Source organism: Brassica napus, chromosome C4 (genome assembly GCF_020379485.1).
Source record: "Brassica napus cultivar Da-Ae chromosome C4, Da-Ae, whole genome shotgun sequence".
NCBI lineage: Eukaryota > Viridiplantae > Streptophyta > Magnoliopsida > Brassicales > Brassicaceae > Brassica > Brassica napus.
Genome location: NC_063447.1, coordinates 60,379,090 through 60,656,140, shown reverse-complemented (window position 1 = coordinate 60,656,140; position 277,051 = coordinate 60,379,090). Strand labels below are relative to the sequence as shown.

Genomic DNA, 277,051 nt, shown 5'->3' with positions numbered 1-277,051 from the left:
TCTAAGCCATATCTCGGCTTGCGCCACGTGGATACTAATATGATATGGTAGGATCAATATCTTGAATATTAGACTGACACGCATTTGACTGATAGATACCATTCACCAATTACTAACTATAATTGTTTTGAGAAAAAAGATTGTGGGGTTGGCCAACTTTTGAGACATCAGAAGAAAGAAAGTTAACACAATGGAAACGAAAGAAAAAAGTGTGACTGAAAGTAACTTTTTGTATGTCACGTTTCAGAATTATGTTGGAGCATTTGCCCAAATTAGATATTATTGAAACATGGTAGAGAGGCTAAAATTGTATTGTTCAAGCTATGCGTGTAAGAGAATCATAAGTCTATTTTGGAAACAAAAAAACTGCGAACTTGTAGAAAAGTAGCTATGCAAAATATAATTAGACCATCATGTTGTAATCTAACATTTGACTAGTCGATCGGTAGGTCAAGGACCGGAATGAACCAAACTAAGTCTTATTTGTAATATTTGGTATCAAGGTACCTAATCCTTAGTGTATCAATTGATCTGTGTATGAATCGTGAAATTGGACGTTATATGAGCTTTCCTCGGTTAAAGGGTGTGTTAATCTGTGTTCGAATCCCTGTCGCTGGGGAATTCACATGAGCGCCCGAGACCGAAGATTATTCACGGTGACCCACACAATGACCAGCGCATGCTAAGTCCTTAGTCGCTTCAGTCTCTAGTCTCAACCACTTCGGTGAGACCAGGACACTCGGTTATAAAAAAAAAAAAAAATGTGTGTTAATACTCGTAACAGAATTACATGCATGGGAACATTAACAAAAATCAAAGACATTTACAAGACGTGAAATGTGCAAGGGGCGGGCTTTGTAATTATATTTTCTGCTTATGTTTCAAACTTCATTAAAAAATATTATTAGGGTTCTTCTTATATTTTCTAGTTCTATATATATGAAGCCCATCTAATGCCTAAGATAATAAAAAGTCCATCTAATGCCTAAGATAAGAAAAAGCCCATTAATAAAGGCCCAACTAGATGAAAATTCGGGGTATAACTCGGATCTACAGGTTTACAGAGAAGTTGGTTTGGTAATTTTGGCTGCTTCTTCTCCGTCTTGCGACTGCCTTTGGAGAGAAGAAGGTAAGACGAAGTTTCTTTCAGAATCGAAAGTCTCTCTCTTTGTCAGCAATTAACAATTGGGTTGTTGATTCTTTCTCAGGAACACACAAAGCTCAGATCAGCTGCGAAACCTACTTCCTGTTTGGGCCTCGAAGAGAGTAACGTGATTCGGAGCTTCCTGGTAAGCTACGACCCCCCCTTCTTCGATTAAATCTCATGTTAGCTTTTATTGGCATTAGAAAGCTGAGCAATGTATAGCTTTGATGCTAATGCCTGTTAAGTGTTTTTTTAAATTCCCAAGAGAGTGTTTAGTTGGATAAAGCTAGCAAGTAGCAACCTTTCTCTAGTTTTGGCAATGCCCATGAGAACTGATCTGTGTTTTTTTTGTCTAGATTGCTGTTTCAACATGGAACCCAACAATGAAGATAATGTTTCATTCGTACCAGCAGCTTCAGTTCCAGGTGAGTTATTTAGTTTTCTAGTAATTGTTTACATCAAGCTAAATATTGTAGATTACTAGCATGTAGTGTTCGGAATCAGCCCTTTTGTTATGGTTTATGTTGATACAGTTTCACTGAATCCTCATAGGATAGTATAGATTATAGATTACTATGCACGGTTCAATCCCTAACACTCTTTACTATAATTGCAGGCGTCTCTGCCATACCACCTCCGTCTTTTCCTCCACCAATGGCTCCTATACCACATCCTCCACTAGCCCGCCCACCTACTTTTAGGCCTCCTCAAAACGGTGGAGCGAAAGCTAGCGACTCGGACTCTGAATCAGACGATGAACATTACGTAATATCTGAAGAGAGTAAGCAGGTCAGGGAAAGACAAGAGAAGGCAATGCAAGAGCTGCTGATAAAGCGCCGTGCTGCTGCTATCGCAGTGCCGACAAACGACAAATCCGTTAGAGACCGGCTCAGACGACTCGGCGAGCCCATCACTCTGTTCGGAGAACAGGAGATGGAGAGAAGAGCTAGGCTGGCTCAGCTTATGGCTAGGCTTGATATTGGTGGACAGTTGGATAAACTGCTACAAGCTTACGAAGATGACGCGGCTCCGAAAGATGAAGTGGACGAGGAAGAGCTTCAGTACCCTTTTTTCACTGAAGGTCCGAAGGAGCTTAGAGAGGCTAGGATTGAGATCGCTAAGTTTTCGATCAAGAGAGCTGCTGTGAGGATTCAGCGTGCTAAGCGGAGGAGGGATGATCCAGATGAAGATGTGGAGGCAGAGACTAAATGGGCTTTGAAGCAGGCTAAAGGCTTGGCTCTTGATTGCAGTAACTTTGGGGATGATCGTCCTCTAACTGGCTGCTCCTTCTCAAGAGATGGAAAGATACTTGCAACATGGTATGTCTAAATGCATTTGTCCCTTACATGATTCCTCTTCTGTTTAGTAATTTGTGTTTTTTTCTTTCTCTGGCTAGTTCTCTGAGTGGAGTTACTAAACTATGGGAGATGCCTCAAGTTACAAACAAGATTGCTGTCTTGAAGGATCACAAAGAACGTGCAACCGATGTAGTGTTCTCCCCTGTGGATGACTGTCTAGCAACTGCTTCCGCTGATCGAACCGCAAAGCTGTGGAAAACCGATGGCACACTCCTACAAACATTCGAAGGTCATTTGGACCGTCTTGCACGTGTTGCCTTCCACCCATCAGGGAAGTACCTAGGGACAACAAGCTTCGATAAAACATGGAGACTGTGGGACATAAACACAGGAGCAGAGCTGCTTTTGCAAGAAGGTCACAGCCGCAGCGTCTACGGGATTGCGTTTCAGCAAGATGGTGCATTAGCAGCTTCCTCTGGGCTTGATTCGCTTGCACGGGTTTGGGATCTCCGCACTGGTAGGAGTATTCTCGTCTTCCAAGGACATATCAAACCGGTAAGAACCAAGTTTTGATCCTCTTTCTCAGCCAAAAGCGAGATCATATACTAATGATCCTCTGTTTCTTTATGCTTTTACAGGTTCTCTCGGTGACTTTCTCTCCAAATGGCTATCACTTAGCTTCTGGTGGTGAGGATAATCAGTGCCGTATTTGGGATTTGAGAATGAGAAAGTCGTTGTACATAATACCAGCTCATGCTAACCTTGTGTCTCAAGTTAAGTATGAACCACAAGAAGGCTACTTCCTGGCCACTGCATCATACGACATGAAAGTCAATGTAAGTACTCTTTCTCTAGTCTCTTGCCTTAAATCAATCTTCTGTTTTATTTGCTTATAGTTTGATTTCTACTTTTTTTTGCATTCTTGTATATACTCAGATATGGTCAGGCAGAGACTTCTCGCTTGTTAAAAGCTTAGCAGGACACGAGTCAAAAGTGGCCTCTCTAGATATCACTGCAGATAGCTCGTGTATCGCAACTGTGTCACATGACCGTACCATCAAGCTTTGGACAAGCAGTAGCAACGAAGAAGAAGAAGAAGACCAAGGCGGAGAAACAATGGACGTAGATCTCTAGCTTCTTTATTCATAATACTTCCGAGAGAGAGAGAGAGAGAGAAAAACTTGGAGTTGAGAGGTTTAGAGATTAGCCTGCCAGAGAGAATCTTTAAATTGGTGTTGTTTGTAGTCAGGATGATGATACATTGTCTTTGAGATTTTTGCCACTGCGTTGAACAAAAAAAGCAGATGACTGAACTTTGTTTCCCTGAAACACTACTTTACACCATGTTAACAAAAAAAAAAAAATTACGTTGCTATATAGATTGTACAAGGAACTCGAGCAATGTTCTGTTTCTTATAAGAGTTGAGATATGTTTAGAATTGAAATGTTAGTCAATGAGTTGACTTGCGAGTTATATTAGCTATTAAATGAGTTTTTCATCACCTAACTCTCTCTATATTGTCTCCATTGTGATGTGTAAACTGAAAATTTTCACATGATATGTGATCAGGAACAGTAAAAGATTCAAATTCTTAATCCATTTTATTTGATACCAAAGTTATGGTATCACATTACTCTCCCATACATGAGATAGTTTGTACAATTTTTTATATATAGATAGTGAGGAATGAATTGAAATGTTTCTTTTTCGTAATCTCACAAATTAAATACTACATCCAAATAACGCATGTTTTACATATCTACACATAATTACAATATATAACAAAAATCAGCACTATCAAATGAATTCTTGTCAATATAATACAAATACTTGTGTACAATGTAATAAACTAATACTGCCCACTATGCATTATAGGTTGGAACCATGAAGGTGTGTGTGTGTGTAATACTACCAAACAAGAGATGGTTAATGGGTTTTTATCCTTATCGGTTTTCTTCTATATTAATATCATCTCTATTATTGGTTTCTTCTTTTTCTTTTTGTAGTAAACAAGGGAAAGATTAGGATTGAGGGTTGAAACTACAAGAGATGCTGATGTGAACGGGAAACACTAGCGACGGCTTCTATCGATTTAAGTTGTGAACACGTTTGCTTACTTCATGGATTGATAAAAGTTTTGAGGAGAGATCAAAGAAGCTTTTACGTAAAGCAAACGAATCACCGATATTTTGAAAGGACGTAAATTTTTATTCTTTTTAAATTGATCTTGAAAAGGACGTTAGCCAAAACTCGTAGACATTATATTTTGAAAATAAATCTTTATGAAAATAATTGTTGCTTCTTCGTCACTCTCACAGAAATTTAAATATTACATATTTTTGTTACCCACAATCTTGTAATGTTTTTGTATCTTCCGGATAACGCATGTTTTACATATTTACAGATAATTATATGTAATATTTAACGGAAATTATATAAAAATAATATAGAAATAAAACCCAATCAGTCATCATAGTGGCAACCAAGTGTATTTACCAATACAAATAAATAAAGAATAGGAAAGGAAGGCACTATGAGTCCCCACACGGTTCCATTGAGACAAAGGCTGGCATATGAAAGTGTAGATATGTGTGGGCGTTTGTGTGTATATATATACTAATTTGTGTTGGTGCTTGAACATCAGTGTACGTTGCTCGATCACAAAGATTTAAAAGAGTTAGGAAAAAAAAAAAAAAATGGGAGTTTACTTTGGTAACTATTGTTATGTAATGATAATAGTGTTGGTATTGGGAGCAGAAGTGAGAAGTCAGTCGTTAAAAAATGGTTATTATTCAACTTCATGTCCAAAAGCTGAGTCCATTGTACGGTCCACCGTTGAATCCCACTTCGATTCTGATCCCACCATTTCCCCTGGCTTGCTTAGGCTTCATTTTCATGACTGTTTTGTTCAGGTTTCAATTCTTCTTTCGTCTCAATCTCCTTCAGTAAACCAATTATATTTACAAGTTATTTGATTGTTGAATTTGACCTATTATATATTAGGGTTGTGATGGATCGGTTTTGATTAAAGGGAAGTCTGCTGAGCAAGCAGCTCTAGCGAGTACCGGTCTAAGAGGGTTTGAAGTGATAGATGATGCGAAAGCCCGGCTTGAGTCTGTGTGTCCTGGAGTCGTGTCATGTGCAGATATACTTGCACTTGCTGCTCGTGACGCTGTTGACTTGGTACGCAAGTTTCGTAAACCTAATTAGGATTTTACCTAAATTCTTTTGGTTATTTTAATTGATTACGCGTTGAAATAGAGTTCTGGACCAAGCTGGACAGTTCCAACGGGTCGTAAAGACGGTAGAATCTCATTAGCATCGAAAGCATCGAATCTACCTTCTCCACTTGACTCTGTTGCTGTTCAAAGGCAAAAGTTTCAAGCTAAGGGATTGGATACTCATGATCTCGTTACTCTACTTGGTATCTTTTATTCATTCATTCATTACATTCTACTCAATACCCGCACGAAAATAAGTTTTTAGTTTCTTTTTCTTAAAGATTATTAGTTATATTTTCTTGCTACGTTTTTTTTCCTCTTTTTAATATTAGAATCGGTTCTAGATAAAGTCCAAATAAATATCCGTGTTAACCTTCAAATTCTACAGAACTAACATATATATATATAGTCTTGAGCTTCAAATTATTTTTAAAAAATATTACTAAACTTTATTCTAAAATGTTTATAATAACCTTCAAAATTTAAAGGTCGATCTATTTATGGATAATTATTTGTTCAACGCTATTTTATCCATTAGTCGAGGATCATTGGACTATAATCCGGATGCGTAACGCGGTTATACATTAGTTGAACCACTACATTGAAAAATCTGCTTCATGATTTGTCCATAGCTGTTATATGAAGAACATGCATGTGCCATTTATCTTTTATCTCCAAATCATTAACACATTTTATCCTGATTTGCATGCAGGTGCACATACAATAGGACAAACGGACTGTCAATTTTTCCGTTACCGTTTATACAATTTCACGGTGACTGGAAACTCCGACCCAACCATTAGCCCATCGTTTCTTACCCAGCTCAAGACTCTTTGTCCTCCCAATGGAGACGGTTCTAAACGTGTTGCTCTTGACACTGGCAGTCCATCAAATTTTGATGTAAGCTTCTTCAAGAACCTACGAGACGGTAACGGTATTTTGGAGTCGGACCAACGGCTTTGGTCGGACTCCGAGACAAATGACGTGGTGAAGAAGTATGCGAGTACTATTAGAGGCTTGTTAGGGTTTAGGTTTGATAATGAGTTTGGTAAAGCTATGATTAAGATGAGTTCCATCGATATAAAATCAGATGTCGATGGCGAGGTTAGGAAATTTTGTTCTCAAGTGAACTAGTTTGAGTTAAGCGTAAGAAATATATACATGAATAATACCATTGCCAGGTTATAAAAAAACCATTGTGGGTTAGTTAATCTTTGTCGTTATCAAGGAGTCTGTAATTGTCCTTTAATCCTTGTATTATTTGCCTACAAAGCATACAAATATCAATCAAACTGAATGGCAAACAAATTACTGGTGTTAAATTTTCGAGCATTTAACGTTTTATCATGGACAATTCAAAATGATGTATAAAACGATGACTATGGTATTTATAAGTTTGAATTTTATCTAATTCTTCCTTCAAAATAATGACTAATGTTAATGTAGTAGTAATCTGTAATCTTATGGTCAAGCATTAGTAAAAGGTTTTCCATTTAAAAGAAAAAATAGACATTAAATTTTAAATTTTCAACAAGAAATAATACAGTACAAAAAGTAGTTGGTAAAATAATTAATACATAATGAAATTTAGTTTAGGAAAAGCATGCATCTATTTAAATTATAGCACAAGGCCCAGTGTTTAAGTAACCCAATACACATTCAGATCATAAGAACCCAGTTTGAAAACCAAACAGGATAAATAAACCAGAATCCAAAATGAACTTTGCTTCCAGTTCTTACTTCATAAACAAGGTTACCAAATTAGGAAAGAGCAAATGTAGAAAAGAGTACTTCCCAAATTCTTACTGATATTCAAGGTAATATATTAGTAGTAAATACTGTACAAATCTAATTTTACTAACTTCCCTTTTTATGAATGATTGTTTATTTGTTTCCATAGTGGTTGAGGAACTATGCATAAAATACAATTGAAAAAGACAGTTTAATTCTAGCTGGCAAATCCACAACCAATTAAATTCCTCCAAACAAACAGAACATAAAATAGTTTGGAGTATAAAATGAACGTGATCCTCGTGTCGGTATCTCTATCTAGAATCATTGCTTTGCCTCTGTCCAAACAAACAAAAGAGATCGACCTTTTTGTTCATCTCCAAACCATTTCAACTCAAAGTAGAGGTCGATTACAAAAATGATCCGACTAGCGATTTCTTTGTTCCTCTTTGCATTGTTCTCTGTTACATCTGCAAGATCTTTCGTCACCACAAGACCTGGACCGGTTGATTCATTTCTCCCTAAACCAAAGCTAGAGGTAGTAACCAATTTCGATCCATTGATCCATGAATTAAAGAAACAACTTATTGGTTGACTAATTTGTTTTGTATCTAAATTTCAGGGTGCGAAAGTGTGTTCTTACACAGTAATCATTAAGACAAGCTGTTCCTCGGTCTCTTACACCAGAGATAAGATCAGTATCGCGTTTGGTGATGTGTACGGCAACGAGGTGAGTTAGTTCATTGACTTTATGAGTTTTGGATCTACAATATACCCATAAATCAGATTTAATTCTATGGAAAATAAATCTGTAATCAATCAAAATTTTAATCACATAATTCCCTTTATATGATTGGTCTTCAAGATTCTCGTCGAATTTGAGAAAATTTAGATCTAAAATTTGGATTTTCTTTGTCAAAAGTTTTGAATTTGATTGGTAAGGACTTTTGCTTTAGAATATGAATTTATGAGTATTTGGCTTAGCTTTTTAAAATATTAAAAATAGAGTATATATAACTTTTAAAACTAAATATACGATAATGCATATTCAAAACATTAAAAAGGTGTTAATCTAGAAATTTCGTCACATGGTCTTTGTTTTTGTGTGATAGATTAGGGGAAAGTAGTGAATATATCTTTAACCCTTTTAAAAGTAAATAAACATCATTTGTTGGGTGATCAGGTATTCGTGAAGAGACTAGACGATCCAAAGTCTAGGGCATTTGAAAGGTGTTCTTCGGACACATACAAGATAACGGGACCGTGTATGCGTGACGTATGTTATCTCCACCTACTCAGGCAAGGATCCGACGGCTGGAAACCAGAGAACGTTAAGATCTACGGCTCATCCATCAGATCAGTCACTTTCTACTTTGACCTCTTCTTGCCAAACGGTGTTTGGTACGGCTTTGACGTCTGCAACGGCCTTGCTAGTGACAAGTCTTCTCAGTCCAGTGCCAGTGACAAGTCTTCTCAACCCATTATTGCCTCCGTTGCTGTTATGTAAGATTAATAAATAAATAAAGAACAAAAGGTTGAGTATCTGTGGGTTTGCTACTTTTGTGGCTTAAAGTGAAAAGAGACAATGTGTGTTTTGTGAGAAAAAACATGTAATGTTTTCTTAACATTTACACCCAAAAAAAAAACATGTAATGTTATATAATACCGTGATTTGATCTCTTGCAAGTTTGAGGCATAGCAAGTGGCCAAGTCCTTTTTATATGAAATAAATAAAAATAGCATGCATTGGAAGAAAAGCATGATAAAGTTAGTGCAACGTTTTCTTTTCTATTTAACAAATATATTGTCTGTTATTAAGAATAAAATCATTATACAAACGTACAGATAAACCAACAAATAATGGTTGAAATGATCGTATAAGCTATTTTTAGCCGTCCGTATAACCCCATGTCATGTTGACTGTTGAGGCCCTTTCGCCTGGCAAATGCATGCATCTGCATGCATGCGCATAGGATCTAACTAATGGCATAGAAAGCTTTGCTGACATAAGTAAAACCCTTCACAAATTTCTCTAAAGCACAAGTGTTGGTGCTCAAGTCTAGAACGTGGAAAAGTAGCGTACAGAGTTTTAAAGACATTAAGAGAAAGACTATGTGCATGGGGAGCGAGAAAGGAGTTTACTGTAATGATATGCGCACTGCGAAGAACATGAAAATGAAGACAACGGTCCGATCAAACCCTGGAGCAAGATCTTGAGGCTCTCACATCATTCGATATTGCATGATGATATGTTGAGAGAGGTTGAAGCTAGTTTGCATGTATCTTATTTTGGAATAATGGAGTATAACGCAACTCTTGTTCCTACTAGAGCTGACCAAGTCTTTTCAGCTTTCAAGTTTTTTTTTTTAATTAAAGAAGATTTCTTACATGTTGTTTCTGTATTCTCAACTCAATTTGATAGATTGGTTTCTATTTATTTTTTGGCATTTATTTACAATGAACTAGTAAACAAGAAGCGCAATGAAAGTAAATCATAAGCATATATTGGCCAAACACAAGGAACTAATTGTTCCGTTTGAGGTAATATCTTTACTGAAAGAAAAGGAAAAAAACTCTGTCGCTGATAACCATTTAGAACAAAGCCAAAACACCAAAACAAAAAGCATGGAAGAGTGAAGCTCTGAAATAGATCAGAGCTTGAGAATAAGGCCAATAGGGCAATGATCACTGCCATTGACATCAGGGAGAATGTAAGAATCATGGACATTGGCTGCAATTGATTCAGACACCAAGTAGTAGTCCAGTCTCCATCCTGTTTCCACACACCAATTCACTAGTTTCAACAATCCAAAATATGAAACCAAATAACTATCAACATCTTTTTTTATTACGCAGACTTAGTTACCTCTATTGGTTTTGCGTGCACCACTGCGATAACCCCAATAAGTATAACCAACAACACCAGGATGCTGCTTTCTAAAAGTATCCACAAAGCCCTTCTCCAAGAAGTTTTCTCCAAATGATTGTCTTTCTTCTATTGTGAAACCAGCACTTCTTTTGTTCCCCTAATCATAAAGAGAGGTGATTATAACTTTCAAATGTTATTGAATGACATTAAAAACAAGAATCTGAGTTGGTTACCGCAGGATTGTAGATGTCGATTTCTTCATGAGCACAGTTTAAATCACCAGTCAAGACTACAGGTTTAGACTTCTCCAGCTCCTGCACATGCAACAAGGCCATTGAGGTATATGTAAGCAAGAATATACTTCTTCCGTTCAAAAAGAATCCATGTTTTAGAAAGAAAAAAATTATTTCAAAAAATACATTTTTTATATTTTCAATGCATTTTCGGTTAAGTAAATATTTGCAAATTATAAACTTCAAAAAAAAAGTGGTTACTGAATTTTTATTGGCTAAAATTTTTGGAAAATATTTCATCACAAAAAAACAGTACATTTACAATTAAAATTAAAATTTAATATATTTTCTTAATATAAATATAAATATATATATATAAACTCTAAAATATGGATCATTTTGAAACGGAGGTAGTATACAGTAAATGAAGAAACCCGAAGAAAAGTTTCATACTTTGATGTAATTACTGAGAGTTCGATCCCATTCTTCAACCCTGTATGACTTCAAAACCCCCAAAACATTTTGTTAAAATTAAAGAAAACTGTTAGAAACTTAAATGCCTTAAATTTGAGGAGGAGTACCAGTCTTTTCAAGCCATCTCCAGAGTTAGGAACATAAGTGTTTATCAAGTAGAATGAGTCGAACTCAACAGTCACAATGCGTCCTTCCATGTCATGGTCTGATCCAGATAGACCAGTACCATATCTAACCGAGAGTGGCTTTATCTGTTTCAAAAAACCAACTTTGATTACAAACACATTCACATTTATTTATTTTTAGCATATATTATAAGATTGTGTTTATTACCCGTGAGATAATAGCAGTTCCAGAGTAACCAAGCTTAGAGACGCTGCAGGACCAGTAACTATGATCATATCCATCTATAAGAGCTTTCTTGATCTCCTCAACATCCTTCACCTGCCATGAGCGTAAATACATATACTTAGTACCAGAAACTGACTTAAGAAAGGGCTAAGGTTATGTAGTGACCTGGATTTTAGTCTCCTGTAAGCACAACACATCAAAATCTTCTCTTTGTGCAAGCTGAAGAGCAGAGAAGCTCTCTAACTTCAATAAAGCTCTCAGTCCATTAACGTTCCAAGTCATGATCTTCACAGACTTGGTACCCTCTGGTAGAGAAGGAGGTCTCATTGTCTTTGGGTTGTAAGCTTTCCAGTCTTTCTCAGGCTTCTTATGAGCAAGTACCGTCCACGGTTCACTTTGATTGGAGGATGAGATGGCAATGGTCAGTGATGCTTCTTCCTCTTTTGAAGAAACTTTAACTTTCAAGTTTTTCTCAGTAGACTGCTTAGCTTTCTTCTCTCCATTGTCATTGCCATAAGCTTCATCATTAGCCTCTTCCTGGTTTCTGATTTTTCTTTTGATAGTGACAGTCTCTGAAAGGGTGGATGAAGTAGTCTCCTTCTCTGCACCACAACTTTCATCTGTAACACATAAACAAGCCCAGGAGACAAAGACTCAGAACCAAAAAGTATGTTCTGCCTTCAAATGACATCAGAAGCTATAGCAATTATGAAACTAAAATGCAAACAAGTCCACATCCCTTCTTATTACATTCCATACATGAGATATAGAGATAAAGTGTGTGTTCTTGGTGTGCAATGACATACCTGGTGAACTATTGTCCATATGAAGTTGTAAAGTTGAGATAAGTTCTTTTTTGAGTCCCTTCACAGGTAGTCCAAGTTTCCTATAATGCAATAAAAACCCATTGTAATATGAATGAATACACAACCGTTCCAAATGTAACAAGAATTTGAATGTACACATAAACAATAACAAAAATAAAATAAAGAAAGGCTCATAAGCTTTGCCTCAATGTGGCTCTAAGTTCTTGAACCGTCATCGCCTCAATGTCATTATCACTTCCCTGTACACATCAAAACCAACAATTAAACATGAGTAGGTAACCAGAACAAGCGAAATGATGAAGCACTACCTTCATTGGCTTTCCCTTGATGTTGTTGATAGATAAAGGTACAGACTTTGATGTAGCATTTGACATAAGCCTCTTGTTGAAACTACTTGTTCCTACTCTAACACCAACGATTGATGAAGCAAATCTTAAGCTCCTAAAGGGCACCACCACCGGAAACCTAGAATCATCAAAAAAGTAACAAACTTTCACACAGTAAACATAGAGAAGTTGAAAAAAGGTTATAACTTTTTGCAATTCAGACAGAACCCAGAAGAGATCCGACATCAAGGAGGTGATGGGTTTGGTTTGTCTCAATGTAAGAAGCGAATCAGAAGGTAACAGCACAGAAAGGCCTAAACTTTGAACAAGAAGAAGAAGAAGAATACGTACTTGGCGGCTTGGACGACGGAGCTCTGGAGACCTAACTGAAGAACCTTGTTCATCGATTAAAGGACACTGTAAGAAAGAACCGCCAAAAAAGGAGTGTTTTGTACAAGGTTCACTCGCTCACATACGCGCGTACATGCACGCGCCGTTTGTCTTGTGTTCACTTACATGACTTCAGCACATGTTCATGTCAAAGACCAAAAGTAAAGAGTGATGAAACTGTTGGATCATGTAACAGAAGCATTCTACGTAAGAGTTTTTTATATGAATAGACCAATGAGATCCATCCACAAAAGCCTGCTCTAATATTCCTCCTCTTTGTATATAAAAATCCAAGCAAAAAAAAAAAAATGTTACAACAGACTTAGTTTAAACACTTGGAGGTGGTACAGCTGAATCTACTTTAGATTCACCAACAAGATCATCAGTGTCGTCAAACTCCAACACTTTCCTAACAGTTGCGTGAGATGATGATGATTCTCTAGAAATGCTTGATTTGTTTGAGAAAGACATGTGAGCTGAGGTCACCACTGAGGTGAAAACACCTGCTTCTCTTAGCTCTTGGATTATAACCATTGGTGCATAGATTCGAGTGAGGATTCCCTTCTCGAGAAGTTTGAGTTTCAGCTTTTCATCAGTCCATACAACATGTTCTCTGTACCATTGCAACATTTCCTCTGATGTTGATGTTGAAGCTATGATGAATGCCTTGCATGAAACAAAACAAAATATGATGAACAAGAACTAATACAAAAAAAAACACAAATATCAAAACCAAACTCTCACAGATCTGTCAAACTCTAGCATGAAACATCTCTTGACATCCGCTCTAGTTGGTTTGCAGCCACATCGGTCACGTCTTGAAGTAAGATCTGAAAATCTTGAGTAAGTGTAGTGCAGAACCGCAGCTTCCTCTAGGAAAATGAAACTAATCACAACAAAGAATAGAGAGAGAGAGAGAGAGATCAATGTCACATTACAAAACCATAAGAGTGTAAGCCGAGTCATGAGGAGTACAAAGAGAACAAACTTGGGGATCTTCTTGTAGTTATACCATCGATGAGCACCATTAGGACGTAGATGATCTTGAATCCGAGCAGCGGATTTGCCATTACCATATGTAAGAAAATAGTTGGTATTGCCATGAGTTGCTTCTTTAAAGTTTCCAAAGTAGACATCTCTTGGAACATGTTCATAGTTCTTCTTGAACATTGACACCTAAAAGTAATAAAAAAAAAATACTCAAGACAGCTAGTTTATAGTCTTATAGATGATGATACAATGTTATGTACCTCAGTGAAAGGTTCCTTGATATCATCTCTCTCAACACTGCTCTCCTGAAACAAGTGAACTTCTTCACATCAACAAACCGAAGAAAGACTAAAAACCAACTCAAAGTATCCGCTAACTCACTTAATTTTCAAAGATTTCTCCTAAAAATACAAAAAGCTCTATTATAAATTCATTGGAGTAAACCATATGTATAATAGAATTCTTCTATTTAAGAGGATTTTTTTTAAAAAAAATATAGAGATAGATAGGAGGTGTTCTGACTCACGTAATTTACAAAGATAACCGCGTCCACATCTGCAGGAACCTCTCTGAGGAGACTTCTTAACGAGTATTCACTGGCTCCAGAAGGATGCACAAGCTCGTCAGTGTCTAGATGCAGTATCCAGTCCATACCATCATCCTATAACAAGTATAGAATTTTAAAAAATGTTGACTATGATGACTATAAATGTATGTGTCAAAACTACTATGAAGTATAACAAAGTACCCTAGCCATGGTGATAGCCATTTCCATATTCAAGTTTTGTTTGACGAATAATTCGTAGTTACATGGTTTGTAGAAAAATTTCTGTAACCAAGTCTCATTCCAAATCCGGCTGTAAAAAAAAAGACATATAATGAAGCCTCTCAAGTTATTTGATCTATAATAATATCTCTACAAGAACCATTTTAGACCAGTACACAAGATTACGCAAATAAAAGCCTGTCAAATTATTTGATCTATGATTACACCTCTACAAGAGAACCATTTTAGAGGTGAGCAGTCTTGATGAATCAAGATTCAAAGATGTAAAACACAAGATTACACCAATCAATAACCAATAAATTTCATAACATAATGACTGGACTTATAGCATAGTCAAAAGTCAAAAAAAAAAAAAACCCATGATATATATCAATAGCATAATGAAAAAACACACGACACAAGAATACCTTTTAGCCTGCTCTTCTTCTAGTTCTCTTGTCCTGTATATAACGTTTACACCCTTGAAATAAAAAATGTCATTGCGAGAAAGAAGGAACATAAGATACATAATGACTAATCAAGAACTCTGGAAAAGCTCACAGGAATAGTCTCCAAAACACGAGAGACATTTGGGGAAGCAGCAGTGCCTTCAACAAATAGATAAAAGGTTGAAACTCCAATGACCTTGTGATAGAATATCCATGGCAATGTTTGTTCCAATCCAGCTGAAGTGCTGGTAGTTATACATATCTAACACAACACAAAACATACCATCTTTGATTATCATATTTTATCTTAAATAAAATACAAGAATGTTTTTAAGAGATCTAACCTTAGGTTTCAGATCCTTCTTGTGGTCAAGATTCAAGTCTCTGAGATAAGGAAACGATGTAGCATGGCTCTGACCAAGAAGAGAAACGCAGCCTGAGTCAGAACTTTTCTTGGAGATTGGGGACATTCCTGGGAATGGATGGTTATCAGTAAACCAATCGTTGATTCCTCCTGGCCATTGGAGGAGGAAGGCAAAGCAGGCTAAGGAGAGAGGAAGAAGGGTCAATAGCAAGAACAGCCACGAGGAAGATGATGAAGAAGAAGACAGAGATGGTTTTGAGGAGGAGTAGAGACCAGACGCCATGTGAGAAACTGAAAATGCAGCAAGAAACGCAAGGGATGTATGTATACGTTGTGAGAGAGAGAGATTATACTTGAAACTGAAAGAAGGAGCCGTTTTGTCAGTTAGCCTTTCTTGTAATTTCTTTAATCTTCAGGAACATCAATAAAATAAGAGGAAATATATAATATATACTCCACACCATCTTTGAAAGAAGAAGAAATATATGTTTGTTTCCAAAAATTAAATGAAAAGTTTGGTAATAAACTAATTTTTAAACTTTGACTTTGAATAATAATCTCCTATATATTATTTGAGAAGCATTACAACTTCTTTTTGTAACCACATGTCATCACTAGAATCATTCTTAGAATCATTAGAGAAATATTTTGGTCCACCTAATTATATAATAAATTTTTTATTAAACTAACAATAAATTCGTCATTAATGTAATTTATTATTTCCTTAAATAAAATTTACGGAATTGCCTAATGTGGCTAAAGTATATATGACAATTAATGATTTTGAATAATAAAGATTTGATAAAAATAGTGTATCTTCTATCATATTTGTTTAATTTTAGACTATTAAATAAATTAAACAACCACAATAGCCATATAATAAAATTTTAGATTTTTATGTATATGTTATATTTTGAATTTTTACAAACGGCTATAAATTATTAAAACTGTTAAAAGTCTCACATTCAAATTTTATGATCCATGGTTTAAAATTTTTGTTATGACAAAATACAAATGATTACAAAAATTATAAAAGTAAAAAGTCTAATTTAATTAATTATTAAGATTAATATATATATCGTTTTAAATTAAACTATAAACCATATAAAATACAATATTTTAGTTTCAAAATTTACTTTGAACAATTTTTTTGATAAAAATTTTGAACGATCATTGACAACTTATTTTTTTTTTAAATTATAAATTACTAAAACTATTAATCCCACAATGAAAATTTTGTTATCAGTAATTTAAATTTTTTTCTATAAAAGATACAAATGATCAAAAAACTATATGAGTAGAAATCATCATTTAATAGAAATTAATATTAAAAATATACTAAAATATATTATCTATGTTAGTACATTTAAATTTAATAACATATCCTATCAAATATAAAAAAAAAAATTGGATTAATAAAATTGATTTATATATTCGCATCAATTTAATTATATATTTAATAGTTACTAACTTTTAATAATTTAATATATATTTATTATTTCATAATATGTAAAAATATTTAATACATAAAATAATTTTTATATATAATGTTGATCCCGCGCAAGGCGCAGATCTTAACCCAGTTTATACTAAATACATTTGCAAAAGAAATGAGTAATAAGAAAAATAACATTTATGTTGAGTCCAAAACTGAAGAAGAAAATCAGTCAACTCTGGTAACGCCAATTATATATGGTAACTAATTTCTAAAGTTTTATGTTAAAACTTATCATCCTTAGGCTAATCAATGAAAGCCATGTGGTTACATACATAAAATTGGAATTAAAAAATTACCCTCTAAAAAACAGATTAATAATTTTTCTTTTTCTATATAGAATTATTCAATTTTCTATTAATTTTAGCATAATTATCTAGTGATGATATCAGGTTCGACAATGTGTCTACATTTTCCATAGAAACCAAAGACAAAAAATAAGAAAGTGAAATTCTACAGGTTAAAAAAGTGAGGTAACAAACTGAGAAACTTGAAAACACACACTTGGGTTTGGGAATTATATTAATCCTAAATGTTACGGCGTCCAAGACTCGAGTAAAAACTCTAAGCTTCAAGGCCCATTTTTCTTGGGTAATTTTAGTAATTAATTACGGAGAACATCATGTTCTCCGGCTCTGGTTTGTCTCACATAAGTCCTAACCGACCTGTAAGATGAGTTTGTTGCAATATGCTTGCATGAATTGGGTGATGAGTGATGACGACGACACATTGACACTCCTGGATTTTGCATCTGTGCCTAACCTCGATAAGATAGTTTTACCATCTTATGGTTGTGATGACTGATGAACTTGAACTTGCAGACGTAACATCTGATCTGGGAAACTAATAAGCATCTACCTTTGAGTTTGGCCTAGTAGTGCTTGTAGCTATCGCCGATTGCATATAATAAACCAAAACCGTTCCAATGAGCTTGAACAAGCCTGTCTAGAAATGTACTTTACTTCATTTTGTCAAATGAATCTACAATGAGGTTATATGTGAAACTCTATTTCTCATTACTCTTCAAATTTTACAATTTTTTTATGTTTTTACATTTTTTTTTTTTGAGATAACGAGTTTGAGACTCTGAACATCGTAAAGGTACAAAGAAGTTACAGGTTCTCTCTCTCTTGTGGAAAGCAGCAAATACTAAAAATTACAAAGGTACAGGTGGCTAAAGATACAACATACTCTGCCTAGTTACCACACCCCACTTCAACGAGGCTGGTGAATGTTTCGTGGAGCAACCTTCTGGTTTCCCCACTTGGCTGGCTTCTCTGCATACTTCGCCGGTTCAACAATCGACCTAGGACTCCTGTTCCCACTCGATTTCCTCACCATCTCACCATTCTTCCCTAAACCTGATGATCACACAACCACAATCAGTCTCCAACTCTGTTCTTCGGGATAGAGAGCTGATTTAAACTAACTTACCAAAGTCAGAAGGTGCATGATACATCTGTTGTCCAACATATCCACCGTAACCTTGATGATCAAACTCGGATTCGAAGACATCTTCAATGTCATCGAAATCAAACGACTCCGGAAGAAGATCAGCTACATCGACTTCACCACTCTCTCCGTTATCGTAGAATCCGTCAGCTCCTTGGTGCTGGCTGATCCAGTAGTCGTGGTACCAAGTCGAGGTCGTCACCAACTGCCACCACTCCGGAGAGAAATCTTCCACTTGTCTAACGGCTGCTGGGACGAAGAGAGGTGCGTTGGGGTTTAGCGTTGAACGTCTTCCTGAAACCATCGCCATTTGCTTTTTAACTCGGATCTTAGATCTGTGCACGCACAAACAACAACAACCAGAAGATCGATTTCAATGATTCGACGATTCACAAACAGATCCATAAGCTCAGATTACATAGCAAAACGAATAGATCTATGCATCATCGAATCTAATAACGAAGCAATCAATCAAACCGATCGATACTACGATCAAAGCAAAACGAATAGATCTATGCATCATCGAATCTAATAACGAAGCAATCAATCAAACAGCTCAATACTACGATCAAAGCTATTCAGTTAGCTACAAACTTCCGATCAATCGTTAATATCGATGATGTTAGATCTGACTCCATAATCATAAGTAGAGATTCCAGATCTGGAAACGAAGCTATCAATCAAACCGATCATAGCTATAAACATCCGATCGATCGTAAATATAGATTAACGTGACGGTTGATTGAAGAATCGAACAGCTATTAGCTAGATCGACGATCACCACACAGATCGCAAGCTAGAAGATCGATCGATCACTTCATTTCTCCGAAATTTTTCAAAAAAAAACTTTCCCGGAAACCACATATAATCATCGATATCCAATAACTACGAAGACGATGAGATCATCGTGATCGAGCACAAGAGGACGAGATCGTTTACCTTTGGCCTTGTGAAAATATCTGCAAGTTGATAAGGATCAACACGATGTGACGAAGATGAGGAGAGGAGAGTTTTATTTATATAAAGCGAGGCTCGGTGCCGAACCTCAGGTTCGTTGGTTTATTTTGTGAAGGGACAAGTGGGTAGGTCTGGAGCCGTACCTGACGTGGTTTTGAGTAATCCGCCGTCCACGTGTTGACGCGTTACTGTTGGCTTTATTTGACTTTGTTTCGTGTCCAATCAGTTGGCGACTCGTGCAAAGTGAATTATTATTCTCTTTCTAGAAAAATACTATAAAAATATCTTGAAATTCGGTCGAAGAGGATAAGGTAGGAAACTAATACAATATAGGCTCGTTAAGGATACAATGGGCCTAGCCCACCCATGGTTTTTGCTGGTTATAGATAACTTATGCATGCATTGTTTGTAATTTGTCTGTAGCATTCTGTTCTACAGTCATTGTCATGTTAGTTTAATCTCCTCCAGTCACTGTGAATCTCTCTTCCTAATACAATCAACATCTAAATTTATTAGATATGAGAACAGTGGATATGTGAGGTCTTAGGATCGCTAGTAACGTTCAATAATTATGTTATCTTGTGCTGTTGTTTGATCTAATTAGTGGAGGGTTCCCATGTTTTGTTAGTGTGCGTTTATGAGTGGAGCTGTGATGATTTATCCCAAAAGAAAATATCTAAAAGAGGAGATTAGATAAGATAACAGTAACATTCAATAATTATAGTGCTGTAGTTTTATCTGTCTAGTGAGTGGAGATGTGTATTTTTTAATCTTTCAACTTGTATCTTATTTTAGGGGAACTTTTTTTGATGATATGAGTTGGAGAATATTATAAGTAGGATTCAGTTTGATTGTCATTTGTCAATGGTTCCATCTTCTTACTAAACACATTTTAATTCCCATTATCATCTCGGTTCTCAGTTTGCTAGTAGGCTAGAACAACCATGATATCGAAATTGATCATAGGTCTTTGTTGGTATAGTAGAATTAAATTGAAATTGTTGGTTTCTTCTTCATTTTTTTTGTATCAACACGGACGAAGAACTATCTTCACCAACCGCTTATGGCCAGTTTTTAATTATAAGTGGCAAGGCTAGTATATGAAGTAGCTCAAGAATAAGAATAAGTAGTTGACGGGAAGGAAGACGATGTATACTGGAGTCTGAACTCCAAAGGCAATGCTAGTTTCACAACGTAGTTCAGCTGCAAGGAGGCTAAATATGTTCTGGTTTTGTTTTTGATCTGAAGCTCTATTAGCTAGATTTGATTATTTGATTAAATATGAGGGTCATTTCTTAAGTTTTTTGCTTGACATAATTTTTTGCTTGATTATATAGTTTGGAATATAATATGATAAAAAGATAAGTATATCTTTGGTTGAAAATGTGAATGTCAAGAACTTATATTGAAAAATAAGTGACATGATGTCTTCCTCTCTTTTTTTTATAAAAAAATTTCGATGTGATGTTGTAAGGGTATTTCCAACTCCATTCTATTCCACTTTTAATATAAAGTTTAGAGTAAAAATCTCCAATAGTACTTTATTTTCTACTCTATAATAATGTAAACCTATTTTTTATTCTATACATAGCGTTATTTTTTTATTTTTTGTTTATCATTTTATTTTTTACTTTAAAATAGAATACTATTGGAGCAACATCCAATTCTATAGAGTTGTTATATTTTAGAAGAAAAATAGAGTAAACCATTAGATCGACCATCGTTATGTAATGATTTAGACCATTATATTCTATTACTTATTTTTTTACATTTAATAAACTTGCACGCCACAAAAACATCTTTTAGTAGTGTTTTATTTAGTGTCAACAAGTTAATAAGGTTGTACCAAACATCACCTCGAACACTACAATAAAATATGAGGATAAATTTTGAAAGAAATTAAGGTGTTATTATTGAATGACTGAAATTTTTTTTTAAAAAAAAATCAAATCGATTCTTAAACAACAGATTTTCTTCAAAAAATCAAATTAAGGTGTCTTTTTGTCGGCTTAAAATATCTTTAACCACACATACAACGTAACTGAATAACACTACTTTTTAAAAAACGGAGTATATATAAATATTTATGGGAATAACACTATAATATAGTAATATTAGGGCCAGCCCGCCCTGCGGACGGGATAAAAATTTAAACATTTTAAACAGTTAGAATGAATGTTTAATATAAATTTATATAATATAAAAATATACATATTAGTTAAATATTGTACATGTTAATGTATTTGAATACTGAATAGACTATGAAGCTACCAATATTTGCTTTGATTAGTATATTTGCTTACTTTGATTACTGTTGAATGAACTATGTAAATTAAATTGGTTGGTAAGCTGTTAGTACAAGACTATATGTCATGTCTTGGGATTTTTGTTTTTATACTATCTTTATTTTGAGGTTGTGACGTTGATCGGGTTTAGTTGTACGTGGTTGTTGTTTTGATTAAATTATTTAAAGTAGTTTTCTTTTCATGGTTATATAAATACATGTTTCCTTTTTCTTTATTTGGCCAAATATTGGAAATTATAAATATACCCTACCACTAAAAATATTTCTATGTATATATAATTTTTCAAAAAATATTATTCAATGTTTATAGTTTTCGTGTACTTGATTAAATTTTTTTTGGCGTTGTTGGTATTTGAAGTGGTTGAGAACTCGAATGGATATTTACTTTCGTAAAGTTTTTGGTGTATGTTTAAAAATAAAAATTTGTAAAAGCTTTTAAATCATATGAATATAATATTCAACACACTACTGTTAACTGTTTATATACTTAAAATTTTGACGTAGGTAATTGCAAATTTGCTGAACTCATAGATTCGTTGCTACTTTATAAATTATCACAGGATGAGATACATAGGGTAAAGATTGCTTTGATGATAATATAACGTTCATATCGTAATGTGTGTTTTTTTTATTTACTATGTATCAAGAAATAATTAACATATTCAATAATATTAAAGAGTAAAAAGTCCTGTCAATTGTTCATAGTATAAGTCCAAAGTTAAACTCAAGCCCAACAAAAGAAATAAAACCTAGTACCAATAAACTCAAGTGATGCGCCGCGTTTCACAGAAGATGGACACGTATCGGCCTGTCAGAGAATGACTTTCCACGTAGATAGTTTAGGAGAGAGACAAACATATTTTTATATATATAAATATATAAAAACTTAAAAGAAAAAAGAAAAGAAGAAATCAATGAAATTATCATTAAGTAACGCATCTGACAACCATATGATTTTGAACTTTACATAATAAAAACAGAAGTAAAGGGCAGAAACCGCGTAAATCTTGTTTTTTAATATAAAAAGTACTTTTTTAATTGGGTGGTTAACGATTACGATAATCACAAAAACAGGAAAAAGGAAAAAGGAAAGAAAATAAAAAAAAAGTAACTGCAAGTACGCGTTTTACTTAAAAACACAGACAGTATCTTCGCTCCTTTTAATATCCATCTCTATCGCGCTCCTCCTTTTTAACTTCTCGATCTACTAGGGTTCGCACTCTCCTCTACGTCTTCCTCACAATGAGTCAGTACAATCAACCTCCCGTCGGCGTTCCTCCTCCTCAAGGTTGGTTTCTCTCTTCACTCAATTTCTCAGATCTGTTTCATTATCTCGTGTTATGGATCTGAATCGTTTGCATGTTTAAACAGGTTATCCGCCGGAGGGATACCCGAAGGATGCGTATCCACCGCAGGGGTATCCTCCTCAGGGATATCCGCCGCAGGGGTATCCTCAGCAGGGGTATCCTCCTCCTTACGCGCCGCAGTATCCTCCGCCGCAGCATCAGCAGCAGCAACAGGGAAGCCCTGGGTTTCTAGAAGGATGGTGAGTCACAAAAAATAGTTGTGGACTTAAGTGTTTTGACTATTTTTCAGTCTTCGAATATTCAACTAGATCTTGACTTTGTTGATAATCCGATTGATTGTGATTGGTTGTTGTTTCCATGTTGCATCTTCCAAGTATGAATATGCTTTGTTGTGTTGTGAGTTTTGTATTGATCTGTGTAGACTTAAGTGTTTGACTCTTTGAATATTCAACCGCAGATTCATTCTTAGAAGAAGTCTTGTGCTTCAGCTAGTTTGTTCTTGACTTTGTTTAGGATTTGATTGGAGAATGTGGACTAATGTTTCTGATTATTATTATTTTGCAGTCTTGCAGCTCTCTGCTGTTGCTGTCTCTTGGATGCTTGCTTCTGATTCAGAGCTGCTGATTTGATTGCAAGAGAGTGTTTTTGGCAACCTTAATTAAGTAATGATGAATTGCTGGATACATTCTCTTGTCTATTCTCTTTCCGTTCTATGTTCTCTAGATTCATAAACAACTATTATTCTCTGTCTTGGTTTGGATTTGCGACTTGAATGGGAATGTAAATTTGCGTGGAGACGCTACTCCTTTGCCTCAGTCTATTGCTTTCGCTCTAATTTGTTTTCATAAATTTGCGTGGAGACGCTACTCCTTTGCCTCAGTCTATTGCTTTCGCTCTAATTTGTTTTCACAATTTATATCTCAGTTAGGCCCTGTTCGTTTGCTCAGTCAACTGATCCATCTGGGTGAAGTTGAATTTTGGTGTTCGTTTAGTGTGAATTATCGGTACATCCAGATGGATCGGCTGGGTGAGTTTCGAAAACTCAGCTGAACTTTTAAAAAAAAAACTGGCTGAGTCTTCACCATGCATCCAGCTGCAGCTGATTCAGTCAAAAATGGTTAATGACAAAATAACCCTGCTACACATAACCCTAAAACTTTTGTGCTTCACTCTCATCTCTCACGTAACTCTCTCTTGCGGCCAATCTTCTTCTCCTCCGACCTCTCTCCGGCGAACTCTCCGATCTCCTCATGACGACCTCTCCGATCTCTCTCTCCGGTTACCTCTCTCTCTGGTGAACTCTCTCTCAGGCTATCTCTCTTAGGCGCTCTTTCTCTCTCTCTCTCTCCCTCTCCGGCTCTCTCTCTCTCAGTCTCTCTCTCCGGCTCTCTCTCTCTCTCTCAGGGGCTCTCTCTCTCCGGCTCTCTCTCTCTCTCTCCGGCTCTCTCTCTCTCTCTCTCCGGCTCTCTCTCTCTCAGGCGCTCTCTCTCTCTCAGGCTCTCTCTCTCTCAGGCGCTTTCTCTCTCTCTCAGGCTCTCTCTCTCTCAGGCTCCGGCGACCTCTCTCTCTCAGTCTCTCTCTACGACTCTCTCTCTCTCTCTCTCTCAGGCGCACTCTCTCTCCGGCTCTCTCGCTCTCTCTCTCTCAGGCGCTCTCTCTCTCTCCGAAAACCTCTCTATTAGGCTCTCTCTCTCTCTCAGGTAAGAGTTTCTAGGATCTCTGTAATCTATATCCTATAAGTTATGTTGTGGGTTTTGTTTGTTATGCTGTTAGTTGTGTTCATGTAATACTTTTGCAATGTGTATGATGTTAGCTGTGTTCATGGGTTTATGTTTACAGTCTGAGTAGTCTTTGGCCCTGGAACTGGAAAGAAAACATATGGTTAATGGGTTCATGGGTATGCTGTTAGTTGTGTTCATGGGTTTATGTTTACAGTCTGAGTAGTCTTTGGCCCTGGAACAAATGGTTAATGGGTTCATGGGTATGATGTTAGCTGTGTTCATGGGTTTATGTTTACAGTCTGACTAGTCTTTGGTCCTGGAACTGGAAAGAAAACAGATGGTTAATGGGTTCATGGGTATGCTGTTAGCTGTGTTTATGGGTTTATGTTTACAGTCTGACTAGTCTTTGGTCCTGGAACTAGAAAGAAAACATATGGTTAATGGGTTCATGGGTATGCTGTTAGCTGTGTTCATGGGTTCATGGGTTTGCTTACTCTTATGTTTACAGTTTACTTTGAAGATAGTTGCAGAACCTTTGAAGAGAAACAATGACATCCATCCATGGAACTGATGTGAGTATCTTCCCCTCTAATCTCTTATTTGATCTCAGTTTTGTCAAATGCTTTTCTTATTGTCTTGAATCTTTAAATAAGAATCTTACATGGAGTGACGAACAAACACGCTTCTTTCTTCAACTAAGACTTGATGAGAATCTGAAAGGAAACATAAGAAAACAGATGGTTAATGAGGCTGGGAGACAGGCGATAATAGATAAGTTCTATGAGGCATTTGGTGTAAAAATTCCATGGAGAAAATTTGGGATAAAGTACAATACTTGCAAGAAGCAGTATGAGTCTTTTAAGAAGTTGACTCGGAACAGAACGGGGCTTGGTTTTGATTCAACCGGATTCATCAACATGAGTGAGGACTGGTGGAATGAGCGATGCAAGGTACAAGTTCTATGATCCTCTTAATTTTACTAGTTCAGTTTTGATTGTGTTGTTAGAACAATAATGATGTGATGATGATTCTCTGTTATGTTCAGTTTTTATCTTTCATTTTGTTTCAGTTGTTTGCGACTTAAAGTATTAAAATCAGAGTAGTGTTTTTAGTAGTTTGCTTCATGGTTAACCTACGTATTATTAGAGTATTCAGATTTTTGTTGATAGTTGACTGGTGGATTGGTAGTTTAGAAGTTAAGTTGCGTTTGACTGTTTGCTGGCACGTGATTCTCTGTTACTTTTGTGCTAGAAACAGAACATTAATTCAAATAAGTTGTATTGTTGTATTTGTATCTCTATGAAAATATAGTGTTCTCACTTTGATTTTTGTTCTTGTTTCAGGAGTGGCCAGGTGCTAGAAAATTTAAAGACAAGCCGATAGCAAATATGGATTTGATGGAGAAGGTATTTGGGACAGTTTATATTAGTGGAGGTGAAGGTTGGTCTGCTCAGCAAGGTGAAGATGTTTTAGACACAAAGCACTCAGATCATGATGATGAGATTGATGGTGAAGATGATGCTGAGTCAAGACGTGATATTCCTACTGAAGAAGCTGTTGGAGCTGAATCAAGGCGTGGTGTCCCTACTCAAGAAACTGATGTTGCATCTGAATCAAGAAATTTTGGATCAAAGAATGTTGGCCCCTCTTCTTCTAGGTCAAAGGTTAATAAGAAAAGATCAAGGATTGTAAAAGTAGGACAAGCTGTGGCTGATGTGATTAGGGAGAGTGTTGAGTCTAGAGACAAGATTCTTTCCCACAAGAATCATCTAATAGAGAATCATCCCGAGTTTAGTTGTAGTCAACTTCGAGCCATGGAGGTTCTTCACTCCTTGTCTGCTGTAAGGATGTGGTCTCCTCTCTACAAAGCTTCAATTAACCACCTCAAAGAAGATGCTGCGAATCGTCAGACTTTCTTGTTTTATGGAGATAATGAGAACATGGTTCTTTATTTGGAGTTTGCAACTGGTGAAAGCAGAGATCATTGAGGAGTTGTTTATGTTTTATGTCTATGTCTTAGTTTAGTATGAACTCTAGAATGAATCATGTTTTAGTGACTGTTTATGACAATATTTTTATGAGTTTCACCCTACTGAAATGTCTATGTTTATTTTTATTTTGAAGTGGCAATACAACTCTTGTGGATAAGCAGTTCCTACGTAGCAGCTCTTATACACTTCTAGCTTAAAGTCTCCAAGATACAATGAACAGTAAGGTATGTGGTTATAAGAGCTTTTAGTGGATTTGGGTAAACTTATTGCTTGAGAGTTTTTTATCATGGGTAGAAAGTTATGCGACTATTACGAAGTTAACGGGTAGTGAACAATCTTCTCTGCCCACATTTTCGCATATTTAAACTCAATGATAACACGGCAGTAGCACACTAGTACTAGACTACTAGTATGAACCAATAGGAGATAAGCCACATTCTATTGTTTGTTGTCACTTATAGACGGTATAGTTCATAGAAAATTATATATATCATTGTTCAGAGTACGGTGTGAATATATGATAGTTTAATTGGTTGTATGCTTGATGTGGTTTCAGGACACGTTTAGGTTCTTAGTTGAACATGACGACATGGATTTGATACTAGATGAGGAGAAACACATGTTTGCTCTTTTAGAAGAAACGTGTGGAGTGGCAGAAACAAATACTAACAAACAGTTAGTGAGGACAAACCGAGGTGGAGGTTGGCGTCGAGTGCAACGTTTCATGAACGATTCCGAGGTACAGTGCTATGAGATTCTTTGCATGAACCAAGCAACATTTAATAGCTTATGTAAGATACTATCAGAGAAGTATCAGCTAGAAGAGACTTGCCATGTTTACTTAGAGGAGAGTGTAGCAATGTTTTTAGAGATGGCTGGACAAGATTTATCCGTACGGGCTTTAGCTGAGAGATACCAACATTCATCTGACACAGTGAATAGGAAGATAGATGAGGTTTTAAGTTCTTTGTTGAAACTTGCAGCAGACATTGTGAAACCTGAAAGGGATGAGTTTGCAAGTGCTAGTCCTATTCTAGTAGATGATCCGCGATATTATCCTTTTTTTAAGGATTGCGTAGGTGCTTTAGATGGAACTCATGTGCCGGTTCGTCCTCCTTCTGGGAATGCCGATCCATTCAGAGGTAGAAAAGGAGAACCAACTATGAATGTCTTAGCTATATGTAATTTCAGCATGAAATTCATATATGCTTATGTTGGGGTTCCTGGGAGAGCACATGATACAAAAGTGTTGACATATTGTGCTAAGGAAGAAGCTTCTTTTCCTCATCCTCCAGTTGGAAAGTATTATCTAGTAGACTCTGGATACCCAACTAGAACTGGTTATTTAGGACCTCAACGTAGAACTAGATATAGCCTGGATCAGTTTGTTAGAGGAGGACCACCGACAAACAGCAGAGAGTTATTCAACCGAAAACATTCTGGCTTGCGTTCGGTAATTGAGAGAACATTTGGAATATGGAAGGCTAAGTGGAGGATTCTTGACAGGAAGCACCCTAAGTATGAGCTGAATAAATGGGTGAAGATTGTGACAGCAACAATGGCTCTCCACAATTTTATAAGAGATTCAAACCATGAGGATTGTGATTTTGCACATTGGGAAAGAGTGGAAGAATATGAACATCATGGGGATGAAGATGATCATGTTGCATACGTACCAGCTGGAGATAGAGTCATGGAAGCTATGCGAGATTCCATTACTGAAGAGATGGCGAGAGGACGTCGACTTCCATACTAGATGTAAGTTGTTTGATAAGTAGTTGTTTGATGGTGTCTTTTGAAGCTCTCTCTCTTTGGGCTTTGTAATGTGTATTGATGATCCCTTTGTGGCAAATGCTTATTCTCGTTTTTTACTTCTTCTTTGTGACTAGAAGCAAGCTGTGAAGAAGGATTTGTTTCAGTTGTTTGCTGAGACAGTTAGAGACCACAAGGGGTTGGAATCAAGATGAGCTGTTATGGAGCTCACGTGTGGGTTTGTAATTTTGTTTCCCGCTTTTTTCTGTTCACTTCTAGTATGGGTTTGTAGTTTTGTTTCCTTTGGACCAATTGATAATGCAAACTCATTATCCTTTTATGTTTAAGTTTTTATTTACCATGATCTATTTAAAGTTTTTGAGACTATCTTATCTTTATTTATTTTTGGAATTGGTTTTGAGTTATCAATATATCAAAACTATTGTTGAATTTTAGTGTGTTAAAATTTATCATATATCAAACAATTGTTAGACTTTTATTTAAATATTTTAATCAAATTTGCAAAATTATAGTCATTATTTATAATTTCATTGTCTTATTTTCATTAAAATAAATTTATGAATTTTAAAAAAAGAATTTTAAAATTATTTTTTTTAATTGTAATTTAGATAAGATATTAAAATTAACAGGATTAATATAAATAATAATCATGATTTAAGAGTAAGATATAGATAAATTAAATACATGTCCATTTTAGTCATTTTGTCATCAACTGCATTTGGATGCAAATGTAAGTTCAAAAAAAAATGAACAAACGAACGCAGCTGCATCCGGATGCTTCATCTAGATGTACTTTCTAAATGTACAAACGAACAACACCCAGGTAGAGCATCTGACTGATCCATCTGACTGATCCATCTGGATGCACCTTCCAGATGTACAAACGAACATGGCCTTATTCTGTTTGCTTCCATAATTGTTTGTTTAGACATGTTGATCTTTTTCTTTAATTAGAAAGTAGACTCCTTCTCTAAAGCTGCAAACCAATCCACATGGGTTGGTTATTCCAATAATGTATTTAGGTAATGTTAACTTGTAGCAATTACCAAAGGCATGAAACATTACGTGATAAACTTAAAAACATAAATTAATGTCAAAATCACGTTTCACACCCCCCCCCCCCCCCCCCCCCCCCCAAAAAAAAAGTATGGTTACCATGCTGCTTTCTTTCCATCACAATGAATTAAAAATTAAAATGTGTATTTTAAGAAATCCAACTAATATAACATCCAAAACAGTCATACCTAAAAAGAAAAGGCTTTAACTGGTGGAGTCGCAACTATTAGAAGAAGTCGCAAGAAACGTAGGAAGCATCAAGCGACGACCCACGCCGTTTTGTTGTTTTCTGACAACAATCGCTTTCTCTTTCTCAAGTCCATGACACACACACTGAACACAAGGCTGGGCCGCATTGTCAACTCTTCTACTAGACTTGGTTTCGAGTCATGGATCTGATACTTGTACTCGCCCATTGGGCTATGACACAAATGTTTTATAAGCTAATTAAGTAATTATTGTTTAAAGGAAGTCCATTTAAAGCCCATACTCTGGAGAAAATTCTCAGAGATGGAGATGATTTCAAAACTGCAACATTCATTGAATCCAATCAGTTATATTTTCCAAGTAACTAGAGGGTTGTTTATTAAGAACTCATCTTCTGAAAAAATGTTTAGTTCCAAGTAGTTACATTTAGCTTTGTGAAAGCTTCTTTAGGTTCTGAGAAGGCAACAACAACAACATAAAACACTACTGATATTATTGGTGTGTATCATTCTAGGAACGTTCACCGCAATTTGATAACATCTTCGAATGTCGAGAGTTAAAGTTAAATTATTAGGTTTTATCAACTTTGTTATCAGTTCTACCGCAAATGATTTTTTAAATACGAAAGTCGGCCGTACCAAGTAGTGCGTCTTACCTTCGGTAGATATTTGTCAATTAGGTGTTAAAGGAATTTTTTAAATCTAATGTATATTTAAAAATAAATTTATTAAATATTAAATATTTTACAATTTTTTTTACTAATATTTAATATAGATTTGATATATATTAAATCAATTTGCATAAAACTAATAAAAATTGTATAATTATCAAAAATTTAGCATAAACAATATTTATAAAATTTGTAGATATATAAGAAACTAATGATTTTACGGTTAGATATTTAATTTTTTAAAAAATTGTAGAAATTTTTGAAAGTTTTAGTAATACAAATTGTATAATTATACAAAAATAATAACATTTCGAAATTTGAAATGTTATATATGAATATATTTATTTTATAGATAATGTATGAGCTATTACCATATTTTAAAAAAGTTTACCAAAAAGAAATATCAATATTAAATGTAATATATGAATTATTAACATATTCTAATAAGTTTGCCAAAAATATAAATCAATATTAAATGAAATTATCCATGTCATATTTTTCCGGAAGCTATGTCATCAATTTCAGTAGCCATGTCATATTTGTTTTGTGAAATTGATTGTACAGATGAAATGCGGTAAAATCACTTCGCAAATATAGTCTAGGGATTGTTTTTTATGTAGCCGAAACTTTTAATGTATCTTGATAATGCTATTTAAACCTTTTGGTTCATAACAATAAAAAACACAAACGCACAACGTGTTTGGCCACGCCAGTGTTAACTTTAGCACTAGAAAAAAGTTATCTATAGTCAATCCCATGAGTTTGTTATTGTTTTGAAGTCTCTCTCGTGCAAATGTTGAGAAATTTCTTAGCATAGGCTCTTTAGGAACACTAGTAAAGTAAAAAAAGTCGACAAAGAAAATTCAGAAAACCTCTAGTTTTCTTACTGATCTTCTTTCTTGTGTCACGGAAAACACACGAGTCTGAACCAACTTTAAGTTATTAACTCGCTAATTAAATAAAACTCATAATAATAACAAAATAAATAATAGATCTCTAAAAAAACATTATCGCAATTATTCCCAACCAATCAATAAATAGCCCTTAAAGGAAAATCAGGTAAGATTTTTGTTTTAAGAACAAAATTAGGTAAGATGACTCATGACTAGGCAACCACCACGCTGCACCTGCATGTGCCTGTGACGATGTCAGACCATAACTAGGAATCGAATCCAAAACACAAATATAACTCGCGACAAGTACATTTTTTGTTCTCAACTCTTTATCCCCTGCTAATTAGTGCCAGAAGATACGCTGGCTTGCTTTTTTTACTCAGCATGGTCTTTTTTTTTTCATCTGAATTTGATTGATGAAACTTGAAACATACAAGATGAAATTCAACAGCCGGCGGATACATATTACCATTCCGGAAACATAGCCCAAATAAAGAAATCTCGAGCCTAAACAAAAGGCAACACATACAACAACTACAACAATCGCTTAATTAAACCTTACATTCATACATCCGAATATGTAGACAATCTTTGAGAAGGAGAATAACAGTAAGTCAAACAATCCTAGAACTGCCGGCACTCTTGCCAAGAACCAACCAAGCACAAGAGAGAGTAAGCGAAGAAGTGGCCAACACAACAACACAAGGCCAGATGTACCTGAACCCTCCGTTCACGGTACCAAGCCATAACCAAAACGCCTTGCACGAAACTCCACAAAGAAAAGAGACTAGCACCAGAAACTAAAACCCCCTCCTCCAGCGAAACCTTCATCGGAAGGCCTAAAACCCCAACCTCCTTATACTGCTTCACTAGAAGCCACCGAGGGACGAGCGAATCAGACGAATAACCGGAACAAACTTATTAAAAGGTCACGAGAAAGACTCTTTCAAGACTGAGAGATAGAGAGGTGACAAAAAACTTAAAACTTCTGAAGAACAATAGGCATGTTCTGCTCACCATACACAACCACGCCACCATCATACTTCCACTCACACCGTTGCTGAACCCAGACAGAAGACAAACAATAAAAACCACCAATGACGCCTCATATACACTCTCCCTGATAACTAACAAACATCAGATGGGATAAATGATGAAACACAGACCAAGCTAAAGCAACCAGACAAGGTTAACCCAAAACAACAACATCTGGACGATTCTAAGAGATCGACAACTCCAGATCTAGATATCTAAGTAAATCAAAACCTTAAAAATTCAAATATGATAAGAGGACATGAGGAGCTAATGATCAAAAGAGAAAATACAGATCAAACTACAAAAGAAAACTAGAGATCCGGCTCCAATGATGTGTAAGCCATTGAAGCCGAAGGAGCAGCGGCGACTTTTTTTTTTTTTCTCTCTAGAACTCAGCATGCTCTATATTAAGATTTTAATATCTATAAACAATTCAGTAAAAATTGAAATAATATTTTTCAAAACAATCTAAAAAACAATATTTCATAATTTTAGAGATTTTAAATTAATGTTTTACTCCGTATTTGTCTATATGCAAGTATGGGTATGTCAAAAAAAAAATAAAGTATAAAAGAGGAAATAAAATTTTAAATTGAATAGTCATAGTAATAAATGTAAAACTAACTGATCATAGAAATAAATAAAAATTTAAAAGGATATAGAAAATGATGAATGAAATTTAATAAATTACTTCATAATTTTAGAGGTCTTAAATTAATGGTTTACTCAGTATTTGTCTAAGTGCAAGCAAGAGCATGTTTAATGGGAGTTTTTAGGGTGGAGTTTTTAAGGTGGAGTTCTTATCGGAATATAAAAACCGGTTCTTAGTTTTTTTAGTTAAAAGTTAAGAGGCAGATTATTATATTCCGCTAATAACTACACTCTAAAAACTTGCATTAAACATGTTGTAAGAGTATATCTCAAAAAGTAAAGCATAAAAGGAGAAATAAATTTTTAAATTGAATAGTCACACTAATAAATGTAAAACTAACTCATCAAAGAAATAAATAAAAATTTTAAAAGGATAGAGAAAGTGATGAACGATGGATATAGGTATATAGTAAGTATCAAGAACCATTCTCTCCACGAAGCTTCGCGGAAGCTGCCATGGCTTCCCCTCTTCCTCTTCCCCATTTAATACCATCCTTCCTCGCTCTTTCCTCCTCACACCAAACAACACACTAACATACACATCATCTCCTCTCTCTTCTCTTATCTTCTCCGCTATGAAGCTAGCCACTAGCCTCAACTCCAAGTTCCTCCGCCTCAGCCCTAAACGTATCTTCCGCTCCAAGTCCAAGTCCTCCTCCGTCTCCAGATCCGAACCTTCGTCCTTCAGCTCCGGTGCTTCTTCCGACGGCTCCTACAGCGACCTCAAGCCAGGTCCCGCCGCCACTCCCATCAGTGTCCTCCCCGGAGACCACGATGGTTTTTACTCCGAGCTGATCCAAGCGTTTAAGCTCATAGACCGCGACGACGACGGCGTGGTTTCAAGAAGAGACCTAGCCGCGCTCCTTAGCAGGCTGAGTCCTGAACCGCCGAGTCAAGAAGAGGTTACTCTGATGCTTCAAGAAGTCGATGGAGGAGGAGACGGTTGTATCAGTCTCGAGGAGCTTGCTAGCCGCGTGGCGGGAACCTCCTCTGACTCTGATGAAGGCTCCGTCGAGATGAGAGAGGTGTTTGAGTTTTTTGACGTGGATCACGACGGGAGGATATCGGCGGAGGAGTTGCATAGAGTTTTTGGAGTTATCGGAGACGAGCGGTGCACGTTAGAGGAGTGTGTGCGTATGATTGCGACCGTTGATGGGAACGGTGACGGTTTTGTTTGCTTTGATGACTTTTGCCGCATGATGGAAGCATCAGGCTCCAGCGATGAATGATCATCATTGAGTCATGTTTGTATGGTTGATGATAATGACATCGTTATGCTCTCCCACATTATTTTATATTATTGTAATTTATATATTCCGGTGGGTATAATTTTGTCACGGCAAAGCACTTCAAATCTTCACCGTAAGTTCTTAAAATTTAAAATCAATCACTATACAAAGGTGATAGACCATCTTTTATCTTATGACGCATTCTCTCTCAAAAAAATTAATCACTATACTAGTGTGTTCCCATGTTCTAGTTTCTCAGTGTTTCACTTTCATGATGGAGTTTAATCAATATCCATTTTCCCCTCAGATAGTATTGAATTAAAATTGTTAAAATAATCGAACGATATGCTATATTATCCTGATGTTAACTTGTGTTTATCTTTATGTTCAAAAAAAGATTCTAGACAATAATTAGATATTTTATAAGAGATTAGTGTTTAGAGGATATTAGATATTTTATAAGAAATTAGTGGTTAGATGGATGTCTAAACGCTAGTCTAATTCTTAAAAAAATGTTTTAAATTTCAATAGTCAATTTTTTAAAATGTTTTAGATGGTTTTATTAATAACTACTTTATAAATCTTCTAAAAATACAAAAATATTACTCTTATGTATTTTGTTTTTATGATAAAAAAGGAAATACAAGTTACAGTTTTTTTAAAAAAAAGTTGTGCAAATATGATAGGAAAATATTTAATATTGTAAAAAAAGTTATGGTTGTAAAAGACTCTACAACACTTTCAATCACACCCAATAATATTTTGGTACAAAGTTCAGATTTAGAAGAATCAAATTGGAGGGACTATGTCCACAAGCATTGTCCAAGCAAGAGTGCAGACCAACTGTCCTCCACTCGACTCGTGGCCTGTGAATATGGATCATGGTTCATGGACCCTCCCAATCTCTAATGTTTCTTGTTCTTTTCCTTTTCTATACATTGTGAATCTCTTTACTTTTTACGAGTTTTACTCTAAATTTTTAATAGATTTCCGCCGAACTCTAAGTTGGAAGTAAACGAAAGATACATGCACCATAAGGTCCACAACAAAAGCCTAGTCTCAGTTGAATTTACGCGAGATAAATAAAGGCATTCGCGCCGCTTCTCAAGTCCTAACCACACACTGAGGCGTGGAATATTCGGACCAGGGCAAGATTTTTTTATTAGGTGGTTAGGAAATGAACTTTATTAAATGCATTAATTTTATGACAAGTGACGCGTAGAAGAATGATTGTACTACTCCTGAAGAATCAAAACCCCCTACCGGAAGAATAAATTATTTCCAAGGTTATTTTAATGTTTCTTTGGGACACAAACATACTCTGTTGAGAATATAGAGAGAAGTGTACTCTAGACCGCAGAAAAATGCACAAACATATTAAAGTGCTGATAATTTGGTAATAATTTTGAAGTTTGATGTGGCCTTGAGTCTTACATAAACTACAATACTTAATTTTGTATCTTAAATTAACTTGAATGTTTTAAATTTTATTTTTTACAAAAGAACAAAAATTAGTTGTAAAAGTTTCAAACAAGGTGAGATCGTATTTTAGTTAACATTTTGCACCTTGCAATGACTCAGTCACAATTCGGACATATCGATATGTCGACATTGGGTATGACTTTTCATATGGCTACAAGTTTGAAAGTTCTTAGGATGTTTGTCCGTCTTCACATGCCTGTATACACATAATTGTATATCTAGCCGCTAGTAATATCCTCCAAAATTCTGCAAATTGTAAATGTTTTTATCATTTAATTGGACATAAAAGACATCCATCCAAACACCATCAACATGCTGATAGATAGATACCTTTGTTATTGGTATCAAAGAAATAGACAACAACCGATAAAAATTACAGAGATAAAAATTAGAGTAACGAAATTATAAAACACAATCCTCTAAGTCATATTGATCGCTAAAACTTTGATAAAAAAAAAATCGATCGCTAGAATTTTATTATCGAATTAACATTAAACTCAAAATTATCCTTGTTGTCCATCACTGACAGTAAAGATATACATCCAAATAAAAACGCCCAACATATTTGTAAATCTTAACTAAAACGCCAAAATCATACGAACCTAACACAATCATCGTGTCAATGTTTTAGCCTGGTTTATTGGTTTGTTAGTCAAAGTTAGGGTTCGAAACGGTGTTGTCGTAATTCTGCAAACCACAATGAATGTGTATCAACTAGACCCAAAGTTGATGAGCCAAAAAACTTCGGCCATTTACTAATCTGTTGGTAGTTTCTTTTGTCAACGGATCATAAGTTGGCTGGTAGAATTTTTTTCTGATGAACAATATACCCCATTATGTATTTTAGATGGGAAAATTACACACAATTCTAGCCTCTTTTGTAGTAAATCTGCATATACTTTTGGGTTCCCGAAAATATTGGTTAAACTTGAACTCTCAAATTTATCTGGTAAAAGACGAAATGAAACTAATTCTTAAATGAAGACTGGCTAGTTGATTGGATTACTAGTTATATCCATTAAGTCTGAACAGTTAGTCTGGACACGGAAAGGAATATATATCTCTCACGACGTTATCAAACTAAACTTTCTATCTCAGCTGCTGAAAAAACGAAATCAAAACGATTTTGTTGGTCGTTTCTATAAGTTGGGAACTAAACTAGTAATTTTTAATCCTGAGAAGACTAAACTAGCAAGAGTCGATACTAGTAGTAACCACAAAGTGTCGTGTAGTGTCACGTGTTATAGAGAGAAAGAGGACAAGTATAGCTTGTGGCTTCTTAGCGAAAGATTCGATCCCCGAGGAAGCTGGAACTACACAACATGGTCGACTTATGTTACTCTGTCATTATCACTCATGGCCCCCATATCTCATCTACAAACCCATGTGTTGTTTTTCGAAATAAATGTATTTTGGATGTAACCACACAAGTTTTTCAATTATTTAGGACTCTTTTGACAATTCAAATCAAGAAGACAAAATATTCAGACACGATCTCCTCCCACCCTACCAATCAACAAGTAGATAGGAAACCTAACAACTTTCTTCTCTTCCCCATCTTCTCTCCACGAACCAACAAACTCTCCTTCCATCTCAGCCGTCAAAAGCTCAACCCCTTTATCTTTAGCCGTCTGATACGCCGAAGATGACCTCAGATACGTCAGAAACTCCTCAATCCCCATTTCTCGCTCCGTCACAAACCTAACCGGGAAAGTTTGACTTTCCGTTGACTCATCCATGATCTTCTCAAACGGAAACTCTATTCCCTTGTACCCATCCTCCACAAGCCGCCTAGCTTTATCCCAGTACGGGCCAAGTTTTTCCTTGTAAAACCGCCGGAAAACCTCATCCACGGCGGCGTTGACCTCAGGGTTGGTGTAGCACCAGGCGGCGAATACTCCGTCTGGTTTCTTGAGCACGTGTTTCACGTTGCTGTAAAAGGTTGGTAGGTCGAACCAGTGAAGGGCTTGAGCGACGGTGACTAAGTCCACCGATGATTCAGGCGCTACTAGCTGTTCGATCTCCGACAAAGACATCACTGGTGGTGTGAGCTCGTAACGTACGTTGGGAAGCTTTGCAGCAAACTCAAGTTGCTTGGAGCTTGTGTCTGTAGCAATCACATTCTTGTAGATTCCGGCTAGCTACAAAATTTTTTTAAAAAAAAATCAAAACTAAAGAATGTAACGTTTTCAATAAAAAGTGAAATCATAAAAAAAGTGAAATAATTTGATTATATATATTAACAAATCCGCCAATTGGTTTTAATCAAAATTGAGGAAAATCAAGAAACTGGAAATTGCCTATATAAATTAGTAAACATTGTTACCGATCGTGAGGCCTGGCCGCTTCCTGTACCAACGTCCCATGCAAGGTCGTGGCACGGTGTTTTTGATGCGATGAACTCGAAGAGTTGGATCGGGTAATTAGGTCGGGCTGCAGCGTATTGCTTGGCTTGATTTATGAAGAACTTAGCCATTTCTTTTAACTCTCTCTTTTCTAGGTGTCTTCCTTGCTTATACAAGACTGAAAGTCTACAACATTCAAGAAGTTAAATCTTTGATGTTGGGTTTTGAAGAATCCAATGATTCGAGAGAGAAACGGGTCAAACTTGTATTGTCACATTCGAGAGAAACGGGTCAAACTTGTATTGTCAAACTTGTATTGTCACATTCGAGAGAAACGAGTCAAACTTGTATTATCACTAATGGTGAATGAATCCAAAATAGTGAAAAGATTCCCCGCTTTCATGGAAGGGCCCTTGTTAATCGTTGTTTTGGTCAACGGTCCCATTGTTAATCTTATGTATTGGATTTGTTGACTATGTCATTAGCCCATATAGAGCTAATAAAGTAATTGAGGAATCTCACAAAATAAGCCCATATGGTTAGAATTTGGAACATAGAATTAACTTCGTATTTTAACCTTTAAAAAAGCCCATGTGATATATATACTTTTTTTTTTATCAAATGGACCGGTGATATTATTATTATTATGTATATTTGGTCATTTAAATACAGAGATGCATCACTTATTTCTCCCTATATACAACAACACAAAGGTAATAGCATCTTTATTCCAGCACCCCATTAGGGGGTGTTTATTTTTTATTTTTTTATCTGATTAAAAAACAATTAAATTAAAAAAGAACCAATCGCGGATCGCCACGTGTCGGTGGACCCCACGAATAGTAGAAGCAACAAACAAAACGCCGCACTTATTTTGCAGCTGAAAGCATCGTTGCTTGTCATTTTTGTGGGGTCCATAGGGCTAAGCATCCATTTTTTTTGCGCGATAATGCTGCTCTAACAACCATGCATGGAGTCTCCTCACATATGTATATATTTATGTATTAATTCTGGACAAATGGACCGGTGATACAGTTAAGGGTGACTAAAGCACTCGTAACGAAGACGTTGACCAGCTTTACTGTGGCTGTGAGGGTACCGTTCGGTGGAGAAAGAGAGCAGTTTCCCGCCGGAAGATTTGCTTCCACAACGCAGTAACTCGGATCATACAAAAGCGTGTCAGAGAATTTGAGCGTAAAGTTAAACGCACCAGTGGGATCTGTCAGGACTCCAGAGAGGTTTGTTGTTTCGTTGGCACATACTAAGTTGACTACGGAACCGGAGACGGGAGGAGCATTAGGGTCTCCGGTAAGGCTACATCTCACAATACCACGAATGTTGATTTGGAAGCCTAGGAGTGATAAGCTATGGGATATAGAATACAGTGAAGCAATGATCAGAAACATGTAGAGGAGAAAAACATTTGGTTTCAACATTTTATTTTATTTTCAGTATTTAATTTGTTTTGATTTAGAGAATGCTTTTAAGCTGGTGTGGCAAAGAAAACATAAAGAGAGAGAGAGGGCATTTATACATGGTTATGGTAATATATTTGTAGATCAATGATATATATTTTACAAAAGTGACATTCACATATGAAAGTGATATTTATTTTCCCTTGCAAGAAATGTATATTAATGTATCTGTGTTCATTGCTTCCACGAAAGGATGATGTGTGTAACTAACTGAACTTTGATTGCATTAAAAAACCCTAAGAAAAAGAGTTATTCTTGGATTCAATCCCGACGTTAAAAAAACCTAAGAAAAAGAGTTATTTTTGGGTTCACCAACCAATAGAATTTCATTATTTCAAATTCGATATCTTTTAAAAAAAGAAACAAAATATTATCAAGTTATATTATGTTTTTAAAATAAAAAATTTTAAAAAAAATAGCAGTTACAGAAAAAAAAATTAAAAAAAATCTTTTTAACGTCATCAGCAAAACACTAAACCCTAAATCCTAATCCCTAAACCTTAAATTCTAAGCCATAAACTCTTGGGTAAACTCTAAACCCTTGGGTAAACCCTAAACCCTTGGATAAGCCCTAAACTCTAAATAAAAACACTAAACCCTAAAACTCTAAACCCTAAATCTTAAACCCTAAACCCTTGAGTGTTTTAGTGTTTAATGATTTTGATTTAGAGTTTAAGATTTATCCTTGAGTTTAAGATTTATCCTAGAGTTTAGGATTTAGGGTTTAGAGATTAGGATTTAGGATTTAATGTTTTTTACGTTGATTTAGGGTTTAGAGATTTATACTAAAAACAAGAAATGTTGGTTTACATGATTTGCATCTAGCGAAAGGATGATGTGCAGTTACTTTCTAAATTAACTTCTCATTTTAATTTCTCTACTTTCTTAGTTGCATTTACCGTATATTAATTGCTCTACTTTTGGAAAAACTACCAATACTCTCTGTCCTAATAAACTTCTTCTTTTCTATATTTTGATAACCGGATAAATCATGGATTGCATCTCGTATTAATTCAAAGCCTGTTAAATTGTTCTTTGGCAATGGACAAGTAAAAAAAAAACAAAGTCTGGAGAGTATAATATTGTATTGCTATATACAATAAACTTTTAAGCAACATGCATTCATGCCGGTCCAATATTTTCAAAAAAAATTAATGCCCTAAGCTAATTTAAAATTTTATGCTTTTATTATTCATGTAAAAAAATTATAATGCATATATACAACAAAAATTATTAGTTAAAGTTATGATGCTATAAAAACTCCGGACCGGCCTGCATTTATGAGACATCCAAGTCAGAAAAAATAGTTTTATTTTTTTCACCATTTTATTTTCTTTTCTATATTTTGATTGTGGTTTAGTGAATATTTTAATGCCATGCGTGGCGAAGAAAACATGAGATAAGGGTATACATATACCGTATAACCTCTTTAAATTAATACTCTATAAATTAATATACAGTAAAAATCTCTATAAAATAATATAATTTTATAGTCCCAAATTGAGTTTTTGGTTCAATTAGTATATCGATAAATTAATATCTCTATAAATTAATAAAAAAAAATATAGTTTTGGTGTAGTCCCAACATTATTAATTTATAGAAGTTTCACTGTATATATATATATATTATGTGTACGCGAAATTGTTATAGATGAACGTTATTAACTTCTTCTTTTTTTACACTTCATTTATTTTACTAAAGTCACATTCACATATGAATGTTTATTTTACCTTAGAAGAAAAGTATACGTCTTGATGTTGATGTATTTTGTGTTAATGTCTTCCACGAGGGGCTGGTGTGAGTAATAAATGAACCTTGATTTGCATTAGAAATCCCCAAGGACAAGAAAATTTGACTAAGGCCCAAGGGTATACACGCTGAAGGAAATCGATCCTTTTCTTTCACCTTTTTGCATTCTGCTCAATATTGATTCGATAAGGCCTAAGGGTATATACACTTTTATGGATTCTACTTGACCCAATATAGTAAATTCAATCGGCCTTTCAGTAACAGTATCAGTAGGTAGGTGATAAATAGTTAAAAAGAAAAGCCATTAGTAAATAATTTAACTGATACAGTAAATTTTTTTTTCTTACCATCTATTGATAATATTATTTAAAGAGACTAAGGCCCAAACATAAACAATATAAAACCTAAAAAGAGCATACAAAAGGATAAACCGTCCACCTAACATGGGCCACAATTACTACACCCAAAGCCAGAGTCTAAAACCCAAACCCACGTAAACGCGACCCACATGTCGAAATTAGGAAAAGGCTTGACCACGTGTTGAAACTCTAATAGCAAGGGACACGCGTTGCCCTACCTTCACACGTCATCGCCGCTTTGAAAAATCACTGCCGGTTACGCTCACCGGAGACGGAATCACGTCACGTCTCCCTTCGACATCAAAGTACCCTTCCACAGAGAGCTTCCAGCCTTCCATCGACCAATCGCTATCTCATCCGGGAAACATCAACACACCCACCACGCTTTTACTGACAGATCTCCTTCCATTGGAGAACTTCAAATCAAACTAGGAGAAACAGAGCCACCGGCGACACAAAGTTTTGGAAACCTTCACTCCCGTAGAGAACGGCCGGCAACCACCGCCTAAGAAGACGGCACGGTCCTAGAGACAAAACCGAGCATCCACCAAACATAAGGTGTGATACCGGAACCCAAAAAAAACAACATGCAGCTCTAAGGAGCCAACTATGCCGGAAAGACCAAAAAAATCAGAAAAAACCAGAGAAAGACCGGCAAGACCTGATAGTCACAACGCAAAAGGGGTGGTAACCGGCGGCAAAATCCACCGGCCACCGTACGACAACCGATTTCCGAAACCTCTTTTTAGTGAGAAGATTGAACTTTCTCTCTCAAGTTATTTTATTTTTCTATCGTTTTTTTCGTCTAACTGATACAGTAGAACTTAAGAATAATGATATTCCCAAAAAATGGAATGGTAAAGTGAGAAATCTGGAAATTAGTGAAAAAGTCTATGAAAGTGACAACAAAATTTAATGGTAAATCCTCACTAAATCATGTCGAATTTATTTTGTCGGGCCATTATTATTTTACTTTTCTTTGGCCCCTTATTAAAAAATATTATTTATCGCCCACTTGTTTAACCATTGACTCATTTATTTGTTTGTTACTTACAAAAAAATATTTTTTAACCATGTCCACATATTCAACATTAACCACATATAGCATATACTCCGTATTATTAAAGAAAAGTGCTTATGGGTTATGATTGATTTATTATTTATATTTAAAACATCAATAAGTTTTTTTACATTGGATTCTAAATTGATCGAGAGCATATCCGGAATGCTAAAAAACATCTTTATAAACCGTAAGGTGCGAATCTTTTTAGAAACGAATAATTGGTGTACAACTTTTGAATCACTAAAATGTTTAGCAAATTATACCAATTTACAGTAGTTATTTTCAATATGCCTGACATTTCAAATACCAAACTCTCTTTAGATATTGTATGCCATTTGTCTTAGGCCATTGTTTCATATTTTATAAAGCATAGTAAGCTACCCTAGATAGAAGAATGTCTTTGCATATGTTGATATGAAGATCGAAAAAACTGTTGCGGAGAAATCAATCACACAAGTACATGGTTCTTGTTATGATTTCCAATCAGACAAGTATATGTCTTGTCAAACAAAGAAGTTGAATATACGAAGATGAAATCCAATAAGAAAATGAACAGAAAGAAGTTGACTACATAAAGTTCAAAATAAAGTTGACTATATACATACATGGAAAATATTGGGATGTTACATTAGAGCACTTATTTTTATACGTAGATATTTAGTCGAATCAAGATATTTAGTATAAATGATGACAAAAACAAATACTCCCCGTTTATATATGTCATTTTTACCCCTAACTAATATTAGTTTATTTGCATTTGATCATATAAACAAAAGTTTCAGGTATCTCAATGGTGACAGTCGGCAAAGCCCAATGGTGACAATCATCACATAAACAAAAAGTTTCAGGTATCTCAGCTCCAACTTCCAGGTTTAAACTGATGTGTCTCTGATCACTCTCTTTCTCTCTCTATATCCTGAAACAAAAGGAATTTCGTAAGAGCTTTTGGTTCAACCCAAAGGTCTCTCACTCTCCCTGGTTTATGCAAAGGCACGCATCATTATGCATTTAATACTACTGAACATGTACATTGAGTGAGACAGAGGCATGAAAAGGAGACTGAGACAAGCTCTAGGACACAACCCACAATCATGGCATGTGGAAGTCAGGGCTCCTACAACATAATTATTAACGGAATCATATATTAATGCACCCATCTTCTGTTAGTTAATTCGGTTTAGAGAGCTTTAAGTAAATGTATCTATAACCAGTGAACATGAACGCTTTCAAGACACGACTTGAAGTTCGATTTGGTTTCTTTTGTCTTTTTTTTTGCTAAATGGTTTCTTTTGTCATTGCAAAGAAAATATGATGTAGATGGAGACCTTGAAAGCAACTAATATTTTTATCATGAGATAACCTACAATGATATTTGTTTTTTTCCTAAATAAAACAACATAAATTATTTTTGTATGGTTGACAAAAAAATAATAATTATTATGAACAGTAAATCTAAGTTGACTAACTTTTATACAACTTTTTCTATATAAGAGACATGACTAATGTATCCGGAAAATATAAATTTACAGACATGCCAAGTATATTTATTTAGTATTGGTTTGATTTCATCTTTCTAATTAACTGGATTTATCAAAAGCTAGTCAGGTGATAGTGAATTCAGAACACGTGTCTAGCGTTGATACAAAATTGAAGTAAACGGAGTCCGTTAAAAGCAACGCTGCGGCCGTACCCTTATGCTGAGAGCCGCTATTTTGGCATACCGTATATCTAGGAAGAGACCCCTCATCTGATAGATTAGTTGTTCGCGTAATTATTACCTACAAGGAAGAAAAAAATAATTGACAACAAAATAAATCTACTTATATTTGCAAATTGATTTATACACACGTCATCGTTACAATCATTTTCGCTTACAATCATTTTCGCTGAAAAAAAAATGACATGCCACTTAAAATAGATGACATGGTTTTAGAAAATAGTAACATGACATCATATTAATTGTGAGAAGTAAAATTTCCTTATAAAAGTTTAAATCTTTTTGCAGAGATTTTAAATATGGTAATAAAAATAACTTATATATCATCATTAATATTAATTTTCCATATAAATATTTATTTATGGTAAAATATTAAATATATTAATAATTCATATATCACAATTAAAATAATAATATATATGTATATATGTATCTCACATTAATAAAAATAAACTAAATAAAGTAACATTAATCCCAAAAAATTGATAGTTAAATATTTAAACATTATTTAAATTTATTTGTTCATCTTCATCGTTTAAATTAACAAAAAGATTTTTCAGTTTAACTAAAACAAACAAAATCAACAAACAAAATCTCAAATTTATTAGAATTTATATTTATATGTAAATATATATATATATATTTAAAATTAGATGGGAAGATATATATATATATATATATTTGAAATAAATAATCATTAAACACAATAATATAATTAAAAATATTTTTATAAAATCTAATTTTATCTTTATTAAAATTTAAATTAAATCAAATTTAAATAGTTATACCAAATCAAAAGAAATAAGATTACAAAAATACGTTTATGATTTGTTATAACAATTGAAGTTAAAATATAAATTAATAATGTTGAAATATAAATCAAAATTTTCTTTTGAAATAAAAAATGTTAAGTTAAAATTACTATTTCTGCACATGGCGCAGGAAAACTCCTAGTAGAGATTAATTATATTAATTTTGGCAGACTTAGGGCATGATTAACTTCGGTCTCTTAGCCAGGGTTCTTAATTCATGATTTGACATTTTTTTTTTTACACTTTTCGACTAAGAGACAACTTTTGTATAAGAACCGTCTCTTATCTGAAGCTAAGAACCCCAGTTAAAAGACTGAGGTTAATGATGGTCTTAGAAAATTAATAGCACCCAAGTCAAGTGGGAAGAAACTACCTCAGTTTTTCAGAAAAACAAAATTATACTCTCTCTGTTCCTAAATATAAGATGTTTAGGTAGAAACACACATATTAAAAAAAACTACTTTTTAGAAAACATCATTAAAACTATAAATTAACGGTATTCAACCAATTACAAAATAGACTATTAAAATATGATTAGATATACAGTTTTTAATAAATTAAAAGTTACCTAGAAAAATGAAAACATCTTATATATTGGAACATCAAAAATTTTGTAAAAATATTTTTAGGAACAAAGTGAGTAATATTTATGATCACATAATTATGTTTGATTTTTTGTAATAGTTAATGTGACCATCAATTTTATGGTTTCTATAATCTTACACTTGTGTGAGTCTTTGTTACAAAAACATGTATATACCTCTCTCTCTCTCTCTTTTTCACTAGTGAGAAGCTCTTTAAGAGCATCTTTAACCCATAAACTCTAAATAGGGTGTTTATTATTTTATTTTTTTGTCTGATTAAAAAAAAAATTAAAAACGAATTTATCGCGGACCGTCACACGTCGTCGTGGGGCCCGCAAAACAGTGCACGCTTTGATACTTGATTTGGCATTTTTGGCACAGCTTCTTCCTCTTTTATGATGGGCCCACCTTTTAGCAATCTCTTAAGCATCCCCATTAATGGCGTTCTAAGTATCCCTACTAACGATAGCCTAAGTCACTTCTCTTCGAAATTTCTCCCATATGTCGACAAAAAGGTATCAAAAATAATATTTGATCGCATATTAACTCTATATTTTCTTGCATTACATGTGTCGTTGACTTTGGTATGTTGCTGATAAATAATATCTTTAACTAAAGATAATCCGCGCACCAATTTTTATAATAATGTTTGTTTATTAAATGATTTTAATATTTTGCAACACTGCAATCTTTATAGGTTATAAAATGATGAATACAAACGTTGGTCTCTTAAAATATCATCGTTGTTGAAGAGTTAACGTATTATATCTCATTTTAATTATTTTTAAGATTTTATATGCACAAAAGAAAATTAAGTTTTGCGGCTGACACAAATCACTAAAACTAAATAGGCAACATCGATTGTATGATGACGAAAAGGGATTAGGTTTTCTGCTCTCGATTTGTTTACAATTGATTCTCCATAAGTGATTTAATTTTCTACCTCTATAGAATTGTACTTTCGTTTTCGTCTTTGTTGTTTCATTGATATGAGTTAAGTTTTTTTTTTTTTAGTTTTTTTTATGAATTCAGTTAATTACATAAGTGTCAATTAAAGGAAATGAACATGAGTAAAAATTAGTTTCACTTCATATACATATCTAAGAATCAAAATTTTGAAAAAAAATAACCGGCAAACTATATTAACAGGTTAGTGTTCAAATCTAATATATCAAGCTGTTATATAATGTAAGTGCAGACTCAAAATATAAATGTTTGTCTATTATATATCCACCAGCTCGGTCTAAAAATCATCTAATTAGAACAACAAAATAAATTACTTATTTCACCAGTTCGGGTAATATCTGAATCCGAACGGGTAATATCTGAATCCGAATGAATATCCGAAGATAACCAAATATAAGTATACTTAACTCTATATTTATATTTTATTTCTCTCATTTTATTCAAAATACTTATATTAATGATTTTTATTGCTCAAAATTAGATAATATACATATAATTATGGATAAAATCATTTGTTACTCACTTAAAATACATATCAAGTTCTTGTTTCTTGCATTAACAAAAGTTGCATCTAAAATTTCAAAACAAAAACTAAATTAGTGTCTTTCTATTTTTAAAGTTTTGTCTCCAAACCTATTAATAGTTTAATTTTTTAAAAATTAAAAAAAAAACAGTTAAGTTAAAATATATTTTAAATACAACTGACTTAAACAATGAATAATTTATTTATTTTTTCTTCAAAATTTAAATATCCGAACCCGACCCAAAATATACGAACCCGAACATAAAATGCCCGAACCTGACTCGAAGTGTAGAAATACATGAACGGGTTATATACCTTTATACTGAAATATCTGATACAAACCCGAACGTGTATCCAAATGCCCTCTCCTATGATATATGATCATTTGTATCTTGTTTGAACAAAAAAAGTTGAAGCATTGATCACAAAATTTTTAAAATGGGATTTTTATTTTTTTTAGTAATTTATAGTCATTTTTAAAAAATAGAAAAATAACATATAAGAAAAAATAGAATTGTTTTTACTATATGCTTAATGTGATTGTTTAATTTCTTTTAATAGTATAAAATTAAATAAAAAAGATAGAGGTTAGAATTTTTTTATCAAATATGTATTATTCATAATCATTAATTGTTATATATATGTTAACCGTATTAGGTAGTTCTGTAGCTTATATTTATGGAAAGAAAAAATATTTTTTTGTATACTATTAATTAATTTGATAGTTAGTTTAATAAAAAACATTGTATCTGTTTATATGGATCAACTTATTTTTCTAACAATTTTAATGTCGCTAAGAAAATATATTATAATACACAGGGGATTAAACGAGTATTAAGGGAAACACTTTTTGCAAGCTTCATTTACAATGCATGTATGAAGAGGGAAGAAAAATAAGAGAGGAGCAGGAAGGAAGAGATCGAGAGGTCAAATCACTGAAGTCAACATCACATCTCTTCACATGCAATAAAACACACCATTGTCTAGTCTTGTCATATATCATTTGGCATCCCAACAAAAATTTAATCACATACTTACAGAATTTATGTATTCATATACGTTTTTTCTACCTGCACTCATTTTTTTGCATTTAGTTTAGATTTCGAAAAGTAAAAGTAGGTTTAGATCAAACGGATCGCTCAGATCAAACGGATCGCTCAGATCAAACGGATCATCCAAAAGAAGTCCAGATCAAACAGAACAAATAGTTATTATAAATGATGAATGGTAAAAATAGTTCAAAAATGTAGATCATATATTTAAACAATAAAAATTACACCAAAATATCAAAACAAGCAATATATAAACAATGCATAAACAAAAGTAAAATAATTTAATAAAAATTACATCAAAATATCAACATGTAGTATATATACATATATATATGTATATAAATTTACTCTTACTTCTGTTTTACACTAATTACATAAATCTTCTTATACAAAATTTTTTTTTGAGAAACAAATTATTTTCTTAAAGATTTATATATATACTATTTGTTTTTACTATATACGAATTAAAATTTTGCACATTTTTATTTCAGTTAATACATATATAAATATTTATATATATATATATATATATATATATATATACTTTATAATATATATTTACATGCATGTATTAAAGGTAAAACTATAAAATATACTAAAGATATAATTTTTTAATTAAATCTGTTATTTATAATTACTATTATATATTATATAAATATAATAAAAAAAAGTAAATTTTTGTTGGAAAAATCCAGTTGAATAAACGACTGTTATTTTCTTGGTAATGAAAGAGTTTCCAATGACGGCTACAATAACCTTTACATGTATTAACATATATAACTTTAATGTATTTATACGATATTTTTAAAATAAAACAAATTATTTCAAACAAAAAAAAACTTACGTGGAACTGATGAGAAAAATTGAGAAGGAGCTCATGCCTTTTTTGGTCAAACTACAATGTGAATGTATGAGTTTATTAAAGATAGATAGTTTTTTATGAAAAAAGTAAATAATTTTTGTTCAGTTTTAATTTATAAAAATTCATCTATTCGATGGGAAAAAAAGACCACAGTTAAACAACTATAAAAGTTGGAAGGGTACAATACTATGCAGTCAGGGGCGGACACACATTGTAACGTACGGGGGCACGTGTCCCCAACTAACTTTTTTATTTTCTTTAACGTTTACTGTAAGAGTATAGAAGTGCCCCCAATCCAAAATCAAAATATAGTGAAAACTTTTTCCGTGCCCCCCATTAAACCTGATTCTGCATCCGCCCCTGTATGCAGTTATCCTATTTACTGTTTTTGTGTGCAGTTATCCTATTTACTGTTTTTTCTGTTTTTTTAGAAAAAAATGAATGACAAAATTAAAAACTATAAAACAGAAGCAGTTATCATGTCATTATTACGTCTCTCTTTTGCCGTTCCATTCATAACCTTAGTTGTGGTTTTAATTCATATGAGTAAGGGTCGAACGTTACAAACTGTACCGCACCGCAATTAATATTAACAAAAAAACTTTAAAATATTTTTGTAACTATTAAAATTACACTGTAGTTGCTTTGCAGTTATCCTACATATTGCCAGTCGAAACTTACATTTAGATATTTTAACGCAAGATCAATAAACTTTGGAGACCGTTATGATCACTTATATATTTGTTTTTGAACTCTTATAAGTACAAATATAATTTTATTTGGTAGCATATATCGTTTCATTGTATATCCATGACTTGAAACCCTATGTGTACTGTAACTCTAATTCTAACTAGATTTTGATCAGTGCAACTGTTGATATCTTGCATATTTGCAATCGTTTATCCATTCATTTTTGCACATAATGATCGTATAGATTAGGAATTTAGCATCTTTAGAAACCATATTGCATTTATATGTCTTTATCATGTATTGGTGTGTCCTATGGAGTGATTGGAGGTGTTTAGAAGCATTGTGGTTCAAAAAGAGATGAAGAATGAAGATTGGTCGGGTTTGGGCGAGTACAACGCGGGTTAAACCACCTCGGGTTCGCTTACCCGCGTCGCTGAACCAAGAAGAAGCGACGAAGAGCTCCGACGCGGCTTGGATCACGCGGGTTCGCCTACCCGCGCGTACGGAGAGAGTGAGAAAGCGCGACGAGCTAACGCTGGTTGAAGGACGCGGGGAGCCGTACCTTGTTTTCTATCTTGTTTTCTATCTAATCAAAAAGCCACTTTTAAGTGAAATATCTAATCTTGATCATTATCTCTTGTGAATGCTTGATTGCTTTGATCATTAATCATGTTTAGACTTAGATCAACTAATGATTTAGTGTCTACCATGATAATGAGTGAGTAGTCATCTTTGGATACATGGGTTAGGATGATTAGGATGACTAAGTGATGATCTAGAATGTTTAGAATAGATTAATATGTTTTCTTGCTTGATTGAGTGATTTTAATGCTAATCTAGAGTTGACCATTTCAGATTAGAAATCTAGACATTTCATTGTCTGAAAGGTGTTCGATAAAATGTCTGAGCCAACTCAACATGCTCTTAACTTACCCTACCAAAGACATTTGATGTTATGGGAGTTTTGATAGTTGAATGATCTGTTCTTAATGATTGCTTGATTGACACAAACCAAAGGAATTTGATGTTGTGAGAGTAAATGAGTTTTTGTCTTGACAAAGAACTAGCTCAGAATTGTTATCTAGACTTAGGAAAATGTGTCGATTGAAACTTTGTCATTTTAGATTAAATCTTAGTCATGTGAAATCAAATTTCTATATCCATGGCTCCTCCTTTGTCCATTTGATTGAAAGTTGCTAGTAAATTGTATTAGAGTCTTATTAGCTTAATCAAATCACTTCATTAGTTCATTACATTGAATGCATTTAGCTTAAGTATGAACCTCAATTCTCTTTGAATTGAAACACCTAAAAATGGATTGACATCTAAAATACTACTTTGATTTGAATCTTGGACCCTTGAAAAGTCCATATCAACTACGCGGATGTTTGCTTTCATTTTTATATACGTAAATTTTGTTTCTACATCGTTAATGGTAAATATTCTTAACATTAATCATATTTCAAACATTTATGGTTTTTTTGAACAAAATAATGTTATAGTCAACATGTAAGGTCTTCTTCTTTCTTTATTTCTTCTACCATTTTTGCAGATAATTTCATAATTTTTAAAAGTCATATATTTATTTGCTGTTACTCCATAAAGCTTTGTGCTATATATTTTAAATTATTTTTCACAAAAAAGTGTGTATCACAAAATAAAATTGCACATTCTATTTATAAATTTAGATTGAAAAGTAAACTATGCAGTTATAACAAAAACTAAAACTAAAATTTTAATAAAATATTATGATATAAATTTTACTTATTCATACTAAAACATTATAGGGTTGGATCATAAATCTTTCTAATTCCAAAATTTTAGCACCCCTTAAAATAAATAAAATAAATTTAATAAATATGAAATTATAATTTCTATTAAAATAAATTTGTTAAAAAAATTATCATGCGCTGTTATTATTTATTTTTAGACTTTGACTTGTGACCGTTTGAATATTTGTTTTCACTTTAAATTTTTTTTGTACTAAATGGTATAATATATATTTGTAAATTAAATTATATCAACTAATTGTTAGTATAACATTTTAAAAATAAAATTTTATTTTATTTATTGCATTGAATAATTATTTTTTTGTTATTTTAATCGTTTATTATATCACAGTATTTCATAAATTATTGGTATAATATTTTTATATACATAAGTCCAATTAGTTATATATATGAAAACATTATACCAATAATTTATTAATAGATTATTATATATTTTATTTATATAATATATAAATTGATTATGATATGTGGTTTTTACTTTATTTTTTATTACTAATAAATATCGAAAAACATTTAATACGTTAATAAAAAATATATTAGGAAATCTATTGAAAAATCTATTTTGGTTAAGTTTCGATTAAAGAAATCTCAATTAAAATTAAGAAAAGACAAACATACTTAAATATAGGTTTAATACATATCTCAACGGCATGTCATTGTAAATAAGTGGTAAAACTAAAGGGTAATCTAATTTTGTACTTTTTTTTAATATATTAGATTAATAGCTTGCACACGGCTATATAGATTAATTTAAATTCCATGAATTAATTGAAAGGATAAACAAATGGAAAATTTGTCAACTATTTAGCATTAAACCTTTCCAAGAATACCGATAAAACTATCCATGAGTTACGCTGGCTACATTTCTGTAGACAATGGTTTATCCTATGCAACGATGAGAAACGTTTGGATTGTCAGGTCATCTCCAAAGACGACGTCGTAAAGCTATAATAGTTAAAATTTGACTTTTCTATCTCAACAAGAAACCATACCCAACGGCATTTTAATATTTTCTGTTTTTTTTTTTTTTTGACTAATATTTTCTGTTTTTTTCGCTATAGAGTTACATAGAAATATAATTACGATACGGTTGTAATAGCAATAAAAATATATAGATACATAGATATATGTAGAGATTTTTGTTACTATTTATAGCGGTGCGGTGTGGAGCAGTGCGGAACGGTTCGTCACAATTCGAAACCTATAGATTAACACTGTAGCAGCAGAACACTTTTTTGATCTTTTAATTGTTTAAGTAATTTAATTTAATATATTTACTTTTATAAAATTACAAATAAATTATTTTCATCTCCACCAAGATAATTTCAATACAAGGTATAATCTTTCTATGTATGTATGTATGTATGTTTTTTTCATTTGTATATTTTTAGTTAATTTAATTTCATATGTATTTCAAAAATATTATTTTAGTTTAATATATTTTATGTGATATAATTATATTTATTTTTGTATTTGCTACTCTAGTATGTATTAAAAATAATTAATTGTATATGTTATAAGAATAATGAATATTTATAAAAAATATTAAATAACTAAAAGATTTTTTTAATTTAATAATAAAATAAAATAAAATATTCTTTTTACTGTGACATTTGTTGTTCTTGTAGGAGATGAAAAATCATTGATGCTAAAATTACACTAAAATGATGTAGTATTGATACTAAAGGGGAAATTTCATGTTTACCACTTTCATGGTAACACTTTTCATCTTTACCACCACTAAATGGACATTTTCAAAAATATATTTTTCATCAAGTGGTAAAATACTCTTATACCCGTGTTCTCTCTATATATAATAAATCATTATTAAAAAAAGTTTTTGTTTTTATGTTTTCGAATTATACTTTTTCAAATTCAAAATTTTTTATAAATTTTTTTTCGATTTAGTTTTTCAAAATTTCTTTTTAAAAATCGAAAATTATGTTTGAAATTATTTTTTTAAAGTTTTATAATTTTTTTAGTATTTGTTTATATATTTATTAGTTAACCCTAGAGATATAAATGTTTTTTACCATTCATTAAAAGTAAAAGTAAAAATGGTTAATGTAAACGTGAAAATTGGTACTATAAATGTAGTATTTGTAAGAATTTCCCGATATTAAAATAGTGTTGTGTTCAGAGATGGCCTCATATATCAAATTTCCATGAATTCGTTGTTTTCTTTTATGATATTTTTCTTGATCAACCGTCGATATGTTTTGCATGTAATTGGTAAGAATCATGTTATAACGTGTAAGCTTCTTGATGACCAACTCAATAAGGTAACTACATGCAGAGAACTTAACAGTGTTTAAGAAACGTACTTGTTTGTTTTCCTTTCAGGTTTACATGTTAAAACGCTATGTAAGATTTTTTATATAGAATCTGTATTTCAAATGTTAAACAAACTCAATAAGGTAACTACTGCTTTTTCTTTTTACCAAACTTCATTCGGAGAGATATAAATAAAAATGTAAAACTGAAATGTAAATACTAAATTTTTTACTGAATATTTTATTTGTTTGCTGTTTGCATTCGCCATTAGTCTTTTCAATGCATTGTTTTCTTAAAACTTTAAACTAGCAACCACTATTAAAAACATAACATTTAATCATTTACTAGGTTAAGATCTGCGCCTTATACAGAATCAACATTATATATAAAAATTATTTTATGTATTAAATATTTTTACATATTATGAAATAATAAATATATATTAAATAATTAAAAATCAATAACCATTAAATATATAATTAAATTAGTACGAACATATAAATCAATTTTATTAATCCAAAATTTTTTTATATATATTTGATAGGATATGTAATTAAATTTAAATGATACTAACATAAATAATATATTTTAGTATATTTTTAATATTAATGTCTATTAAATGATGATTTCTACTCATATAGTTTTTTTATCATTTGTATCTTTTATAGAAAAAAATTTAAATTACTGATAACAAAATTTTCATTGTGGGATTAATAGTTTTAGTAATTTATAATTTCAAAAAAAATAAGTTGTCAATGATCGTTCAAAACTTTTATCAAAAAAATTGTTCAAAGTAAATTTTGAAACTAAAATATTGTATTTTATATGGTTTGTAGTTTAATTTAAAACGATATGTATATTAATCTTAATAATTAATCAAATTAAACTTTTTACTTATATAATTTTTGTAATCATTGGTATTTTGTCATAACAAAAATTTTAAACCATGGATCATAAAATTTGAATGTGAGACTTTTAACAGTTTTAGTAATTTATAGCCGTTTGTAAAAATTCAAAATATAACATATACATATTTAGATTTTTATTATATGGTTATTGTGGTTGTTTAATTTATTTAATAGTTTAAAATTAAACAAATATGATAGAAGATACACTATTTTTTATCAAATCTTTATTATTAAAAATCATTAATTGCCTTATATACTTTAGCCACATTAGACCAACATATTTCTCTAATGATTCTAAGAATCATTTTAGTGATGACATGTAGCTACAAAAAAAAACTGTAATGCTTCTCAAATAGTATACAGGGGATATATGAATTATCAAGCCTCTAGTTATAGTGCATAATAGTCTTCAATCCAGCATTAAGTTCGAATTATTTAGATTCTGATTTTAGGTTTTAGGCGTACAGTTACCTAATAATAATAATAATATGTATAGCATGGATAGGTTTGGTACAATTATTTCGGTTTTGAATCGGATGCATGCAAATTTTTTTTGAATCGAATAATAATATCTATTTCATTTTAATATTTATATTAAAAAAAATTTACCACTCTATCCATTATTAAACTACATTGCTTTTGGAATATGAAAATCTTTATTCGGATTATTTGGATGGTGTAATCCCTAATCATATACACTAATCATCTGCTCAATTTTCTATCTTAGTTGTTAAAAAAACTTGCTTTTGGAATATTTATAACTAAACGGAATCGAGTATATGACTATTGTTACTTGTTAATGAAGGTTGCATATTGTTAGTAACTATTAATAGTGTTAAGAAAGTAACAAGGACTTTTAGCATTTTGTATTAACTTATACAAGTGGTTTACTGGTCTCCTAAAGGCCCGCCATATGATAACTCAAGGACCTTTTTTTTTTGCATCATCTACCCTTTTTCTGCCCCCAAATCATATATTTGGTATAAAGATACGTACATTCACACATAGATATTTGATGGAATGTTGGTTATTTCAGATCTCCTGTATTAATTGCATCTGATTCTCTACATTTGCTGAAGATTTTTTTCCTTTTGAAGGATTTGAGGGACAATATAATGTGGGATCCATGCAATAAAATTTTAGTGATGGTAAATTCCTTTGATTCTCATTTCAAACTTTATTTAATAAATTTAACTTTTTGTGGCGAATGGGACCCAAATGATCAAATTAACACAAAAGAATCTCTCCACTTACCCTAATACTAAACTTTAAATAACTAAATGTTTAATTATTTCTGAAATTGAAATTTACTTCTTTTTGAATCAAGTGGAAGTTTTTGCTCTTCTTTAATTTTCATATTCTTTCTCATTATAGGAAAAATATGCCTAATTTTCTAATTTTCAAGTCTCTATATAATTATTTCCCACCCCATTCATATCTCTAGGTTAAATATATTTTTTCTTTAATCCAAATGAATTTTTTTTCCAGTGCCCGGTCCAACATTTTTGAATAAACTAAGCAATTTTTTTTGAAATATATTTTCATATTAATTATTTTAAGTTTTTGATTTTTTAAATACAGTGGTTCATAAAAATATGCAAGTAAATAAAAACAAAGCCACAATCCGGCTCACCAAATCAGATAGTTTGAAATCAAAATCTGATTTATCTAAAACAACAACATGTCTTTATATTTTATTTAATATCATATATATATGATATAAATTTCATTAAAACTTTATAAATTAGTTTAATCTATAAATAATTGATAGTCAATGTTATCATATACATTTTATTGTTAATACAAAATTTCACATTTTAAAAATTGTTATTATTTAACAATACACTTATTCAATATATTTATTAGTAAGAGTTATATAAAAAGGACAAATTCTTGCAATCAAAAGAATTATAAATTATATTTACATATCAACATCAATAATAACAGAAACACTTAATATGTAATAAATGCCCTATATTATATATAATAAATTTTATACAGATTTTATAAATATTTGTGATGAATTTACTGATTTTCAAATTTTACAATTGGAGTAGAGAACTCTTCCATGTTTATAATTTTTTAAAAATATTACGTTTGATTCTAGATTTATACAAATAAAAAAATTGTTTCATAAAAGAAACAAAAGAGAAGTTTTTTTTTTCCTTCAAGTTTTTGTTCATTAAATAGAGAATGGGCCAGCCGAAGATCCTTGCAAAAAACGGCCCATGGTCAGAATAACTAAACCAACAACAAACTAAAAAACCGGTTTTAAAGTCCAAAAGCCCATCACCGACACTACCCAGATCCAGAAACACGTGTCGACTTATCTTCTTCTTGTCTTATCCTAACGGTTCTGCCGAACTTTGAACGGTTCTACACCGTCGAACTTGTCATAGAGAGCGTCATCGAACGAACCTTGAAACAAAAGAGAGGTTAGATAATGGTTTAGTTTGTCCTTTTTTGATAATTAATTTGTCCTTATCCTCCATCTGGATGACATTAAGAGCGAGGGCCTCTTCTCGTGCCCCATAAGGCCATAATACACGTATCACTTGTCGTATGCACATCATGGAGTTAAGTGCATATAAAAAAAGAAGTTAAGTGCATATGGCATGTAATATCTTTTACTGTTTTACATATGTTTTTTTAACTTACTGTTTTACATATGTGCGTGAATGTTTTTAAGCAAGCAATGTCAAAATTTTTGCAAAAGAGAGTCAATATCATCAATGGATTTAATAAATATACAATATTTTGAACAAAAAAATTAGGGCTTACAAAATAATTAAATTAAGAAAATCCATTTCGTAATGAACTCTTTGAGAAGTAAATGATTTTCGATTAAACTGGTGTAAAATCGATCGAGTTTTTTTTTTTTTTTTTGTAACCGCGGGTTTCCGGCAAACGTGGTCAACCGACTATTCCCGCGAGACCCACGGCACTCCACGTATTCTTGAGATTTAACCCTAGCCCGGGTGGCCAGCGGGACTCGAACTGCGGATACCGTATTGGGGGTTTTCCCCTCAAGTACCACTAGCCCAAGGCCGCTGGTTAATCGATCGAGTTTTCATGGCAGATATTTGCAAAGGTTATAAAAATTAAGTTTGAACAGTTTGAAAATAGTATTGACTATAGATTTTAAAGAGATAAAAAGTTATTATGATTAAACTATGACGTGCAGTTAAAAAAAAAGAAGATCATACTATGTCCTTTTTACGTTCTCTTTATTTATATTATGTTTCATTCATGTGGGCTGTAATTAAAAAATAGTAATCACATGTCTATATATAGATGAAAATGACATGTAATTTTGAATAGAAAATTACTAAACATTTAACTTTATAAGATTAAAATATGTAAAATTGTTTAATATCACTGACAATATAATGCGGGGGATTTTTTTTTTTTGGAAAAATGCTTAATGCGGGGGGAATTTCTTGATTTGTTTTCATATATCTGTTATATTTTTGCCTCTCCAGTGGTTTAGTATAATGAGAAATTTGCAACAATATTCTAAACTGGAATCGACTACGCATACACAAGTTTGTCGGTTCGTATGACAACTAGACAAGTTGATTCGAAGTGTCTTGGAGATTACTGGTTAACTTTTTCATCCAACGACGACGTGTAATCCTTCCAAACCGCATTAGGAAAAACAAAAGTATATATATAACCAATCCTTATAAGTGGAGGAGGTGCACATATTATATAGACCGGTCGATGTGATAGCTAATTGAGAAATGAAAATTACTTGTTATCAAATGCCAATGATTTAGGGCAGAGACCATGTGAGTGCACTGCAACAACTGAAGCATATTATAGTTCAAAAAAAAAAAAAAAAAAAACAAATGAAGCATATTAGACTTACGATAAAGTTACAAACTACAAAATTCCCAGTTATATATAATCATGCGGCCAATATATATACTTTGGTCAAATGTTTCAAAGCGACATTTGTCAACTTTAAAAGCTCCCTCGAGAAATATAATATCTTATCACCAAAATAGGGTCAATTTTTTTTTTTGCCATCCTTGTAGGATTAGATTAACAAAGAGTCGCCAGCCAACGTGTACATACCCATTGCTCAATTGGTGAATCCCCTTTTTTCTTTAACTGGCTTAACTTATAGTAATTAGATTAAGAAAAGATAAATTCAGTTTAGTATGCACAACACATATTAGACTGACTATATTATGTCTTAATAGTCCAAGATATGCCATGTTATTTGTAAATGTTTTTGGACCCGTATTATAAGTACTGCATTTTTTTATTAGAAATATTACCGTTGTTTTTGTTTATATTGTTTTTTTCCCTGTAAATACCATTTCATTTAAATGCTCTGGAAAGAGAACCATTACAATGAAGTGAAATGCGATAAAAACAGAGCTAAATAGAGTAAAAATACATATATAATTGAGAAACTCTCGTGAAGCAAGGATCAGCGATTTGATAATTCCATTTTCTTATATATATATAGTTATTAGTCCAGACGTTTTATGGTCTTTTGTTTTTCAGATGCCGTTAGGTTTTGATTTTTTGACTAGTCGAATGGATGGTAGAGATATGGAGGGCATATTTAGTGACATTCCGAATACAAACATTAAGAGAGACAATATCATCACTATGATATAGATTTTCCACCACAATCACTTAAAAGAGAATTTAAGTTGTGTATTGACCCAACTCCTTCCCACAAGAACCTAATTTTATTATGCTCAGCCACTTCTCATTTTTTCTACGAATTTTTCATCAACATTTGAATCACAAACTCACAACATTCAGCTGCGTTTCAATTAATTTCATCCTGACTCTTTCTATAAATATATATAGGAATACATGAATCCAGCAACCATATATACATACCTACATATTTATGCAAATTAACCCTATATTATAAACACACAAAAAAAACCTACAACTTGCAGTCTACAAGTCAAAAAGTCAGATCGACCTCAGCCAATGGGCTTGCACTCAAAACGTAGACATGGGTTATTGGTGGACACCTATATATGAATTATTTGGTATCTAAGTTTCTTCATTTGATGTTTCAGTTTCAGGAGTTTCACTTGAAGACGACTTTGAAGTGTGGAACTTCCTGGTTTCATGTTATTTTTGGCTGCATTCACGCTGTCGTCATCTCTTGGAAAAAGTTTTAACACAGCATACATACATCTATATATTGAGATATATCTATATATCTATATATTTATATAGAGATGATATATACACTCAACCGCACGGATGTGTACATGTTTTGTATTTTTTAACAAAATCTAATTTAGTTAAGTCAAATCTTGTTCAAACTATACCATACTTCTCTAACTTCATAGACCAGTAGAGTATGTAATACTGATAGGAAAAATGATGGCTTTATATATTTCTTCTTTCTTATTGGTTGTACATTTTGACCATTGTAAACTTTTTGCTGGCTCTTACTTTTTTTTTTGTCAATTTTGCTGGCTCTTACAATTCATCAAAATAAGAATATTCAGATCAGGACACTAAATTATCATACGTATATTGTATATACATAATCGTTGCATATCATTGACCTCACATATGTTACCAATAGATTAATGCATATATGTATGTTTGGTGTGTCAACAGCTCAAAGTTGGTAATGCATAAAAAGTGTACATATAACTATATAGTTCATAGACCTTCGTTAGTTGTTCACTGTTAAAGAACAGTGGAAATTTCCAAATTAGTACAGGATTAGTTAGTCATGTGAATAGTTTCACTTGTTACTTTTGTGTTCTTATAATTTATAAAATTCATATTACGATTTTGTCTAACTATTCATACACGCAATCCACACATACTTCTACGTGCTCTGGTCCCCTTCTAAATCATATTTATATTTGAGTTTGTGAAAGATAAAGGATATATAAAAAATAGTATTCCATTAAAAGAAAAAAGAAGAAAAGGAAAAACTGAGGGTAACCATGGATGATAATTTAGTGGTTTAGAAATGTGGTGATTAATATATCTCCACGTATCAAACTTAATTATTTAATAGTATTCAAGTGTTTAGGTGGCATCTTTTTAACTTTTCCCTAAATCTTGTAAATATAATATAAAAATTAGCCCTGTCGGAAAATGAAAAACAAAAAGCAAGCAAATGACAGAAAAATAATTTATTTAATATTAGAAAATAGAAAGATGGAGAAAAGGGAGTGGGGGAGTAAATTAAATAGTTTTCAAAGTTTTGAGAAAGTGGCATGTATATAAAATGCAAAATGTGGGTACCATCCCATTGCTAATAAAAAATGTGTTTGGATTAAATTCTGCGTAATCACCTGCTTCCACATGCATCAATATATAAGTACACTTTAAAAAGAATTGAATTTCATATCTTATAAAAATTATAAACTCAAATAACTAAAAAGGTGGAAAGGATTCACCCTAAAACGGAGTGTAACATAGATTAAGGACATAATCCTAATCAGGCTCATTCTCCAGAGTCTTCTTTCGTCTCAATATTAAACCATTTTTTACATCAATGACGAACGATCATGGAACACATATTTGACAAAAAAATATTCTTAGAAATATGAAAAACAATGAATGTTACAAAATTAATAAGCATCTCCGACCCATAGTGTCAAAACTACACTATTTTGGTGTAGTTTCAACACTAAAAAATATTTTTCTCCAACCACAACACTAAACTTCACACTAAACTTCACACTAAAAGTTATTTTATAATATTATATGTATTTAACTTTTTATTTGTCATTTATTTAATTGTATAATTTATTAATAAAATAAGTGAATAGTATTTTAGTGGAGTGAATAGTGTTATAGTGTAGTGAATAGTGTCACACCAAATTTGGTGTAAAATTATAGTGTAACACTAAAATAGTGTGATTTTTGCAGTTGAGTTGGAGAAAGTTTTAGTGTCAAAATCACACTAAAATAGTGTTTTGGAATTGGGTTGGAGATGGTCTCAGAGGGTAAAATCTTAGGATCCAGCCAAACCAGGACCCGCTTTCCCATTTACTCTTTGGTAACTGACTGAAATGACAACCCAGTCTTTTACCAGCTACCCACCTGCTCTTTGTTTCAAAATGAAAAATTACATATAATTTTTTCAGATTATGCTCTTATAATTTCCGTTTAGTCAAGTGCTTTTAACATGTATTGTGTGAATGATAATGTAACATTCTAGTTTGCGATATATAAATAATTTAAAAGAATTGATTATATGTCAAAATATGTATTTATTTTTTTGATTATTTATTGAAAAAAACTAAAGTTAAGCATGTTTTAGTTATAATAGTAGAGATATATGTAACATGGTGCGATCATACCAGCACTAATGCACCGGATCCCATCAGAACTCCGCAGTTAAGCGTGTTTAGGCGAAAGTAGTACTAGGATGGGTGACTTTCCGGGAAGTCTTCGTGTTACATCCGTTTTAAAAGAGTTTAAAAAAAAAGGTAACATACCAAAAAGTGATTTATGATACCTTATGAATCATGCCAAAACATAGAGAAATGTCATGTGGTGATTGCAACATTAGTATACAAAACATTCAAGCCTCTAAAAAATCAACTCACCATCCGTTGTATGAGATTGGACCGAAACTTATGAGATTCATTAATTAATCGTAAACAATCGAAGCGTTAAATATAAAAAACGGTCCCACTTTAGAGAAACATACAAACTTTTGGATCTAAAACCTCTTAGTTATTAAAAATAATGAATAACTTATAAGTTATAAATGCACTAATATCCTAACAAAATAGTTAGTTGTAGTTTTATAAGAGAACTCTTTAATAAAAAACTTTACACTGCCATTAAATAACAAAGTAATCTCCAGCAAAACAAAAAGGTATTAAACCTCTAATAACTATGATTTTTTTTTGCTATGTCAACAAAGTGAATATCATATTTTAAGGTCCTTGAGAAATATAGGATTATAATTTAGTGATATGTATAGTGTTAAATCCATAAACCGGCATTTTAGACTATCTTTAATGGTTCATTTTATTTTTCACTCTAAACTCTATTTTATAGTGAAAATATAGTGGAATTGAAGATGTTCTAAGTGCTCAACAGCAAACGTGAACATTTTATCAGACTCTCGAAAACCCCCGAGTCTTTTTCACGAAACTAAGATATGATAAAAGTACTAAGGGTTAAGAAAACTATCATTATAGAGCTGATTTAATCATTCTGTTTAATGATAAAAAATAAGTATATATGACAACCATCTAATGTCTTTTATAAAACAGGACTCATGCTAGTAATAGACACTGAATGTTATGATACCATGAATGATTTACCCAAGACGAGTGGGGAAACCTATAACACAAGACTTACGGAAATAAGGCCAATCACGACGATGATGTATTTCAAACTTTTGCCTATATCTACATAAATGTTCTGTGGCATAAAACACAGATGTAATGTGTTGATAATAATGTACTTTTGCCTATATTTTGATGTAAAGAAAAAACGAAAATGTAGAAATTGAAAAGAAGAGAGAGACTGAAAAGACAAGTCAAACGTCAAATCGAACCACTTCCTTATCATACGACTGTCAGTGCCCTTCTGTGTTGTCATTCTTTTTCTCTTATTTTCCCTCAATTTCCTTTACCCTAAATTACCAAACAAAGAGAGAAATAGTAATTATTCAAATATTTTGCTTCAAAATAAAAATAAGTGAGAAAAAATAAAGTTTCCTTTTGCTCGTGCGCTTCTGAGCACACGAGGTGAATATACATCGAGAAATAGTTCGTACAAGATAAAATAATTGTCTCAAAAATTATTCAATCACCTCTTCAAAAATTATTATTATTATTATTTTTGATAAAGGGTTTCAAAAATTATTATAAAAGATAAACCTAACAAAATAATCTTTATATTTCTTAAGGTCATATATTATTAGCAATAATATATTTCGTATGAGAAAAAGATTTATAATTCAAACCCATTTTTTTCTTTATCAAAAAAAGATTTATAGTTCAGATTTAGTAGAAATACAATTAAGTTATATACCAGTTTGGTTAGATAAAAATTTGTTGTTCTAGTAATAATGAAAGAAGTAAACCCCAACAACCGGGCGCTACGATCCGGCCGACACGCTTATCTATGCCCATTCTCCACTCTCTCCCATCCATTTCTAATATATTTTGGAATTGTTTTTTCTGTTAAAGATTGAATATAATTTTAATCGGTACTTGTACAATACATGATTCTCAGTTACAAAAAAAAAAAAAAAATACATGATTCTCAACCGGTGAATATATGGGTTCGGACGACGACTGCACCATTATCAGAGCCACTTCTTGCCTTCTGTGGTTGGACGTTTCATATTTAATTCTTTCTCCACCTGATTGATTTGATTCATGATATTTTACACGAACAATAAATAGCCTTGTTTTACTTCTATGATTGCTAGTAGTATTTTCATTACAATAGCGTGCGTACACAACCGATAAAACAAACAAATAGTAATAATTTTCTTCATAATTTTTTTTTGCCAAGTTGCTTATTTGCTCTGAGGATATGACAAAAGTTGTTGCTAATTGGATGGTGAAATTTAGGGTGGTTATGCTAATTGTACATTTTAAAATATATTCATATGATGATACTATTTTCAAAAATACTAATATTTCAGTTACAAAAAATACTAATATTTAACACAAAAATAATAATACAAACAAAAATATCACACATTTAAATTAGTAACATTGGAAATCATGGGACAAACTCTGTAGTCCTAAGGATGATGGAGGTTTGGGATTTAAGGATCTTACAGACTTTAATACAGCTATGCTTGGGAAACAATTTTGGAGATTAATGGACAAACCTAACACGCTTTTTTCTCGTGTTTTCAAAGGGAGATATTTCAGGAATGCTTCACCCCTGGAACCCATTAGATCATACTCGTCATCTTATGGCTGGCGTAGTATTGTCTCTGCTAGATCTCTGGTTAGCAAATGACTAATTAAAAGGGTGGGAACAGGATCATCTATCTCAGTATGGAATGACCCTTGGCTTCCATCCACTCGCCCGAGACCAGCAAATAAAAATCAACACAATCTTTACCCGGAACTAACAGTGGATGCTCTTATCGATGGAACATCACGGTCATGGAATCTACAGGTTATTCGGACTCTGGTGGATCCGCAAGATATGAAAATTATTGAAAGTATTCCTATAAACAGATTTCACCTAGAAGACCGAAATGGATAGCATTTTACAAACAATGGGAAATACACGGTTAAATCTGGATATGAAGTGGAATGAGTATATCCGGACATAGAAAGTATGCCACCCCAGTTTGGTCCTTCGATAACACCGTTGAAGGCGTTCTGTTGGAAAGTACACTGCCCACCCAAGATGAAACATTTTTTGTGGCAAATTGTAACTGGGTGTATAGCGGTTAAGAAAAATTTGAGGTCAAGAGGAATGCAAGGAGGTACTGTATGTGACCGATGTAGAGCCCCTGAGGAGTCTACTAATCACGTTTTTTTTTGAATGTCCACCGGCGGTTCAGGTCTGGGCACTTTCACGGATTCCAACGAATCCAGATATTTTTCCCACTCAATCTTTGTTTACCAATATGGATCATTTATTTTGGAGAGTGTCCCCCAAAATGGAGGATCATTACTTTGCTTAGATTCTCTGGTATATATGGAAAGGTAGAAACAATAAAGTTTTTAGCAATTTGGATATGGATCCCAGAGATACTCTCAAATTGGCAGAAACGGAATCGTTACTTTGGGCGGAAGCACAAAACTCTCAGACTCAGAGTACGGACCGCACCCAAGTTCCAATACCTTTGGCAATACCAAGTATACCAGGTCGATGGTGTTTTACGGACGATCTTGGAAAACAGAGGATAAATATTCAGGGCAAGGATGGTACAGTACCCTGGAAGGTTACGATGGACTAATGGGAGCAAGGAATACGAGAGCGAGTCAGTCGCCACTACACACAGAGATAGAGGCTCTCATATGGGCAATGGAATGCATGAGGAATCTTCGACAGTCTTGTGTTACTTTTGCAACGGATTGTGCTCAGTTGGTGAAGATGGTTTCGGAACCAGAAGAGTGGCCAGCCTTTGCAAGCTATTTGGAAGACATAAAGTTCTTGAAGAGAAGTTTCAACAGCTCATAGATCATTCATATACCACGGACACAGAACTCAAAGGCAGATAGTCTAGCACGCAGTGCAAGGAAACAACCGTCGTTTGTCGTTCATATGGATGCAGAGTTACCGGGATGGTTCGCAGAGTCTATATGAATCTGTTTTGCTGCTGACAAAAAAAAAAAAATTAGTAACATTTTTACAGTTACAAAAATAATCCATTACATAATTGCATTATAGATTGTTGAATAGTATGAAATTATATTTAATCAAAAGACTGTTTTACATCAAAAATTGTTTATTTTTTAGAAGTTGATTAAAGATCAAAAGAATTATAAATGAAAAGATGATGCTAACAATTTTGTTCAAGTGTCCAACAAAACCGAGAGACCATGGTTTTACCAATCTAATAAATGCGATAAATTGTTCTTTTTTTGTAACACGAATTGTTCAAAAATGGCTTTTCCATAGAGATCATTCTCATTTTACATAATAAGAAAATCAAAAAGTAGAGAGGAGGCAAAGTTTTTTTTTTTTTTAATCAGAAAAAAAAGTAGAGAGGCAAAGTGAGGATTGGTCCAACGGTCACACAGAAAACCATCAAATCAGATTTCACTACAGTTAGAAAATTTATTTCCTTCTGTCTTTTAACTTAATTAGGTCTATGTTCTTATCCCTCGCCTAGTCACCTTCCTCTCATTTTTACCATTTTATCCCTTCTCCATGCACACATCTTTATATATACATACATGGTAATGCATCAATGGTGTTGTTCAGGCTTTCACATGTTATGTATCAAGCCAAAAAGACAATTGCCGAGGATCTTGGTTTTATCATATTATCCTACTCAATATATACTTATTTTTTTTTAAACACTGATTGATTATATTGATTCAGAAAATTACATCAAGAACTTATACATAAGAACACAATCATAAGTCCGGCGGAATAAACATATATCCCCGGAAACATTAGCCCGCAAAAGGGAGACAAGATGAAACAAGAACATAAACTGAGAAACAAACAAAGCACAATCAAACTTCTAGAACATCAAGGGACAATCAACTAAATTCAGAACACATTAAGAACTATTTAGCATGTAAACTTTAAAAGAGAATCTTGGGAATAGACAAACCGATGGAGACAAAGCTTGATCAAACCACCGAGATACGCAACCTCCTATAGAGAATAGCCCAAACAGGATAGAAAACAAAGCTTCAAGACCCAGGAGACAACTGGACAATCTATTTCCATAGTCTTCAAACCGGATAAGCCGACGTCGATGAAGAGACGACTTTAAACACCAACTTGAAGCTTGACGAAAAGCAGATCTCGATCAGATCAAATGGTAAATGACAAGGAGCAGTTGCAATCGACATTATGATGTACTTCTTGTTTTGGAAATTTAGATGTTTTAAAAAATTAAGTAGGATTATGATTAGTCAGATGTTAATGATGTTTAGGCTAATTATATTATACTAGTTTCTCGATTCTTTTCAATTCCATTATTATATTTGGCCCACCATGTATTCTCTTTTCCTCTTAATAATTATTTTACTCTTTTGGTAACCAAATCACTAAATTTTCTATTCCTTCTGTTCTTAAATGTAGGAAGTTTCAAAAAAATTTAATGTTCAAATATATAAAATCTTTTCAACTTTCTAAATAAATTTTACTTTATTAAAAATTGTATAACCAGTCATATTTAATAATCTATTTTGTAAATTATTTTCTAGTTTTAATGATAATTTCTAGAGAAAAAAATAATTTTCTTAATATGTGTATTTTTTCCTAAACATTTTATATTCAGGAACAGAAGAAGTATTAACTAAACGCTTTAACCCACTTTTTAAACGCTATAAAGATAAAACAGTTAATAATTTTATTACCATCTCAGTTTAAATATCTGAGCCGACGCCCGGTTCATCCATTCAAATCTCTTATTTTCTCTCTTATCAGGCCAAAAAATATCTGAGTCCACAAATATAATAAAGAATCATTCTCTCTCTCTCTTTCTCTTTCTCTCAGAGACTAGCAAGAAGCTTCAAAAGATGAAAGCTTAAGATTCTCTCCCCGGAAAAATATATTCTCTTTTTTCAAAAATAACAATAATCCATAACTTCATCCTCTTGTTGTCCAACAAAATCAATCAAAGGAGGGAAACCATTTTTTTTTTTTTGCTAAGACTCCTTGGCTAAACCCTAACTTTTGTTCCTTTTTAAAGATATAGAAGAATCAAGAAGATAAAACAATGAGCAGCCTTGAGGAATCCTTGAGATCTATGTCGTTGGATTTTCTAAACCTTTTAATTAACGGTCAAGCTTTCTCCGACGTAACTTTCAGCGTCGAAGGTCGTCTTGTCCACGCCCACCGTTGCATCCTCGCCGCTCGGAGCCTCTTCTTCCGCAAGTTCTTTTGTGGGACCGACCAACCACAGTCCTGCATAGACCCGACCCGACATGGGTCAGTACCCGGTAGCCCATCAAGAGGCTCCCAGGCTCCAGCTGGTGTCATACCAGTGAACTCAGTCGGTTACGAGGTGTTCTTGTTGCTGCTTCAGTTTCTTTATAGCGGACAAGTCTCCATCGTGCCGCAGAAACATGAGCCAAGACCCAACTGTGGCGAAAGAGGATGTTGGCACACGCATTGCTCAGCCGCCGTGGATCTTGCTCTCGACACTCTTGCCGCCTCTCGTTACTTCGGCGTCGAGCAGCTCGCCTTGCTCACTCAGGTCTCTCTCTCTCTCTGACTTCATTTCTCATTGCACATCTTAAGGAAGAACATGTCTCCACTTTTTTTATGTTCTGCTTGCTCCTATTAGCTTTTTTTTTCTTTGATGAATTTAATTTATAATTTTTTATAATTTCAAAACCCTTTTCCATAATATGTATATGTGTATACATATTTTTTCGTTGAATAATCTTTGTTGTTGTCTTGATTTCATGTGTAAATGAATATATTCTCTTACAAATGAACCATCTACTTCTTGCAAGGAGAAGCATTTTCCTAAAGTAGAAACTTTGAAGAACTGTATTTAGTTGGATATATTCACATCTTTAGTCTTAATTTCTTATCCAATCTAAATTTTCCTCATTTGGGGTTTTGATAATAAATCCATAGATAACCTACTCTTCCACACCCATCTGAAAAAATGCAAAAAATTAAATACAAAACATAACCTAAAAAGGGAAATTATACCCACTTGCTGGCAAAATGTCGGTTCATTGGATTTAACGCTAATCAATATATATACTATTTGTATTATTGGCAGAAACAACTAGCAAGCATGGTAGAGAAAGCCTCCATCGAAGATGTAATGAAAGTGTTAATAGCATCAAGGAAGCAAGACATGCAACAACTATGGTCGACTTGCTCTCACTTAGTCGCCAAGTCAGGTCTCCCACCGGAGATTCTTGCCAAACATCTCACCATAGATGTCGTCGCCAAGATTGAAGAGATTCGTCTCAAAACATCAATATCTCGACGTTCACTAATGCCACATAACCACCACCATGATCTCACCGTCGCTCAAGACCTAGAAGATCAAAAGATTAGAAGGATGAGACGTGCCTTGGATTCATCTGACGTTGAGCTAGTGAAGCTAATGGTTATGGGAGAAGGACTCAATCTTGATGAGTCTTTGGCATTGCATTACGCTGTTGAAAGCTGTAGTAGAGAAGTTGTGAAGGCCTTGCTTGAACTTGGTGCAGCCGATGTGAACTACCCGGCAGGTCCCGCGGGGAAAACACCGTTACACATTGCTGCTGAAATGGTCTCTCCCGACATGGTGGCTGTTCTGTTGGACCACCATGCTGATCCTAATGTTCGTACCGTTGGTGGAATCACTCCTCTTGATATCCTTAGGACGTTGACTTCAGATTTCTTGTTCAAGGGGGCAGTTCCTGGACTGACTCACATTGAACCGAACAAGCTTAGGCTTTGTCTCGAGCTTGTTCAGTCCGCTGCAATGGTGATATCTCGAGAAGAAGGAAACAATAGCAACAATAATAATAATGATTACAACAACCCGAGTTACCCTCAGATGAATGAGGAGCACAACAGTGGAAGTAGTGGAGGAAGTAATAACAATTTGGATTCAAGGTTGGTGTATCTCAATCTTGGAGCGGGTACGGGTCAGATGGGTCAGGGTCGGGATCATGGAGACGACCAAAACAGTCAGAGGGAAGGTATGAGTCGTCATCATCATCATGACCCCTCTACAATGTATCATCACCATCATCAACATCACTTCTAGTGCTCTATTTTGGTCTCTATATGTTGGCCATTAAGACTCGCAATATATATTTATTAATTTAGTTCTTGTATCTTCTATATATTTTTGTATATGGAAATGAAGACATAAGGAGAGTATGAAGAAGAGTGACATGGATGAATTTAAGATCATGTGTTATAATCAAAAGACTTAGGTTTATTAATCTTAGTTCTCTCTAGAGTTGTATTGTTTAGTCATTGATTAATTTGCCATTAATTAGTATTTTTCTATCATAATCTTTCGCTATTTCAAGCCTTTTTGTGTATGCATACTAAAATATTGTTTAGGAAGCACAAATAATATTTACTCATTAACATAGATACTACAAATTAGATATTCAGTCCAGTTAAAAATTGTCAAAAATGTTAACATATGACAATAATAAGAATTTCGTATTATTTTGTTTTATACTGGATTCGAGACTGTCTTTTAATTGGAGTTTTTGTATGTATTTGCATCAGCAATGTCTTATTGGGTATATAAATATAACTATATTGTATATACACAACAAAATATGCCATTATTTTAGTTCTTTTCGTCCTTCGAAATGTTTCTCTAATTTTTAAATATTTTGTTGTGTGGCTGACTACACATCGCCGTATGAGATAGTATGTAATTCTACATGGAATATCCCTTGTATCTATCACTTCTTTATTTTTGGGCACTTGTTGATCATAAAACAAATATATATGAGAAAGTAATTTGTACCATTATAACATAATTGTTGATAAAGCTATCTTCCAGTTCTTATTTAATCATATTTTCAAAAGTAGGAATATGAGATGATATCTTTTTAATTTAAAATGTCTTTTTAAAATGATTTCTTTGCAATGATAAGGTGGGAGACAAACGGTAATTCTTCTAGTAAATTTGGGATCTTCAACCCATTGAACCAATGCAATCGGTTGTCCAATACCTTTTCATTTTTAATATACGAAAACTATAAATTAAAGAAACACATGTTACGATTAGTAGATAAAAAGAACACTTCGTTTATTTATTTTAATTTTTTGAAACTAAGAACACTTCGTTTTCGAAGCTAATATTTTTTTATGGAAAAGGATGAGGCTAATATTTTTAAAAGATTTCATCATGCTTCATGCATGTATATATTAGATGAAACCATTGAAACTACAACGTTCATTCGAACAAATATCGCTCAACGTTTTTCTTTAAACATAATTTAATTAGGGAAGATTACAAGGAAAACATCCAACATATTTGTATATATCTATTCACAAATAAAAGTAAGGTTTAAGAACTTTAATAATGAGCATGTGAATTGATTGGGAAACTTAGAATGTAAGCAATCAGTTTATCATCACTAACTTAAAATTTGAAACATCAAATCTATTATTATGGTGTAAAGATTAACACGAACGAGATTGAGACATTACATGAGGAAACATCATATAAAACACACACAGATACAAACACACACACACACACACACACACACATATATATATATATATATATAAATAATTATGAAGGAATAAAAAGAGAGAAACAAATGAAAAGTAGAAAAGCCAATATTTATGGGAGTGTCAGTGTCATCTCTACAATGTAGAGCCCAATCAATCTGATCTAGTGTTTTCGGTCAGTGTTCCTTTCATACCATGGCCAATAAAACATTTTCTTGGCTGTATTATCTAGCCAGAAAATAGAACATGAGAGTATGAGAATTGAGAAAAGTAATAATGATAAATGTTAAAATTATTAAACCATTTAAAATATGCTTTCAAGAGTAGTTTATAACTTTTGCGGGAGATTTGCCTCTTTGCAATGTGTAAAATTAAACTATTTTTTTGTTTGACAATATGTATGCAGTGAAGTCTTTAATATCAGTTTAAAAATCAATTAATGTGATATAAACATTCAATTTTGTTAACTCATATTAACTCTTTGAAAGCTTTACCCAGTTCACACCGAACCAAACTTGTATGCAAGGAGTGATTGAAATAACAACATATGAAACCTCATTCATTACTTGACGTTTTTTTGTTGTCATTCTCGTTACCTTGTCCCACACGGTATCACTAAGAAGGGAGCAAGGAGTTTCAGAACAAATATTTCTACTTATATCGAAGCATTTGCTCATTTACCCTCAAAAACAGAAGATCTTTCGGTTTTACACCGATCACTCATCGTTTGTCTCAAGGGAAGATTGTAATACTTCTTCTAAATACTTTTCCGCGGCTGCAAACTGTCTCTTCTTGTCCTCGATTGCTAGTGCAGCCAGAGCTTTGTCCTGTTCAAAAAAATAAGGAAGCAATCTACTGTGAATAGACTAGCAACAACTACTAACAACAAAGAGGAGACTGATAAGCTGATCAATGAGAGGTTTAATGAATATTTGGAAGAACCAGAGATGTATCAGCCTTTTTTTGGATTCAGTTGAAAGGAAATAATAAGATTACCGGAGGCAAGTCCTGGTAGCTTCTTAGAGTATCAACGACAGGTTTTGTCATCTTCTCCAATTCCTTCCTGTGCTCTGCCATTTCCACCAGCTCTCTATGGCTAATCTTGGTACCGTAACCAACTCGGTTGAGCAACACCTGCTCCCAAGAATATACATAAGACAAACTATGCTAGCCAAACATAATCAGTGAAAGGAGAAGAAGGCGTCTACCTCATACTTCTTGTACTGCTGTATATACTGATCCTCCTTGGCCGCCATTACTTCCAAATTCGTTCTCCAATTCTCCATCTATGACTCACAACTTGTTCTTCTAATAGATTCCTATGTTACCTCTAGTCTCTACTCTTTCCAATCTCGTTTGTGCTTATTCTTCTAACAGATTCCTGTGTTACTTTGTCACAGATTAATAGCTTCTTCAAGGTGAGCGCCTTATTGCGCCATGACGTAAGTGATGTTAGGAGTTTTCAAGGCTCCTAAGACAAATGTTGTAGTATAAATGATTGTCGAACCAGTTCTGAGAGATATGAAAGCACCGAGAATGCAAGTACTCACTTAATCTAAGTGCAACCAATGATTTAGATGAGTTTTAAGCTATGACTAAAACTAAAAAGCAATAACAGAATGATACTTTCTTGACTAAGGGAAAAGAGAACTCATGGGCATAGGGATTAGACCTTGGGTGATCAAGTTTCGAACTGAGGATGACAAATGATCAATCAAACTATCGACCTTAAGCCTAGACACAATTCTAAGCAAGCTCTATGTCTAGATGAATGCTCATTTGCTAACATATCTCAAACATCAAATGTCTTTGGTTGAATAATATGAAAGCAATCATTACTAACAAGTCTATTAGCTATTTTAGCACATTTAACAACAAATGTCTTTGGTAAAGTATACTAAAAGCCCAGGAGAGTTGTCTCAGGCATTTCATCAAACACCTTTTGGGTGGGAAATGCCTATTGATCAACTTTTGAGTGGCCAACTCAGAAGATGCATTATGAATACTCTACTAGCAAGGAACAAGAATGATCTACACTAAAACATCCTAGAACTAACCTAATCACCCTTAATCTCCCTAACCCATGAATTCAAAAAGGTGATTACTCACTAATCTCCATGATTCCTCTTAAACCCATATTGGATTTCAGATTAATCATGTAGAGAAATAGATAAGAAATCAACAAGAACACAAGAACATAACCATCAAAATCCAAGAGATAAACTTCTCAAAAGAGTTTTTGTGTATTTCTCAATAGATCAAAAGATGATTTGCCTGCCGGCTACAAAAAATGTTTAAAACATCACTTTTTCCAAGTGCAAAACGTCCAAAATAAATTGCAAAAAGGGCCTTGAGAAATCATGATTTTCGGCAGCAAAATAACGCGGAGCGACTTGCAGGTGTCGCTCCGGAAAGTCGCTCCAGGGCCGATTTTTGGTGTCTCCGGGCGAGAGGTCCCGAGCGACTTTGGTGTGTCGCTCCAACGGGTCGCTCTGGATCGGAGCGACCTTGGTAGGTCGCTCTGAGAGGTCGCTCCAGGGTCATCTAAGATTGTTCGGAGTAACGAGAACGCGAGCGACTTCATGGCGTCGCTTTAGGAAGGTCGCTCTGAGAAGTGGGACACAGCGACTTCGTGATGTCGCTCCGGGAGGTCGCTCCCATGCTCAGTTCGTCCAATGGTCACCTTTTCACCTCTTTTGAGCTCCAAATGCACTCGAATGTCTCCAATAACCTCATGTGGTACTCCAGTACCTAATAGAGACTCATGTATGCAAAATGCAACCTAAACATGGCTAAATCCTAGTCTATATGATCAAAATGCACATGGACGAATGGATAAGATAATGGAAATATGCAAGATATCAACTCCCCCAAACTTGTTCTTTTACTTGTCCACAAGTGAACTTTCTAGAACTCATAGGGAGAGAGGTTTGAAGGAGAGAGCTCATAGCCAAAAGAAACACACAAAGCACTCAAATCAACATCTAAATTCAGCATTAGTACACCCTCTCTTATTATACTCTAGCTTCTCTAGGCCTATTCAACTCTTTTCATCCTTACACTCATCATCATGCATTCACACATGCAAATCAGCCAACTCTCAAGTTCATTAAGCATAGCATCAAGTGAATTCTTGCAAATGGTCAATTGGTCCAAATCATTTGGTTGAGTAAGGGAAAGCTTTTATTCAAGTGGGTCAAGATGTTCAAAATCCATGATCTTTTAAAGTGGTTTACTCTCAAAATAAGTAGCCTTGACATTGCACATAATATATCTAAGAAAGGGATCAACTCATGCATACAATGCTCAATCTCCATTGTTCTACCCTTTTCCCAATCATACAATTACACAATCATTCCCAAATGTCAAACCCAACTCAAATCTCTCACCAAAAGATCCTAAAAACTTTAATTCCTTCTCTTTGAAATCTACAAGGGATTTTCCACAACCTCAAAACATTATTTAGCTCCTAACAATTTTGCTAGCCCCCTTTTTCTTTCTTTTTCTTTTCTTTTTATATTTTATTTATTTATTTATTTTTTTTTTTTTAGATGGGGGCCAAGACTTTTCATAACTTGAGCTAGAGGTTTTTCTACTTATCCCAATAAGACAATTCACGTAAACACAAACAGTCATTTCTTTTCCTTTTTCATTGCTCCCAAATCATAATCACAACTCTCACCCCCCACCTATAGCTAGACAATAGAGTGCCCAATCTAGCAAGAATGAAGATCAAGCATTGTCGTTCCCGATACTCTCAACATTTTGCACATGTAAGACTTTCCGAAGAAGGCCTCACTCATCAAACAATGAAAGCTTAAAAGAAGGGAAAGGTTTTGGGAGTGGTCTACCACTAGAGTTTGTCAAAATAAGATTGGCATAAAGGATGTGACAACTCAAGTGTGTATAGCCATGACTCAGTACACAAGGGACCATGAGCAAGAAGTATTAAGTTCGTTCAGTTCAAATAAGGTTGTAGTTGGCTTCAAAGACTGAGTTTCAGCAATCAACAAGTTTCAGGAAGAGTCTTCAAGGCTCGAAGCATACAAGTGTTTTTGAGAGGTGCATAAGCTATTCAGGTGCAAAGTAATGTTCTTTACAAGGCATTTCAAATCATTGCTCCCAATGCAAGTAAATGCAACCTATATGCTCTAGACTCTCCTAGAAATGCCAATGATGCAAACTAAATGATATTTTTTTTATGCAAATATATATGTATAATGCAATGCATGAGACTCAAAATCATCAAAGCAAACGTGATCAAATACTTGGTACCTCCCCCAAACTTAAATGACACAGTCTCTGTGTTGTCAAGGAGAGAGAGATACCCAAAAAGAGAAAACTAATATGCAAAAACGAAATGGTATATACAAGGGAAAGTAGTGGGTTACCTTCTATGGAGAATGAGTAGAGGGAGATGCTCCCTCCTCGTCGTCCTCAGGTGGTAACTCTTCAAGGTGCTCATCAGTCAGAGTGCCCATCTCTTCAATGTAGAAGGCTTGCCCGAACACAGTTGGTTTCTTCATTTTCGCCTTGATGTCAAAGTGGAGAACATGCCCTTTACCCAAATGGAGATCAATCGTGCCCTCTTTCACCTTAACAATTGCTCTTGCTGTAGCTAAAAATGGCCTTCCAAGAATCAATGGGTCGTGAGTCTCCTCACCCATCTCAAGCACCACAAAATCTGTAGGTATCTCATACCTTCCAATCTTCACAGGTAGGTCCTCTAAGATGCCCACAGGGTACTTCACTGAACGATCAGCTAACACCAGAGAGAGTTTACACTTCTTGTACTGAGTGAATCCAAGCTTCTTTGCAACAGACAAAGGCATCACGCTGACACTAGCTCCCAAATCGCAGAGACATTTCTCAAATACCATAGGTCCAAGAGCACAAGGTAGTGTGAAGCATCCTGGATCCTCTAACTTCTCTGCAACATCAAGCCTTTGGATGATGGCACTGCACTCATGGGTAAGAATCATCATGCTTTCCATTTCCTTCTTCTTTGCAGCTACAACATCTTTCTGAACTTGTTGTATTGAGGAATCAACATGAAAGCATCGATGATGGGCATTGCAACCTGAGCTTCACTCATTTGCTTGTCAAACAAAGCCTTGTACTTCTCTAGCAGCTGCCTCTTGAATCTACCAGGGAATGGTAGTTTGGGTTCATAGGGAGGAGGAACAAAAGAATTCTCACTTGCTGGAGCAAGAACTTCACCACCTTCACTGTTTTCTTCTCTTCCCCAACCTTTCCTTTACCCTTGGCTTCCACAATCTTCTCCAAGATTTCATCATTGATTTTCTCATCAACAATCACCACTTCATCATCTAAGTTGATGGCCACCTCCTCACCTAGTTTCTCAGCATCCCTGGTGAGGGTTGTAGGAGGTAACTGCTTACCACTCCTAAGGGTGATAGCTTTGGCCTCCTTGGGGTTTTGGTCAGATTTTCCAGGTAGAGATCCTTGCTGGCGAGTCTGGTGAGTGGTCATGGAAGCAAACTGATTCTCTAAATTCTTGACTGTAGAAGCAAGATGTGAGAACTTGTTGTTGAGCTCATTGTAGCTCCCATCAATCTTGGAATGAAGGTTCTTCAACTCATAACCAACATGCTTCTCACTTCTAGTCTGAGACTCCAAGATTTGTTTCAGCAGGGTGTCAGTGCTGCTCTCTTGAGGAGCAGAGGAACCAGATGATGGGTTTTGCTGAGGTTGATAGCTGCCTTGATGGTTGTTTCGAGGCGGATAACCACTCTGTTGGTTGTTGAGATAGGATTTCTGTTGGTAGTTGTTGTACTGAAAGTTGGGCTCTTTTTTGTACCAGCTACCATTGTTGTTGATGAAACACAGCTCTTCCTGACCTTCCAAACCCTCAACCTCATGGACAACAGGTGGTGTATCTTGGCTTGGGTTACCAACAAAGTGCAGCTGCTATTGTGTGGCTTTATCAGCAAGGAGGATGTCTATCTTATCCTGTAGAGCTTTCAACTCCTTCCTCGTCTGCTTATCATCTGTTCGACTGCTTCTGTCTGGTCTTCACTGTAGACTGCATCACTCTTTACCATGTTGTCAACCAGCTCCTCTGCATCTTCCTCAGTTCTCCCAAGAAGAACCCATTGCTAGCTGTATCCAGTCTGGCCCTGTACTTAGGAAGAGCACCACGGTAGAATGTGCTCAGCAAGCTCTCCTTAGAGAAACCATGGTGTGGGCATTGAGCTTGGTAGCCCTTGAATCTCTCCCAGGCTTCACTGAATCCTTCCAAGTTCTTCTGTTGGAAACTAGAGATCTCATTTCTCAGCTTAGCAGTTCTTGAGGATGAGAAGAATTTCTCCAAGAATGCTCTCTTGCAGTCATCCCAAGTGGTGATAGAGTCGCTGGGTAGAGACTTCTCCCACTGACGTGCCTTATCCCCCAAAGAGAAAGGGAGCAGCTTGAGCTTTAAAGCATCTTCGGACACACCATTGGTTTTTGACAACCCGCAGTAGCTGTCAAACCTATCCAAGTGATCGAATGGGTCCTCTAAAGCCAAGCCATGATATTTGTTGTTCTCGATCACATTGAGGAGTCCTGACTTGACCTCAAAGTTGTTGGCTGCCACAGCCGGTGCTCGGATTCCTAGTCTATGACCAAGAATGTTGGGCCGGTCATAAGTACCAATGGGTCGAGCTGCCCGCGGTTGGTGTTCTGCCCCTTGCGGTGGATCTGCCATATCAATATCCAATCTCTGCAAGTGGGCTTGTTGTTCTTCTTCTCTTCTAGCTCTAGCACACTCTCTCTCGAAAGCTCTGATGTCTGCTACTATTGGAACTAGGTTTGATGGACCCCTGCTACTCAAGTTCATACACCTGAAAGTTAAAGGTAGGTGAAGAAGAACAATCAGTAACAAAAGAAAATAAAAATGACTTAGTCTCAAGTAAGTGACTAAATCTCAATGTTCAATCTACTCAGAATTTGGCAACGGCGCCAATTTGATGTTAGGAGTTTTCAAGGCTCCTAAGACAAATGTTGTAGTATAAATGATTGTCGAACCAGTTCTGAGAGATATGAAAGCACCGAGAATGCAAGTACTCACTTAATCTAAGTGCAACCAATGATTTAGATGAGTTTTAAGCTATGACTAAAACTAAAAAGCAATAACAGAATGATACTTTCTTGACTAAGGGAAAAGAGAACTCATGGGCATAGGGATTAGACCTTGGGTGATCAAGTTTCGAACTGAGGATGACAAATGATCAATCAAACTATCGACCTTAAGCCTAGACACAATTCTAAGCAAGCTCTATGTCTAGATGAATGCTCATTTGCTAACATATCTCAAACATCAAATGTCTTTGGTTGAATAATATGAAAGCAATCATTACTAACAAGTCTACTAGCTATTTTAGCACATTTAACAACAAATGTCTTTGGTAAAGTATACTAAAAGCCCATGAGAGTTGTCTCAGGCATTTCATCAAACACCTTTTGGGTGGGAAATGCCTATTGATCAACTTTTGAGTGGCCAACTCAGAAGATGCATTATGAATACTCTACTAGCAAGGAACAAGAATGATCTACACTAAAACATCCTAGAACTAACCTAATCACCCTTAATCTCCCTAACCCATGAATTCAAAAAGGTGATTACTCACTAATCTCCATGATTCCTCTTAAACCCATATTGGATTTCAGATTAATCATGTAGAGAAATAGATAAGAAATCAACAAGAACACAAGAACATAACCATCAAAATCCAAGAGATAAACTTCTCAAAAGAGTTTTTGTGTATTTCTCAATAGATCAAAAGATGATTTGCCTGCCGGCTACAAAAATGTTTAAAACATCACTTTTTCCAAGTGCAAAACGTCCAAAATAAATTGCAAAAAGGGCCTTGAGAAATCATGATTTTCGGCAGCAAAATAACGCGGAGCGACTTGCAGGTGTCGCTCCGGAAAGTCGCTCCAGGGCCGATTTTTGGTGTCTCCGGGCGAGAGGTCCCGAGCGACTTTGGTGTGTCGCTCCAACGGGTCGCTCTGGATCGGAGCGACCTTGGTAGGTCGCTCTGAGAGGTCGCTCCAGGGTCATCTAAGATTGTTCGGAGTAACGAGAACGCGAGCGACTTCATGGCGTCGCTTTAGGAAGGTCGCTCTGAGAAGTGGGACACAGCGACTTCGTGATGTCGCTCCGGGAGGTCGCTCCCATGCTCGGTTCGTCCAATGGTCACCTTTTCACCTCTTTTGAGCTCCAAATGCACTCGAATGTCTCCAATAACCTCATGTGGTACTCCAGTACCTAATAGAGACTCATGTATGCAAAATGCAACCTAAACATGGCTAAATCCTAGTCTATATGATCAAAATGCACATGGACGAATGGATAAGATAATGGAAATATGGAAGATATCAGTAAGGCGCAAGGCTCGGACAGTCTCGCCTTGGTGCGCCATGCGCCATTTTAAACACAGCTCACAAGGGACTACATCTTCTTCTAGCTGCGCAAGGATTCTGTAAAATCCTCAACAACATATAAAAGTAAAGAACACCACTCGCCATCAAGATCATATTCAAATCTAGCATAACCAATCTTACTTCTTCAAATACGTCAGCCTCTGAATCGCTTTCCTTGTATACTCAAGCAGCACATCAGACTCCTCCGCTTTATCCCTCTTCTCCTCAGAGAAACATCTCCCATCGCAACAAGGAAACTAAACTTTAAAATTAATTTATTTCATCATAATTAAAAACAACAAAATATAAGTAACTAGATCATCTTTGATGATGATAAAGTTAAAATTAACTATGTGAAATATTTTGTATGGTGAAAAAAAAAAAACTGTCTTTAAACATGCTTCTCTGTTTTAATTCATATTATTTGTTTTTTGTTTCACAATGGAAGATATCTCATATGTTTAGATTATTTTAACTTTATAAAAAATTTGTAACCAATTGTATATTTATCAAATTCATATATAATTAAATAAGTAAAGTTTAAATTATATTTTAGTGATATTTTCAAAAAAAGTAAAAATTATAATGTGTATTGATGTAAAACACATGGAGTAGTACATATTGAAAATGAGGAATTTCAATTGTTAGAAAATGATTTATCCGTCAAGACGGATTATTTATGGTTCATCGGTCAAAACCAGTTATTCCGTAACTATCAAAGGTTGCTTTGGTTTCAAGGACTCCGGACTAAGTAGAAAACAAGAGGTGGATTGGCTTTATCAGCTCTATATCAGCAGATTTTTTTTTTTTTTTTTTTTTTTGACAAAGGGCTTTATATCAGCAGATATTGTTTGGTTGAGAACCACAAGAAACACACAAGAGTTTACAGCTTTTGACATCAAGACATGTGATACATATATTGACACATACAAAGAGAGCTAAGAATAAAAACAAAACGAGATTTACCAAGCGCATCGGTATGAAACATGATCAGATTCACTGCCCTCGCCCTTGTATGTGACCTCCACGACTTGCCCTTTCTCTAGTCCGTAGTATTTCGCTGTCGGGTCTTTCTTCAATAACTTTGGAAGCTAACAAAAGCGAAAAATAACATTTTTAAAATGTTTTGACTCAAAGAAAGCTCAGAGTTCCTAGCTAGCAATGATCCAAGTACCAAAAAAAAGACTTTCTTACTTGTTGCTCCTGAATACTGAACTTCTTGAAGAGTGATTCCTTCTCTTGCTCATTCAGAACATGATGTTTTGGCCTCAAGACATGTTTGGTTATGTTAACCAACAGTTCGGTTAACTAACAACAGAAAAAAAACACAAAGTTACAAATCTACCAAGAATTAAGTCAAAGCAACCGATCATAATTAATTAAACAAAGTATCAAGATAAACATACCTGGAATAACTCGACTTTAAAAGAGAAAAGTTCAACGGCTTTTAGAGCTTGATTTGTTATATCACTTTGGAGAACCAATATCAGTCCGGTTAAATTTTCTCGACCAAGTACATCGGCTGCGATGTCGCGTATCGCACTGACTTTAACTATACCACTTCCGCAAAACACAACAGCTATCTGATATTCAAAACAGAAAATTGCTTGGTGCATAGCAGAGCCACGAACTATGTATATTAGCTCTTTAAAATTTGGAAGCTAAAGCTAAATGTTTCATGAGATGTCCATACATATATAAGGCTTTCTTCAAAGAAACAATACTTTTTGTCAGAGATCTATAATCACTTTATTAGTACGAATACATAACATTTCACAGATTACGAGATAGCCTAGAATTTACTTCCATAAAGTTATTAGAAAATAGTAAATATTCCTTATTCATGGAATACTACTTCGAATATTTTGTCACCTTGGCAGAAAAATATCAACATGCAGATTGATATTGGTTCCAGAACAATGTTCTAAAATCGATATTACATTCTGCATGGCATTGGAGTTTACCTTTTTTGAAGAATCAGAACAATGTTGTGCTGAGATACGGAGTCTATCTACGTTGGGCCGGTCGCCGTAGAGCGCTCGAAACTCCTGTAAAGTGAGGTTAATGTCTTCATTTGAGATATCGTATCCTCTGTCTCGGAGCATCTCCATGGTGGTTCGACGCGCCAGGTAATAGCTGTGACTGTCCACACGTGATTCATCAAGGGACTTGCTCAGACCAGAGCCAACCGCTAACTCCTTACCTTTCCCCTCCATCGTCTCCCTCGCGGGGAAGAAAAAAGCATGCAAGCTTGAATGTAGGATTTTGCAGACGGCATGATGTTTTGTCGTTTTTATTTGCGGTGACGCGCGGCTTTACGGTGACATCGAATGAAGTTAGCAACAGGGTTTTAGTGGTAGCCAATGAGCAAGCAGGTGATGTAGTCAAAGGTGAGTAAATTGTAGCTTTAGCGCTTCTTATTGGCATTGGTTTTGGGAAACTCAATACAAATTTTGGCACAAGACATTTTATATAAAAAATATTATACATTTTTGTGACATGCAAATACAAACATTAATGAAGGCATGTTTCCCTTGTTATGATGTTATCTCTTGGGGACAGATTTTTTATGACTTCTCCTTGGTTATCAACTTGAATTAAGTGATTGATTTCAAAATAATGTCACATCTACTGGATAAAATAATTTTTGCTACGAATAAATTTTACATTCATTCAAAAAAGTTTATTTAGTGCTGCTTGTTGCTGTTGCATCACTGTTGGTGACCCTTCTTCATTTTGTCTATACATATACTATTAAAGAAGAATCCCTAGTATAAAAATTTAGGATTCTATCCTTAGATTTTCATCATATTTACAAAATAATAGAGATATCCTATATTTATTGTAACAAATAAATTTTCTTTACAAACCAAAACAAAACCATAAATGCTAATTAACTATATGCATTTACTTTCGGTAAAACTTTATCATACCCATAACAATTCTTTTTTCGACCAGATTTTTTTTTGTTTTGAATAATTAGATATTTCTAATCATATGAAGTATACTTATTTTTGCGGGTAATAAATAAATTAAACTAATATAATTTATTTATGTGATACAAATGAATTGATGTGTTTTTTGTAGTGTATTTTCCTAATTCTGAGAAATAACAAAATCATAAAATTTCCTTTTTACAATTTTTATAGTTGAGTTTTATATGGTTGAAACAAATATATGCATCTAAGTAAATAAGTAAATAAATAATCACTAAAAGTTAAAATCTGCAAAGAAAAAAAAAATCTGCAAAGAATAATATTAAAATATGTAATGAGAAATAGCTTTCATTGTTTCAACTTATATAGTAGTGTTTTTATATAATTGGAACAAATATATGCATCTAAATAATTTAATAAAATATTATCATTTAAAATAAAATGTGCAAAAAAAAATTAAATTATGAAATGATATTATATATTTATTATATAAATATAATACTTTAGAATAAATTAAAATTAATACAATATTTTTCTAAAAAATTAACTTCTTTAAAACTAATTTCATAAATATAAATATAATTTTTTTTATAGCATATCTAATATCTATAATTATAACATAAACAATCAATAAAATTAAAATGTACTCCCTCTGTTTCAAAATAGTTGATATTTTGGATGAAGGCACAAGAATTAAGACATACACATTTTCCTAAAAAGTAACACTAAAAATATTAAATAAATCTAATCCAGTCAATCATCAAAAATAATATAAAACATCATTGGTCACACAGTTTTCAATAACTTTTAAACTAATTAAAAAATATCAAACATCATGTATTTTGAAACATCAATAACTCTTCAAAACATCATCTATTATTAAACGGAGGGAGTATATAGTTATCACATATAAAAACACTTAATCTTATAATTAAAAAATTTGTAGAATTTTAAAAGAAAATTAATCCCCCGCTTTAAAAAAACGCGGATCAAAATCTAGTGTACATGTTAAGTTGGAAGTTTCCTACTGATTTTTGGTTCATTGTCACACTCCTTGTCTCTTATCTAGATTTTTTTTTGTTAATCTTGATTTTAGTTCAAAATTTTCAATTTTTCTTTTAGGTTTTTTTTATTTCAATTTTAATTCTTTTTTTTTTAATTTTTTGGTTTCAGAAGATTTCTAGTTTTTTGGGAAGTTTTGTATTCGACTTTGTATTCCACTCTTGAATCAATATTAACATATGAAAAAAGTACAAACATCAATGTGAAAAAGCAATTGGGGCCTAAAAAGACAACAGATTGAGCCTTAAAAGCCATTTCCTATATCAATGTACAAAAACACAACCAATTCAAAGAACACAACCAACCAAAACATATCCTAACTCACAAGTATACCCTTAAATGTTTTGTCTTCTCTTCACATCAAATATATCAATAAAACAAAAAATCCAATCACTAGAGACAACAATTGTTACAACGCACCAATCCATTCTCATTGCATCCATTGCATCTCTTAAACCCATCTTCTTGTTCCTCAAACACTTTAGTACTACCACCACAACTAGTACACAGAACAAATCTTGCATCCCCACAGCACTCACAAGCTCCCACAGATTCAAAAACAGGAAAACCTTTTAACATCTCTCCCAATTCACCTCCATCATTGAGTCTCTTGATCTCCTCAATTCCACCAACATGGACGCCTCTTATGAACACCTGAGGCAAGCAAACCGGTTTCTCTTCGCCGAGTAAAATCTGAACCTCTTTTCTGTATTCAGAGTCCATTGATATGTCACGTTCATCTACCGCAACTTGAAACCCTCTCAGAACTGTTCTTACGTAGCAACAATCCTCATAAGTCTTTCGGATTCCTCTGAGGCTAGTGAAGTACAATACTATAGTCTTGTTGTCTTCTTCTGTTTCAAGCAATCTTGGTTTCTCTTGCTCTTCCAAATACTGAGAACTCACTGGACTCAGAGAGACAACCGATTGATTAGAGTGGCTGCAAGAGACTGGTTTTGTGTTCTTGCCTAGTTGTCTAGAAGACAATGCTCTCTTGTAAGATGAGATGATGTTAGAATCCAAACCAGAGAGAAACGACTCTTCAGCCATATGTTTCCACAAAGGCTGCTTAGCTTTAGAAGGCAGAGGAACCCAATCTTCTTCCATTCTCACGAGCTCGTAAGAACCATTAACGTCCACGTCACGTTTCGTCGAACCAAACTCGTCTTCGAGATCGTTCATGAGCTCCCATGTGTTGATCACCGAGTCAGGAGACAGCGAGTCAAGCGACTCGTCTTGTTCGGCCGTCTTCTTGTTATTCTTTAGTGTTTGTACGTCGAGGTCGACGTGTAGAAGAGAACCGTAAGTGGTGGACGTGAGGGAGACGAGGTGGTGCGTGTCGCCTTTTTTAACCGGCGGGTGGTGAACCGACGGCATCGGGAACGAGAAAGCTCTCGGAACCGTCGTTGCGTTGAGTGTCTTCTCCGGCGGTGAACGTGACGCAGAGCAAGAAGAGTTAGAACAAGAAGAAGAAGAGCCCATAACTTTAAAGTTCCTAAACACTCTGGTCTGAGTTTCTTGTGGTTTTTCTCTTTTGTCGGAGAATATAATAAAAAAGAGAGAACAGGTGGAAAGGAGCTGTCTATGTAAGTTGGAGGTGGAAGAAGGTGAAAACACTAAAGAAAGAAGACGATGGCGTGATGTTGATTTCACGAGGGCAGTTTTTGAATTTATTTGGAGATAATTAAGAAAAGTATTTATATGATCCTATTTTTTAGATGTTTAAATTCAGAAAAAGAAACATAAAGTGTTGTTAATTGTCAAGATCCTCAAAAATTGCGTAAACTTCTAAATTTGCACTAGGCCAAAGACTTGTACTAACATACTAAAACGAGGCAACATTGTATAAAACTAACCTACAGAAACTTCATATAAGAAGTTATAAATTAAATTGGGTTGTGCACTAATACTTTATGTTAAATGAGAGAATAAACACGAAACTGAATTGCAGAAGGCACACTCATTGACGATTCCTTTGATACTTTTGCCTTTGCCTTTTTCAAAAAGAGAATAATTAAAAATAAAATAAAAACTAAAAAAAAAAGAAAGATGGGCAAAAGAAGAAACTTAATATTTTATTTTTCTATAAAAAGTTAACAAGAACTTATCCTTAAAGAAAGATCCAACGCGTTAAATTTGTTTATAATACTTTTAACTTGTCCCTTCTTTGCTTTATACCAAAATAATGTGAAACCTTGGTTACATTAACCTATTTTCAGACATAACTAATTACAACTGCCATCTGTGATACTATTTAGACGAGATATGATCTACAAGCTAGTAGATTTAATTTTGTACTTCTTTGAGAATCTGAATAGTACTCTACTAAAGGTCCAAAAACCAGCTTTTTTATTAACGAATGTAACGATAAAGGGACGAACATGAGTATAAATTCGCATATCATTAATGACACTATCAAGTAACCAATTCTGGAAACAGATGCTAAGAAAGAAGCATAAACTGATAAACATCAAGAAGTCTCGTTATTATATATAAGAAAAGCTCGAGATTATTCTCACAAACAATCATAAACACACAAAAATTCAGAAGTATTATAATTTATAAATATCAGATTTCATTTACATCAAGCACACAAACACATATCTGAAATCTGATATTTATAAATTATAACACAGACCTTACACATATCTCCTCTATAAATAAACACAAACACTTCGACTTTAAGGTAACTTTGAGACGATTCTCATCATGGCAATAAAAACACATGAAAAACAAACAATTCTCTAAAGTCACGAGAGAGCGCATGGAAAATAATGAAGAATCTTTAAACCGATCATCCGACATGGACATGGCCTATATCTCTGTTTCTGAGAGAACTGGTGATTTCATCAGCGATATACAAACATGTGAAAATCCAGCCGCTTAGAGCAAACCACACCGTTTTCGTCAGCTGCACCGCCACTTCCAAAGGCATAGCCATTTCTATAAGGCTTCTTCCTATATCTCTCTGTCCTTCACGATTGATTTGGCTGAAGTGAAACCACTTGAAAATCCAGTGGTGGAGCGAGGAGAGAATTATAAAAGTATATGCAACGTGTGCCACATGCGGGTCTTTTGAACACTAGCATGTAGCCCATGTGTTGATACCAGCCGAGTCTCTTTCTGGCCAGCTAGGAGAGCGTTACCAAAAATAAATGTCATCTATAAAGTTAGCCGACGAATTTATTATTCCCATATGATTGGACTTATTTTTGATTTTTTTTTCTAAAAAACTTGGACCACTTTTTCCTTTAAATAATAAATCAAGTTAACAACAGCGGGTTCCGAAAATGGGCCATTAATAAATTGAAACGACCAATTTAAGAAAAAAAAATAAAAAAAGTGATGGTTCAATCGGAAACGGCTTATTGGGTCATAGTGGGCTCGGAAGGCAATGGCCCGTTATCCTTCCACCGTCAAGAGAGGGAGGTGAAACGCTGTTCTGTGAAACCAGCCTCACGCAGTCTCCCCCACTCTAAGAAACACAACTCCCGAGCCTTCGCTCAAGAACCATGCCTCGACTCCCAACTTGGTATGGGCAGGCCAGAATAAAGCCCAACCCGAACCCGGCCCAATGAGATCGACCCAACGTCCCATCACTTCATAGTCTCCACATGGATCACAAGCCCGCGTTACTGAACTCGACGTGCTTAAAGTGTTACTTTCTTTATTATATACTACAAAGAATAGTTTTATTTCCCCGATGTGGGACAAAACATAACTATTCTTACTGATAAAGTCTTCTTCACAGCTTATCAGATGCATACATGATCTCGTGCTTGTGCTTGTGCTTGGCGGCTGCATTGAGGTTCGTTCTCTACTGCTTCTCTTAGAGATTCTCAACGTTTCTGAGTTGCTTTCAGTTTTGATTAATTTTGAGTTACTTAGTGTCTCGAAAGATCCAATCTTTGCATTAGTTTTGAATCTGGTCTTAGCTTTTAACTTGGAAAGAGTTTATCAATAAATCTCCTAAAAGTCTTGTGGGTCTAAACTTACAGGAAGAAGAAGAAAGCTCATCTAAATCTAATGGAGAGTATTCAATTGACAAAACAAGAAGAAGAACACTACTGTTCCCTCTCATATTGCTCCCCACTCTTTCAGGGACCTTGACGTTGCTCTTACCTCTGGAGATCTTTGCTGGTTTGTTTGTGTCCCATCACCTTAGTGAGAAGTGTAGGAAAAAATCATTAAGAGATGACAAAAAGGATATGTATTGTGGAGAAAAGGGTTTTGGTACTTACCATTATTAGGATTGTTCAAGGCTTCAGACTCAGGTTGATGACGTTTGACTCTTCCTACTTGTTGCTCATCAACAACGCTTGTACACAACATTCTCTTTGAATGGTTTTTGTCAAAGTTATTACAGAACTGCTGGTCACTGCTTTCACCATTCACCACCCCGTTGCTTCTTCCTCCATATTGCACCGTTTCTACTGGGACGTTTTGTTGCGGCTGGTAATGTCCGTTTTGGTGTTGTGGCTGTTCACTGGGCTGCATTACTAGTGTTGCTTCTGAAAAGCTCAAATGTTAGAAGGATTAAGCTGTAATACAAACCAGATTTGTATTGTGTGTGAAAAGGGTTTTGCTGCTTACCACTATCTCGATTGTTCAAAGCTTCAGACTCAAGATGGTGAGGGTTTACTCCTCCTGCTTGTTGCTGGTGAACGATTGTATCCATTTGCATTGATTGGGTTATGTCAAAGTTATTACATAACAGTTCATCAGTGATTTCTCCATTTGCCAACCCGTTGCTTCCTTCTACTTGGAGGTTTTGTTGCTGCCAATGGGGTTGGTACTGTCCGTTTAGGTGTTGTTGCCGTTCATTGGGATGCATTCCTTCTAATATATCGCCTCCAAGCTCAAACGCGGAGAAGTCTTCTGGCATAGGATCAGTATCTATTGGGGGAAAGAAAAAGAGAATGCTTTAAGTAGAAGGGTATAAACATATGAGAGATAAAAAAAAAAGAAAGAAAGGTTTAGTGTTTTCTTTTACAGGGAAGATCATCAGATGAAGAAGGCCATGGATTAGTAGTATCTTCTGGTGGGAATGGTGGTAGAACTCCAAGGTCGGCAACTATATAAGAAAAAGAATGCTTAAGTAGAAAGGGTTAATATAATGAGAGAGTAAGGTTTGAGTTTCTTCTTTACATTTAGGATCAAGAAGTAGCATCCAATCCTCAGTATCTGCTGGTTCAAAGGCTGGATCTCCAAGAGAGTTACCTACAGGGAAAGAATAGGAAACTGATTCATACATATGCTTAAGTAAGAGGAGGGTTGATAAGATGAGAAGAGAAGAGAGTGAATTTTGAGTTTTTTTTTTACAAATATGACCATTATATGCAGAGCTTGGATCCTGATGAGGTTGATTTTGCTGATTATTGGGAATAGGCAGCTGCGTCACTGCAAAACATAGAGACAGGAGGAAAACTCTTAGAAGCCAGAAAGTGCAAGATATTGAATGTTCAATCACTGTATAATATTAGTACAACAGGTTTTACTTGATGGAACTGGTAATGGTAAACTTGTAGTATAAAGGTGTTGATCTTGCTGATTATTAGGAATCGGCAGCTGCGTCACTACAAAACATAGAGACAGAAGAAACTTAGAAGCCAGAAAGGGCAAGAAACAGACTTTGAATCACTGAGTATACTGTAAGGCTTTACCTGATGGACCATTTGCATATGGGAATGGTAAGTTTGTAGTATAAAGGTGTTGGTCTTGCTGCTCTTGCTGATCATAAGGAACAGGCAACTGCGTCACTGCAAAACATAGAGACATAAAGGAACTCTTAGAAGCCAGAAAGTGCAAGAAACCGAATTTTCGATCATTTTTTGGGCTTTACCTGATGGACCATTTGCATATGGCAATGGTAAGTTTGTAGTATAAAGGTGCTGATCTTGCTGCTCATAAGGAATAGGCAGCTGCCTCACTGCAAAACATAGAGACAGGAGGAAAACTCTTAGAAGCCAGAAAGTGCAAGAAACCGAGTTTTCGATCATTTTTGGTAGTACTAAATTTTGTCAGGCTTTACCTGATGGACCATTTGCATCAGACAGTGGTAAGCTTGAAGCATAAAGGTGTTCATATAGCTGCTCATTAGGAATCTGCCACTGAGCAGCTACAAAACAGAGAGACAAGTTCTTTGGAAGTCAAAAAAAATGCAAGAAACCAAACTTTGAATCACTGAGTTATAGTACCAAAGTTTGTAAGGCTTTACCTGATGGACCACTTGGAATAGGCATTGCAAAGCTTGCAGGATTAAGGACTTGATTGTGCTGATCATAAGGATTCTGAGACTGTGCAACTGCAGAAACAGAGAGACAGAAGAAAGTCTTTGGAGGTAAAAAAATGTTCACTCACTGAGTAAAGTACCAAAGTTTGTAAGGCTTTCACCTGATGGACCATTTGCATTAGGCATTGCTAAGCTTGCAGAACTCAGCTTTGTCTTGGAAGCTAACACAATGCAAAGAGATTTCAAAGTTAGAGAATAGAGAGAGAGCCTTTACATGTTGTTTTTTACCTGATGTCTCCATAAGATGAACTCTCTCAGGGTGTTGTCGACGAAGAAAAGCCTTAACAGAAGCTGCACATAACAAAATCTAAGTAGATGATGATACAGGAAAAGATAAGTGTGTGTAAGTTAAACGTACGTGAAGCATCACAAATATCAATAAGCCCATCCTCGAACATCCGAACAGCTTGCTTAGTCAGCATATCGTTGAACAACCTCATCTGAAGAACCGTTTGGCATCGAAACTCGAAGTTAATGAAGAAAACTGGATTCTCTTCTCGAAGCTGCTCCCAAACTAAACCCATAGAATAAAAATCAAAACTTTAATCGAGAAACCCATTGATGGAATCAAGAAAAGTAAGTTTTTTTTTTTTTTTTTTACCAATGTGGGTGACACTTTTACTAATCTGGTAAGTCTTCTCAAGATACTTGGAGGTAACTTCCAAGCTCATGTAGTTTTGAATACAGAGTTCGACCTTGTTCCTCACCTGGAAACAGAGCAACAATAAACAGAGAGATGAAGAACAGAGCTAGGTCAAAAAATTGGAGGTTTTGTGATCGTTACATAGTATGCGACGTCTGAAACGTTACGGCAGCTGGATAGAGATTCTGGTTGACGTGGTTCTTCCATATCTTTGGAAGATTCCTGACAAAAAAAAAATATCACGTTCTCTTTTGACTTAATATAAAGATTCTTTCTTTTAAAAAAATTAAAATAAAGTTTCTTTCATGTGGATTAAAGATTCATTAGTACATAAGGAAAAGTATCTGAACGAAACAGAGTGAAATAAAAAAAAGAGGAAAATAAAAATAAATCAACGAGGAAAAACCTGAGTTTTAGTAATTCTTGCAGAGCTTGTGAAAGTGATGAAGATGATGAGTTTTAAAGAAATATACCTGAAACTTTTTCACGAGAAAACTTGGTTTAGCTCAGGGAAAAGAAGTCATCAAGAGGTCAACGCTTTTCATTACAATTATCTGAAGAATAGAAAAACCCTAAGTTTTAACTATACTTTATATAACTATTAGATTTTTCTCGGACATAACTATTTCTTAAATAATCTTTTTAAATATTTTATTTTATGAGTTTTATTTGTTGAGGTAAAATATGTGAAAATAGATAAGGATTATGACTAACATTAGAATATACAACCAAAATATTTTATATCAATTTTATTTTTAAATTTTCAACATTTGATCATGATTTAGTAAATGAGTTTGATTTTAATTATCGACAAAAAATTACCGGGTCAATTCTGCCAAGAAAAAAATCGTTGACAATTTGTTTGGAAATTTTGACGGATTATCGACCGTTTGTCGTTAATTTTTTATTGAATTTTTTTTCATAAAATTGTTTCAAGAATTTCCGACGAATAAATTATACTGACAATTTTTGGAAAATTATCAAAAATTATCAAAAAATTATTTCTAATTTTTAAATAAAATAAAATAGTACTTTTATTAAAAATAGACCAAAATAAATTTATTAGTTTAACATATACAAATAACAAAAAATTGTAACCTATATTCTTTTTTTATTATTATTTATAACCTATATTTTTAACAAATTTATTTCATCGATATTTCGTCCATATTTTGGCTGATATTCTGTGGAGCTAAGAGGGTAATTTTTGACTGACGTTTATTTTATTGATTCTCGAGAAAACTACAGCTCAGGGAGAATATGAAGACTCGTCATTCAAGAGAACATCTCATTCGCACTTATGGAGTTAGGACTCTTGAGAAAACTATATGTGGAATAGAAAATTCATAACGACCTTACTGGCGCCAAGAATCAGGTATAATGGGTCCCACCGAATATTTGTTTTACGAAATCAACGGCCACGATTGGATTAATTTGACGTGGCACTAACAGTTGTTCACACACAAATCCAGCATCTTTTTCGCTCGTGTTAGATACAGTGAATGAGTATTAAAAAAACGGATTTACAGCGAATAAATATTCTGGGTTTATAAGATGGCCACAATTTGAATGTTTTATTTTGACTTTGCACCGGCCGAATCTCACGCATCTTACACATTTCGGCGCAATAATCTATTGAAAATATCTCAATAGTTTCGTTATAACTCGACCATTATAGACAAACACCTTTTACATGTATTATATAGATTTTTTTTTTTAAATACTTATTCATTCAAAGGAAAAAAAAAGTGAAAGAACATAAAAGAAAGATATAAGAAAAAAGAGCAAACAACCCGATATGTGTAAGATGTGTGAATTGTTTTTTATTGAATTTTTTTTCATAACATTGTTTCAAGAATTTCCGACGAATGAATTATACTGAGAATTTGTGGAAAATTTTCAAAAATTATCAAAAAATTATTTCTAATTTTTAAATAAAATAAAATAGTACTTTTATTAAAAATAGACCAAAATAAATTTATTAGTTTAACATATACAAATAACAAAAAATTGTAACCTATATTCTTTTTTTTATAACCTATATCTTAACAAATTTATTTCATCGATATTTCGTCCATATTTTGGCTGATATTCCGTGGAGCTAAGAGGGTAATTTTTGTCTGGCGTTTATTTTATTGATTCTCGAGAAAACTACTGCTCAGGGAGAACAAGAAGACTCGTCATTCAAGAGAACAACTCCTTTGCACTTATGTAGTTAGGACTCTTGAGAAAACTATATGTGGAATAGAAAATTCATAACGACCTTACTGGCGCCAAGAATCAGGTATAATGGGTCCCATTGAATATTTGTTTTACGAAATCAACGGCCACGATTGGATTAATTTGACGTGGCACTGACAGTTGTTCACACACAAATCCAGCATTTTTTTCGCTCGTGTTAGATACAGTGAATGAGTATTTAAAAAAACGGATTTACAGCGAATAAATATTCTGGGTTTATAAGATGGCCACAATTTGAATGTTTTACTTTGACTTTGTACTGGCCGAATCTCACGCATCTTACACATTTCGGCGCAATAATCTATTGAAAATATCTCAATAGTTTCGTTATAACTTGACCATTATAGACAAACACCCTTTAACATGTATTATATAGATTTTTTTTTTTTTAAATACTTATTCATTCATGTTTCCTCTTTTCCAACATAAAAGAAAGATACAAGGAAAAAGAGCAAACAACCTGATATGTGTAAAATGCGTGAATTGTTTTTTATTAAATTTTTTTTCATAAAATTGTTTCAAGAATTTCCGACGAATAAATTATACTGAGAATTTGTGGAAAATTTTCAAAAATTATTAAAAAATTATTTCTAATTTTTAAATAAAATAAAATAGTACTTTTATTAAAAATAGACCAAAATAAATTTATTAGTTTAACATATACAAATAACAAAAAATTGTAACCTATATTCTTAACAAATTTATTTCATCGATATTTCGTCCATATTTTGGCTGATATTCTGTGGAGCTAAAGAGGGTAATTTTTGACTGACGTTTATTTTATTGATTCTCGAAAAAACTACTGCTCAGGGAGAACAAGAAGACTCGTCATTCAAGAGAACATCTCCTTTGCACTTATGGAGTTAGGACTCTTGAGAAAACTATATGTGGAATAGAAAATTTATAACGACCTTACTGGCACCGAGAATCAGGTATAATGGGTCCCACCGAATATTTGTTTTACGAAATCAACGGCCACGATTAGATTAATTTGACGTGGCACTGACAGTTGTTGACACACAAATCCAGCATCTTTTTTCGCTCGTGTTAGATACAGTGAATGAGTATTAAAAAAACGGATTTACAGCGAATAAATATTCTGGGTTTATAAGATGGCCACAATTTGAATGTTTTACTTTGACTTTGCACCGGCCGAATCTCACACATCTTACACATTTCGGCGCAATAATCTATTGAAAATATCTCAATAGTTTCGTTATAACTAGACCATTATAGACAAACACCTTTTAACATGTATTATATATAAATTTTTTTTTTTTTTAAATACTTATTCATTCATGTTTCTTCTTTTCCAACATAAAAGAAAGATACAAGAAAAAAGAGCAAACAACCCGATATGTGTAAGATGCGTGAATTGTTTTTTATTGATTTTTTTTCATAAAATTGTTTCAAGAATTTCCGACGAATAAATTATACTGAGAATTTGGGGAAAATTTTCAAAAATTATCAAAAAATTATTTTTAATTTTTAAATAAAATAAAATATTACTTTTATTAAAAATAGACCAAAATAAATTTATTAGTTTAACATATACAAATAACAAAAAATTGTAACCTATATTCTTTTTTTTTATATAACCTATATTCTTAACAAATTTATTTCATCGATATTTCGTCCATATTTTGGCTGATATTCCGTGGAGCTAAGAGGGTAATTTTTGACTGGCTTATTTTATTGATTCTCGAGAAAACTACTGCTCAGGGAGAACAAGAAGACTCGTCATTCAAGAGAACATCTCCTTTTCACTTATGGAGTTAGGACTCTTGAGAAAACTATATGTGGAATAGAAAATTCATAACGACCTTATTGGCGCCGAGAATCAGGTATAATGGGTCCCACCAAATATTTGTTTTACGAAATCAACGGCCACGATTGGATTAATTTGACGTGGCACTGACAGTTGTCCACACACAAATCCAGCATCTTTTTCGCTCGTGTTAGATACAGTGAATGAGTATTAAAAAAAACGGATTTACAGCGAATAAATATTCTGGGTTTATAAAATGGCCACAATTTGAATGTTTTACTTTGACTTTGCACTGGCCGAATCTCACGCATCTTACACATATCGGAGCAATAATCTATTGAAAATATCTCAATAGTTTCGTTATAACTTACCATTATAGACAAACACCTTTTAACATGTATTATATAGATTTTTTATTTTTAAATACTTATTCATTCATGTTTCTTCTTTTCCAAAGTACCTTTACAACATAAAAAAAAGGAAAAAAAAATTGAAAGAACATAAAAGAAAGATACAAGAAAAAAGAGCAAACAACCCGATATGTGTAAGATGCGTGAATTATTTTTTATTGAATTTTTTTTCTTAAAATTGTTTCAAGAATTTTTGACGAATAATTTATACTGAGAATTTGTGGAAAATTTTCAAAAATTATTAAAAAATTATTTCTAATTTTTAAATAAAATAAAATAGTACTTTTATTAAAAATAGACCAAAATAAATTTATTAGTTTAACATATACAAATGACAAAAAATTGTCACCTATATTCTTTTTTTTTATTTATAACCTATATTCTTAACAAATTTATTTCATCGATATTTTGTCCATATTTTGGCTGATATTCTGTGGAGCTAAAGAGGGTAATTTTTGACTGACATTTATTTTATTGATTCTCGAAAAAACTACAGCTCGGGGAGAACAAGAAGACTCGTCATTCAAGAGAACATCTCCTTTGCACTTATGGAGTTAGGACTCTTGAGAAAACTATATGTGGAATAGAAAATTCATAACGACCTTACTGGCACCGAGAATCAGGTATAATGGGTCCCACCGAATATTTGTTTTACGAAATCAACGGCCATGATTAGATTAATTTGACGTGGCACTGACAGTTGTTGACACACAAATCCAGCATCTTTTTCGCTCGTGTTAGATACAGTGAATGAGTATTAAAAAAATGGATTTACAGCGAATAAATATTCTGGGTTTATAAGATGGCCACAATTTGAATGTTTTACTTTGACTTTGCACTGGCCGAATCTCACGCATCTTACACATATCGGCGCAATAATCTATTGAAAATATCTCAATAGTTTCGTTATAACTTGACCATTATAGACAAACACCTTTAAACATGTATTATATAGAATTTTTTTTTTTTTTAATACTTATTCATTCATGTTTCTTCTTTTCCAGAGTACCTTTACAACATAAAAATAAAGGAAAAAAAAGTGAAAGAACATAAAAGAAAGATACAAGAAAAAAGAGCAAACAACCCGTGTGAAGCAGACAATATGATGAAGGACCTGGCTAGTGAAGCTGGAAGTTTTCAAACCAAAGAGATAGATATGTTGTTGTTCTTATGTGTCTCAAAGTTGCTGTGGTAACTGAATAGGTAGTGAACCATATCTCTCTGTCCAAACCCAGAAGTCTTGCCCTTATTTGAAGTTGGAATTCATTTATAACAACTTGAGATGGTTTGCTTGATGAAGTATGCAATCTGGAATTTCGCTCTTTCCATAGAAAATAAATTGTCGCTTGGAAGATTAGGAGAACAAGAGGCTTCAGTTCTTTTCTGACTGCCGAGGACCTCAACCAAGCCTCCACACCTTCAAAGGTATTTGGTGGGTTCAGACTTGATTGGTCGAAGAAGGAATTCTACACTTCTCTAGAGAAGCAACAGTAAAAAAACAAATGATTCCTGGTTTCATTCTCATCACCACACAGCATACAATCTGGTGAAACCTGAATGCCCCATGTGCTGAGGCGATCTCTGGTGGCCAAGCGATCTCTAAACGTAAGCCAAGCAATAAAAACTTGCTTTGGAATTTTCTGTTTGAACCAAACTAAGGAAAACCAAGGCAAAAGGGTTTCAATAGGTTTTAGAAAATTCCAGACCTTGGAGGCAGAAAAAATATCCGGTGGGTCATGAGGGGAGTTCCTCCATAAAAAGAAGTCAGGTTCTTCAGAATCCAGTGATGTCTGTTACGTGATGTAGTCCAGCGTCCTTCGCTTAACGCCTCAAAGACAGAGGCAGTAATAGAAATTCCTGAGACTTGCGGCCCCGTTGGTCCCGTTAAATGTAGAAGAGAACCCATCCAAGTCCAATCATCCAACCAGAAGAGTGCTTTTCGGCTAGACATAACAGTACAAGTAATAAATTGTCTTGCTGTGTCCCTATAAGCCATCAGACTCTTCCAAATCCAACTTCCAAGATTCGTGAAATCATCAACCCAAAACAATCGCTTTCCTATAATGTGCTTATCAATCCAAGCAACCCATAGAGAACCATTACCAGTAAATAGAAGCCAAATTAGTTTTAATCCATATACCATATTTTGATCTCTTAAACGCCTTAGCCCTAAGCCTCCGGCTTCTTTTGAAGTACACACAGACACCCAAGAAACCTTCGCCCCCCTAGCTGAACTTGGTGCCCATGTCCATAGAAAAGCATTACAGATTTGTTCCAAAGAATCAAGACACGCCGTAGGAAGCGGAAACACAGATCCCCAGAAGTTTATAATGCTGTAGATGACTGAATTTAGCAGTTGCAGCCGCCCCGCGAAAGATAACCTCCTAGTCGACAAAGAGGAAACCCGGAGCTTTATTCTATCAATTAAGGGCTGATAATCTTGCTTCTTTAACTTGTGTGGAGATAGTGGGAGACCCAGATAACGAACTGGTAGACTGCCACGAACCAACCCAAAATCTGATGCTAGAGTAGTAGACGCAGACTCATCTCCATCTACAAAAACACAAGTCTTCCTAATGTTTAGAGCAAGTCCTGATTTAGACTGAAAGTCCCTCATGACCTGTAAAATTTCCCGTAGCGAATCATCCGTGCCATCGAAGAAGATCAACAAGTCATCAGCAAAGCTCAAATGAGTGATTAAAGGATCTTGACATTGAGGATGAGGAGTAAATACACCATTTGTGGCTGCATTATCCAAATCTTTTGAGAGAATGTCCATTGCCAAAACAAAGAGGGATGAGGATATTGAATCTCCTTGCCTCAATCCTTTCTTTCCAGGGAAAAACCCCCCAGCTCACCATTCAAAGCTACTGAATAATAGGGTGACGTGATGCACAGTTTTATCCAATCAATAAACATCGCTGGCAGGTCAAAGGCACTAAGGATGTTGAGAATGAAGCTCCACTCGATGCTATCAAAAGCCTTCGTAATATCCACCTGAAGACAATCTCGCCTAGTCCTACCTTGCTTGTGGAAATCAACCACTAACTCGGAAGCAAGTAGAACATTTTCACTTAACAATCTGTCTTGTACAAAACCTGCTTGATTTCTTTGAACTGCTTGTACTGTTATCTCCTTTAAGCGGGAATCCAAAATTTTTTATATAACTTTATAGACCGTATTACAGAGAGAAATAGGTCTAAAGTATGACAGTGAAGAAACACCCGGTGACTTTGGAATAAGCGAAAGGACAGTAGCATTGGTCTGGCGAGGGAGGATAAGGCTGATGAAGAAATCCTTGACAGCTTTAACAAGATCTGGCCCCATTAAATCCCAAGCTGAGGTGAAAAACTCGACTGTAAAACCATCTGGGCCAGGGGCCTTACATCTCGGCAAGGAAAACAATATCCTTTTAATGTCATCATCAGATGGTATCACTGCTGCTACGTTTATTATATAGAATTGATGATTTTACGTTGTATCTGTAAAAAAAATTATTGCTAGATTGTCTGTAACTTTTTTAATTGTATATGTGGTAACTATGAAAAGATAAATAAGAGAAGTAAAAAAACAATAGTAATAATTTTACAGTCGTATATTTCTTTCTCCATTTTAGAAAAATAAAGAAGTAGATTATAGTTTAAAAAAATATATACCAGAAAAATAAGAGACATTTACTAATTTCATGTAGTGATCAATGAGAGCACAGGTAAGAAACTAAGCCCAACAAAAAAAACTTTATATGGAATCAAGAAAATTAATCAGCTTTGGTAAGTCTTCTCAAGATACTTGGCGGTAGTTTTTTGAATACAGAGTTCGACCTTGTTCCTCACCTAGAAACAGAGCAATAACAGAGAGATGAAAAACAGAGTAGGTCAAACTGGATTCACGAGGGTTTATGATCATTACATAGTATGCGACGTCTGAAACGTCACAGCAGCTGGATAGAGATTCCGTTTGACGAGATTCTTGATTCTTACATAACTTTGACAAAAAAAAAAGATTTGATCTCTTTCTCTCTTTGAATTGATAAAGATTTTTTTCATGTGGATTAAAGATTCAGAGAGTACGTAAGGAAAAGGGAATATTATGAACGTCGTCTTTTACAGAGAGTAGAAAAACAGAATTAAATTAATTTTTTTTCGTTATCAATTAAATTAAAATTAACAAGGAAGAATCTGAGTTTTAGTAATTTGTGAAGTTGTTGAAAAGGATGAAGATGATGAGTTTGCTAGAAAAATTACCTTGAAAGTTTTCTAGAGAAACCTTAGTGCAGCTCAGGAAAAAGAAGTCATTTCTGTGAAATATGAGAAACTGTGTGAAGAAGAATAGATAAACATAAATCCTATAGCCATTTAAATGTGGGTCCTTGAATCAGATTTAATGGGTCCCACAGAATATTTTTTTTTTTTTAAACCTTTTTATCTTTTTCGGTTTTAATAAGTATCTGAAAATACATAATCAACGGCCATGATTGTATTTTGACACTTGGCACTGATAGATTCTTATGCCCATATACACAGCTTAGAGCAATTCAATCTATATACACTCGTTAAGTATCTAAATTGAAATTAAAAGAGTAATAAGGAAAAATACATTTAATGTTTTATGAGATATTCTTAGAGCCCCTAATAACAGTTGTCAAATTACAAACAGTTTAGTTTCTTACATTCAAGCATAATTTATTAATTAAAATAAAGCTAGGACCTTATTTCCAATATTTGAACTTTGAACAATGGGAATACACTTATCTATTCTTACATGCAAACAAACGGAATAGTTCAATAATTTTTCAAGTTTTCAAAAAAAAAAATATTCATCAAGCTTGATCCCTTTCCTTTGGGACCTTAAATCTATATTAGAGGTCATTTTTTCAAGAAAATATGTTGTAGTTTAATATCTTTATGGTTCAAATCATTTTTCTACACAGCTTTCTATTTTATGGTTGGAATCTCGTAGTAGAATTTTCTTAGAATAAATTATCAATCAAGCAAAGGCGTTTACTATCTTTGTATATACTTATCATAAAAAAGTCCATGATGAGAGCATTTACAAAGTTATTTTTTTTTAACTTAACATAGTCTTTACGACAAGAAAGCACAACTCATAGAAATGTTTAGTAGTGATGAATGGTATGATTAAGCACTCAAAGTGTGTGTAAGGGTAAGAATACATTTGATATGATATGAATCATGGATTTTGGAGTGGAGTGATCGTTGTAGTTAAGATCTTCAGCCGGTGAGAAAGTATAAGGCTGGCTGATGAGGAGAAAATACTTTCTAGACCCCTAGTAATACCCGGTAAATCGTGATCTGGACTAACCGCCCAATCAGCACCTGGTGTGATTCCGGACAAGAGTACTATTCAAGCCTATAAAGGCCTTACATAAACTAGACAAAAGCTTCATAAGTCTCATATATCTTACTCAAGTGTTTTGTTTTGGGACCGTTTTATTTTTCCTGGAAACAAATCATAGACTCATACAAAACATGGAAAAATAAGAAAGTAAAATTTATTTACTCTTGAGTTTGTTTTGATACCAGCAAACTAAGAAAAATAAACTTAACTTGGAATTTACTGATTTTTCATAATGATAGGTCCATTACCATCAATATCTACAGACTACATACATCTCTCCTCTTCATTCTCTATGCTAGCCCTGTATTCACCAGAAGAAGCATTCCTACAACAAACCTAAGGAAAAAAACTCTGAAGCAAAGTCTTTTGTTATAGAAACTTCGGCAGGACACCGAATGAGAGAAAGGGTCAAACCAAGGTTGTGATATCATTGTATTTAGGACGTGATCGATCAGTAGATATCACTTCTTCCATTGCTTTCCTCTTATTATTACTCAACATTGGTTCTTGTTCAACGTCTTGATGTAGAGGCAAGATTTCAATCACGGATGGTTCTTCATCTTTTCTTATCTCATGTTTCAAAACTGCATTATCTTCTTTTGATGGTTTCTCGCTTTCTTTCTTCAGTTTGGTTTTCATCATATGAGGTTTCAACTTGGTAACATCAGCCAACTTTACTGGCTTCAAGAAGAACTCCTCAGCTCCTTCTTCCAGACATCTGTTGTTCACATTTTCAGGACATTATCTACATTGTTAATGGTTCTATCGGTCCAAAGTTAAAGTAACACTAATGCCAACTCACAAATAAGATTCAAAATTTTAATTGTAAATTAAGAAACAAATGCTTACCTGGAGATTCTAGCAGGAACGTTCTCAGATGACATTATCACTACGGGAATGCTTCTAAATGCTGCTGATTCCTACACAATCATATTAACTTAATGTAAATTTCTCAGGAAATCAAAATTTTCTGTTTTTATACAATACCATAAAGAAAAAGCAAGAAGAGAATACCTTAACTCTCTTGAGCAAATCATAACCAGTCATGCCAGGCATGCAGTAATCTGTAATTATAAGATTTATTTCAATTTCCTGCACAACGCTACCAACAAACTTCAATATTATGAATTGTGTAGATTAAAAACTCAATTGAATAGTGAATAAATAAATAAATAACTAAACCTGATGTGTTACAGGTGATGAAGAGGGTGCATTTGGGTCGTTGCTCTCATTGCTTTCTCTCAAACCCAGAAACTCAAGAGCCTTAGACCCTGAATCAACTGTAGTTACTGCAAAACAGAAACAAAAAAAACTTTCTTAGAATCTTCTCTCTCTATCTTTCTCCAATAACAAAGCTGAGAGATCCTATAGCCATTTTCTGCTGTTTACCTTGACATGAAGACTTTTGCAGCAATCTCTCTATCATTTTCCGATCAACTAGACTATCATCAACAGCCAAAACATGGAACTGTGACTCTGTTGCCATACCCATATGCAAAGTTTCCAGCTTCTTGTTGTTTTTCGTTCTCTTATATATAAAAGATTCTCTATGCTCGTTTATTTCAGGAAATGTTGTTGAGAGTTGTCAATGAGATCAAGAGAGAGGACAGAGAGACGAACAGGAAAATAAAACTAAGATTGGATCTAGCTTTGAGTTACGGACTAAGCAAGTTTAAAGTAATGTTCTAAGAAGACAACGAGAGAGAAAATAAAGAAACTTTTGTAATGGATAAAAATAATGAAAAGAAATCTATATGAAGATTTTAAAGGATTTGTTTTATCCACCGAAGACTTTGTAGGATTAAGATAAGAAGATAAGGGATCTGATTAACATAATATATATTATCACAACCACGTGCATTGTTATTTCAAGTTCTTAACGCCCATAGATAGTACTTGTTTTAGACTATAAATTAAAAATGAAACGACCAACCAAATGTTTTAGAACTTAATAATAATACAAGCAATATAGTAGTTTGGTTGTTGGTAAATCACTTTTCCATTACTGATTTAACGTTTGAAAACAAATGTATTCAAGAGAATGAAATATGCATTGATATAGTTTAACTATATCTATCAATTTTATTATTTAAATGGCTATATCTATCGTTTCTTCCAAAAAGTTTTGTTAGTGAAAATATTTTTCTTCTTGGCTGAGTGGGTTTATTCAAAAGATTTTCATCGGACCACATAGATTAAAAGATTCATTGTCCCTATCTGTATTTTGCATTTTAGTGTTGTGGACTCTGTGGATTCATGCAACTCGATGTGACGTCTCATGTTTCGTATCATTTAGTTATTGGATGTAATTTTATGTTACCTTTTTTTTTGTTTTTGAAGAAGGGCGTATGTTACTTGTTTTGTTTTTATTTTGGATCAAAAAAAAAATTGGATCAAATTACTTGTTTTGTTTCACTTTGTTTTTATTTGGGTTAATTTTTCACTTTTTTAAAGGCTTTGTAAGTTTTTATTGTCTCAGACTTTATATGCATTATATAATAGCAACCAAATGTAGGTTTCTTATTGGTAATATAAGAACATGCAAGCACTCTCATCAAAATATAATCAACTATTCGTGGTTTATTATTTTATGAAAAAATACAATATTACATCGCACTAAAGGCAAAAGGAATATTATAAGTAATACTTATACCATAAGAATAATTCTTCAGTTATCATAACTTCTTGCATTTTGGTATAATGTTAAAATAATGACATAAATGTAGTTGACAAAAAAAAAGAATGACATAAATGTGAAATGGCGGTGGCGCTTCTCGTATGCATGCCAGTAAGATTCGTTGGTAATGTGAAACTGTAGCAGTTGGGTTATGCGGTAGTGGCAAGGACATGGCAATGCTCACTTGATTATTATCTGCCAAAGATTTGCCTACCATGGTCATGCCCATCATCATCGTTATCTTTGTAGCATCATCTGTATCTGGACGACACGTATCCAAAGTATGGTGGACACATGAAAGTCCCCCCAATTACCATCCCCTCTCATTGCTCCAGTAGGTTCCATTTTTTTTTTTTTGATTAACCTGGGGTATCCCAAAGCCATGGAGAAACCAGACTAATCCCCAAGGAGAGGTGCAACCCAAGGATAGACTTTCTCTCCGGGCATTCAAATGGGTCCTAAAGCATAAGCCAATATCCGTGTAGGTGACCAGGATAATTGTAACTTAGTTTCGCGCATCATGTGGATCGAACCTGAAACGTGTTGGTGTCTCAGTCCCATCTCCTTGCCACTCAACCACAATCACCCGGTCAGTGGGTTTCATATTGTCCTTCTCATTTCAACTTTTTTTCTCTTCTAGTTTTTCCATTGTATGATCACTTTATTGTTGATAGTTTCACTTTTTATTTGTTGTGTTATCCTAAACAAAATAACACTGTAAGACTATGGCTTTTTGTTTTGTTTGTTAACAGACTATATTGGCTATGCCATAAGATTTCTAGTAATTTCAAAAAAAAAATTCTGTCTCCTCTTAATAAATTCGCTTTCTTAAACTAAAATTTACTCACACAACTAGATATGATATGGGAAAGCAAGTCATTTGTGCTAAGATTAGTTATCTAATATACGATCAGCTTTATAAAATAGTGTCTAATCGAATGTCAACATCAACAAGTTAATTTCAAATCGTGTATTTGAATGAATGGAATCGTTTTAGACTCGAAAACTAAAATAGTGTCTGAATCGAATGTCACCACTCGATTTTTAGTCTTTTTAATGTCCTCTATTTACCTTGAAGTTCAACCAGACACAAACAAAATTTATCTAAGATTATATATACACATTCAGTTTAGCTATCAAAGAGATTGATCAGAAGCTAGAGTCAAAGGACCGGGGAGTTGACTAAAAAGCGATTGGATGAATAGAATGATCATGAAATTGAAATGCACGATGTGTCGGGAAGACATGCTTTGAATCTTAATAACTAGAAATCTATAGTCAAATAATATTATCCTATCAAGATCTTGTCTCGTTAAACTCCAGCACAACCGTCCATATTTCTTTGATGATGGAGGACCCCTCCCCTCAAAACACATTCATAACTTCATAATAACAACTTTTGACCCTACAATTCTGAAAAAAAAATTCCGAAGAAGAAGACCACCAATTAGTGGAGTAGTGAAAATATTAAGTGGATGTAAATCGGATGATACAGACATAGATTAAGAACAAATGTGTTTTTCATAGCTAGTGGTAGTTAAGACTAATTTGCCTTTTTTTTTTTTTTTTTGTAAAATGTTAAATTGATTATACCAAGTTTTTTGTTTTTTTACAGAAAGACGAAGAAGACTAGTAGCAGAAAAACGGAAATAAAACCTAAACAAAGCATCTAATAAGAAAAATGCAGAAACTATTACAAAGAAGAAAGTTCGTCAAGATGAACCGGAGGTAGCGTAACATCGATGGTCCAACGGGGAGGTATGAGCGGACTAAGCCTCAGGTTGCCGCGAGCTCCCAGAAAGAAAGGCACCCTCAAACCTTGTTACACCAGGCAAAAACCTACAACTTCCGAAAAACTTTATCATCAACACCATCGCAGAGAAACACATCACGGAGCCGCAAGCCCGTTCAAAATCACCTCACTGGCAGCACGATGAGGAGTCCACTGACAGGCGGTGCAGTCGTTCGGGACGAGGAAGTGAAGATTGCTGCCTCCAGCTCTTCAATCATGGGACTAATTTGCCATTTTATTAACAACAAAACCTCTTAATTATCAAAACAAGATAATAATGCACAAAAATTAAATTAGCCATTTTACACCAAAGTTTTATGATGGTGTAACATCTTTTACGCATTATGGCATCGAAAATGTATTAAAATTCATTACGAAAAAATGTTGGATATAGAATTAAACCTGTCTTCGGGAGTTTTTCAATCCCTTTTTCATCTTCAACAGTAAATAAAAATAGATTTGTGTATTATTTAAATAAAAAAATAACCGGTCGATGGAATCTTTGTGTCTTTATCAGATTGTCATGATGTATCCTGAGCTCATTAGTTGAAAACGAGAAAACATTATCAAGATTGTTTATTATCACAAATGTAGAATCCATGTAAAATAACCAAATTGAAGTAAATATTTGACTTGTTCTACACATATAGTAAGAACATACGATCCTCAATTTGAAGGTTTGCAACTGTATGATCTGACTAGTTGAAATAAACCTAACGAGTAATTCTCAAATCAAATCCGGCAAATATTTAGTAACTTATAAGCTTTGATATTATTTTATATTCAATTCAAAACTCTATCCATCAATACGATTGAAGACTGGTATAAATGCAAAGTCAGTGTCACGAATATTACTAACGCATAGAGAGACGTTGGCATGTGACATGGGAGAAGATATCGGTAGATCGTGTCCTTGATTTATTTATTTTAATTTTAACACATACCCCCCCCCCCCCCCCCCCCCTCCCTAATTTGTCATATTATTTAACGAGAAATTACGAAAACATTCATATTGACAAAACATGATTGATAAGGATACTCGAATCTTGATGTCAAAAAAAAAAAAGATACTTGAATCTTGATATCAACTATTATACAAAAAAAATATCACTTGACCACTCTTAGTTTATATTTCTCATGAGTTGATATACACATGCTGGTTGTGTTATATTTTGCTAACGTTGTGAAATTATGTTCCTTAAAATCACCCAATTAATAAGAAAGCGATATAAATGGGCGCGTATTAGTAGTGGTTGTACCCAATCGGTTTTTAATTGACGAAATATGTTAAAATTTTGTATACCAAATTACCAATAAGCTCACATTATTAATTATAAATTTATGTACTTATTTGTTTCCGTGTGAATAAATTAGTACCGAATCACGTTAGCTCACGGTGATATCATTATCGATAACTAGATTTTCATAAAGGAAATGAGCGTATATATGGTCTTAATTCGGTGAACCAAACCTCATCTATTATTATTTAAAAAAGATTCCACCGTACGTTGAGAACTACTTTGAGAATATTAACGACTTGTCGACAGGAAAAAAAAAGAAAAGAAACAATTCGAAACGTTTAACTTTCGCATATTCTAATAACTTAGATTGCTTGTGATCGACCTTAAATCCCTCTGTTTCTAATAGAATCATATTAGTATTGTTAAGAAAATAAAAGGGAAATATTCAAAATTTGTACTGTTAAACCCCCCCCCCCCCCCAAAAAAAAGAAAAAAGAAAAAGAAAAGAAAAATAAACGAGTGGCTATATCGAGAGATTCCAATCATTCTTGGGATCAATCATTTTCACCCCTTTTTCTTCATTTCCATTATTCAAGTGGCATTTTGTTGAAACGGCTATGCTCTAATGGTAATTATATCGTATATACACACTCTTTTGTGAGTACATATGGGATACGAAAGTTCACTTATGTGAAATTTAATTAAGTTAAATGTCGATGTACTTAGTGTTTCTTCTCCCCTAGATGGTTTCATCATTAGCCTTTAATCCGTAAAATATAAAATAATCGAAATGTAAAATGCCCTTACAAGCGATGTTAGGACACAAGCTATGATATATGGCTGCCCCTCCGGTGGAACACAAGGCCAAGGGAAAGGTAACACACCAAATCTTTATTTTATATTACGTATCATATAATACAACAGATAAAGATTATATAATTATGTCCTGAGACCTAAAGCTTGGCCGGCTTTCAGATACCAGGGAACAGAGATGAGAAAGGATCTAGAGAAAATAAATGAGTGGAGTTTGAACGGTGCATCAGTAAGAGTGAATAGATGTGCTGCGAAGGTAGCGGACAGTGTAACCATGGAGATGAGGTATCAGTCTTACGTTGCGCGAGGAGCTCCAGAGTGGCTGTGTGCTATGTTGGAAGATGATAAGCAGGGAAGATGATTAAGAGGATGGTGTTTTGGAAGATATGATGGGGAGGCCGTGACCTATACGTTCTGTTGTTGTTGGTGGTGCTAAGTTTTAGTACTCTATGTTTTTTGGGTTATTTGGTTATGTATTTCTCGGTTCCCTTTGGATTGTATAGTCTTTGGACTAAACTAATGCAATTTTCAGAGTTAAAAAAAAAAGATTATATAATTATGTCCATGCAATTTTCATTTTTTCATAAAGATCACATTAAACTCCTTTTTAACGCCACAAGTAAATTTATTATATTATATTTTTGTTGTTGATATTATATTAAGGTGTAGTACCAAATCTGATGAAGGGGTGGAAGCAATAAGAACCATATCTTGCCAAACTATCCAACTTTCATGACGGATGTATCACATAAAATCAATCAATTACGCTTCGATGTTAAGAAGATTGTAGTCACGTTTAATTTACAGAAAATTACGTAATTGTCTACTTTACCGATAGTAGTTCAGTTTATCAAAGGAGGTAAAAAACGTGCTCAGGAAACTATAGGAAACAAAAAACATGCACATGCATTCTGTATATACCAAAAGATATCGTATGTTATACTTTGGGGAAAAAAAGCTAGAGTTCAAATAATTACTTGAACTTTTAGTATAAGGATGTAAATTGTTAATTTTAATCCGATTTTTCATGAGTTATACAAGGGTGATGATTAGTGGGGACAGAACCGACGGACTGATGAAGTATGTCCCAAATACCAAACAAGTGACAACTCTTTTATGAAGCCTTATGTTCGGGAACGGCGTAGTTCGTGACCGATATTTTCAGAGCTTTTTATAAAATAACAAGTTCAATAACAATACATTTTAAATAAATTTTTAAAATTTATGTTTAAATAACAGTGATTTTGTCATTTTAATACAAATCAATAAAAATATTTGGTTGAATACACCTTCTTATGTTTGTCGTGTCGAGAGCGTGGCTTGGACATTCCGCTTTGGGTCAGTGGGTGGACTCGATGAAGGTCCATTCATATTGGGTCAAGTTGCACGTACTTCGAGAGTTTGAACTGCGATCAGGTCTTGCTGTTAGTGTGCAAAAATCATCCTTCTTCGCCTCAGGTATAACGGAAGCTGAAACGGACCTGATCAAGTTCTCAACAGGCATGCCTATGGGTACTCTTCCGGTCCGCTACTTAGGTGTCCCCTTATGCACGAAGAAATTGTCGCTCTTAAACTGTGAAGGACTCCTTCAGCAGATCAAAAGCAGGCTTTCATCATGGAGCGCTAAATCCTTGTCTTTTGCTGGACGTCTTCTGCTCATCAAGACAGTTATCACTGGCATAACCACGTTCTGGTGCTCAACATTTATCCTTTCTCAAGCCTGCGTAAAAAGGATAAATTCCCTTTGTGGGGTCTTTCTTTGGCAAGGGGATATAGAGCAACACCATACAGCGAGAGTTTCATGGAAAGTAGTCACAAAACCTAAGGGGAAGGAGGTTTGGGAATTAAAAACCTCTCCATCTGGAACAAGGCGTGTTGCCTCAAGCTTATCTGGCTCTTGTTCTTCCAGTCAGGTTCGGTGTGGGTTGCTTGGTTCAAGACAGAGGTGTTGAATGGTAACATGAGCAACCTTTGGATCATGCCCCCTGACCGTCGCTACTCATGGCAGGTCAACAAGATCCTGAAACTGAGCTCGAAAATCTTCAGTTGTGTTAAACTAAGAGTGCAGAATGGCCAGTCCTGTCTCTTCTGGAGTGATAATTGGTCTCCTTACGGCTCCCTGAGATCTTATCTGCTTGACGGTAGCGCTTCCACGCTGGGAATTCCTGATCATGCTACACTAGCCACTCTACATATCAACAATAACTGGATGCTACCCCCTGCAAGATCAGAGCGCTTGGTCAACATTCATGCGTTGCTAACGACAATAAACCTTAATGAGAGTGAGGACTATTATGAATGGGAGGTTGATGGAAAGGTATCAGATACTTACAGTATGGCCAAAATTTATGAAAATATTTGTCTCGCAGGAGCTTCGGTGCCTTGGTGTATGGAATAAAGCTGGGATACCCAGACACAGCTTCCTAACTTGGCTCTTTGTCTTGAATCGGTGCCCTACTAGAGACAGGATCAGAGGGTGGGGGTTTCAAACAGATACTGCTTGCGTCTTGTGCAATCAAGCCGAAGAGTCCAGAGACCATCTCTTCTTCAACTGCCAATACTCCTGGAGTATTTGGGGTCGCCTTGCTCCAAGGTGTGGGATTCGCCCTGAACAGAATTGGGATCGTGTTTTGATGCAGATTCAATTGACAAGTCCTCGATCGACGACTGGTATGCTGCTTCGTCTATGCTGGCAAGGATGTATATACTGGACCTGGAGGGAGAGAAACGCACGGATACACCGGCAAGATCAAAGACATGATCCTTTCGCTTCGCCATACTAGCTCCTCAAGATCTTCAACACTGATGCAGCAATGGCTCATCTGAGCGTTTTTATCACCACCTCCTTCAACTTATTCCGATCGCACAGCCTCCGTTAACTACGTCATGGGATCTGATCGTGATGATCGAAGTCTGCCTCTTCCACTTCTTGTTTGACTATTGGGCTTACTGCCTATTCGATCTGTAATGTAATGTGTGTTGAAAGTAATTGAGCTCTAGCTGCTCCAACAAACTATGGCTTATGGGCTTGTATTTCTTTTCTTTTTCTGCATTTTAAATTTGAAAGCTAAGTTCAAAAAAAAAAAATATTGGGTCAAGTACAAGGGAACAGGATGGCCGTAGTGGCATAGCATCAAAGGTCTCCGAGGGTGAAACGAGAAATAAATGGATATCCATAAAATCTAGAAAAACGCAAAATATATGTTTCCATCATCATAGTAAACAGCTGTCACCGTCAGTATTCATAATGTTTAAGCTTAGGATAGCAAATCTACATGATACCATATTGACATATTATACAATACTATGATTTTTTTTTAACCTAGCTAGCGACATGCTTTTCATTACTATAAGTTAAATACCGTGACGATTTGATATTAAACAGTTGTTATTATTGTAATCTTCACGAGAAAACACCACATAACAAAATACATGTTATAAGAACCTAAGACTTCTTTTATTGAGCTACATAGAGCTTTGAAACATTTCTCTTATTTTGACACACGTACGTAATAGTAATAACCATGCATTCCATGCATACAAACATAAGAGTTTGTGTTACACGCCAATTCATGGCTTAGCTTCTTCCGTTTTCGTCTCTTCCTCTGTAGCCATCTTTTTGGTACAACAAACACTGCACCGCGCATAAGGGTACCTTCCGCAGCAACCGTACCTACATCTACGGATTTGCTGGGGCTCAACAACTTCAGCCTCGGCTTGAGGACCTCGGCAACAGTAGCTGCACCGTCCATAACGCCATGATCCGCAACATCCGTACCTACAACCACCACCCCTTTGCTGAGGCTCAACAGCGTTCTCCTCAACAGCCTCGGTCTTCATAGCCTCCTCAGCTTGGGCTTTGCTGCAGCAAGCGCTGCACCGTCCAAAAGCGTAGGATCCGCAACATCCGTACCTACAACCACCACGCCCCCGCTGCTCAGGCTCTACAACAACGTCATTGGCCTCGGTTTCGGCCTCCGCGGCCTGAGGTCGGCTGCAGCAAGCGGCGCACTGTCCATAAGCATAGGCTCCGCAGCATCCGTATCTACAACCACGTTGTTGTGGCGCTATGGCATCGGTCGCTTCACTTGGTTTCACTTCTTCCTTAGCTGCACGTGTGGTTTAAAAGTTATTTTACGTCAGGCCATGTAGTTAACAGTCCAACATCATTAATGTGAAAGCATAAAAAGAAAAACTCTATATATATAGTTGTATACCATGTGTAGCGGCGTCTTTGGATGTGTCGGCAAAAACAGCGAGAGAGAAGGAAAAGAGCAAAGCCAAGAGAGCGAGAGACTTGAGGTTGCCCATGTTTTGGTTTGTCATTTTAGCAATTGTTCGGTTTGTTGTGAGTGAAGATGTTGTTTTTGGGTAGTGAAGAGTGTATGAGCGCAGCACATCTATTTATAGTTGGGCGGCAAAACTTGGCGACAAGAGACCGGTCAATTATGTCGAGTGAGGTAAGATAATGACAAAAATGTGAATCAATAAGCACATTCGTTCTGATTAATTCCCTTCGAGTTCAACTAATATCTGATCTCGGCAGACGTAATCATCTATGATAACTAGAGATGTGATGAAGAATCGCTGAATTAACAAATATTATAAGAAACTACAATCCGTTTTCCACGCTTAATATATAGTTCCTTCGTCAAGTTAAGTTTTTGTTATGTTGCCTCGATTATCTTTTCTTTTATTTTTTGTATTTTCCATTAATTTGTGATTTATGAACAAAACACCGAGGTTCTAACGACAAAATAATTAAAGATCAATTGGTGCTGTTGTAAAATTTCCCTTCTATTACAAATTAATGGTTGTGTCCACAATAATATCACTGATCATACTAATGATGGTATGAAACAATCAAAAACTATAGTATGTGCAAATATAACTAATCATCAATCTCTTGGTCAGAAGGCAGTATACAGTAGTACACACCAGTGGATAAGTATACAATCAAATATCACAATTTCAACCGAATTTTTATTCTCAGCTAGCAGTTCTCCCAGCTAGAATCAGGATATGTTACACCAATGCTAAAATATAAACATTTGTACTGTTTTATTTTGATATAAATAAAAGCCTCTTTACAGATATTAAGTATTCACTCTTACCTTAACTTCTCAAATCCTTTACATAACATACAATAATCCAGTACATTAAACCAGTAATATTAAGTCACATGCATGGAAAGGTTGCTAAACTCTTCTATGTGCTTCCATGTGTAAATGACATGCTCAATACATGACCTATGATGTTTACACGTGTTGAAATAGTTGTAACAAAGTCCAATTCGTAGACTTAAAAACCCACCGTTCGAAAGGATAATGTCCACGTATACATTCCTCCAAGAGCAACCAAAGGATCCCAATTCAAACTCTTCCTCTAAGTAGGCAAAATCATTAGAATCTGCTATATATTAAGGGTAAAAGTAAGACTTGAGTAATATGAATCAGTCACGATGTCATGTTGGCTATATAACTCATTTTGAAGTTGAAAATAGGATTGCCATATTTACACTATGATTTCAACCATATTTAGTAATTAATATGCTATAGTGATAAGATATGCGATTGTTTCACTCGAAATTAGTTTGAACTTGAAAGCTTCTGTTTCGGTCATTCGAGGGGATTTATCCTAAAAGGCTAAAACGGAATCTAGCATAGATTAGATGCTAATCCTGATTAGACTTATTCTACAGGTCTTATTTTTATCTCTAATTCTTGTCTTGGCATTAGGAATGGAGTATGAAACCTTCCCACCATTTCTTGGGTAAAATTTCAAGTAGTTACGTCATATTTATTTCTTATAATTTTTTTTTCCTTGAGGCGTTGGTAATGTTGAACCCACAAACATGCAGTGGACTCAACGTAGCATATATCAAGTGTATTAATGTTATTTGGCTAATACATTCTTAAGAAGCGGAAAACTGATCTCCACCTATACAACAAAAGTTTCTGTCTATACCAGCTCTTTATTCATTTGAGTAACAGCTGAACAAAGATCTTACTTGAAAGACCTTTATTTGAGCAAGTGTTTCACTAAGTTACGTAGATGCAATCAATTTAGCATTCACACAAAAAGAGAGGATACTCCAGCTCCACCAAGGAATAAGAGGAATTATAGGCAGTCACTAAATGGATATATAAGATGTTTTCATTGGGCCGATGGATCTTCAATTATAGAATAAAATATTTTGTTGCATTGTACGATTCAACAAAATTGATTGATCCAATAATAGAGCTATGTATCTTATACAATAAAGTTGCCTTGTCTCTCTCCTTATGCATCCACATCATCGTTTACATAGGGGCATTTACTGCTACGTGGCAGCTTAACTTCGTTAGTACAAATAAACCGAATTGTGTTGTGTGTTATTTAATGGGCTTCTGTACCGTAAGTTCCATTTGATTGCATACACTGAGCCTTATATAACCAGTTATGACCCATTAATTTGTGATCCTTTATCAGACCTATTTCTTCCTGACGCAGAGATCTCCGCCTGAGCTTCGTACCTTTTGAACTTCCAATTTCATTTCACATTTGCCGGTGATCAGTTTCTGTGTATATATAGGCCGTCTGAGAAGCGTTGGTAAATCATGCTCTTCTTCCAGGTTAGTAGCTTACTTTCTTTCTCAAACAAAATCACAATTGCATTCCTCTAAGTTTAGACATATCTTGAAAGAAGCTTTATGAACCGAGTGTTTGATGTTACAAGAAGCAACCTGAGTTTTTGGTTTGATGATGCCCCTGTGTCTATCAGATTTTAGAGATGAAACTGTGTTCGTTGAAGTTGCAGAAACTATTCACCCAATCCCGAAGGACGGCTTCCGGTTCGGTAATTCCGACCAACTCATGCTCTTGCATAACACGAACACAGAATCGCAAGGTCCTTTTTTTATTTTCTAACCTTTTAACAAATTTATAGAGTTATTTAAAAGTTAAATCATGTAGGAAGCTACCTGAAATTATAGTTTGTGGTGTTATATTTTGGTCAAGTCAGTTTGAGGTAAGAAATCGTCTCCGATAGAGCTTCATCGAGATACCTTGGAGATGTGTCGAAATGGAGATAACCGAGCTTGATGGCGTCGAGGACCATCTGTTTCAGCAACAACTGCTCCGGCTGTGGAGATGCGGTGGTTCCGAAACCTATAACCGTATAAGGTGATGAACAGATCCGATTGGGAGGTTGGAGACTAGGACTGTGATCAGAGCCATTAATTGCAAAAAGGTTCAAAAAATTTGCGAAAGTTTTTTCCTATAGAATCGTTTGTCAATTTGCCCAAGCTTTACTGAGTAGCCACCTTGACTGATGCTAATATTATTAATATACTCACTTCTACTTCTTTATTTTTTTTAAAGACTATGAATCGAATCTTCATGTATGGTCTATGTTCAGTGTTTGCTTCAGTGTGATGCTGTGACAAATGTCGAGTCTTGCTACAGCTTGTGCTGCTGTGTCTTTCCTTTTCGATTCTTTTGATGAAGACTCTTCTGTTAAACCTACGGACTTTGGCCTCTCTGTTTTCTGCAAACCAGGTTTGATTTTTATTTCATATTCTTGCCTAATCTTAACCATGATTTTCTTTTCACTATTTTAGAGAAAATCTAGCTTGGTAAATGATGTTATGAGTATCTGGTTAGCTGCTTATTTAGTAACATGTATGTATTTCAGTTGTTTACATGTTCATTGTTTTCCAATGCCGTAATTCCAGATCGCCTTTTCGTTAAAGCAACCTCTGGAACTAAATTTTATTTCGACCATGAATTTGTTACAAGCCAAAGTTACCTCAAAAAGTAAGGTTTCTATCTTTTATTTGCTTTGTTAACACTTAACAAAAACGTATCAGTGATCTTCTGCAACCATTGGTATCACCGGGTTCTCTTCAAGTAAAGAAGGTTCCATTATACCAATTGTTAACAGGTCTCTTATATTTCAGAGAACATAAACCTAAAGGTTTCAAACACCATATGCAAACAGCCTTGGTTAACAAGTCTCTTATATCCACATGGTTAAAAAGTCTCTTATATCCACATTATAGGACTCTCATCGTTGAAAAATCACTGGATGTTTAACAGTCTTGGAGATGTATACAAAAAACTGGTGGCCAAAAAAGTGACAACCACAAAGGTTGCCGGTGTGAGAAGTTTTGTTTCAGTCTTTGTACATGAAAGGAGAACAACAATATAACAACTAAACTAGATTTCGTTTGCCTAAACGGTTTATTGTTGTTAGATCTTCTGTGTAATCAGTGTTGTATCAGCTGTAAATATAATATTAAATTATAATAGATAAATTGTTAAAACTAAAAGCTAACCAAAAAGATCCGCAAGACAAAACACTAATAAGTGATATATCGAGAGTGGACCATTAGCCTTGACAACATGCACATCATTAATACTCAAATTAACAAACCATAAATCACAACATATATACTAAGCTTCGTCTTCCTAGCCACTCTCATATCTATTGGACAATGTTGAAAAACAAACAAACCGAGTCGGAGAACAGAGCATAGTGAAATACTAAAAGTTAGAGAAGTTAGCTCTTTGTCAGATAACTTCCCCCCCCCCCCCCCCCGGTTGCACTACAACTCAATTGTTTCTTATAAATAAACATGAACAACTAAGGTGGGGACGTTAGATGGCCATGGTTAAACAACAGCTACGTGAACTCAAGTGGCAACCACCCAAACAAGTTCAAAGTCATGTTGAAGTCATCGACAACTTAAATCCAACACACATTATAATCAATAACAATACGCGCGAAGCGCGGACAAACCACTAGTATCACCATAATTTCGGATCAATAGTGAAATCTCCATTAGTCTAGTGGTTTTGACTAAGTTCATTAATGCTTCTACGGTTTTAATTCTCAAAAAAAATGATTTATTAAATAATTATGCAGTTTACACTGAAAATGTTTACAAAAAATCTTCAACATGGTGCAAGTAAACCCGATCAACCGTAGATTTTTAACATGATGCAAGCAAAAATGATCAGGCGTGGATTTTCATAGGACGGTTCTGGTAATACAGCTAAAACACAGACCATAATAAGATAGATAGTATTTGAATCGTCTATATAATATTTTCAAAATAAGAAAAAATAAGACCAATATACTTTAGGTCAAGGACAATAATAGATTCGGGGACGATAGTTGATATTTCATGAGTTCAAGTGTTCAACCTGGATAGTTAGGCTTTAGAGTAAAAAGTAAAACTAACTTGCTGACTTGCATGCTTTCATCTCCTGTCCGAAGAAATATACAAGTAACTTGGCCTAGAAAAAAAAATGGTAAATGCAGAAAGCTTTATCTTTGATAGTTCCGAAAATATATTGGATATGATAGATACTTTAACAACGACGTTACGTCGTTTTTCAACATTAATGGCAATTGCACTCAAAAATCTCCAATATGGGTCCGTATATGGACTTATGTTCCCTGATCAATGTTATCATGAGACTTTATCAACCCATATCATGAACCATGATGTTTTATATATCTTCTCTATCATATTTTTTATTTGAAACTACTTTGTTATTATTTTTAGATAAAAGCATCTAAAAATACTGAAACCTGGTTTTCCTCTTAACAAAAAAAAAAGATTGAATAAACTCATCCTGAAAATGTATTAAAAAGGTGTATTTCTTTCAGTTATCAAAAAAAAAAATTATGTGTAACAAGCTTCATACATTAATACAAAGATCTAACTCTTAAACTTATTCTTGGGTTCACCCCCTAGTGTGAACCTCAAGGTTCACCAACTAATAGGATTGTGTTATTTCATATTCGATATCTTTTAAAAAAGAAAACAAAATATTGTCAAATTATATTATCTTTTTAAAATTAAAAAGTAAAAAGAAATAAATAAAAAATAGTAATAATTACAAAAAAAAATATTTTTAACGTCTTCAGCAAAACGTTAAACCCTAAATCCTAATCCCTAAACCCTAAATCTTAAACCTTAAACCCTTGGATAAACCTTAAACTCTAGGATAAATCTTAAACTCTAGGATAAATCTTAAACTCTAAATCAAAATCACTAAACACTAAAAAATTCAAAGGTTTAGGGTTTAGGATTTAGGGTTTAGAGTTTTAGGGTTTAGTGTTTTTATTTAGAGTTTAGGATTTATCCAAGGGTTTATGGTTTACCCAAGGGTTTAGAGTTTACCCAAAGGTTTAGGGTTTACTCAAGGGTTTAGGTTTACCCAAGGGTTTAGGGTTTAGGGATTAGGATTTAGGGTTTAGAGATTATGATTTAGGGTTTAGTGTTTTGCTGACGACGTTAAAAATAATTTTTTTATTCTTTTTTCTGTAGTTGCTATTCTTTTTTTTTTTTTTATTTTAAAAACATAATATAACTTGATAATATTTTGTTTCTTTTTCTAAAAGATATCGAATTTGAAATAATGAAATTCTATTGGCCGGTAAATTTAGAGGTTAATAACTCTTTGTCTAAACCAAAACTAGTAATCGTTCTTGCGGAATTTAAACATCTCCCTCGGCTACCACCACACTAGTGGTGGAGAATGGATCCGGCCTCCCGTTAATAGTCAGTCAAATAAATGATCCATGATGGGCCAAGCTATATTCTTAATCGTGTGGCCCATATTTATCAAACATGTGGGGCCGTTGGTAAATTTTCTAAGCCACGTATTTCAAAAGGGGTCGGTCCTTCTGAAATCGACCGTTTCTCCATTTGTACCCTTGTATTAGTTTGCATGGCACATAATTGGTCAGGACCCAATTTTCCAACTTTCATTTTATCAATCAACTAGATTTTGGCGGGTATATTTTTTGTTTTACATTTTTTTAGAATTTTAATTTTTATATTTGTGTTTTATTTTTTATTTTTTAAATTTAACTTTCATATTTTTGTTTTTCTTTGTAATTATATTTGTGTTTTTCTTTGTAATTATATTTGTGTATAAATCTTAATCAAAATCTATTTTATAAAATAATATCAATTCAAAAGTTGATCAGGCATACGTTCGGTTCTTTGTAATCATATGCTCGTATAGCCGTTGTTTGTAATCATATTTGTTTATTCTAGATCTTGACCCGTGAGTATACTGTTGGTTTGTAATTTTTGGTTTTTATGTTTCTGTAAATGTAAATATGTAACATTTTTCTGTAATTTTTTTTTATATGTTAAAGAAATTTAATTTATATACATTTATGGTAAGTAAGAATAAGAATGAACGAAAGGCGTTCCTCGGGCTTCTAGTAGGGTTATCCTAACATAGTGGTAAATGTATATTAACTGAAAAACGTAGAGTTATATACGTAGGGTTAAAAAAATTTACTTGTTGATAACCAACCAAATGTATTTGTTATTGTTTAAATAAAATTAAATACAATTATGTAAAGAGAATAATAAGTGGCTTATTAAATAAATGGAATAAATAATTGGACATAACATTTATCAATATATACTAAAGCGGATCAATCCATTTTTAGTCTATTTACTTGAAATTTGTTTTGATATTTTTTAATAAAATAAAATTAATTTATTAGTTTAACTTGGTTTATATTTAATAAATGTTTTGTATATTTGATCTATTAACCCGTGAAAACTACAATCGTCAAAACATAAATAATTATCTGGTACACTATAAAAGTGAGATATTATAAATATTAACTAACTTTAGATATTTTTTTATTAAAAATAGATAATAATTTTAATTGTGGCCATGTTATATTAAACGAATAGTTTAAATTCAATTAAATCATATATATTGATCTAATATAAACTTGAAATATTGGTCGTTTGTTGTTAAAAAAAAAGAGTACAGATAATGGTTACATTAAATATTTGATAGGTTAATTATAAAACCAAAAACATGAACCAATGAAGTAAATATCATAAATAGAAGAATTTGCCGTAATATTCCGTGGATGATAAATACCATGGTCCCAATTTCAGAACAAAAACATTATACCATGGGTCTCTCAAACTTGACAGTGGTCTTCTCTGACGACGAAGAGTGTCGTAAAACTTAGCATTAGAATTTAGTTGTAACTTGTAACTGTCTACTATTATATGTTAGTGAAGCATATATTAATAATTTATTTTTACACGTTCAAATACATCTGATAACCGTATAAGAGGAGTCCAGGAATGTTGAAACTTAAAAGGGAAGTTACAAAATATTTAGATTTTTAATTGATAATTTAAATATAGGTCTAATGGCATAAAGCATAATAAATAATATTCTAAATAATGATAAAGATAAAAGAAATAATAGTTGGACTATACTTTTATCAATGGGTTACACTGCTATTTTAATAGAAGAGATGATTAACTTTCTCACTGATGAAATTACATGTTTGTCCATGCAAAATATCAGATTACATGGAATACAATACATTTTTCTCAAAGCAGCAAACAAACAAACGTGAAGAGGATAGTAAACTCTATGGAACAAAAAAAAGAAAAGCTATTATACTTTTTTTTTTGAAAAGAAAGTTAGATAGAGAAACTAAACTCGATCTCCTTTTAAAAAACATAAACTAAGCTTGATTTCAAAGTTCAAACCCTAACCCATCTTTCATATCCTATGGAAGTTTACAAGACTTGAATGATGTGGCCATGTGGGATAAGACAAAAAGATATGGTTTAAAATTTAAAATATAAGAATGTAATTTTATAGTTTTTAAAGCACTTATTGGTGGCATCTACAAGATTTTTTTCATTAAAAATTAGTCTAAACAAAAAAAAAACTATATGAATTGAGAGAACAGGTTCTAACTTAAAAATATAGAGACTATATTACGCCAATTTATCATTTTAATGGTATAGTTATATTTTTTCAAAATTAAAAAAAATGTTAAAATAAATTAATCTAAGTTTATTATTATAAAATTAAAATAATACGAGAAACTATGGATAATGATGATGAAACCTTTTTTTCTCAGCGGACACTAATAAAACGCCACATCATCATCATCAGTTCCACTGATTAGCCTTTAACGGATAGGGGTAGAAAGTAACGGATGATGATTTAGAAAAGGGCACGACCGTAATATCACACCAAGGAAGTGCACACGCATCTCCTCATCACCACCTTCGAATCGCATTTATAATCTCGAGGAAGAAGGCGAGGAGAAGAGAACGGAGGAAACAAACAAACAAACAAACAATCACAGAGAGAGAGAGCTATGGCGTCGTCACGAAGCAGTAGGTTAGCGACAACACTTCTCTCCTCGATCTCCCGCGGATCGGGACGTACCGCGAGAACCGGGGGAGCATTGCTCAGCCGCCGCCGGATGATCTCCTCTGCTTCGTCGTCGTCGTCCGCTGCTGCTGCTGTTGTGGCGGATGATGAATCGGGAGGGATCTACGGGTTGGGAGGTGCGTTGAAGGAGTACGTAGATTACAGGAGATCTCTCTACGGCGAGTTCACTCACAAGGCGTTGCTCGTTGACGCCGTTGGTACTCTCCTCGTTCCCGCCCAACCTACGGCTCAGGTCTGTTGTGATCATCTCTTCAAGTTCGTATGATCCAACGGTTGCGCCAATGCTTCAAATAAAAATTAACTATTAGACTGGTTGATTATTGAGACCTAGATAGTTGACAAACTATTGATTTAAATTATTTGATTAATTATAAAAGTTACATATATAAAAAAAAAAATCTAGGGAAATTTATGGATTTGTAATTAAATTATTGCTTAATTTTAACAGATTTTAGACCTGTAGAAGGTTACATGTAGGTTTTGAATTTGGAAATTCTGATTTTTTTTTTAATTGGTGTAGATATACAAGAACATTGGAGAGAAGTATGGAGTTGAGTACTCGGAGGCTGAGATACTTACTAGATACAGACGAGCTTATCAGAAACCATGGGGCCAATCTCATCTCAGGTATCACTATCCTCCTTCCTCTTCGTGTGTGTGTTTCTTATACTCCAAGAAATTCACCACTTTTTTCATTTTTTTGCAATCCACATTTTACATAGATATTGAATTATTAAGGATCATATAATTAAGATTAATTCTGTATCAAGTCAGGTTTAACATTAACTCTTTGGAGGATTGGATTGTTGTCTGCTGAAGGAGAGTTTACTTGATGAGTGCTAACTTTATGTCTTGTTCTTGATTTATGCTTCATTTGTTTTGTAGGTATGTGAACGACGCGAGACCTTTCTGGCAATATATAGTGAGTGCATCAACAGGCTGTTCGAATTCTCAGTACTTTGAGGAGCTTTACGACTATTTTACTACAGAACAGGTTTTGATCTTTGCTACTATTTTCTTCATTACGCTTCAAGAACACTTTAAAGTTTTGTTTGTTTCTTTCTCTTGATATTCACTCTATTTGCTTTGCCAGGCGTGGAAGCTATGTGATCCAGAGGCAGAGAAAGTGTTCAAGGCTATCAAAGAAGCGGGTGTAAAAGTTGCCATTGTCTCCAACTTCGACACTCGGTTAAGACCTCTCCTACGAGCACTGAGATGCGAAGACTGGTTCGATGCTGTGGCTGTTTCAGCAGAAGTAACATAACCTCTTCTCTATCTTTTGTTTTGTGATCTGAAATGTTTTGAGAGTGAGTATGTGTGTATTCACTGGTTTTGGTTTGATTGTTTTTGCAGGTTGAAGCGGAGAAGCCAAACCCAACCATCTTCTTGAAAGCTTGTGAGTTGTTAGGTGTGAATCCTGAGGATGCGGTTCATGTAGGAGATGACCGTAGGAATGATTTATGGGGCGCTAGAGATGCAGGCTGTGACGCTTGGCTTTGGGGAAGTGAAGTTACTTCTTTTAAACAGGTAAACGAACGAATCTATCTACTTCCCTCAAGCCTCTCAAGAGTTTATTACTATTGGTAACTTAAAATGAATGTTCTGCTGCAGGTTGCTCAACGGATAGGAGTCAAGGTCTGAAGCAAAGCATATGAGAGAAATGGTTCGGGCTTTCAGTTTTAGCTCTCTTTTTTTTTTGTGTGAGCAGCTTTGTATATTTGGTTTCTCTTTTGTAGTATATTGTGTGTGATATATGTAAAAAAAAAGACCATAAATAAATGTATAATTAGAGATCAATAAAGCTTCATGATCGTTTTGGACCTGACGAGAAGTCTTTTACAGTTTTTGACATGCCAATAAAAGTTACATGAACCTCGACAATGTTTGAAATATGAACACATTAACACCCATCAATATTTGAATAAGCCCATTAGGGACTTTTGCTTTATGGCCCTAAAAATAGCACCCAAAATCTCATAGATCGCCGTCGTCAGTCCTAAGGGGTTGACCTTTATACCTAAATATTTATGATGCAGAGGTATGCATCATTAATATTTAAATGTATGAACAGAGTTGGCCACTGCACTATAAGAGCAGGATTATCGGATTATCCGAAGGGGTTTTTAGGTGGGGTGGGAAGACCACAGAAAAAGAAAAAATCGGTTACAGGAAAGCCAAAATAAGGATCGCTATTCGGTGGGTTTTTGAACTGTTTGCGGACCTCACTGACACGTAGCGGTCCGCAATTGGTTAGTCTTTAAATTTTTTTTTTTTTTACTCATACAAAAAAAAAAAAAAAAAACCCCATGTGGGGTTTCAGCGTTAATCATGGCCTAAGACTTTTAGTTAAATAAATTACAAATAAGAAGTCTACATTTGATCTACATAATGAATAAGAATTGCTTATGTATATGCTTACTGATTAATCACATAGATAAACTTGTAATCAGGAGGTAAGCCTTTCAAAATTCCACGTGATTTGCACGTGCTTTGCAGCATTCCACGTGATTTGCACGTTCCCTCGCTTGCACGTCTATCAAACTCGTGTATGTGTATCCTTGTCTCCCAGCATTTCTCTCATTTTTTAATTAGTGCAATGACATAGAAAATTTATTGCATGTATATGTAGGTCAACAGGTGATCATTCGAACATGCTCCTGCTTGGGGAGAAAATGCTTAACCCCGTGTCAATGCATGTCCACTCGTGACCCACATACACTTCACCCTATGGTATTAATTTTAATTTATATCCCATGGATATGCTTTTATATTTGTACAACAGATAATTATTCCTTCGATCAAAAACTAGTTTAAAATTTTTATTTTTGTATTAGTGTGTATATATAAATAGAACAAAACTTGAGTGAGACATCAATAAACCAACGAAAGTAACTCACTAAGCCTAATCCCAACCCATAATCTGTCTAAAGCCTTTTACCAAAAAAAAAACTGTAAAGCCAAGATGTGTGCACTTGTCCCTCCATTGTTTCCCAATTTCGGCTGGCCTTGCGGAGACCAAGGCTTCTATGTAAACGACGACGTAGCCAACACGTTTCTTGATTTTCCGTTGCCGGACTTGGAGGTGGCTCATCAGAATGTGTCGTCGGAGAGACATAGAACTTTAGGGTTAGAGAATCCTGTCCTGATGAAGAAGCTTAATCACAACGCGAGCGAGCGTGGTCGCCGTAAGAAGATCAACGAAATGTTCTCAGCTCTCCGTTCTTGTCTCCCATCTACCAATCAATCGGTAACCATTTATTCAAATAAATTTACCATTTATGGATAAGATTACTTTTTTTTTTATTTGACAAAAATGAAACAAATCAGTGAAAACTACACAAACGTTGTAAGAGTTTTTCTTTTATCCAATGTTTTCAGCAACTTCAAAAACTTATTTTGCAATTTCTATGTTGATTAAGACAGTGTGATGTTGTCATATATGTGTTTCTAACGCAAAAGAAAAACAAAAAAAAATTGTCCCATTTTTAATTATAAGAAAATTGAAAATATGTTCTTTTGTGTATTTCTTGCAGAAGAAGTTAAGTGTTTCTGCAACAGTTTCTCAGGCCCTAGAGTACATACCAGAGCTGCAAGAGCAAGTCAACATGCTCATAAAGAAGAAAGACGAGCTCTCGTTTCAAATCTCAGGTCAAAAAGATCTCCTTAACACTAACCAAAATGATAAGCCAGAGAAAGGGGTCACTGGTTATGCATCAACGGTTTCTGCAACTAACCTAGGTGAGACAGGTTTAATGGTCCAGATTTCATCGTTACAGACTGTAAAGTGTTCGTTCGGGAACGTATTGAGTGGACTAGAAGAAGATGGGTTGGTTCTTGTGGATGCTTCATCTTCAAGGTCTCAAGGAGAGAGACTCTTTTACACTTTGCATCTTCAGATGGATAATTGCAATCTGAATTTTGAAGAGTTACGTAGTAGGTTGTTGTACTTGTACGAGAAATGTTGAAACTCATTTACATGATTCAAGAAAATATTGTATGTGATTTGGTTTTGTTTTCTATCTCTCTCTTTAAAACTCGAGGTTAGAAATAGTATGAACCTTCTGCCTAATCAAGAAGGCTTTTTATTTTAATAATGTTATTTTGTTAAAATAATGGTTAACTATAGAGTTAATTAACTTTTAAAGAGTTAGGTCTGTTTTAAGAAATCCGTAACTACCCAAAGAAGGCGGTCTAAATAAATACACACTGTCTTCTTTGGGTAGTTATGAACATAAGTAGCTTCTGATGGTTGTTGAGTTTTATGTAATCCTTGCATGGTTAAACATAGATCTTGTAGTTTATCATCAAATGAGACTTTGATCACCAGCACTATAGCTTCAACAGTAAATTTATCTGAATTTTCTTAGTAACTCTCAATGTTCAGGTTTTCCAACTTATTGACAACGAAACAGTCGAAGAAGACCATTATTTTTTTTTTACCAGAGATAGTAAGTAGTAGAACAAACTAAAGTTTTAACTAGTGACCACTATAAAAATAAAAAGAATAAAACGGAACAAAATAGTAAGAAAGAAAATTAATGTTTGTTCCTTATTATTCCTTCTCAGAATTAATAAAAATGTTTTTATTCTATTATTCCTTAAATTAAAAGAAAGGAAAAGGAATACTGGAAAAAAAATTATAAATAGTGTCAAATTTAAGAAAAGGAAAAAAATTAATTATTTCCAATTATTTCTTTGGTTACCATTTAGACTAAGATAGGCGAATGATCGAACTGCAGGCCTTGACTTTTGGGCTCAGTCTGTTTGATAAATATGGTAGCAAAGACAAAACTGTTGTATGGTAGCAAAGAGGTCATGAACAAGTAGACAAACTAAAAATAGCATCTAGATTATTATTGAGAGATGATTACAAATGATTCTTGTATGTGTAACTCATCTGACAGAAACGTTGTAATAATCTGTTTTTTATTGTTTGTAAATTATATCGTACTGTCTTAAGATTATAACATGGTCGAATAAATATTATCGAGTATTGTAAGTTGTGACTAATGTGTAACGTACAATCTTAAAAAAAAAATATTATTTAAAATTTTCTTTGTTTATATTGCATGTATCTTACTACTGATTCATTGATTTTTTTCTGTTAACAAGAAAAAACTGCAACTGGGAATATAACTTTTCTGGGTCGACTGCATCAACGAAGCTGTAAAGCCAAACTCAAGTTGGGAACGAGATGGCCATATAAAAAATTCAAACTACTTAAAATAGATAAAAGCTGAAAATAATCAAATGGTCAAATAATAATACTAAAGTAATGCCAAATTCACGGGAAAGCATATAAAATAGTGCAGTTAGGTTCAATGCATTCTCCAAATTCAAAAATGTATGAGGAATTAAAAGTTCTCAATGTTTTTACAGGCACGACCCAACTTGCTTTAATTTCAAAATGTTTTATTTTTCAGCTTCATTTTGTGTTAAATATGCATGTTAGTGAAATACGTTTACCCATGCTTAAATGCACCATTATTGGAAAAAGCATAAACATATCACTGTTTAGTTTTATGATTTTTTTTTTTGCGAACGTTCAGTGCAAAACTCCCTACTTACAAAAAGAAAATGTGTTACGTTTATGCTCTTTCTTTTCATTTAGGCTTAGGGAAAATTTCTTAAAAATACACGGACAAATTTTCATTTGCTAATAAAATATACGAACTATTTTAGATCCTCGTTTAATACGCGAACTAATTTTCGTTGCCTATTAAATACATAAACTTTTGAAATTCGCAGATTTTACACATCATTTTAGACTGCGTTAAGTATATTTAACGGAAGTGACCACGGCGGTAGTGCTTAATTAACACGTGTTTAAATTATGAAAAGAAAATTCCTTAAAAATACATAAACTATTTTTCATTTGCTAGTAAAATACACGAACTATTTTGAATCCCCGTTTAATACACAACTAATTTTTGTTTTTGATTAAATACACAAACTTTTGAAATTTTCAGATTTTACACATTTGTCAACTATGTTTAACAGAAGTGAAGATAATGTTAGTGTTTAATTGAACATGTGGTTAAACTGTGAAGAAAATTTTCCTTAAAAATCATCCCGATAGATTATATTGTTAGCTTTCTTTTCCATTGCGCTTCCTTAGTGTAAAATATTTTTTTTTGATTAAATTTCAAAAATATTTTATCATAGTAGAAAGAATATATGTAGAACCTAATTCATAACACTAAACTTATTTATCATAGTGTAAATTAACCTTGAATCATTATCACTACTATCAAAGCGAAGAACAAGAATTAGAAATGCATAACACTAAACTATTTCCAAAATCAAAAACTCGTTTAAAATTACGTAGTTTTCTTCGTCCTTTTTCATGGCATGGAAATCGACTCAACTTCGTATCGATATAAAGGGAAATCAAAGTAAAGAAGAAGAAAATGAACATAGTTTGGAGAATAAAAGATGTTGGAACAAATTAGGGTGTCAAAATAGAATTGAAACTAACTCAAATTAATTTCAATTGACCGAGGGTGAGCGTGTCTTTCACAGTTAAACCACTTGTTTAATTAAAACTAACATCATCTTCTGTTAAACATAGTTGATATCGTCTAAATCAATGTGTAAAATCTGCAAATTTTAAAATTTTGTGTATTTAATGGAAAACAAAAAATAGTTTGTGTATTAAACGGAGATTCAAAATAGTTAGAGTATTTTATTAGCAAATGAAAAATAGTTTTTGTATTTTTAAGAATTTTTTTTTTCATAATTTAAACACGTAATTAAACACTAACGCCGTCGTCATTTCCGTTAAATATAGTTAACGCTGTCTAAAACGATGTAAAATCTGCGAATTTCAAAAGTATATGTATTTAATAGATATCAAAAATTAATTCATGTATTAAACGGGAACCCAAAATAGTTGGTGTATTTTATTAGCAAACGAAAATTAGTCATATAGTTTTAAGGAATTTTCCCTCACGCTAATGGTCATACACTCGTATCTCCACTTAAACTTTCAGAGTGGAACTCAATCAAATCGAACTGAGAATTACATAAAAGACATTAAATATACAAAGATTACATTTTTTTTTGTTACTGATACAAAGATTACATATAACATGAATTATAATGGTTATTAACTCATCAAGTATTGTGGCTGGGGTAAGTTCAAAAAAAATATTGTGGCTGGGGAAAACGAGAACGATGAAATCTATGTTTTTAATCTGTGACATCATGTTAAAAGCCTTTCATTTTGTGACATCATGTTAATGAAGTCTATATTGTTTTATTATATACAGTATAATTCTGTGTTGTTTTTGTATGTAAGGTTGTGATTTTCTCAAAAAGCCAAGAGGGTAGAAATTAGACAAAAAGGACCTCCTTGGGAACTGCAAAAACAATGTACAGAGAAATACATCAGCCTCCGGTCGCCGTCAACTCACCCTATAACACATTTATCCTCTGTTCCAAAACGCGCCGGAGTTGACGAGTTCTCAGCCGGATAAGCGTTAGGCGTGTGCTCACTGTGGCGAGGAGGAGCAAATCGGAGTGGCCAGGCGGTGGACTGATTTTTTTTCGATTTAACCGTGGAATCAGTGAATCGGTGCCTAAGATTACAAAAATGTGTTGCTAAACCGAGAAACTTTGAACAAAATCGACAAAAAGATGAAAAATTGTGTTTGAAGCACATAGGTGGCGGCTAGGTTTGCAGAGAACTTTAGCAAAGAGACGAGGGTAGACATGTAATTTTCTCATTTAATGAATTAAAGCCAGAAAATGCAAAAAAAAGTTCAAGATGGGATTTGAAACCGGGTTACAAAGTCCTTTATCCGCGTTTCTAACCACCATGACAAATCAACATATTGGTAATGGTTGCCAAATCAAATATATATTAGTAAAATGTCTTAAAATTAATCCCCGATTAATCTCCAATTACTCCCTGATTATTTGGTAATTCGCTAGGCCCGGAATAGCCGTCCGACTAGCGCCTAACGTAGTTCCGAAAAAAGCATTTATCTAAAGCTTGGGATGTTAATGCATCTATGTAAAAAAAATCACCTTAGCTTTTTTTATTTTATTTGATGCAAATATATATCATTAGATAATTAAGATTTTTTTTAAAAAATTAGATAATTTAGATTAAATAGAAAAAAACTTTAATTAATTAATTGGATATTTGCTGATAGTTTCCTCTGAACATAGATATATAAACCTAAAACGGTAAATTAAAGTTAAAGAACACCTAACAATTAAAGACAGAAGAAGTTTTCAATTATGGTTGAAGCGAAAGAGAGTCAAAACAAGGCAAGAGAGTGAAAAGAGTTGATTACTTGAATCAGGACATATCACAGCTGTGACCTCACAACCGGCTCTTTGGAATTACTCCTTTTTGAACATTTCTTGACATGCATTTAACCCTCTAATGCATTTTCTAATTAATTAGTCTAATTTAATCTGGTGGGTTATATATTAATTATTTATTGTAATTACTTTTTTCATGAGAAACCGCATTTTATTTACTTGGATAGGGTCAATTTATTAACCTTCTAAAAATTAGCTAATATTAAAAGTATATACAACATATATATAAATTCATAAAAATAATACCAAAACCATTCAATAAGAAAAATATTTTGGTAAATAATGTGTAGATAGTAATTATGGAAACAAATGTACATTTTTAGGTGTAAAAGATATACTACACGTATCCACGCATATTTATATTTTTTATTTATTTAGACAGAGATTTTCTAACTTTGCCAATTTCCCCTATATAAGTACAGCCAGAGAGATAAGCAGAAGATCACCCAAGACATTTTAAAAAATTGTTTGATACTTTGAATATTAATGGAAAATGAGGGTACATGATCAACGGCTGAGATTTGATGTCACACCCAAGCCAATGGGTTTAACCGGAAGTTCATTTATCACGGCCAGATCCATCGCAGTTCTGCTATTTGTCTCTCTGTCTCTTCTGATTCTACCACCGTTCCTTCCGCCGCTTCCACCGCCTCCGGCGACGTTCCTCCTCCTCCCTCTCATCCTCATGATTCTCCTCATCTTTTTGGCCTTTTCTCCATCTAATGAGCCTAGCCTCGCCGTAGAATCTCTCTACCCCTGATGTCGCCGACTTGCATGCCGTCCGTACATAAATATGCGTTACACTAATATGTAAGGGGCAGATTAATTAAGGGCTTTTAGTTTGTGCACGCAAGATCATCTCATGTGATAGATAGATCCTCGGATGACATAAAAAGAGATAGATCTTCGAGTTTTCTTTTAAATGTTTCTTGTAATTCTAGCTTTTAATTACTTTTCGTTTATTTTCATTTTTCTTGTTCTTTCTTGTTTTGTAGAGGAATCTTGTTTATCTGCGCCAAAAATGAATTGTAGAAGAATATTTTTGAAATTTATATAGAAGGCTATTTCCTTCTTTTTCTTTACTCAACGTCCATTCCCATTTTTGTTATCACAACACTTTCTTGAGAAATTAATTATTTGAAATTTGTAAGTTGCCAAGTGCTGTATGCAAGTCGGAGCCATGGTCGTTAAACTATAAGCATTTGAACTACTCCTATAAAAAACCAAAAGATGCCAACGAGAGGAGTTGAATAGTTGAATGCTACATTTAATATTAGGATCTGAAATATCAGATTATATCGGTTAAATGTAAGTTTTTAATTATATTTTATTCCTATTTCTTTTGCACCTCCATACAAGGGGACATATTGAAATTACAAGGTTACAGATGATGATGATAACATGATGGAAATTTTGAAATTACCAGGTTTTTTTTTGTAACACGTACTTGAAATTACCAGGTTAAAATGTAAGTTACGGCGTGATTCATTGCAACACAACAGTTTGGTTTCAAAAACATTGTTCATGAAAATTTATTTATTTCTATTTATCTGTTCATGAACCAATATACTTTGTTTATTATAAATACATTTTTCATATACCTGTTTGTTTATCTACAAACATAGTCTGTGAAAAATAAAGTTACTTATTTTGTAAAGGTTTTTGGTGTGGACCTCACTTGTTAATTACATTGGAAAAATGGGAATCGTCCTTTCATGTCCGGAAGACAGACTGAAAAGACTGTGCCATCTGTTCATTAGTCCATGATACACCATTAGTTCTCTTAACATGGTCAAAAGTGATTTCGGGTTTTATTGCTATCTTTCTGTAAGTTTACGTTTATGTTTTTACATCTTTCTCTTTGAAAATGCATATGATTGTTCTCTTTTTGGTAGAATAACGCTCATTCTTTTTTTTTCTACAATATCTAGTAGATGAGTGCTACAAATCTGGGCACGGATCAGATATCCAAATTTTTGAAGGTATTCGTGATTTGCTTTGTATATCACGTATATCTAATTTTTTGATTTGCTTTGTTTCGGAAAAATACGGATATTCGAAAAAACGGATATTCGGAAAATAAATAGATATTTGCGGATATTTACGAATACTTACGGATATCTCATATGTTTTGATTAATACAAATAATCTTAAAAATTTGATATAATTTTTTTTTGTAAAATATTTTTTTGCATGATATATATGAATAAAAATTAAAAGAAGTAGTGAATCCACATATTTTGTAAATTTTTTAAACGTAGTTAATAATTATAATAACACAAAACTTAAGAAATAAATTATAATTGTCATAAATGTGTTCTCTTCCTTTTGTGTAATACTTTTGTATAAGTAATAATGTGAATAAAATTTATCAAATCATATGTTAGAATAATAATTATATGATTTTATACATTTAAAACTTTAAATATAATCAAGATACACATGTATTTATATATTGCCGGATCGGATATCCGCTTCCAAAAATTTAATATTTGTGATTTGCTTCGATTTTAACGGACATTGATTTTTAGTATTTGATTTGATTCGAAAGTTACGGATATCCGGAACTTTCGGATCAAATCGAAACGAATAACGAATCGAATCAAATTTAACGGATAAAATGCCCAACCCTACGAATCTGTATGAAACATTTTAGAAAGCTAAACTGTAATGTTTATAAAGATCAAGAATACATTACACACATGCCCAAAAATCTGTTTAGAATTGTCTCGATACTGGCTAGCTAGGTGGTTATCTAAAGACTCGTCCAAATTAACGACGTATTTAATGCAAAACAATGGGTGAATGTTTATCCCTTCGATGTATACCTATTGTGAATGTTTATCCCTTCGATGTATACCTATTAGACCCCAAAAAATCAAAACATATAAGAAAAAAAAAAAAATCGGCCGACTCTCTTTTTCTTGGGAACCCGATGGTATAATCTCTTAGTTATGAGCCATCCACAATCTGGTTCATAACGCTATCCCTTGTATGCCATAACCATTTAGAGCTTGTAATGTGCTTTAATGTTGCCTCATTAAAACCTTACCAGAAAAACCCAATTGGGACCAAACCATGGTGAAAGAAAAAAAATACAACACACATTACTTTCCCTGATTTGGACATTACTGAAAGTCCTTTGGACCTCTCCAATTTTCTGCAATCCGTGGGTGATGAAGATCTTGGGCAGAATATGCTTCGTCCTCGAACATGATAGTTGGTTCTTCTTTACCATCGGCCATGCCACAATCTGATCGAACATATTGAGTCATCGACCTCAAATACACACACAAAATCTTGGATGATGTTGCTGTGATATGCATGTACCACCATGTGTAAAACATAACCTGTCTGAAAAACAAATCAACAAAACCAAATAACCCCTCTTTGGGCCGGTTAGTATAAAATAAACCAAAATCAAAAACTTCTTCATCGTCCTTCTTATGGACCAAACAGATCATTGTCTAAAACAAGACTTCTGCATCGTCCATCTCAGGACTAAATGAACTTCTTTATCGTCCACCTTAGGACTGAATGGATCAGTGTCCAAAACAAGTGATCTCACGCACATGGACTAGATAATGGGTGAGACTGCTCTATATTAAATCTCTTGAGTACTCTTTTCTGTATATACTATTTGATGCACAAGGATTTCATTGCTAATGTACTCAAGTTGTAACCGCAAACAAAACTTTGTTTTCCAAGATCTTTCATCTCAAACTCTTTCTTGAGATATTCAACTGTTTGGAAAACTGTATTCAGAGGATACTAGGATATTCAGATCATATGCTTTGATGATTATCAATATTGTTCTCGAGAACTTGCTGTACTTTCAGCTCAATACCCTCTAGTACTTTCATTATCCAGTGGATCATATAAATATGCAGTCACTACATCAATTTGGTGCAAGTCTAATTTTCTCTCTTATATAACCAGACTTATGAGAAATCTAAAAGTTGTTGCATCCACCACATGGGAGTATGTCGCCTCATAATCTATTACTGGTCTTTGTGAGAATCCTTGTGCAACATCAGCTTTATATCTCACGATTCATATTCCTTACAAGACTCATTTATATCCACTGGTTTTAACATCATATGACGTCTTAATCATATGGCCAAATACGCCTTTCTTTTTTAAACTATTTAACCCCACGTTTTCATTCAATCCAATCTGTTCTACGAGTGAACACTCTTATATTGACGTGGGTTCATGAGCCTCGCTTATATTCATAAATTCAAAATTCATAAATTCAAGTGCTATCTTGTATGCAAATAAATCATCTTATGTCGACATTTCTTATTGGTTCCATTATGTTCCAGACATGATATAATCGATTGAGATTCATTATTATCAGGACCTTTAATACTTTACAGCTTGGCGTCCCAAGCTACATTGTTTGGTACATGTACCTTAGAGCCGGCCGGCCATATCTCCTTGTCTGGGATGGTTTCCTTAGTAACCTCGGATTTGGATTTTAATTATCATTCTCTGCACCTTTCTTTTGTTTCCGAGGATTCTTATCTTATGGAACCTATTTGGTCTACCACGTTTCATACGTTGTCTAGACTCTGTAGCAACTTGACTGTGTCTCTTCTTGGACATCAAATTCGTTGGTGCTTTACAAGTTGGTTTATATATGACATAGTCATTCTTTTTCGGGTCAACAAATGTGTCTAGCATTTGATTAGCTAGCTTTGTAAATGTATAATCTTTGGACGTCTATTTCACATTCTTTAGTCTGAGGATCTTGCCAAGACATTGATGGTTGATTCCATTCTATTTCTTTTACCATTCTTTTACCAGCTTTATTACTTTTTTCTACTCCTGGTCTTAAAATAATCTGTGTACCTGGCCTCAAATATAATCACCTATAGTTGGCTCAAAGTACTTTATTATTGTGGGAAAATCATATCCAACATATATCCCATCCTCCTTTTGAGGTCCCATCTTAGTTCTCTATGGTGGAACAATTAGTACATAGACAGCACATCCAAATCTCTTATGATGGGGTATGTCTGGCTCTTGACCCGTTAATAATTGTGATAGGGGATATCTATGCTCACTAAATGGCATGATGCGTATTAACTTTGGTGCATGTCAATTTCGTGTGGCCCAAGTTGTGAATGGGAGTTTTGACCTCATAAGTTATGGTCTATCAATCAGCTATTTGCGTTTTAATAGATTTCGGCCAAGCCGTTCTTGGTATGGACATGTATCACAAAATTGTCCACACTTACCCCCATGGACATACCATAATCATTTAAACGCATGGGACATGTATTCACCAATATTATCTAGACATATAGTCTTTATTTATGAAAAATGGGCTTGTAGCCGTTTTACTGGTGATGGCCTAATGAGTTTCCCTTGCGTACATGCTACACACGTGAGATTCTTTGGGATAACTCTTCTTATCTTTTAATGTGTGCGTTTTGAATATCAATTTCCGCATCATGTTTAGACCAGGATGGCCAATCTGGTCGTGCCATAAAGTGTATATTTTTGCAGGCTTTTAGCCTCTATCATACTGATTTATGCGTAGTCTAGTTCAGTAGAGAATGCATGTATTGTCTTTAGGACTTATTATGGTTTTGTGCGATTTTATACATATATCTGAAGAAACTCTTTGTTTCCTTCGCCCATTGTTTCAATATGGAAACCATTCATTCTTATATCTTTAAAACTCAATAGGCTGCTCTTGCTTTTAGAGATGAATGAATATAAGGCATCACTGATTTCTAGATGCATACCCTTAGGCAATAATATATTAGCCTAGCCATAGTCTTCTTTCAGACTGGTGATACCTGCTTTAGTACTTATATTGGCGTTTTTCAGTGTACTCATATAGAAAAATCATTCATTCATTTAATCTAAGCAGACAATGTAAAATAAATAAATTCAAGGAGATAAAAATCAGAAAAAGCATACAAGCAAAGCAATCACACAAGTTTGATGTCAAAATCAGATTATCAACTTGATTCTTTTAGGCAATAATAAGTCTCATATTCCAAAAGATCATCTTGATCATGTTCGAAATTATTTTTACCATCTTTATAGATCAAGTGGGTTTCAGGATTCTTCCCTTTCAGACTCTCTTTGGGAGTCTTTCATATCTTAGCCCAATGGTTCTCCATTCAACATCTATGGCACACTGATTTGGTCGAGCTTTGTGGTTTAAGGGATATACCATGGCCACTGCCTTGACCATGGCTCAAATTGGGTAGATACCCACGACCTCTGCCATAGTGATTCCCACGGCCAAATGTGTTATAGTGGCCATGACCACGTCCTTTCCACCCTCCACGGCCATGGCTGTGTGGCCTATCATTCTGGATGTAGTTACCTTTTTTTTTCTGCGGCCTTATTGGTATCAGGTAATGGGGTTAATGCAGGAGGTCTCAATTCACTGTTTCTCATCAGTAATCCATTACTTTACCCAGCTAGCAATAGACTCATCCACGGACTTATAGTCCTGGATTCTGGGATTCCTCCAATCAAATAGGGCGCTTGGTAATAACACAATTCTTTGGTGATCATATCTCAATTTTTCTAACTTTGTCCAAAGGTCTAGATGATTCTCTATAGTCAGATACTGATCTTTGAGAGTCTTAATAAGATGATGGCTAATAATTAATATTGACATGTATCAATCTTTCTCATTTGGCATTATCGCGTTTTGTGATTCATTCACTAAGTCCTTTGACTTTAGGATAAACTCAGTATCCAGTGCCCATTTCAAATAATTATCTCCTGAGAGATTTAGGGCAGCAAAATCCAAGTTGATTTTCGACATCTCAAATCATATATCAATCAATTTTAGATCTCATAAAATATTTAACATACGACCATAAACAAGACATGCTATCAAGTCAATACATTTCTAATAAGCAAAAAAGCCACACGGCCAAAGGTGATATAATGCAATAAGGCCACACAGAATTATCAAGCAAGGGTATCGACCAAACAAGCAATTTCTATATGTTTTCATGCGGCCATACGGTTATTATGCAAACCTAGCATACTGATTCTATATGTACAGGAGTGAAATTATGGAACCTCAATTTAAAACAATCAGATCATGCAAAGGTGATAATAATCAGATCATGCGCATAACATAAACATGTTGGTCAGGATGATATATGATGCAAACTGGCCACACGGCCAAGTAGATATGATGCACTCATTCTTAGCAATCGGATTCTATATGTGCAAGGGTAATATTAAAACATTCAATCAAGGTCTAGCAATTAATCAATCAGTTTCAGGTATGAGATTTAGCTAGACTAACAATCAGATTCAATTAGGTTTTATCAAGACTAGCAATTGGATCAATAATCAAGAATAATCAAACGGATTCAAGCATTACACAATTTAGGGTTTTGATCCAAAAATAGGGTTTCAATCATGAAAAACCAAAATAATCAGTTTCAAAGCTGATTCTATCAATTTTATTAATCAGTTTCAAGGCTGATATTTATCAGTTTTAAGGCTGATATTAGCAAGATGGAATCAAGCAATATGATTTTAGCAATACGCAAATTAGGGTTTAGGGTTTCAATTCAAAATTAGGGTTTTATCATTCAATCAGCTTCTAGCAAATAATCTTAAACCTCAGAACAGTTGATTATACCATGAAACTATCAACCTATTATAATATGAAACCTCAAAATATTCAATTCAAATTATGCAATACACGGATTCTATTTTAGGGTTTATCAATTCGAATTAGGGTTTATATTATAACAGATTCTAACATGCAATATTAAACCTCAAATCATTCAATCAGGTTATAAAAACTATCAATCCTAACTCACACGGATTTAAACCTCAAAGAAACATTCAATCAATCAAATAAAACAATCCATGCACACGTAATTTAGGGTTTACAGATTTTAGGGTTTCACTTTGAACATTAGTTCATTCGATTCTGGGTTCTTAGAGTTTAGGTATACCTTAAACCTTTGATGGGTTGAATGTACCACTAAGAGAATGAGCTTACGTGGACTGGTACAAACTGGAACCTTACGCGGACTGGTCCAAACTGTTTCCTTGCAGTCCGCGAGCTGAGATCGGGTACAAGTTGAGATCGAAAGTGATTAGGGTTTATCGATAGAGAGAGAGAGATCGATGGAGATTCAGATAGAGATCGAAAACTCAGCTTAGGTTGAGCTGATCGGGATCGTTGGTACGCGACCTGGTACTTGCAGTCAAATAACTCGTAGATCTAGAACAGTTTGATCACGGACTGGAACAGGCTGATCGTACAATCTGGAATAGTTGAGGCGTACTGAAACTTGCAGAGATCAGTCCACAGATCGATCTTGTTGAGATCAGTGGTCGAATACAGATCAGGGTCATGATCAAAGAGACGTGATCGATAGAGATTAGGGTTTTAGCAATGGAGAGAGATTTAGGGTTTATGGTCGATACTTTAGCTTAGGGTTTTAGAGATCAATCATGCTGATAACGTGTTGTGAAAGTAATGAAAAAGTCTCTCTTTATTCATAACATAGAAGTTCTTTATATATGAGATTACATCGTCGTAGATAAATGAAAAGAGTAAAAATCATAATCCAACTAGAAAAAAAAAAAAAAAACATTGACTTGTTGGCACGGCGGCTGCGAGTAAAAGAGGGTCATAAACTCATGATTGTCTAAATTAATATATGAATTATTAGTATTTTAAGTATTAAAATAGGTTGGGGACGAGCACTATCGTCGGTCGAATGATATAAGTTGTATAACACAAAGAACTATGCTAATTTCGAATTTTCGATCTGTACATAAAAGTAAATAGGAGTAGTATGTTAAATTTCAATAGAAGAATAGATTAATTTCATAAAAATCATGCATGCATATCTATTCACATACTACGTTTAAACTTTTCCAACAAGTGGGTTACAAAGAAAACAGTTTAAAGTTAATTTTTTTTTTTTTTTGCTAAAAGTTTAAAGTTAATTGCAAAGTGTTTGTTGGTTCTGTTAAATTCAAAGACTATATTTTATTGAAATTAACATTTTTTTTTGACAAAGTTAACGAATATAAACATTGATAAATTAATCATATATATATATATATATATATGCTCACTGAGCAAACATGCGAAGTACGGTATGATTATATGATAGCTGACATACTTTATCCAGGGAAATACTGTGAATGAGATTTGAGCCAATGTACAAAACAAAAAAGAGATTTGACCGAATTCAAGAGAGAAAAAGAACAGAATTAATTATATGAATTATAAATTATTAAAGATTAAATGGTCATCGCCTTATCGAGTCTCTATCTTTCGACAGAACAAAAAGCATATGAGAATGAAGTTAATTTGTCCACAAAAATCAGATCCACTGCATCTATACATACAAAAGAAAAGGAATGCATACGTCTTGAAATTCTGTTCTTTTTGTCTCGTTAAAAAAGGTATTTAATGATAAAATCGTAACCAAGGGAAAAAAGTTCGAACATATTATTGTGAAACGACGTTAAGTAATGATTACGTGATTCATCATATAATCCCTAGACACCGAATCTGCTTGTTTTGATAACAAACTCCAATGTTCCGAGAGGAAGTTACATGTTTATCACACTTGACTATGGGTTCCGAAGTTCGACAAATAATTAATGAATTTATTTTTGAAAATAATTTGAACATATATTACTAAAAATACATATATAATCCATCAACAAAAAATATAGTGGTATTTGGAACAAACAAAATGTTGGTGACAAAGGAAAAAGGATGAACTTATGAGAAAACGGTAGAATATTAATAATTGTTATGTTAAAAGTGTTATCGTAACAATAATATAACAACAGAATAGTTTAACAACATCTTCATAATAAACTAACATCATTTGATGAAACTCCAGAATTCTAATAAGTTAAGTTGTTCCAACCAATGGCCTCTCCATCTCTTGAACTTTTAGATAAAACATAATTCCATCGACGCTACCACGGTACCACCCCATCACTACGTACCTTCTAGTCTCCATCGATAGTACTTCATCCGTTGGATTTGAGTACGATCCTATTTAGACTTTTTTTTCTTCTAATAGATCCTATTAAATATATACAATCACGAATATTGAAGCATGGATCTTTTGGATTACACAAATTCAAACAGTCGTGATAGAAATGAAAAGATTTATATTAATGGAAGTATTAAAAAAAAGAGAGAGAAGATTTATCATCTCCGCATCATCAAAAATTAGGCAAAAAAAAATCCTTACTAAATTTGTTTTACAAGTTCAAATAGTGTCTTTTTACTCATTTCACACGTATGTAAAAATAAAATAAACATACAGTTATACTTCTATGAAATACTCCCTTGTTGTTTAAAAGATTATTGTTTTAGATTTTATTTTTGTATTTAAAAAATTGATGTTTTAGACTTTAATTAATACACATTGTTTTAAAAGTAAAATAAATTTAAGTTCAAGATATGAATTGTATAATTTTATTTTAAATCAGCTAAAACTTAAATAATAAAAAATAATATATAAAATATGTATTAATTTTATCAACATGTGCTTAAATTATAACAATCAATATTTTAATATAATCTGAATTAATTTATAAAAACTATTATTCAATGTTGAATTATTATATTTTAAAACAACAATCTTTAGATATATTTCATGTGATCATGACTCTTCAAGTTAATGCACTTTTTACTATAATTCAATTTAATAAAAGGTATAATAAGAAGCGCATCAACTTGAAGAATCACATGAAAAATATTAAAACTTTTGAACGTTAGTCTTATGAAGCGGATTAATTGATAGATACTTACGGAAATTATTAACTTTATTACTAACTTATACAACATCGAATGTAGAAAATATATTAGTAGCTTTAAAATTTGATATGCGCATATACAACAAAAGTTTGGAAACACATAGTAAAGTTGTCTAATATAAATAGCATATATTAACCGGCGTGCATGCTACAAGCCTACAACAGAAATATCATATATTTAAATAAATTAGCTGTTAATAAACATGAAAACGGACAATCGCAATAAATTAGGTTAAATGTATATGGAATGAGAAGAAATAAATACACTTAGCACGACTTGATTTAGATTCAGAGTATCGTACACTCTTTACTCTAATTCACCAGCCCTCCTTGCCGTTTCAGTCATCTAAAAGCACATAAATGGCAACTAATTAAAGCCGCCAGCTAACACCTAGCTAGTAGCTACCCATGGCAAACGTCTGTCTTTTTTTTTCAGTTTGTTTCTTATGATTTGGTAGTAGAATCTTTTATTTCAGTTTCTCTTTTTTTAATATACCTAAAATTGACTTTTTCTGTTTATTAAAGATACTGTTAAACAAACTAGAGATGTATGTTCGGGTACCCATTTGAGTTTAGTTCGGTATAGTTTTATCGAAGTTTCGAGGTTTAAAATTTTAACTCCATTCGCGTATCTATAAATTTTGGTTTGGATTCAGTTCAGATTTTTACGGGTTTGGTTCGAGTTCGGATAACCCGTTTAAATTAATTTAAATTTTAAAATTCCTAAATATCTTTAATTTCTCAAAATCTAAAACTTAAAATAAGATATAACATATAAATTTGAGCAACGTATGCCAAAACACCTAAATTAAACCTAAAAATTGGTTTGACTTGAATTTTTAGATGGAGAATCAATATATATCTTAAGTATTTTTGGTATTTTGAGTATTGTTTAACTATTTAGATATTTACTTTTGACTATTTGTATATATTTTTAAATATTATGGACAGCTTCAAAATATTTTATACATTTTGGATATTTTTCGGATATCATCTCTAAAAGTAGCTAATATATTCAACTATATAAATCTGATTCGGATTTATTCGGATGCCCAAAATATTTTGGTTCGGATTGGGTATGGTTCTCTAAATATCAAAATTTTGAACCCGTTCGGATATTTAATCAATTTCTGTTCGGGTTCGATATTACTTTTCGGGTCGGATTCAGTTTGGTTCTTTGGTTCAGATTTTTTGTCCAACCCTAAAACAAACCTAGTAATTTAATGGTAATTTGATGATTACTGGGTCTCAAAACGCTAATAAGTGTGCTTTTAAAATAAAATCTAATTAACTGAAATTTAAATAAATATATAAATGAAAAAATAAAAGGGTATTTATTGTCATTGGGTGAATACTGAATTGGAAAATGTATCTCCTCAGTGCATGAGCTTCACCTGTAAGTTGTAATTAACGTCTTTCTCACCCACACACACATAAAAAGTAAAACGGACAAAAATATCTAAGTGGAAAAAAAATCTACATGACATATATATATATTTATACACACAAACATATGTGGAGTAACGTTGAAAGCCAAAATTTTGTGGGAAGTAAAGAAGCTTCACATAATTTTTAGGTTATCGGAATGTTTATGGTCGGAGTGGTGATAGTACTTTTGACGGTGCTTCCAGCCGTTCTTCCGCCGCTTCCACCTCCGCCGATGATTTTGATGGGAATTCCGGTGGTGCTGATGGTAATGCTTATTCACTTAGCCATCTACCATCCTCCTCTTTCTTCCTTCGACACTACGTATCTAGACATGTAATGTATGATAGTGAGACGATGTGTCGATTGATCCAGATTACACATGCACTGATGCACGCATGGAAAATGCGTCGTCGACGTCGTTTAATGGGTTTTGGTTTCTTCTTTATGAAAATTGTATGCAGTTTCATTTAACTCTTATTTAGAACCCTTCTTTTATTTTTCTTGTGTTTTTTTTCTACATTTGGGGATTCAAATTAGATCTTCTGGTCCGGGTCATTGTAAGTTTTAACTTAACTATGAGCTTGGATTTCCAAAAGACGTTAGATATCGAAGTATATAGGCACTTTTATCAACAGCAGAAGTAAAAGTATATACATGCAACATCATAAAATCTTAGTAAAAACATAATAAAATGGGAGCTCATTTTTAGTCGACTCACTCTCGATAGAAAACTAAGACTCCGAGTGAATACTCCGACGTACGGTCATTGTTCTGTTCAATACTAATTCGATAAAAGTAAAACGAAGCCGAATATCAAGCCAAAAAAACCATTCCGTCTCTTTATGAATCAGCCTGGAAGACTTTAAGTATAGGAAGACTTAAGTATGTATAGGAAACTCTTTAAAGTTAAAAGGTCTTGAAACTTTGATGTTAATTAAATTAAAAGTAGTATTAAAAATTAAACAAAAGATAGATTTAAGTTAATCATAGTACGCTGCATTTATCTTGGCGGGTATTGTGGAATCAATTCCGATAATCCACGGAAACAGTCTTTAAACTTTTGTTTTATTTGAGACATTTATACGTAAATGATGCATTATATTGGGAAGTTTAGTGGGTCCTGTGAAATGAACTTCAATCTACGTAACCTTTTTAGTGTCATTGTTCATTAATTGCTGAATACCAACTCATGAATATCTAAATGCTTGTTGACGAATTTGGTCTGCTCCAAGCTATTTTTTTTGTTTCTTGGATTTCATGTTCTTCAAATTTTAGAACAAACGGTTTAGTCCATATTCAGAGACGGCGTTTCTAAAAAACCACAAGCAATAAAAAAGGATGATTTGCATATTATTTCGAAGACTTGTTTCGTTGAAATATATAATTCAAATTAGGGAATCTCTATAATATTATTTGAGAAGTCAGTTTCCTATGTGTCGCTCTCACGTTAACTCTCACGATGGTTGATTACACTGATACCCTTAATAAATTAACTTACATTTAAAATACTATTATTTATTATTTTATTTAGTTTCCTTTTTAAAAAGTTTCGAAAAATATACACATAAAATAAAAAGGAAATATTTTATAAAGTTAAAAAAAAAAGAATTGAAAAACGAAAATATATGTATATATAATATGATTTCATAAAAAAAGGAAAGTAAACAAAATAGTAATATTAAATTTAAAAAATATTTTTAAATAACATAAAATATTATTTTTAACTAATAAAATACTTTATTTATATATATATTTTCTAAGATAAAAATTATAAATTTCTATATAAAATGATTTCATTAAAAAACATTTACACATATAATCTTGATATTAGAAACAGAAATATTATTTCTTCTAAAACATAATTTAAACAGTACAAAAGTTCAAATTAATAAAAATATTTTTATATACCTATATATTTTCTTAGATGATTACATAAAATAATTAAGTAACATAAACTAATATATGTTTAATTATCTAAAAATATTTTATAATTAGTAATATTGAAATGTTTTATTTATTTTTCATAAATTTAGTTGACTATAATATCTTTCAATTACAGCAAAACAATATCGATAAAATATATTTTACTTATATAATATTATTTTAAATACAATCACAATTTTTACTGCTTATTTTAAGAGTTTAATAAATTTAGTTGACAATAATATCTTTCAATTACAGCAAAAAATATCTATAAATTATATTTTACTTATATAATATTAGTTTTAAATACAATCACAATTTTTTACTACTTATTTTTAAGAGATATTAAAAAAAAACTAAAAAACTAAAAAACAAAATAAACATCGTTTGATCAAATAGTTACAAAATAGTTTAATGAGGTAGATATATTATATTTTATCATTATTAAAGTTATTTTTTCTTAATATTAAATATGCTTTTAAATTTTATGTTTTTGTATTTGTGGAACTTAATAGAATCATAATCAAAATATCAAAGCAAATCTGAATTCTCATTTTTAAGATTATTCAAATAAATTTTAGTTTTCATTCAATAAATCAAAAACATAAAGTTATTTAGAATTTTTAAAATTATTTAATTATTGTAAATATTGATATGTGTACATGAGCTTTCAAAAATGTATCAGCTACTTACGCATGCAACTTCATATTGATAATCCTATATTTTTTAATATTTTTTAAAAAAACATCAACATATAATTTGATAAATGTTATGAAAATACATGCACATTCGACTTAATTATAATAAAAAATAATTATACTTCATTTTTAATTTGAAAGAATATATGTAACTCAATATACTCGCAACATGAATGATTCGACTAATCCAACTTATATTTAAAACCATAGATTTAACTACGATTAATTTTATAAGAATAGTAATTTATTTTATAAATATAAATCATTGGACAACTCAAAAAATATTAAAAATGAAAATAAAATATTAACCAACTGTTACAATTTAGTTCTTTTGTAAAATTTATATATATAAATGAGACTTCAAAATATTATCGTTTCGTTATATTAATTTATGTAATTTAGAATCATACACTTTAGTTTATTTTTTAAATCATTCTAAGCACAATATATCTTAAGTTATACATAATCTTCATAAAATATATTTACATATCTAAGATAACAACCACCTAAATGTAAATAAGAAATTAATCAAAATTTTAATATATATAGAATAAAAAATATTACAGTTGAATTCATATATGCAATCTAATTTACCCAAATGATAACTAAATCGACTGAAAAACAAGAAAAACGATTACATATAACATATATAAAAATTAAAGTAATATAATATTGTTAATATAAATGATGCATATAAATTATAAATTAATTTAATATTAAATGTAAGTAGTAATCAATTATTATAATATATTTACTTTAGAAATATTTATACCCGTGCTCACATAATAAGTCAGTTTCCTATGTGTCGCTCTCACGTTAACTCTCACGATGGTTGATTACACTGATACCCTTAATAAATTAACTTACATTTAAAATACTATTATTTATTATTTTATTTAGTTTTCTTTTTAAAAAGTTTCGAAAAATATACACATAAAATAAAAAGGAAATATTTTATAAAGTTAAAAAAAAAAGAATTGAAAAACGAAAATATATGTATATATAATATGATTTCATAAAAAAAGGAAAGTAAACAAAATAGTAATATTAAATTTAAAAAATATTTTTAAATAACATAAAATATTATTTTTAACTAATAAAATACTTTATTTATATATATATTTTCTAAGATAAAAATTATAAATTTCTATATAAAATGATTTCATTAAAAAACATTTACACATATAATCTTGATATTAGAAACAGAAATATTATTTCTTCTAAAACATAATTTAAACAGTACAAAAGTTCAAATTAATAAAAATATTTTTATATACCTATATATTTTCTTAGATGATTACATAAAATAATTAAGTAACATAAACTAATATATGTTTAATTATCTAAAAATATTTTATAATTAGTAATATTGAAATGTTTTATTTATTTTTCATAAATTTAGTTGACTATAATATCTTTCAATTACAGCAAAACAATATCGATAAAATATATTTTACTTATATAATATTATTTTAAATACAATCACAATTTTTACTGCTTATTTTAAGAGTTTAATAAATTTAGTTGACAATAATATCTTTCAATTACAGCAAAAAATATCTATAAATTATATTTTACTTATATAATATTAGTTTTAAATACAATCACAATTTTTTACTACTTATTTTTAAGAGATATTAAAAAAAAACTAAAAAACTAAAAAACAAAATAAACATCGTTTGATCAAATAGTTACAAAATAGTTTAATGAGGTAGATATATTATATTTTATCATTATTAAAGTTATTTTTTCTTAATATTAAATATGCTTTTAAATTTTATGTTTTTGTATTTGTGGAACTTAATAGAATCATAATCAAAATATCAAAGCAAATCTGAATTCTCATTTTTAAGATTATTCAAATAAATTTTAGTTTTCATTCAATAAATCAAAAACATAAAGTTATTTAGAATTTTTAAAATTATTTAATTATTGTAAATATTGATATGTGTACATGAGCTTTCAAAAATGTATCAGCTACTTACGCATGCAACTTCATATTGATAATCCTATATTTTTTAATATTTTTTAAAAAAACATCAACATATAATTTGATAAATGTTATGAAAATACATGCACATTCGACTTAATTATAATAAAAAATAATTATACTTCATTTTTAATTTGAAAGAATATATGTAACTCAATATACTCGCAACATGAATGATTCGACTAATCCAACTTATATTTAAAACCATAGATTTAACTACGATTAATTTTATAAGAATAGTAATTTATTTTATAAATATAAATCATTGGACAACTCAAAAAATATTAAAAATGAAAATAAAATATTAACCAACTGTTACAATTTAGTTCTTTTGTAAAATTTATATATATAAATGAGACTTCAAAATATTATCGTTTCGTTATATTAATTTATGTAATTTGGAATCATACACTTTAGTTTATTTTTTAAATCATTCTAAGCACAATATATCTTAAGTTATACATAATCTTCATAAAATATATTTACATATCTAAGATAACAACCACCTAAATGTAAATAAGAAATTAATCAAAATTTTAATATATATAGAATAAAAAATATTACAGTTGAATTCATATATGCAATCTAATTTACCCAAATGATAACTAAATCGACTGAAAAACAAGAAAAACGATTACATATAACATATATAAAAATTAAAGTAATATAATATTGTTAATATAAATGATGCATATAAATTATAAATTAATTTAATATTAAATGTAAGTAGTAATCAATTATTATAATATATTTACTTTAGAAATATTTATACCCGTGCATGAGCACGGGAAAATCACCTAGTTGCCAATATACGATGGGAATATAGTTATAACTTATAAGTTTAAAAGCTGTTTTTTTGTTTATAAATCAAAGCCACACTCAAGGTTTGTTCAGGTTTGACTCAAAGGCCGGCCCAATCCATACTCCTCGACCAAAGTTTGTTGATGTTAACGTTGTACAACGGTTATTCTCCAATCAAGAAGTTATAGTTTGATATGTAATATGTGTGGTGGTTATATAAAAGAATAGGTTCTCGTTTTCTTGATAATTTTTTAATTATCACAAATAGCTGAGTTTAATTCGTTTCGACACACACAGTCAAAATTAACGGCAAAGATTTCACGAGATTTATAGAGAAATATGAAAAGAAAAAACAAATTGAAACGGAAAAGGGAAAATACAATGCATCGTTAAGGAGAGAAGAGGACGTAATGAATTCCCTCGAAAATACACTGAACTTAAATTCTCTTTGCCATTTCTTTTCTTTTAATCTTTTTTTCTTGTTTTGGTAAAATTAGTAATCTGACATCTACTGCTTTCGGTGAGGATGCAATGAACGTGTCAATTCCAAATTTTGTTGGTGCTTAAAAAGAACTTTCGAAGTGTTTAAGAACTTACGATGTTTCAAAGATTGGAAAAATTCATGGGACGACTAAAACTTGTCGTCAAGACACGCACGTTGACACATGTCAGCTATATATCTCTGTTTCGTTAACCACGTGAGAGCTGAGACAAGTGGGAATAAACATCAAATCTGAATTGAGTTTCTTTGTCAAACGGACACACAAGTACCTTTGTTGTTGTGACCCACATTGCCTCTAATACAAAGAAAAGCATCGGTTGTAAGAAACTGTGGTATTTCGTCTTACAACGTTCAACGTTTTTGATGCATTACTAGAAAAAATATCTCATTCACGAGTGACAGAGAAACTGATTCGAACCACTGACAGCTAAGTAAACCACCGCCTTACCAGACTATCCCTATGGCATTCGAAAGCACAAACATGCTGGATTTTCTTTCATTATTAAACCGGACGAAGTAAACCGAAAGATAACCGAATCCAGTCTAAATCAAACCGAGAACCTGTTGTAATGTAATAACTCACAAACGAAGAGAGACATCACGTGTACAAAGAAGAAACTGCAATCATTTACGAAAGCGTTTACTACACTGCAAATGTGTTTGACACTTGCTCTTCTTCCCCGGTGGTTGTTTTCACCAGGTGGTCGGAGTTAGCTTCCGGCGTGTCTTCTTCACTCGGCGGCACAAGTTGCCAGAACATTGAAAGATACTTGTCCCATTCCTCCACAATCGTTGCTCCTTTACTGCTTCCTGTTTTCTCCTGTTTATTTATGTCAAGAACAGAAAATATAACCGAATATTCAGATGATTTTACATGTAAACAGTTGGAAGATTGACCGGGTAGGGGTATGAAGAGAAAGGAAAGAGACTTTACCACATGAGCTTGGATCAGGCTCTTAAGCTGTATTTGCCCCACTTGTGAAGTCACTCGTTGGATCTTCACTATCTCTTTGTTCACCTGTTCCAATGCGTTTCATTTCAGTGTTTAGCAAATGTTATTTCGAGATAACTAACTAACTCAGACGACTTGGTCATGTTAAAACCTTAGGGAGGAGAGTGTTGTCCTCGTCAAGGATATACGCCAATCCACCAGTCATACCTGCAGCTACATTTCTACCGACTCTGCAATTTCAGAGAAGTAACATTTGGTGGTTAAGACACTCTTTTAAGTTCTCGGTTTTGGTTTCGTGGTCGAAGAAAAGAGAGTTTTTCACTTACTTCCCAAGTACAACTACACAACCACCAGTCATATATTCACAGCAGTGATCTCCAGTGCCTTCAACGACAGCTTGAGCTAGAGAGTTTCTAACAGCGAATCTCTCTCCTGCTTTGCCTCTTACAAATAGTAAACCACCGGTTGCACCATACAGACAAGTGTTTCCTACAATTGTTGCGTCTTCAGGAAGAAAACCAGTCGACTCCACTGGTAATATCACAACTTCACCTCCGGCCATTCCCTTGAGGTAAAAAGAGTAATATTAAGAGACCATTAATCGAAAAATACTGTAGAAAGAAACCATTGATTTTGAGACACACCTTTCCGACATAGTCGTTGGCTTCACCTACAAGACGTATATTCATTCCAGGACTTAGAAAACAAGCGAAAGATTGGCCAGCACTTCCATTGAACCTATAAGGGGTACATAGTGGATCATGTAAGTTAGTTTTCATTATATATACTCAAGTTTGTTTTGTGTTAACTGTATCGTAGCTTACGTTAGGTTCAGTTGTCCAGCAAAACCAGTGTCTCCGTATTTCTTCGCAATTACTCCTGCAATCCTACCGCAAACAGAACGGTCCACATTGTATATACTCATGGTTTTGTGAACCGTTTGTTCATTCTCAATGGCATCCATTATCTGGAAAACAACCAAAAATTAAGAAGTAAGTCTTCTTGCATCCGTTGCCATAAATACAAATATCTTTCTTTCAAGTTTAGGCTCTTCTAATGTAAACGGGTTAGGCTACATAATGAAACATTCAGTTAATGAGTCAATAAGTAAGACAATACTAGTTACCTCCGGATCCTGAAGTATAGTATCATCAAGGACAGGACCATTTGAGTGAACCTCCTGCTTCCTAATGGAAGTACTGCTACGTTTTGGCAGCCCAACGGACTGCAAATTTGAAGAAAAAATTAGCTATACACAACGATACAACTTGCGAGTAAGCACAAAAGCAGTAAACATAGTTCCGGACTACTTACAGATAAGAGATAACTGAGGTCAAGATGAGTTTTCACGAGCGAGATATCCCTAGGCTTCAGCAAATCTGTCCGCCCGATTATATCATCCAATTTTTCATATCCCAACTGAGATAATATGCCCCTCACCTACCAAAATTAAGATGAAATGTTAGGCATTAGAAATTGGTGATAGTTTTATTTCAGTGAGATAATTCTTAAAGATTACCTCCTCTGCAATATACAAGAAGAAATTGACAAGATCACCAGGTAGACCAGGGAAACGTGCACGCAGCTCCTCTCTCTGTAATCAAGTTTAGGGAAAATTAAGTGGGAATTGGTTATGAAACTGAAAAAGAAACATGAATGGGTAAGAAGAGAATTTCAGTTTACCTGACTGGCAACACCAACAGGGCAGTTATTAGTGTGGCAAATGCGAGCCATAATACATCCTGTGGCAATCATTGCCAGAGTACCAAACCCATACTCATCGGCGCCCATAGCTGCAGCAATCAACACATCAACACCACTCTTGAATCCTCCATCAACCCTGATAATCACTCTTTCCCTGAGTCCATTTCCAATGAGAGTCTGCAACAGATTTAATCTTAGCTTTAGTAGACATCCAAGAATTAATAAGGGAGAAGTTGGAAAAGTGAAACTGATAACAAGACATACGCCGGCTATCAGGGCATATTATAGAAACAAATTTCCACGACAAGCATATACGGCTATACCTTCTGGGTTTCAGCTAATCCAAGTTCCCATGGCCCACCGGCATGCTTTATGGAACTTATAGGGCTGGCTCCAGTTCCACCATCATACCCTGATATCTGTAAACAAAGAAGCATCATAAGTTTAGAAATCCGTAATTGCATAACTATGTTTCTGCTAGTCAGAGACATCTGAAGATATACATGTGCTTTGTAAAAAAGAAAAAAGATAGTCACTGGAAAAACTAGAAGATGCATGATACAAGTGGTTCTTGGATTCAAGTTTATACTGATTAAATATCTAGCCTTAGCATGGCCCGGAGAGTACATTTTGAAAGCAAACTGATGGCAAAGTTACATGTCTTTTTGGTTAGGATGTTGATTAAAGAATTGCAAAATAAGCATATAAAAATAAAATTTTCTAATTTCAGAGCTCTCACAAAGTCGGAAAGAAGAGCATACCTGTATGATATCAGCATTAGCCTTCGCTACACCTGAGGCAACTGTTCCTATTCCAACTTCTGATACAAGCTTGACTGACACTTTCGCCTTGGGGTTGACCTGATTATTAATTTTTGTTAAGAGGGAACCCCTGATTTTCAAAGTTGACCACAAGTTTACAGTCGACGAAAGGTACCTGATGAAGATCAAAGATCAACTGTGCCAAATCCTCTATGGAATAAATATCATGATGTGGAGGTGGAGATATAAGCGGAACTCCTGGTTTAGAATTTCTAAGTCTAGCAATATATGCGCTAACTTTTTTCCCAGGAAGCTGGCCACCTTCACCTGGCTTCGCTCCTTGAGCAACTTTGATTTCCAACTGGTCTGCGTTAACCAAAAACGTCGGAGTGACACCAAAACGCCCTGAAGCAACCTATAAGAAGACACAAGGTTATTTTGGTCTTTGAAAATCATTAAGAATCTGAGTGGAGGTAATAAAGAGTTCCCAGCTGACTTCCTGAGAGTTATCAGACTGTACACATGAAAATGACGATTAGTTAACTTGACTTCCAGTACCTGCTTGATAGCACTTGTAGCCGTATCCCCATTTCGAAGACCTTTAAGGTGTGGCAGCGTTGAAGAGTACCCATCAACAACATCTGTTAGTGGCTTCCAGCGGATCGGATCCTACAAAGATAGACAGTGAATTCTTAGTAACTGAAGTAAATTCTGCTTTTTGAAGTTCAAAAATCAAATAAAATCTTAAATAGATAAGAATTACCTCGCCTCCTTCCCCTGAATTGGACTTTCCTCCTAATCTGTTCATTGCAATAGCAATGGTCTCATGAGTTTCTCTAGAGATTGCTCCAAGTGACATTCCACCTGTACAAAACCGCTCCACAATAGAGGAAGCAGGCTCAACCTTCCCAACAGGAATAGGCTTACGGTCACTTTTGAACTCAAGAAGGTCACGGAAAACCTACAGCAAAAGAATATATAAAGTTATATTCACTTGTTCGGTTGTTCCAGAATACATCATCACATAAGAAGATGAGTGTAGCACTCACCGTAATAGGACGGTTGGCTAAATGCTGCTGATAGACTGCGTAGGCTGTCTCACTCTTTTCGCGAACCGCTTTATGAAGTAATTTAGACATCTCAGGATTGTTTCCATGATATTCGCCTTTCAAATAATAAATAATACTCAATCAAGGATAATACTAGAAAGCTTGTGCTAAAGAATGGCAGCAGCTGATCTACTAAAGGGACAGTAAATAGTATAGACAAAAGGTGTGTCTGTGCATATTCAACCCTGTTATGTAAGAAAATATACAATTCGAAAGCTTTAATTAACTCGACAACGTTGAAAGTATAAACAGACGCAGTTGTACATATGTGTTTGTGCATACTGCATAGACAGGAAAAAGCTCATCACCAAATACTGTTTCAGTCTAGAAAGGTACCTCCAGGCCTAAACTGAATGAAACCAAAGTTCTCTAGCCGTTTGGCTGTATCCTCAGAAAATGCCCTCACCCAAAAAGTTAACGTCTCCCTAGCCAGCTGCAGGATATAAGAATACTTAAGGATGAGTGGCTCTGAAATCTCTATGAAATAAAAATTATCTTACTTGAAAGATAAGAAAACATGAGAAGCATTAGACAATAGACGAGATCTCAGGCTTTTATCAAAACTTTCGACGGTTTTAAACTCAACGCTTGATAAGGCATTATAAACATATAGCTACTGCCATAAGAGTTTCCCATTAATCAGTCTATATATTCCCACTCTAGCTCTGACTATATTTATCAGTTACACTTGAGCTATTCATCAGTTAAAACTTTTCACTGGGCAAACTAAAACAACCATCTAGAAAGGAAAAAAGCATTACCATATATAGAAGCTTATTGCAAAACCCAAAAGGCACACACATGTTTTGAGAATTTGTGCAAATACTAGTATATACGCTCCATAAGGTTTGGAAGTATTTATAAATATAGCATATAAACTGAGGTCCAGAACCTTAATATCAAAGAGGTATGAAGTTGATATCTAGAAAAATGCTCCAATAATATATTTACTCAAATCAGGCAGCTCATAGAATCTTAGTATTTCAAAAGGTTTGGGAGAATTCTGACCTCATCCAAAGTTAACCCACCAATTCGAGATGCACTACCACGGAACGAAAATTCAACAACCTCCTTCCCCAATCCATAAATCTCAAATATTTGTGCTCCACAGTAACTGAAAACAGAGAGCTCAGGCATTAAAAATGGAAATAATCAGATACAGTGATAGGATCGAAAAACAAAATAGATAGTTGAGAAACTGAACCTGGAGAATAACGAGATGCCCATCTTAGAAAGAACCTTAAGAAGACCAGTGTTAACAGCCTGCGGTAGCAATTAAAAGAATCTTAGGATGCTTTTTCCATTTCTTATAAAGACAGTGGCAGTGTTACAACAGGGAAATATATACATGCAAGTAAGAAATCAAATGACAACAAAATTTGACACCTATTAGAAGTTTAGAATCATTAACATGTCTGACCTTGCGATAATTCTTTTGAGCCTGTTCCATAGTTACAGTAGGCATTTTTCCGTTTCTCATCATGTTCACGGTCTTGTTGCTCAGACGCCACTGTCTGCATGTCTCCAGTGCCAGGTGCGGGCATATAGCACTGAAATATAGTTACAGACATAGAGCCAGTATCATTTTATTAGATAATATATCTAACAGATGAAGATAGCATTCTCGAGTCAACTCAATTAAGAATAAGACCGTAATATAACTAGAGATTAAACTACGTGCGAATAAACATGAGCCTGTTATAGAGAGTGCTAGCATTTGGTATAAAAGACAGAGAGAGATAATTAAATACACAAGAATTCCACATTACTTGCTGCTTTCGTATGAAAAGAAACAGCCTAAAGGGATGAAAGATTTAATGAGAAGGAAAGGTAAGAACCTTGCTCCATATCCAATCAAACATGCAAAGTGATGCGTACTAAAGCACTGAGCTGTATCTGCAATTATCGAAGCTGACATCCGAAGGCCGTTCTCGATCAGATGTTGGTGAACAGCACCTACCGCCAACAACATTGGAATTGCAGGTCGAGTGGGTTCCTGGAAAAGGGACAGACTCATGAGTAAACATTAAAAGTGAAGTTATGAAATATATAAAAATAGCAAGAGCAAAGACAATAATAAGAGAGCCTTAGCGCATATCTGTTAGAAAAAACTGTGAAAGCTGATAAGTGATAACCATATATTTATATATTATAGACCTATAATCATGTTGTTCACAAAAAAAAAAGACAGATAATCACATTGACAGCATACACTTGGAAATTTGTATGTACCGGATTATCAGATCTGTCAGAGAGAACAAGCACTTGTGAACCATTACGAACAGCTTCATCTGCAGCTTCGCAGAGTTTTAGAAGAGCCTTCTTCAAAGATCCGTCAATTCCTCTATGTATGTCAAAAAATGTGGGCAATACTTGAGATTTCAAATGTGGATCGCTGAGCAGACCTTCAAGCTCCCGTTCATTTAGTACAGGACCAGACAAAACAACCTGCTCATGAAATCACAAGTCTGAATAAAATCTTACAAAAGCAAAATATCTCTAAGGCAAACAAAATCCTAGTTTCAAGCACTCTTACCTGTGACACATTCTGAGGCCCGACCTCCAATATATTCCCACGCTTTCCAATATTAACTTCCAGTGACATGACCAGTCCTTCTCGAAGAGGGTCAATAGCTGGATTCGTAACCTGTAAGTAAACCATGTGACAAACCACAAAGGGAACCATTTCAAGGACAGTTCAATGACAAAGCACGTATTCAACTAAACTAAATTAGAAAAAAATAGACAGCTCAAATTGTACCCTTTCAAAAAGAAGAACAAACCTGAGCAAACCGCTGCTTGAAATAATCATAAAGCATATGTGGCTTCTGAGACAATACAGCCACTGGAGTATCATCCCCCATGCAAAACGTCGGTTCTTTTCCCTGTGCAGCCATTGACTCAATTACCATTTGAACATCTTCGCTCGAGTAGCCAAATGCCCTAGTCCCTCAAAGTAGATAGCCAAAATTAGTCTTGATTAGAAAAGAAACTACAGCTACAACAACAGATATATGCCCCGCATACAAGACGATAATAACAGTTATGAAAAGTTAAACACTTTGACTTAATCATTAGATGTTAAACACTTTGACTTAATCATAATAGTATATGATGGAAGAGAGCAGGAGAAACAAAAAGGCTTACTGTTGGTGTCGTAAGGTCTCTTCGGTCTCCATGACTGCTGACGAAAGAAAAGTAGAAGGCTTCAGGGTTCGCAGGTTTTCACTAACCCACTTTCCATATGGGTTATATGATGCAACCCGCTTCTTCACTTCTGTGTTCTCATATACCTGAAATTTCACATATCAACTCCAAAATTATATATCGGATAGATTAGAAATTAAGAGCATGGTCAGGTGCACCAACCTGTCCACTTTCTAAGTCAACAGATATCATCATGCCAGGTCCTAGACGACCCTTCATGGTGACTTTCGATTCATCCATTGGAAGAACTCCGACCTGTATAAAGGCATGACTTAGCAACTTACTGAAGCCAAGATATAGGCAAAAATTGATACCAAAGCCCAAGTGTATATACATATCTTCACTTGCAAAGCACTGACTCTGTTTCTCAAGTAAAATTTGATTTTCTAGAGTGGGATTAAAATACTCCTAGATTTACATAAAAGATCACCAAGAAACTAGTTTATACTGATCATCTATCTCAAAACCAATTCGCATAGCTATGTCAAGAAAGAAAAACGAAAAAACTACCAAAACAATTAAACGAATTGGATTTCTAACATGTCAAGCTTTAAGATTCAACATAAGCCCAAAATCTGCTTGCAATCATTACCGCCATGCGTAGATAAAGAACAAGAACAAAGAGTAAAAGACAAACGTACCTCAGAGGCTACATAGACAACATTATCACTTGTCCGCCAATATCTAGCAGGCCGAAGTCCATTGCGGTCGAGGCAAGCTCCGACAGTCTTTCCATCACTGAAACAAACAACTCAAGTTAAGTTTAAAATGTGAAGCAGAAAAAAAGAAATGCAACAGACTTCTTAGCTAAACTGCTTATCACTCTGAGGGACAAATTAGCATCAGGGTCATTTGCCCTCCAATTGTCCACAATTGTGGACATTTTTAAAAGAAGAACAGCAAATATCAGAGTAACAGTAATCAGTACTCAGGTTTCTTTGTTTGATAAATTTCGGAGGAATAAGGGTAGCTGAAATGTCAATCTTACTCGCATGACTAAATAAAGGCTCAGAAATCACCAAACAAATTACCTGAACAATACCAATGCAGGTCCATCCCAGGGCTCCATCTGGCCCTTGTAGTAATCATAAAAGTCTACAGCCTACAGTTAAAACGCTGATAAGAGAAGAACTTGCAAGTATCCATAATGATCAAAAAAGCAAACACGGAGTAATACCTCAGGGTATTTAATCATTAAGGTCGGGTGATTTTTATATGCCTCTGGCACAAGTATCATTAAAGATTCTTCTGGAGTCCGCCCACTTCTTATCAAAAGCTGCACAACCACACTAATATAAATACATTGAACTCTTGCAGCAATAAAATCAAGTCATAACCAAGTTTTTTTGTCAACATCAGAGATATTTGATGTAAGCAGAATATCACTATTGCCTTTTTTGTTTTAGTTCCACAAGCAACAGACCATTCTCTGCTTCTTCTTTATTTCTCCAAAAGTGAACCACAACGGGAAAACAGAAGTTAGGAGGTCAAGTGACTCTTACTTCTGCTGCACTATCAAGATTAGAGGAGTCCGAAGCCTTTGGATTGCTTATGGGGCGAATATCATTTTCACGCCCATGCCAGACAGGTGATCTTAGAGATGCTTCTCGAGATGTCATCCAGTTTAGGTTTCCCTGCAAAATTTGTTTAAAGTTTCAGTGAAGAGGTCCTAGTTAATTCTTAGATCCAACAAACGTATCGAGCAGAACAGAAGCATAACCTGTATGGTATTGATCTCCCCATTGTGCCCAAGAAACCTCATGGGCTGAGCAAGCGGCCATCTAGGACTAGTATTCGTGCTAAATCTTCGATGGTAGATAGCAAAAGCAGATTTATAAAGATCATTTTGAAGGTCGGTGTAAAACAACCCAAGAACTTCTGAACGAAGCATTCCTTTGTAAACAATGGTCTGGTTGGACAAGGAGCTAAAGTAGAGCTCAGAGGCCCAACTTTCAGAAGCAACTGCTCTTTCGATCAGCTTCCTGCAAATGTAAAGCTCTCTTTCAACGTCGTCTACTTTATCTTCTTTGACAATTCTAACAAAGACCTGTTCCGTTTTCGGCATCGTCTTCTTGGCGTAATGACCAACAATGGACGGTTCTACAGGTACATCCCTCCATCCAAGCACCTCCAAACCCTCTTTCTCGAAAATACTTGTAACCACTGAAGACAAATCTCAAACATGATTTAGCAAAAAAGGTCTTTCACGTTATACATACATAATCAATATGATTCTAGGTTCACCTTTCTTAGCTTCTTTCCTAATGTTTTCATCCCTCGGCAAGAACAACATCCCAACACCGGTATGAAGCTTATCAAAACAAGCCATCCCTTGCTTCTCAGCCCATCCGTTGAAAAGATCCCAGGGGATGGAAGTCATCAAACCAGAACCATCACCAGAAGCGTTATCAGCACCACAACCTCCCCTGTGCTCCATACAACCAAGCGCAATCAGAGCATCGTTTACAATCTTATGAGTAGCCTCGTTCTCCAAGTGCGCGATGAAACCGACTCCACACTCTCCCTTCTCCGAAACAATATCTTCCAAGTAAGCCACCTAACAAACGACGCAACGCAAACAAAAGTCAAATCCAAAAACCTAAGATCAACAGGAGATGAACATAGAACCATCCGATTACCTCAGGTTTTAGATCGGAGAAGGAAGCCGATGCGTCGCCGGCCTTTGCCGTTAACGGAGACCTAAGCGAGGACTTGAGCAGTGGACTGTATCCGCGAAACGCGGAGAGTTCGTTACGGCGTTTGATTCTTCTTCCCTTGGAGATAGAGTAGGATGATCCGAGGAAGTCAACGGAGGAGAGGAGAGACTTGGTAGAAGCTAGTTTCGCGGAGGAGAGGAGGCGAGAGACGGAGGATGAAGCTCCGGTGGCGCCGGGAGACTGTAGCGCCATGGGGGTGAAGCCGTTGAGAAGGAAGTCAAAGCGTAATCGCGGAGACGTCGACTGAGAAAAAGTTTGGTGAGTGATGATCAGTGAGCACGACGACAACGCAGGATTCGAATCGCCGTCGCTATCGCTTTTTTTTTGTTGTTACTGTGAAATTTGTAAAGGTGACGAGAAGCTAATTTGTTCTTTATGCCACCAAACGCGATCGCGTTTTACAAGGTCTAGTGATGCGTTTGGTGACGATGTGACTGCTTGTTTATCGAGTTTGTTTATCAGTAAGAAGAGAAGTGACAATTGAATTAGACTATTTAATTAGTAGTGGTGAATAAGTAATTATTTATGGATAAATTATTGGGAAGTGATTGGTTCAGTTCAAGACCGCGTAATTATCTCTTGTTAAGCTAAATTATTATTGAAATAATTAACTAGAACAGTGGCAGATTAAATGTCATACTATATACTCTCTGCCTCTGTAGTGAACCTAGGGACAACCCTCATCAGAATACAAGAGGTTTTTTTTTAAGAGATTCTTTGTCAAGACCTCCACAAAAAACGACAACAACAGCAACTGTTGTATAACTTACAACAATTATTGGAATCTTTTTTTTGGGTCAAATAATTATTGGAATCTTTACTGGAGAAAACAAAAGAATAGCATCATGGCATCATCACCTACGTAACTATATATTCCCAAAGTTGTGTACATTTATAAAACTTTGCTTGCTGTCTTGTTCCGCATCCTCTTACCAGACAGAAAGTTTCAATCTTTCTTTTTGCTTTCCTTTTGTCAACAGCTTCGAAGATACTTTGTTACCATTTTATATAAACAGAATCTGTTGATAATGATGAAAGTAGAAGACTGGAAGAATATCGTATTTACTCCCATTATCGAAATGGTATCATAGCGCAATCCAAATATTCCAACTCTATCCATTATTGATCCATCCCAAAGTCGCCTTATCGATCTTTGTCCAAAACATTCCGAGATTGATGCTCAAAGAACTATCATCTGGAGAGGGCGTATTAGGGACAAATGTCCCACATCGAAAATTGGAAGGGATCCTTAGTTTTATATAAGATAAATGGGTCTATAGCAAATTTATCCTTTTTTAAAAAGCAATTTGGTGGTAGCAAAAGTATTTTTGATGATCCATGTTGTGAATGATTTCTATTTATATATGGTGAAACTTGAAATTTTGCAACTATTTGAACAACAATCTTCGCTCAATCCAGATCTCTAGCTAGGAAATGTATATTCATTTCTATGGTTATCAACTGATTACATTGTTTCATACAAAGTCAGGAAGATGTGTGAATTGAAACAAGCAAACAAACTGGGAGTCATACTCGCAAATTGCTGAGCCCTTAGTAAAATTATGTCCTTTTTGGGATACAAGAAAACCTAAAAAGCACAAAGACAATATGAAATCTCTTTCAGCTGTCATCAGTGAAGACCTTGAAAATAAAGTCACGGAAACACCTTAGGTATTATTGTCTTGGATCCAGTAGCGGTCTCGACTTTTAAAGGACCAGAAGCTATTTGGCAAAAAAAAGCTGCAGTTACCGTAGGCATGGGTCAAACTCATGACCTTGGGGAATATATTTTTATTTTTTTACCACTAGACTAAAGAGATATTCAACAAATTGAGGCAAAAAATAATCTATTTTGTTCAAAGGCCGGAAGCCCATGCTTCTACAGCTTTCTATCAGGGCCGGGCCTGCTTGGATCAACTGCTGATATAGAGGAAGGATCATATTGCATGCTATTGTAAGTGTGTTCAAGCTTTTTGCTGATAATCCTGAAGAATGTCAATAATGCCAAAGATCGTCACCTAATCGTAGAACTCTCATGTAGGCTCTCCACAAGCTGAAGCTAACAGCCGCTTTTCCTCGTTGTTCTCTTTGTATGCGCTAGCATGTTGCTAGCTTCTTCGCTTGTTGGGTCTTTCGCATGCTCCCTCTCATGCTTTTTTAGAACATAGCTTCATTTGTTCCTTGCTTCTCGTATTAAACTTAAAAAGGAATCTATCAAACAAAACTGGATGCTATTAGCAGCAGTTAGAAGCATGATCTCATAAACATGCACATTCTTATCTAAATAACAATCCTAAAGATGTACAAATACCCAAGAAATCAACAAATATATGTGACATGGGTGTTTTCTTTCTTGACTCTATAATCTCAATGTAATTGAGACAAATAAAAAGAGCTTGCTTACTTTTTCTTTCGGACTGCAGCATCATTAGATTGAATATTGTTATGGCCCATGTTCCAAACCAACCAAAGATAGAGAAATTATCATAGTTATCATTATTTTTATAAGTTAATAAAACTATTTAACGAAATAGGAAGTGGAAGACTTTTTGGTGTTGTTATAAAGAGAAATTGATAAGACTTTTATAAGCTTCTTGTAATTTATCAACACTTGGCAACAGAAGTTGGGTACCACAAAGTCTTCTATTAATTTATCTGTCAACACCAAATTAAAAAAAAGTATGTCTAGTCACATCACACGTAGTCATCATATACAATTCATAGCATAGTCAGAATATCCTGATGCCGACCATTTGACTCGATTCATTGTGATCAAACAGGTCGGATCAAAATTAAATAATTGTCCAAACTCAACTTCGAGGAAACAAACTCCTTGCTGAAAATGGTTGAACGGCCGAATCTAATTGCTTTTTTTTTCCCCGACTGCAAGCTATTTGGTTCAGTTACATGACAGTGATGCATAGAAAGATATACGAATATATATATATATAAGGAGGAAGACCATTCTTGATGATCATCATTATTTCGTTCTTCAAGGCGGTTGAGGTAGCAATTTTCTGCCATAGCTGTCTTTTCCCTTAACTTCAACATAGCTTTTGCTTCGCTCCATTACATAAAATGAAACATAAACATAACCTCAAAGTCAATACGGACCGGCATCGAGTTCTTGACCCATGTTGTGATTAACCTCTTTTTAATTAATTCTTATTTTTGTATTTCGTGATAGCTTGTCTTTCTTTTTTATATTTGACAAATTTGTAAGGTTTTTTTTTGTTGTCAACAACAAATTTGTAAGATAACTAGGGTCGGTCCGGACTACGCCCGGTTTTTTTGTTTAAATTTTAATTTTGATTATATATTTTGTATTTAATATAAAATAGTATAATCTATTAAAATAAATATATTATTATAATTTTTTTAAAAATTTCATTGTTTCTTGTCTTACGAATTTTTAATTTCAGTATCCAATTTTTTTTTGTTATTGGAATATATATATAAGGTGATAAACAAAATGAACAAAAATTAATTAAATTTTAGTTATGGTGTTTAATTGGTTGGACTATAGATGTATTTTATTTCACTTATAATTTTTTCTAATTTTTGTTTCCAACTACCAAGTAATTTAATGGATCCTCCCCTTTAAATCTACAACCTTTCTTAATATTGTTTTCCAAAACTCAGCAGTTTAAATGTTATAATATTTTCTTCATCAAAAAACTTACGTTGATCATTAGTGTGGTACTGTGTATGTTGATTTTATTGTAGACTTCGCTTCTGTTACGGCAGTGTTTCAAACAAAAAAAATGTGTTTCAAAAAAAAGCTTTCTGTTACGGCATTTGCTAGTGTAGTGGAACCATACTAAACCTGATTTAATAAAAATATTATTTATTTTAATTTAATAAATTTAACGAACATAATATACAAATACAAATTATATATTTTTTTATATAAAGAGAGAATTTGAATTGTAATGTTATTTCAAAGTTAAATTCTGGTTTGAATCCATTTTCAATACCAAACCGAACAAAATCCACTATGACATTAGTTAATCACAACGGAAGCTAAAACGAAGTAAAAATAATTTCACACTTCTTTTCAGTTCATCTATTAAACTTTATATGTGTGTCCATATTTAAAACATTTCTTTGGTAATTAATAAATTAAAAATAATGGTAAAAACTGAATTTTTTTGATTAATATATGCATTGGAAAAGAAAAACAACACTTATAATGAAATAAACTTTAAACATAAAATGACATTTTATATGAAATGGATAAAGTATATATTAGCACTATGTGGCTTAAGAGATTTTATTTTAATTATTTAAGATTTGTTTATTATCAAAGATGGTATTGTTGACGCATAAGTAATCTACGCCTTTGAAACTCAGATATATTTGTTTAGGATCGTGTAAATGGTTTGTTTTTATTTTTTAATTTTCTATTAGTTAATTTAATGTTTTGTAGTATTTTGTAAGTGCATAATATTGTTTTAAATGTTTTTTTGTTCAATGTAGTTTTTTTTTTATATTTGAAAATAAAGTTAAATTGTATGAAACCAAAAATTTATCAACTAACAATACATATAATGAAGATAGATAGAAATATTTTTTTTTCTTGTTTGTCGTTGAACTCCAATAATTTTGTTAATTTGGGATGATGAATTTTTAGACATATTTAAAATATTTTACGTGATCCTCAACGGTTTGTATCTGGTCTTGTATCGCACAGTACCATGTTTACGTGAGAAAAAGTGAAGCACTGGTCTAAGGCATCTTTTATATATATAAAATCATTAGCATCTCTATGAGTTAAGTAACATATTAGACCAATGAAAACATGTATTTTTCAGGAAACTAAAAAATATGAAAACAATTGTTAATTACTAAAAATTTGTATAAAAATAAATAAATAAATGTTTTTGCACACTAAATTTATAATTGATACACTCTCTCTTTCTCGATGACCTTGATACCAAGTGAAGACATTTACAATGTTATATTCACAGAGAAACTAAAACAACAAAATAAAATCTTATTATTTAGTACTACTCAATAGCAGGAGGAAAAAGTAAATACAATCATACCTTTAACAGCTCAAGACTACGCATGGTTGAAAAAGATAAAGACTCCAAACAGTAATTGAGAATCTCATATCATGATAACCCAAGGATCAGATTAGGAGCTTACGGAGTCAAAGAGCCGTGAAAGAGAGATACTTTAGTTATTTGATGCATAAACACACCTCCATTGCCAAACGTTCTTCTTCTGGTCTGCGACAGAAACAAAATGCAGCAGGCCTCACAAACAGACTCTGAGATCCTTGCATCATACAGATACTTTAGAATGTCTACTTACGCATATGGCTCCATCTTTCTCGAGTGTAAAGTACGGATGTTCTGGTTTACCTCTGTGATCAAAGCAAGCTAGGGAATCACATCAAAACAAAGAATTAATAAATCACTGTGAAGTATAAATTAACAAAAGAAAAAGCAAATGGAACAATGACTTACCAGTATCCAAGACACGCTCATATCCTTGGATGAAACCAAACACTTTCTTATCGTAGTGATGAGTTCAATCGAAAGGGGGTATTAAATGCATCTGTAATCATGCTGGTTTAGGCCATCAAATTCCCAGAACCGCAACAGCCTAGCGGAGGAACACTTGCCGAACTTCAGATTGGAGAAGAACACCCTTGAGTTAGCAATTAAGCCGTGAATTAGTATGCTATATAAGAAATATGAGAATAGATGAGTTCAAGAAGAGAAATACTCACCTATATTTATACCGAACACACACAGGCTTTTAGATCTAGACAGCACATTCAAAGCCTCATCGTGGGCGTGAATCAAGGGGATTAAACATGAAGCCATAACTCAGACCGTTTCAGATAGTGAGATGAAGCGCAAACGTCACCAAATCTCCATCGCACGCAGAGGAGAGAAGAATTTCAGTTCATCGATTATGCCGTATCAGGGTTGGAGGCGTGCAAAACCAAAAACAGGGCCTATGTGAAAAATTGAATGGGCTTCTTCTACGCAAAGGTATTACGGAGAGCTGAGGTGACGTGGAGAAACGGAAGTTTCTAATTGGATGGAATTAAAATGCCTACGTGGACAAACTCTCCTTTGATTATATCTTCCTTTTAGTATAGGATAGATATTGAGAAACAAATGTTGGAGGCGTGACTTGTGAGGTCGGCGAGGACGAATTTAGTTTTCTAATAATTTTTTTTTTGTTTTTAATATAAAGAATAGTTCTCAAAATTATTAATTATGACTGTATTTTTTTTTGCAACTTCATTATGACTGTATTTTCATATGTTAAAATTAATGGTCACTGTATTTGATATATCATATGGTCACGATATGATTTTTAAATTCCAAATTGTATTAGAGTGATTAAAATTTTGATTAGTACATTATTGTTTATATTTTCAAACCAATACATAATTTTTTCTTAATTTGTCAACCAACATATTAAGGAATATATTCTCCTGGTTTGCAAAATATCAAGGTGGAAGAGGCATGCAGATCTTTCTTTAATAAGTCTTCGTTTGGGAGTATAATTTGAGAAAGTTAACCAAAATAAAATACATTTCCATCAACGGATAAACTATTAAAAATGATATGGACCGTATGAAGCATTGACACTTGTAGAAAATCACATGCCACACCACAAAGAGATAACATATTCCTAATAAATTTCGCTGACAAGGATTACAATTACACCCCTCCCTCGTCGACATCGTGTCATGACTCAAATCTTCTTTTTGTTTTATCTTAATTTGGAGTCTTTTGGGACATTAAGATTCAGAACAACGAATAGATTTTAAGCAAGTACTATGCATAAGAATCCTGCATCAAGCCTTGTGGAATATAGCTTTAAATGTCCGTGCCAACTTTTTTTACCATAAAACTTGAATACAAAACTATTTATTTTTAAATTATAACCAGTCGTTACGAATTTTATAGAAAATTTATAATTTTATACTAACAACAAAACGTGACAAAAATATTAACTGTATCACACTATTATCACCCATTATACTATTATGATTTGTTTCCAAATTTTAGATCGAATATTGTAAAAACGAATTTACGTTTTTTTTTAAAAGAATCTCCATAATAAAGTAGGAAACGCGATTTTTTACAGACACATGCAGACGGTGATCCATCCGAAAGAGACAGAACCATCTAAGCTCAACACTTGTCATTCGATCAGAAAGTCTTAAAACATTGCTTGTCAACTCTAATCTCTTTCACTAATCTCCATCGCTGTCGCCACGTTATAACTAGCCAAGCAAATCATATCACAAAAAGCCTCAAAAATAAATAATAAAAATAATAAAAGCCTCAGACAGTTCACTGTTTCCTATTCGTCTCTCGCCACCTCCTTCTCTCTTCAAACTTCTCGAACCCACCTCTCTGCAATAACAAAACAACAAGAATCAATCAAGTAGAACTCGTGTTTCTTGGAGTTTGTCCCAGAAAAGAAAATGGACGTGAATAACAAGGATAAGGAGAAGAAGATCGAGTTTACGTTCGAAGACGATGAAGATCTTGAAGACACCAGTAAGTACGAGAACGACAGCGACAACACTGATCAAAGCGACCTCGGAGATCTCCCTGGCGACGACGACAACAACAACGATGATACTTTCATCTCCCAAGTTCAATGGCCTCAGAGCTTTAGGTACAGCTCTCGAATCTATTCACACTAGAATCATCTTATAGAGATCTGATTGGTTCTTCTTGGTTTCTTCACAGGGAAACGACCGACTCTTACACCATTGCTGCATCACCAATCTTCGGGTCTCTCCTGAGCAATCCCAGTTTCTACACTCCGAGTTTCTACAGACAGAGCAAAAGTAATCTGGATGTTGAGTCTAAAGCCCCTTTGCTCCCTGAGAGAAACGAAGAATCCGACAAAGCCTCAGTTACACAATCAGTTTGGTCTCATAAAGGCTCATTCGCTGAAGAGTTGCCCATTGGTGGCTATGGCTGCAGCTTCACTCAAACAATTTTCAATGGTAAACTATAATTTCGATGTTCAATAAATCCCTAGGCGATGGTTAGTAGCATTATAGAGGATTATTGTTTAGGCGGGAGCCTAAACATATTTTTTTTAAGGCAAAATCGGTTTCGCCTAGATCTATTTTTAGAACACTTAATAGTTTAGTAAGAGTTTATATAGGTTTTCTTATTTTTACAAATTTGGGAGCCTATATGTATAATTTTTTTAAAAAAAATTAGGGGGTCATAAGCCAATGCTTCATTAGTTTATACTTCAGAGTTCAGACCGGTCCTGGTTGACTTCTGATTTTTGGTTTTAGTTTTAAGAACTCTGTTTTGGTTACAGCGATTAATGTAATGGCTGGAGTTGGACTACTCTCAACACCTTTTACAGTGAAAGAAGCTGGTTGGGCAAGTATGGTGATTCTTCTATTATTTGCTGTTATATGTTGTTACACTGCTAGTTTAATGAAAGATTGTTTCGAGGCCAAAACTGGCATTATCACTTATCCTGACATTGGAGAAGCAGCTTTTGGCAAGTATGGTCGTATTCTCATCTGTGTAAGTCACTCTCCTAGCTTCATATATTTTCAGTTGTTCTGTAGCTTTACATCTTAATGTGTTGTGTCTTTTCTTGCAGGTGATACTGTACACAGAACTATATGTAAGTGAAGTATCTTGAAAAGCTTTTGTTTCTGTCTGAATAATCTGAACTTACTAGAATCTTTTTTTGTAGTCATATTGTGTTGAGTTCATCATTTTGGAAGGTGATAACCTTACTGGTCTCTTCCCTGGTACATCCATCGATTGGCTTGGGATCCGCATTGATTCCAAACATTTATTTGGAATATTCACTGCTCTAGTTGTTCTTCCAACTGTTTGGTTGAAGGATCTACGCATCATTTCCTACCTATCAGGTACACTCAACGGCGTTTTGTTTTTTGTAATATTATTGATTACTTTCAGGGCCAGTCCTGAGCAGATGCAGTGAAGAATTGGCCTATGTATCTCAATTTTTTAAAAAATAATTACATATATTAGGTTCCCAAATTTGTTTTTTTTGTTTTTAAATTATATAAGTTGTCTATTCAAGAATCTTGAGTCAGCTTCTTTGATTCCACAGCTGGTGGAGTTATTGCAACAGTTCTGATAGCAGTGAGCACTTTCTTCCTCGGTACAACGGGCGGTATAGGGTTTCATCACACCGGTCCTGCTGTGAAATGGAATGGGATACCGTTTGCCATTGGTATCTATGGATTTTGCTACTCAGGCCACTCTGTGATCCCAAATATATATCAGTCCATGGCTGATAAAACCAAGTTCAACAAAGCAGTGATCACAACGTAATACCAAATAGATTCTCAACTCTTTATATAAGCTTCTTGATGTTTTGATCCAGTTCTTGAATCAAAGAGGTTTATGTTGTTGTTGTTGTGTGTGTGGCTACATTGCAGGTTTATTCTATGTGTTTTTCTATATGGAGGAGTTGCAATCATGGGTTATTGCATGTTTGGTGAAGCAACCTTGTCTCAGATTACACTAAACATGCCAAAGGGCTTGTTTTTCTCCAAAGTGGCTCAATGGACAACGGTTAGTTTTTTTTATCATATATCATCTTTTGAAGTTCCATTTCATTACTAAAACTCCATCTTGGTTCTGTTTTGTCTTAAGGTTGTGAGTCCGTTTACAAAATATGCTCTTTTGATGAATCCACTTGCAAGGAGTATAGAAGAGCTATTACCAGAAAGGATCTCAGAGAACATATGGTGCTTTCTTCTTCTAAGAACAGCACTTGTTGCTTCTTCTGTTTGTTCTGCTTTCCTTATCCCATTTTTTGGTAAGAACGTTAAGCTTATGTAGGTATCTGTTTACTGCTTAGTGGTCTCAATATTCATTATTATTTTTTTTGTGAAAAAATTGGCTGTTAGGTCTTGTGATGGCTCTGATAGGATCTTTTCTCAGTATACTTGTGGCTATAGTAATGCCAGCTCTATGCTTCATAAGGATAATGGGTAACAAAGCTACAAGAACACAGGTATATATACAATATTGAGCTTTATTCAGTCTCCTCTTCACAGTTTCTTGAAAGTAGTTTATGTATATGGACACTTAGATTAACTCTGACGTTTGTTGTGTTGTGTTATGCGGTACAGATGATTCTGAGTTCAATAATAGTGGTGATTGGGTTGGTGAGTGGGGCCTTGGGGACATACTCTTCGGTTACAAAGATCATTAGGAATTATTAAATGAAGAAGGCCATCATATAGTCTCTCTCCTTTTCTTTGAGTTTAATGTTTATGTTGATGCTAGTAAAAATCTTGATTAAGATTAGTTCGGACTTTTGAAGTAATAAAATTAGTGAAATGTTTGTTTTTGTATTTCTTTGTAACTTTTTTTAATGAGCATCTTTCTCCTGTTTAGTATTGCTCAATACTTGTAAAATAAAGAGTTATACTTATACACAAACACACACACGCAAAGCGTGAGCCACCTAAGATAGCTCTAACAACTATAACAAAGCTTGAATTGCGTGTGTGAATAACCAAAAACAAAGGCCAAAAAATAAACCAATTCTCTAACAACTCTGTTCTCTATCTCTCCTTCTCCGCCCCTATTTTCTTGTGTTCAATGGAGAACAACTACATCAATTTATTCTTCAACGCGATTTGTGGGTTACTCATAGGTTCTTGTTTTGCAAAACACGTTATCCTCCGTCCTAATGGTTCAAGAAGAACATTAGCATGGAGAAGGGAAACAAAAAGAAGGAAGAAGGATGATCTCTTCTTAGATGAAGAAATCAAAGTGTCACTCCTGGATTTATCCGATTTAACCTTAGACTGAGAAGCTCTCTTCATCTGAGCTATGTGCTATGGCTTGTGTTTGCTCTGAGCTGAGGGAGAAATGCGTGAGCGATCATCTCTGGGAGAAACACATGGAGAAGAAATGGGGGAGACTAATGGGTGCTGCAGCGATTCAAGAGTGGAAATCTCATGTCATGTCTCCATGTTAATGGGACGTCCCAGTTGCGGCGGCAGGAGACGTCGTTCATCATCATCATCTCCAGTAGCTATTGATTCTGTGATGTACTGGTACTCAAATCTTGAGAGTGGCAAGTTCTGGGTTTGTGCTCAGGTCAAACAGCGCAATGTAATGATCGATCGACCCATGAGTAAAAAAAAAAGAAAAAAAGACTAATTAATTCACCTTTTGATATAAAGTGCTTGTGGGTATTTGATTCTTTCTTTGGTCTGATGCAGCCCCTGTATGTTGGACTCGGGATCTCTTATTACGATGCTAAAGTCTGATACGATTCCAACACTGATACATTTCAAGCGAGGTAAAGAAACAAACGCTCACGGCTCAACCTCTTATTATTTGAACAAGTAGTACGTGGTTTAGTATTATGCGTATTTAGAAAGGTAAGATATCCGAGTTGAAAAGCAACTTTTTCTTGAAAAAGAGTTTAAAAGCAACTTCACGACGCTAAATTTTAAGCAAAAAAAAAAAAAATCTTCACGACACTAAACCTGGTTACTGTCTAAGTAGATATAAGGTTTTCATTTGTATATTTACATGAGGAATTAATCTACTCCCTCCGTATCTAAATGTAAGTAGTTTGTTTCACAATATATGTAGTTTACATATTTCAATGCATCTTTTCATTTATTGGATACGGTGTGACCAATGAAATAATGTTAAGTTTTTAATAATTAGTTGAATTAATTGTTTAAATAATATATTCTTTTAAATAACAATTTTCTAAATATTCGTGGTTTTAAGCAAAACTACTTACAATTAAAAATAGAGAGAGTAATATCTTTTAGTAAACCCTGGATACCAGAGTAATAAAAAAAATCTATTGTTTTACCCCGGAGGAGGAGGTAAACGTGAGGTGGCAAAAGCTGAGACCGTCTTTAACCGACAAAGAGTCACGTGTTTTACACGTGTCCGACTGTTTGCAAGGACTCATACCCGGAGACTGTTTCGAGATCCAATGGAGAAAAACCAAAGAGCTCCGTTATGGTCCGTCTATATATCTCTGTCTCAAAAAGAAACTTTCGTTATGCTCCTTCCGTTTTAGTTTAATTATCGTTACAAAGCAAAATTTCCGTTTCAAAATAAATATTATTTTATAATTTTAATGTAAAATTAATTAACAAGATTTTTCCATTTATTTTTCTATTGGTTAAAATATAATTAAATGTATAAGTAAATATGTTTTTATTTTAGAAATATATAAAATCATATCCCTTATATATTATTTGAGAAGCATTACAACATTTTTTATAGCCATAAGTTGGTTATAAACTTTTATTAAACTAATATTAAATTCAATATTAATGTTCTTCATTTTTTAACCATTACGGAAATAATAAATTTTTGATAGAAAAATAGTGCATCCTCTACCATATTTATTTAATTTTAAATTATTAAAATAAATTAAATATCTACATTAATCATATAATAAAATTTTAGTTATTTTAGTTTAAACTATAAATTACTAAAACTGTTAAAAATTTCACATTCAAACTTTTGTAACCCATGGTTTAAATTTTTTTTGTTAAAAGAAGATACAAATAATACAAAATCATATAATTAGGAAATCTCATTTAATAAATATTAAGATTATAAGATATATATATATATATATATATATTAATAATGTTTAAATTAAACTATATACTATATAAACATACATAAATATTTTAACTTCGAAAATTATTTTGAACACAAATATTTTTTATAAAAACTTTGAACAAATATTGACAACTTAATATCTAAATTTTAAGCCTTGCAATAAACTTTTTTAAAAAGTTATAAATTACTAAAAATATTAATTCCACAATAAAAAAATTGTTATTAGTGATTTAAATTTTTTTAATTAAAATATATAAATGATCAAAAATCATATGAGTAAAAAAAATCATTTAATAGATATTAATATTAAAAGTACACAATATATATATATATATATATATATATATATATGTTTATATCATTTAAGTTTCATTATATACTGTTTAAAATAGAAAAAAATAATTATTTGGATTAATAAAATTTATTTTTGTGTTTGCACAAATTTAATTATATACGTAATCATTATTAATTTTTTAACTATTTAATATTTTATTATTTCATAATATGTAAAAATCTCTTAGACTATATTTGCGAAGTGGTTTTGCCACGTATCCTTTCTACAATCAATTTCACAAAACAAATATGACATGACTACTGAAATTGATGACATGGCTTCCGAAAAAATATGAGATTGATAATTTCATTTAATGTTGATTTATATTTTTAGCAAACTCATTATAATATGGTAATAATTCATATATTACATTTAATATTGATATTTATTTTTGGTAAACTTTTTTAAAATATGGCAATAGCTCCTACATTATCTATAAAATAAATATATTCATAAATAACATTTCAAATTTCAAAATATTATTATTTTTGTATAATTATACAATTTGTATTATTAAAGCTTTCAAAAATTTGTACAATTTTTTAAAAATTTAAATATCTAATCGTAATATCATTAGTTTTTTATATACCTACAAATTTTATAAATATTGTTTATGCTAAATTTTTGATAATTATACAATTTTATATTATTTTTATTAGGTATAATATCAAATCTATATTATATATTAGTAAACAAATAGTAAAATTTATAATATTTAATAAAATTTATTTTTAAATATAAGTTAGATTTAAAAAAAAAATTACTGTACATGGTGTAGGAAAACACCTAGTATATAATACATAAAATTATATATATATATATATATATATATATATATATATATATATATATATATAATGTTCATTCTGAAGAAGGCACATATTTTTACTTAGTGTTTTATTAATTTGTGTGTATAAAGTTAGAAGGACAATTAAAAAAAAATATTCAGAAATATATATATATATATATATATATATATATTCTCCGGTAACCAAGCGCTCGTGACTTGGTGGTAAAGGAGGTACAGCTGTACTGCCCGCCACCCGGATTCGAGCTTTGCCCACAACAGATTTAACATCCTTTCCGTTGGGGCGCTGTACTCCTTACGGGGATAGTTGGAAATATGGCTGACTAGCTACCAGAGTTAAAAAAAATATATATATATATATTCTCCGGTGTAGGTTGGTGGCTTGGCCACGTGGGTCACCTGCGATACTGCGACAGCAGACATAACTGCCCTTGCTTCTCTCAAGGTAACATTCGTTTTTTTTTTTTAAATATATACGAAAAGTTATTTGTTTTTTCTTTTCTTTTTGAGGCAGAGACTGTGGTGCTGGAGTTCAGACCATTCAAACGGGGGTCGACGCCGTGGGGAACGATGGTTGTAAACCGAAAAATTTACCGTGAGAGTGGGAACGAAGCCAGGGGCTTTTACGGCGGAGTAAGGAAGTTGGGTAGAAATAGAGATTTTATACCTGGAGACGCCTCATAGGTATTTATTTGTTTTTGTTTTTGTTTTTTTTTTCCAGATGCTTAAAAAGAGTAATCACATTAATTAATTATGGTTAGGTGTCAAATCTCTTTTTTTATTGTAAAACAATAATTAACTAGGTATTTGTCAGCAGTCCGCCATCAGATTTAATCAGATTTAATCGTTTTATAAATATTTATTAGTTTATATTTCATAATTCAAAAATCGATAACTTATTATTTATGTTTTCAAAAAATTAAATCAAACATAAAATTATATTTATATATATATATTTGAAAAAAAATCATTATTGTGTTGAAATTTTACAAGAAAACATTCACATGTTAGAAATATTTTAGAAAATATCTAATACAAGTGTTTTTAGTTGACAAATATTTAATTGTAATTTGTTTATATGTTATTTTCTAAATTTTATAATTGAAAAAATAAAATTTAAGATAACAATATAATATGTAAAAATTATCTGATTTAAGTTATTTTGATATTATTAATAAAAATTCTTTTTTTAAAAAAATATATAATTTTATTTTTTAATATCTTATTTTTTATTTTTATAATTGAAAAATATGTTTGAGGATAACAACATAATATATAAAAATTATTTTATTTAAAAATAATATTATTAATAAAATTTTGTTTATGGTTATATAATTAATTATATATAAAATTCATTAAAACTTTGACCACTCTAGCTTTTAAATTGAGAGTTCGATTGCGAAAATTTATTTCGTAAATAATCGTATAGACCACAATAAACTTACGATAATTTCTTTTTTTTCTCTTAACTTTTTTTGTTAATTTCTTTAACTAACGTTGAGTGGTTCCTTTAAGCTTCGTTCTTGTGTATTTTGTTTGTTTTATTTTTCTCCTTAAAGTTCGATTTAGCATAAAGATTAAAAATTATGGTATGTTATGATGAATATTTTCTGAATTTGGTTTTGATTTTACAGATTTTGCTCTTCGGTTGCATCATTATGAACTATTAATGCCACCATAAGTCTCTCCTTTCTTTTTACCAAAAAAAAAAAAAAAGTCTCTCCTTTCTTTGAGTTTAACGTTTATGTTGATGCTAATAAGATCTTGATTAAGACTATTTATGACTTTTAAATTAATAAACTAGTGAAAGGTTTGCTTTTGTATTATTATTTTTGTGTAACTTCTTTATCTTTATGAATCTTTCTCCTGTTTAGTCATTTGGGCACACAATCTGATGGTTAAAACTTCACCTTCAATGTTTCACGTGCAGAAGGAATGAAATGCATATGAGTTTAAATTACACTAATGCTGCATCAGAGACTCCTGTTAAAAGAGATGGTTTCAGAAGCTGCAGGTTACTCTTGTCTTTTTCTAATACTGATGATAAAGAGTTTAATAACAACTACAGTAGTTAGTAACTGAGTACATAGAGTGTTGTCTGGTGAAAGTGCATATTTTAAAATGTCATTTTTGATTAGTAAATTTGTTTTTTTTCAATTTTTTTCCATATGTGAGATTATATAATCACATTCTAATAGTTAGAAACTTTATTTACCAATTTTGAAGACTTTAAAATTTATAAATTTATTGATTTAGGAGGTATCATACTATTTTTTGTTTTTGACATTCTGCTGTATTATGAATCTTAAAAAGAACTGCGTGCCGTGTTTTCACTATATTTAACACCACGATGTTCATTTTCGTGGAAACTTCATGTAGTTTGACATTCTCGTTCAAAAACTATGCGCCAATTATATTATCGGTCTGCAGCAGCAAGCTTCTTTGAACTTTCTTCTCAAATGGATTATAAGGCGGACATTAGGCCATTCGGGTCGGGTTCGGACCGATTCTTTTCCGGTCCGGGTCCTTCGGGTTCTAAACATTTGGACCCAATAGGTATTTAGAAATTTTCGGTTCTTTTCGGGTCCGGATCGGCTCGGGTTTATAATTAAAATACCCATAAATACACATAATTTTTCGGGTCTATATCGAGTTTGGGTCGGATTCGGGTATTTAGGATCTGAAAAGGACACAACATATCCAACATTATATTTAGTCGATATTTGTCATATATATCTAAAATTTTACAGAATAACTTAAATAAAACTATTAATAATTAAAATAAAATATTTTAAACTCTAAATTTTATATTTTAAATCTTTATATTACTTAGAAAATGTTACAAAATAATAAAAAATATTGTTAACAAAAGATATTTCAACTAAATCATAAAATAATATATATAAAATAGAACACAAAAAATCATAGTTTTGGATGTACATGTTTTTAAGTCGGGTACAAATCGGTTCTTATCGGGTCGGGTCGGGTCTATTCGGGTCGGTTTTTTTGGGTTCGGGTCTATTCTGATCGGTTCTTTTCAGTTATGGTTCTTTCGAGTAAAAGTAATTTAGACCCAAAAGGTACTCGTAAATTTTTGGTTCATTTTCGAGTCGGGTATTTTTGAATCGGTTCCGGTTCGGGTCTTCGGGTCCAGGTTAAAATGCCCTGGCCTAGCAGACATAGTTAGTTACACACAGATCTTAGTGAGATTATTCTCCATTGTTTACAAAAAAGATGTTTTAAGTAATAAACTTAAACGCCACAAAGCAGCAGGAAAATGGGCATTTAATTCTTGAACTATTTAAAATCGAAAATTAAAATACCGAACTATTGCTCGCATGCTTTTATTTCCCAACTATTTGTTGACTCCGCAAATTGCTACCCAAAAAAGTCAGTCGTTAGGTCAATAACGTTTGTCGTTAGTATTTTACCAATCTTCTTTTCCATTTTACCTCAGATATTCGAAATCCCCAAATTAGAACCTTTATCTGAGAGAGAGAAAGCGATTCCAACAAGTACATACGAGATTTCCGGTGACGTGATGAAGAACTTCGAGAAGAACAAAACTCTCTGTTGGTGAAATCTTGAGCTGTTTCCCGACAAAGAGTCTTCTTCTTTTCGACAGAGAATTTTGTTCTTTTTGAAGTTCTTTATCTCGTCACCGGAAATCTCCTCTATATTTGTCGGAATCGGTTTTTCTTTCAGATTAGGGTTTCAATTTGGAGATTTCGAGTATCTGAGGTACAATGGAGAAGAAGAAGATTGGTAAAACATTAACGACAAACGTTATTGACTTAACGGTTGACTTTTCTGGGTATCAATTTGCCGAGTCAACAAATAGTTAGGGAATAAAAGCGTGCGAGCAATAATTTGGTATTTAAATTGCCGGTTTCAAATATTTCAGGAATTAAATGCTTATTTTCCCACAAAGCAGCTGCTCCTGGTATTATACTTGTATTTGGAGACGTGGGGATTATTCTTCAAGTGATCCGGTTTGATTATTTATTCAGAGGAGTCGGAGCTGAGCAAGAAAAGCAGCACGTAGCTCCAAAAACACAGGAACTGAGGACCCTCTCTCTGAGTTTTATACAACTTTTTCACCATCAACAACAAACATCATCATCATCAAGCCAAAGCCAAAGCCAAAGCAAAGAGAGATTCTCATATTGACATTTGAACTGTACAAGATTAATTCTATTTCTATTCCACTTCCAAATGGCTACGGACACTAAAACACATCAGAAACAACAACATGAGAATGAGATGCAGGCAAACTCCATTCTGAGACATGAATGTGTGTGCTTATGCTAAAATGGAGGAGAAAGAGGATTAGTACCTCAAGTTCAAACTTGACAACATTAGGAGACGTACTTAACAGCTGCGTCGTCCTCTATCATATGCTAGAGTTACTGAACATGCCCCCATTTAATGTTAGTATGTCCACAGCGATCGATCTGGTTTGCATCCTCTTTTTCTTTCTTTGTACCGTTTTATATTAGGACAAAACGTGTAGGTCGTGTCTATTATTTGTTCATGGTTAAAGAGATAAGGAATGAGTTTCATACACACCACACTGACATAGTTATCGAATCTTTGTCTTAAATCCTTACACATGAACACTTAGGGGCTGTTTGTTTCACCATTTGCCATCTCCATCCAAATGATTCATTTGTATGATCTATTCAAATGATCCATTCAGATTTTTGTGATTGTTTGTTTGTCCATCCACATAGTTAATCTAGATGAATCATCTAAATGAATCTCATGTTTGTTTCTTTATTTTCATTTCCATTCAAATGAGTTTAGTAAAGAAATTACCAAAATATCCTTGTGTTGATTTAATCATATGTTTAATATTAATTTTAACTATATTACATTTAATTATTTAGTTTAATATATTTACATTAGAATTATTTCAAAATTAACAAGTTTTCTTTTTGCGGTTTGGGCGGGAAAACAAGTTTTTTTTGGTTTTAGCGAGAAAACATCTTTTTTATGTTTTGGCGGAAAATAATATTTTTCGGTTCTGGCGGGAAAACGATATTTTTCGGTTCTGGCGGGAAAACGATATTTTTCGGTTTTGGCGGGAAAATACAAATTTTTGGTTTTGGCGAGAAAACAAGTTTTTGCGGTTTTGGCGGGAAAACACGTTTTTGGGGAGAAAACACGTTTTTGCGGTTTTGGAGGAAACCACGTTTTTGCGATTTTGGCGGGAAAACGCGTTTTTGCGATTTTGGAGGGAAAACGCGTTTTTGCGGTTTTGGCGGGAAAACGCGTTTTTGCGGTTTTGGCGGGAAAACGCATTTTTGTGTTTTTGGAGGAAAACACATTTTTGCGATTTTGGCGGGAAAACATGCTTTTGCGGTTTAGGCGGGAAAACATGCTTTTGCGGTTTAGGCGGGAAAACGCGTTTTTACGGTTTTGGTAGGAAAACGCGTTTTTGCGGTTTTGGCGGGAAAACGAGTTTTTGCGGTTTTGGCGGGAAAATGAGTTTTTGCGGGAAAACGAGTTTTTGCGGTTTTGGCGGGAAACGAGTTTTGCGGTTTTGGTGGGAAAACACGTTTTGGCGGGAATACATTTTTACGATTTTCGCGGGAAAACGAGATTTTTCGGCTTTGACGGGAAAATACAAATTTTCGGTTTTGGCGGGAAAACACATTTTTTAGTTTTGGCGGGAAAACACATATTTTGGTTTTGGCGGAAAACACGTTTTTGCAATTTTGGCGGGAAAATTTGGTTTGCAACTTTGGCGGGAAAACGTATTTTTTGTGTTTTGACGGGAAAATGTATTTTGGGGTGTTGGCGTGAAAACATTTTTTTTGTGATTTTGGCATGAAAACATGTTTTCGGTTTTTGCGGAAAAACACGTTTTTGCAATTTTGACGGGAAAACATTTTTTTTGCAATTTTAGCGGGAAAATGCATTTTGGGGTTTTTGCGTGAAAAAGTAGTTTTTAGCACGGGAAAAAGTGTTTTTGTAGTTTTGTCAGTTTTCGTTTGTGACAAAAATGATATTATGTTTAGGTTTGTAATTTGTGAATTACATTAGGGGTATAATAGACATTATACCATTTTGAATGAACCATCTCCATTCAAATGATCCAAATTGGTTCAGCTGAATGGACTTTAAAATTAAGCCTAAATTTCCAAAAGTCATCCGGATGATCCATCTGAATGAGTTGCACTTTTAGTGCCTAAACAAACGAAACTCTCATCTTCATCCAAATGGCTCATCCAGATGGAGAAACAAACAGGCCCTTAGTTGCAGCTTTTCTCATCTAGCTCCAATCTCATTGCTCCTCCTAAGCTTTCTGTAATGTCTGAGTGTAGTAGTCTGACAAAACCCAAGAAACTAAACTTTCCATCTGATTGTCTTATCCAATCTTGAAGTACAACATGCATAGGGACTGATGATGGCCCGAGTCTGAGTTCCTGCAGTTAAAAAACACATATCCATTCACAACCAATATGTTTTACGTTTCCTTCTTCACGAGTCGCTCTCTATGTGAATAAGATAGAAAGTGTGTAAAACTCATACCGACGCAAGTTCCTCAGTCATGATGGGTCTATTCCCATCTTTCTCAAACAACTCGTAACCACGCTGTGCGTGTTAACCAATGATATAACTATAGCCTCGGTTCTTACCATGTGAACATAATCTAAGACTCTTGAATCCTTCATAGCATTAGTTGAGCTCTTTAAGATTGCCTGAGATTAATATGAAAAAAAAAAAAAAAAAATCAAGAATCAAACAAATTAAACCATTAATGAAAAGAGAAGAGGTAGATGGAACTCACTGTTTTGAAATTCTGCATGGAGATATATCCATCTTTACTTGGCTCCAACAATGTAAACTGCTCCCTCAGATAAGCTAGCTGCTGTACAGTTATTGTCTTAGCAAGAGCCTGTAACCATGAGAGAAAAAAAAATCCATTAAGCTCAACATGTCAAGTAGAATACATAAAAGCTTCTTATAATCTAACTCACCGCTAAAGCTGACTTTCTCAATGAAGTTGACATTATATACACTTTTACAAGCTTGTTATGATCATATCACATGGTATCTTCACTTCATGAGAGCCAACCAGCCATGGATGACCTGAGGAACAAAGAAAATCAATTCTTCACATGTAACATGTTCATAATATAAGTACTCTGGTGCTATACACTTACACAAAGCCTGAGCCGCAGTTAATCTCTTACGGTAGTCTTTGTGTAGCAATCTTTTCACAAAATCTACAGCATCAGGCGACAGTGAAGGCCAAGGAGCCTCTTCAAAACTAGGTTCTGTCTTAAGAACAGCTCGAAAGAGTTCATACTCAGTAGGGGCCCAAAAGGGTCTACTGCCAGAAAGAAGAACGTAAGTCATCACTCCAACCATCCACATGTCAGACTCTGTCCCGTATGCACGGTGCAAGACTTCAGGAGCTACGTGTAAAGAACTTCCTACAATATCATTCAACCTCTCGTCTGCAGAGTTTCAAAACATTGTCAAACATAACATTGAGATGGGTTTGATAGGGTCATTATTCACACATCTCTGACCTGGCTTGACATAAGCAGAGAAACCAAAGCCAACTGCTTTTAGAGGAGAAGTCTCGTCCTTAGTGCTGAACAGGAAGTGCTGTGGAAGGAAAACAAACAAATAGAAAGAAACATAAGTGGAAGTCATTCTGTGCGTTAACAAAAACAGTTTATTGTTGCATTCCGGCTAGGAATTCAGTTCGATTCGGTAGGTTTAAAAAAATCGGTTTTCGATTCTGCTAGACCAAATCATAGCAAAAACCCAAACCGAACTAACTGAACTAACCAAATTTAAACAAAGGTATCCGAAATTTTAACAAAATTAAAGCAAAATGTAACCGAAAGTTAAAAAAAATTGGGTTAGGTTCGATAGAATTTTCAAAAGTCAAACTAACCAAGAACCGAAACAAACTTTATATCAGGTTATAATTTGGCAAAATTTAGGTCTAACCAAACTAATCACCCGAACTAACCGAACCCACATACCTAAAAACTAGTGATAATGTGATGGGACCTTGATACTAAACATTATCATGGGTTATATAAAGTACCTCTGGTTTGAGGTCACGGTGAACCACACCTTGTAGATGACAGTAAGCTACTACACTAAGAATGTAACATCCCGAGTTGTGATATGTGAAAAGGCTTAAGAGAATTGATTTGGCTACCTATGTCATCAAAGTTGACTTACCTTTTCCGGAGCACATCCTGAAAGAACTCCAGAGTTAAGCGTGCTTGAGCTGGAGTAGTGGAAAAATGGGTGACCTATCGGGAAGTGATTCGCGATAGCGTGCGAGTGAGGCCAAAGCACGGGAAAAGGTCGGGTGGTGATTGCAGGGTCAGTAAACAATGATTTCGAGCCTTGGAAAAATTAACGGACCGACAGTCGGACAAGATGGGGTCCACGGGCCGAGAGAGCGAGCGTGGGTGGCCCATTAGCTGTGGGCGGTCGGGGCGTTACAAAGAATCTGAACCATTACTTGTTTAGCATCATCTTCTGCGTATTCGCAACCCCTAATGAGATACAAGCTCAACAAAGTCAGTTACATCAAAACACAATTAAGTACAGACAAGGAGCATTCAAATTTAGTACCTTTCAATTATTTTCTCAAAGAGATTACCACCTTTACATAATCTGAATAAAAAAAAAAAAGAGATTATTGTATTATTAAAAGACGAACAAATGAGATAAGAGAAATGATGTATATATATACTTACTCCATGACAATATAAACGTTTTCATCATCTTCAAACGCGTCATAGAACTGGACTAAGTTCTTGTGACCAGTCAAAGCGCTCATTATCTTAACTTCTCTGCTAACATCCTCGACCATAAGTGCATTCATCAACTGAAAAACACTAAGCAATGAGTCCAAAACGAGTAGCTCGAGGAGATAAAAGAAGCAAACCTTGGCTTTATGAATGACTTTAACAGCAACTTCTTGACCCTTCAGGCTGTTGGAACTCGTTTTTGACGATATGGTTTAAGACCATTTTTTTGGTAAGTTTCCGGACGAAGACGTTCGTCGGAATAACCAGATGTTGGACACTATGAAGTAGTGTACTCGTGTGTCAAAATCGGAGTTGGTTTTGAATGAGAAATGAAAGACTAATGTAAAAGTATTTGTAAAATATTCATATTAGAAATATGAGGTGAGAATCTTCTTGTAAATAAAATGGAGAAAATAAAGCAAAGTTTAAAACTTTGTTTATACTGAGAAAGAAAGATATTTGGACCAAACCTAAATTTCAGGTTTTGAAATTTGGTAAATGATTCAAGAAATTAATAAAGAATTTAGACTTGTTAGTCTAGTATTTACTTAATTTATTTGTCTTTATTTTTAAAAAAACTTTGTGGTAAATAAAATTTGAATAAAATAAAGAAAAAAAAAATATCTTTGCTAATTAAATTGGTCAATGTGAAGTAGTGGAGGTATGAATGCAAAATTGATTATGATTTTGTAACCTACATCTAAATGCACATCCATATAATTATGATGAGAATCTCCATTTTGTGCCAACGTTTACGGTTTGGTCTATGACAAACGTAAGGTTTGGTTACTGACTATATAATAGTCATTCCTCTTCTCATTCTAGAGACACACATCCAAGACAAACAAAACCAGTTTCTCCTATTTTTTTTTTTTTTGTGTGTCCGAGGGTATAACATAAAAATAGGTTTGATAGGCTTTGGTTCTCAAGTGCTGTGAGACTGAAGATATAGGCAGTTGTATCCTGGATTCTTAAACGTATCAAACCGGCACACTACGGGCGTTTAAAAAATTAAGGAAAGAGATCTAATCTCGATTCTGCTTCAACCTAGTTTTTTTCCAACTACGATATTATATTGTTGTATTTTTTATTCATGTTATTTGTAATTTTTTGCTTTACATATCAAATTTGCCTATCTAGTAAATGTGGTGCCTACACAGGCTGCCTTTTTTACCCTTGGCAGAGCAAGTGTACCCCAAGTCTCCACGACCCACCTGGCCATCTATCTCGTAGTGTGTAGAGAAGTGTCTCGAGAACCCGAAGCTCTTGTTCAGACCCACCTCGCTGGTTTCATTGGTTTCTGCGGAAACTTGGCGGCGGCTCTGTCTTGATCGCTGCTCGATGGGTTTACCATTACAGATCCCCATGAGTTTATTAGAACTGAGAAGTGAACAAGACTAAAGAGTTTTGGTTCACACCACAAAACAAGGTTTGATTGATCAGTTAGTTCTCAGGAAGAGCATAATTATGTGGTATAATCTGACAATCTTTTGACAATCATCATGTTAATAGATTGAGAATTAAGAAGAAGAGATTAGAGGAAGATAGACCACACGCAAAGATTTGGGAAGAAGGAGAGAAGCTGAGTTTCGTACCAAACACAAGGAAAAGTCAAGTAAAGACAGTACATGAAGCAAAAGCAAAGTGTTAAAGAAAGAAAAAAAAAAAGCAAGAGAAGAGCCAAGTCAATAATTCAGCAGACATGTACATTGTACAATACCAAGATGGCAAAATACTATTAATGTATTTTTTCACTGATTTTCACAATAGGAAAAAAAACTATGTAATCACTCAGTTTCGGTAAAAAGTTCAGTTTAAAAAAGAGTTATTACAAAAAAAAGCCTATGTTTCTACTAAGTTTTGGTCCAGGTCTATTCAAAACCAAAGCTCCCCTAAATTATTTGGAGGTTTATAAGAGTTGTGACAAGAGTTGTCATGTCGGAGTCACTGTCACTATGGACTGCTCTACTCAAATCTATAATTTGGGCCTTTCCCTGAAAACCCCTATGAAGGGGGTCCAAGTTTCTTTAGATGGGCTTAAGTCCTCTAATTCTTTTTGTCTGTTTGTTTTTATTATATCAATCCATTGAAGAGTTTAATGGTATTGAAAAGATCAATTTGATCATTTCATTTATTCGAGCAATGTAAGAAAATAAAAACTGATCCATACCACAGAAAACTGAGATATGTGTTGTTGACTAGTGATTGTCTCAAGAGTTGAGTTTTATAAGTAGTAAAGCCTCGGACTAAGCCCTAAAGCTATATTAAAATGACTGTTGCATATATTTATCTAGATTATCAAAAGTTTTGGAGAAACATATAAAACATATAAGAACCATGAGCTCTTGGTCTAGTGGTAATAAAACTCTAGCTGGAGTGTCTGCTTTGGGTTCGAGTCGCTTTGGCCACCTTTCCACCTATAACTGTGCGTGCCCGGATGAAAAGCCTCGTGGAGATTAGTCTGGGCTTACCGTCTTGGATCCCTCACGGATATAAAAAAAAACATATAAAACATAGTTTAATGTTCAAAAAGAACAAAAAAATAAAACATAGTGTATCTCTTGATAGAATAATCAGGCATACATAAACGAGTTTTATATGCGGGTATAATATAAATATATTGTTAACCATTGTGATCTTTCATAGACACTAATTTAACCAATGTTTGTTTTCCTTTTAAAATATCTACGATTTAATAATTTTTTGATATTTTGCTTACGTTCATAGTAGTCTTATATGATTGGGACTATTAAATTATATTAACTTAATTGTATAAGAAGAAAAGCTTTAATTAGGTCAATGATAAAAAGGTGTTGACATGATTATGTATGTTTAGCACACACTAAAAAAACTTGATTGTATGTTCTGCCATGCTACAATTTTACATAATTCAAAGCTCAACACTTAAGCTTGATATAGTGACAAATAGAACACCAAAATTTTGTATAGAAATTCCAAATAAATAGTTTATAGCTCATTTTTTGTAGAAGCTGTTTGAAACATTACCAACAGAAAACTAGTTTAAATGTTAAAACGGATACAATACTATGCTGATGAGGTTTCTACTTCAGTATTTTAGGGATTCAAAATTTCCGGTAAACCCCGAAGTAAGTGAAAAGGTTCCCATAATATTGTCAGTGTTGCTAAACAAGAACATTTGACCGAAGACAACAAGAACACGTAAAAACAAAAACACATTTGACATATCACTCATATTAGCTTCTTAGTGACATGTAAATAAAATAGAAGTAAAAAACACAAAAGAAATATTCGCTATATTCAAAAAGGAAATAGGATGGTCAAAATTGTGTGGTAAGATAAGTAAGGGGGATGCACATGTTCACACAATGAGACACTAACGTGTGAGGTTAATGATTGCCTCTTTTGTCACAATACCCATAAACTTCAAAATGAATTTTTAGAACTTGAAGGTTCATTTTCTTATATTGTATTGAGTTGAATACAAATATAACTTTAATGATAATAAAATAGTGCCAAAGCTATAAAGGTTTCTATAAAATCATACTTTTTGGTCGAGAGGTTTGAGTATAGAGGGGACACCAGCTGCCCCAAAACTATCACGCTCCATGGACAAACTTTCTCCACCTTTTATTCTTCTTCTTCTCTTAGTTTATTCGTTTCTCAAATTCTCCAAAAAGATTAGAGAAACAATTATAAAAGGGAGAGTGATGAGAAGAGTCGGTCCTTTTTGTCTCATAGAGCCAATGGCCCATCAATTTTCCTTCCTTTTGTCAGTGACCTTTTCTCACGCCTCCCTTCCTTTAATCCCACATTGTCACCCTTCTTTCTCCATATTACATTTTATTACCATTTAGGAGGTCTAGTTACTATTAGGAGATCTCAAACCAAAATAATCTCCAAACTTGTGAGCATTTATATATTCTTGTGATTTAAAACACACATAATAACCAACCATGGTTAAAATGAAGAGACATATTAGAATGCTTATTTTCTGTAATTTTAAAATGAATCATTTAACCGTTAGAACACCATAAATTGGTTTCCACTAATTAGTTTGAATATCGAGTTGGTTAAACCATCACCATATGTCCTATTTTTGAAACAAAAAAACGTATAGTTTCTTACACTGGAATTGTTCAACCACTAGGCCAATATATATATATATATATATATATATATATATATATATATGTACAAAGAATCAGTGTGTGAATATGCCATTTAGGTTATTCATCCCCAGCTAAACAGATGTTCAGAAATGTATTAAAATAACATTTTATGGGGGCAATACAAATGCTCGTGTTATGTAAAAAATGTTCACGTTATGGAAGATAACATATATATTTCTTTTTATGGTAATCATAACATATATATTCCCACACGTATTTATACATATTTACTTGTATAAATACGCACTTACATATAGAATGCTATTAGGAAAGCTTATACGATTTGAATACGTACCATTTTTTTGTATAGCCCATATTTTATATATTTCTAGAGGAGTCGAGACGAAGTCTAGTGCCAATGGGGAAATGCTTAAGCACATCTATACATGTGTGTGTATGCTATGCCCTATTACTTTATAAACTCGTAGACTAAATATTCGCTAAATCTCAACTAACTATCAGTAAAGTAGTTCGTCACAATCACATGCATAAAATAAGTTGGATTATATAATTTATTAAATATAAATAAGAAAGAAAATCAGGCCCTGTTTATATTCTTCGGATTGAAAAATGTGGTCAAATGTACACATTTAGAAAGACATGAACAAAGAAAGGGAGGGGAGACTGGATTCATTTGGGGACAAAGGTGACATAAGGGTCTTCGAAACTCACAGCATACAAACATAGACTTCTATTCACCATGTACTTATATACACATTCGCACATATATAATGTAATATATCAAAGTCTAGTTTCTTTGGACTTCACCAATCACACCTGTTATTAGATTCTCCTACGTCGACAAATATTCTCACATATCTCAAAACCCTAGTAGTCCTCACACCAACAACTCAAACAAAATAATAAATGGAAAAATAGCATGAAAATATTCTTTATATATATTTTCTTTTTCTTTTTCTTGAAAAAGAAAAGAAAAAGAACACACCAAACCTACTTACAACATTTGCTTACACTCCCACGACTTATAACTAAAACCATAGAACATTTATAAAGTAGGAAAAATAAAAAAGGCTTTGGTAATTATAACCAAGTTAATTATGATCATACCCTATATGTAAAAATCAAGTAAAGACTTTTTTTAGTGTACTCTCATCATCTCACACCATTATGATGTGATCCAGCGCACGACGACGTTTTGACCGTTCTCCTCCACCACTACCACCAGAACTACGTTCCATCAAAGACTTGCTTGACCGCTCGAGCAGCGACTTGAGGGCGTTCTGTAAGAAATGCACAGACTCGACGCCGTGCATCTCTTTGTCGGCAGCTACAACGAGAACACTTCTTGTTCGACCACCAAGAGTTGAGATCTCAGCTCGAAGTGTCTTCATGTGAAGAGACTTAAGAATTTCCATGATGTCAGGCAAGAGATCTGATCTGTCGTCACAACATAAAGATGCTTTGAAGATTATGTGACCGTCGTTTGAGTAGTCTCCATAGTGTAGAACGCTAATCTCGTCAGTCTCTGAGGGTAGAAGGGTTTGGTCGGAGTCAGTGATCTCTAGGGTTTGTTGTTTAAGTTCTTTGACTCGTTGAACTACTTTGGCTAGCAGTGTGGCTTTATCTGTCTGAAATGAAAACATGAAATTACAAATGAATATTTTAGATATATAGAAAAAACATTTTCTGAGTTTTGGATCAAGAAGTTGTTCATATCATATCAAATAAACTGAAAAAGCTTCACAACTTTCCCAAAAAGTGATATACTATCATCCCAACGAGATTCTAATAAAAAAAAAAGCAATGAAGCTTTTAGTTTTCTTCCTCGTCTTATATATCTTTTCACTACTCCCAAGTTTTGAATATTCAAAAACATTGATCTTTGTAGAGATGACAACGATGTATCATATTTGTTAACACATGTGTGTGTTAGTAGGAAATACACAAGTTTAAAAAGATTCAACTCAAACTAAAAAAATTATAAGAAGATATCATGAAAACTGTATAGTATTCATGAGCTAATAACACCAAATCGAACGGAACTTAATATTTTTTTCTAAAAATGTAATATTGAAGATGCAAAACCCTAACACCCATTAAATTTTTTATTTTGATTGATAAGATATACCCTCGTATTTATGTATAAAGATGTGTATGGATTTATATACATATAAGCCATATAAAAAGTATATGAATAAGAATTAAAATTTAGATTACCTTGGAGTTACAAGAGAGCACGTTACGGAGCTTGTTGAGATGAGAATTAATCCTCTCTCTTCTTCTTCGCTCAGCTTCTTTGTGATTCCTCAAAGCAGCAAGAGCTCTATCTTGAGCAACCGTTTCTCCTATGCCTGAGATCGCTAGCGGGTAATAAGATGACGTCGACGAAGACGACCCACATAAGCTTTGCATAGTTGACATGTAGTCCCCGGAAACGGAGAATCCTCCCCCGGGGATTTCGTTTCCGGTGAGGAAAGAATACAACATCTGATCTGAGGTCTCTGGTTGCATCTTCTTGCTTCTTCTTTTGCGCCGCCTTGTTTTGTTTTTAATGGAGTTTGTGGAGCTTTCGGTGGGTTCTGTCCTAAAAGATGGATTATATATACGTAAAATGAGAGAGTAGATGGGTACTGTAGATTAATATTTTATTAATATGACGTTGATATTTAAATAGTGTTTTACAAAAACAAAATTGCTTTTTTGGAAAAAAATCATATTGGTGGGGAAAAAGTTGATATTAGAGTTTGGAATATTTTTGAAGGGTACTTAATTAGGTCATTGTTCTAGCACCCTCTATCATACTGTATAGTTCATTGTTTTTTTGGTATTAGAGGTGGCAAAGATCTTCAACTCACCTCTATTTGTTCTCAAAAGTAAAATCCGAAAATAGAAGTGAATTTCATTCTAATATATTCGTCTAAAACACATGAATGCTATATTTTTTTTCTATTTATAGATAAATGCTATTTCTATTTTATGATTGTTATAGAACAGTTTTAAAATAAATGAAAACTACTCAACAATAAATATGTTTCATAAAAGTATTTATAGAGTATCTTACCAACTCCTAAGATACAATTTTTTGTATTTTTTATTCCTAAGATCTGATCAAGAAGATCTTGCAATGAGAATTGATTTAGATTTTATGATATCTTTTGAGTGTCAGATGTCATGATAAAAAAATGTACTAGTTTGATGATAGCAAGAGTCCGGACTTTGCAAGTAAGATAACAAAGAAGAAGGTAAATCACAAAAAAAAATTGCTACGCCATAAATAATGGGCCTTGTAGGATTTATAAAAGCCCAAATATAGCCCAATGTTTAAACTGTTAGTAAACGGTGACCACAAAAATGGCGGAAGCAGGGGATCAACCAGAACCATGCAGTATTAGTCTCCTCGTTCTCCACCTTTGACTTTGAGTAGAACATTCATGGCTGCATCTCCTACACATATCCAGCTTCCTTCTTCTTGTACGCTTCTTCCACCTTATTCATTCATCTCTTCGCTTCCCTCCTCTCCACTCTCTATTACTACTGCTTCAACGATTCTCACCTCCACAAGACTCTGTCCATTACGCGTCAGTTTCAGTCGAAGATCCATCGTAAGATACAACGACAACTTCGAAGAAGGCGATAATGAAGAGAACTGGAACTTTGAGGAAGCTGTCTCTCTCTTCAACAAGAGAGATTATTACAAAAGCCATGACGCGCTGGAAGCACTCTGGATTCGAGCTGAGGAGCCAGCTCGAACGCTGTTCCATGGGATTCTTCAGTGTGCCGTCGGATTCCACCATCTCTTTAACAACGTAAAGTCTCCAAGTCTCTCTCTCCCTCTCTATCTCTTTCATTCACATTTTGATTGTGTAATGAAATGAATGTTTTGTAGAATCATAAAGGTGCGATGATGGAGTTGGGAGAAGGAGTATGTAAGCTAAGGAAGATAGACTTCGAAGACGGACCGTTTCAAGAATTCGAGAGAGATGTCTCTGCCGTTCTTGAATTCGTTTATCAAACTCAGCTCGAACTCGCCGCTTGTAAGTATTGAGTTTTTCAGAATGATTAAGAGGTTCTGGACTCGTAGACCGTGCATTTCTTTACTAGTTAACTCTTTGTTGGTTTTGAGTTTTAGTAAACTGTTTTTTTTCAGTAAATGTATTTATATATTGACAATTCAAGAAATAAAAAAAAAATTGATTGGTTGGTTGATGATGTTATAGGTTCAGAAGATATGTGTTTGACAATGGACCAATCAGACAGATCTTATCAACTGTTGGGTGGTTATGCAGCTGGGGAGAGCATATACACCTTAGAGACTCTGGTTGATTTCAACAATGGAATGTCTGAAGCAAGTGTTATACTCTTCTCTCCTTCAAGCTCCTCCTCTGAGCCAACAAGAGTGAAACTCCCAACTCTAGAGGCAACCAATAAGCACCTTCTGCCTTTTACAGGGGACGAGAGTTTCTAAAGAGAAATGATTCATTAGGATCTGATTTGCATTCCACAAAAAAAAAAACATGATGCAGAGTGATATTACAGAACTGATTAGACACTGCATCAGCATAGTAATTACAAATTAGGAATCAGTTGTCAAATTCATACTTTCTCAAACCAGCTGTGAAAGGAAATGTAATTTAAGACATTGTTTCGATATAAGTATACAAAATATACATATAACAAAGATGTATCTCTCTCTAATATGAACCAACACAAAGAAGAACAAGAAAGACAGACAGAAAGAGAGTCTTGTAAGATCAGAAAGAAGCAGTACTTGTTCGCCTGAGCTTCCACTTAGGTTCCGGTGGTGGTTCACTTGGAAGGATCTTCTCCACCTCCTGCCATCAAAATCAAATATTCAATATAAAAAGAAACCACTTAATTAAAATGGTTACCATTAAACAGAAACTACAACATAGTAAACAAGAAGAGATGGGGACTCTCTCTTACCATTAGCCTCCTAAGCTTTTGGTTTTCTTCTTCTAAGCTTGAAACCTTGATCTCTAATTCTTGAGTATAAGCCTGTTTCCTAGCTCGTGAACGTGATGCAGATTCTCTGTTCTTGATCATCCTCTTCTGCTTCCTCTCCACAATCCTCTCCACAAACTCTCCTTCTGATGAAGCCACTCTCTTCCTCCCATGCACTTGTTGTGTTTCAGATAACCCACCCATCATCAGAGCCGTTGGAGGCACCATTTCTTGCATGTCACAGACCGGATATGGCATAAACCCTTGGTGTTGTTGCTGAGGATACTGAGCCCATTGGCCGTTTGAAGCTACGTTGACAACGTTTTGAGGGACTGTCATTGACTCAGTCACCACACCAGCTTTCATCAACAAATCCTCAAGTGTGATTTCACCGAGTGTTGGCTGCTTGTTAGGATTATCTAGTCTCTCACCATGTTGAATGTCCCTCCAAACTTCATTAACTGTCTTTATGCTGAGACCTCGAGGCAAAGTCAAGCTTCCTTGACGAGTGATCCCTTCCTCTGTTCCTTCTTCTGGTGGGTGATTAGCTTCAGCAGACAAGACACTCTTGAGAAGCTCATCGAGGTTCATGCTTCCCAACGGTTTTGAGGAACTTCCCAAGTGGTTTTGAACCTCATGGAGCTTTAAGTTGTAGAGAGAGTTTTGTCTAGGTAAGGACTGATGGATAGGCTCTTCAACGTTTCCTCTAAGAGAACCCATGTATCACCTTATAAAAACAGGGAAACAAAAACAATGTTTATCTGACATGCAAATTAGAAACTTTGGTTGATCTAAACACCTAACTACAGAGGATGTCCAATAAATCAAAAGGCATCATTGCCGCGAGCAGAACAGACTGTGAGAATCACAGGGGGTTGCATGCAGCATTCAAGATAACTATACTTAGAAATCACAAAATAAGAAGGGAAAGAACAGAGACAGGAGACAGTGAAGAAAGGAACAAACTGGAGATAGAGAAGCAGACGAAGAGAAGAAAGGAACTTGGATTCTCTGTGTACAAGTGTTGGGGTCTGAAGCAAACCTTTGTTCAGTGCAGAAGGGAGAGATTACAAAACCAAAATATACATTCTCTTCTCTTCTCTCTCTCTCCCCTTAATTTACCCACGTGAGAGAATGGATAGGGAGAGAGAGAAAGAAAAGAAGAGCCTTTATGCATAAGAACGAAACCGTTACACTAGAAGTTGAAACTGTGCCTTAATAAATCTTCAATACAAAGCTACTTTTTCAGATTATACCGGAAAAAAAAAAAGAATAAGCAATAAGGGAAACGTGATATCAAGTTTATTCCCTTGGAATAATAAACCCTGTACATTGGTTTTATCCAACAAAAATTCAAAGTTTGTCTACTTATTATATAATCACTTTACTTCATATTCGAGACTTTTGTCATTTCTCTTTCATAAGTTTCACACCAAAATGCACTTCTTTTCTAGATTATCAATGAAGTATAAAGTCAAGAAATTTAAAATAACCTTTTTATCTGATGGAAAAAGATTCATTTGTATAGTAAAAAGAGTAAAGGGGACAAAGGGAGGAAGGGACCACATGGGTTGGTGAAGACAATCGGGGTTTGCATGAAGATCCGCGTGTGCTTCCTCTTTGGGATGTTCCCCCACGTGTTTCTGCTTCTCTTCTTATCTTTCCCTTCTTTATTTATGACTAGATCCCAAATGCATTCATTCTTATCAAATAACACATTACACATTAGTGTAACAAAGAATAGGACAATCAAGAGTCTACCCCTTCTGGTGAACTTGATGAGAACATAGTCACAGAGAGAAGAACAACACACACACACACACAGAGACTCTTATCCTTTCTCTTAAGAATCAAGTGTTCAATAAGCTTTGACAAGTTAGATGCAATTTTAACCAAGCGGTGGTCTAAAGGACAACTAGAGAGAGAAACTATCCATTGATTATCACGAATCTCAACTCAACATTAGGGAACTAGTCATAGATAGCACTTGATTCCACATTTAAATACACAACCCATTAGTTCAAGACCTGGAAGCATTTCGGAGCAAAGAAAAGACACATTTCGAATGCATGTTCACTATTAAACAATAGCTATACTCATCTTTAAATTGAAAAGACATTCCAGAGCTCATATAATGCAACAGAATAATAGTAAGAGGCTGCATATTCCTACTTTCATACTCTTTGGCACCGATTCAAGATATATGCTTTTCAAGCAAAGAGAAAAGCTAAGGACATCAAATAAACGCTAATTTTATAACAATCCCAAAGCTTGAAGGATGCACAGCAAGACTTGTTCAAGCTTTAAACATAGAGAGCTAGACAAGAAAACGCTTTTGCTTCACCATTTTTTTCTGTTCAGCGAATTGGGATTGGTAAAAGTTTAACCTGTCAGATTTTGTAGGACATTCTATGATGAACCGTTCAGCCTTCAGTCAAAAAAATACCTGCGAGAGGGGTAAGATTTAAGCAAATATCACATGCGGAAAACAAGATTATACGCAATATACATTCATTTTTCAGCAACATAGTATGCCCAAAATATCAAGTTCACGGGAGAACCAAGGAACAAAACCGGGAAACATAGATAGAAACAATAAAAACTAGAGTCTGATAAAACGAATAAAAGAAAAATACGAATCCAAACCGAGCGTAAAGATAAACACTGTATAACTTTTACAAACGAAATCGTTCACACAAAGATAAAACAACGACCAAAGTTGTTGAACAGAGTAGCTTATTTGGAATATCTTAAAAAAGTTGGTAAAACTAAAACTTCTTGAAAGGTTTGAAGAGAGACATGGCCTTTGTAGAAACGTAAAGAGTAACATTTCATCCCAAAACTAAACAACTCCCATTTGCATCAGCTCCTTAATAACTTCAGAAGATTCACCATGCCAATATTAAAAACACTGTTTAGGACTATCTGCACAACGAATTGAGAAAATAAGACAAAGGAGTTTCACAATAAAAACTGGTGCAAAACCGAGAACAACAACAAATTTATAAGTCTGTGACACCAAAATTGCAAAAAGATTAGCTGAAAAACATGAGCTGAGAGTTAACTTAATTAAAAACATTGACAAAACACCATGTCTTTCGATATACAAGCTTCAAAACAAAACTGAAACGAGCCAAAATTCAGGTATAGACAGACACAGAGCATCAAAAAGAAGCTGCAGATGTAATTATACCTGAGAGGTTACATCTATTGACCCATGTACTGACCACCATACCCTAAACCATGCTGCCCTCTTCCAGCACCGCCCTGACCAGGTTGCTGAGTCTGATAACCGCCAGGACCAGGAAGCTGAGTCTGATAACCTCCCTGAAAACTAGCTTCGTAACCGTACCCAGGAAACACCCCTGGTGTGATATTCGCTTGACCACCATAGCCACTTGGCATTCCACCTCCAGTTCCTGGGCTAGGCGCCCCCAAAGTCCCCAACAAAGCCTGCCCAAATGCTTGGTTCATACCCACTCCAGCACCTTGAGACGCCAACAAAGCTGTAATCGCCTGACCAATAGCTGGGTTCAACCCCTGGTTATTACCATTACCACCTAAGAAATGCCCATGACCTCCACTTGCACCGTAACCAGCGTTATCATCCCTTCGGTAACGCGAACCTTGATCATAAGAGTTATGGCGACGCTGCTGCTGATGCTGCTGCTTAACAGGCTTAGGCCCATCGTTAGCCTTATGGCAATGCAGCACATGGCCTTCAAAGCTCTTATGCGGCTCCTCCAACGCCTTCTTAGCACTCTCCGCAGTCTTATAAACAAACAAAGTGAAACCTTTAGGCCTCCCAGTAGCTTTATCAAGCCCCAACGGACCTTCCTCAACCTCCCCAAACCTCGAGAAAAACTCCAACAACCTCTCCGGATCAATATCCGCACTAACATTACTAACATAGATCTTCCTCTGCACGTGCTCAGGGTTAAAATGCTGAGACGTCGCCCCCGCCGCCGCCACAGAGTTCCCTCCCTGAACAGGTCCCATGGAAGCTAACTGACACGCAGCCATACGAGTCCCGATCTTCTTCTGAGGCTGCTTGAGAGCGTTGCGAGCGCCGGAACGCGACTTGAAGAGGATGAATCCGTATCCCTTGGACTGTCCCGTGACCTTGTCGACGACGCATTTGCAGTCCTCGATCTCTCCGTACTGCTTAAACGCTTTGATGAGCGCGTCGGCCTTCGTGTCCCATCCGAACCCGTGGACGAAGATCTTGCGGTGAACCGGATCCTCGTCCGCCGCGATCCGGATCCGATCGGCGACGTCGGGGTGCTTCTCCGCAGCTTCCTTGAGGAGAATCGAGAGCTGTTCCTTTGAGAACGGTTCCAGGAGATCTTCGATTGGCTCTTCGTCGTCGTCCTCGCCATCGGGGCGTTGATTCTCGTCTCTATCGTCGTCGTTTTCGTTTTTGTGGATCTCTGTGATGATGATTTCTTCGCCGCCGTTTTCGGATTGGAGCTGCTGCTTCTGCGGCGACTCTGTGGCGTCGCTGGATTGAGGTTCGAGCTTCCTCTTCTTATCCGCCATGGCGAGATTGATTGGATTGAGTTTGAAGGAGTCTTCTAGGGTTTACAAATTCAAGTTTCTTCCCCCAAATTGAATTTGAAGTATCATTTGTCTCCTGAGAGAGAAGAAGAGACTCGTCCCATTTTGAGAGTATTGGGCCTGACATAAACTGGACTTTCAGGCCCATATAACATGTGAGTTGACTTTGGTTTCTAACAAGAAGAAACATGCAAGTGCAGAAGCTGTATAAAGACTCGGCTAACAGATACAATTTTGGTTTGATCTGATCAGAATGATTCATCTCATTCTAATTATATTTTCCTTTTATCGATACAATTAAAACAACAGTTTTTTATATCCCCTTAGATTTAATTGTCTACATTATCTTGAAGAGAAATTTCGAAGATCTGAACAAATAATATTCCTTAATAACCAAATGTCAATATCTTAATAAAGTTTAAATTGCCTTATATAGTTTCACATATGATTTGGATTGAATACATTTTTTTGTAGGTGTGATAGTCTATATTGTCATCGTAACTAACATAGTGGATGCACTTCAGATATGATTATAACAAAACTTAGTTATAATACTTTCTGTGCAGACTCAATTAATTAAATTCAAACAAAAGAACAACACAACACATATTAATTCTTTATATGAAAATAATTTTGAAATTATATATGATACTATAGATTATGTGATTATTTTTTTTTACACATTCAAAAATAAGTGTTCAGTTTCTACTATTAAATCAAAATCGAAATATTTTAAAATTCTAATAAAACAGAAAATAACATTTCTAATAAATGATTTTTCATTTAGCTTTAAACTAGAAGAAAAAGGAATATATCACATATTAAAATTTTCTTAAACATCCAAAGTTCATCTCACCTAAAAATAATTAAATATATTATATGAATTTAAATGTAGACTATATAAACATTTTTTTTAAAAAAAATTTATAGTTTTACTATAATTTGTCAACCATAAATAATTTGACGCGTTGAAAAAACGGGTCAAAATCTTTCTGCTTTTCAAATTGAAACTTATAAACAAAGTAAATGCACTATTAAATCCCGGATCACTGGTAGCTATGATAAGCAATTTTAAGAAATACTTTGTTTAGATATATGGTAGGAAAAACTCATTTTTATTTTGAAATCAACAATCATATCACAAATGCATTAAAACAATAAAAATGTTTTATAATAAAAAACACATCATCTTTAATGGTTTTTGTATTATTACTCCTGATTGTCATTTGACCTTGGAGTTGACAACTGCAAACCTTGGAGTTTAATGCTTCTATCTTATGAGCTAAATAAATTTGTTTTAGTAATGTGATTAAAGTTGCAAGGAACATTAGCATATGCTAGACTAATCACACTTTATCCATTTAAAAAAGAAAACTCATTACCTATAGATTATATTCAGGTTTTGCAAGATATGGATTCACTATCTATACTCTCATCCTCTGCAAGTTTTATATATCATGTTCCTTCTTTATTACTATAACAACTTTTGTTTCTGTGTCTATACAACAAATTACATGAATAGGTAGCAAAGAGCATATCTCTATGGCTTCCTAGCAGTAAACATTATAAAAGAATCCTGAACAATATCTTCATAATCTGTGAGACCACATGTTGTACACACATCCTTGATCTCATCCTGCATCAAGTAATTGTAGTTCTGCAGAATCCTCTGCAAAATAATACCAAACTAATTACAAACATCCAAACTCTATACAAAATAGAATGATTCTTATCATTCGCTTTACCGATTGAAAAGGTCTGATAATCCAGGGAGTTGAAGGACTGTATCTTAGAAACGTTGTCCCAACAAAAACACCTCCACTTCTTAGAACACGACATATCTCAGCAATCTTGAAACAACAAAAACCAAAAAAACAAAGCATATCACAACAAGCTTCATGATCAAAAATTTAAGAAAAAAAAAAGATTTTGCTTACAGCATTTGTAGGAGAAGGCCAACAGTGCAATGCTGCACCAGCATGAACTGCATCAACAGAACCTGAAGGGAAAGGGAGGCGAGAGACATCTGCTCTCACAACAGCTATGTTAGTCGAGCTATCAAAAGTTGCGTCCTTCTTGATGAACTCATTGCACTGACGAAGCATGTTTTCAGAGTAGTCCAGAGCAATCACGCCAGAGTATTTGCCAGACTTTGCAAATTTTCTTGAGAACAAACCACTTCCGCAGCTGACATCCACAAGAACTCCACCTTCTGCTTCTTTGAAGTACTCCTCAGCCATTCTAAACTGCAAATTTTTGAATCATATTATTATTATACCTCATGAGATGCAGGAAGAAGAACAAAAAGGTGGTTCCATGTACCTCTTCATCAGGACCAGGAAAACCGCTTCGAGCAAAGTTCTGTCTCCAACCTCTTTCATACAAGAATGATACTAATGGACTCCTAAACATACAAACAAACAGTGTTCTAAAAATCAGTTTAAGCAGAAAATCGAGCATAAACGAAACAATTTTTCTTAAGAATCTGTCTAGGCTTTAAAAATTGGTCTAGTCGTCGGACTAATCAATAATCTCATATAAAACGCCTAGTTACCGCCTATCGATTTCTTGAAAATTAGGACATAGCCGAGAAAAGACAGTTCAGATGATCAAAATAAAATACCGAAAGAGTTCTGTTGTAATGGGTTTGACTTCATTGAAAGAATCAAAACCAGCAGTAACAGTTAGATCCAAGTATTCATCTTTGCTAGAGTATGTCTTGTTACACTGTCCACACTTAAAACCAGACCTGTAGATTGCTTGTCTGCAAGATTTACAATAACAACAACAAAAAGAAAAAAAAAATTTAACAGAGAAGCAAAAAAAAAAACAGATTGAAAGGAACAAACATTATAATCAGGTAAGGTGGGAACTTACAGGTTGATACCTGAAGGTCCTTTCCTCATAAGTGGCTCGTAACAAACAGGACACGCGAACACTTGTGTCTCCACAGTTTCAGTTTCTTTTATGTCGGAACTTGGAGTTTCATTTAGTTCCTGAAAAATATTACAAGAATGATTAATACTGAGAGAGTTCTCTTTTTCAATCGTTTAAGAGTAAGAGAAAAGGAGCTAACCGGTTCAAGAGCAACGGCGCGTATGGAGGCAGATGTGAAACGAGAACGAACAGAGGAAGGAGGAGAAGAGAATCGGTAGAGAGAGGTAGAGGAGGAGAGGGAAGAGCGGTTAGGTAATAAAGACTTGTTGAGGAGAGCTATAGAAGAAGTTGTTAGTGAAGCCATCGCCATAAGAGAAGCTTAAGAGAGTCAACGAGCAAGAGAGATGCTTCTTTGGCTTTAATTTATAACAGAGTAGTAGATTGTGCGTTTCATCTAAGAAAGTTATGAAAGCAGAAAATGTGTGTGGAGATTCTTTTAAGGCGAAATAAAAGGTGACGCATATACTTCTCGTTTTCACCAAACCACTTGATGAATAAAAGGACAATGACTGAGTGTTTATTATTACAACTCTTGGCTAAATTGGGTCCACATGATATACGATACTTGTTTTGGAGACTGTTGAATAATCCGAACCGAAATTTTCGGTTAGTTTTGTTAGGAGTTCCAATTGGTTCAGTGGTCTTTTTTATAAAAAAAATCGGTTTTTGGTTCGGTTCATCAATGTTACTTCAGTTTTCTTTAAAATTTTTTAACTAAATTATACTGAAAACCTGAATCAAACTAGCCGGACTAACCAATCTTCGAACCGAAATAACCTTAATAATCAAACTAGCCAAACTTAACTGAATTTATCGAAATATTAACAAAATTAAACTAATTGCAATGGTAAAATTTTCGAAAACAGAACTACTCGAATACTTAACCGAACTTTATTTTGGGTTAGTTCGGTAAGATTTATCTCGAACCAAACTAACCAAAAACCGAACTGAATAAACCAAACCCGCAAGCCTACTGTTGAAAATACAACAGATCCTGAAAATAAGTTGCTAGAGATTATGAAATGAAAGCTTTGCTAATTCACATTTAAAGTATGGTTACACTAGACCAGACCAGTAAACAAACTACTCTCAAGGTCATACATGTTATATGGAGAAAAGCAAACATACAGGGCAAGAATAAGTGTGTCTCTCTCTCTCTCTCTCTCTTCTCTCTTTCAATCTGCATCACCAAGACCATCTTTTCCATCGCCTCTCTTTGTGATTTCCGTGAAATGAGAGCCTGGTTTCTTCTTCTGCGATGATGCCGTCTCTGCGTTTCTCCTCAGAACAGCTCCAGGTGATGGATACGGCCGCTGTTGAAACAAAGGACCCTGAAAACACACACACACATCCATCTCATCAGTTAGCAACTAGATTTCTTCTAACTATTTATGAACCGCATATGTTAAGATGCTTCTCAAATAAAAGGACAAGTGGGTCATTACTGTGGCAGTTGTATCAGCGGCTCGCGGTTGCATTCCTTTCAGTCCAACAACCCTACAAAGATGAGAAGAGATCACAGATCAAACCTCCTAGGATCATAATAAGCTTGGTTCATCGTATTAAAACGTGTGTTATGGACAATACCAGCCACCACGTGGAGCATCTGAGTACGAGCTTGGGTCCATTGGGTCAACCTCACCATCCTCCGCATGCGCACGTTTTTTGCCTACTCCCTTTTTCACCGGAGGTTTTGAACTTGACCTGTGTAAGAAAGGAGTTAAACCACAAAGAGTAAATGAAACGCAAAATCTAACACACAGGAACCTCCTGGTTCACTACTACATGTAGTTTCATGTTGATGATTTGGTACAATCTTTTCAACAGAGATACTTAACCTCTGATTTGGATCGTTTTGGCCAGAGTTTCTTGCATTTGTGACGTATGCCAAGTACTGCTGCTCTGGGAGATTGAAAACTCTGCATCCCATATATACAAAGTCTGTTTAATAAGGTCTTGTAATAACACAAGACTCAACAAGGAAAGAAGAAGCAAGACACAGTGAGAGAGTCTCTATGCAGCAAGCAATATAACTCAAAAAGTATAGCAAAGACAATGGACGGACCTGGTACAGTGAGCGCAATAACCCCAGCTCTGGACAAGGCCCACTCCCCAGCCACCACATCCGCTGCATCTCGGCATCTGAGAGGGCGGAATCTCCCTCTTCCCATTAGTGTTTGTGGCAGAGGGCTTCTTTAAAGAAGCTGGAGGCTCCCATTGCGATACATGTGTCTTTGTATTGTAGTAATACTTATGACCTGTGCATTAAGGTGTCAGAGATGAAGTGATAAGCGTATGGAGTAGTAGAGAGCTAACCACAATCACACATACCAGATGTTTCATCAAGTGTTTCAATCCACTCTTCTTTAGGAGGCATCGGTGGCGGCGCGCTTGAAGGTAGCTCGAGAGGCCTTTCCCACTGAGTTGCCCCGGTCTGCTGGTTATAGTAATATGTAGCGCCACTAGCTGGATCTTTCGCGTCTACCTGAATGTAACAAAACAAGTTTAAGCGCCTTAACAACTATAAAACCCATAAGTGGCCATACTTGAGCATTAATATTTAAAAAATAATCCATTTGATAGTGAACTTGTCTGTATATTCATACCCATCCTAATGGTAAGGTGTTTGCATTTGTCTGAAAAGGTGAGCTTGTCTGTCTATTCCAACTACCCGCTGATGATGCCTGGAAAGGAGAAGAAAAACATGGTTAAGTCATAGGAAACATAAAAGATTACAGTGTAAGAGAAAGGATAATTACCTCTTGAGCGTTGGATGTAACAGCACCAGAACCATCTCTGAGAATCCCCCTGGCTTTTAATTTATGTTTGAGATATTCAGGCAGATAATCAGTAGGTTCAGGCTTCTCACTGATCTCGGAGTGGCCTGCGTACGCAGCTCCACCAGGTATACCATAACCATTCCCAACATCCACATTACCTGGAATGATTAAAAATAAATAAATAATTAGTATCTAAATCGGTTTTAGTGAATATTCCCAAAATGGTTGATGAAAACTAACCTTCTCCGCAAGTACTCACACTCCCACGCTTTGATGATGTTTCTGCACGGTGATGTGCAGTGAACTTCAGCAAATGTTCCTGTGTAAGAAAACGAATATATAATAATAATTAGATTCTTGAAAACTTCAAGAGGGAACATTGAATCAAAAGAAACCTTAAGAGCATTGGGGTCAGCACGTTGCCGAAGAATGTCAGTGTTATCTTCTCCATCTACTGAAGCTCCAGCCTCTCTGAATTAAAAAAAACATTTAAGCAAAAAATTGTTCAGACAAGAACACATTAGACACGAGATGCTGTCTTAATCAAGAGAAAAGACAGAACCTTTGACCTTGTATGATCTTCTGCGTTTCAATCTCCTGTTAGAAAAAAAAAACACAACACCGAATCAAGAAACTGACCCGGGAATAAAAGTTTTGAAATTGAATCGGAGGAAGCAAAAAAGTAACAAACTTGTTCGCGAAGAAGAGCGTTACTAGCTGCAGACTCAATGTCTAGCGAGCTTCCATAGCCATAAGTAGATGAATTGTTCTGCTGTTGTTGAAGCTCTTCTCCCATTATTTGAGTTCAAGCTCAAACCTCCGATTCGAGAAACCCAGAAACAGAGCTTTCCTTCACCGTTCCGATCAAATTCTACCAGAAACTGCGAGTCGCGGAGAGAGAGAGCGAGAAACCGAGCCCTAGATTTTAATTCCCGCGATAAAGCAGTTAGGCCCATTAACTAAGGCCCATGTTTATTTAAAATGGTTGATCAAATAACCATCCACAAGAGAAAGAACAGTCAGATCATTTGAACCAAAAAAAAAATTGAAGCAAAGATTTTTTGACCTTTTCAGAACATTAGGCTGCAACTAGATTTCAACAAATATTTGGAATGAAATGATTTAGAATGGTTGATTCCATAATAGATAAAATGCAAAAACAAAAATATTATTCTACCATAAATTTGATGAGAAATGAATATAATGGATCTAATTATGTTTTTTTCTTCTACATTCCATTTATGTTATTCCATTAATTTGTATTCCATGATAAAAAAAAACAGTTTACAACTTGTTTATTATAAATCATAAATTTATACGGTTGACGTTGATAGCATTACACTATCTAAATTTCAAATCATTATTATATTTTAGTATTTTACTAATTGTGATTAGTTTATAATACTCCTTCCGTTTCTAAATATACGATGTTTTAGGAGTTTTTGATGTTTTAAAATAGATATTCATATATCAATGTATTTTTTAATTTTATTAAAAACTGTGTAACTAATGATATTTTGTAGCCTGTTTTGTGAATGATTAAATAACTTTTAATTTATATTTTAATGATATTTTTTAAGATAAAAATAAATTTTTTAATAGTTGTGTACGATCTTAAAACTTCGCGTATTTTGAAAAGAAGAAGGAGCACTATTTTAGTCTCAAACCGATTGCTAACAAAACTCATGTTGTGTAAATTATTGATAAAAGGTCCTATTAATGAAGCTGAGTTGGAAGACAGGAGAAGAATGTCAGTGTGTTTGGTGGGTAAAGTAATAAAAAGATGTTTTCGTGGAGAATGAAGGGCACCACCGCTTCATCAATCATCACATGCTTGGGGTCCCGTCATCATCGCCTCATCATTACATCCTCTAAATTTGATGGCATCACTGATGGCGTCTACTGACCTAGCTTTTTTTTTTAACTTCTTTTGTTTGTTTTGAATAGTCCTCGAGTCATTTAGAATATTACTATATAAATTACAGAAAATTGTCAACAAAGTAATTCACTTACGATGGGCATATACCAACAAAAAAAGTAAACAATGAACCAATAAAAATTTACGGAATAAAGCGATGCCGTTGTATTACCATTGTCAATCCTATGGACGATACATACAAGAAGAGCGTAATGTTACTTTCTATAACCTATACACTTGTATCTGTTAATTAGTGTTGAAATGGTATATGATTTCCAGTTTGATTGAATATTAAACGAGTGGTCATAATGATCCATCATCCAGCCCCGGAAGAGTTCAATGCTGGTCATCGAATAGTAGTGAATTCTTGTTCCAATAACAAATTTACGTGATCAACGGAATGATGATCATCCCATTCTTCTAGTTGTGATAAAGATGTCAATCACCCAACTAGAATCCACCATATTTTTAATTGAAATTTAATATTATATACTTTATTGCAGAATGAAGTCAACTATTTTTTGGATAATTGAATTTCCACTTCTTTAATTGAATAAAGCCTGCTTTAATACTCTAGTTACACTTTGTCAAGAAAAACAAAATGCTTTAAATTCCATGCTTGTCTCGATTTTTTCTTTCTACTATTTTGTGGTCCGTATAGTTATTTTTTACATAACTGGATAAATCATGGAGTAAAATTTGGATTAGCTAATATAAAACGCAAATAGAATAACCTATACAAACACATTTGTTAAAGTAACATGAGTGAAGGAAGCAGTGGCGGAGCCACATGCAACAACATGGGGGCAATGAACCCAACAAGATTAAAAAAATAGTGTAACTTAAAGCTCAATCTATATGATGTCCCCACTCATAATTATTTTTTGCTCCCATACCTTTTTTTTTTGCCCCCAACAGAAATATTTTCTGCCTCCGCCAATGGGAAGCACCGTGATAAAGAAGTTCAAATATTAGAAAATTCAATATGGCATTTTTTGGTTCAAATAAAACTAAATGACATTTTAAAATAGAGATATAGTTATCTTATATTTTTAATATAAACCTTAAGACTAACCAGTATTAATGAATACTAACATAATAGAGTCTGCATAAAATATAAAATAATCAAGCATGGTTACATGTATATCTTTTGATGTAAACGCCTATGGTTGGTTATTTAATTAGCATCTGTTATGCGAAAGTATAGTATACTCAGAAAAGGTAGGAAGCAAACAAAGGTTAATGTCTCCCATATCTATGTAATTTTTGTAGCTTTTAGTGCTTTGCCCAAGGTTATTCGACCACTCTAACGTAGATTATTGATATCTCAAAGGGTGCAAAAGAAAGACCGAAGCTGATAACGATCGATTTGTATTTTTCTCTAAGTCGTTTGGTATTATCCCACTGAGCAACAAACATTTAATTATGAGTCAGCCGTTGGAAATTGACCCTGATTCTTCTTCTTATTAATTTTTACTTTTCTTCTTTATACATTGTTTTGCATGATCTCCACCGCGTAAGGTCCAGATGAATATCATAAAAACATTTAAATTTCAAGATTTCGAATAAAAACTATCCACCAAAAGAACATTTATTGTGATAGAGGGAAATAATTCGAAAGCTAGGTTCGCACAATGGATTCTCAATTGTTCAAGAAAAAAAAATCTCACGACTAGTTGAAAACGAATTATATCGAATGATCAGTACAGCGCCACAATATCGTTAATAGTTGTTTCATCCTCTTTACAAGAATTTCAAAATGTTAATTTTTTTTATCAATCCAAATAATTATATTAACTGAATATAAATAGCTAACAACTCTGATATTTTTGACATTTCACACTTTATAAATAACTAGGTCTGTTCCCGGGCTACGCCCGGGTTATTTTCTATGAAAATGTTAAAATAGAATATCACAGTAGATTAATATAATTTTGTCTCAATATGTTTAATGTAAAATAGTGCTTGGATTAAAATAATCATTGAATGTTAAATAAAGAAAGAAAAAGTATTATCGATGGCTATTGGTAATTATTAATACAATGATTATTTTAATTGACGTAGGAAACAGTAATGTAAATTTTAAAACAGTTGATTGATCTCGTTTATTGTCTTGTTGTTCGATCCCATGTGAAGTTATGCCATCAGGTTTAGGATAACAGTTTATTTCTCTTTTGGAAGCGTTGTATGATATCAATGTCGTTGTCAAAGTAAAAGCGCGATCCTGATGTGGTTGTGAGTGATACTTTCCCTATAAAAGTGGAATATTTGTAAGCATTTAGTTTGACATAAACTTTATGTTTAGTTTATTTCCTTCATGTAACCGTGGAATTATACTTGTGATGATTACGATTGGTTTTTCCTGGTAAATATGTGATTTAGCTCTCTGAAATTAGCCGCCTCGTTGTTCCATATAGTTAAACGTACCAATTTGGATCTACAAAAAATTATTGTAGTATATTTTTTTTGGTGAAAAACAAATCTTATTTAATAAAATGTTAGTACCTGTCTAAACGCAATCCAATGATGATCTTTGTATCGTTGTTGTGGTTATATATATCACTTCCTTGGATGAAGCATATTCGGCCAACAACATCTGTGGGAATAATTTTTTTAGTAACAATAAAAGAAAATTTATTGGTATGTGAGATAGGTAATGGTTTTTTTTTTTATATGGGAGGAAGTTGGTTGCACTGGCTAAGCTGATAAACTGGGTGTAGTGTTGGGGATGGAATATGTATGAAGGAATTGGTGGTATGTTTTCTTGAACTTGTGTAATAGTTGTTGTCTCATTGATATTGATTATGTATGGATGAACGGTAAGCTTGTACCGTTGGTTATTGGGAAGAAAATTAAAATATCTAATGTGATAAATGTTTCCTTCCTTGAACCGTTGATACATTTTGTCAGACGTAGAAATAGGCACCCTCCCTTGCATTTGTTGTTCCTGTTTAGTGGTTAAAATCAATCATTTGTAGTTAAAGTTATAAAAACATAGTATTTTTAGACAGACCTGGATGTCAAGACACATGAAAATTGTTCTTAGGAAAGCATTTTTGTTTTTGTGGTTTGTGATAGGCCACATCCTAATGATCCTAACGATTATTGGTTGTGGTCCGACGTGATCGCTTTGGTTGTTGTGATCTTCGGCCGCATGTTCTGCACAAATGAGAATGAGAATTATTTTGTATTGCCCATCTTTATAATTTGTATATTTTGATGTGTGGTTTGAGATTTTTTTTGCACGAAAAATGCTTTTAAACTTTTCTTTTAGATGATAATCTACGATAATTTGGAGTTAGCTTATATTATTTTAATCTCAAACGCATATGTGATGATGTTTTAGCTGTTATTTGTTTGATTTGTCAAACTTTTAAAAAATACGAAAATTCTTATTGTTAAATTTTAATCTAGTAAAAATACTTCTAGACGGTTATTAAATATTGTATTCATATTATGTGAGTTTTAATAAAATTTAATACAGTAATAAATAGAGCAGAATATTATTTTAAAAAGTTCATCATATATTAAAAATTAATATTTAGTTAATTATTAAATATATCATTAAAAAATAAAATTATTCTAATGGTTTCTGAATTGATAATATATCTATACACTATTTTCTGTAAAATTATTTATTTATAATCGACACCATAATCCACTTTTAACACTTTTTCTTGTAGGTAGATAAAAGTTTGGAAAAGCGCCAATAACTAAGAGATTGTAAAAATCAACAAACTGGTGTTCTAAAAGAGCTAACCTATAGTAATGAAAAGTGATATTTTTGTTCTATAAAAATGTCTAATAATATCCTTAAAGTATTTTTTAAAATACGAAAATTCTTATTGTTAAATTTTACTAAACTATTTATAGACGGTTATTAAATAATGTATTCATATTATGTGAGTTTTTATAATATTTAATGCTGTAATAAATGGTGCAGAATATTATTTTAAAAAGTTTATCATATATTAAAAATTTATATCTCGTTTTTTACTAAAAAATTCATAAAAATAAAATTATTCTAATGGTTTCTTAATTGATAATATATCTATATATTATTTTCTGTAAAATTATTAAGCCCCCAAGTGCGGGAAAAAAACTTATCATTCATACAAATAAGAAGAAGTTCATATGGTATTACAGTTGTGTTACCTACAAAACTCCTAATAGTAGTTAGTTAACTTTTTTAATATGAGTTTTAGTTCTTTTGCTATATATATAGATATTCTAAATTATCTTACCACGTTCCTATTAAAAAGAGAATTATCTTATGTTTATCAAACCATATGCATGTTTTTCCGTATTAACACTAACTCTTATAAAAATTGAAATAATAATATATGAGAAATCCAGATTATATTAAATGTAGTTAATAAAAAGATACTAAAATACAGTTCTTTCTATAGTATACAAATAATTACACGAAAAATAATTTATGATTTTTTAATAATTGATTATAAACCTTCTTTAGTTTTATTAGATTTGTGGAGACCGGTGTCATCCCATCTATAATGCAATTCTCAATTTTATAGTTACTTGTAATTATACTACAATATAATTGAATTCCATTTTATTAGTTTAGTAAAACCATATATGAGTTTTGAATTTTAAAAATATTTGCATCATTTATATGGTTTTAGTAGAACCATTTAACAATACTCCCCAAATTCTCCAAAACTCTTTATAGTTTTTTAACAATTTAGAACACATTAATTTTTCTAAAAAGAATTCTGTCAAGCTGATCAAGGTTGACAAATTTGTTGCTCAAAAACAAAAAATTGGGTGACAGCCATTGGTATTATAAGTGTTGTGTCGATGGAGTTAATGTTTTTTTATGGAGTTGAAAATAGTTACTTTCTACAATGAAAAATAAAGTCGGGTCTGCGTTGTGTGGATAATATACTTATAGAAAGTAACTATTTGTAAATAAAGTTTTTTTTATGGAGTTGAAAATAGTTACTTTCTAGGTTTAGTTCAATGAAAAATAAAGCACAAACCTAAACAAAAGAAGCATACACACATAAGTCCACTTTAAACAAACTTTAAGCCCATATCCAAAAATAAAATAATCTGATTGGTTGATTATTTTTGATGATGTGGATAGCCTAATTGCTCACTATATTGTGCTTTTAGTATTGTGATCAGCTTTAGTTTGCTACACACATTTACAGTAAGGTTTTTTCACCAGTCTGCATTTTATCAAGTCTATTAAAAAATCAAATAAAATGGCCGCCCGTTTGATAATAATCTCACTTTGTTCCACTCGTTTGGTCGCAAGATTGATACTCACTGATTATGTACCGCGTGTCTAGTCTTGTCCACGGTCTCTTGGAGCGTAAAGAGCTAAACCCATGTTCGGTCATTTTCTATCACTCTCCGCTCAACGCGCTTTCATCGCTTCTCTCTCTCTCTAAACGCTGTCCTTATTTAAATATTATTCGGCCCCATTCTCATTTCTTACCTCTCTCTCTCTCTCTCTCTCTCTCTCTCTCTATCTATCTATAATCTATTATTGTACTTTCTCCTTCTAGAAGAAACTCTCTGCACTCTCCATACTATCTTCTCCTTCTCTTTGTTTTCCACCTTTTGTGCTTTAGTTATGGTGACTTCGGAGGGGCTAGCAAGCGTCGAACCTTGGTTGTATCGACAAGGTTTCAACGTGGATTCATGGTTGCTTCCTGATACCTTCTCTCACGACAACGATTTGCTCGCCAAAGCTCTCCATAACACCGTCTCAGCACCACCACCACATACTCTCCCTCCCTCCCTTTTCTTCGATTCCTATATCCCTTCCTCTAATGTCTCTGGTGGATCCAGTCAAGAAGTCGTCGCCGGAGGAGCTAAAAGGAAGCATAACTGCATTCTCACCGAAGGTAAAGCCACGAAGCGCCGCCGCTCTCGCCCGTCCAAGAAACCTCAGACCACGTTCATAACCGCGGATCCGTCCAACTTCCGCCAGATGGTTCAGCAGGTGACCGGCGCCAAGTGCATCAACAACGATGCTTCTTCCTCGGTGCTTTTCACTCCCATCGTCAAGCCGGAGCCGCATAGGCTCGTTAACATACTCTCTGGTGCGGTTCCAACGCTAGACACATCAGCATTTCTAACTAACCATCACCAGGAGAGTCTCGTTGTAGGAAATATCTTTTCCGGTAGCGACAACACCGTGGGATTACCCTCGGTGAAAGCCAATGCAACGGTGAACGAGAGTGGTTCAGCCGCGGAGTTTGATCCTTACCCAACGTTTCCGACGCTTGAGTCGTGGAAAGTTATGTGATTCCTTCTAAGTTTTTTTTTTGTAAATTTTTTAACTCTTTTTTTAACTACTATGCATCTCATTATGAAGGATATTGTTCATAGATTTTGGTACTTAATCAGTTGACTTTTTAAGTAATATAAGCGGATTAGTAATTTAGTTTAGTTATTTAGATCTTTATGCTAATTGAATGAGGTAAAAAAATTGAATGATCTTCGAGCCAGAGTGATTTAAAATTGAATGAGGTAAAAAAAAATTTTAAGTTGGGGTTGGTTTGTTGGGTTTAGTGAAGTGAATATCTAAAGTTCAATACATGTTCATCGAATCATCTTAAAGAATTGTTTAGAAATTAAATGTAATCTACCCATTGATTGATAATTTTCCGAGTCTTCTTCGCATGGTTGAAAAAAATAAACTATATAAAATGAACTATCAGATATTTTTAGTGGAGTAGGGAATATACCTTATCACCATCTTCATATAAGACAATCAAACACGTTACCCACCACTACAATAATGTCCCCATTACTGATACAAAAGCCAAAAGTTTTATTTGTTCTTATTAGGACATCCCATCTTTGCTTGCCGTTGTTATGCACTCAAATGCAATTGCGTGCAAGTATTAACTCTCATAAATCGATTTAATAAAAAGTGCTTTTTTAGCTATTATACTTTTAATTTACACAAATTAAAAAAACATATAAATGTATAAGTCTTGGTAGTACCTCTGGATCCTTTCTTTCACCCTTCATCCTTATGTACCTTTGTTTTCTCAAGTGAATCCATCGCTTCTTCGAATGATTTCTGAAAAAGAACATATGCAAACTCTTTGTCACTCTAACTCTCACGATGTGAATAATCAACCAATGCTTTGAATATGCATGTATGGTTCCCATATGTAGCAAAGAGCAAATAGGTTACTATTTATTCTCTCATTAAGCCACAAATGCTCCGCCTTCGTCATTCTAAAGCTACCTAGTGTGCATATGCAAGATAGCTAGTTTGTGGATAATATCGGAGGCCCTAGCTCAGAAACTACCTATGGGGGGCTTATTTGCTACAATTATCGACTGTTTCAGCCTAATTATGCACACCTATGGTGACAAGACTAGATGTGCACGGATGAGACAGTATCATCACCCTCCCAAGAACTACATTCTGAATATCTGATGATGCATTTGAGAACTCACAACACTCATATGCATCCAACAACAATAAAAAAAAAACAGGACCATCAAAACAGGTCATTATGGTACTCACCCCGGAGTTACGCATTTTCCATAATGTTTCTCCGCTTGTATCAATCGCGGTAAAGGCAAAGCACATACCACTGGAAAGATACATAACAGGAACTCAAATAAGATCAAACCAAGAACCAGTCACATAATTACACTATGAGAACCAAAACCTTTGGCTAAAATAATATGAATATGACCATCAAATCAATGCATATGAGACTTGAAACAATTACATATTGAAGACTCAATGATCAATGCATATATATACTTTAACTCAATTTAGAGGCTGAATAATCTAATACACATTAAACGCTTTAAAAAATTTTAAGGGCCTAGACGAATCCCAAGCCTAACCATGCACATGACCGCCTTCGATTATGATCATTTAGCAAAATACTATGAACAGTCAGAGCTAAGCAGTCAGGGCCGGTACTAGGCAAAGCCTAATGAAAGATTCGCCTTAGGTCCCCAAACTTTTTGGGCTTTAAGGGGATTCTCAGGCCCGGCCCTGTAAGCAGTGATCTCATCTCACAATGAGTTCGTATCAATTACAACAAATACAATTACCACCAACGTAAGAAAACACATATATGAAGCCAAAGGTCGTTGTCACATACCCAGCCAACGCGAGGTTAAGAAGAAACGCGCGTGTAGTCAAGTACCGAAACGTCGACTCAAACGCGCTGCTGAAACTCGACCCTTGACCACGGTTCCTCGACGAACCGTAACCGTAACCGTAACCGCGGTTTCCGTACGGATTGCTATACGAACCGCCGGTACGGCGAAAGGAATCGGAATCGCTGACAGCGTTATAAGACGCGCGTTTGCGATCGTCGTTCAATACCTCGTACGCTTCGGACACGAGCTTGAACCTCACGGTTGCGTTTAGACGAACGTGGTCGGGAGACTGCGCGTGCTTGTCGGGGTGGTACTTCACCGCTAATCTCCGGAACGCTTCTTTGACCTCTTGCTTCGTCGCGTTTCTGGTAACGCCGAGGACTTGGTAATGATCCACCATTGACGAAATTTTTTTCAAACCGACCGAAACCTAAATTAGAATCGAGCGATTGCTTTGTGTGTGTGTGTGATTCTGGGCTCGTGAGGGGAGCATCGAGAAAAAGGAGATTGGAATAGTGAAGGATCTCTTTTGTTTTTAGAGAGAGAAGAGGAGAGAGAGGCTTCGTGGCGCTTCAATGGCCGCTTCCTTCAGACAGAACACCCCAACAGGATGAAGACTATTCTAACGGGCCGAGGCCCATTGGATAAATAAGACTCTTTTGAATTCTAATTTCTAACTTTTCAACGAACGGTGTGGATTAATCCCTCATCTTAAGGTTAGTTTCGACCTTTTCTAATCTACTGTCTTTATCTGAAGTGCTTGTCAAGGTCTTAAAATTTACTTAAGAAAAAAAAAAAATTAGATTTTTTCTTATAAATAAAATATACTTAAAAAAAAAAAATCAGACTTTTCTTTCTTCCCTTCTCAAACTTTAGCTTACAATCATTAAACTAACCTAAAATTTGTGGAATCTTGCGTATGATTTGTCTAACATGCATTGCATTGCGTGCACACCTGGTTAACAAAAACGGTGAAGAAGCTTTTAGTTTCTACTTTTATATGAATGCTCTCACTTTCAATATTGACCAACCATAGAAGCTTTCACCTCATGGCGGGTTGACTCACGAACGCCATCACGTTTTTGTATAGATACATTGGTCATCTAGATAGTACACAATACTATCATGTTACAAAAAAAAAAAAAAACACCAAACACAATACTATCGATGTGGCTGACTATTTACACGTAAAACAAGCTTATTGATTATTTTCACGTCCCTTTTTCAGCTTTTTCAAGTTCTATGACAAAGTATAAGATCATTATGGCATTTATACTTATGGCATGATTAACCCCGGTCTCTTAGCCGGAGTTCTTAACATACGATTTGATACTCTTTTTTTTTATATATATTTTTCAGCTAAGAGACGGCTCTTATACCATGATTAACTTCAGTCTCTTAACTGGGGTTCTAAGATTCGGGTACGAGACGGTTCTTAGCATTTTTTAGATTTTAACTAAGAAAAACTAAAAACCGTCTCTTAAATAAGAGATATAAAGGCATGATTATTGGGGGTCCTTGCTCTTGGGTCTTTAATACACATATATTTGTATATATATTATATATGCGTATATAATTACGGGCTAAGGACTTTACGGAAACCCAAACCGAAAGTTCCTTAATAATCATGCTCTAAAAGCCGTCTCTTAGCTCGAAAAGTGTAAAAAAAAAATGTCAAATCATGAGTTAAGAACTCCGGCTAAGAGACCGGGTTTAATCATGTTTTTATATCTCTTATTTAAGAGACGGTTCTTAACTTTTCTTAATTAAAATCTAAAAAAAGGTAAAAACCGTCTCTTTGCAGAAGTTAAGTATCCCAGTTAAGTTAAGAGATTGGGGTTAACGATAGTCTTATAAAGCATTATAAAGCAGGGACGACATATAATATTAAATTCAGACAACAACTTTAACACAACTCAATACAAACTGAAAAAAAAAACCGTTTAAACAGAAAATGGCGCGTGCGGGAGAGACATCAGAGAACGATTACAAATGGATGTTTCGGTGATTTGCTATGTTAAGGATGTAACAGAGAATCGATTTTGGTATTGACGAAAAAGCTGTACACAGGGAAGAGAGAGAAACCATTTCTTTTGAAACAAACCTTAATTAGAAACAGGGAAGAGACAAGAGTTAGGCGAGGAGGAGGAGGAGGAAAGAAGCCAAGCTACCGGCAGCAGCGATTTGAAATCTCCGGTTTCGTTCGCTGGCCGTGAAAACGACGACACGCGCAAGGAGAACATGGTGATTACGTCGTGGCCGTTGAGGTCTGAGGCTTGAGGAAGAAGAAAAAGAAGAATATATATTGTAATGGCGGGGAAGAGAAGAGGTCATGTCCACAATGCTCCTTCCAACGACGAGACCATGTTTCCTTCTCAGGATCCTAAACCCAAGAGGATCTACCAACTCTGGCCCGGTAACAATGTATGTCCTTTTTTCTTGCAAAGCCACGGATGATGCTCTGTATTGGAAGCTGAGTTTGGTGGATTAGAGTTCATTTTCTCTCCTAAAATATAATGCTTGGAACTGATTTGATGCTAAACTCTGATTTGTTAAGAAAGGCCGTGATGAGATTTTTAAGGCCATAGACATTTAATAAGAATTTTAATAAACTTTTAAAACAATTTAGGAACCTATTTCTATGTATATCACTTTTTAAAATTTGAGACCAATGCCATTAATGTTTTAATAGGATTAATTATGTGTAGTTGAATTTTGTAAACATGAGGTTTAAGACATTTTGATAGGGTTTATTCTTTAGCTCTTTAGCATAGTCAAGAGTTCTATCTTAGCTATTACTTCATAAAAATGACATAAACTGCTCAGTGTCTAAAATTAGAGCTTGACTTTGTCATATGTTCTTGTTTCAATGTTTAGAGATTTTGTTGCGGAGGGAGACTAGTCTTTGGTCCAGATGCATCTTCACTTCTTCTCACCACATCTATGATTGGAGCTCCTGCTCTCACTTTCTCCATTCGAATGGCTTTCATGATCACAAAGAGCTTTCCTTTGTTCCACTCTCTTATACTAATGGGTTCCCTTTTGCTCACTGTCTTGGTAAATAAAACTTTACTTGTCTCTTTCCTTGTGTTCCACGTTCTACCCTTTCTTCACTACTTCCTAATCTTTTCTTCACAGGATTTCACATTCCTCTTCTTAACGTCCTCAAGAGACCCCGGGATCATCCCAAGGAACAAAGAAGCACCTGAATCAGAACCTCTTGACATTCTCAGCAACACAAAGTTACCTAGAACCAAGGATGTACTGGTGAATGGCCGCACAGTCAAAGTCAAATTCTGTGAGACTTGTTTGCTTTACCGTCCTCCACGCGCCTCTCACTGCTCAATTTGCAACAACTGTGTCCAAAGATTTGATCACCACTGTCCATGGGTGGGACAATGCATCGCTCTAGTAAGTCTTCCCATGTTGAAACAAAAAGGTGCGTGAGAGTATGAATCTGTGATCTAACTAACATGATGTTATATAAACGGCAGAGAAACTATCCATACTTCATTTGTTTTATATCAACTTCAACGCTACTATGCTTGTACGTATTTGTCTTCTCATGGGTTAGCATGCTTGAGGTACACGGCAAGATGTTGTTAGTGGTCATCATGGATGATATAATATTTATCGTTCTTATTATATACTGCTTCATCGTTGTCTGGTTTGTCGGTGGGCTCACTGTTTTTCACCTCTATCTTATATGCACCAGTCAGGCAAGACCAAACACTTGTCTCTTTAGTAATAGATTAGATTAACCAGTGTTTTAATTATTATTTTTATCTCATTAGTTTGGTGTTATGTACTGATTCTTTTGGTTTTGGTTATATGTTTTGTAGACAACTTATGAGAAATTTCGGTACCGATATGACAAGAAAGAGAACCCTTACGGAAAGGGTCTCTTCAAGAACCTGTTTGAGGTGTTTCTTTCAAGGATTCCCCCTCCTATGATTAATTTTAGAGACTGGGCTCAAGAGGAACCTGATGTGGAGGTTGGATCCATTGCATCTGAGCTAGACAGAGCCTTTGGACCAAGGGGAGATAAGCATGATATGGAAATGGAAATAGGCGATTTGCGTCTCAAGACACTTGAGTATGATGACAACAAGAACAACGCCATCGAAGAAACTGTCAAGAAGAAAAGGGACAGCGTTGATGTGAGATCGGGCTAGGACAAAAAATGCCTGATTACTTGTTGTAAACTACTCTTAATTCTAAAGCCATACACTTTTGTCTTCAAACGAGTATACTTTCAGGTTCAGAGAAAAATGTAGGAGAAGAATCAAATATATAGTCTAACGTAGTCACTGCATGGTCGTTTCTTGCTTTATACGATTCTTCAAAACAGTTTCTTGATTGTCCTTCACTCACCAGACATACTATATCATTAAATTATCTATTCTATTTATAAAATCTATCAATCTAGTTGACGAAACCATTCATTTTGTTGGAGAAAACAATACTTGCTCTATATGATTACGAAGCGTGAACTGGGATCCATATTGTACTTCAACAAACTATGGTATATAACAATATATGTCTTGGTAGCATCCATCAACCATTTCCAGGTATTTTAACCTTTGTGATTTGCCTTGACGTTTCTTAGAGGATATTGAACTTAAGTAATGGTAGTGAAATATTCTTATTGGTTTGTCAATGTGGTTGTTATGGATTAATAAGAGTGTGAGTTGACAGAGAGGCATTGATAAAGGCCCTGTTCGGAACTACGCTAGGCGCTAGTCGGGCGGCAACACCGGGCCTAGCGAGTTACCGAAAAATCGGAGATTACGCGGGGATTAATCGGGGCCTAGGTTTAGGGTTTTTATATCGTTTATATACTATATGTCGATAGCTTTGGTACTAAATGTCATTATATAACTTGGTCCAGCGGTTAGAAGATATTAATCATATGGTCTTGACCCGGGTTCGATATGTGGTGTTTGCTATTTTGCATTTTATTTGATTTTATCAGTTAAATATGAAATTACTACTCTAGCCTCATCCTTTTCCTCAGAAATTTGTCGCTTCCTCTGCAACCTAATCGCCGCACTTTGCTATAACACATGATTGTCTTCGTTTTTTTTAGTTTTTTTCTGGCTGCTTATAACAAGAATCTTCCACGTTGATATGATAATTATTTAGACCAAAACTTTGCAGAACTATCAAATCGAACAAACGCGGTTTGAGATTTTAGGCGCCGATTTCAATAGTTCCACAGTTAACTCGGCAAAGAATCGGTCCGCCGCCTAGCCACTCCGATCAGCCCTTAGTCGCCACGGTCACCTTCCGATCAGCGATTATCCGGCCGTAAACTCGGCAACTCGGGCGAGTTTTTGAACAGAGGATAAAGGATATGAGGAGGAGAAGAGACAAACGTGACGTAGAAGAGACTCAAAAAAAACGATAAAGATAAGCACATAGAGAAGTTTCTCGAGAGAGGCCAAAACAAAAACCGAAGACTTAACGCCAACACAATGCAGTCAACGTGTTTCTTCATGTGGACAGTCACGGAGTCACCTCACCTACTCACTCCCACACGCTCTACCTCTTGCGCTTGTTCTACACCCACGGTTTTCTTCTGCTCTTGTTGTCATTTTCTTTTGTTTTAATATTAGATCTTTTCTTTTCTTTTATACGAGTATAAAATATGTATTTAGTCTAAAACTAAATCAAACGTTTTTATTCTATTTTGTGTGCATCAGCTGAAATATAATAAAAGAACATTCACTTGTAAAGAATCCAATCATATACTATGAACATCTAAACAATCAAAATTCAAGCCCTTTTTTCAAAAAAAAAAAAACAATCAAAATTCAATACTCATGTAACGCCTATTCATTTGGTGGTGTTTTTTTTCATAGCTATAAACCCGAAGTCAACACTATAAGTATTCGCTACCAAACTGATCTATACTTTTCAGAAGAACTTCAAAGCAATGCATATGCTCTGGGCCTCTGGCTCTGCTATACTCATCTACCTCCTTCATGCATGCACGAAAGATAACTAGTTTAATTAGTACAAACTACAAAGACATAAGAGTATGAGACCTCCTTTGTCCCAATTAACTTAGGATATGTTGTCTAATTAATGCTGTTGAAGTATAGATAATGATTCGAAAATCAAATAACAAAAAATAGTACCAAAACATTGATATAGTAATTACGTTAATAATTTTCAATAGATTATGTATCTTCATTAAATCACTCTACAAAAAAAAAACGAAATCTGCTATTTGTTTTATATATCAAATAAACTATTAAGTCAACCACTTAAAACTGTGTACTTTAATAATATTGAAAAATTCCATTAGATAGCCATTTTTAGTTTATTTTCACAAAAATATATTTTCAAAGAGAAAAATGACCGAAAGAGGTTTTATCGAAAAGTAAATATGCGTTTATGAAGTTAGGGTTAACTAATCTAATATTTACGGTTTAGAGTTAATGAGTTGAGTTTTAGGGATGAGTTCAATTTTTTTAAAAATAAAAAAATTAAAATTAAAATTTTCAAAATAAAAAAAAAAACTATTTTGGTCATTTTATTTTTGTAAGGTTATTTTTTTGACAAAAAAACTTAAAAAAAGATATCTGAGAGAATTGTCCTAATATATTTAGACTAGAACTACGCTATTATTTATCAATCAAACATAAATATTTTTCTAGAAAACCCTCTATTTGGAAGGTAGTAAATGTTTTTTCTTGTAGTAAATGTTTTTTCTTGCAAGGTGGAAATATTTGGAAGGTGATGTAACCTGCTAGTAATTACGTAAATTAGTTTCCATATATTATGTATTTTGCATTGAATCTCATTATTAAAACCAATAAACGACAAAATTAATTAGCCAGTAATCTAGGTAAGCTAGCGAGTGCGTTTCCGGAGCGTGAGCCACGCGCCGAAGACGGAGGCAGCTTCCACTTCGTCTTTAAACCCCCTTTCCCTCCTCTTCTTCATCCCCAATTCGGAAACCCTAACCCTAGAACTCACGAAAATGGCTGAATCAATCACAGAGGAGCCTCCACCTCCCGAATTCGATCCCATCTCGACCCCTCCGTTCGCCCAATTTCACAATCCCAGCTCCGATCAAACTCCGATCGGCGAACTAATGTCCGATCTAGGGTTCCCAATCGACGCCGACTTCGAGCTCACTTTCGACGGCATGGAAGATCTCTACTTACCAGCCGAAGACGAGACCTTCCTCCTCCCCGATAACGCATCCAACCAAGAGCAGTTCGGAGATTTCACGCCGGAGTCCGATGATGAGCGTACGTTAGATCAATCGACTCCATTGTCGTCTCAGGGATCAGATAACTGTGGCTCCGATGTCTCGGAAGCTGTGGATCAGAAGGTTAAGGTGGAAGAAGCTTCCGCTACGAAGAGGAAGAAAGAGGATGCGAGTGACGAATCGAGGAGCAGCAAGTTCATGAGATCGGGAGAAGAAAGCGCCGTCGTCACAGGCGAAGAAGAAGAAGAAGAAGACGAGAAGAAAAAGAGAGCTAGATTGATTAGAAACCGTGAAAGCGCGCAGCTTTCTAGGCAGAGGAAGAAGCATTACGTTGAAGAGCTTGAAGAGAAGGTTAAGAGTTTGCATTCTTGTATAACGGATTTGAACGGGAAGATATCTTATTTCATGGCTGAGAACGCCACTTTAAGGCAGCAGTTGGGTCCACCGCCTCCGATGGGAATGTATCCTCCTATGGCTTATCCATGGATGCATTGTCCTCCCTATATGGTGAAGCAACAAGGAGGAGGACAAGTGCCTTTGATTCCCATCCCTAGGTTGAAGCCGCAGAATCCAGTTAAGGCGAAGAGTAAGAAGAGTGAAGCTAGGACCAAGAAGGTTGCTAGTATTAGCTTTCTTGGTCTTGTGTTTTGTCTGTTTTTGTTTGGTGCGTTGGCTCCGGTTGTGAATGTTAATTACGGAGGGATTAGTAATGGTGTCTTTTATGGGAGCTATAGGTCTAATTATGTTACTGATCAGGTTTATAACCAGCATAGGAATAGAGTTTTGGATACGTCTCGTAGTAACGAGAGAGATTCTGCGACAGAGAGCTCTGTACCACCTGGAAACGGTAGTGAGCCTCTAGTTGCATCGCTTTTTGTTCCGAGGAATGATAAGCTTGTGAAGATTGATGGGAATTTGATTATTAATTCTATTCTGGCGAGTGAGAAAGCCTTGGCTTCTGAATCAAATGAGAGGAAAGCTGACGGGGTGGTTCCTAAAGAACATTCCCTTGCTTTGCCTCTACCTGACGTGGGAATGATCGAGGATATGGCTAAGCATCTCGTTAGAACTAAGGCTGAAAAACAGAAAGCTTTATCCTCTGGCTCTGCGGATACTCTGAAAGACTCGATTAAAACAAAAGCAGCCAGTGGTGAAATGCAGCAATGGTTTCGTGAAGGTGTTGCAGGTAATGATGAGTTTCTGATGTTACTTTATGTTCCCTTGACTTGATTATGTAGGAAGGCATTGTAGTTATACTTAGTCCTTACCATATCTTTGTTCTTCACACTCGAACAACTATGACTTCGAACTTACCTTCAGTTCATCTCTGGTTTAGAGTAGTTGCATAACATAATCTGTATAGATGCTAAACAGTAAGCACTGATGAGTAACATATGAATACTTACTCATAGAAGCTAGAGGCATAGTAGCTTTTGGGGTTTTTGAGAGTATAAAATAACCTGTTTTCGTTTTATGACTCCATTTTAGGACCAATGTTTAGCTCCGGGATGTGCACTGAAGTGTTTCAGTTTGATGTCTCCTCAACCTCTGGAGCCATTATTCCTGCATCTGCAGCAACCAACGTCTCTTCTGAACACAGTAAGAACGCCACAGACAGACAGAGGCGAAAGAACAGAAGAACACTTCGCGGTCTCGCCATTCCACTCCCAGGATCAGATTTTAACTTCACCAAAGAGCACCAAAGAAACAGCTCTAGCAAAGAAATCAAGGCGGCGTCATCAATGGTTGTGTCTGTGCTCGTTGATCCCAGAGAAGGTGGTGATGGAGATATCGATGGTATGATTGGGGGACCAAAGTCACTCTCCCGGGTTTTTGTTGTCGTGCTTCAGGACAGTGCAAAGTATGTAACATACTCTTGCGTCCTACCTCGACCAGGAGCTCCTCATCTTGTGACCACTTAAAACATGTCTCAGCAGTCTTCTACTTTGTATGTAAGAATAAACAGCTGCCTGCTCTTTGGAATCAAGTAACATCCTTAGCTATTATTACCGTTGTTCGGTTTTTGTTTTAAGATGTAGAATGCGAATGCTGTAACCTTTTATATATCTTTGATAAAGTTATATAGAACCTTAAAAAAATTATACTACACCAAACTTCTCAAATACATTGCAAAAGTGATCATAAGATCTTCTACATTGCAAAACAGTAGTGATTAGTTAGCTGGTTCCATGGTTTGAGCTATGGGAGCGTCGGTAACAGCCATCTTCATGTCAGTAGGACTTGAGCCGCTGCTACGTTCTCGGATCTCTCTGTATTCTTGGCAAATGGCACACAAGTGACAGAAGAAGTGCGTTACAAAGTCCCCACAAGGAGCCTCCTACACCAAAGAACATCACATAAACTTGCCAGTTAGAAACAATAATATGTTAACCACACATGCTGCCATTTGAGCCACTTTCTTACCTGTAAGTTATACTTGGTTCTTAACGATCTGCGGTATCCACAAGCATAGCATGACACAAAACATCCAGGTAGACCGAGCAACACACCATTGGTTGCAAAGCAACAAATGGTGTTGACCAACGCCCATGAAATGCAATGGGTTAAGCAGGGTCCTGCAAATGTTCCAGACCCCAACAGCTCTGCGTTTTCGCCGAAGACATAACACGGACAGAACAAACCTATGAAACCTATGCATCCACAAACAAACCGCAGTAAGTTCCAATCAAAACCACTTCACTGCAGATAACATAACATACTTGTGTCTAAGACAAGTAGCAAAACATAAACAAGTTTCTTCCCTAAGCTATTCAAGAAATGCACATAGTACCAATAGCCTCTGAACACACACACACACACACACGCGCCCGACATATTTAGTTCATTACCAAACTTGCTTCCTGTAGTAAAATCAAGGTACGGAGGACAGAGAGTAGTAGCGTACAGCTCTGTATGTCGTCGAAACAAGCGCATATGCCAGACGACCACTGTTTCGGACCATCTCTTGTCTCTCCAGAAACAGCAACTTCAAGACTTGTTGGTGTGGTGTTTGCTTCTTCTTCAGCATCAGCTTCCTCAGACTCTCTTAACGGAATGTAACGCGGCGGCACGTAATCTCCCTTCTCTTTCATCCTATCTTTCAAGAAATAGCTTAGAACAAGAAGAAAGCAAAGAGGATCGGAGAAGAGAAAGGCGAATCAGTGAAGACGGAAGAAGACACTTAGCTAACCTTTGGAGAATCAGATACAGGTGAGAAGAAGTCTTCGCCTGAGCTCGTCGCCGGAGAGATTAGCTTAGATTAGGCATCAACTCAGATTCGTGAACCAGCTGAGCTTATTTTATTCATTTATTTTTGTCAGCAAGTCGAAGAAAGCTTTCTTAAAATTTGTTTTTTTTGCTTAATTGACCAATTATTAATTAATAATGCGAAAATATTTCACGATATGGACACAGTAATAATAGCAAATAATAATTATTAACAATTGTTTATAATTTAGGGGTGGACAGTTCAGTTATTTTTTCAGTTCGGTTTAGTTAGTTCTATTATAGTATTTTTTCAACTGAAATAAACCATAGTTATTTTTGTTCGGTTTGTGTTCGATTTGGTTTACATTTGGTTCGGTTTGTATTCGGTTTATTTTTTGGATCAATATATTTTTCAGTTGTATAAATATATCGTAACAAATTTTTAGAACTGGATAATAAAAATCTCACCTGAAGATATTTAGAATTGACACCACAAAAAAGATCTGGATACAAGAAAAATATGCAGGAAACATAAAGGAAAGCGCTGTTAAAGAATTTTTGTTTTCGATAAAAATTACTTTAGGTTTAGGTTTACATATATAAGAATACAAACTTTTCTATTTTTTTTAAATCAAATATTTTGATGATTACGTATTTAGGTTAAAAAAATATATGTTAATGAATGAAAAATAGAAAATATGTGGTTTACTATTAGAATTTTAATATATTGATATTACTAATATTTTTAATTTAAATGATTACAAAAACACATCGGTTTCTCGGTTTGGTTCGGTAAAACCGAATCAAATCATTCGGGTTGGAAAAATCTTCAACCGAATGGCTTGAAATAGATTTTGATTCGGTTTGAATCGGTTTCGGTTCGGTTGGTTCGGTTTGAGTCGGTTTGGTTTGGTTTTTTGCCCACCCCTAATTATAATTATGGTTTTCTCCCAGAAAAATATTTAATTAGTAAGGTTTAAAAAGAAACAAAAATATTTAAAAAATGTTGGTGGATTTTCAATTTCTGGGAATGTTCAATTTAATATAATCAGCTAGATGACAAAAATAATATTGGTGGATTTTTGTGATTTCGAAAAAGTAAAGTAATCAAGGAGTCAAGCCAGCGAGTATCTGTTAGAGAGAGAGAGAGAGAGAGAGGTTCGACGCGGCTCACTCCAACTTTCACCTCTCACCAAAAGCCGTTAGGGTTTTATAATCATTTCAACCGCCTTTCTCTCGCCGGAAGCGTACGGCGAAGCACGGTATCTTTATTCCCCCTATCTTATTCAACACCGGCGTTCTAGACAGCTGAGATTCGCGAAATCAACTTTTGCTCCCTCCTGATTTGGCGGCGAAGGTCTAGACATACATGGCGGAGGTGTCGATGGGAAGCAGCGGTAGCAGCAGCACGGATCTGTCTCCCGAGGAGGAGCGAGTTTTCATCAAAGAGATTGCTATCGCTGCCGAGTCTAACAGCAAAGAAGGCGATACGTTTTACCTCATCGCTCAGAGGTATATAGTCTTGATTAGTACTGAATCGAACTCTCCGGAGAGCTGTATTTACTTCTTCGTCGTTTTGATTTCGCTTGGAATGTTATTAGGGTTTAGGGATTGGGTTATCGTTATTCCTGAGATCAGTTTTAGCTTCTATGATTAGATAAAGCAATTAGGTTTTAGATAATTAGGTCTGCTAACTATATACTTTATGAGTGCCGTGACATTTTGTGTTCAGATGGTGGCACGAGTGGATTGAGTATGTTAATCAAGACCAACCATGTAACACTAACGATGGTTCTTCGCTCTCGGAGCATTGTGACTCTGCTGGCTCAACTACTCTGAAGAAGCCTTCGATGATTGATAACTCTGATTTGATCTATGATTCAGCGTTGGAGGATCCGAGTAGTGCTGGCGAGATTATTGATACGCTTCAGGAAGGCCGCGACTATGTTTTGCTCCCTCAAGAAGTGTGGAACCAATTGCATTCTTGGTGAGTTTAATCGAACATATTTTAAACTGTACATCTCTTCAGCTTGTGTTTAGCTATATACCTTTTCAAGTACCTTTGATTTTTCTAAAATTCGCTCTCTTTTTTATCGCTTCTGTTTTATAAGGTACGGTGGTGGTCCAACTCTGGCGCGGAGAGTCATTAGCTCGGGTCTCTCGCAAACAGAGTTGGCGGTGGAGGTATACCCTCTACGTCTTCAGCTACTTTTGATGCCGAAAAACGACCAGAGTGCCATTAGAATCAGCAAAAAGGTTACTCCTCTTTCCATTTTCTTTTCTTTGCTTAGTCCATTACTTTAAAATTTGTACTCATTATATTCTGTTACCTCAATGTAAACTATGTTGGGCAGGAAACTATAAGAGAGCTCCATCGAAGGGCCTGTGAAATTTTTGACCTTAACTCAGACCATGTAAGATCTGATCCCATTTTAGTGATACATTTTGTATTCCTTTCTTTTTCTTACATGAGCATTTTCGATCATGTAGGTACGCATTTGGGATTATTACGGCCAGCAAAAGTATTCTTTGATGAATGACTTAGATAAGACCCTGGACGATGCTAACCTCCAAATGGATCAGGATGTGAGTTCATTCCTTCATTTTTCGCTTTAAATGTGTTAGCTAGGAGCTAAAAATATGCAAGTTGGACTTTTTTTCAGAGTTTTCTGACACTGTTTTTGGGTATGCTAAGTTTATTGTATATCTTTTTGGCCTATTTTTTGGGGGAAGAATTGAAAACGAATTCGTTTTCTCTTTCGCTAATACCTAGTTAGCTGGAGTAGCGTTTGGCATTTGCAAATTTTGACAACGAGGGAAACAGTTAAAAGTAAAGCGTTATCCTTTGGTCCCATCGTTTAGTTAGTCTAAGTTTATGGTCCTGTATTCTCTCTGGTCTCCTTTTTTTTTTATATTCTCACTGATGCTTGTCGTTTAAAATCAGATTTTGGTGGAGGTGCTTGACATGAATGGGGCAGCATCAAATGCCCACATTCAACCTCTTCATGAGAACGGATTGGTGGACGAAGACTCTACTTCTGTTCTCATTGATCCTTCTAAATCGAGCTTGACAGTTGCAGGAGGTTTCTCTTCAAACAGGAATGCATTCAGAAGTGGTGGTGTAGAAGGTTCACAATCTTTTGATAGCACATACACCACTGGTGTCACCACAAGGGGATCCACTGCTGGCTTGACAGGGTTGCTGAATCTCGGGAATACGTGTTTCATGAATAGTGCAATACAGTGCCTGGTTCATACACCTGAGTTTGCTAGTTACTTCCAAGATGATTATCATCAAGAGATAAATTGGCAAAACCCTCTTGGCATGGTTGTAAGTTCCTCTTGAAGTTCCTTGTTACTCATAAGTATGGTGCATACATAAGTGTGTGCATAGGTATGCTTAGTTAAAATTCGTTCACGAGTGTACCGGTTTCTCTGTTGCATGTAAATAATGTTTTGCATTTCTGCACTTAGGGGTGTGCTTTATTCTTCTAGAAGAAGTTAACTTAAGAAATCTTGACAGATTTAATCTGGCATATATGCGTAATACACGTGGAAGTGGAAATTATACGATATCTAATGTCAGCAGTTGTAGTTTATGTCGCTATAATATATTTCATCACAAATTGATTAGGGTAATGTTTCCTAGGAAGTTAATCAGTGACGATTTCTCGTGTAGATCACCAGCATTGTTTCTTGCTGAAATTGCAAATTTTAATTCCAGATCATTACTTAAAAGCTTATAAACTATGCACAGGGAGAATTAGCTCTTGCATTTGGAGACTTGCTTAGGAAGTTATGGGCTCCTGGGCGCACACCAATTGCTCCCCGTCCATTCAAAGCAAAACTTGCTCGCTTTGCTCCTCAGTTCAGTGGATACAATCAACATGATTCTCAGGTTTGCCAGACTAACGAGAAGCCTTGTTTAACCTGTATTAGCATTGTAACTCAAGGAATTAGGGGGTTCTTGCATTGCAGGAGCTTTTAGCGTTTCTTTTGGATGGCCTTCACGAAGACCTAAATCGTGTTAAACACAAACCATATATTAATTCTCGAGACGCAGATGGTCGCCCTGATGAAGAAGTTGCTGATGAGTTTTGGGCTAATCATATTGCTCGTAATGACTCAATAATCGTTGATGTTTGTCAGGTAAGACGTGCATCTTTTAGAGATTCCAATACTTTGGCTCTGTAGGAAGTAAAATGTACCGAAATAGTTGGTTTGTTTTAAAAAAAATGTACAGCTTTTCATAGAGATGTGATATTTGAAATGTGTACATCAGTTGTTCTTATTGAGTTTAGCCTGGAGACTATGGTATTGCAGGAAATGCTAATTGCACATCATATATCAGCTTTTCTTTTTGGCATTAACTCTGTTTTATCTGATATTCAGCTCTGTTCTTTGGTTTCTTTTTTAGTAATGTGGGCATCTCATTATCCTACTTTGTGTCTTATTTCACAGGGGCAATATAAGTCAACATTGGTATGTCCAATCTGCAACAAGGTTTCCGTAACATTTGATCCCTTCATGTACCTATCTTTGCCGCTTCAGTTCAACACAACAAGAGCAATAACAGTCACAGTTTTTTCTTGTGATAAAACTGTCTTGCCCTCAACAATCACCGTCAGTATTTCAAAGCAGGGACGCTGCAGAGACTTGATGCAGGCATTAACAAATGCTTGTTCCTTGAAGCAAAGTGAAGAGCTGAAGCTTGCAGAGGTTTGTAGCTTCAAGTGCTCTTTTAAGTAAGGTTTTCAGTCTCTTGGCTTTTCCTTATACTAAGTTTAATATGTTTGTTGCAGATTCGAAATAATTTGATCCATAGATTGTTCGAAGATCCTCTAATTCCATTGTCCACTATCAAAGACGATGATCACCTTGCTGCATACAAACTTTCAAAGTCTTCAGAGAATTCAGCTTTACTCAAACTAGTACTCCGCCGCAGGGATCAGTAAGTCTACTTTGTGTGAACTAATTCTAAGGACTAGTTTGAGATAACAAAGTTCCGTTTTGGTAATTATTTTCTTTGGATCTCCTTTCGAGCAAATTCAAGACACTTATATTTTGTAGCCTGACTTCTCCAGTCTTTAATCTCTGGCTGTTCTTATGAAACCATGAGTTTTGACTGAGCAGTGATATGTTTTATCATCGATATACTTTCTTTGTCATCTTATGGTGGCTCAACACACTGAACAGTTATTAACCGAACTACCATGTTTCAGGAAAGCTGGGGAACGTGAAAATCCAGTTCAACTGAAACCCTATGGAACACCTCTTCTCTCATTAGCTTCACGTGAAAATGCGCTCACCAAAGGAAAAATCCAGTGCATTGTCGAAAATTTGCTTTCACCTTTTCGGAAGGAAGAATCTATTATGAGCGAGAAAGGAAAGTCTGATTCTAGCATTCCCGAGAGAAGGTCAGCGCGGCTTAATAATTCTGAGGAAGACGATAAAAGCTGTGGATCGAGAAAAGCCAAGAAAAGCAGTTCTTCCGAAGTGATTGCATCCAAGTTATCCCTTCAACTCGATGAAAATAACAAGACAGTTAAACTGCCCGACAATGAAGCGGAAGCTATTAAATTACCACCATCTGCAACGGTAACCATATATCTGGATTGGACACCAGAAATTTCTGGTATGTATGATATAACTTGCCTGGAGGGTTTGCCTGAAGTACTCAAATACGGACCTGCTACCAAGAAGGCTCGTTCAGAACCTCTTTCTTTATACGCATGTTTGGAAGCGTTTCTACGCGAAGAGCCTTTGGTGCCTGACGAAATGTGGTATGTAATGTTCTCTCCTTATGCCTCCTGTGCTAGAGAATGCATGATTTCAGAAATTGCTAGTTTATTATATACATCATGTTTTTTTTTTTGTGTGTATGAAGGTTCTGTCCACAATGCAATGAAAGAAGGCAGGCAAGCAAAAAGCTGGATTTGTGGAGGCTTCCTGAAGTGTTGGTCATACATCTAAAGAGATTCTCATACAGCAGATCAATGAAGCACAAGCTGGAAACATTCGTAAACTTTCCAATCCATGATTTGGATTTGACAAAGTATGTAGCCAACAAAAACCTCTCTCAGCCACAACTCTATGAGCTCTATGCTTTGACAAATCATTACGGTGGTATGGGCAGCGGACACTACACTGCATATATCAAGGTCAGCTTTTAGTTCTCCAAATTATAATTGGTTTGATTATGTTCCTCTGTTTCTGAGTTTACCATTTTGTGAGAGCAGCTTTTGGAGGAGAATAGGTGGTATAATTTCGATGACAGTCATATATCACATATAAATGAGGATGATGTCAAGTCAGGTGCTGCTTATGTTCTCTTCTACCGTAGGAAGTCTGATGATGCAGGTGGAAACACCAAATAATTCACAGTTTGGGAAACATAATTTAAGTATCTTGTTAGTTAGTATAATCCAATGGAAGACAATTTTTTTCTGTGGACATTTGTACTTTTAACATGTTAAATATTTAAAACTAGTTTGATATTATTATAACCGGACACCAAAGGAAAAAATAACATAATTACCAAACAGAAAATAACCTAACAACTCTTTGGTAGTGAGAGACGCTTTCCTTCTGTGTAGTGTACTAGTGTCTATCGTGTCTCGTCTCTTTGGTGTCAGTGTTGATGTTTGTGTAAGAGAACTGTCTTTTGTTCAAAGCTATGGTCTCTTGTTACTGTTAGACCATTGACTAACTAATATAAAATGTAAATTTAGAAAATAAATTTATCTTTAATCAATGAGTCGTGCATTGACCAGAGGAAAAAAAAAAACAAGTCGTCCCAAACTTATCTCGCTGTTGAATTATCTGTCCTTCACCCCTCGCTATCAATGGCGGATCATCTCTTTCTCTCTCTCTCTCTTTCCTCGATCATCTCTCTCCGTTTCATACTTCATCTCAAACACCATCTCCTCCCCCCCCTCCCCTCAACCACCGCCAATGGATTTCAGACTCTTAGCGATCCTCGCCACCTCCGCAAGCTCCATCTTCATCCTACTGCTCCTCATCTTCACCATCTTCCTCTGCCGTCGCCGCCACGCCATCCAAAACCACCCTCGCCGCGACCAATCCCACCACCAAAGAAGCACTCCAAACTCATCAACAGCTCTCAACCCCGCCGTGAGCAGCGAAAGCACGAGCTTCGATCCATCCATCCGCGAGATATCCATGTCGGAGCTCTCCTCAGCCACCAACAACTTCTCCACAGATCTAATCGTCGGCGATGGAAGCTTCGGCCTGGTCTACCGCGCAAAGCTCTCAAACGGCCTCGTGGTAGCAGTCAAAAAACTCGACCGCGACGCCTTGCAAGGGCTCCGCGAGTTCACCGCCGAGATGGAGACGCTAGGCAGCTTGCGTCACCCGAACATAGTACAGATCCTAGGATACTGCATCTCGGGACCGGACCGCGTCTTGATCTACGAGTTCTTGGAGAAAGGGAGCCTTGACGATTGGCTTCACGAGAAGACGGTCAACGCTTCTTACGCCCTACCGTGGGCCACACGTTTGAGCATCGCCTACGGTGTGGCTAAAGGGCTGGCTTTCCTTCACGGTCTTCCCAAACCGATCATCCACAGAGACATTAAGTCCAGCAACGTGTTGCTGGACTCCGACTTCGCGGCCCATATAGCTGACTTTGGGCTGGCGCGTAGCATCGACGCGTCTAGGTCTCATGTCTCGACGCAAGTGGCCGGGACCATGGGGTACATGCCTCCCGAGTATTGGGAAGGGAACACGGCGGCGACGGTGAAGACTGATGTGTATAGTTTTGGGGTTTTGATGCTGGAGATGGCGACACAGAAGAGGCCTAACTGGCCTGTGGTTGTGGATGGGAAGGAGGTTGGGTTGGCTCAGTGGGCTGTGATGTTGGAAGGGAAGAATAGGTATAATGAAATGGTTGTGTCGAGTTTTGTTGGTGAGAAAGGTGTGGATGAGTATTTTGGGATTGCGAGTCTTTGTATAAAGGAGTCGAGTAAAGAACGGCCTACGATGAATCAAGTTGTGAAGTTATTAGAAGAGGTTTTGGTGAGTGAGTGATGTGGTTTATTAGTTGATAGGTAGATTTTAGTATGATGGGTGATGGCTGGCATTTGTTATGTTGTTTATAAAAGTGAAGTTTGAGCAATGTAATAATTTGCAAAAATAAAGAAAAATATTGTGACATCTTAATGTCATTGTAGGAATTTGATCTTGTTGGAAGTTGAAAATGGAAATATTAGATATTGTTGGAAGGTGAAAACGAAAGATTAGTTTGCCATGTCTTCATCTAAGCAAACAAGAGTATGCAAATATATGTTGTGGTTAGAGTATTTCAGCTTGGATAATGGAATGACCAAAACCCAATGAAAGGATAGTGCTTTAGAGTGCATATAATCCAACAATCAATTACCTTGTGATTATGTAAATATTGTTTGACCTTTTCCTCCTCTCCAAATGTTTGTAAAGATATGAATATACAAACTGCAAAATTGCTAAAATGCCATTTTCAACCAAAAGAAAGGAAGAAGGAAAAGACAAAGAACTTGGTGTTGGCCCAAAAGTTTGTGTGTGGAAATGAAGTTGCTAGAGGGTGATTACTGATTAGATGACCATTTGGATCCGTTGCCCTCTTTTCCCATTTCTCTTTACTACCCAAAAACGCACCTGCACTTTTGACCCGCATCCACTTTCTTTGATTCATCTTCCCGACTGTTCTAATCAAATCATGCGTTTTTTTATAAACCCACCCCTAAAACATAGATTATCTTTGAGTTAATATTTATGTCTATACATATATAGACACAAGTTTTTAGGTAATTATCTCCCGATAGAATCCGAAAGATTCAAAATCCTAAAAAATAACTTGTACCAAATATAATCTCAATTCCTATTATGTACTCAAGATACACTATGTTATTATTAAACATCTAAAATAATTATCTATTACATGAAAGTTGATGGTTGAAGGTGGCGGTTGAAACTTGAAGTTTTTAGTTTTTAGTTTTGTTTTTATTGAATAATGTTTCACATTTCATGAGAACTTAGTTTTCGTTTTATGCTCTCATTTATTTAGTTTTTTTTATATCAATAACTATGTTTATCTTTCGTTTAATTTTGAATGATCAAGTTTGATGTTTCTTTTTTATTTTTGAATCGATTTTATTTGTTTTGTTACAAAAGTAGGTATAAATCATATATTTTAAAACCAAAGATTCGATTTTTCTTATGTTTTGGTTACAATGTGGATACAAATCAGGTATTTTTAAATAAAGAACCGATTGGGATCTGAATCCGAAAATACATCGGGTTGTACCGGTTCTTTGAAGATTTACTAACCCTTATCCGAACCCGATAGAACCCGAACCAGTCTCGAACCAAACTTTTATATAATCTGAATGAGGTTGATTTTGATAAATCCGAGAAAATAATATCCAATTAGACAAAAACAAAATCTGATTGGGACTCCGAATACCCGGACCTAGAATCACGAAATTCGTCCAAAAAAAGGGTAATACTTACAGTTTTTAAAAAATAATGACTAAATATAAAATTACTGGAACAAATAAAAAGATAGAAAAAGAGGTGGAGATACAGACGCCCGACAGTATTCATGGTTTAGCTCGAATTTCGTAGAAATATATGAATCATATTGAAAGCTGAAAGTGATTTAATTAGATTTTACAAATAAATTTGTACGCAAAAGAAGTTTGATATATCTGCCAGACTTTGTCAGATGGATTCTATGTAAGCATGTAATTCCCCAATCGCAGAGACGTAAAATATTCGATTAGGTAACTAAATCATGATGCCTCGACACGTGTTTCTGACTCGATTTACGTGGAATCTACACATCCACATTCACATGCATGACACAAAGTGCATCTTTTCATCTGTAGTTACATTTTCAATTTGTTTCCTTATAACTTGAAACTTTGCTACGCAAGCAAGGGATGCTCATCTTTGTAGCCACAATAATGTCTAAGGGATCATTATGTAACTGAACATAATAAAACTGGCGGAATTACTTCGTAAAAATCATTATCCAATTTTCACAAAAAAAAAAAGAAATCATTACCTTATCATATTAAGATGATAAATCAAATTAGAGTTTCATCTTTTATATATAGGGTTATACTTAATTGCTTTTTTGGGTTATAATTAATTTCATCAAGATAAATAATAAAATTAGAGATATGGAGCTTGTTATATAAGATATATCAAAATGCATATCCTACTAAGTGCTATGGTGAGTTCATTTATACACTTGTTTCTTTTTCTTTTTGCAAAATTTCTTCCTTTTTTGTGTGCAAAATGTCATTACTTGTTCTCTTACTTATTTGTTGAAGTTGGTATGTATTCAGCATAAGATATACCGATATAACACCGAGTCACTTAGTCAAAACCCATTAATTCTAAACTAATATATAGACAAGTAAGCGTGAGACACGTAATTACTTTAGGATCGAATCATTAAACTTTTTGTGAATTAGTTTGAAATAAAAAAAATCATAATAAAAATACTTCCAATGAGTTCTTCTCAGCATGGATACCTATAAATTAATGGGACCTAGTATGATACAATAGAATCTATATAATTAACCAAATGAAATAAAGGATACGAGTTCCACGTAAACCTTCCTCAAGAAAAGTAGCCACGATTGTCCCTTAAACTGACATTGATGCATATTCTATAAAAGATAATGGGTGCTCAGCTCAACTATAATATTATAAAAAAAATATGTGAAGGGCTTGAGACATAAACTGATAAAAGATGCAATATTTAGGGATATAATACTATATAAAAAGGAATCCAATGAATTATTGAGATGTGGCAAGCTTTTCTGTACGCATTAATTTAGTATTATGTGGTTCACATTTCGGATACGCAATTCTTTTTTGGAAGAGGCTTTCATTTCGGATAACGGGATAAGCAATTCTATGCTGATTGATATCAATAGGTGCATATAATATATGTATACAAACGCACTGACATATATGCGCATTTGCACTCGCATATAATCATACGCATTCGCATACATATATACTCAAATTTTCTATCATAAGAAAAGGAACCCACCAAATATATTCAATTTTAGTTGATTTTATATCAAATTTTAGAAAACGTTGTCCAAATTGATTATGGGATTAAGAATGCAATTTCAGATAGAAATGGTAGTTTCGAGATATGGGTCCCAGCCGTATATAGGATTGAATCCAATCGATTGTTGCAGCCACGTGCAGTTCACTTTGTCACCTTGTGTTCCTTAATTGATTAAATCCCATACGCCACACTCCATATACGTATATAACGCCATATTACGATGCGTATCGTTTTGTAGTGGCTTGGTTGGTCGATTTGTCAAATTCCTTTTATACATTAACCAACAAAAATATACTAGAAATTCTTATTGTGTATAAATTTAAACCAGATACCCTAATTTGTTTTAGCAGTATTGTTCCAGTAAGGAAAGTTCTATATACTTTTAGCCTACCACAACTTTCAACCACAGCCTTAAGATTGTTTCCAGTGAGTTAATAGCAGTACTGTGCACAATTTTTTTAGGCCAACTTAATGTTAATATTACGTGTCACTAACATCCATGCAGAGCAACTCCGATAGTACTTTTTTACCATGGAGTTTTCAAGTTATATATATATAATAATTATTTATTAAAGGTATACTAAAATTTTTGGAAACCCAACAAACAACAATATGTCAAATGAGATATTATTGGTTGGGTTTCCAAATTTTTTAATATACTCTTATATACATACACTAATTTGTAACTTCCAAATTCCATGATAAAAACTATCTGTTGGGGTTGCTCAAGACCAATAGTAGTACTGTGCACAAGGTTTTTTTTTCCATTTGCACATGTTACTAACTATATAAAGAATCATCTCGAGTATATCCGTTATGCCGCTATATCTGCAACTACAAAAAATATTTAGAAACATGATATAATTGTACCTACCGTATTAAACTAATCAACTCATTTGTTCCACATCAATCACACTATTAATCTCGAGTTTTAGTAGCCACAAGTTTTTTTACCTAATTAATATGACTGGTTTTATAAAGTCATATAAACCGAATATTTACATATACAGTGTTTTATCCACTTACTTTAGAGATAATGAATTCATGACACACAATTGTTACGACGTCATTATAAAATAAAATAAAATTTAATAACGTTAATAGAAAATAAAAATGAAAAGAAGAAAGCAGAGAACAGAGAACAAATCCGAATATAAATACAAAGAACCTCTCACCACTGGTTCTCAGGGAAAAGCACATTCTCCAAGTGTTTCTCTCCTCTCTGTTCCTAACTCTCATTTGTCCTAACGAGTTGAGATGGGACTAAGGATGTCAGAATCAGCTAAACCATACTTTGCAATGATTTGCCTTCAGTTTGGATACGCCGGTATGAACCTGGTCACTAAAACCGTCCTTGACCGTGGTATGAGCCATTACGTTCTTGTTGCATACCGCAACGCTTTTGCCACAGCCGCGATCGCACCTTTCGCATTTCTCTCCGAAAGGTACAAAGATATTAGTACTCATCAGAGACAAACAGTTAATGTTTCTTTTGATGCGTTTTGTAATATTTATGCGTTTTGGGGGATTTTGTAGGAAAGTGAGGTCAAAGATGACGTTTTCAATATTCATGCACATATTTGTTCTTGCTCTTCTTGGGTTAGTCTTCTTAAACCATCTCCAAAACTTTTTTCTCTCGTTGAATGTATGAAAATTGTTATACTTATAAGGCTAACAACTATCGTGTTATTAAAACAGGCCTGTAATTGATCAGAACCTATACTACATCGGTCTGAAACTCACATCTCCGACGTTTTCTACGGCCGTCAGCAACATCGTGCCCGCTATTACCTTTATCCTCGCCACTCTTTTCAGGTAAATACATAAACAGATACGTAAAAGCAATATTTTATTTATATTGTTGGCATACGTGGATATGCATTAATATTCATAAGTAGATGTTTTTTTTGGTTACACATTCATAGATGTATAAATTATGAAATATTGATGTGTTTATGTCAATATTTGAACGTTGAAAAGGATGGGGAGAGTGGAGATGAGAAAAGTAAGATGCCAAGTAAAAGTGGTGGGGACATTAGTGACAGTAGTTGGATCAATACTGATGATATTACATAAAGGCCCGTTCATCAGCTCTTTCCGATCTCAACTCACCACCACCTCTTCGCCGCTGGCCGGTGATTATCTTAAAGCCACCATCTTCCTCCTCATCGCCTCCCTCTCATGGGCGTCGTTCTTCATTCTTCAGGTATCATTTATTGATAAAATCTAAAAAAGTAGTTGGTGTTATATAGTTTCGTGGGACTTGATTTAGAATCTAAGATTGTGCGGATAGATAAATGAATAAACGCTTAGATTGGTCAATGATAAACCAAATTGTTTAGTTTAGATTGATTATATTAAAGTATTTAAAGTTCCAGTTAAATCTTATTTTTTTCGATTTATTACAATACAGACAAGATTTATAATGAAGACAAAAAAAAGATGATTGGATTAGAATATTCAAAATAAAAATTCTCTTCGATTTTAATTTAAACATTTTGTTATAGAATATATATAAATATATATGAATTTAACCAACTAAGCAGGTTATATGTGTTTTTTTGTTAGGCATCGACTTTGAAGAAATACTCAGCCCATCTCTCGTTATCAACTATGGTCTGTTTCATGGGAACGTTGCAGTCCTTAGCCCTAACCTTCGTAATGGAACATAATCCTTCCGCTTTGAACATCGGTTTTGACATGAATCTTCTCGCGTCTGTATACGCGGTCCGTTTAAAATTTCAAAGCACTTTTCTATAACACAAATTAAAGATCCATTCACAAATTATATATTTTGATTGTTCACAGGGAATAATGTCGTCGAGCATAGCTTACTACATTCAAGGACTTATGATGCAGCGAAAGGGGCCTGTCTTCGTCACTGCTTTTAACCCTCTTGTCGTTGTCATTGTCTCCATAATGAGCTTCTTTGTTCTCGGCCAAGGAACCTATCTTGGAGGGTACGTTAACAACAACTTGTTCATTACGTGGTTTAGTTTTGGCAATCTCGTTTTAATTAATTTAAACGGAAATTTATATTTTAGGGGTATTGGAGTGGTAGTTTTGACTGTGGGAGTCTACACCGTGTTATGGGCAAAGCACCTAGACGATGACGGTGAAGCAATATGCCGTGAAGATAACCCAACTTTAGAAGCCGTTAAGTGTTGTAGTGGCAATAATGGTCTCTCCATAATGCCGAAAATAGACGAAGCTCATGAGGATGTTGAAACCGGGAAAATCAAGTCGGAAGAGAAGGAATCATCGGCAGTGGTTGTGGGTTTTGGTTGTGGTTTTTGGTTTTGAAAGTGTGGATAACGTTTCAAGGTGCTAAGTAGATGAACTTTTTTGTTTGAGGCAAAGTTGGGAGAAGAGTGGCAGCTTTTTGATTCTTGTTTTAATTCCTTCCTCCGCTTCAAAAGTTTTATTTATGGTTTCTAACTTCAGTAACCAAGGATTCCAAATGTACCGTCCATTTTGATCTCTGACTAGCTATGAACTTATGTAAATCACTGCATTTGGTATTAGTATCCAACTACTACATACCATTATTTGTGGATTTAGCGAAGATACATAATGAAAATTGTATTTCCTTTGTTTCTTTGTTTCATACTATGTGTTGGTATACAAGCTTTCACTTATAAACTAATAAATTTGTTAATTATTATTTTATAGCTTTTAGGAGAATTAAGATCCATAATCATAACAGCAATCAAATTAATCAGATGAACATCCAAAAAATTGGCTATTTTTCTTTCTTTTCTACTTATTTTATTGTTAAATATCTTTCTCGTCACTGTAATGGCTTTCAATCTCTCTAAAAATGATTAAAATTCACAAAATTTATTAGAAAATAATATTTTAAAATTTTGATATGATCATATATGATTTGCAGATAAAATATGTTTTTAATACAAAATACAAACACATTCTATTATAAATTTGATTTTATGTACTAATAGTAGTTCTTTCAGTATTAGCAGCAAAAGTACACAATTTAGACTTTAAATTTATTCATAGAAATTTACATTAAGCCATAAAAAGCATGAAGATAAAGACTTAGGCTCTGACTGAAAAGTATTTTTAGAGTAATTTTTGTAGAGTAATATTAGTTTCCACCTAGTTACGCTAATATTTGTCCAATCAAGTTGAAAATTATCACGCTGCTTAGAGTAAATACTTTTGTCATTTTCTGCTTTTTTAGAGTAAAGTTTTTCTTTCCTTCTCTCTGGAGTAAAAGTTTTACTCCAAAATACATTTTTTCTCTTATTTCTTATTTTGCTCAGTTACGCTACTTTTATTTCTTCCTATTTGCACCAGCTTTCTCAATCACACTCTTAGAAGAGGACGAAGGAAATTGGCTAATTTTGAGAAATTTGTACTCTATATTATTATGCATTTAATTTACTCCATTTGTGTTTTTAATTGGCTAGAAATGACCATTGATCAATTTCTCTGCCGTTTATTCATAGAAATTTACATTAAGCCATAAAAAAACATGAAGATAAATAATTAGAAGAGGATGGAGGAAATTGGCTCATTTTGAGAAACTTGTACTCTATACTCTTTCCGTTTCAGTTTAAGTGTTGTTGTAGAGAAAAAAATTTGTTTCAAAATAAATGTCATTTTATGATTTTAATGCAAAATTTATTAATAAAATTCTCATATTTATTTTCTATTGGTTGAAATATGGAAATGTATGGGTAATGATATTTTTATTTTGAAAATGTATAAAATTAAATGTTTTTTTAATCTGTATGCATGAACCTAAAACTATAATTAAAATGATACGGATGGAGTATTATTCTGCATTTAATTTACTCCATTTGTGTTTTTAATTGGCTAGAAATTTGTACTCTAGTATTTATTATGCATTTAATTTACACAAGGCCAAAGGCTTGATAGTGTTCGAAATAAAACCCATTATAAACCCCAAATAGAAATCCAGTCGGAAACATATTAACTAAACCAGTCAAAACAATATATAAAGGTTATATGCCAAAGTTACATATATTTCGTGTCACAGTAGCAGATCTATATTATATATTGTTGATAAAATAAACTAAAACTGCATGTGAAATTATCTCCAACCTTTCTTTAACGAATAAACATTTTTAACTCATTTCTATATTGGTTTCTATAATAATACATATTTACTATATTTCATATATATATATATATATATAATTAAATAATATTTTTCTATCTAAGAGAAGAATTAACATATATCTATTTTATTTAAATATTATTTTTAAAAATACTTTGGAATAAATTCAGAATTATCTATTTTAAATAAAAGAATATCAAAATACAATGAAAATAGTCTAATATCTTTAACAAATAAATGTATGTTTAAAAATCATTAAACTGAAAGACTGAAAGTAGAAAACATGTTCAACAACATAATATATGTTTAAGTGGTAGCCTAGTGGAAATCTCTTGAGATTTGGTGTGTATCCACATCAGTTTTAAGTTTATTTTTTTCTGAAAACTAAATTATCACCACTTAGCTAGTATGAGTTTGGGCTTCGCCCCAAGTGGTTTACATGGTGGGTCGTAACATCCATCCTTTGCATTAGTCGGAAGGTATTCCAAACTCGGACCAGATAGTGTGGTACGCTTTCGGCTAGTCTACTCTGTAGCACTAAATGTGTTATTCCCGAAGCCGATCGGATCAGCCGATAGGGTTTATCAAAAAAAAATAGTATATATGTTTGCTGAACATCATTAGATTGGGAGAAATTTGGCCAGGCATTCAAATTTAACCAGGAGCAAAGTAGGGTCTATATGTGTAACAAAATTAAATAACATTGCCTCTTATGGAGCCACATATTGAATGATTGAACCCACCTATAAATGAATATAAAATAACATTTCACCTATAATGAATATAATAACAATTTTTTTAACAAGTCTTCTACAGAAAAATACGCAAAAGTAAAATATAAATTTTACGTCTCACTAAATACACCCACCTACTCATCTGTCACACTTAACACACAACACCGAATCTCCCACACCTTTTTTGGTTTTGAAAAAAAAGCAACAAAATTATCTTTTAACAACTGATTAATTATTGATTAGATTATGATCTTGTACGTAGATTTGAGGTGAACCCACTTGTTTTTGTTGAAAATTCTTTAGGCAGAAAAAAACAGTTTGATTTGTAATGAGCGAGTCTAAACCATTGTCTATCGCACGCAGCTATGTCTGGTTATATCGCACCAACCCTCTCTACTTCATGTGATTGCCAATAAAGGTGACGTGTCTCTCACACCAACCTCAAAATTAACTAAAGCTTCCTTATCCTACACTTCCCCACTCGCTAACAAAACGCTTGTGACCACGGTATCTTACGTAGGGAGAGACAAATAAACATTTACTACCGCCAAACGAATGTTTTCAAAATTTGAAATAGAAAACATGATTATAATTTTAATGATGGCAGCATTGGCAGGAAATGCAACAATACTAGTTTAGTGTGGATTAGACACTGTACTTAGAAGGAACTTGATTGTGATTCTATCTTTATAAGAAAATATGTTTTGCAGTCTTTGCGTTCCCTAGTTTTTATTGTCAACGTGACTAACACCTAGCTAACATGCACGTATTTGAACATTCATGCAGTAATTAGTCCTTGATATTCGATTAAATACATTTGTTGAAAGTAAAACTAGTCTATAATATAATAACATTTTACATTGTATTCATTGGAAAAACGAACATTTCTCATAAACTATTTAATTCCATTGACAAATTATGCAAAGATATTAGTGTCAAAAACTATGAAATGAAACAGAAAAATATTTTCCTTGCCGCAATAATACTATATTAGTGAATATAAAACACTACTGTTTCACATATAATTATGAAAAGTTGAACAAATAATCATGAAAAGTTGTTGAGAAAAAAGCTCAGGTGAATGGATTTCACCTCAATTCTCTCGATAAAGTAACCAGTGAAATCCAAAGTAATGATTTTTTTTTTGTATAAACTACCGATCTTAATAAAAAGTTAAAAAAAATTATGTAGATTTTTGAGTATCTGCACTCCCTACCAAGACAAAACATTATAATTAGCTAAATATCAATTTGTACTGTTTGGCACTGTTTGATAATTTTTAATACCATATTACCTTTATTACTAAAATATGACTTTCTTTCGCTACTCAGAATCTAGTTTTTATAATTTTATGTGATAGTTTACATATACATGTTATATTTCCTCTCTATTCCGATGTGCATGTATTACCTATCAATTTAAACTTAAATCGAGAATATTTTTTTTCTTCTCTTTCAAAAATTTTAGTTTTCGATCATTTTTCATCTCCTCTCTCTCTGTTCTTCACTTTTCTTTGATTTTGAATTTGACTGCTCAATATTTTCTCTTCGAGAAGTTTATAAATCTTTGCTTCTATGATTGGCTTAAGAAAAGCCCATAGCAAAGTCTCTCTATCGAAATTAAGATTTGAGTTGATGATAAACTTCCTTGATTTAGTCCAGCTTTTGTTGCAAAATTGACGTAAGTTTGTCGTTTGTTTTAGACGAAGAATCAATTCCACTTCAAAGATTATCAGCTAGAGAGGGGGAGTTTTAACAAATCGGTACAAGAATAAGCTGCTGATTTTTTATTACGGTTGACGTTGCCGGAAATCGTAGCAGTGATCGGTGCTCAAGGCGGTGGTGGTACAGTACGGCGTTGCCACATATCTTTGAATCTTCAGTTAACTTACACGTGTTTTTATCTTCTTATAAGCTTAGTAATCTGATCTTCTTGTAAGCAAAAGCTCACGGTTCAACTGAGCCTTACTTGGACTTTAAATTTCTTATCCATAAAATTGAAATTAAATACCAACAAACATATAAAGTGTCTGCATAAGTTGGAGTATATCCCTAATAACTTATATATTAACTTTTTAGAAATTAAAATAGACATCATTTTCAAATAGAAGGTGATCAAAAATTTCAATATCAGTCTACGGCTATGTTTTAAATTGTATCTATTTATAAAATTGACCGTTATCTTTCTAAATATCCGGTAAGTAAAATAAAATACCAGTTAATACAAAAAAAAATCATGCAAGTCGAAGTAAAACCACGCTAACTAACATGTTAGCTCGAACTTTCGTTTAGGTTTAACAATCATGTTAATATCTATAATTATACAATAATAATATTTTCAGCGAGCAAAACTATTATCCGATTCATAACTTTATAAACACCGCTAATTATAATATTGTACGTACATTTGTAATGTTAGCTGTAATCACTGAAAGTCTTATCGCTATCTACACAAACAAACACTGTAAATTAAGATAGTGTGTAAATTGATAAGAATTTAAAAGTTTAAGCACGAAAATGTCTCTACCCCTTTTAGATTCATCATGCAGAGATAATTTATGCAGAAACCAATTTAAAATGGATTTATTTAAATTTCATAACAAAAAAATGTTCTAAAATTTTGTGAATACGAAGAAACTATCACTTTTCTTCTTTATAAACGCCGGAACGGAACGGAACTCCAGTCGGTTTTTGCAATGATATTATAAAAAATATGCGGTGCAGATTGAAAACTTATTCCATTTGATATCAAATTATTAAACTTGAATAATATCTCTCTATATTATTCTTGGAAACACACATACCATATATATAAACTTAAGTAATTTTAGTTACAAACTATTTAATGTGGACCTATACCAAAATTTAAATAAAATCTTTACCAAATCTTTTCTCACTTGTACGCCTACATAAAAAGATATCTGAGGTTATAATTGTAATTTTGTTTGTCTGCATCTACAGTTTTTTTGTAAATTCTACTGTTATAGGTATTTTGCTAATATACATGTTTTCTATGTGTTTTCACCTAATTCACTCTAGATATTTTCCACTTCTGTTTTTTTCTCTGCCAAAGTCTCGTCCACATCTAACATACCCCATCATCAATAATGGACATCGTCCACTTTGTTGTTTGTGTCGTGAACTTTGCGATTTAATTCCATATTTAAGTCTAAAAAGATAATTTGTTTGCTAAAAGCTAAATATTTCCCAATTTTTATTCTAAAATAAATAAAATAAATTGGTTCACCAACCCCTCCCTAATATAACTCAAAGTCTCGACCACATCTATCTAGAATTCTAGAAGTGAATTCGATTTATACGTACTTTTTCCCCTTTTTACTAATAGTTTGCTGACCAATCCGATGTCGTGGTTCCTTATAGCGGCGGCGACACTTGCCGCCGTCGTCTCTTACAAGCTGATTCAACGGCTAAGATTCAAGTTCCCACCAGGCCCACGTCCCAAGCCTATCGTCGGTAACCTCAACGACATAAAACCGGTCCGGTTCAGATGCTACTATGAGTGGGCTCAAACCTATGGACCAATCATATCGGTCTGGATTGGTTCTATCTTAAACGTGGTCGTATCTAGCGCCGAGCTAGCTAAAGAAGTCCTCAAAGAACACGACCAGAAACTTGCCGACAGGCACCGGAACAGATCGACAGAAGCATTCAGCCGCAACGGTCAGGATCTTATATGGGCTGATTATGGGCCACACTACGTGAAGGTGAGAAAAGTTTGCACGCTTGAGCTTTTCACACCTAAACGACTCGAATCTCTTAGACCTATACGTGAAGATGAAGTCACTGCCATGGTTGAGTCCGTCTTCAGAGACTGTAACGTTCATGGTACGGCATCAATATCATTTTAGGTCAATCTTTCATACAAAAGACTACTATTTATTTATGAATCTGATTTATATTAATAAATAATCTAATTATGCTAATATATTTGTGATTGTATAATCAAATAATAATTCTTCGCACTACGAACATTCGTATCAGAAATGAATTTGTAATGATATGCTAATTTTTTTAACTAAATTAACATTTTTACTAAAATCTAGTTTATTGGATCAATGATTATTTCACGTCATAAACAATTCATTGGTCTTCAAAGAATTATAAACAGTTTAACTTATAATTTTTCTTCAAAATATTGCATATATCCTTTAGATTCTTATAATTATTATATATTTGAATATTTTTATAAACTTTTAAAATACAAAAAAAAACTCTTCAAATTTTTAACAACTTTAAAAATATTTTTTTTATTCTTTAAATCAACCAACTCTAACTAAATTCAACTCTCATTAACCCCATAAACTTATAATGTCTAATATAATTCCGTCTTCAGAAAATAAAACAAAAGGATTACAACTGAGGAAGTACTTAGGAGCGGTTGCGTTCAACAACATAACGCGGCTAGCGTTCGGGAAGCGTTTTGTGAACGCGGAAGGTGTGATGGACGAGCAAGGGCTTGAGCTCAAGGCCATATCATCCAACGGTCTGAAGCTAGGTGCTTCACTGTCGATAGCTGAACACATCCCCTGGCTCCGGTGGATGTTTCCCGCGGATGAGAAGGCGTTTGCTAAGCACGTAACTCGTAGGGACCTCCTCACACGAGCTATCATGGAGGAGCACACTTTGGCACGTCAAAAGTCTAGTGAAGCCAAACAGCATTTCGTTGATGCGTTGCTTACATTGAAGGATCAGTATGATCTTAGTGAAGACACCATCATTGGTCTCCTATGGGTGCGTTTAGTGTTTATAAGAACTTAAATTGAGATATATTTTGAATTTTTAGGCTTGAATGGTTGCTAAGACAGTGCACAACAATTAGTGTTGTAACCATTTATTTATAAACCTAATGAGCTGAGTTAGATCGTAATTTTCAATTAGAATTTTCGCAGTCCTACAATCCGTTAGCTGGTTAGATGTTTTCGAGCTAGTTAACACCAAAAACAGAACAACCATTTAGACCCTTTGAGTTATGTAGGTCTCTTGTTGCTCACGTTAGGTCATTGGTGTGTGTGTGTGTGTGCAGGATATGATCACGGCGGGGATGGACACAACAGCTATAACAGCGGAATGGGGCATGGCGGAGATGATCAAGAATCCAAGAGTACAACAAAAAGTACAAGAAGAATTCGACCGTGTTATCGGACGTGACCGGGTCCTAACCGAGCCAGACTTCTCACGCTTACCCTACTTGCAATGCGTGGTTAAAGAATCATTCAGACTCCACCCTCCAACGCCTCTAATGCTTCCTCACAGATCCAACGCAGACGTCAAGATAGGAGGCTACCACATTCCCAAAGGATCAAACGTCCATGTGAACGTTTGGGCGGTGGCTAGAGACCCGACCGTGTGGAAAAGCCCATTAGAGTTTAGACCAGAGAGGTTCTTGGAGGAAGATGTTGACATGAAAGGTCATGACTTTAGGCTGCTTCCCTTTGGAGCAGGAAGAAGGGTCTGTCCCGGTGCACAACTTGGTATCAATCTGGTGACGTCGATGATGAGTCATTTGCTTCACCATTTCGTTTGGACACCGCCTCAAGGCACTAAGCCAGAGGAGATTGACATGTCTGAAAACCCTGGACTCGTTACTTACATGCGTGTTCCTGTTCAAGCCGTTGCAACGCCTAGGTTGCCTTCTGAACTTTATAAACGCGTGCCTTTCGATATGTAACCGTCTCTCTGATCCACATCCTGCTGCTGCTAGTGATGCCGATGGCCTTGTTGTTTTCTTTGTATGCATGTCTCACTTTTGTGGTTTATCATTGAAAGCTTTTTGATGAGATTAGTTGTGTCACTTGTATCAAAAATAAGCAAAAGAAACCAGCTTCTTTCTCATTGTAATAACAAACAAAAAGCCAAATATACACAACTGGCGTTGGCACTATTTGTGCTCCTAGTTCCGATAAAAAAATTGATTTACGCTATATTTTTAGTATAGCGCAAACTGATTCCGGGCCATAGAGGAGATTAGGGTCTAAAGCCTAAACTCATTATAGTTAACAAAAAAACAAATTACAAGAAACCATATATAACAAGTTCCTTGATTACATTAACTTCAGGTTCTTACACACTGGTCTGAAACCAAGCTATATCAGACTTATTTATTTCATATAATTTAGCACAAACATTTAGATTATTACCCTTTGAACAAGTGAAATGTTCAAGAGGATGATTCTTTAAACTCCCGTAACTGCTTGAAGTTCATCCATGGCTTCACCCAAACTTTGGCTTCGAAGTTCTTAGCCTGGCCACCTTCGTTGGCTTCTAGAGTTAGGTAGTACATCATTCCAGCAACTACTTGTTGTCTTGCCTTTACAATCTTCTTGAACTCAAGAACCTTGTTCTGTACTTACCCGACAAGAAAACAAAACAAAACAAAACTTGATCAGACAAAGATTCTTGTCAGGATCAAACAGAGGAATTGAAAACCTCTTTGTTGTTATGTTCTTGAATAGCGAATCGAGCGAGACTCTCGATCTCTCCACTGTTCTGGTTTCCTGGGAGATCATGAACGCCTCCTACTATCACGTGCTCCATGCGTCTCTCTTCTGATCTGCAGATCCCTGATCGAATTGCTCCACCGAGAAAAAGGGTAACGGTCAAGAACGTAACAGAGACGAAAGGTTTTGATTCCATTTTAGATCTCACAAGTTGTGGCCACGCCCTTCTCTACAAGTTGTTGCTTGCTTGACGATTAAGGAAAGGAAAGTGACAAGTCACCGAACGAGTGACACGTGTCGTTAACTGAGAGGGTGAGTGTTGCCATATCTTTATGAGGAGTTGAAGAGATAAGAAAAACAAAACACGACATGATGTGGGTTTCTGAATAATAGAAACGGCACGCATTCTTTTTTGTTTTTTGTCGTCTTCTCTAGCCACCTCATTGGTTATTTGAATTGTTTGTTAATGAAAGCAACTACTTCTAAGTAGGCTTTAGTTTGGTATGTGTTGGCCAACTTTTTGGAAGGAGAAGACCGTCGCTGGATGGAGGAATGGAGTCTTTTGGAGATTTCTTCCTACTACTGATTTGTAGTCGTTCTTTCTTCGAATATATGGTGGTATAAGGTTACTGTACTATGGTTGTTATTTGTAACTAAGAAACTTCTTTACAAATATAACTAGATTTTGATCCGCACAATTGCGTTGGTGTTTGCTTTCATTTTTATATACGTAAAAGTTTTGTTCTATATTGTTAATAGTAAATATTCTTAACATTAACTATATTTTCAAATGTTTATGGTTTTTTTGAACAAAATAATATTATAGTTTATGGTTTTCTTCTTCCTTTACTTCTTCTACCATTTTTTCAGATAATTTCATAATTTTTAAAATTATATATTTTTTTGTTTTTACTCCATAAAGCTTTGTAGTTTATATTTAAATTATTTTTCACAAACAAAAACTTATAGCACAAAATAAAGTTGCACCTTCTATTCATAAATTTAGATTGAAAAGTAAACTATGTAGTTATAACAAAAAATAAAATTTTAATTTTAATAAAATATTCTGATATAAATTTCAATTATGCATACTAAACAGTATAGATTTGGGTCATAAATCTTTAGCACCCCTTAAAATAAATTTAAAAATTTTGGAATTATAATTTCTATTCAAATAAATTTGTTAAAAAAATTATTTTACAATGTTATTGTTTATTCCTAGAGTTTGACATGTGACCGTCTAAATATTTGTTTTCGCTTTAATATTTTTTTTACTAAATGGTTTAATATATATTTGTAAATTAAAATGTATTAACTAATTGTTTTTTTTGTCAGCTGTATTAACTAATTGTTAGTATAACATTTTAAAACATAATTTTTTTATTTATTACTTTGAATAATTATATTTTTGTTATTTTAATCGTTTATTATACCACAATGTTTCATGAATTATTAGTATAATTATATATATGACTTATATATATGAAAACATTAAACCAATAATTTATGAATAAATTATTTTATATTTTATTTATATATTATAAAAATTGATTATGATGTGTGGTTTTACTTTATTATTTACTAGTAATAAATATCAGAAAACATTAAATATGTTAATACGAAATATATTAAGAAATCTATTGAAAAGTCTATTTTGGTTAAGATTCGATTAAGAAAATCTATAATTTTAATTAGGAAATGACCAACATACTTAAATATAGGTTCAATAAATATCTCAATGACATGTCATTGTAAATATGTGGTACAACAAAGGGATAATCTAATTTTGTAATCTCCTTTTATAAATTAGTTATATTTGTTGGAAAAGGATTACTAAATCAGAAACTATGTTTCTTTATCGTTGGGGTTAGTGATGTAATTAGCGACCAAAAACTACCTTAATTAATATCACAGCTATTTTACTTTTGGGTGGTTATTTGCCTCTTCTCCATGGACGTGTACACTATCCTGAGATCCGCCACGGGCTTCGAGAGTGAGGCTGCTGAAAAAGCCTTTGTCGACAAGTGCAGAGGCAAGCCCAGGTAATTAATTCTTTTATATTTTTTTAACGTCTAATTAATTATGCTATTACAACGATGAGAAATATTACATAGACGATTCTACAGCCGACAATTCTACCATCAAATGAAAAATGCACGTCTGACTGCATCACTCTGAGCCGTCCTATAAGATCCATGTTGGATGATACGCCATTGCACCATGCTGAAGACCTCTTGTAACCATTTTTTTCCATGATCTACATAATTTGCGTTTTCTGGGTTTGAACCTCAGACCTGGTGTAAAAGCATTAACGAACCCTTAGTCAACCACTGGACTAAGGGGGCTTCCACAAATTCTTTTATTTATTTGTTTATTTTTTTGTTTGGAGATACTTGTTTATGTTATTGTTAATTGTTGATATCTTCCTAGAGTTATAATTTCTGTGGAGACGACACTTGTCTGCCTGAGGATGAAATCAAGAAGGAATTGATTAATCACTTCAATTCATGTGGCGAAGTCTTAAGCGTTATCGTTCCCAAAGACCCTGATGATAGCCCTAATCTCCACAGACGTGCTGTTGTTATTCTTCTCGGAGATGGCGCAGAAGAGAAGGCCTTGCAACTTAATGGAACTGACATTGGAGGATGGAATGCTCTTGTTAAGGTTGAACCGGAACAAGAAGACGAGGAGTCATCACGCTATAGATCCTCTTTGATTGACGAACTAATGAATGACCCAAAATTGTAAGTTGATTTGGTTTTTTATTGTCTGTAAATTATATGTATTGTTTGTTGTTAGATAACACATTTGCAAAATTAACTGCAGTTGGTATGGCGTTTCGGTTAGGGGATATGACACTTCCCTTCCTGTAGACCAAGTCGAGAGCGCTTTGAAAAAACATTTCTCTTACTGTGGAGAGATAACTCATGGTTTTGTCAATACTCTCGACAAGCAGACTAATATCTATTTTTCCCTACAAGAAGAAGAAGCTAGGGCTCTGGATCTTCATGGAACTAAAGTGGGAGGATTCAAATTAGATATTTCTCGCGTACCTTCAGTCCTAAGTAACCGTCCCCTTGGCAACGGTCAAATTGGTTTGGGCTATACTGTCCCAGGTAAGCACATGAATTTTTTTTTTTTTTTTTTCTAATTGATTCTTCGGTTTCAAGGTAAAACAAACTTCTCATGAACTCTTGTGTTTAATGTAGCTCATATGATTGAGTTTGCCGGCAAGACCGACGACGATACCGACGACGAGATCGAGGACAAGGTCATTGCTTTCAAGAAGCAGAGGAGATTTATCTAGAAATTTTTCTCTCAAGAAGCTCTATCTTTGGTGTTTAATAATAATAAATCGTGTGATGATAATACAATGCAACCTCGGGGCTTTCTTACTTATGTTTAATCTCAAAGCTCATTATGTATGTACGATGAGCCGTTTGTGTGTATCTGGATGATGAATGCACTCTTAATAATTATTATCTTTACTTCTATTAGCTATATGTCGATCGATGGACTTGGACGTACGTGCAATTTTTTTTGGTAGAGTAGTTATTGTGTGTACTGCCCTTCTTATTCATTTTGGTATTGCTGTTTTTTTTTTTTTTGTATGCATGTCTCTTCTGTGGTTTATCATTGAAAACTTTTGATGAGATTAGTTGTGTCACTTGTATCAAAGATAAGCAAATAATTCAGCTTCTTTCTCATTGTAATAACGAACAGAAAGCCAAATATACACAAGCAGATAGCGTTAATTAGTACTATTGTGCTCCCAGTTCCGATAAGAAAATTGATTTACGCAATATTTACGCTATATTTTTAGTATAGGGTCTAAAGCCATAACAGGTTCCTTGATTACATTAACTTCTGGTTTAGTATTACACACACTGGTCTGAAACAAAGCTATCTCAGCCTTATTTATTTCATATAATTTAGCAGAAACATTTAGATTACCCTTTTGAACAAGTGAAATGTTCAAGAAGAAGATTCTTTAAACTCTTGTAACTGCTTGAAGTTCATCCATGGCTTCACCCAAACTTTGGCTTCGAAGTTCTTGGCCTGGCCACCTTCGTTTGCTTCAAGAGTTAAGTAGTACATGGTTCCAGCAACTACCTGTTCTCTTGCCTTTACAATCTTCTTGAACTCAAGAACCTTGTTCTGCACTTACCCGACAAGAAAACAAAACAAAAGTTAATCAGACAAAGATTCTTGTAACAAGAAAAGAGAGGAATTGAAAACCTCTCGGTTGTTATGTTGTTGAATAGCGAATCGAGCGAGATTCTCGATCTCTCCACTGTTTTGGTTTCCTCGGAGATCATGAACGCCTCCTAAAATCATCGTCTTCTCCGTGGTTTTCTCATCTGATCTGCAACTTCTTGATTGAATTGTTCGACAGAGGAGGAGGGTTACGATCAAGAACGTAACAGATACGAAAGCTTTTGATTCCATTTTCAGATTCACAAGTTGTGGGTGGCCTCGCCGGTCTCTTTACGTTGTAGCTTGACGATTGAGGAAGCAAAGTGACAAGCCACGGACCGAATGACACGTGTCATTAACTGAGAGGGTGAGTGTTTCCTTCTTTATATGAATATAAGAGCATCATTATCCCAAAATTGGTGTCTTAATTATTTTTTAATAGTTTTTAAGTAGTAAAGTGACTTAAGAGACATAGCTAAGAAATTTTAATATTTACCATCTCCAATGCAAGTTTCTTAGTTAAGAGTTCTTAAAAAAAATTAAACATTTTATGAAAAACATGTCTACACAAGATGATCTTGGTCGGTTGAGAACGAGAGAGTATATGTGTGATCAAAAGTGACTGAAAACCACAAGACTTCCTCCATGACAAAAAACTACAAGCTTATTCCCAATGCTACAAGACAACAAAACAGAAAACTACAAGACTTCCTCCACTCCGTGACACAAAAAAACTCCCAATGCTCCATTCTTTGACTATGTCTTGACCTGAAAGACGAAGATGAATCAATAACCAGATGCAATACATGAAACATAAGAACAAGAACATGAAACATAAGATCAGAACAACAAACAACAAACACATCAACAGAACTAGCATGAAACAGACAAGAAACAACTCGTCAAACCTTAAACAAAAACACTTAAACACCCGTGATTTCACTACTAATGAAAGATCCTTAAAAGAAACATTATAACATTGAAGTTTAGTACTAAAGCCATTGCCCCTAAAAGTAGTCTTTTGAAACTCATTCCGACAAAATTCTTAAAAAGTTTTGAACTTTGCTGAAAAGCTAACTACTTTGATTGAAACCCACTTCAATTACCAAGTAGAAAGGATAAGCAAGCATCACAAGAGGCAGTGTAAATCTAAAGAACCGAGTGGGTTTGTCTAAACTCTTGTAGATTTTCTCAGACATCTGCAGTTACAGAAACATTATATAAATAAAAACTTCATCTAAGAAACATTATATAAATAAGAAACACAACAACACTGAAACAAGACAACAAGAAAGCAACTTACAGGATGCCAAGATTAGTCGTTCTCAACATGTCCATGGTTCTGGTGGTGAGTTCTGTGGCTAATTCTCCTGCAGATCAATCAAAGGCCATATACTTAAACATGTAGAAGACAAAAATAATCAACAAGTTGCTTCCCAGAGATAGGTTTGAAAGCAAAACGAACCAGTCATGGTAAGGGACAAGAATAGAGGCTAAGAACGAAGAGAGCCCATAACATGGTTCCTTGAGCAAACCAATAGAGAGGCCAAACAAGCCAATTGTTGAGGTAAGCAGCTCCAGCAGCCAACGCAAACACGATCGCACATCTCTCACGACGTAACGGAGGAAGGGCGCCTGGGTCGAATCTCTGCGTTTTGGGTTCTTCCTCCTCGATTGGAGGAGAGGAGTCGACTGTTAGAGCTCTGTTAAGCCCAAGTTCTCCATTATCAGAGCTCTGTTCCTCTCTCTCTCTCTCTCTCTCTCCCTCGCAGAAGAAAGAGAAAAGACCCTCTTTTTTTTCTTTCTCTTTTATTAATCCATCGATTCACATCCAATTTCATAGTTTTGTTCATCGATTGAACCACTTTTGATCGATGATTGATTTCGTAGAAAATAGAGGAACGTAGAAGAGAGGGAGATGGATCGGAGGAGATGACATGTGGGTTTTAATTCATAATTAAACTAAGAGACCCTATAAGAAGACCCGATAATGATGGTCTAAGAGCATCGTTATGCCTAACACCCACTAAGGGTTTCTTAATTTTTTTTTTGTCTGATTAAAAAAAAATAAAGAACCAATCGCAGACCGTCATATGTCAGTGAGGCCCGCAAACAGTGTAAGAATTGGACAAACTGCATTCCTTATTTCACAACTTTTGAAATTTCACAACTTTTGAAATCGATTATTGCCATTTTATGGGACCCACACCATTGGAACAGCAAGAAACCCTTTTATCACCTCCTGATAATCATGGCCTAAGAAGTCAAAGAGATAAGAAAAAAAGAAAGACGGCAACATGTGGATTTCTGGAAAATAGAAAACGGCACGCACTCTAGATGCATTATTTCATATAGAACAGCTACTACTTCTTCTGTTTTCTCAAGGAGTTAATAATTAGTTTGTTGATATCTTGTGAACAAGTAAACTTAACTTGAGTTGCATTTATATATTCCTGATTACATCAAGTTACATACTTACATTACAATTGATTTTATACAGAAATTTTAATGGTAATTAATGCTCAGAATAACATGATACAATATGAGATGAGAAAGAAGAAAAAAATAACAAGTATATTGGACTGGACGGTTTACTCTGCTCGTCTCATATAATCCATATGCTTTCTAAGGTATTAAATAGTTAGCCTATGGGTCATATGCACACCTTGTTTACCTCTATATAAACACCTGAAAGTTTGTTTTAACCTTTTTGAGATTTTTCATCTTATTGGTTATGTTTTTTGTTTTTCTTTGTCTTCTTTTATTATTGTTTTCCTAAACTTGGCACTAGCCTTTTGCTCAGTGCTTCTTGCAAAAGTCTCTGGAAGCTCTCCAGGAACATGTCCCATTGGACTGTTGTCATGTCCCCGAAAGAAACACCTTCTGATTCAACATATTGCACACTCATTGATGGGCTCTTGCTCCTCATGGTGTTTCCTCTCTTCTTTTCTTTTGCATGTGGTCCTTTGGGAGCCAAAGGTGGTTTAGATACATGAATGATCTCTGAGATCTCCACTTCACATTTCACTTCATTTCCTTTGTCAACTACAGTTGTTTTTGCTTTGGTGCAAAGGGTCTCCAAGAGACTGAAACTATCTTCACTTCTAGCGAAGTCCCGAGTCATCTTCTCACCTATCTCTGCAAGACAAAGCCCTGAAGCAGCTGCTTGTTTCAAGAAAACGGTGCATACTATAAGGACCCTTATGGCAGATTCAGGCAAAGAGTGCAGTTCATTTCTAAGAAGCTCCGCGTCTTTGAAAGGATCTAGATTAGATATATACTCCAGCTCAGTTTCAGTGAATGGAACCAAAGCTTGAGGCCAGTTAAGCCACTCAAAGTAAGGATCATCTAGACACTCAGGGAGGCATAGACCATGATCTATAGGGACAAGCTCAGCAGTTCCAACTCCCTCGTCTTGTTCACATCTCTTCACTAGCATATTCCCTGCGTGCCTGTCAAGGTTCAAGACTCTCACATCAAGTATACCTATCCTATGAACCGAAGCAACCGTGAAGCTTCCTGGACCTAACTCTCCAGCATCAAAATCATGACACACAAACTTCTGCAAGGAAGCAACCTTATAGGGCACAGAGGAGAAGGCGGCGCTGACGTGGAAAGGAACATGTGAGATACTAACCAAAGCTGTTGGTGGAACACTAGAGAAGCCTTGGTAGTCAAGTAAGTAAGCAGCTAACTCTCTTACACCAGTTTCACCAACAGGAATAGAATGTTTCATTCCAGGTTGCCCTAGCCTCAAACTTCCAGACTTTTTAGGGTTGTTTAAAGCTAAAGGCTCCTCATCAACCGGTTTAGCCACAGCAATGTTGTGACCCTTCCCGGTTTGGAGAAGATAGGCACCTCCCAAGCCACTTGGTAAAAGCATAGGCTGGGCTCCGGAGACAATAGCCATGGTCACCTCAGCCACTAGGGCACGAACGGTGGGAACTCTCTGTCCACCAAGAATCTCAATCCGTGGAGCAGCGGTTGCTTTCTTATCTTCCTCCATGTTAGCAGAGGAAGCTATAGAGAAGCAAGGAGAAGATACACTTCTATGGATGTTGTCATCTTCAGGTTTTGGTTTAAAGGATTGAAGGAAGCTGAAGTCAAGGTTGGTGAGGGATTGGAGTCTGCATCTTTGTGAGGAACGGTTGAAGTAAGGGAACTTGTCACTGAATGGATCAATAGCCACGGCCATATCCGAGATCAATGTTGGTTTGAAAGTGATGGTTATGGTCGTAGCCAAGCAATTCATGCAAAAAACTTGACACTATTTTATATTATACACAACAACTAAAAAGAACTCGTTTTTCAAAACCTAGAAGATGGTGTGTGCTTTAATTGCTTCGTTTGAATCCATTGTTCCCTTTAAAGTATTCACTCCTCCAACCATTAATAGCCGCAGTTTTCTGCAAATAAATACATCAAAAAGATGATCACAAAAAAGCCCTAAAAAATCAAGAAGAGGAGGTTGCTTGAAGAACAAGGCATGAGGATTCTTGAAGAACAAGGTATCAAGAAAACGAACCCTGAATACAGATGAAGGCATTCAGGGAGAGAAAGGCAGGGGGGAGCGTCAGAGAAGCCGACACCGTCACCGGAAAAAAAAACTTTCTCTCTCTTTTTTTTTTTCCTGAGACTCCCCTCTTTTGGAACGATACTTCTTTTCTCTTTTTTTTCCTCTTTCTTCAACCCTTTATGTTATTCTATAAATGTCTCTCTTACTTTATTTACGTTTCAGGTTTTGCCGCGTTTTTCTGATGGACAGATAGAAAACATGACTTTTGCTAAAAATAAACATAAAAGGAACTTTCTGAAATAGGTTAATAGAGAGTGTGTTAGGCATTATCGTCCTCGTAGTCATGGACAACTATGTCGAGAGCTTATATTGTTGTATGTTTTGACCTTTCAACTAAATAATGTTAACCTTACAAGCAGAGCTGGTTATGAGATTCAGGAAGCCATTAACATTTTTAGGTTAATTTTTATAATTCTTTCACAATTTGAAGGTCATGTGACGTATAACATTTAAAATCTAGGGACCAATGTAAATGTTTTATCAGCTATGCATAGAATCGGCATTATTTACAACTACAAGACAAAGATTCCAAGAGTTGTATTATCCAATGTATCATGACGTCAACTGAATTTGTTGTTAGTGACTTGTTACGGTTGTTTTTACGATCGTTTAATTTTCAGGTGTTGTTGACTTGCGGGCTTATATATCCAAAATATTGCATATTTGGTGAGTTTGTTCAGTTCTCTTGTCCTGTGTCATTTTTGAAATCTAGACTTGTCTTTTTACTTAGAACCTTCTCTTGTCATGTGCCACCAGGCCTAGTTAAATGATCGATCTTTATTGAGTTTTCTACATAAAATGAATGTTTTAATATTTTGAATTTTGGGAATATAACGTTCAAGTCAACTATTTGACCATGTCATCATCATCTTTATCATATGCTTTGGACAATGGTTATTATAAACATTCAAAAGAAAGTTTGGTAAGTTGCAACTATCCATTTAATCAACATAAAAGGTTCCTTTTCGTTAAAATAACAATTTAAAAGTCTCTTTTTCTGAACCTACCAAGTTAGATTCCATGGATAGGAAATGTAGGATGCATGCATGCATGTCCTATAAATCCAATTCCTTTGCCAATAATTGTGCTTCTCTCAATCCAAAAAAATATATAATTATTATCTTTGGTCACTAGGCAACAAGCACATAGCGTTAGCATTTTTGTCTATGTTTACCAACCATACTCAAAAGTTCACTATATTTATAGTTCCCCGGCCATCAAACTATACTTAATGTTATAAGACACGATCATTGATGAGATTAAAGATCTAAACTCTCATCAACATAAAGAAAAGGATATGAACCCCACAAGAGAAAAAAAATCTTTTTTTAATGTACTACAATTGAAATGTCATATGAAAGCTTGAGATAATTAGATATACACAAAAAAATAATATTTCTCTGCTTTGAAAATGAAACAAACAAAGAGAAAGAAAGAATCATAGAAACGAGGCCTTTATTAGCCCAGGAGGAAGTGAGGGGGACCCACAACAGCGATGCACACACAGGGACCTGACGGCGCGTGGGTTTCCACAAGAAAAAGACAGCGCGTAGTCGCTTTCCAACAAACAAGAAGCGGTCCGGAGACTTGTCTAAATATTTTTAAAAAACGTTTTCTTCTTTTGTGCACTCTGTAACGATGATGGCGTGAAAGAAACAGAGAAAGAGAAAGATATGATGATCAGTCAAGCGAGATGTTTCTGGGAAGAGAGACTCAAGAATCACAACAAGACCAAAGGTGTCTTCAAGATTGATAATTACATGGAGAAGACATGTTAGTTTAACTTCTTCTTTGTTTTTTTTCTAGCAGATAAGATCCTGACAATGACTAAAGTATGTCCTGATTCTCCTGAAATGAAAGCAAAGAGTGTGTGTGAAGCAGTAGCTGAACCAATATCAGCAGATGTGAGCTTTGCTTCTAATCGCTTCCCATCATACAGGTTAGGACCTGATGATCAGATCATTGATGAGCCTGAAGAAGATGAGAAAGGTCCATCTGTTAAAGATGTCGTTGACAAAGAGACAGGAGATTTGTCAGATCAACACAAGCGTCTTTCAGTCCGTGACCTCGCTTGCAAGTTCGACAAGAACTTAGCTGCAGCTTCTAAACTAGTTGCCGAGGTTCCATCATTATAGTTCCTTCTATTTTTATTATTTTATTAATCAGGCAGCCGGCCTTGAGATTTTAGATCCATAAATAATTTACGTACAAAATTTAACAAATTTTTAATTATTAAACAGTTTGAGAGCTATATATTGATATCTATTAATTCGAAAAACAATTTGGAGACTCAAGGCCAATGTTTCACTTTGTTATGTCCATGACTTGTGTTTTATATGAAATATCAATTAAAGTATATGGAATATTATAGGCAAAGTCAAATGGGGTGACTTCATTGGAAGGACATGTTATGCTAAAGGAACTTAGAGATGCTTTAGAAGCCATGAGAGGTCGTATGGATGGGCGTAACAAGGACTCAGTAGAAAAAGCAATCTCCATGGTTACTAGCTTCTCTTACTTTTATTTACTCGTAAATATTAAGTTAGATAGGTTTCCAAGCTAAAACTATTTGTTATAAGTGGATTAATCATTCTTACTTTCGATGCGAAAGACTTTGTATCTAATAGTAAAGCGAAATAGTTTTTATTGCAGAGTGTAAACAGTTTGTTTTTGTATTGTAGGTTGAGTCTCTAGCCGTTACGTTAACTCAACATGAAGGTGGGATAATTCAAGAAAGGTTTGAAGTGAAGAAACTTGCAAGCTTCCTCAAGCAGGTACATACATTTTTTTTTGCTGTAGACTCAGTTTTCTTATAGGTTGGTTATATACTTCTTTCAGCAGTTAAACTAAGGCTGATTCATTGTGTTTCTCAGGCTTCAGAAGATGCTAAGAAGTTAATAAACCAGGAAAGGTCGTTTGCTTGTGCTGAAATCGAGAGTGCAAGGGATCTTGTAATGAGACTTGGTGGGGCATTTAAAGAACAGGAGCTTTGTTTTAAGGCTTCTCAAGATCAAGGACCCGTATGTATCAAGTTTAAGATCAGTGTTTCTTTTCATATGTTCTGTTCCGAAAGTAAAGGACTAGAGTTTTAAATCAAAGCTATGTTCCTTTAAACAGAATGTGAAGAAACTCGTTGAGGAGGTTCAGGAGGCTAGAAGAATCAGGCTGATGCATCAACCAACCAAGGTCCAACTCCATTTATGTTCTCTAAATACTCCATTTCATAAAGCTGTATGTTTTAGAAAAAATAAAAATTCTTTCAAAGAGATATATATATATATATATATATATTTTTTTTTTTGTTTTTAATGCATTTTTATCAACTAATAGTGATTAATTGTAAAACTAAACAAATTAATTGCATTTACTGAATTTTTACTGGTTTAGAATTATGATAAATAGATAATCACAAAAATATGTATTTAGTATCTAGCCAATTCACTCAAAATTTAATGTTTTAATAATATTTGTGAAAAATCTAGAATATGCATTATTTTGAAACAGATAGAGTAAATGTATCACATGAGACTTTCTATCTATTTTATAAACTGAATGGTGTATACTATAGGTTATGGGCATGAAACATGAGCTTCGTGATTTAAAGAGTCAAATTGAAGAGAAGTCTGCATATTCAGTTAAACTTCAAAGAGGGGTATACATTTAAGTCTTTGCATCTTTCATCATACATATTGCTAGAGCTATCTTTCTCTTAATTCTTAAATATATCCATAGATAGGAAGAATCAAGAGAGTGGAAGGGTCCAAGTCATGTCCGTATGTTCTTGATGGTGCACAAAGTCTTGGCTCGTGTCTAAGAATACGTGCCTCCTCAGAGAGTGCTTCAGATGTTTCCAAATGTTCAGTCCAGTGGTACCGTGCAGCATCTGAGTCTAGTCGAAGAGAAGCTATCTCTGGTATTGGCATTCGCATATTTATAGATTGTTTATCTTTGTTAGCTTGAGAAGGTTTCATGTTGTCCATCTCAGGTGCCAACCGATCGGTATATGCTCCCGAACCGTATGATGTTGGGAGGGTAATACAAGCAGACATTCTTTCTAACGACCAGAGATTCACTGTTGCAACCGTTGGTCCTATTAATACTGGTTGGTGTTACCTTACAGATTATAATGGAGTAATCTTCAAAATATAATGGCTAATTTGATCACAATTTTATACAGCTGCTGGCTTGCAATCACGTGTTGAAACACTCCTGCGCAAATCCAACAGTGAATTCACAGTATGGTTACAATTTCTGAAGTTATACTTTGTGTTCTTGTACTAAAGTAAGTTGACATGTTGCACTTCTTTTCAGGTGGTTATATCACAGATGAATGGGCAAGAACATGCGTCAAGATCCCACGTTTTTACTGTTGGAAAGACGAGGATAAAGCTGTCCAGAGGATGGATCACAAAAGCTAGAGAAATATATTCAAACTCCATGCAGGTAATCTATAGCCTGTGGCTGTTGCTTTTGTTCACTCTCTGCCTCCTTGGTTGTATCAAAGCTAAAGCTTCTTTCTTAAATGGTTGGGTAACTTTTTTCAGCTGTGTGGAGTGAGAGACACTGCAAATGTTCCTGCAAAGGCATTGTTCTGGCAACCAAGAAAGGGACTGAGTTTCTTACTAACTTTCGAGTCAGAGCAAGAACGCAATGCAGCCATTGTTCTCTCCCGGAAATATGCATATGATTGCAGTGTGAGTAAATCTAACTGAATCCAATATGTTTTCTGATTCTATTCTTGTTAAGCCTTACTTCTCTGAAGATACATTCACTCTTGTGGAAAAGTTCTGTTGTGAGCAACCACTTTTGAAATCATGCAGGTCACTCTGGTTGGTCCAGACGATTAGAGCTTATGATGAAGAAATCCTAAAAGTGTTTGCTGCGTAGTTTTAGGCAGGAAGCACATTTTGTGTGTGTTAAGTTGGTTGGCATTTTCTGATTTGATTTGATTGGTTTAGTTTTTATTAGTGTGAGATTGTAATCAAGATTTGTTCCTATGAAATAAAAGAAGAGAAGTTTGTTTCATTCATGATTAATGTAATAAAAATGAAAAAAAAAATTATAAAGAATTTGTGTATTAACTTTTCATCATCTGATTATGCACACTGAGATTATCTAAAACATTGTAGCTATGTATAAATCTTGATATGTAGCTACGTACACAGTCCCAATCAATATAATGCAGGTCCTTCATCCAAAGTAGAAAATATCCAATGAATCAAATCATATGCAGTCTCAACCAAATCTATTTACATAGACATGGTTATGTACAAAGGCTTAAATGATTTTGACTTATCTTGGGCGGTTATCAGTCTTTAGAAAGTGGATATGTTCAAGCTGCACCATCTCTCCCCCATTCACAGGATCAAAGCTGCATCTGTAGAAACTGTGAGCCCCAATAAAACAAGAGTCAGTACTGAGCAGAGATCTGAGGGTGATTATAGTGACATTTCTCTGGTTTATTGGTAAGTGTGATGAATCCAGCAAAGTGAATATTCTAAGAGAAATCAGAATGGGATTATTATTACCTTCCATCCATGCCGGTAATAGCAACCGTGTTGTGACTGCCAAATGCTGCGAAGAATTGTGTGACTTCTGATACATGGAACTGTGCAAATGACCATTCCGAGCTGAAATACTTTGGTAGAACACCTGCAACAAAGAGTCTACATGTTAGGTAAGAAAGAGGCAATGACTAGTCAAGGTTTCACAGAGCACTCCACAATAGAGGGCAAACGAATAACATTAATGATGCATAAACGGATTAAAATGCTACTATAAAGGGCACAGATCTTTGGACTTAGAGCTACTAGATAGTCAAATGTTGCCACACAGTTAGTTTTCACTTTTTAGGAATCAAACAATCTTTTCTTAGGCATTTCATGAGAAAATAATGAACAATTATTCGTTTCCTTCTTCTGTTCCATAAGCAACTCTAAGAAGCAGCAAGACATCATATTTCATGCGACATTAATCTTTTGCTTACCTCTCATAAAAGACAATGACGAACCGGGGTTGGTACCAGTGGCTGGAGAAACAAGGCCTTGCAGAGAATTAGAATAAGTTTGTTGAGTCAAGAGAGCTGCACTCTCAGTGGAATCAGAATCCTCCCCAACTACCCTAACTCTAAGAGAGAAAATGTGAACAGTCCCCTTGTCGCTTGATACTGCCAGCCACTGCACGTTCGGTGAAAGCGCAATGCTATAAATATCTGCTCTGTCTACTCCTCTTCTTACCTGTTAACATCAAATGATGTAGTGATCAATATTCACTCAGACGGCAAGGAAAAGTATTCAGCAAGGATAAATCAAATTTTTATTTGTTTACTCTTACCTCTTGCAAACGAGTTCCGTCCATTGTGTTGAAGATTCTAATAAGTGTGCCCTTTGTACTAGCAGTTGCGAGCAACAAACCATCAAGCGTCAAGGTCATACACGCAATACTAGCGTCATGCGCATTTACGGTTTGCACCATGTTAAGCCCAAAATGTTCAACTCGAATCTCTCCTCGAAGTAAACCAGGGCAAGCCAGCACAGACGTATCCGAGTCATGAGAAAGGCAGCACAATCCTCTCGGATTCGCGTGAGTTTCAATCTGAAGAAGAAGCCTCAGGTCCACGAAACTGTAGACGTATATCTTATGCTCAAGAACAACAACAATCCAATCCCTACTTAACTTCACCGCACGAATCTCAGACCTAAAAGAAAATTCACTGATGCAGCGGCTCTGGTGATCATCCCAGATCAGGACTTTGGTCGAAGGGTACTGAGAGTTAGGTCCACCGCCAACAAGGGCCAAGATGTTGCTTCGGAAAAGCATCTCCACGATTCTGAAACCACCGTTCTTCAGGTCGCGTCTGAAAGTTTCTTTGAAAGGCTCGCAGTTGTATATGCGGAAGCCATGACTTGTTCCAGCAGCGAAACAACTGGAGTCCTGGTTCCAGGAGACAGAAACTAGCTCTGCTTCTTCGGTTTCGCTGGATTCTAACTCTGGACGCAGAAAAGAACTAGAAGTGCTGCTGGTTCGAGAGTCATTACCATTATAACCACCTGGTTGCAGGACTCTTTGGGGACTCGAAGCGGTTGAACTCATTTTCTTGGAGCAGTTGAAAAATGCTACACCACTTTCATCTCAGAACCGAGTCTTGAGATATCAAGAAACGCTCAGCAGAAATAGATTAGACTGATCTCAATCCCACCAAAACCGAAACAAACGGACCTGAAAAATATAGTAAATTTCAAAGTTTAAGCCATGCCAAGACACAGAAAGATCCAAACCAAAACCAGAGCAAAGACAATGAAGCAACAAAAAAAACTTAAAGACTGATCTCAATCCCACAAAACCGAAACAAACGGACCTGAAAAAAGATAAAAACTTTAAGGTTTAAACCATGCCAAGGTCCAAAACCAAAACCAGATCAAAAGACAATGCAGCAACAAAAAGCCTTCAAGAAACACTTATTGAAACATATAAACAAATCTTTCAGAATTTTCAGAGTGAGATCGATAATACAAATTTATACCAACACACAACTTTCACAATCAGCAGCTCGTGTAGTAACAATTCTATGAATAATCAAATTCAAGATTCATTCTCAATACATTTTACTACAGACGGGAAAAATTCGCAAACAATACACAGAAAAATCGAGAAAAAAAAATACGATTCAAACATTAGCAAAGGAGATTATACGGATCGTTACCAAATCAGAACGCGAAGGGGTAACACGACATCTACGATGAACAAAAAAAAAAAGAAAGAAATTGAATCTTCAAAGCTCCAGAGCTTGCTGATCCTTCCTTCCTTCCTTCCTGTGTAATTCTCCGGTTTTTTTTTTTTTTGTTTCTGTTTTTGGGATGAAGAAACTAAAATGGGCTAATTTTAGGCCTTAGTGGACCGCAAGCTATTGGCTCTTTAACTACCATCTGGATTTCACGTGTATGCCGTTTCTTGAATTCGAGAAAACACAGCGTGTCGTTTATGTTTAGAGGGTCGAATCGTCCTGCCGTCTGGGATTAAGGCAAAATCTAGTAGAGTAGAGTAGATTAGAACATGTTTAGCCCAGGGTTCTTAACACAATTTCTTAAGATAAGCCAATTAAAAATAATGAGAAGATAGGAAAGAGAAATGATAATGTTTTTTAAATAACAACTTTAAGATACGTTTCTTAGAGCACCATTAACCCTAAAACCTCATTTGGGGTTCTTATTATTATTATTTTTTTTATTTTTCTAATTTAAATTAAAAAAAAATTAAAAACTAACCAATCGCGGGCCGCCACGTGTCAGTGGGGCTCACGAACAATACAAGAACTCAGCAACAATCGCCTCTTAATTGGTAACTATAACATGCGGTTTTTAAAAAATTGGTGGAGCCCACACACACTTTTTTTTGCTTAGAACCCAGCTAAGATCTCCAGTTAATGCTGCCCTAACACAACTCATATACATGATATTCAGTTATTGGTTCTTCTTTTACAGAAAAATAAAAAAACAAATAAATTATTATTATAATATTAATATTTTTCTTCTTTTAGCATCTTTTAGCGGTTCTACGCGTTGAACATGCTCTTAGATACCCACTAGATTAATCTCATAGCTATACCAAAATGTAAAAAGAAAAAAAGTAATATTTTTAGAAAAACATAAACTGGAGCCGAAGAACCTGCATATTGATTGTCAGAGTATGGTTAGATTGTGTGTACTTTTAGAAAATACAATTTTGTAGTTTAATTATTTCTTGGGTCTTGCATGTTCTATCATCAATTTGTTGCGTAAGAATCAGTTTACGAACACAAGTATGCTATATATTCAGTCTTGGCAATCAGTAGTGTATAACAATATAAATCTTTATGTCCACAACACTTCATTTTATTGGTCACATAAAAAGAAAAGAAAAGTTTATAAGTTCTCATTATACTGTATCACTAGATTCATTTATCTACACTAAACTTTTGAACAATAGATTTGCATTTAGTTAGAGAAAATGGCTCTTTATACCAAAAATGGAAAAGCACTTTCGAGTCAAACCAATCCATATTTGGAAAAAAGTGATTGGCGGAGGAGGTGTGAACCCCAATACACACTCATCACTTTGTTCAATGCGCACCAATAGTAAAAGAAAGCTAAAAAACCCCAGTTTCCGAGAGGGGGGACATGGACCAACACTTGATTCTGTTTGAGACTTTGAGTTAAAGTTGAAACTAATCTCATAACATGCCTTTTAAAAACTCTTAAACTTTGCATTTTCAAAACTCTTATCTCACTAGAAGTTATATAAATGAAACGTATAGATTAAGTTAACGTGGATTCGTTTATCGGAAAAATTAGCCACATACATAAAGTTCAAGAGAAACATCAAGGTAGATAAATATTATCTGGTAATAATATTATTTTAGAAATGAGTTTGGGAATTAGAATTCTCCCAATATATAACATGCACAAGAACTCTCGAAGTGCATAAAGCTTAAACGTGATGGGTTTCGGGAAATTGAAACATGTTTGTTGGCTACACGTAAAAAGATGAAACATTTTGTCCGTAACCGGCCTCAACTAAAGTAATTCCTAAACCCTAATCCATATATTGTTATTTATTCCATTCCTTCGACCAAATGATGCTATGATGATCCCTTTTCTCTTAAAACTATTGGTTAGTTGGAGATCAGATGAGCTGAATTTTCCATTTATAACCACTTGCTGCGTTTCCATATCTGTATTATTGCAGACACTGCAACTCGAGATCGTGCACGAGGTCTATATTTTATTTTATAATGCGAGTTTTTTAATTACATTACTAGATTTTGATCCGTACTTTAAAAGAACATAATTATTTTTTAATTGATAAATACAATTTTTTATAGATGACATCTAATTTGTTAAAACCATCATTTATTATATGTAAAAGTTTAACTTTTCTTTTTTACGTTTTATGTGTATGTTAAAAGTTTAACTTTTCTTTTTACAGTTTATGTGTATGTACTTTTCTTTTTTGAGGGAGATATATTAGTCGACTGAGCTTATGAAGAATAATTTTCAAGACAAACTGAATATATAGGTTTAATATGTATTATAATGTATGATCTTAATTTTGAACGGAATTATAATAGTTTAGTTTAAGAAAATAATTATTTTAAATTTAATTTATATTACGTTAATTTATAAATTTTATATAATTTTAAAATAATATATGGTCATATATTAATTATAATAAAATTAAAAAAAAAAATCTATTTAGTTGAACCATTTTATAATATTTTAAGTTTTATTTTTACCCATATTTTAAAAATAAATGATTAGTTTCATAAACCTACTTTGAAATATATTTATAAGTACTTTATAGTTTTAAAACGATGAGTTTTCACATTTAGTGCCATGCTATATCTATATTTATACTGTTTGAATTTCCTGATTATACATTAAATAATTTTATTTTATTGGATTTTATCAGTGGAGTTAAATTATTTGAATCTAATTTATAGTTCTAAATAGGCTTGCTAAAAGCTATCCATCATTTAGTCAATTTAGATTTATTGGAATATGAAGCTGGACTCAAAATGTTGTGCAAACTAAAACATAGTTAGTCAATCTTGTCTTCTTTTCATTAGAACCGTTTGTATTCTTCCGAAAAAAAAATCAGAAAAGTAAGGTTGCAAAGAAAATAAAAACAAAGAGACCTACGTAATATTCACATATTTAATGACATGTCATAAACTTCCCTTAGTTTATAATTTTTGTTTGATCAAAACCACTTAGTATCATAGCTATATCTATTTTCTATATAGGCCTCAACATTTTTGACCGTGCAGACTCCTCTGTTGCATGTCTTTCGATGACAATACCTAGTGAAAACAGTATAACAACAATAATAGTGTAAAGCACACTATTAATAATAAGTGTTTAGATTTTCGTAAGAACAATAGAAGACTAGAACGACGGCACCTATAAGAGGTTGTAGTTTCTCAAAATATAAAAAATACTAGATTTTGATCCGCGTTTTCAAAGTACGAAACTAACTTTCTAAAAATATTATTTTATAACATATTATATTTATAACATTTATATTTTTATAATTGTTTTTTTGTTATATGTGTAGCACTACAAGAAAACATAGTTTTAGCAAGGAAATTTAACGAGGAAAACTATTCCTCGTGAAATTACGATGACTTAACGATGAAATTGCGAGGAAATAAAGTTTCCTCGTAATGGCCTTGTAAAATACCGAGTAAAGCTTTTCCTCGTAGAATCGTCGTAAGTTGACGTGGTTTTTCCGAGAAAAATGTGTTTCGTCGCAAATTCGTCGTAATTTTAGCATGATTTTTACGAGGAAATAACTTACGAGGAATGAACGAGAAATCCACCAACTTAACACGTTTTTTTTGCCACCAACCTAATTTTTCGTCGTAAATTCCTAGCAAAATTCAACTACCAGATTCGAAAATTTTCTATATATATGGAGGTTTGAACATAATTTTAAGCACACCAACAAGAAAAAAAACGTGAAAAAAATGTCGGGCTTGGGAAATATTTTCGAGTTGCGGAGGTGGATGTATATGCATAGAGATGCTAACGGGAGAGTGACGAAAGAATATCTTGCTGGGTTGGAGCGTTTTATGCATCAAGCAGATTCTACACCGCTCGCCCAAGAAAGCGGTAAAATATTCTGTCCTTGTAGGAAATGTAACAATTCAAAGTTGGCAAATCGTGAAAATGTTTGGAAGCATTTAGTAAATAGAGGTTTCACGCAAAATTATTATATCTGGTTTCAACATGGAGAAGGTTATAGTTATGATCAGAATGAAGCTAGTAGTAGTAATAGCAACTTTCAAGAAGAACCGGTTGATCATCAATTGCATAATGCACATAGTTACCATCAGGAGGATCAGCCGATGGTAGATTATGATAGGGTTCATGATATGGTAACTGATGCATTCGTAGCTCATGATGATGAAGATGAAGAACCTAACATAGATTCAAAAAAGTTTTATGAAATGTTAGATGCGGCAAATCAACCACTTTACAGTGGTTGTAGAGAAGGTCTCTCTAAATTGTCATTGGCTGCTAGAATGATGAATATTAAAACTGATCACAATCTACCTGAAAGTTGCATGAACGAATGGGCAGATTTATTTAAAGAGTATTTGCCGGAAGACAATGAGTCTGCTGATTCTTATTATGAGATTCAGAAACTGGTTTATAGTCTTGGGTTGCCTTCGGAGATGATAGATGTTTGCATCGACAACTGCATGATCTACTGGGGAGATGATGAGAAGTTGGAAGAATGTCGATTCTGCAAGAAACCACGATTCAAGCCGCAAGGAAGGGGACGTAATAGGGTACCGTACCAAAGGATGTGGTACCTACCAATTACAGATAGATTGAAAAGATTGTACCAATCGGAGCAGACTGCTGGAAAGATGAGGTGGCATGCCGAGCATACTCAGACGGATGGTGAGATGACTCATCCATCAGATGCAAGAGCCTGGAAACATTTTAACAAAGTACATCCGAATTTCGCTAGCAATAGCCGGAATGTGTACCTCGGATTATGCACAGATGGATTTAGTCCATTTGGAATGTCAGGGAGACAATATTCATTGTGGCCTGTCTTTCTTACGCCATACAACCTGCCACCGGAGATGTGCATGCAACAGGAGTTTTTATTCTTGACCATATTAATACCCGGTCCGAAGCATCCAAAAAGGTCACTTGATGTTTTCCTACAACCACTGATAAAAGAGTTGAAGGATTTGTGGTCAACAGGGGTGAGGACGTATGACTGCTCAACGAAGAAGAATTTTACGATGCGAGCTATGCTTTTGTGGACCATAAGTGACTTTCCTGCCTATGGGATGTTGTCTGGATGGACTACACATGGGAGATTAGCTTGTCCATATTGTAATGGAACGACAGATGCATTTCAACTGAAGAATGGTAGAAAGACAAGTTGGTTCGATTGTCACCGTCGATTTCTTCCAGTTGGCCATCCGTACCGAAGAAACAAGAATTTGTTTAGGCACAAAAAGGTTGTGAGAGACACTCCTCCTCCATATCTAACTGGAGAACAAATTGAAGCGCAAATCGACTACTACGGAGCTAACGAAACAGTTCGCTGGGGTGGTAATTGGCATGTCCCTCGTAATATGCCTGATTCTTACGGTGTTCATCACAACTGGCACAAGAAGAGTATATTTTGGGAGTTACCATATTGGAAGGATCTTCTTCTGCGCCACAACCTTGATGTGATGCATATAGAGAAGAATTTCTTTGAGAACATCATGAATACAATATTGAATGTCCCAGGGAAGACAAAAGACAACATAAAATCGAGGTTGGACTTGCCGGATATTTGCTCAAGAAGTGAGTTACATATAAAAAGCAATGGCCAAGTTCCCGTTCCAATTTTTAGATTGTCTTCAGAAAAAAAGTCGGTTTTGTTCAATTGGGTGGCATCAGAAGTGAAGTTCCCTGATGGGTATGTTTCAAATCTTTCAAGATGTGTTGAAAAGGGTCAAAAGTTCTCCGGGATGAAGAGTCATGATTGTCATGTCTTTATGCAACGACTTCTGCCATTTGCATTTGCGGAGCTACTTCCAACAAACGTACATGAAGCACTTGCAGGTAGTTTACAATAGGACAATAATATTAAATTGGTTTAGTTTACAATAATAGTATTTGACTAACAATGTGTTTAATTGTTTTTGGAATAGGCATTGGAGCATTTTTCAGGGATTTGAGCACACGCACTCTTAAAGAAGAAGTCGTAGAACAGCTTCAGGAGAACATTCCTATCTTATTGTGCAACTTGGAGAAGATATTTCCTCCAGGCTTTTTTGACGTGATGGAGCATCTAGCTATCCACCTCCCATATGAGGCATTGCTTCGTGGACCGGTACATTACGGATGGATGTATCAGTACGAGCGAGCCATGAAATATTTGAAGGGAAAAGCAAAGAACCTCGCCAAAGTTGAAGGTTCTATAATTGCTGGAAGTTTGACAGAAGAAGTTTCTCACTTCACATCGTACTACTTTGCGTCAAAAGTACGTACCCGAAGAAGAGCTCCAAGAAGATATGATGATGGTGGCGTTGCGCCCACATATGCAGTTGTTGGTGTTCCAGAAATCTTTAGCCAGATTGGACGACTTGGTGGGAAATCAAAACAGGTTTGGTGGTCGAGTGAAGAAGACGCTCATAGTGCACACACCTATATTCTACTCAATTGCGAGGATCCATTGATGCGTTATTTTGAAAGGTAACTTAAATTGAGTATACATTATATAATTGAGAGAGATTAATTCATGTAAAATGTGAATTTACAGCATGTTTGTTTCACAAGTCAAAGAAACATTTCCTGGTATATCCACAAGTGACGTAGACAAAAGAAAAGATCAACACTTTGTTAAGTGGTTGAAGAATCAGGTATTAATCAAATACTTTTAAAATTTTCATACATGAATGATTTGTATTTCAACGTTCTTTTTATTTTTAAATAGGTTGATTATGACGACGATGCAGATTATCCTAAGTGGTTACACGAAGTAATTCAATCTCCACTTGTAAAGGTCACCACATCACAGATGTATTTCACACGAGGCTATACTTTTCACACATATGAGTATGGTAAACAGCGGGCAACCAGTAACTATGGAATTTGTGTGAAAGGAGAAACAGATTTCTACGGAATCTTGACGGAGATTATTGAAGTCGAATTCCCAGGGATATTGAAGCTAAAATGCGTCCTCTTCAAGTGTGAATGGTTCGACCCCGTCGTCAATAGAGGTGTTCGGTTGAACAAATTCGGTGTAGTAGATGTCAACGGTGGCCGGAGGTACAACAAATTCGAGCCCTTCATCTTAGCTTCACAAGCAGACCAAGTTAGCTTCCTTCCATACCCACGGATGAGAGAGTCGGGTATAAATTGGTTAGCCGTGATCAAAGTTACACCTCGAGGACGAATCATCGTAGGAGAAGAACCACCATTGCAAGAAGAACAAATAAATGAAGTTCATGAACCTGAACAAGAAATTGATGACATCCTTCTCATTGATCCGCATAATCACGAGTATGAAGATCTTACCGAAGATCCCACGGAGGAAGCTGTTGAAGACGAGTTTCATGTAAATGATGATGTTTCAAGTGATGACGAGAATGTCGATGAATCCGATTAATGTATTTCATATTTGTATGAGTTTGATTTATTATATATAATTAAAGATAATGGGAGTTTATTTATAAATAAGATATCGACATTAATTATAAGTAAAGGAATTGTGTTTTTATAATTTTCGGTTTGGATTAGAATGAATTGCTTGAGGTTAAAGGATAGAAGTGTTTGATATATGAATTAGAAGATAAAGAAGATGTGGTTTGGGATTTGGGGTTTCGTTTAAGGGGTTTAGAGACAGTCGTCGTACTTTCCACGTTATCTCACGGGAATTTTACGACGATTTATAATACATTACCTCGCATATTCCACGGTAACAGTAAACGTCGTAAGAGCCTCGTAACTTACGTGGACTAAGCGACGATTTTTAATTAAAAAGCGGACCTCGCTTATTCCACGTAAGACTAAAACGTCGTAAGAGCCTCGTTAACTTACGTGGAATGAGCGAGGTTAGCTTTTTTATTTTACTTTTCGTCGTTAATTCGTCGGTAAATATAAACCCTAAACTAAAATGAAACCCAAATCCCTAAACCCCAAATGTGCAAACCCTAAAACTCCCCATCCTACTTCATATAAACTAAAAAAAAATTAATTTTCAATTTTATATAAACTTAAAAAAAAAAGAGAAGAAAGATATTGGAAACACATATGACGAGATACGTAAGTGTAGCCCACATAAATCTACATCATTTGTATTCAAATATCTTCTTCTCTTTTTTTTTTGTTTTTAAACCTTTCATATATGATTTGTAGCGTGTGTTTGATTTGTTGTGTGATACGTCAAATTCAAAATTTGTAAAATTGTTTTCCAACGTATTAAACCTTTCAAATTCAAAAAAATATATATATTGAAGTTAAAGGGTTAGAAATATATGAAGTATTAGATAAGAAATATAAGAAAGATAGGGTTTGAGGTTTGGAGATAAGAAAGATAGGGTTTGAGGTTTGGGGTTTAAGATTTTAGGGGTTAGCAAAAAAAGCCTCGCTATTTGCACGTAAAATCGATGATAAAAACAAAAATCGTCGCAAGAACGACGTTAAATAAAACACGGGCCTCTGTATATCCTCGTTAATTTGCTTGGCCCTTGCGACGAAACGAAAGACGGGCCCACGTAAAATCGATGATAAAACAAAAATCATCGCAAGAACGACGTTAAATAAAAGACGGGCCTCTGTATATCCTCGTTAATTTGCTTGGGCCTTGCGACAAAACGAAAGACGGGCCTCTGTCTTTCCTCGTTATTTTGCGACGAATTTTCGACGAACACTAATCCTATATATAGGCGAAACCGCAGCCCTCTTCATTTCCTCTCTAATTCCTCTCTACAGCCTCTCCATTTCCTCTCAACATGGTAACTCTCTTTCCTCTCTAAGTAGTTTAGGGAATTTAGATTAGGTGGTTAGTTTAGGGAATTTAGTTTACGAAATTAGTTTACAAAATTTAGGTTTCCTCATTTTATTAATTACGTAGTTAATACTGTTCATAATTTTTTATTTACTCTTGACTTTAATTTAGAAATTTAAATTTTGCAGACTATTCGTAGACACCAGCGTAGTGCTCACTACTCGCAGATGTTCGGTCCACCGGGTAGTCGGTTAGACCCGCCTTCACTTCCCGGTTCTTCTTCAGCTCCCGGTTCTTCGGGTCAGCAGGAGACCGTCCCCGAGACTCAATCTTCTCAGAGAGTCTCGCCTTCTTCTACGGCATCGCCATCAGTTCCTCATGTGCCTCCTCCGGTAGCTCCTCCTCCGATGCCAGCTCCTCATGTGCCTCCTCAGATGCCCGCCCATCAGGTTCATGCTGATTTGATGGTGCCAGCGAGTTGTCCTTACTCTCAGTACACTGTTGAGGACATTCTCGGTTTGCCAGGCAGAGAAGGCTTACCGATCATAGACCCCGACCGACCTGAAGGAACACTTTGGTATGTATGTTACATTTATTTTTTAAAATTCATTTGTGACTTTAATAAATATTTAAAACTTTGAATTTGTTTTTTTTTTCCAGGTTTGGGGTTGATAACTGCCTTGCAACAGAAGTAACCGAGACGATTAAAGGTTACTTCTCCATGGCACATCCCAACTGGAAATCCACTCCGATCTACATCAGAAGGACGTGGTTCAAGATTTACGCTGTAAGTTTTTACAATTTATTCCTGATTTATATTTTTTTAAATTTTATTTTTCTAAACTAATTATTAATATTTTTTTTTTTGCAGCAAAAATTTAATTGGTCCATGGGGGTCACTGAGAAGGTGCGGAAAGAGTTTATCGACAAGGCGAAGAAACGTTTGTTGGACACGGTCTCCAACTGGAAGGGTGACTGGATCGTGAAGGGCTATGAGCGGGGCAAACCCACAACCATCACCACGGACGTGTGGGATGGCCTCATCCGTTACTGGAGGGATCCTGATGCCATGAGAGTCGCCCAGTCTTGCTCCGCCTCCCGTAACTCGGTAGATGAGCACGGCCACAGGGCGATGCAACATAGTACGGGCCAAAAGCCACACGCCCGCGTCCGTTTGGAAATGGTACGTAATTTAAATATTTAACTTTTTGATTTTTAATATATATATATATATATATATATATAATAAAAACTTTCTTAACTATTTTTAGGCCAAGGAGTTGGGACGTTTACCGACTCTTATGGAACTTTTCGATCGGACCCACAAGAACAAGGCGGGCGCATTTGTAGATGAGAAGTCTGAGAAGATCTACAATGATGTGGCAGCTCGTATTGACGAGCGTGAGACCCAGCTGGCGCAGGAGTCCGCCGACGGATCACCCGTCGTCTTATCCACAATAGAAGTGGATAGAATTTACGAGGAGGTAAATTTTATATAAATTTTTTATTAATTCCATTTTACTTTAAAATTTAAATTTTAATATATATTTTATTGTTTTTTAAGGTCGCTCCCAAGAAAAAGGGACGTGTGTTGGGGATTGGTTCCGTCAACGATGTTCCGAGAGCGACTTCCTCTTATGGCCAGAGACGGGATGATGAAGTCTCTCAGCTGCGCGACGTGTTGGAGACGACACAACATCAGCTGTCGTCGACACAAAACGAGTTGGCCTCGACAAAATCGTCGTTCACAGCTCGTATGACTGGTCTCGAGAACTTCTTGGACGTCATAGCGGCCACAAATCCGGAATGGGAGGCCATGTTCAGGACCATGAGACAACAAAACCCCATTCCAGGCGAGACATCCGTGCAAGTCAACGAGGAAGATCTCTCGAGAAGGAGCGAGGAATTCTACGACGCGGCAATGCAGCATTAGTTTTTTTTTTGTTATTGTATTTTAAAATTCAAAACTTATTTATATATTATATAATTTCATTTAAATTCGGCCAAAAAAAATTTTCTATTCGATTTAATTTCAATTAAAATTTTATTAATAAATTAAATAAATATAATTTTTATTTATAAATTCAGTAAATAGAAAACAAAGTAATTGCGTCGCTAATTCCCGATGTATTAACGAGGAAAATTAACGACGAAATGTCGAGGAAATATTAACGAGGATTTTACGTGGATTTATTTACGATTCTATTACGACGAATTGTTTTCGGGTTCCTTACGTTTTTATTACGACGAATTTATTTAGAGGTTTTTGCGGGTCTTTTACGACGAATTATTTACGAGTTTCTTACGAGGAAGCACAACGACCGCGTTACGTGGAAACCCCACGTGGTCTTTACGACGAAAACTTAATTCTTCTTTACGAGGAAAATATAACCTCGCTAATTAACGAGGAAATGGCGACGAATCTTCTCTTACGACAATCATATAACGACGAAACGCCTTTCATCGCCATTTCCTCGTAAGCCTTCTTTTCCGAGGAAATAACGACGATTTTGGCCGTCGTTAAATTTGTGTTTTCTTGTAGTGTAGTAATTATTTTATATATTTAGGATGATATGTATTGAGATATAAATATAATAATATATATAGTGACTCGTATTTTAAAAGCGCGAAATTTTTTTTTTTTTAAATCAAATTAAAAAAATTAAATATTTGTTAATTGTAACCTTCTGTGTTATTTGATAACTAATTTTTTAATAGTGCTGATGTTTTATAGTAATACAAAGTAATTCTGAAGAGTTGTTTTTTAAAAAAGAGTTCCTTGTATTAATATTTTTAGTTTATTGTAAATTATTAAATCCCAAATATCCTTTCGTAGCATATTTTAAAAGGTGATTAAAAGAAATACAAACAAAAATTTGAATCCATTTTTATGTTTTACTGTTTTAAAATGGGTTTTCTAATTTTTTTTTGGTCAAAAAAATCAAATATTTAAATGAACATCAAATTCGTGAAACCCACCCACAAATAATCCGGCTTTTTCGACATATCACCATATGGTCTTACCAAAAAAGAAACAAACGGAAAGTAATAATAAAAAATTATATTCATAATTTTGGCATGGCTAAAGTGCTAATACTATGTAAATAGCATATATGTCATAAATCGATTTTAGTATAGATCTTTGAAGTATAGTAAAAATGATTATAATCTGATTGGGTTTCTAATAAAGTCGAAATGGGCTTGAAAATCTCAATTTTTTTTACAACCGAAATGGGCTTGTAAATTCGTTTTTAAATACTCGTTTCTGAGTGGTGCAATTAATGTGGCCGAAAACCATTTAAAAAATTCAAAAAGATAATGATATTTTTTGTAATTAATTGGAAAAATTAGAGACATAATCCTAAGAAAGATTTTGCTTGCTTTAATAGTATAGATTGTTTTCCAAAACTTGAAGTAATTAAATGGTAGAATTTCATTTAAGGTAAATAAGGAATTTTTGTTTGTCTTCATCAGATAATTATCATAAAATTAATAATAAAATTATTTTGAAAAAGGAAATGAGGTAAGTTTGTAAATAACTCTAAAAGCTAAAGATAGGATAGAGATTCTGCTTTAATAATATATATATACATCCAAACAGTATCTAATTTTATTCGGTTACCGACTAGATACTCATCATGAATCATGATGCTTCAAGAGATATACGAACCAAATGGAAAATATACAAAATGCTGAAATATATAAAATAAAAAAGTTTAAATCTACTTTTAAAACCAGAGAAGTAGTCATTTATATATTGTCGTCTGAATGCAAACAGCAACGATGTTAAGTTGTGAACCATTCATGCTGCATCTCCAGTCATTGGGAACATAAAAATTACAAGTACAAAATTACTTATTTTGCAAAATACGAATAAGGCAAGAACACAATCTCTCTCCCCATATTATGTCGTCATTTCAATCCCCAAAACAAGAAGTACACGAGTTTATCAATAGTTCTATACACCTTACACTGTGTATACATATCCATGGAGAAATTGGCTACTTGTAAATTTGACTATACCTTTGAATACAACACTAGCTAGGGAATAGTTGCTAGATTGTTTGACATCAAATACTAAATCACCTGGTTATATATATATTTTTTCTTAGATTCATTAGAGAGAGAGGTAAAAAATCTGAATCTCTATCCAATTCAATGTTATTTTTGAACTTATGATCAACGTCCTAAAATACAAATCTGTTTTGATATATTAAAAGATCATGAGAAAAATTGAAACATGTAGATAAAGAAGGAGCTCCCTTCAGTCCAAACACAGATAAAGAGAGATGAAAACATCTCCCGCATCATTCACACAGCCACTGTGGTATAAAATCTATTTTCTTTTTACCAGAAGTGTTTGGATGGATGAGTCGGCAGATGTTTCTACCCTCTTCTTGTTCTATCCATGACTGGACTGAAAGAATCTCCTTCTATATCTATCTATTTCAGTCTCGCTTCATAGATATATGACTGAAACACTAAAGGGCTACACACTTATAAAAAGCAGGTTTGGGTTCAGTTGATTCTACAGAAGAAAACACAGGCATGGAATATAGTTTCAAGCACATGCACTTACTGGTCATAATGGGCCATCGACAACAAGACAAATGTAACCAAACTAAGACAGCTTCCTATGTACTTTAGTTTGAAATGGTATTTGCATGTGTTTATAACCGTATCAGCAGTGAAGTAGAATGTTAAATAATGGAAGTATATACATGTATGTATGAATTAACTTACAAGGTTCGGATACTGAGTGATATGTTTGAAACTTCGCAGAACGAAGCAAGCTTTACTGTACAAGCAAGACCACTGATGGGTCTTGTCAAGAAGAAGCTACCAGGAGAGAGAGAGAGACAAAGGCTGAACTGTTCATCAAACATTGAAATCATACAAACATTATTAATGTTTTTTCTTTTAAAAATATGGAATTGTTTGTGAGTGATGTAAGCCCTGTGCACATGAACAGTGCCCACATTAATTTTAACATTAATAATAACTACTTGAGTAAATATATACATAAGGAAACAGGTCCAAGTGTGAAAAGATTCCACCATAGTCATTGCAGATCATGAGAAGATAAAATAAAATATATATTGAAAGACTAATTAAACAAACATAATTTTGTCTAACCACTACAAGCTTTGGACCAAGAGATATTCAATCTTCTCAAGAGATCCTCAGTTTATGGAGTGTTTGTGCAAGAGATTTGATTCCAAATCAGAGAGAATATACTTTCTTCAATTAGAGGTAAACAAGAAAAACTCTACAGAAATTAGAAGAAAGTCTCTCTATCAATCATGCATAACTACATAACATATGCCTAAAAAATACTCTTCAGTCATGATCTAGAAAAGGGAAAGAAACCCTAAAACCAGATATGAAAAGAGCCTAATTTTTTTTCTTTTTCTTTGTGGGCAGAAGAAATAGATATTAGATCTAAAGTAAGTCATACAGATGGTAATAGAAGATCATCATAAGACGAGCTAGCTAGGTAAAGAAAAACCTAAATCGGGAATGAAAAAAAGAGAGACTAGATCTCAAGAACAAAACTAATGATAAAAGTGATGAAATAGAGAGCTCTTACAGTTAATGGATCTTAATTGAGATTTCACCAGCTTAGATTTTTGTGAGTTTCTGAAAACCCTAGCTAGGTCTTCTTTTGTACCTTCCCCAACCTAGCAGTGCTGAGAGTATAAGTGAAAAAACAGTAATTTATAGAAAAGGGAGAAGTAGCTGTATGTAGCCAGTAGGTATTAGCAAGTGGTGGTTCAAAGAAGGGACAAACAAAAGAGATGGTGATGATGATGATATATGATGAATGATGATGATGGTGGTGATGTTGGGTCATTGTCTTCATGGGAGTCAGGGAAAGCTAACTGTTTCTTCATATCTCACCATATCTTACATACATGTATATATGCATATATATATATATATAGAGAGAGAGATGGTGTCATGGTGACTAGCTTATGTAAAAAAATTGTGTTGTTTTTCAGGTTTTTGGCTGTAGATATTGAATTTTGATATTCATCAGCCAACTTTTTAAGGTTCTTTAGTTTTCTTTCTGGATCACATTTAATGAGCGATGTAAGAGCTTGAGAATTTAGATAATGATTTTAGATAGTTTAGTCTTTTTGTTTATTAATTTATTTTACCTTATTTAAGCTTAGATTAACGAGTGGACCAGAGATTAAATAGTCCTAGAAACTTGATTGTACATAGAGGATGATTAGTTGGTCCAAGAAAATGATATTATCGTTATCTTGAACCATTCCGTATGTGGTCATTTACTTCTTGCATATTTGATCATATACATACTCTTTTAGTGAATACTAGTTACTAAGCTACTCACAAGTTAGGCCATAACAAGGATAATCACACATTTTGTCGATTGTATGATTCTCACACATATATCAACAATCACATATTTTAAAAATGTATTCAATCAATTAAGTATTATGTAAAAGATTCATCTGAAAAAGAAAAATTAAAAAAGTTGGATTACTGTACGTTGATAATTGATAGTCACATATATATATATATATATATATACATGGGTTCGACTGAGGACCATTCTGAAAATAAGAGGAACGAATAGAAAAATAACGTAAATGAATAAAATTACAGGAATGAAAAGAAATGATTGTTCCTTCTCAAATTTAATACGAAATACTTTTGTCTTTATTTCTCTACAAAAAAAAATAGTAGAGAATGAAAATAAAAATTTATTCCTCGTGAATGTTGATATTTTTTAGTAACGTTAAGGAATGCATTATTCATCGTCATTTACTCGTGACCATTCATACCCCATTCAACCAAAAAGATATAAGTGGGTGTGCTATTCATACAACACTGTCCCAGTTTAGATATAAAAGATCACATAGTCCATCAGGGAGCAGCACCCACCACTCTCATTCGGTGAAAAAAAAAGGAAAACAACCACAAGAAGAGATTGTAATACCTCTTTTACCCCTGCCAACCTGTCATCTGCCGACCGACCAGGATAGTAGTGGGCATGGAGCTTTGAACTCTTTTGAAACTTTGTGGGCCCTTAGTGTAGTGCTTGTCTCTTCGTTCAAGAAGACCCGATAAGTAAAAAGGGCATTCACCCGACCCGGTAATTAAAAATTGGTATCCAACCGAGCCGACCCCGTAAGTAAAAAATGTTCACCCGAACCGAACCAGAATGTAAAAATGGAATCCCCCGTCCCAAACAGAACCGGGTCAATTAAACTCAACTCGGATTATCCGACCGACCCGACCCATCTTTCTTGGATTCGATCACTAACGGTAAAGAACGATGGCTTATCTCAGATTCTCTCATAGTCTCATGTCCTAAGTTCAACCCAAACTTGGAGGCTTTAAGAGCTCTTGTTACAGCTAAAGAAGATGAACAAATGGCAGCACGAGAGTGAAGAAGGAGGTTCTTCTTTTTTTTTTTTGATCAACAGAAGGAGGTTCTTCAAAGTCGTTGGAAATGGGAAGTTGAAGAAGGACAGCTGGCAGAAGTTTATTGGTTGATCATTAAAGTCGTTACAAGTTGTTACAGAGGAAAAAGAGTTTAAAACGGAAACATTGTGATCTTTTTTCATTCAATCGAAATCATTGTAAACTTTTCTCAAATCTAATGCAATTTTCTTGGTGTTCTTGAGTTTGCTGAGTTTGAGGATCCTTCTCTCTTCGAGATATTCTACAGGTGAGCTACGGTTCTGCGTTTTATGAACGTTGAATAGAGTGAAACCTTGGAGGATTATGTTGGAAATGCAAGCACATTCGTTGGTCTCTCAGAGGGCATGGCCAAGTATGGGTTTTTAGCTCTCTCCTCAGCCATAGTAGTTTTTTTTCTGTGAGTTTTGCTGTTTATGCGCTTTCATTGTTTGCTTGATTTCTTAGGACTGTGCAATATATTACCAGCGCCATTAAGTTGTCCTGAAGACAGTGAATTGAGGTGATGCAGTTTTCAAATTATGGTTATTGATTGGTAGTGGTTGGTTTTGGAACTACTGTTATATGCAATGATATTGGTTTGGTTTCACCTGGACTTGAGCTGTTGGAAGGTTCTGCTAGTAGTAGTAATGCAGTATATTGTTTATCCATGGCCGTTCGGTTTTCGGTTATAGAAATTTAGGAACCGTTCGGTTATTTACAAATTTTGGTTTGATTTCGATTTGGTTATTTTAGTTTTTGGTTTGGTTCGGATAGCAAAGTTGGAAACCGGCTAATATCCGAAAAAATCCGGGTCCAATTCGATTATTGTTTTTTGGATAATTTTGGATAATATGATTTAAAATTGAATAATTCGGCTTTTTCAAGTTAAACATAGGGTAACTCATGTTGTTTCTAAAAAAATCTTGGATAATTAGATAATTTTAAATATTTGGGTAAAAAAATATTCGGATAGTTCGGTTGATAAATAGTATTTTTAGAATTTTTAATTATTTAGAAACTAAATATAATTGATATTTTTAGGTATATAATATGTAATTTAAAAATTTGGATACCTATTCGGTTCTCGGTTATAAATGTGCCCAAGCCTAATTTATAGGA

At 34.5% G+C, this 277,051-nt stretch overlaps 45 protein-coding genes, 2 non-coding genes and 2 pseudogenes across 63 annotated transcripts; 25 read left to right on the top strand and 24 right to left on the bottom strand.

Annotated features, from left to right (window-relative positions):
• Window positions 1-1,048: 1,048 nt before the first annotated feature.
• LOC106391668 (U4/U6 small nuclear ribonucleoprotein PRP4-like protein) lies at window positions 1,049-3,817 on the top strand. The gene is made up of 7 exons (XM_013832364.3): window positions 1,049-1,129; window positions 1,209-1,289; window positions 1,501-1,569; window positions 1,761-2,463; window positions 2,541-2,997; window positions 3,081-3,278; window positions 3,379-3,817. Exons 3-7 carry the CDS (start codon window positions 1,515-1,517, stop codon window positions 3,574-3,576), a joined length of 1,611 nt encoding a protein of 536 aa, XP_013687818.2. The 5' UTR covers window positions 1,049-1,129; window positions 1,209-1,289; window positions 1,501-1,514; the 3' UTR covers window positions 3,577-3,817.
• A 1,256-nt stretch (window positions 3,818-5,073) lies between these two features.
• Window positions 5,074-6,972, top strand: LOC106394722 (peroxidase 25). The gene is made up of 4 exons (XM_013835286.3): window positions 5,074-5,355; window positions 5,447-5,626; window positions 5,705-5,867; window positions 6,377-6,972. Exons 1-4 carry the CDS (start codon window positions 5,140-5,142, stop codon window positions 6,796-6,798), a joined length of 981 nt encoding a protein of 326 aa, XP_013690740.1. The 5' UTR covers window positions 5,074-5,139; the 3' UTR covers window positions 6,799-6,972.
• Window positions 6,973-7,672: 700 nt separating this feature from the next.
• Window positions 7,673-9,074, top strand: BNAC04G47710D (embryo-specific protein ATS3A). The gene is made up of 3 exons (XM_013832363.3): window positions 7,673-7,933; window positions 8,018-8,125; window positions 8,579-9,074. Exons 1-3 carry the CDS (start codon window positions 7,814-7,816, stop codon window positions 8,900-8,902), a joined length of 552 nt encoding a protein of 183 aa, XP_013687817.1. The 5' UTR covers window positions 7,673-7,813; the 3' UTR covers window positions 8,903-9,074.
• Window positions 9,075-9,877: 803 nt separating this feature from the next.
• On the bottom strand, window positions 9,878-12,976 carry LOC106391665 (DNA-(apurinic or apyrimidinic site) endonuclease, chloroplastic-like). Of its 2 annotated transcripts, XM_013832361.3 has the most exons (11): window positions 12,827-12,976; window positions 12,458-12,614; window positions 12,333-12,388; window positions 12,129-12,208; window positions 11,488-11,942; window positions 11,305-11,415; window positions 11,079-11,222; window positions 10,951-10,998; window positions 10,498-10,578; window positions 10,262-10,421; window positions 9,878-10,168 (listed from the first exon to the last, which is right to left on the bottom strand). In XM_013832361.3, exons 1-11 carry the CDS (start codon window positions 12,877-12,879, stop codon window positions 10,047-10,049), a joined length of 1,467 nt encoding a protein of 488 aa, XP_013687815.2. In that variant the 5' UTR covers window positions 12,880-12,976; the 3' UTR covers window positions 9,878-10,046. The 2 variants fall into 2 exon arrangements, with proteins under 2 accessions (XP_013687815.2, XP_048611181.1); XM_048755224.1 differs by lacking the exon at window positions 10,951-10,998.
• A 142-nt stretch (window positions 12,977-13,118) lies between these two features.
• Window positions 13,119-15,961, bottom strand: LOC106394120 (glycosyltransferase-like At2g41451). The gene is made up of 9 exons (XM_013834721.3): window positions 15,415-15,961; window positions 15,183-15,332; window positions 15,050-15,102; window positions 14,604-14,712; window positions 14,382-14,516; window positions 14,116-14,160; window positions 13,854-14,041; window positions 13,610-13,751; window positions 13,119-13,531 (listed from the first exon to the last, which is right to left on the bottom strand). Exons 1-9 carry the CDS (start codon window positions 15,715-15,717, stop codon window positions 13,193-13,195), a joined length of 1,464 nt encoding a protein of 487 aa, XP_013690175.2. The 5' UTR covers window positions 15,718-15,961; the 3' UTR covers window positions 13,119-13,192.
• Window positions 15,962-17,924: 1,963 nt separating this feature from the next.
• On the bottom strand, window positions 17,925-19,572 carry LOC106391662 (protein EARLY RESPONSIVE TO DEHYDRATION 15). The gene is made up of 3 exons (XM_013832358.3): window positions 19,321-19,572; window positions 18,364-18,716; window positions 17,925-18,290 (listed from the first exon to the last, which is right to left on the bottom strand). The coding sequence occupies exons 2-3, from the start codon at window positions 18,689-18,691 to the stop codon at window positions 18,145-18,147; spliced, it is 474 nt and encodes a 157-aa protein (XP_013687812.1). The 5' UTR covers window positions 18,692-18,716; window positions 19,321-19,572; the 3' UTR covers window positions 17,925-18,144.
• Window positions 19,573-22,689: 3,117 nt separating this feature from the next.
• On the top strand, window positions 22,690-23,785 carry LOC106391661 (cysteine-rich and transmembrane domain-containing protein WIH2). The gene is made up of 3 exons (XM_013832357.3): window positions 22,690-22,931; window positions 23,015-23,189; window positions 23,515-23,785. Exons 1-3 carry the CDS (start codon window positions 22,886-22,888, stop codon window positions 23,558-23,560), a joined length of 267 nt encoding a protein of 88 aa, XP_013687811.1. The 5' UTR covers window positions 22,690-22,885; the 3' UTR covers window positions 23,561-23,785.
• A 1,179-nt stretch (window positions 23,786-24,964) lies between these two features.
• LOC106391659 lies at window positions 24,965-26,763 on the top strand. The gene is made up of 3 exons (XM_013832355.3): window positions 24,965-25,243; window positions 25,325-25,621; window positions 26,015-26,763. Exons 1-3 carry the CDS (start codon window positions 25,220-25,222, stop codon window positions 26,657-26,659), a joined length of 966 nt encoding a protein of 321 aa, XP_013687809.2. The 5' UTR covers window positions 24,965-25,219; the 3' UTR covers window positions 26,660-26,763.
• On the top strand, window positions 26,742-29,543 carry LOC106391660 (putative nuclease HARBI1). Its single transcript, XM_022702093.2, has 2 exons — window positions 26,742-26,886; window positions 27,219-29,543. The coding sequence occupies exons 1-2, from the start codon at window positions 26,875-26,877 to the stop codon at window positions 28,416-28,418; spliced, it is 1,212 nt and encodes a 403-aa protein (XP_022557814.2). The 5' UTR covers window positions 26,742-26,874; the 3' UTR covers window positions 28,419-29,543.
• Window positions 29,544-33,229: 3,686 nt separating this feature from the next.
• On the top strand, window positions 33,230-34,370 carry LOC106391658 (probable calcium-binding protein CML35). The gene has a single exon (XM_013832354.3). The coding sequence runs from the start codon at window positions 33,523-33,525 to the stop codon at window positions 34,174-34,176; it is 654 nt and encodes a 217-aa protein (XP_013687808.1). The 5' UTR covers window positions 33,230-33,522; the 3' UTR covers window positions 34,177-34,370.
• Window positions 34,371-37,068: 2,698 nt separating this feature from the next.
• On the bottom strand, window positions 37,069-38,319 carry LOC106391657 (putative methyltransferase DDB_G0268948). Its single transcript, XM_013832351.3, has 2 exons — window positions 37,985-38,319; window positions 37,069-37,799 (listed from the first exon to the last, which is right to left on the bottom strand). The coding sequence occupies exons 1-2, from the start codon at window positions 38,132-38,134 to the stop codon at window positions 37,143-37,145; spliced, it is 807 nt and encodes a 268-aa protein (XP_013687805.1). The 5' UTR covers window positions 38,135-38,319; the 3' UTR covers window positions 37,069-37,142.
• Window positions 38,320-62,130: 23,811 nt separating this feature from the next.
• LOC125586476 lies at window positions 62,131-62,249 on the top strand. Its single transcript, XR_007323006.1, has one exon. It is a non-coding gene; the product is annotated as a 5S ribosomal RNA (ribosomal RNA).
• Window positions 62,250-67,868: 5,619 nt separating this feature from the next.
• On the top strand, window positions 67,869-70,370 carry LOC106394350 (regulatory protein NPR5). The gene is made up of 2 exons (XM_013834918.3): window positions 67,869-68,665; window positions 69,206-70,370. Exons 1-2 carry the CDS (start codon window positions 68,186-68,188, stop codon window positions 70,187-70,189), a joined length of 1,464 nt encoding a protein of 487 aa, XP_013690372.1. The 5' UTR covers window positions 67,869-68,185; the 3' UTR covers window positions 70,190-70,370.
• A 1,799-nt stretch (window positions 70,371-72,169) lies between these two features.
• Window positions 72,170-73,069, bottom strand: LOC106394117 (AUGMIN subunit 1-like). Its single transcript, XM_048755222.1, has 3 exons — window positions 72,840-73,069; window positions 72,628-72,765; window positions 72,170-72,458 (listed from the first exon to the last, which is right to left on the bottom strand). Exons 1-3 carry the CDS (start codon window positions 72,915-72,917, stop codon window positions 72,348-72,350), a joined length of 327 nt encoding a protein of 108 aa, XP_048611179.1. The 5' UTR covers window positions 72,918-73,069; the 3' UTR covers window positions 72,170-72,347.
• Window positions 73,070-77,825: 4,756 nt separating this feature from the next.
• On the top strand, window positions 77,826-77,932 carry LOC125586561. Its single transcript, XR_007323098.1, has one exon. It is a non-coding gene; the product is annotated as a small nucleolar RNA R71 (small nucleolar RNA).
• Window positions 77,933-80,874: 2,942 nt separating this feature from the next.
• On the bottom strand, window positions 80,875-82,292 carry LOC106391650 (DNA-directed RNA polymerases IV and V subunit 5B-like). The gene is given in 4 exon segments (NM_001315912.1): window positions 80,875-81,149; window positions 81,253-81,366; window positions 81,465-81,641; window positions 82,023-82,292. Coding segments are annotated over 4 exon segments (672 nt in total). The 5' UTR covers window positions 82,275-82,292; the 3' UTR covers window positions 80,875-81,020.
• A 2,001-nt stretch (window positions 82,293-84,293) lies between these two features.
• On the bottom strand, window positions 84,294-85,934 carry LOC106431078 (uncharacterized protein At5g39865-like). Its single transcript, XM_013871886.3, has one exon. It carries the CDS (start codon window positions 85,536-85,538, stop codon window positions 84,450-84,452), a length of 1,089 nt encoding a protein of 362 aa, XP_013727340.1. The 5' UTR covers window positions 85,539-85,934; the 3' UTR covers window positions 84,294-84,449.
• Window positions 85,935-86,520: 586 nt separating this feature from the next.
• Window positions 86,521-87,201, bottom strand: LOC106391651. Its single transcript, XM_013832346.3, has one exon. The coding sequence runs from the start codon at window positions 86,995-86,997 to the stop codon at window positions 86,851-86,853; it is 147 nt and encodes a 48-aa protein (XP_013687800.1). The 5' UTR covers window positions 86,998-87,201; the 3' UTR covers window positions 86,521-86,850.
• A 192-nt stretch (window positions 87,202-87,393) lies between these two features.
• On the bottom strand, window positions 87,394-91,539 carry LOC106394937. 4 transcript variants are annotated; one of them, XM_022701549.2, is made up of 17 exons: window positions 91,465-91,539; window positions 91,133-91,213; window positions 90,950-91,055; window positions 90,707-90,862; window positions 90,577-90,639; window positions 90,450-90,509; window positions 90,274-90,360; window positions 90,088-90,174; window positions 89,899-89,985; window positions 89,720-89,815; window positions 89,555-89,632; window positions 89,379-89,456; window positions 89,205-89,276; window positions 89,050-89,130; window positions 88,650-88,952; window positions 88,298-88,567; window positions 87,394-88,216 (listed from the first exon to the last, which is right to left on the bottom strand). In XM_022701549.2, exons 2-17 carry the CDS (start codon window positions 91,196-91,198, stop codon window positions 88,134-88,136), a joined length of 1,773 nt encoding a protein of 590 aa, XP_022557270.1. In that variant the 5' UTR covers window positions 91,199-91,213; window positions 91,465-91,539; the 3' UTR covers window positions 87,394-88,133. The 4 variants fall into 4 exon arrangements, with proteins under 4 accessions (XP_022557270.1, XP_022557271.1, XP_048611178.1 ...); XM_022701550.2 differs by having other exon boundaries at window positions 89,388-89,456; XM_048755221.1 differs by lacking the exons at window positions 90,088-90,174; window positions 90,274-90,360.
• Window positions 91,540-100,908: 9,369 nt separating this feature from the next.
• LOC106394624 (two-component response regulator ARR8-like) lies at window positions 100,909-102,597 on the bottom strand. Its single transcript, XM_013835192.3, has 5 exons — window positions 102,158-102,597; window positions 101,951-102,057; window positions 101,783-101,860; window positions 101,618-101,688; window positions 100,909-101,486 (listed from the first exon to the last, which is right to left on the bottom strand). The coding sequence occupies exons 1-5, from the start codon at window positions 102,258-102,260 to the stop codon at window positions 101,177-101,179; spliced, it is 669 nt and encodes a 222-aa protein (XP_013690646.2). The 5' UTR covers window positions 102,261-102,597; the 3' UTR covers window positions 100,909-101,176.
• Window positions 102,598-108,646: 6,049 nt separating this feature from the next.
• On the top strand, window positions 108,647-110,052 carry LOC125586235. Its single transcript, XM_048756094.1, has 4 exons — window positions 108,647-109,126; window positions 109,201-109,608; window positions 109,661-109,859; window positions 109,931-110,052. Exons 1-4 carry the CDS (start codon window positions 108,647-108,649, stop codon window positions 110,050-110,052), a joined length of 1,209 nt encoding a protein of 402 aa, XP_048612051.1.
• A 612-nt stretch (window positions 110,053-110,664) lies between these two features.
• LOC106431109 (late embryogenesis abundant protein M17-like) lies at window positions 110,665-111,681 on the bottom strand. The gene is made up of 2 exons (XM_013871917.3): window positions 111,509-111,681; window positions 110,665-111,400 (listed from the first exon to the last, which is right to left on the bottom strand). The coding sequence occupies exons 1-2, from the start codon at window positions 111,615-111,617 to the stop codon at window positions 110,862-110,864; spliced, it is 648 nt and encodes a 215-aa protein (XP_013727371.2). The 5' UTR covers window positions 111,618-111,681; the 3' UTR covers window positions 110,665-110,861.
• Window positions 111,682-120,257: 8,576 nt separating this feature from the next.
• Window positions 120,258-122,355, top strand: LOC106391645 (haloacid dehalogenase-like hydrolase domain-containing protein 3). The gene is made up of 6 exons (XM_013832339.3): window positions 120,258-120,765; window positions 121,054-121,160; window positions 121,419-121,527; window positions 121,627-121,788; window positions 121,887-122,060; window positions 122,145-122,355. Exons 1-6 carry the CDS (start codon window positions 120,457-120,459, stop codon window positions 122,172-122,174), a joined length of 891 nt encoding a protein of 296 aa, XP_013687793.1. The 5' UTR covers window positions 120,258-120,456; the 3' UTR covers window positions 122,175-122,355.
• An 811-nt stretch (window positions 122,356-123,166) lies between these two features.
• Window positions 123,167-127,709, top strand: LOC106395493 (transcription factor bHLH100). The gene is made up of 2 exons (XM_013835937.3): window positions 123,167-123,780; window positions 124,067-127,709. Exons 1-2 carry the CDS (start codon window positions 123,496-123,498, stop codon window positions 124,496-124,498), a joined length of 717 nt encoding a protein of 238 aa, XP_013691391.1. The 5' UTR covers window positions 123,167-123,495; the 3' UTR covers window positions 124,499-127,709.
• A 1,569-nt stretch (window positions 127,710-129,278) lies between these two features.
• On the top strand, window positions 129,279-129,949 carry LOC106395940 (protein ORGAN SIZE RELATED 1-like). The gene has a single exon (XM_013836250.3). It carries the CDS (start codon window positions 129,361-129,363, stop codon window positions 129,625-129,627), a length of 267 nt encoding a protein of 88 aa, XP_013691704.1. The 5' UTR covers window positions 129,279-129,360; the 3' UTR covers window positions 129,628-129,949.
• A 17,548-nt stretch (window positions 129,950-147,497) lies between these two features.
• LOC106391644 (ferredoxin-dependent glutamate synthase 2, chloroplastic) lies at window positions 147,498-157,884 on the bottom strand. Its single transcript, XM_013832338.3, has 33 exons — window positions 157,388-157,884; window positions 156,993-157,305; window positions 156,469-156,911; window positions 156,251-156,382; window positions 155,926-156,024; window positions 155,780-155,850; window positions 155,390-155,486; window positions 154,911-155,003; window positions 154,689-154,834; window positions 154,325-154,484; window positions 154,078-154,188; window positions 153,774-153,989; window positions 153,380-153,537; window positions 152,962-153,091; window positions 152,746-152,804; window positions 152,550-152,655; window positions 151,878-151,974; window positions 151,482-151,597; window positions 151,196-151,393; window positions 150,991-151,101; window positions 150,608-150,847; window positions 150,433-150,531; window positions 149,995-150,090; window positions 149,651-149,848; window positions 149,487-149,561; window positions 149,282-149,407; window positions 149,094-149,192; window positions 148,792-148,934; window positions 148,612-148,705; window positions 148,294-148,532; window positions 148,119-148,197; window positions 147,950-148,033; window positions 147,498-147,835 (listed from the first exon to the last, which is right to left on the bottom strand). Exons 1-33 carry the CDS (start codon window positions 157,655-157,657, stop codon window positions 147,659-147,661), a joined length of 4,875 nt encoding a protein of 1,624 aa, XP_013687792.1. The 5' UTR covers window positions 157,658-157,884; the 3' UTR covers window positions 147,498-147,658.
• A 6,862-nt stretch (window positions 157,885-164,746) lies between these two features.
• Window positions 164,747-167,822, top strand: LOC106391641 (amino acid transporter AVT1A). Its single transcript, XM_013832336.3, has 10 exons — window positions 164,747-165,124; window positions 165,199-165,461; window positions 165,791-166,005; window positions 166,085-166,108; window positions 166,181-166,361; window positions 166,568-166,787; window positions 166,899-167,034; window positions 167,116-167,281; window positions 167,373-167,479; window positions 167,598-167,822. Exons 1-10 carry the CDS (start codon window positions 164,928-164,930, stop codon window positions 167,688-167,690), a joined length of 1,602 nt encoding a protein of 533 aa, XP_013687790.2. The 5' UTR covers window positions 164,747-164,927; the 3' UTR covers window positions 167,691-167,822.
• A 236-nt stretch (window positions 167,823-168,058) lies between these two features.
• On the top strand, window positions 168,059-173,489 carry LOC106391642 (annotated as a pseudogene).
• Window positions 173,490-177,011: 3,522 nt separating this feature from the next.
• Window positions 177,012-180,228, bottom strand: LOC106394112 (annotated as a pseudogene).
• A 4,818-nt stretch (window positions 180,229-185,046) lies between these two features.
• LOC106391640 (transcription factor bHLH106) lies at window positions 185,047-186,768 on the bottom strand. Its single transcript, XM_013832334.3, has 2 exons — window positions 186,349-186,768; window positions 185,047-185,759 (listed from the first exon to the last, which is right to left on the bottom strand). The coding sequence occupies exons 1-2, from the start codon at window positions 186,640-186,642 to the stop codon at window positions 185,289-185,291; spliced, it is 765 nt and encodes a 254-aa protein (XP_013687788.1). The 5' UTR covers window positions 186,643-186,768; the 3' UTR covers window positions 185,047-185,288.
• Window positions 186,769-187,489: 721 nt separating this feature from the next.
• Window positions 187,490-188,805, top strand: BNAC04G56850D. Its single transcript, XM_013832333.3, has 3 exons — window positions 187,490-187,937; window positions 188,018-188,165; window positions 188,349-188,805. The coding sequence occupies exons 1-3, from the start codon at window positions 187,563-187,565 to the stop codon at window positions 188,594-188,596; spliced, it is 771 nt and encodes a 256-aa protein (XP_013687787.1). The 5' UTR covers window positions 187,490-187,562; the 3' UTR covers window positions 188,597-188,805.
• On the bottom strand, window positions 188,712-189,813 carry LOC106391638 (ABSCISIC ACID-INSENSITIVE 5-like protein 3). Its single transcript, XM_013832330.3, has 2 exons — window positions 189,076-189,813; window positions 188,712-188,963 (listed from the first exon to the last, which is right to left on the bottom strand). The coding sequence occupies exons 1-2, from the start codon at window positions 189,811-189,813 to the stop codon at window positions 188,883-188,885; spliced, it is 819 nt and encodes a 272-aa protein (XP_013687784.1). The 3' UTR covers window positions 188,712-188,882.
• LOC106391637 (UBP1-associated protein 2B) lies at window positions 189,517-193,725 on the bottom strand. Of its 6 annotated transcripts, none has more exons than XR_002658180.2 (3): window positions 192,287-193,725; window positions 191,481-191,539; window positions 189,517-189,820 (listed from the first exon to the last, which is right to left on the bottom strand). XR_002658180.2 is itself a non-coding variant. In XM_048755220.1 (2 exons), exon 1 carries the CDS (start codon window positions 193,630-193,632, stop codon window positions 192,301-192,303), a length of 1,332 nt encoding a protein of 443 aa, XP_048611177.1. In that variant the 5' UTR covers window positions 193,633-193,725; the 3' UTR covers window positions 191,130-191,539; window positions 192,287-192,300. The 6 variants fall into 6 exon arrangements, 3 of the variants coding, with proteins under 3 accessions (XP_048611177.1, XP_013687783.1, XP_022557268.1); XR_002658178.2 differs by lacking the exon at window positions 189,517-189,820 and adding an exon at window positions 190,573-190,795; XR_002658179.2 differs by lacking the exon at window positions 189,517-189,820 and adding an exon at window positions 190,573-190,773.
• Window positions 193,726-195,101: 1,376 nt separating this feature from the next.
• Window positions 195,102-197,025, bottom strand: LOC106391635 (uncharacterized methyltransferase At2g41040, chloroplastic). The gene is made up of 7 exons (XM_022701545.2): window positions 196,727-197,025; window positions 196,528-196,646; window positions 196,274-196,414; window positions 195,973-196,054; window positions 195,588-195,896; window positions 195,396-195,500; window positions 195,102-195,319 (listed from the first exon to the last, which is right to left on the bottom strand). Exons 1-7 carry the CDS (start codon window positions 196,895-196,897, stop codon window positions 195,191-195,193), a joined length of 1,056 nt encoding a protein of 351 aa, XP_022557266.2. The 5' UTR covers window positions 196,898-197,025; the 3' UTR covers window positions 195,102-195,190.
• Window positions 197,026-197,600: 575 nt separating this feature from the next.
• On the bottom strand, window positions 197,601-200,309 carry LOC106391634 (polyglutamine-binding protein 1). Its single transcript, XM_013832325.3, has 12 exons — window positions 200,059-200,309; window positions 199,930-199,964; window positions 199,763-199,838; window positions 199,608-199,686; window positions 199,347-199,525; window positions 199,194-199,271; window positions 198,919-199,072; window positions 198,653-198,845; window positions 198,426-198,506; window positions 198,175-198,291; window positions 198,033-198,084; window positions 197,601-197,918 (listed from the first exon to the last, which is right to left on the bottom strand). The coding sequence occupies exons 1-12, from the start codon at window positions 200,161-200,163 to the stop codon at window positions 197,763-197,765; spliced, it is 1,305 nt and encodes a 434-aa protein (XP_013687779.2). The 5' UTR covers window positions 200,164-200,309; the 3' UTR covers window positions 197,601-197,762.
• A 5,870-nt stretch (window positions 200,310-206,179) lies between these two features.
• LOC106391632 (calmodulin-binding protein 25) lies at window positions 206,180-207,699 on the top strand. Its single transcript, XM_013832321.3, has one exon. It carries the CDS (start codon window positions 206,888-206,890, stop codon window positions 207,563-207,565), a length of 678 nt encoding a protein of 225 aa, XP_013687775.2. The 5' UTR covers window positions 206,180-206,887; the 3' UTR covers window positions 207,566-207,699.
• A 303-nt stretch (window positions 207,700-208,002) lies between these two features.
• LOC106391633 (chaperone protein dnaJ 72) lies at window positions 208,003-210,236 on the bottom strand. 4 transcript variants are annotated; one of them, XM_013832323.3, is made up of 4 exons: window positions 209,400-210,236; window positions 208,805-208,874; window positions 208,270-208,348; window positions 208,003-208,072 (listed from the first exon to the last, which is right to left on the bottom strand). In XM_013832323.3, the coding sequence occupies exons 1-3, from the start codon at window positions 209,798-209,800 to the stop codon at window positions 208,286-208,288; spliced, it is 534 nt and encodes a 177-aa protein (XP_013687777.1). In that variant the 5' UTR covers window positions 209,801-210,236; the 3' UTR covers window positions 208,003-208,072; window positions 208,270-208,285. The 4 variants fall into 4 exon arrangements, with proteins under 4 accessions (XP_013687777.1, XP_013687776.1, XP_013687778.1 ...); XM_013832322.3 differs by having other exon boundaries at window positions 208,003-208,348; XM_013832324.3 differs by lacking the exon at window positions 208,805-208,874.
• A 130-nt stretch (window positions 210,237-210,366) lies between these two features.
• On the top strand, window positions 210,367-215,151 carry LOC106395636 (probable protein S-acyltransferase 2). The gene is made up of 5 exons (XM_022700364.2): window positions 210,367-211,824; window positions 212,278-212,457; window positions 212,539-212,811; window positions 212,895-212,984; window positions 213,243-215,151. Exons 1-5 carry the CDS (start codon window positions 211,711-211,713, stop codon window positions 213,573-213,575), a joined length of 990 nt encoding a protein of 329 aa, XP_022556085.1. The 5' UTR covers window positions 210,367-211,710; the 3' UTR covers window positions 213,576-215,151.
• Window positions 215,152-216,289: 1,138 nt separating this feature from the next.
• Window positions 216,290-218,732, top strand: LOC106391630 (bZIP transcription factor 17-like). Its single transcript, XM_013832316.3, has 2 exons — window positions 216,290-217,811; window positions 218,114-218,732. The coding sequence occupies exons 1-2, from the start codon at window positions 216,392-216,394 to the stop codon at window positions 218,545-218,547; spliced, it is 1,854 nt and encodes a 617-aa protein (XP_013687770.1). The 5' UTR covers window positions 216,290-216,391; the 3' UTR covers window positions 218,548-218,732.
• LOC106391631 (protein PLANT CADMIUM RESISTANCE 10) lies at window positions 218,667-219,975 on the bottom strand. Of its 2 annotated transcripts, none has more exons than XM_013832317.3 (4): window positions 219,816-219,975; window positions 219,531-219,718; window positions 219,050-219,276; window positions 218,667-218,963 (listed from the first exon to the last, which is right to left on the bottom strand). In XM_013832317.3, exons 2-4 carry the CDS (start codon window positions 219,715-219,717, stop codon window positions 218,799-218,801), a joined length of 579 nt encoding a protein of 192 aa, XP_013687771.2. In that variant the 5' UTR covers window position 219,718; window positions 219,816-219,975; the 3' UTR covers window positions 218,667-218,798. The 2 variants fall into 2 exon arrangements, with proteins under 2 accessions (XP_013687771.2, XP_013687774.2); XM_013832320.3 differs by having other exon boundaries at window positions 219,475-219,718; window positions 219,816-219,891.
• A 956-nt stretch (window positions 219,976-220,931) lies between these two features.
• Window positions 220,932-226,332, top strand: LOC106391628 (ubiquitin carboxyl-terminal hydrolase 5). Its single transcript, XM_013832314.3, has 14 exons — window positions 220,932-221,094; window positions 221,190-221,344; window positions 221,565-221,819; window positions 221,944-222,088; window positions 222,187-222,246; window positions 222,323-222,418; window positions 222,777-223,163; window positions 223,590-223,730; window positions 223,811-223,981; window positions 224,294-224,551; window positions 224,635-224,783; window positions 225,055-225,615; window positions 225,720-225,993; window positions 226,072-226,332. Exons 2-14 carry the CDS (start codon window positions 221,202-221,204, stop codon window positions 226,207-226,209), a joined length of 2,778 nt encoding a protein of 925 aa, XP_013687768.2. The 5' UTR covers window positions 220,932-221,094; window positions 221,190-221,201; the 3' UTR covers window positions 226,210-226,332.
• Window positions 226,333-226,577: 245 nt separating this feature from the next.
• LOC106391629 (receptor-like protein kinase BRI1-like 3) lies at window positions 226,578-228,007 on the top strand. Its single transcript, XM_013832315.3, has one exon. The coding sequence runs from the start codon at window positions 226,586-226,588 to the stop codon at window positions 227,879-227,881; it is 1,296 nt and encodes a 431-aa protein (XP_013687769.2). The 5' UTR covers window positions 226,578-226,585; the 3' UTR covers window positions 227,882-228,007.
• A 4,075-nt stretch (window positions 228,008-232,082) lies between these two features.
• Window positions 232,083-234,518, top strand: LOC125585687 (WAT1-related protein At2g40900-like). The gene is made up of 7 exons (XM_048755219.1): window positions 232,083-232,369; window positions 232,461-232,523; window positions 232,623-232,739; window positions 232,905-233,130; window positions 233,493-233,651; window positions 233,733-233,884; window positions 233,969-234,518. The coding sequence occupies exons 1-7, from the start codon at window positions 232,182-232,184 to the stop codon at window positions 234,225-234,227; spliced, it is 1,164 nt and encodes a 387-aa protein (XP_048611176.1). The 5' UTR covers window positions 232,083-232,181; the 3' UTR covers window positions 234,228-234,518.
• Window positions 234,519-239,891: 5,373 nt separating this feature from the next.
• On the top strand, window positions 239,892-242,663 carry LOC106391625 (cytochrome P450 98A3). The gene is made up of 3 exons (XM_013832309.3): window positions 239,892-240,607; window positions 241,116-241,513; window positions 241,806-242,663. The coding sequence occupies exons 1-3, from the start codon at window positions 240,124-240,126 to the stop codon at window positions 242,448-242,450; spliced, it is 1,527 nt and encodes a 508-aa protein (XP_013687763.2). The 5' UTR covers window positions 239,892-240,123; the 3' UTR covers window positions 242,451-242,663.
• Window positions 242,664-242,791: 128 nt separating this feature from the next.
• Window positions 242,792-243,510, bottom strand: LOC106391626 (cysteine proteinase inhibitor 3). Its single transcript, XM_013832312.3, has 2 exons — window positions 243,209-243,510; window positions 242,792-243,122 (listed from the first exon to the last, which is right to left on the bottom strand). Exons 1-2 carry the CDS (start codon window positions 243,413-243,415, stop codon window positions 242,940-242,942), a joined length of 390 nt encoding a protein of 129 aa, XP_013687766.2. The 5' UTR covers window positions 243,416-243,510; the 3' UTR covers window positions 242,792-242,939.
• Window positions 243,511-247,053: 3,543 nt separating this feature from the next.
• Window positions 247,054-247,777, bottom strand: LOC106391624 (cysteine proteinase inhibitor 3). The gene is made up of 2 exons (XM_013832308.3): window positions 247,459-247,777; window positions 247,054-247,377 (listed from the first exon to the last, which is right to left on the bottom strand). The coding sequence occupies exons 1-2, from the start codon at window positions 247,666-247,668 to the stop codon at window positions 247,195-247,197; spliced, it is 393 nt and encodes a 130-aa protein (XP_013687762.2). The 5' UTR covers window positions 247,669-247,777; the 3' UTR covers window positions 247,054-247,194.
• Window positions 247,778-247,945: 168 nt separating this feature from the next.
• LOC106394723 (phosphatidylinositol 4-kinase gamma 1-like) lies at window positions 247,946-252,076 on the bottom strand. Of its 2 annotated transcripts, XM_048755218.1 has the most exons (5): window positions 251,942-252,008; window positions 248,882-251,822; window positions 248,720-248,786; window positions 248,523-248,615; window positions 247,946-248,184 (listed from the first exon to the last, which is right to left on the bottom strand). In XM_048755218.1, exon 2 carries the CDS (start codon window positions 251,666-251,668, stop codon window positions 250,181-250,183), a length of 1,488 nt encoding a protein of 495 aa, XP_048611175.1. In that variant the 5' UTR covers window positions 251,669-251,822; window positions 251,942-252,008; the 3' UTR covers window positions 247,946-248,184; window positions 248,523-248,615; window positions 248,720-248,786; window positions 248,882-250,180. The 2 variants fall into 2 exon arrangements, with proteins under 2 accessions (XP_048611175.1, XP_048611174.1); XM_048755217.1 differs by lacking the exon at window positions 248,523-248,615 and having other exon boundaries at window positions 251,942-252,076.
• Window positions 252,077-253,588: 1,512 nt separating this feature from the next.
• Window positions 253,589-257,033, top strand: LOC106394596 (stomatal closure-related actin-binding protein 2-like). Of its 3 annotated transcripts, none has more exons than XM_013835160.3 (13): window positions 253,589-253,729; window positions 253,802-254,112; window positions 254,364-254,492; window positions 254,674-254,766; window positions 254,866-255,012; window positions 255,110-255,178; window positions 255,561-255,644; window positions 255,725-255,905; window positions 255,978-256,094; window positions 256,170-256,228; window positions 256,304-256,435; window positions 256,537-256,686; window positions 256,813-257,033. In XM_013835160.3, exons 1-13 carry the CDS (start codon window positions 253,666-253,668, stop codon window positions 256,837-256,839), a joined length of 1,563 nt encoding a protein of 520 aa, XP_013690614.2. In that variant the 5' UTR covers window positions 253,589-253,665; the 3' UTR covers window positions 256,840-257,033. The 3 variants fall into 3 exon arrangements, with proteins under 3 accessions (XP_013690614.2, XP_048611173.1, XP_048611172.1); XM_048755215.1 differs by having other exon boundaries at window positions 253,598-253,729; window positions 253,799-254,112; XM_048755216.1 differs by lacking the exon at window positions 255,561-255,644 and having other exon boundaries at window positions 253,591-253,729; window positions 253,799-254,112.
• A 2-nt stretch (window positions 257,034-257,035) lies between these two features.
• Window positions 257,036-274,224, bottom strand: LOC106391623 (autophagy-related protein 18c). Its single transcript, XM_013832307.3, has 7 exons — window positions 274,089-274,224; window positions 273,242-273,369; window positions 259,695-260,019; window positions 258,326-259,210; window positions 257,979-258,228; window positions 257,521-257,644; window positions 257,036-257,378 (listed from the first exon to the last, which is right to left on the bottom strand). The coding sequence occupies exons 4-7, from the start codon at window positions 259,082-259,084 to the stop codon at window positions 257,285-257,287; spliced, it is 1,227 nt and encodes a 408-aa protein (XP_013687761.2). The 5' UTR covers window positions 259,085-259,210; window positions 259,695-260,019; window positions 273,242-273,369; window positions 274,089-274,224; the 3' UTR covers window positions 257,036-257,284.
• Window positions 274,225-277,051: the final 2,827 nt, after the last annotated feature.

Bases quoted from the DNA above. Each gene is read 5' to 3' on its own strand.
- LOC106391668 (XM_013832364.3), top strand. From the start codon at position 1,515: ATGGAACCCAACAATGAAGATAATGTTTCATTCGTACCAGCAGCTTCA. The intron at 1,570-1,760 runs GTGAGTTATTTA...CTATAATTGCAG, and splicing joins ACCAGCAGCTTCAGTTCCAG to GCGTCTCTGCCATACCACCT. The intron at 2,998-3,080 runs GTAAGAACCAAG...ATGCTTTTACAG, and splicing joins TCCAAGGACATATCAAACCG to GTTCTCTCGGTGACTTTCTC.
- LOC106394722 (XM_013835286.3), top strand. From the start codon at position 5,140: ATGGGAGTTTACTTTGGTAACTATTGTTATGTAATGATAATAGTGTTG. The intron at 5,356-5,446 runs GTTTCAATTCTT...ATTATATATTAG, and splicing joins TTCATGACTGTTTTGTTCAG to GGTTGTGATGGATCGGTTTT. The intron at 5,627-5,704 runs GTACGCAAGTTT...GCGTTGAAATAG, and splicing joins CTCGTGACGCTGTTGACTTG to AGTTCTGGACCAAGCTGGAC.
- BNAC04G47710D (XM_013832363.3), top strand. From the start codon at position 7,814: ATGATCCGACTAGCGATTTCTTTGTTCCTCTTTGCATTGTTCTCTGTT. The intron at 7,934-8,017 runs GTAGTAACCAAT...TCTAAATTTCAG, and splicing joins TCCCTAAACCAAAGCTAGAG to GGTGCGAAAGTGTGTTCTTA. The intron at 8,126-8,578 runs GTGAGTTAGTTC...TTGGGTGATCAG, and splicing joins GTGATGTGTACGGCAACGAG to GTATTCGTGAAGAGACTAGA.
- LOC106391665 (XM_013832361.3), bottom strand. From the start codon at position 12,879: ATGAACAAGGTTCTTCAGTTAGGTCTCCAGAGCTCCGTCGTCCAAGCC. The intron at 10,999-11,078 runs GTACTCCTCCTC...GGGGTTTTGAAG, and splicing joins GAGATGGCTTGAAAAGACTG to TCATACAGGGTTGAAGAATG. The intron at 10,422-10,497 runs GTAACCAACTCA...CTTTATGATTAG, and splicing joins TCGACATCTACAATCCTGCG to GGGAACAAAAGAAGTGCTGG.
- LOC106394120 (XM_013834721.3), bottom strand. From the start codon at position 15,717: ATGGCGTCTGGTCTCTACTCCTCCTCAAAACCATCTCTGTCTTCTTCT. The intron at 15,103-15,182 runs GTGAGCTTTTCC...TTTTATTTCAAG, and splicing joins GTGTTTTGGAGACTATTCCT to GGTGTAAACGTTATATACAG. The intron at 14,042-14,115 runs GTACATAACATT...TATTACTTTTAG, and splicing joins TCAAGGAACCTTTCACTGAG to GTGTCAATGTTCAAGAAGAA.
- LOC106391662 (XM_013832358.3), bottom strand. From the start codon at position 18,691: ATGGCGATGGTTTCAGGAAGACGTTCAACGCTAAACCCCAACGCACCT. The intron at 18,291-18,363 runs GTAAGTTAGTTT...TGTGATCATCAG, and splicing joins TCATGCACCTTCTGACTTTG to GTTTAGGGAAGAATGGTGAG.
- LOC106391661 (XM_013832357.3), top strand. From the start codon at position 22,886: ATGAGTCAGTACAATCAACCTCCCGTCGGCGTTCCTCCTCCTCAAG. The intron at 22,932-23,014 runs GTTGGTTTCTCT...ATGTTTAAACAG, and splicing joins CGGCGTTCCTCCTCCTCAAG to GTTATCCGCCGGAGGGATAC. The intron at 23,190-23,514 runs GTGAGTCACAAA...ATTATTTTGCAG, and splicing joins CCTGGGTTTCTAGAAGGATG to TCTTGCAGCTCTCTGCTGTT.
- LOC106391659 (XM_013832355.3), top strand. From the start codon at position 25,220: ATGACATCCATCCATGGAACTGAT. The intron at 25,244-25,324 runs GTGAGTATCTTC...TCTTTAAATAAG, and splicing joins CATCCATCCATGGAACTGAT to AATCTTACATGGAGTGACGA. The intron at 25,622-26,014 runs GTACAAGTTCTA...TTCTTGTTTCAG, and splicing joins GGTGGAATGAGCGATGCAAG to GAGTGGCCAGGTGCTAGAAA.
- LOC106391658 (XM_013832354.3), top strand. From the start codon at position 33,523: ATGAAGCTAGCCACTAGCCTCAACTCCAAGTTCCTCCGCCTCAGCCCT.
- LOC106391657 (XM_013832351.3), bottom strand. From the start codon at position 38,134: ATGGCTAAGTTCTTCATAAATCAAGCCAAGCAATACGCTGCAGCCCGA. The intron at 37,800-37,984 runs GTAACAATGTTT...AAAATTTTGTAG, and splicing joins GCGGCCAGGCCTCACGATCG to CTAGCCGGAATCTACAAGAA.
- LOC106394350 (XM_013834918.3), top strand. From the start codon at position 68,186: ATGAGCAGCCTTGAGGAATCCTTGAGATCTATGTCGTTGGATTTTCTA. The intron at 68,666-69,205 runs GTCTCTCTCTCT...TATTATTGGCAG, and splicing joins AGCTCGCCTTGCTCACTCAG to AAACAACTAGCAAGCATGGT.
- LOC106394117 (XM_048755222.1), bottom strand. From the start codon at position 72,917: ATGGAGAATTGGAGAACGAATTTGGAAGTAATGGCGGCCAAGGAGGAT. The intron at 72,766-72,839 runs GTAGACGCCTTC...TCTTGGGAGCAG, and splicing joins AGCAGTACAAGAAGTATGAG to GTGTTGCTCAACCGAGTTGG. The intron at 72,459-72,627 runs GTAATCTTATTA...TTTTTTGAACAG, and splicing joins GCTACCAGGACTTGCCTCCG to GACAAAGCTCTGGCTGCACT.
- LOC106431078 (XM_013871886.3), bottom strand. From the start codon at position 85,538: ATGGGCTCTTCTTCTTCTTGTTCTAACTCTTCTTGCTCTGCGTCACGT.
- LOC106391651 (XM_013832346.3), bottom strand. From the start codon at position 86,997: ATGGCTATGCCTTTGGAAGTGGCGGTGCAGCTGACGAAAACGGTGTGG.
- LOC106394937 (XM_022701549.2), bottom strand. From the start codon at position 91,198: ATGGAAGAACCACGTCAACCAGAATCTCTATCCAGCTGCCGTAACGTT. The intron at 89,457-89,554 runs GTAAAACCTGTT...TATGTTTTGCAG, and splicing joins ACCATTACCAGTTCCATCAA to TGACGCAGCTGCCTATTCCC. The intron at 88,217-88,297 runs GTAAGTACCAAA...CTTCTCACTAAG, and splicing joins CTTGAACAATCCTAATAATG to GTGATGGGACACAAACAAAC.
- LOC106394624 (XM_013835192.3), bottom strand. From the start codon at position 102,260: ATGGGTATGGCAACAGAGTCACAGTTCCATGTTTTGGCTGTTGATGAT. The intron at 101,861-101,950 runs GTTTAGTTATTT...AGCGTTGTGCAG, and splicing joins CATCACCTGTAACACATCAG to GAAATTGAAATAAATCTTAT. The intron at 101,487-101,617 runs GTAAGCATTTGT...TGTGAACAACAG, and splicing joins GTTCCTGCTAGAATCTCCAG to ATGTCTGGAAGAAGGAGCTG.
- LOC125586235 (XM_048756094.1), top strand. From the start codon at position 108,647: ATGAAGGTCCATTCATATTGGGTCAAGTTGCACGTACTTCGAGAGTTT. The intron at 109,609-109,660 runs GTATCAGATACT...TTTGTCTCGCAG, and splicing joins AATGGGAGGTTGATGGAAAG to GAGCTTCGGTGCCTTGGTGT. The intron at 109,860-109,930 runs GTATTTGGGGTC...GTTTTGATGCAG, and splicing joins CAACTGCCAATACTCCTGGA to ATTCAATTGACAAGTCCTCG.
- LOC106431109 (XM_013871917.3), bottom strand. From the start codon at position 111,617: ATGACAAACCAAAACATGGGCAACCTCAAGTCTCTCGCTCTCTTGGCT. The intron at 111,401-111,508 runs GTATACAACTAT...CCACACGTGCAG, and splicing joins CAAAGACGCCGCTACACATG to CTAAGGAAGAAGTGAAACCA.
- LOC106391645 (XM_013832339.3), top strand. From the start codon at position 120,457: ATGGCGTCGTCACGAAGCAGTAGGTTAGCGACAACACTTCTCTCCTCG. The intron at 121,161-121,418 runs GTATCACTATCC...TTTGTTTTGTAG, and splicing joins TGGGGCCAATCTCATCTCAG to GTATGTGAACGACGCGAGAC. The intron at 122,061-122,144 runs GTAAACGAACGA...GTTCTGCTGCAG, and splicing joins AAGTTACTTCTTTTAAACAG to GTTGCTCAACGGATAGGAGT.
- LOC106395493 (XM_013835937.3), top strand. From the start codon at position 123,496: ATGTGTGCACTTGTCCCTCCATTGTTTCCCAATTTCGGCTGGCCTTGC. The intron at 123,781-124,066 runs GTAACCATTTAT...TATTTCTTGCAG, and splicing joins TCCCATCTACCAATCAATCG to AAGAAGTTAAGTGTTTCTGC.
- LOC106395940 (XM_013836250.3), top strand. From the start codon at position 129,361: ATGAGGGTACATGATCAACGGCTGAGATTTGATGTCACACCCAAGCCA.
- LOC106391644 (XM_013832338.3), bottom strand. From the start codon at position 157,657: ATGGCGCTACAGTCTCCCGGCGCCACCGGAGCTTCATCCTCCGTCTCT. The intron at 155,004-155,389 runs GTACGTTTGTCT...GCCTTTATACAG, and splicing joins TTGTCTATGTAGCCTCTGAG to GTCGGAGTTCTTCCAATGGA. The intron at 154,189-154,324 runs GTTTGTTCTTCT...GTTTACTTACAG, and splicing joins TCAAGCAGCGGTTTGCTCAG to GTTACGAATCCAGCTATTGA.
- LOC106391641 (XM_013832336.3), top strand. From the start codon at position 164,928: ATGGACGTGAATAACAAGGATAAGGAGAAGAAGATCGAGTTTACGTTC. The intron at 165,462-165,790 runs GTAAACTATAAT...TTTTGGTTACAG, and splicing joins CACTCAAACAATTTTCAATG to CGATTAATGTAATGGCTGGA. The intron at 167,035-167,115 runs GTTAGTTTTTTT...TTTTGTCTTAAG, and splicing joins AAGTGGCTCAATGGACAACG to GTTGTGAGTCCGTTTACAAA.
- LOC106391640 (XM_013832334.3), bottom strand. From the start codon at position 186,642: ATGCAACCAGAGACCTCAGATCAGATGTTGTATTCTTTCCTCACCGGA. The intron at 185,760-186,348 runs GTAATCTAAATT...TTTTCATTTCAG, and splicing joins TGCTCTCTTGTAACTCCAAG to ACAGATAAAGCCACACTGCT.
- BNAC04G56850D (XM_013832333.3), top strand. From the start codon at position 187,563: ATGGCTGCATCTCCTACACATATCCAGCTTCCTTCTTCTTGTACGCTT. The intron at 187,938-188,017 runs GTAAAGTCTCCA...AATGTTTTGTAG, and splicing joins TCCACCATCTCTTTAACAAC to AATCATAAAGGTGCGATGAT. The intron at 188,166-188,348 runs GTAAGTATTGAG...ATGATGTTATAG, and splicing joins TCAGCTCGAACTCGCCGCTT to GTTCAGAAGATATGTGTTTG.
- LOC106391638 (XM_013832330.3), bottom strand. From the start codon at position 189,813: ATGGGTTCTCTTAGAGGAAACGTTGAAGAGCCTATCCATCAGTCCTTA. The intron at 188,964-189,075 runs GTAAGAGAGAGT...TTTTGATGGCAG, and splicing joins AAAAGCTTAGGAGGCTAATG to GAGGTGGAGAAGATCCTTCC.
- LOC106391637 (XM_048755220.1), bottom strand. From the start codon at position 193,632: ATGGCGGATAAGAAGAGGAAGCTCGAACCTCAATCCAGCGACGCCACA.
- LOC106391635 (XM_022701545.2), bottom strand. From the start codon at position 196,897: ATGGCGATGGCTTCACTAACAACTTCTTCTATAGCTCTCCTCAACAAG. The intron at 195,897-195,972 runs GTACATGGAACC...AAAAATTTGCAG, and splicing joins TTCCTGGTCCTGATGAAGAG to TTTAGAATGGCTGAGGAGTA. The intron at 195,501-195,587 runs GTAAGCAAAATC...TGTTGTTTCAAG, and splicing joins GGCCTTCTCCTACAAATGCT to ATTGCTGAGATATGTCGTGT.
- LOC106391634 (XM_013832325.3), bottom strand. From the start codon at position 200,163: ATGGGAGAAGAGCTTCAACAACAGCAGAACAATTCATCTACTTATGGC. The intron at 199,687-199,762 runs GTTTCTTTTGAT...TTTCTTACACAG, and splicing joins CTGACCCCAATGCTCTTAAG to GAACATTTGCTGAAGTTCAC. The intron at 197,919-198,032 runs GTAATGACCCAC...GTGTGTTTTCAG, and splicing joins CCGCTGATACAACTGCCACA to GGTCCTTTGTTTCAACAGCG.
- LOC106391632 (XM_013832321.3), top strand. From the start codon at position 206,888: ATGGTGACTTCGGAGGGGCTAGCAAGCGTCGAACCTTGGTTGTATCGA.
- LOC106391633 (XM_013832322.3), bottom strand. From the start codon at position 209,800: ATGGTGGATCATTACCAAGTCCTCGGCGTTACCAGAAACGCGACGAAG. The intron at 208,875-209,399 runs GTATGTGACAAC...GTATCTTTCCAG, and splicing joins CTTAACCTCGCGTTGGCTGG to TGGTATGTGCTTTGCCTTTA. The intron at 208,349-208,804 runs GTGAGTACCATA...GTTCTTTTTCAG, and splicing joins GGAAAATGCGTAACTCCGGG to AAATCATTCGAAGAAGCGAT.
- LOC106395636 (XM_022700364.2), top strand. From the start codon at position 211,711: ATGGCGGGGAAGAGAAGAGGTCATGTCCACAATGCTCCTTCCAACGAC. The intron at 212,812-212,894 runs GTAAGTCTTCCC...TATAAACGGCAG, and splicing joins TGGGACAATGCATCGCTCTA to AGAAACTATCCATACTTCAT. The intron at 212,985-213,242 runs GTACACGGCAAG...TATGTTTTGTAG, and splicing joins CATGGGTTAGCATGCTTGAG to ACAACTTATGAGAAATTTCG.
- LOC106391630 (XM_013832316.3), top strand. From the start codon at position 216,392: ATGGCTGAATCAATCACAGAGGAGCCTCCACCTCCCGAATTCGATCCC. The intron at 217,812-218,113 runs GTAATGATGAGT...ACTCCATTTTAG, and splicing joins GTTTCGTGAAGGTGTTGCAG to GACCAATGTTTAGCTCCGGG.
- LOC106391631 (XM_013832317.3), bottom strand. From the start codon at position 219,717: ATGAAAGAGAAGGGAGATTACGTGCCGCCGCGTTACATTCCGTTAAGA. The intron at 219,277-219,530 runs GTACGCTACTAC...GTGGATGCATAG, and splicing joins TTTCGACGACATACAGAGCT to GTTTCATAGGTTTGTTCTGT. The intron at 218,964-219,049 runs GTAAGAAAGTGG...TCTTTGGTGTAG, and splicing joins GAACCAAGTATAACTTACAG to GAGGCTCCTTGTGGGGACTT.
- LOC106391628 (XM_013832314.3), top strand. From the start codon at position 221,202: ATGGCGGAGGTGTCGATGGGAAGCAGCGGTAGCAGCAGCACGGATCTG. The intron at 223,982-224,293 runs GTAAGACGTGCA...CTTATTTCACAG, and splicing joins TAATCGTTGATGTTTGTCAG to GGGCAATATAAGTCAACATT. The intron at 225,994-226,071 runs GTCAGCTTTTAG...TTGTGAGAGCAG, and splicing joins ACTACACTGCATATATCAAG to CTTTTGGAGGAGAATAGGTG.
- LOC106391629 (XM_013832315.3), top strand. From the start codon at position 226,586: ATGAGTCGTGCATTGACCAGAGGAAAAAAAAAAACAAGTCGTCCCAAA.
- LOC125585687 (XM_048755219.1), top strand. From the start codon at position 232,182: ATGGGACTAAGGATGTCAGAATCAGCTAAACCATACTTTGCAATGATT. The intron at 232,524-232,622 runs GTTAGTCTTCTT...TTATTAAAACAG, and splicing joins TTTGTTCTTGCTCTTCTTGG to GCCTGTAATTGATCAGAACC. The intron at 232,740-232,904 runs GTAAATACATAA...AACGTTGAAAAG, and splicing joins ATCCTCGCCACTCTTTTCAG to GATGGGGAGAGTGGAGATGA.
- LOC106391625 (XM_013832309.3), top strand. From the start codon at position 240,124: ATGTCGTGGTTCCTTATAGCGGCGGCGACACTTGCCGCCGTCGTCTCT. The intron at 240,608-241,115 runs GTACGGCATCAA...TTCCGTCTTCAG, and splicing joins CAGAGACTGTAACGTTCATG to AAAATAAAACAAAAGGATTA. The intron at 241,514-241,805 runs GTGCGTTTAGTG...GTGTGTGTGCAG, and splicing joins CCATCATTGGTCTCCTATGG to GATATGATCACGGCGGGGAT.
- LOC106391626 (XM_013832312.3), bottom strand. From the start codon at position 243,415: ATGGAATCAAAACCTTTCGTCTCTGTTACGTTCTTGACCGTTACCCTT. The intron at 243,123-243,208 runs GTTTTCAATTCC...GGGTAAGTACAG, and splicing joins AAGAACATAACAACAAAGAG to AACAAGGTTCTTGAGTTCAA.
- LOC106391624 (XM_013832308.3), bottom strand. From the start codon at position 247,668: ATGGAATCAAAAGCTTTCGTATCTGTTACGTTCTTGATCGTAACCCTC. The intron at 247,378-247,458 runs GTTTTCAATTCC...GGGTAAGTGCAG, and splicing joins AACAACATAACAACCGAGAG to AACAAGGTTCTTGAGTTCAA.
- LOC106394723 (XM_048755217.1), bottom strand. From the start codon at position 251,668: ATGAATTGCTTGGCTACGACCATAACCATCACTTTCAAACCAACATTG.
- LOC106394596 (XM_048755215.1), top strand. From the start codon at position 253,666: ATGATGATCAGTCAAGCGAGATGTTTCTGGGAAGAGAGACTCAAGAAT. The intron at 254,113-254,363 runs GTTCCATCATTA...GGAATATTATAG, and splicing joins CTTCTAAACTAGTTGCCGAG to GCAAAGTCAAATGGGGTGAC. The intron at 256,436-256,536 runs GTAATCTATAGC...AACTTTTTTCAG, and splicing joins TATATTCAAACTCCATGCAG to CTGTGTGGAGTGAGAGACAC.
- LOC106391623 (XM_013832307.3), bottom strand. From the start codon at position 259,084: ATGAGTTCAACCGCTTCGAGTCCCCAAAGAGTCCTGCAACCAGGTGGT. The intron at 258,229-258,325 runs GTAAGAGTAAAC...TGATGTTAACAG, and splicing joins ACGGAACTCGTTTGCAAGAG to GTAAGAAGAGGAGTAGACAG. The intron at 257,379-257,520 runs GTAATAATAATC...TGGGGCTCACAG, and splicing joins ATTACCGGCATGGATGGAAG to TTTCTACAGATGCAGCTTTG.